This window comes from Lacerta agilis, chromosome 1 (assembly GCF_009819535.1).
Source record: "Lacerta agilis isolate rLacAgi1 chromosome 1, rLacAgi1.pri, whole genome shotgun sequence".
In the NCBI taxonomy this organism is placed as follows: Eukaryota; Metazoa; Chordata; class Lepidosauria; order Squamata; family Lacertidae; genus Lacerta; species Lacerta agilis.
The window spans coordinates 100,966,021-101,234,305 of NC_046312.1; the positions used below are offsets into that span (position 1 = coordinate 100,966,021).

Genomic DNA, 268,285 nt, shown 5'->3' on the forward strand with positions numbered 1-268,285 from the left:
ACCTATGACCGCAAAGTCCTTCACTTGCATTTTGCATCATCATAGCAACATCACTATAAGGTAGACCAGCATTAAAACATAAAATTATATTCAGGACATTATTTTGCATATTGCTTTTTGAAGACTAGCCATAAACTGCCATCTGCTTTCAGAGGAAGCTGGGGTGTAGAACACCTTGTGATTACTTTTGGTTTTGAAATGACTGTTATTTATTTACTTGTAATATTTTTTTTTAAAATTAAACATATTTTTTTCAAAAGTCTCCCTTAGAATAAGAAAATTTAGTATGCACATCCATGAAAATTCTGCATTTCAAGTTTTTGATCAAGCCTGATTCTGCTTTTCAATATTGTTATCATAGTGTTGCATGCCACCCCAATTCCTGAGTGGTGCGAGATTCCAGGGTTTCCAAACATGAACCCAGGGTTCATGTTTCCTTCAGAATGAGGCACAGCGAAGACTGCAGCGTCTTTGTGCTATATGGTTTATTTACACATACATACAACCTGATGGAGAGGTTCACAGTGTAATCACCCCAGGAGGGCCTTACTTCTCCCATAGCTGCAACCTTGCATTCAAACAGAATTCAAGCAACCAGGTGAGCAATGAGGAAGGCTGACCCATTTGTTATCTGGCACAGATCCAGTTCCTTTGTTCTCTTAATGGCCCAATTACCTTGGCTACCACCTCACCAGGAAGCTAAGCCTGGCTATTCCAAGAATTAGAAGCGGAGCCAGGCATTTAACCCACCCACCCCATCAAACTCATAACAATATTGTCTATCCTGTGTGCAGGTAACAGAAGAGGCTAAACCAATTAGCCAGTCAACTGGCATCTCCTATAGAAATGGCATGGCTACATGAGTTAGCCAGCCAGAGCGTGATCTATCTTGAGTGATTCTTCACTGGTGGTTGACTTTGCGGTCCACACCATACATTCAAAGCACTCTTGCCTTTGTGAGTTTGAGCTTCCATAGCTTTCCATTGGAGAACTTTCCCATAAAACAGGGGCAGCAGAGGGGTGGAGAGAAACCTTTGCCACCAGTGCCTTTGTGATATATATTTATTTTGTAGCTCTTGCTGCTTTACAAGCTTACTGTAAGCTTTCTGGGTTATGACCATAAATATGATTTTGTAACAGTTTGGAAATGTGTTTTGACATTTATATGGTTGCAAAAAAAAAAGTCCACAACTTAGACCAAGTTCTGTTGCATTTCAGTTATTCTGCTCTTAAAAACTCACATTTTAATTCTTTTGCAGAGCTGTCAACCTTTTTTTTTTTTGTATTGGGAAACGACCATAGCTGTCAACTTTCCCTTTTTTGCAATGGGAAACGGCGCTGGAATAAGGGAATTTCCCGCAAAAAGGGGAAAGTTGACAGCTATGTTTTGCTGTACTTGAGATTGTTTTTAAAAAATTGTGATAGCAGAAAAGAAGGTTTGGCAGTTGATCTCTGCCGTCCATCTCTTTTATTCACAAATGTCCTCCTTTTTAGAATCATCAGAGGCAATTTATTTGACCAATGTCCAGCATCTGAGCCTACTAAGGCTACAGTCCTATCCAAACTTCCCTGGGATTGAAGACAATGAGACTTATTTATGGGAAGTATGTCTCTTAAGTATTCCTCATAATCCCAAAGCATCTTGTATGAAAAACAAGTCTGTATTTTCTCAGAAGTCACGTTGTTTTCCTTTGTAATGCTGCAATGATGGGAATTCTAATCCTATGATAAACAGATAATATTCCCATTGATTTCAGCATGGGATCACATTCATAGTCGACAAAAGATGGATATTTGCCCTTAACATACGGTATACTATAGACAGCCAACTGCCAGCTTTCCAGCAAATCTGGCTTCTGAAACAATTTTAACTTGTTTGTTGTTCAGTCGTTCAGTCGTGTCCGACTCTTCGTGACCCCATGGACCAGAGCACGCCAGGCACACCTATCTTTCACTGCCTCCCGCAGTTTGGCCAAACTCATGCTAGTCGCTTCGAGAACACTGTCCAGTTTTAACTTACTCCCTGCTTTTAATCAAGATCTGGTTAAAAGATTGTCCACACTGGCAGGGGTCAGCAACCTTTTTCAGCTGTGGGCCGGTCCACCATCCCTCAGACCATGTGGCGGGCCGGACTGTATTTTTTTTTTGGGGGGGGGGGGGAATGAACGAATTCCTATGCCCCATAAATAACCCAGAGATGCATTTTAAATAAAATCACACATAAATAACCCAGAGAAGCATTTTAAATAAAAGGACAGGTTCTACTCATGTAAAAACACACCGATTCCCGGACCGTCTGCAGGCTGGATTAAGAAGGCAATTGGGCCGCATCCGGCACCCGGGCCTTAGGTTGCCTACCCCTGGTCCACAGTTTGCTCGTGTTTATTGGATTGCATGAGAGCATGGGCTTCTTAACTGGGAAACCATTAGCGCTGAGTGTGCTGTCAGAAGGTGCAACAAAGCAATAGAGCCCAAACAGACATGAAGATGGGGTGCTTTGTTATGCAGTCCAGTCACTTGCAATTTAATCTGTTTGCAGCAAAAGGGATTTTGTCTTCTGAGAACAGAGTGGTCCTCCAGGAGTGTAGTAATTGACCATTCCTGTGTTATATGAAAGAGATGGAGGGGTCCCAATCCAGAGATCCCTATGTGTATGATGCAGAACCATATATCCATCCTGTGCATGCCCCCCCCCCCACATCAAGTCTGCTTTTTTCAGTGATAGGAGAAAAAATCCTGTTCCCAATCTGGTGATTCTAAATGGGACAGCAGTCCTCTAATAACATAACAAGAGCCTGCTGGATCAGGCCAGTGGCCCATCTAGTCCAGTATCCTGTTCTCACAGTGGCCAACCAGCCTGTGGGAAGCCTGAGAACAACAGCACTCTCAACTAGAATATTCCCTCTTTTCCTAAGAAAACCCAAAGCACAAATTTTATGTCCTAGCTTGGCAGGATTTCGGAGAAATAATAGCTGGCTTGTGTTGATAGGAAAATAAATAGCAAAACATGTGTTAAATAAATATGGGACAGATGTGACCCATCTCATCAACCGGAGTATATGTGGAAGTTCTTGTTAGCGAAAACCGCTTGATTCCATTTAACATACCTTCATTCCCAGTGGGTTTCTCTTGGAAATTATTGCAGCGGGTGGTCTGCGAACTGGCATGAGCCTTACCAGGTATGTACATTTATCAGAACTAATCTTTATCCCAGCCACAGTATTTGTCCCTTGTCCATATTGCTTCATGGAGGCTGGGCATGAGCAGCAGAGTTCCCAGATGAGAGCAAACATCCTCATCTGGATCAGCAGATTTATCCATTGAGTCCAGTGGAGCCTGAATGAACATGGTGGTGCTGGTGTGTATTAAAAGAGGAGGGCGCTTCTGCTTGTTTGGTTTGCTTCCTTCCACTGTGATCATGATTCTTGCTTAACTAACTAGAGAGGTGAAGCAACTGGGGAGAATGCCGAGAGTCCAGACAGTGTGGCCTGGACAGTTTGGCCCACAGGCTAGAGGTTCTCCACCTCGGTCCTAAAATAAAGGATGAAAAAAAAAACCAAGGGTGCTTCCATCATTAGTCATACTCAGAGCATGAAATCAGTTGGCTGAGACTGAGACGAAAGGAGCTGGCAGGCAGTGCCACCTCCCCATTCCAGTTGTTAAGAAGGCAGGCAGGTAAGGGACTGGCTAAGGGCAGACTGAGGTTGTGGGGGGGGAGGGAACCCCCCATTTGCCCAAATGGACCAATATCCAGTGGATCCTGATCTACCTTCTGCCCAGTCCTGTTATAATGAACAGGAAAGATCTTGTAGTGAATGTGGCAGGACAAGAATTGTGAATATAAATTATGACCATGAAATTAATGCTGTGTACACAAAGCGAGGTTGCTTTTTCTTGCTGCGCTTCCAATCCTGTTTCCACTCCGCTGTATGCATCAGCATGGTTTGATATGTATTGAAATCTGTCGCATGTGGGTAGAAACTGGGCAGGGATGTCGTGACCCAATGAGCATTACCTGGCTGGTTTCCTTGCCTCATCTCCATGCCTCATCTCCATGCCTGGACATCTTGTTGTGCTTTCATCATTTGTGCACGCAAACTGGTGTTTGTGCACCTGTATGTGAGTGAGCACCTCTTCTTCCTCCCATGTTTTTTGCCAAAGGTGGTATAATTCCAGAAGTAGCCCCCAGTTCCCCTCACCAACATTGGCGTTGCCTCTCTGCTGTGCCGTTTTTTTGGCCGTGCTGAATTTGTGCAAAGGTTTGGTCCCTTCCCTTCTCCTAGGAGTGTGACCTCCATACCCATCCTATCCCAACCAATAGAAACAGAATGTACAGTACACATGTCCCTTTTGCAGACATAGCCATAATGAAGGAGTACTGTGCCCAGTTCTGGTCTCCCCATTTTAGACAAGGCATGAAGAAGCTGGAAGGAATTCCAAGAAGAGCAAGAAAAATATACTATTAGTGGGTATGGAAAATTGTATTTGTATTCAAAGAAAGATAGAAGAAATTGTGTTTGTTTATCATGGAGAAGAAATGGTTGTAGGGAGCCAAATCAGTCTTCAGGAGGAGGGGGGGGAGTCTGCCTTAAAGAGGACAATGGTCAGTTGTTCTGTCTTCCTGTTTTGGGGTTACTAAGAAATAATGGGCAGAAATTCAAAACATTAAGCCTGGGCATGAAGCAGAACCAATCACATGAATAAGAAGGAACCTAGAAAGTTCATCTAGAGGATTTTGGAGCAGGTTACGCATTTGTTGGGATCAATTAATAAATGTGGATTCACTTCATGGGGAAAAATGATTTGTGAAAAAGCATATTAATAACTTTCAGCTTTGGTACAAGAATGCACATCCATAGAGTTGGAGCTGTAATAATCTTTTGATAGAGGGGTTTTTTTTATGTAGCGAAAGGCTTGGATGATGCCCCACAAGGTCCTTCTAACCCTCTGTTTCTATCAGGAACAGCCCTATCATTAGGCAGTTAAGGTGACTGCCTCAGGTGGCAGATTCTGCAAGGGCAGTTAGCAGTGCTGTGGTGTTGAAGGGCAGAACTGTGTGTTCCATGTAGTCTGGCCTGTCCTCCTTCAGTGAGCCTGCTGCCCTAAGCTGTTGTGGAGGTTGTTGTCTTGTTGCCAGGGTTGAAAGATTCAACTGTTGCTCTGGTCACCATGGAACGACGAGCGGACACCATCTTGTCCTGCCCCTGGCTTCTAAGATTCTGTCTGCAAAGCAGATACTATTCATCTCTTTTGACTTTCCCTTATATTAAGACTAATTAGGATCAATGTCACACACCTAATACAAGTTTCCCTTCCGCTGTCGCTCTAGATTATGTTTGTGAAAATTTGCTAAGAATCGTGGCAATTTGTGGTTGGGTAGGATTTCACATCCTGCCGTTGCATCTAAAAAGTGCAGGCATTTTATGAAAATGTATTTTTCCAGACATGTCTGGTAGACCTGTAGCTCCTCTACTCCAGAGTGTACTGAAAACAAGAAGGGGTGTGTGTGTGAAAAAAAAACCTTCCCATTACTGAGGCAAAAATTACAAAAAAAAAACCCAACAAAAATAGTGTACAGGTTATTTATACAGAAATTTCATGACAAAACTCTATCCCTTCCACACCCTATCATCAGAACCTATCCATTACCCTTACTCTCCCTGAGGGAATTTACTATGGCCGCCATCATTGCTGGGGGGGGGGGAGAGAGACTCAGCTGTCCTTGTTCTCATGGAGCTCTTTCTCCTACTGAGCCCAACCTCCAAAGTCCATTTCAGAGCAGAGAGGGTGGCTTGAAACTCTTCTCTTCCTAAGAAGAAAGGATTTTATTGATGGCAGTGTCAAATCGGAGGGAGGGCATCAAATATGTATGTAGGGGTGGATCGGGAAAGAGGTGCCAAAACCTTTACACAGGATGAGTCCAAGCTACCCCAGGTCAGAAAACAGTTTGTCCAGTGCCACAAGGATGTTTTCCAACATAAATATAAATTTAATCATGTCTGGATTTTCTCCCCCAACAATGTGCCATTCGCTTCACAGATTTTGGTAATTAAATAAGCAGTTGCGAAACCATGAACTCAATAGTTCTAAGGGCACTGCACAAACAGGAATGGGTTCCAACAAGATTTTATAAGCGTGGACCAGAATGCAGCAGTTTAACGAAATGATCCAGCGCTTTCTGAGCTGGATAAGGAGCCCGATTGTTCTGTGTGCTTTGTGGTGGAGCAACCACCTTCCACTTGTGAATGCTGAACATGTGTGAAGAACTGTGCAGAATGAGGGAGCAAGGACGGCTTGTACTGCCAGGACAAGTGGGGGCAATGCGGAAATGGCAGTCTGAGTCAATTCTGGGTTCTTGCAAAGAAGAACATGCCGTCAGACTTTGGATCACTCATTTTAAATCCAGTCTTAAAGCTGCAATCCTAGGCACATTTACCTGGGAGTAAGTCCCATTGACTTCAGTGGGACTTACTTCTTCTGAGTAGGTAAGCACATACCGGGTAAATACACACATAGGTAAAACTATGCTCAAGGCAGCTTACAACATTCAAAAAGGAATACATAATGACAACATGAAAGTAGCCATAAGCAATAAATAAAACATCAAAAACACATGACAAATTTCCACATAAATCATAATAATATCTAAAATAAAGATTCAAAGAATTAATATCAACAGCAGCAAACAAAATCCCTCATACAAAAACCCTTAAACAGTACCCAAACCAAAGTCTGTTCAGCAGCCTCAGCTTCTGTAGCTGGAGTCAATGCCCCCATCCTTCCCAGCCAGTAGGAAAAGGCTTGCAAGACAGGGAGTAGGTCTTCCAGGACTCACAGCCAAGATGGTCTCTTGCCTGCATAGGATTGCATTGTAGTAGTCTTACATACTTCACCTGCTTACCTCAAAATGTGGTAAGCCAACCCTGCTTCCTCTTTTTGAGGGGGGGATCCTCCTGCTCATTATCCTGAGTAGGGAACTTGACTTCTACACCTCTGGAGTTCATAACTTCTCTTTGGGGACCTGATGTTCGGTAGCAGTTCTGCTTTGTGGGAACAGGTATGAACTGCTTGCCTATTTATAAATAAAGCAAATAGGATGTAAACACTGGGGACTCAGCTACATTGGCAAAGAAAAAGCGATTTATATCCGTTCTTTAATGTATTCTAACACTGTGACACCAGATGCCGCTGTGGAGTTCCGTTTTTTGCCAACCTGATTTCTCATACAAAGTTTGCAACGCGTTTAACTGAAACGCTTCTTTGATGTGTCTAGATCCTGCCTGGGAGTCTCCAGTGTCCTCTCAACCAAACCAAACCCAGGTATGCCTACCCTGAAATTTTACACTGCTTAGGGAGGAACATAAAAAGAGTTTGCTGAATCAGGCCAATGGCCCATCTCATCCAGAATCCTTTTTTTTCACAGTGGTCTACCAGATGCCTATGAGAAGCTCACAAAAGGACCTGAGCACAATATACAGGGAAATAATAATAGTAACAATAATAATAATTAATGGTAATAATTGTTTGCACCTGCTTTTTGTCTTCCTGTTTCTTGTTCCTTCAACACACCCGAAGGGCAAGGAACACGGAGACAGAATCTGAGCTCCTTGGCGTTGATTTACTTTGTTTTTGTTACCGTGTTGTGTCAAGTTAGGCCAAGTCACTACATTCTAAATTATTTTCCTACATTGCCTTAACATTATCTCCCAGGGATATTGCATAAATGGTTTTCTGAAGTCCCTTGTGCAATCAAAGAAATGGACTCCACCTTCACATCTGTAAGAATATTTCAGAGGGTGGGGAGGGTGGTGGTAGAGATGTTTCTGTGCCAACTTCTGTTCACTTCCCTAGACCCACCTACCACAAAAACAGCTACGGAGGCAGCAACTGTCCCAGAAGCCACAAGTGAGAAGCAGTAGACATCTGTCATACCATGACTCAGATGGAAAGAGGGCAGGGCTGGGAGAAGGCAAGATGAACTTTACACCCCACAACTAGAGGGACTGTATGTGTGTTCTTCACTGTAGTTAGGTGCAGTAATCCCACATCTCATGCAGTGGTTTGGAGCCAAGGGTTCCATGTTTAGTCTAACCCTTGGAGCCACCCTGTTGCTAGTGGGTGAGCTGGGGAAGAGAGCCTCCTCAGCACCCCAGACCTGGTGTGCTGAGCAGGACTTGATTAGCAAGCTAAGTAGAGAGGGTAAAAGCTCTTTTTGCATTGGTTTCTCTTGAGTTGCCTGGCATGATAGGAGCCTTTAAGGTCTCTGCTTTGCTTGGGAGGCAAGGCCTGTCCAGCAGGCCAGCTTTGCAAGGCTAGGGGTGCTTACACAAGAACTTGCGGGAACATGGATGGCCCCACAAGATCTCACAAGGGCCTCCCAGAGCCTTTCTAGGGCTGTCTTAGGCCTTGCCTGGGAACTTTTGGGTGGAAGAGTGGGTTACTCAATGCCATATTATAACTGTGCCTTATGTTAAAGTCTGATTACAAGAGAGGCATGTTGGAACACAAAATCCATGGAGGAACTCCCTCAATTTGTTGTGTGCTTTGTATCTCTTTCTAACTTGAAAGTTAGTGGGGTTAAAAAATGAATTATCCCAAAATTAGTGACCTGAAAGTGTCTAAAAATGAAAACAATAGGTGTAGATTCCTACATCTTGGCTATTCCTAAATGGCCACTTACCCTAGAGTCTGGGTGGAAGGCAGTTGCAGCCCCTTGTGGCATGCCCTCCACTCCACAGCAGGGAGGAGTCATGTCCCAGCTGGTGGCCATTTTAATTGCCCCAGGCCAGCCACATTGTATGGTGGAAAGCCTGCCAAGCCAAATGTTTAAACTGCCCTACCAGGGGGAGCCAAGTGCGAGGAACCTGGATGGCGGGCCAGAGCGGCGAAGTTCTCACTCTGGTTCTCCAGTCAGGGTTACAAGCTTTTCCACTCCATGAAAGCATACCTGCAACTGCCAGAGGCTACAATCAAATCACCCTGCAAAGAAGTCAGTTGTCATGCTTTCACAAAGGCTAAATTGCGTAGAGCAGCTTGCTGTTTGAGTACAGTATCAAAATAAGTGACGAAGGTTATGGGAGGAAAAGAAGATAGTTAACAGGTTTAAAAAAATACATTAAAAAGAGCAAAATTGTGTGAAGCAGATTGCCGTTTCAGTGTCAAGAAAGGAGGTTACAGAAAAAAGAAAGATATTTAACTGTTCTAAAATAATATGTTTGCTTTGGCAAATGAGGAATTAAACCTTTACTTGGATGCTGTAGACTTTGGACACTCATGTAAGGGACACGTAAAATGAGTCAGACTCACAAAAAATCTGGGAAGTTTTAATGTGTGAGCAATACTACAGCATGTTCAATTGGAGCAGGCTTGCTGACCTCACAGATGAAAACACTATATAAGATCTGGCAGCCAGATGTTCCACTAGAAAGTCAGCAGCTGCTAGAAGGAGCCTTTCCAGACCCGCTTCAACGGTGACTGCAAAATACTCTTAACAGAAGATATGGTTGTGTTGATTTTTCTCTTTGCCTTGCTGTGGGATACAGCTGCTGGCTGGGGGTTCAAGGACGGAGTTCTACATAACTCTATCTGGTTAGGTAAGAGGTTTTTCATTTATTCGTTTTGTTTGTTCATTTGTTTCCATTTGCAAAGCCTTGGCTTCAGGGATACCCACCACGTTTTCCAAATCACTGCTTCAGTTGTCAAGTCCCGTTGATTTAAAGGCAGCATCTTGCTGCAGCCGAACAAGAATTCATTTGCATTGTATTGGCCAAATGTTCTTTATTTTACTTTAAAAAAAAAAGTGGTGCAGACATTTCATTTGTGGAAAAGAATGCCTCTGAAATATGAGCTGGGAGAATGATATTATCTGAAAGCTTCAGATGAATGGAAAGCTAAACCTCTAGAGAATGTGTGTGTGAGAGAGGGAGCAAAAGAAAGGGAGAACTAAACAGAAACAGCTGTGCAAGATACATATCAACATTTGCCTTGTACATATATGAAATTCCTTGATGCTTCATATACAGATGTTTTGGAAAATATACATTGTGAAAGAAGTGGTTGAAAAAAAAACACATTTCAGAGCAGTTGTACTTCCCCGTTCTCTGTATCCCATTTTTGTTCTCCTGTTTTTTCCTGCTGTCTTTTGACTTTCGTATGTCTTACTTATTCTAGCATCCTCCTGCCTTCCCTCTTATTTCAGAGCAGCTGAATTTTACTTAGGAAAATAAAGAATAGAGCCTGTTCAGTATCTCAGTAATGGTCTCTCTAGGCAGAACCAGAATTGGATGGAGAATTGGGATGGAGAGAACTTGACAAGGAGTGTGGAGTATTGTCAATAATAGCTCTGTGTCTTCTATAACATCTAGTTCCACTTTATACTGGCATAGAATAATAGAATTGCAGAGTTGGAAGAGACCCCCAAGGGTCATCTAGTCCAACCCCTTGCAATGCAGAAATCTTTTGCCCCAAAAGTGACCTCAGGGCTGCATTCTTAGCCATGAAGCACATCGCTGGGTAAATTCTCTGGCAGCTAACATAGAAACCCTAGAAAAAGTCTCAGGTGGCCAAGTTATTACTTACAAATGAAACAACAAAGTCTACCATACAAAGGTCCTTTAAACTCGGGCAGTCTTGTCCATTTAAACACAGCTGTTCTACAAGAACAGCGCATGCGCCGTGATGTCACGGTGCACACATGCAGCATCCCAGGTGGAGCGAGCAGCCGGCACCCCTTTCAACCGTGCGCTGCAGCCTTAAAACTTGCTGCGCCGCCACCGCACGGTCAGAAGGGGTGCTGGCAGCTCGCGCCTGCCATCTTGGGTGGGCACCCCTTCTGACCGTGCGGCGACGGCAAGGCAAGTTTTAAGGCTGCAGCACACGGTTGAAAGGGGTGCCGGCTGCTTCTGTGCAGTGGCACGGCAAGTTTTCATGCACTGCAGCCTTAAAAGTCGCCCTGCGCCGGTAGTGCCAATCGCGGGGGCGGGGCGCCACCCCAAGTGTCACCCCCCCAGGGCAGTACCTGGGGCGCACCGCCCCCCTGTCCCCTTGCTCCGCACCTGTCCAACTCCCATGCCCAATGGCAAGGGATGATGGGATCTGTAGTCCCAACGAAAACAGAAGGGCCATAGGTTCTCCTTGCCTACATTAATGGGTAGCAGCTCTCCAGGATTTCAGGAAGTGACATTTGCTTTTATCCTAGCCAACGTTTGATTGTTTATGGTGTACGGCTGCCTAACATAAAATTAGCCCTTTCAGAACCACTAGTAGAGTAATACCTAGGTCCTAATGATACTGGGAAGTATGCAAAGGAACAAAGACATGCTGAAACCCCAACGAAATCAATATGCAGTGTTGGAAGCTGATGGTGCTGATTGTGAAATCACATTGCAGTTTACTCTTTATTTCAGGGGTGGCCAACATGGTGCTGCCCTCCAGATGTTTTAGCTTACAGTTTCCATCAGCCTCAGCCTGCATGATGGAATGGTCAGTGGGATGCAGGGAGCTGTGGTCCACAACATCTGTTGGGTACCGCATTGGCAACTCCGGCTTTATTTAATTACAGGCACCGAGGAAGGGATGTGTTAATTGAGAACACAGCATGTGGGGCTTTACCATTCTTGTAATGCAGGGAGGTAAAGTTCCTATTTCTTTGTCTTGCAAGAGAAACATCTTCCTTGAGAGTAGCACTTGCACTGTGTGAAAAATCAGCATTTTCTTTAAACTCAAACTGCACAATATTTTAGCTGGGATAACACATTCTTTTTCCTGAGGTGACACCCACACCATACATTTAAAGCTGCTCGGAGATCTGCGCTGCTTGTCCCATTTGCTTCTCTAGACCAAGTTCAATATGTTACTATGAGCAAATAAATCCCTTAACTCAGAGGTTTTCAACCTTTTTAAGTCCATGGCTCCCTTGACCAACTGCATTCCTTCTGCGGCACCCCTGTGGGGCTTAGGAGCCCAGTTATGTCACCCCTCGCCTGCAGAACTGGCAGCCTCTCACCCTTTTTCGAACGCTCTCCCTTTTGGAGTGTTCCCTCAGCCTCCTCTCCCCTCTCCTTGGGAGTCCTCTGGGCAGCAGCTGCCGCTCACCCTGATCTCTGAGCTGCCTCCTCCTGCCCCAAAGAGAAGCACGTCCTCACACTGCCCCACAGGGGCTTGGGAAGAGGATGCGCCCAGCCTTAGTGGCCCAATGGAAACTGACCAAAGGTGAATGTGAGGACAGCACCTTACCTTGGGAGGTAGCAGTGGCAGCAGTGGGTACTGCCAGGCCTGCATGATGGAAAGGCTGCCCTTCAGCACTAGGCTCCCAGGCAGGCCTTGCTCACAGCAAGCACAAGAAAGGCCAGTGCAGCACCTGCCTGCCTGGCCCCCCACTTAACAACAACAACAACAACAACAACAACAACAACAACAACAACAACAATATTTGTATCTTGAGCGGCTAACAACAACTTGTCCTTCCATTCCCAACAGCAAGGGCTGGTGGACTGGCTGGCTGGGCTCCTTTGCCTCCTTGCTTGCTTTCTCTGAGGCCACCTCAGCTCCAGGTAACTAGCACTCCCTGGCCAGCCTCAGAAGGCACCATTCGCCTGGGGAGCTTGTGTCGGGGCTGCTGCAACAAACAGCTGTGCAAGCCTTGGCGAGGCAGAGATGCTAGAGGGAGGGACAGAGGCCAGTGTTGCCCGTGGCACCCCTGGCCATCATTCAAGGTGTTGATTTTAAAAGTGTTGATTTTAACCACACTTTTAATGTTTTGAATGCTGGCTTTAACTCTTTTTTTAATTAAAAAGTGTTTTATTTTATATTTTTGCAAACTGCTTAGAGCTTTTCCTCCAGTCAAAGGAGTACATGCATTTTTGTTACGCAAATTAATAAATATTCCACATACAGTACTTCAAAGTGTGATCCTTCTGCCTTCCTGCATTTTTTGGGGGGGGAGGAATCCTCCTGATCACTCTAGTGCAGAGATGTCCAACAGGTAGATTGGGATCTACTGGTAGATCCCCAGAAGGTTTTGGTAGATCGTGGTCGATCGCTGGGTCACTTTCCTTAGCGTAGGTAAAATAAAATCCTGCTCTGCCCCTTTGCTCCGCCCTCCATTGTTGCCTGATCTGCAGAATGGAAGACAGAGTTTAGTAAGTGATGCTGTTTGTTCCCCCAGCGATCTGTTGGTGAGTGGCTGATTCCCTTTCTCCCTTGAGTTTAGGCTCGAATTCTCAAAAACCAGGCCTTTCTTTCCCCCCCAAAAAAGCTCAACAACTTTGACCAGAACCCCCCAAAAGGGGGTAGATCACTGCCAGTTTTTAATTCTATGAGGAGATCGCAGTCTCTTGGGAGTTGGCCACCCCTGCTCTAGTGGATGTCTGCCCTGAAGTCCTGCTCTGATAGCAACACTGTGTGTTGGCACTAAAAGGAATAGGCCATGCAGCACGGGGTTCAGGTGGTTGTCAGGCTGTATGTATATGTATGCATTCCAGTTGTTTATACTTCACTTTTTCCAAAGGCTCAAAGTGGGTAAGCAGAAGTAAAACCAAAGACCCAGAAATAAAACAAAACAGCAAATCAACACTGTTGAAATTAAGTAAAACAAAAAAACCAAAAAAACTTAAATATGGATCAATTGAAAGTGAACAGAAACTATATATTGTACATCCTGTGTGCAATTTCTTACCAATAACTTCTCCAGCAGATTATTCCAGAGCTGAGCAGCAGTAATAAATACCATACTCCTTAGAACTACCATCTTAATCCAATTACACAGTGGAATAGAAAGGAAGGGATACTGCTGATATGGTTTGCTATAGGGGAAATATGGGAGACATGAGTTAGGATGAATTAATCTGTCAATTTTGTGTCTTTCTTTCAGATTCCCATTCTCCCCCCCCCCCATCTTAAATTCCATTCTCCACATTTCCACATGGAAATTCACTTTAGTGTGAATTTCTCCCAATAAACACATTTTTGCAAGCAGTTTTTGTATGTTATCCCAATTTAAGCTACAAGAAAGTGGTGGTGTTTCTGAGCTACCCACCTCTGGTGCCCCTGATAGAATAAGGGTTTAAATTTCTGTTGTGGAAAAAACTCGACGTCCAAGCCTTAATTCATTTACACAGCTCTCCCTCCTGAAAGCATAAATATTTCTAAGTGCACAGATGGGTTTGCGATCTGCATGGAACATTTGAGAAGAGTTTCGTCCAGGACTCCCAGGGATAATTATTTCCTGAGCCCTCTGCCATTTGAGAGGACAGCTTTTTACAGCTATTGTAATAGCATCCAGCTGGGGGATTTCCTGCTTTTTGGTGTCAGCACCAATCCTCTCATTTCTCCAATGCAAATGCATGCAACTCAACTCCATGGTACAGTCATAAAATCATAGAATTGTAGTGTTGGAAAGGATTCCGAGGGCAATGCAAGAATCTCAGCTAAAGCATCCATGACAGATGGCCATACAACTTCTGCTTAAAGACCTCCAGTGAGGGAGAGTCCACCGCCGTGACAATGTCTGCACCTCTCTGGGTAGTTATAGAAACTGGTCTGTATTGATGAGCTAAGGAAGCTAAGGAAATGAAACTGACCTATGAGTCGTTAGGCAGCTTTCAAAGGGGTCAAGTGTGGCTCAAGAGTATGTAGACAAATGAGATGAAAAGAAGCAGAAACTGTTGTATGCACTTACTAGGGAAGGAAATAACACTTATTATCTTCTCAATTACTCAGTAGGTAAGAGGAAGAAGAGAAAAATAGAGCATCAGCACAGCATACAAAGTTCCCATCATATACCCTGTTTCTCCTAGAATAAGACATAGCCATAAAATAAGCCATAGCAGGATTTCTATGCATTTGCGAAATATAAGCCCTTCCCCAAAAATAAGCCATACCCCGAAAATAAGCCATAGTGACGTGGTACCTCCCATTAAAACAGCCTGGGGAGGCGTGGCTATGCAGCGTACCGATGCGACACGGTTAAAATAAGACATCCCCTGAAAATAAGCCATACTGTGTTTTTTTGAGCAAAATAAAATAAAATAAGACAGTGTCTTATTTTAGGAGAAACACGGTAGCACAAGGGCAGCGCTATTTTTCCTAGAAAAAGGGGTGCCAAAACTCACAATTGAACACCACCCTTGTTCTCTTTGAATGGGAATGGCGTCCACTGGTTGTGGCTTTTTATTTATTTGAAACGTCTTAGTGCTGTTCTTCAACTAAAAATAACACCTCAAGGAGTTTGCAAATATTAATAATAAGACAGCCCCTGTCCCCAAGTTTATAATCTAAAAAAACCACGGCACAAAAGGAAAGGTGGGGGTGAGAAGAAAAGAAAAGCAAACCCAGGCACTTTCTCGGTCAGGGTTGTTGGAATGACCATCTGGAATGGAAAGATTTCAAGGAACAAAGAGTTGCTGGTCTTTCAGTAGAGCCAATGGGAATTGGAGTCCCACAACATCTGGAGGGACACGGCTTAACCATTTCTGGTATATACAGTGGATTTTTAATTCAAAAACTAAGGAGGAAGAGAAGGCAGAGTACAGATGCTAAAAGGCTGTCCATACCAATAAAATGATTTTTACAAGAGAGCAAGAGAGATGGAAGTTTCTGATTACTCTCAATAGATCTAGACCACCCACAGGAGCAGGTCAGAAAGACAGGCTGCTGTAGTTTCTGTAGCAACTACAAATAAAGTCCCATAGAAGACTATGAGAGAGCCAGTGTAGTGTAGTGGTTAAGAGCGGTAGACTCGTAATCTGGGGAACCGGGTTCGTGTCTCTGCTCCTCCACATGCAGCTGCTGGGTGACCTTGGGCCAGTTACACTTCTTTGAAGTCTCTCAGCCCCACTCACCTCACAGAGTGTTTGTTGTGGAAGGGAAAGGAGAATGTTAGCCACTTTGAGACTCCTTCGGGTAGTGAAAAGCGGGATATCAAATCCAAACTCTTCTTCTTCTTCTTCTTCTTCTTCTTCTTCTTCTTCTTCTTCTTCTTCTTCTTCTATCAAGGACAGCTTGTCCGTTATAAAATATATAATTTTTGGTTTGGTTTGGTTTTAAGATTGAAAAACCTACATTCTCTTGTTGACTTTTGAACAATGATACACTAATAAAAGATTATTATAACAATACCCACAAGAACTTACTAATAAAAGTACCCTGTGTTGCATCCAGGAACTTGCCCAAATAAATTAAACGTGGGAAGCAACCATTTCCCCCTAATTATCACTGCCTTCCTAGCAATACTTTTGAGCTTTTAATAAGCTTTTAATAGCCACGTGACTATTTTTGTTAACTGACTTTCTTTTCTACCATCTCCTATTCTCACAGGGTGTTTTATAACGGTTGTGTACCAGGGGCTCTTGTATTGTTGCTTCGTTTTGTTTATATGTGACTTATGCTGAATGATTATTTCATTCCCTGCACTGTTCCAAGAGAGCAGCGTGACATTGACGGGCCTTTCCAGGCACATTTGGTCTCCTGGGAGGACCACGCAGCGGTTTACTGCTATAGGTAGCCAAACGACATCAGGCAAATGTCTCTCTTGTGAAATAATAACTCTTTAACAACAACTATACATCTAGCTGTAGCTGCTAATTAAAAGGGATTCCTTCCTCCAACTAGGACAGCTATTGCAGGTCCTTTGTTGTGGGGAAGATGACAGTTGCTATCCCAGGAGCTCACTCTGATGAGGGGTGAAAGGGGGCATGTGCAATGGGAAGTAGGTTAGGGGGTTGGCAAACAGCATCACATGTGGGGGGGGGGGGGGTTGCACGCAACATAGGACAAACTTGGCACAAACTCATTCATCCAGCAGGAGTAGAGAAATCTCTGTCCTTGGCTGCCATGAGTAAAATGCTGGCCAGCAAAAGTGACAAAACCCCAAGGTTCTTCTGCTTGCAAATGCACTGTGTTATTCCTCGCTTTAAGTTTTCAATTCATACATAACTGGATGAAATTTTTTGTTGTTTAGTTGTTTAGTCGTGTCCGACTCTTTGTGATGCCATGGACCAGAGCACACCAGGCACGCCTGTCTTTCACTGCCTCCTGCAGTGAACACTGTCCAACCATCTTGTCCTCTGTCGTCCCCTTCTCCTTGTGCCCTCCATCTTTCCCAACATCAGGGACTTTTCTAGGGAGTCTTCTCTTCTCACGAGGTGGCCAAAGTACTGGAGCCTCAGCTTCAGGATCTTTCCTTCCAGTGAGTACTCAGGGCTGATTTCCTTCAGAATGGATAGGTTAGATCTTCTTGCAGTCCATGGGACTCTCAAGAGTCTCCTCCAGCACCACAATTCAAAAGCATCAATTCTTCAGCGATCACCCTTCTTTATGGTCCAGCTCTCACTTCCATACATCACTACTGGGAAAACCATAGCTTTAACTATACGGACCTTTGTCGGCAAGGTGATGTCTCTGCTTTTTAAGATGCTGTCTAGGTTTGTCATTGCTTTTCTCCCAAGAAGCAGGCGTCTTTTAATTTCGTGACTGCTGTCAGCATCTAAAGTGATCATGGAACCAAAAAAAGTAAAATCTCTCACTGCCTCCATTTCTTCCCCTTCTATTTGCCAGGAGGTGATGGGACCAGTGGCCATGATCTTGGATTTTTTGATGTTGAGCTTCAGACCATATTTTGCACTCTCCTCTTTCACTCTTATTAAAAGGTTCTTTAATTCCTCCTCACTTTCTGCCATCAAGGTTGTGTCATCAGCATATCTGTATCGAATAAACTTGCCTTAGGTATGGGGTGTACTGGAATCTGCATGTTCCTGCCAGGAAGAATCACATCCCCCACTTCCAGTTTCGTAGATTCATTGGCTCAGGAATATTTGTTGCAATAAACATTTGCTGAAATTTGTTGTTGTTAGCCAAGTTGGAAGAACTTAAGAAGATGGGGGAATATAATAACCTGACCTTTCTGCCAAAAAAAAGAAAAGAAAAAGGTTTTTCATACCACATCATCCAGTCTTTGTGGGGGTCTAGGCAGGGGACATGTCCTGTACTAATATTATAATCAGTGTTCATGGGGTGATTCAGTGTTGGCAAAATTACTCAACATCGACAATCCAGTGTAAAAGGCCTTCATTAAATCAAAATTACTGGATACTGTTTATTCCCCTCCCTTTCACCCCCCTCTGTTACCTGGTTTTTTCTGTGTCAACACATTTTTATATGCAACAGTAAAATCCAATAGGTTTTTTTTAAAAAAAAAGATGTTGGTTTCAAGTTGTGAAACTCTCATTATTACTCTGACTGCAAAATTCCCAAATCCCTATTCTACTTGGGCTACAGTCCTATGCGTGCCTCATTTGGGAACAAGTTCTGATTAATTTTCCAAGCCAGCTTCCATAGGAGTAGGCCATTATTCAAATGTTTGAGCATCCCAAATCTATGGGTATTTAAACCATTCTGAGCTGGCTGTATTGAATTTCTTTCAACAGGTTAGCCCAGGCATTCATAATTTTGTTACCATTTTGTCTTTCTGTAACCATTTCCTCTAATAGCTGTAGAACTTGCACTTTGGCACCTTACAATTTCTTTCTGCAACCGCCGCAAGCAGCAGAGATGAAGTAGTAGGTAGTAGAGATAGACAAACAAATATTGGTGTGATGGGGCCTGTTGGTTAGAAATCATGAACTAAACCTGGTGGCCAGTCCTGTTTTGCAGAACAAGTACAAACCAGAGTTGCCCAGTTTAAACAGTGTGGCAAAGAATGGTTTACCTCAAATCAGAAAAGGGAGGAAGGAATCACTGTGGAGGAAGGAACATTCTATCCTGAATCAACTTGAAGACTCTAATTCTAATAATGCCAAACCACAGTTTAGGCCAGGGATGAGGAACCTGTGACCCTCCAGATAGTGTTGGACTCCTGCTGTCATAATCCTATTTTTGCTAGCTGAGGCTGGTGGGATTTGGAATCCAACAGCACCTGAAGGACTACAGGTTCTCCGTCCCTGGTTTAGGCATTGCATCTGAACCAGCCAAAGAACCACATGTGGGACCTGACTGGGCATGAAACGTGGACAGCAGGGACACATTGTGACCGAGAGGGCCAAATCTTAGTAAAGGGCAGGCATGGGAGGAAAGGATGAACTGGGAACTTAAGCATGGATGAATAAGTAGACAGCCATAGGCATGACCAGTAGGATAAGTGAGGAAGACCCAAGAGATCTAGGAACTCAGCAGTAAAGCATTTAACCTTGAGAATTTAATTGCCAGCCTAATTTCAAATTTAAACTAGCTTGAGACTTTTTTGCATTCAATTTAACTGTTATTGGCTCCCCCCAAGCAAATTTTGGAGTCATAAGTGTGTGTGTGTGTGTGTGTGTGTGTGTGTGTGTTATGTTGCTGAGGATTAATTTTTAAGGAATCCCTAGCCCCTTCTCAATCTACTGTCCCCAATGCTCTTTGATTAAAAGCTATCTCAGGCTTGAAGCTAGTTTCTGTACCTAATGTGCATGTGCCCTGATGCCATCTGTGGATGCTAAAATTAATGTTACTCGCTGTCAGAAGAGCAATGGCAGAATTCCCTCACTGACACCCAGAGAAGATTTGATAGATTGCTCATGTTCGCATTACAAGGTATAGCATCCTAGGCTAAACGGTTGGTGGCCGTGAAGAGTAGGACACCTGTTGATTCCTCAAAACTTTGTTTCCTTTGTTTTAAAAAGAAAAGAAAAAGATCACTGTTTGTTGCTTTGTCTTCACAGAACGAGCAGCAGGAGTATACCATAGAGAAGCAAGGTCTGGAAAATACCAGCTCACATATGCAGAAGCAAAAGCAGTGTGTCAGTATGAAGGAGGACATCTAGCCACATACCAGCAGCTGGAGGCTGCAAGAAAAATAGGTATGATGAGCACACAATATATGGGATCATTTGGCAATCTGGTCCAGCAGGAATTCTCCTGCATGCCACAAAGTCCCCCAAAGTGAAGAAGAGCTACATAAAACCACTGGGCTTTCAGCGAGGAAACTTCCTACTGTGGCATTCCTGTGCCGGCTATGGCTGATAGGAGTTGTAGTCCAAAACATCCAGAAGGCAAGAGATGGGGGAAAGCTGCCCGGAGTGCATTTTCCCCTTTGATGTTCACACAAACTGTCCGCACTGTTGATTGTTCAATGATTGAGTCTAATTTCAGTTCACTCATCTGTTTCCTTTTCTGTTAAAAACACATCTGTACGAACAATGCTGTTTGTTACAGAAATTGACTTGTAAGTAATACCGAGGATGAAAGTTACAGGTAGGTAGCCGTGTTGGTCTGCCGTAGTCGAAACAAAATAAAAATAATCCTTCCAGCAGCACCTTAGAGACCAACTAAGTTTGTTATTGGTATGAGCTTTCGTGTGTATTCTGAAGAAGTGTGCATGCACACAAAAGCTCATACCAATAACAAACTTAGTGGGTCTCTAAGGTGCTACTGGAAGGATTTTTTAAAAATTTTGTTTCAACCAAGGATGAAAGTTTAAGAACCCTATGGACATGGATTGAAATCAGTTTTGTTTTATTAATCTCCATTATATCAAGGCCACACACTATTCCCAATGTGCTACTTGGCTGTAGGTCATAGCTAATTCAATGGGACTTACATCCAAGTGGTAAAGGTATGTGCAGCACAATCCTATACAGTACAATGTCTACTCTGAAATAAGCCCCATTGAGTCCCATGGGACTTGCTCCCAAATTAACAGGTATAGGAATGGTGTAAAAGGGATAATTGTTGGAGCTGTTGTTCAACACTACTGATGTGTGAGCTCAAGAATCAATTAATATAAGTGGCTTCAATAAAATAAAATGTGCACAACCCCACACAGCATGTGAACAAGCCTAGAAAGATGCAATCTGGCGACCAAGCAAGCAACCAAAATGATTAATTGCCATACCATTTGATAAATGAGTACAGTGTGTGATAAATGGCCCTCTCACACACTTCTGACTCTTTTGCTAACTCCTCCACCTAGAAAGTTATCATTCTAAGTTGTGGTACATTTTTCTAGATCTCGGAACAGACCTGGGACATGTCAACCTCTCAATTTTAGGCTGAGATGCTTATTTCATAGAGCTGAAACTCTCCCAGACTTGTCAGCACTAAGGTAGTCTTAAGCAAGGTGGTAATAGGCTGTTTTTCTCTACATCTCTACAACCATGGGCTTCTAGTTGCACTAGTGTGATGAGTGATATTAACCTGAGAGTACCTGAAGATAATGCCAGGCAACAGGGATGCAAGAGAGGTAACTGCCTTGGGGAGTGAATGCCCGAATATCAGTAACACTAGTCCAACATCTTTAAAAAGCTGTTCTAAGACTAAGATCTAGTAAGCATCTGCACCCAATTGTTGTTTATTAGTTTAAAGTGAAAACAGCCCTTTTCATTGTTAAGAAAGATGACACATTTTCTAAGTACAGTGTTTCCATCATAAGCCAGCACTGGCCGTACATGGCATGTCCTTCCATCCCTCAGGGTTTCATATGTGTGCGGCTGGCTGGTTAGCGAAAGGAAGAGTTGGCTATCCCATTGTCAAACCTGGAAGCAACTGTGGCTTTGGGAAGACCGGGATTGTGGATTACGGCTTTCGGCTCAACAGGAGCGAGAAGTGGGATGCTTACTGCTTCAACCCTAATGGTGAGTGTGCAACAAACAACATTTTCGTAAGGCTGTATCTTTTACCCTGTGATTGCAAACGTGTGTGCTTTTTAATACTCTCAAGAGAAATCCCAGAGCCAGTACTTGATTGCTCCTTTCTAATGGGCCTCATTACATATTACATAACCCAAGGAACTCCATAGCAATGTAGCACCTATTTCATAATCCGCTGGCAGTATTTTATGGAGTGGGGAGCCACCCTAAATCACCTGCTTCTTTTCCAAGTCAGTGGGGTTTTCCTTCCCCTCTGGCTAGCATAAATGTTCTGATTAGCAGAAAAACAACTACCCAGAGATTTGTGGATTTAAGCTTCTTCTATTCAGGGCTGTGGTTGATAAATTTCCTTTTCCCCCTGGGATCGTATGTAGGGAAAAAGGGAAATATCTGTTCGGCACCTAACTTTTCATACATACATACATACATACATACATACATTTTTTGTTGTTCAGTCGTTCAGTCGTGTCCGACTCTTCGTGACCCCATGGACCAGAGCACGCCAGGCACCCCTATTCTCCACTGCCTCCCGCAGTTTGGCCAAACTCATGTTAGTAGCTTCATGTTGGATGCCTTCCGACCTGAGGGGCTCATCTTCCAGCGTAACTTTTATATGCCTGTTGTCTTTGTCCATGGGGTTTTCTTGGCAGGGATACTGGAGTGGGTTGCCAGTTCCTCCTCCAGGTGGATCACGTTTGGTCCAAACTCTCCACTATGACCTGTCCATAGCTTCCCTGAGTAATTCAAGCCCCTTCGCCACGACAAGGCAGTGATCCATGAAGGGGCATACATACATACATACCTTCTAGTTCTTAATTCAGCCTCCCTGAAATTCTAAGAGGCAAATTTTGTTTTTATTTTGCAAATAAAGCTAACTGAAGATAAGGACACTTCTGGGAAACAACTTTCCCAGTAATGGTAGTATAATAAATAAATAAATAAATAAATTTTATTTATACCCCACCCTCCCCGGTCGAGACCAGGCTCAGGGTGGCTAACCCCAGATATATAATATATTAAAAACACAAAATCAAATGATTAGTTTAAAATACAATTCAAAATCACATTTAAAATAAAAATAACTTTTAAATAAAATTAAAAGTTCAATGGATAGTACCTTGAAGACCAGCTACCTGCTAGCATACGGATTTGGTGCCTGAGTGTCCAAACTCTAAGGATGGAGCATCATATTATTCAGGAATTAAACTTAAGTAATTAAGCACGAAATAAATACCTTCATAAAAAAAGCTGCACGACAAGGATCTACTGCCCAAAATGGCATCCCGTGTTGAGTTTTCCCATTTATCTTGTTGCATCACTTACCCCTCTATTGAGCGATCATGATGCTATCTACCGTATGTCTTGCTAGAAGCTACCAATAATGGGGGAAATGGGTGGAAAATATACAGTGTGGTGATGTCACATGGTCACGGACCCGACACATTTCAGCAACAGCTCCATATTGAGGGTGATATTGTTCTCCAACAAACAATGGCTCACTAAAAGTCACCCAGCTTTCACAGAAATAAAGTAGGATTTAAAACAAGGTACAAGTTAAAACAAAGTAAAGGTGAAGGACCCCTGACAGTTAAGTCCAGTTGCAGATGATTCTAGGGTTGCGGCGCTCATCTTGCGTTACTGGCCGAGGGAGCCGGCGTACAGCTTCCAGGTCATGTGGCCAGCATGACTAAGCCGCTTCTGGCGAACCAGAGCAGTGCACGGAAACGCCGTTTACCTTCCCGCCGGAGCGGTACCTATTTATCTACTTGCACTTTTTGGCATGCTTTCAAACTGCTAGGTTGGCAGGAGCTGGGACTGAGCAACGGGAGCTCACCCCGTCGCGGGGATTTGAACTGCCGACCTTCTGATCGGCAAGCCCAAGAAACTCATTGGTTTAGAACACAGGGTGCAAATTAAATCTGCATCACTAATCTGCTGCTTTGACCATTCCTTTCCCTTCCCAAAGCTCAGGGCAGACTTTGTGCAGTTTCCTATCAATGACAACGTCCTGGAGACCTCTGAAATCTTTGTGAACATCCATTCATTTGCCAAATTTACTTCTTGAAAAGGAATTAAGAGGAAAACAGCTGCTTGCGCAGGCAGGGCAAGTCCCCAGGCAGCATCAGTCCCAGAGCCCAGCAACATCCAGGTTTACTTCTTTGCTCTTGCCAAAGTCTTGTTTTCTGCAGGCAGTGGCATCAACTCTAAAAGACTGACATAGCCCTATGCTTGATTTTCAGGAAAGCCCAATGCTTTCTGGCTAGCCTCCCAAACAGGCCTGAGGGACTCGGCTTTTCCTGTGATTGCTTCTGTTATTTGGCCTCAGGCTGAGAACCCACAGCACTTCATTCTAGAATCAACGGAGACTGAGTACTTTTGCTGAGGGGCTTATTGACACTTCTTCTTGTCCCACTGGGGAAACCGCTCTTTAGCACTCAATCAGAGCAAACTTCTTCTTTTTTATGGATTCGCATTTGCTCCGATTTAGCCCTAAAAAGCAGGTTTTCTCTGAGAAAGGAGTGAGGGAGAGAGACTCTGGGGCAAGAGGCTGCAATGGGCGCAGTTCACCCTTTTGTTGCATCGGGAGGGGGTCGCTGCGTGCTTCTGCAACCATGGCATAGGCAGAGTTTGCAAAAGCAGCAGCAGAAGCCAAGAAGCTGAAGACCCAACCAACAGATCAAGAAATGCTGGGTATCTACAGCCATTACAAGCAGGCCACAGTTGGAGATGTACATACAGACCGTCCTGGGATGCTTGATTTCAAAGGCAAGGCCAAATGGGATGCCTGGAATTCCTTGAAAAGAATGTCCAAAGAAGATGCAATGAAAGCATATATTTAAAAAGTGGAAGAGCTGAAGGAAAAATATGGAATGCAATAAACCCCTTTCCTGCATGCCTTTAAATGGAATCATGCCTTACTCTACTAACTTAAATTGTGTTATATGGTATGGCAGTGCCAAGACTTGTTGCCACTTTCTATAATTAATAGCTGTGTAAATTTATTTCTGATGGTTAGTATCAAATTCAGAAAAAAAGAAAGGAGTGAGGCAAGGGGAGAAATTGCTCACTTAGACTTGTGCTTTCTATGCACAAGACAAGTGGAAATGTGGACAAACGCAAAGTCTAGATCTGTTCCTCCTCCTCCTCCTCCTCCTTCGTTGTCCCGCAAAGCATTTCTTGAGAATGAAATGACAAAGGGGCAGTAAAAACGAAAAACAGTATCAGGGACAAAGCTTTATTGTTCTGTGCTACTTACTTTTATTTTATTTTTTAATCCTATGAGTAACAAGGTCAAATTATGTCTGCTGAATTATACCATTGGAGACTGTGTGCTGGAATTTAAGTGGTTTGGGTTTGGAGATCATGTGGAAGTTGCTTGCCTGGCAGTGTCAGAAGAAGATTCCAAAATGATTGTTTGTTTGTTTTAAATGAACATGTATTCATGTGCCTATGAATACAGTAAATGCAGTCTTAAACCTAATTATATTGCTTTTCCTTTAACAGTGCTGGAATACTATAATAGCTCACCATCAAAAACAGCATTGTTTTCTGGTGTAGGAAACATTTTCTTTCCTTTTGCCATCTTGTAAATGCCATCATTGCAGCAGCCAGGTTCACGTGTTTAGTACATGAAGCACTGTGGTGACTTGCACTCTCTGAGAAATGGTGGAGGAAACCACACTCTGCAGTAATCAATGTGAAGTCAAAACAAAAAGCTGTGTATATGTGCCTGAATAAGCAACTGAGTAACCTCTCAGGGGAGGAGAACCCTCACAGATGTTGAACATGTCAGGGAAAAGAGGGAGAGGCAGCCCATTATTCTTAGAATTCAGTTTAGTCAGCCTCTCTCTGCCTCCTGTTTGGCTGTCTCCTCTGAGAGGCAAGCTAGATCTTTTCCAAATGTATTGTTTGGGTGGTGAGCATCATCATCAAACCAAGCTGTTGACCTTGGCTGGTTTACGTCTGTTCCTTTCATTTGGGGGGGGGGTGGTCTTCGCAAGTGATATTATTCAACTTGGAGGTAATAGCCAAACTTCCACTGTGGGGATAAAAGCAATGGATAATATTGCAATATGCAGTATTGTTTTAGCCTACATTCCATACATTTCAAGCACATTCAACACACGTGTGAAAAGCACAAACTACAATTCCCAGGACTTAACTCTTTCAGCTTCAACCCAACCTGCAATGAGGGTCTAATACTGTGTGGCAACACTGTAGGGTTGTTATAAACCACTCTGCAACTAAACTTTCATTCTAAAGGGGCTACAGACTTCATTTAAAAAAATGAAAGCTCAAAGTTGGGGCTCCCTGCTGGCTCTGGGTCTAGTAGAGCAGTACTCTTTATATCCTTCTTTTTGTACTCTGGCGGGCAACTCTCCCTTAAACAGTAGAAAAACAATACAATATGATTATATGGATGTGGCAGATTACAGTGATGGCCGGTGCCGGTATTAATTTTGGTTACCTGTGTCTCGCTGCAAGTCTTCTCTGACACTGTGACAGCCCAATTCAAAAAGCAAATTCCCCCTTCTTTTATTTCTGTCCTAGGAAAAGCCTGTGGTGGAATCTTCACAGACTCAAAGCACATCTTTAAAACCCCTGGCTACCCAAAGGAATATGAAAACGATCAAACTTGTTATTGGCATATAAGAGTGAAATACGGCCAACGGATTCAAATTCAGTTTCTCGACTTTGATCTCGAAGACGATACAGCGTGCATGGCTGATTACTTAGAAATATATGACAGCTATGACGACGTAAATGGTTTTGTCGGCAGGTAAAACAATTTCCACATCTTTCTTAACACATTACGCCATACAGGGGCGTGGAGACTTCATCCAGGAAATAAAAAGACTACCACCACATTTTATGCTCATTATAAACCACATAGCTTCCCATCCTGGTAATTATAATTTGTTAGAGGTGCCTGGAATTGTGGCTCTCTGAAAAGTAAACTACACTTCCCGGGTTTTGCTGGGGGAAAGCCGCATGCTATAAACATACGGTGTAGATATGACATACAGCTATTATTTGGATATGTTTATCCCACCCAGTCTCAGAGGTTCTGAACAATAACATCATTTATTTACACAAACAGCGAACTAAGAAGTGTTACTGGTAATAACCACACACTTTTTCCAACGTCCCCCCACTCCTTGGTTTCTTGCCCTTTTAGATCCAATCCAGGAACCCTTCCAAACTCATTCATTGGAAGTATGTTGCAATCCCAGTCAATCCCCACCCATTCCCCGACTTTGCAATTCGTCCAAAATATTAAGGGCAGAGAGAAATCAGCTTAATTGTGGTCTCTTGCCTCTCATTCAAGTGAAGTTATTGAGCTTCCCATCAATTGGGGATTTCCTCTCAATACGCATAATACCAGATTCAGATGAGTGATTTGCATCAGGACCACAGCATGGGGAAACAAGTCTAAAACCCTACTCCATGCTTGCCTTGATCTCTTTATCAGCCCTCCCAGCTGACACAATTTGCATGTCTAAAAGCTGAAGTTGGCCTTCATTTACTAAAATGTTGAGATTTCAGATAACCAGTTTTCTATCAACCATGCAAACAGAATTGCACATGGCAAGGGGAGATTATCATCATGGTTAATACATTCAAAAGAAGCAAAGTTCTGTGTTATGTGTATAGGCCACTGGCCTTTTTGTTCCTCCATGTTAAATCTCAGTCCCTGAAAAGGTCCCTACAGTATTTGTACCAAGCATGACAAATATGTTGAGAAGTATCCAAAATCAATTTAGGACTTCAGCCACTTTGCAAGTTACCATTGTTGTGGCATGGGAGTTACTTCTATGTGATTACTGGTATCTTACCTGATGTCTTCTACACATCATAATGGTGGGATCTAAACTGATCCTTCATGATAGATCCCCCAGTGTAAGTTCAAGCTGATATTGGTCTGGCAAAGGCTTACTGGTAGGTAGCCACTGCATCAAGTGTGTTACTGAATTTTGGCTTGCCTATATTTAACCAGTAAATCAACTGTCATGTCTTTCAGGTATTGTGGAGACGAACTTCCAGAAAATGTAATCAGCACAGGTAATATTATACACACGCACACCTCCACACAACCATGGACTAAGACAATAACATTTACTTCTCAGACTCTTAAGAAGTACTGCACAACAGAACTTTCCATCCAGAGAGGTCATAACAAAGGCCAATTCACAGAAGCAGAATGGTTGAAGTATTATAAACCTCTGCATTACTTCCTAGGGCGGGGATGGAGAACCTGTGGCCCCAATAGATGTTGATGGACTAAAAATCCCATCTTCCCTGGCCTTTGGGACTGATGGGAGTTGGGAGTCCAACAACATCACAAAGACAACAGGTTTCCCATTCCTGTCCTACTCACATGCCGAGTGGCATTTATTATCTTTGACAGTGTTTCTGAGCGCACTTAAGAGAAGAATGCTACCATGTGTTTTGGGAGAATGAATGAGAAATTCAAAAATTCTTTGAAGTTTTATTGGGGGGGTGGGTGTTTCCTCAATGGAAGTAATTTTTCTCTTTCTCTGTTTCTCGTCCTAGGTAATGTAATGACACTGAAGTTTTTGTCCGATGCTTCAGTAACGGCAGGAGGCTTTCAGATTAAATACATTGCTTTAGATACACCCAAAAAGAGTGATGGGAAAAATACAACTACCCAAGACAACAAAAATTACTTAGCTGGAAGATTTGGCATTGTATAAAAGAACATTGACATGAAAGAAGAATTTGCCTTGGATGTTTATTAAAGACATTCCCCTATCCCCAAGCACCTACTTGATGTTCCTCCCAGTGGATCCTATTCTCCATAATTTCCTGTTACCTCCTCCCAATGTGATCTCTCTTTTTTGCTGATCTTCAGTGACCCTTACAACCTCAAAACAAAATAAAAAATCCTTCCAGTAGCACCTTAGAGACCAACTCTGAAGAAGTGTGCATGCACATGAAAGCTCATACCAAGAACAAACTTAGTTGGTCTCTAAGGTTCTACTGGAAGGAATTTTTTTAATTTTTATTTTGTTTTGACTATGGCAGACCAGCACGGCTACCTACCTGTAACCATACAACCTCAGTGATACACACCACTTTGGACTGATGCTTCCCACCATCAAGTGATTCCTCCCTTGACTTTATCTGCTTCTGTACCTGTCACCATAAATGGGTTTAAAAGCCTGTTGTTTTTGTTTCAAGTTTTTAGCTAAAGTTCCAAGGGGCCATGCGATTGTGTGCAAATAAGTCCCCTTCCACAGCTGCTCAGTGTTAGCCACTTTGAATTGTATGCAGTGATCATTTCCTTGAGCCAAAAAGATGAAGAAATATTTACTCATAGACCCTATAATCATTGTACTACATTTGATGTATTATTGAGATTTCTAAATATATATTTATCAAACTTCAAGAGCCATGTTTTCCCCTTTGGGGGGGCAGGTCACTCTGTTTCCAAATTAAATTCAAAATTAAGGCAATTTATTTGCTTAATTAATATGATGATGGAATCCTGACTCCATTTTCAGGTTTACAAGTTCCTTTGCAATCAGTAGAATGTCACTGAACTCAGACTACAGACTAATATTCACAGATTATGTGGAAGGTGAAACAGTCAAACCAGATTAAATTGTCAGTGATGTCTGTGAACTGGCCAGCAAAACTACAAGGTTCTAGTTCAGGAAAGTCAAGGATGGGGCTCAGCAAAAGCCTCAGAATAGATAATTAAAAACCAGTCTTCTGGAACCCGAAAAGCCACAGCTCAGTGGTAGAATATATAAAGGCAGCATCCCATCAGTGCAAGGATTTACATGTGTGCAATGGAACTCTGCGCTGCACCTTCCTCAAATCAGACTTTCACAAATTCTGGCAGACACACTGACCAACACTGGCTGCCTCACATTCCACTGCATCTCTCCTCCTCCAGACGTGCCCTGATAAGGACACCCGTTGCTGGGGAGAAATCTTGTTGCTAACCAGAAGTTTTAGACATGCCTCAAGGATGCGCTTCAAGGCCATCCTTCAAGGTTCGTTTCAAGTTTGGCAATACAGCAACAAAAATCTGTTCTAGGGTTTTCTCCAACACTGTGGAGCAGATTTGGGGAGGTTGTGGGATACACATGTAAACAGTGGTGTAGCGAGGGCAGAGCATAGGGGGCGGGGCGCCCCGGGTTCCAGCCTGGGGAGGGTGACACTCTGCACCACCCCACCCGCCGCGAGTGCGACTCCCAAGCCGCCACCCGGTAGTCAAGGTGGACTGCGCATGTCTGCAGCAGACTGCGCATGTGTGGACATGCGCAGTCCGCACAGGCTGCTGCGGATATGCATGGTCTGCCCGGACTCCCAAGCCACCGCCCGACACCCCTTTTCCATCCCTTCCGTGCGGTGGCTGCTTGCGCAGAAGGCCTGCCGGGTGGCGGCTTGCGAGTCGCAGCAGACTGACTCCCAAGCCACTGCCCGGCCACACACACCCATGTGAGTGGAACTCCCAAGCTGCCGCCGCTGCATGGAAGGGGTGCCGGGCGGTGGCTTGGGAGTCCGGGTGGACTGCCCATGTCCGCAGCAGTCCACCCGGGCTGCGCTCCGTAGCGCATGAGTCATGACGCATATGCTACAGAGAGAGGCCCCGCCCCTGGGGGGTGTCGCTTGGCTTATCGCTCCCGGCAGCCAAGCAGCTCGCTACACCTCTGCATGTAAATCCATGCGCTGATGAGACATAGCAGTTGGATAGTGGCCTGTGCTTCACACGCAGAATGCCAGTCCTTGGCATCTGTCCGCAAAGGCCAAGGAAAGACCCGTCTGAAATCTTGGGCAACTGTCAGTATTGATGGTTCTGAGCTAGATGAGCCCATTGTCAGTCTAAGGTGGGACTGCCATATGTCTGGAATTTCCTGGACATGGCAGCCCATGTCGGAAGTGTCGATTTTGGCGAATTTCCTCAAAAATAGCTCAAAAACTTCATTTTCTTCCCCTTGCTATTTCCAAAAAAGCTCAACAACGTTTGTGTCCAGATTTTCACTTTTTAAAATATGGCAACTCAATATAAGGCAACTTCTTGTATTCCTGCCAAGAACTTAAAACTGCGAGAAGCAATCTCCTTCATCAGTGGTACAAAGGCTACTTAATGGGATGGGCAAAGTAGAAGTCCTAGAGTTGCACAATAATATATCAAAGAATAAACGCACATCTGTATCCCGGCAAGGGCAGGGAGAAGAGCAGCTGGGAAGGGGAGTTGCCGTAGAAAAGCAGATGGGGGGGGGGAGGCTAAACACTCTCTCGGTCCTACCCACATCATTTTTCCAGTCCAAATTGCCTCTTTTGCTGAGCTGGTTTTCATTAGAAACAACTGCCACTGGAGATTAAATACAAAGATATTCTCTTGTAGCCTGTGATTTGACCCTCTGCCATCCTGCTACCAGAATGGAATCTATAGATGGACGCTACTAAACTCTGCCATCTAGTGGTCTCAGTGAATCCCCTCTACTGTATTCCTAGTTCCTCTGGTGATTGATGTTGCGTAGAGGGGAACAGAACTGCAGCCCTACTCACAGATTTCAGTGCCTAGGATCACAAATAGGCACAGGTTATTTTGTATGCCTCTGCCAGCCTAGCAGTTACAGCTGCAACCTTGCAAACAATCTGGTATTAATAAGCGCTGGGCTTACTTATGTTCTAGCAGTTCAGAATCCCCACAGACACACAATTATGCAAAGGTCCCGAAGCTTTCAAAAATGTAATAGCTATCCAACTTTTCAGTGTATCATAGCTAATATTACCTGTGGTAGTAAAAACAAGAGAAAGCTTCCAAACATCTCAGCACTGCAACTGCATCAAAGAGCGATCACATGAACCTGAGGCTTGTCAACGAGCCTTTCTATAATGTGGCCATGGTTTAACTTTTATTTATTTAAAATGTTTCTTAACATTTTAAGATCATGTGGATGCAAGTACTTAATTAAGGCTTGTGGGGTAAGGTTTGCTTTTAAGCTTGCCTGGCCTCTGCAGCTGGCTGCCAAACTCAGGTGCTTAACTCAACTAGCTCCTCCCCTCTGTCTTGATGCTTTGTTACTGATACTCTAAAATACTGCCTCAAATTAATATCCAGGTTAGTTGACAGAAAGACTATCATGTTTCTCTTTGCTTCAAAAAAGGTGTGCATGCTTAGCCTAACAAACATTATACAGTCCAACCAAATGACACTGCTGCTATACAATGCCCAAGACTACAATTAGAGGTGATTCGAGGGCATGACAGATCCTTTGGCTCCTTTATGAGTACTAAAGATAATTAAAGGTCACTTGAGTTACCCTTGGGAGCGCAGAAGTCTGACCCACTTTAAGCTTGGATAAATCTAGAATTCAGTTTTAAACTGAACTTTAATTTTAGCTAAATCCATATTACATCTACACTTGAATTCTAAATCCAACTTTAATTTTTTTTATATAAAGAATTTATTGGTTTTTCCATAACACAAAACACTCCATCACCTTCACCCACATAAACCCCAACACTTACCCACCACTATAACTAAACAACTACAAACACACCAACGATTCTTCTTCTTGTTTTTTTAAAAAAAATTCTTGGTCGAATCTACATTATTGACTTCCCCTGTTTTCTCTCCTTCGGCTCCTATTCCAAATTTACTTTAATAACTTCATATCTCTAAAATTAAATTCACTTAACAATTCAAAACTAAACATTCTTCAAAAGATCTTATTTCTTAGTTTACAATAATATTCCACTCCTTATCTTGTATAAAATCAAATTATATTGTAACTTCATATAGTTAATAACAAAACATATTATTCTTTATATCTTAACATATTATTAACATATCTTAACAACTTATTCTTCATATCTTATCAAATTATTATTGGATCAAATCATAACAAACAACTTCTTTCCCTAAAACTGCTGCTAATAAAAAATAAAACAGAATATCCCTTATCTAGTTCAAAAGCTTAGAAAGAAATAACTTGCCACACCGGCTTCCAGATAACAATACAGTTCATCCTATCCCACTTCTAACCATTTTCCTTTTCCTTCTTACTTCGGAGCCACTTCTCAAATTGTCCTCTTTACTTGTACATCCACAGATCCAGACACAGTTCACAGGAATCCTTGCATAGAGCATCAGGGTACACAATTCTTCGCCTTCCAGCTTCTCCATTTCGACATTCCATTCTTCTTTTGTTGATAAACTTAATTCTTCTCGGAGATGCCAAGCCGTTTTGTTCTGTTCTTCCATAATCCCCTTCAGCTCTTTGCCAAGGTTCTCTTCCATTGCAGCAATGTCCTGAAAAGTCTCCTCTGTGGGAAATACCTTCTCTGCCATATCCCGGTTCAGCAACACCAATTTCTGGTTAGCCAGTTCAAGCCTCAAAAAAATAATCCTTTGTTCGTCAACTTTAAACCCTATACACACTTAACTGGGCATGTCCCATTGAACTTAATGGGGTTTACTTCTGAGTAAACATGCACATGCTGTGTACACACTATCAACTGAAAACATTGTTAAGTTTTTGTTTTTTATATTCGGATTGAAGCTGGTATGGGGAAAACCACAACAAAACATAGTATTTCACACAAAAAACATAGGATACAAGATAGTTGTAGATTATGGCTAAAGTCATATTGTGGGTAATGTTGTGTGTACACTGCTTCCCAAATCAGCGATGGAAGTGTATTGGCTGGAGAGTAAACAACAGTATGTATACAGCCTGAGTCAGACCATTGTGGTCTCCACAGGGCACCTAAGCTTAGAAGAACCAACTCTGTTATTCTTAAATGAAAAAATAATTTATTTCAATTTGGATACCCAAAATATTCAGAAGCAGCAGCACAAAAACATGAAGGGTGAGATACAAAACAGAGGCTGGTCCAGAGATTAATGCATTGTACTGTATACTTGTTGTTAATGGACAATCCTTTTAAAATGTTCATTACAGATACTGTAGTACCAAATAATATTGTGGGTGGGGAAGAGATTTTATCCTACCACATCCACTCACAGAAGTGGATGGGGAGACCGGTATAATGCAGCAGACCCGATTTATACGAGTCTTCTGTATTCTCATTTGTTTTGTTAATTTCTCCATTGGGGCAATACTGCACATTTGTCCATACCAATACCCCACCATACTGGTATCGTAAATCTTCCTTTTCTTTTGCAATGACAAGAGGGGCAACTCCCAACCCTCGCACCCCCCCCAAAAGTTCTTTCTGTAGAACCTTCCCCCCCCCCTTCTGCTCAAAAAATTGCAAGAAGTCCTATGGGGGGGCATTGGCAACCTTTGGGATATAATCAGACCCATTTCTTCCGAGTGAGAGAAGGCCCTGGCGTGGCCCTGCAAACGAAACCACCCGGTCCGTTTTTATACATCCCAGCACAGAGTATGAAAGGAGCTGGGAGAAAGTCTTCATATGCATTTCAGAGGGAAGGTGGTCGATGAATTCGGCGGTTCTACCTGGCGGCGGGCGCCCTGCTCGACTAGCTCGGCGCTCTGGCTTCCTCCGAGCCCCCCCCTCCTCCCCCGGTGATTGGGCGCCAGCTTCCGCTTCTTCCGCACAAACACACAATGACGCGGCTAGAGAAGTCCCGCGCTTCGCCATCTTAGCCCGCGAGAAAAGGAAAGAGAGAGAGCGCGAGAGTGAGCGCGCGCGCGGGGGGGAGGGAGAGAGAGAGAAGGCGAAGAGCGCGGGAAGCGCACTTTTCCCCTTTGAGGAGCTGGCGAGAAAGAGGCTGCCGGCGGCGCCATGAGCGGCGCTGACTCCACGACGGGGCCTTGCCCGAGCGGGAGCCTCCGTCCCCTGCTGGAGACCCTGGAAGACCCCGCAGCTGCGCCGGCGGCGCTCACGGACGCGCTACTGACCCTCACCAAGTGAGTGTCCGGCGGGGGCGGCGGATCCCTCTTGCGGCCTTGCGGGCAGGCGAGTCCCGCGAGGCGGGGGGGGAGAAGCCGGGCTGGTCTGTCAGGAGGGGAGTATTATCTCGCGGCCAGGCTTTAACCTTTAGCCCTGGTACCTGTTTTCAAAAAACCACCACCACCACCACGTACACACCTGAGGGATGAGGGAGGCTTATTGGGTAAAGAGCGGTTTTTTTAAAAAAAAAATAAATTGGTAGGGCTCCGATCCTCTTCGCTCAGGCGGGCATCTCTCGATTGGGGGGGGGGTGATGGGGGTAGGGTTTTTTGCCGCCTGTTTGCTTCCCTTTTCGTCAAACAGGACTTCTCAGGAGCTGCGAGGCCGTGAACGTTAAGTGCTTTGAAACCATTTCGGTCAGGCTTTTAACGACTTTCGAACGCACCTAAAGCGTTTCGAAAAGGGCGCGCCGGCGATTGCACGCTCCGTCAATCAACAAGCGAGGCTTTCCTCAGCTTGGCTGATGGGGAGCTGGGGGAGAGAGGGTTTCCCTGTTGGAAGTTTGCCTGCTGCGCTGTTACAAGGCAGAGGAGCCCCCTCCCGAAGTGGGCGTGTGGTGTGGGTTTCTGCCTCTCTGTTTGGAGTTGCTATTGGGGGGGGGGAGGGGGAAGTGCGTTTCCTTTTTCTCTGGAAGGAGTATGTGAGAGCTTCGTATAGTAGGCACCAGTGTGTGTCAATTGTCTAAGAATGAGATTATCTCTGCTTCTGTACTTAGCGTGGGGTGGTTTTTCCTTTTTAAAGTCTTTGTGCAGTCTTGATTCTACTCATGTTTACCTGAGGTATCTAGGAAGCTGCCTTACAATGAGTTCCTCTAGCTCAGAGTTGTCTACTTTGGCTGTCTTCAACTTTTCCTGACCTGAGACCCACTTATAACTCAAATTCAATCATTCATTCAGTCATTCATTGTTATTTGTTTTATTTGCAGGCCAAAGGGCAGTTTTGAACATCGGACAGAATAAACAACATATGTTTTGTAATGCATAGCAATATGTTTAGGGAAGTTTTTAATGTTTGATGTGTTGAGAGCTGCCCAGAGTGGCTGAGGAAACCCAGCCAGATGGGCGGGGTATAAATAATAAGAAGAATTGTTGTTGTTATTATCCACACAGTACACAAAAATTTAATACAGTTACATATCGGTAAATGCAATTCATGACAGTAAACAGTGCTGTAACACAAACTAATTTTATTTATTGAATTTGTCGCCCACCCTTTCCTACCCCAGGGTGACAGATACAGAATTTAAAAACAAAAGCAACTCAAAAATTCTAAAATGGTTAAAACATTTTAAATTACAGTTTAAAACATGCAAAGGCAGTTATAGATCAAAAGCAGTCTAAAAGCAATTAACTTTAAGGACATTCTTCCATCCAGCAATCACTGGGTTAACAGGAGCAGTATTCTTCAACCACCAAATGCCTGCAGTGTCAAATTAAATATTGTTACAAAAATTGGGTGCCTCCTCCTGTCTCTGCCAAGTGGTGGCAAGAGCCCATGGGGTTCCAGGCACCCATCCAGGGTCTGTGTTCCTTTGGAGAATTGAGACATGGTGGTGGAGACTGTCGTAACTTTAAAAAAATATGGTTTATTCACCTCTTTACCCCTTCAGTCTGCATGGAGGGAGTACAGATCTCACAGCACGGTCATTTCAAGAGTGGGTTGTACCCCACAGCAATGTAGCCCTGGAGTCCAAGGTATCTCTCCCACTCAGCTCTGCAGCCAGCCTGCCCCCCCCCAATGGATCCCAGCCCTTCTTCCTCCTCCTTCCTGGAACCCCTTGCTACCAGACTTCCTTTGCCTGTCACCTCAAACACGCAGTTACCCTGGCAACCTTCCAAACCCCAACTTCATGGGCAGCAGCACTTGCTCCTTGGCATTGTGTTAAAACACACCTGAATGCTCCATGCCAGCAAGCTGCTAAATCCTCAGCTTTTATAGAGGTTGACACACTTGCTGGTGATCAATTAAGCAAGGGCGTTTGATTACCATGCCTAATTAGCATCTTAATTCCTATGGAAGCAGTAAGGGTGTACTTAGTTTTTCACACATGATTTCTCCATCCTGGCTTTATTTCTGTTAAATGAATCATGACATGGTACACCATGTAATATGTCATGTGTTGTTGTTCATCTGAGGTTGTATTTACCCAATTTTAAGACCTAAGGAACAAATGATTGCTACTGTGTCCTGATATTCAAAGAGGGTGCACTTTCTTTTTCGCATGACTGTATTAATTTCTAGGGTTTAGCTCCCCCATCTGTAGCACCATCATCCTGGCAGTGATCTACACAGTCATACTTCAGGTTGTGCTTGTGTTGTAAGAATTTTAAGGTCTTATATATATAATAATTGTTCATAAGTGTACCAAGCAAACACGCACATGAATGTATAGGCCACATGCCTGAGGCAGACAGTCCTGACACCATTTTTGACTCCCAAACTGACAAAATGTTTCCCTGCAAGGAGGAAGGGGGTGAGGGAACTTTCCCATTGTCCTAGGAATTAAAAGTGATTACCATCTCATGTAAAACCACAGAGCCTAGGGCTTGCTATCAGAAGGTCGGCAGTTCGAATCCCTGCAATGGGGTGAGCCCCCGTTGCTTGGTCCCAACTCCTGCTCACCTAGCAGTTCGAAAGCACGTCAAAAGTGCAAGTAGATAAATAGGTACCGCTCCGGAGGGAAGGTAAACGGCGTTTCCGTGCACTGCTCTTGATTCGCCAGAAGCGGCTTTGTCATGCTGGCCACATGACCTGGAAGCTGTACGCCGGCTCCGTTGGCCAGTAACGCAAGATGAGCGCCGCAACCCCAGAGTCGGACGAGTGGACCTAATGGTCAGGGGTCCCTTTACCTTACCATCTCAAAGGAATGGCCAGGCTACCCAGGAAAGGCAATCAGATAAGACATTATCATATAAAATGGCAGGCAGGAGAAAAACAACGCTCTCAGATTTCTTCTGCAGACCGCCTTTTTCTGTGACGTAGCTATGATGTATTTGGCAGGTGGTCCTGGATTACACCCCTTCTGTGATGTTTGTATGATGATTCCGGGGGTGGTCTTGAACAGCAGCGTGGGCAATTTCAAATTTCTATATAAGGGGAGGCGCTCCTTTGTTCTAGGTCTTTCCCTTACTCTACTGTGTGTGTGTAATTTAAGTAATTGCCAAAATGTGCTTTTTTGTCTATGTTGGGCTGTGTAACAGAAAACCTGTTGTGTTTTTCTACATTTAAGTCGCCTGACTGGTGAAGAGGGAAAAGAATTTGCATCTGAAGTTGGGAAACTCTTCCCTCAGCTCTACAAGATATTTAAGGTGTGTATTTAAAATTGTATGGTTTTTAGTAAATCCTCTTTTTAATATGTATCCCATTCCATCTATAAAGGCTACTGAGCCCTTGCCTTTCCCATTCTGCTGTTAACATTCTCCCCCACACCCCAACCTGGTAGTTGCTAACTCCTCAGTGGTAATGACTACTTCTTTTCCTTACCATACTAGGTTTGTCATAGACATTTCCTTTTTTTACACTTTGTGTGCAATAAACTTGGTAGGACTAGCAGTTGACAGAAGTAGCATGTGGGCAGCCCTGGCAAAACCTCCAGAGCAGCAGCAGGTGGTGGTGAGGTTTGTCTGCTGACAGGCCTGCACAACCCTTGTCCATGGCTGAAGCTAAATGTCAAAGTTGAATTCAGCTGGTCTTGTTTTTCTTCTGTTTAAGCAAAACTAAGAGATCCATCATGGTAAACTGTTGGTGATTTTGTTCATAGGCCCTTGTCAGAAGTAGACCTCTATCACTTAGTGGGAGTTGCCTCAGCAGCTCACCAGCCATGTTAGAAATGGCTTCTGAAACTATATATCCATGAGTGTTTGAGAGAGAAGGAAAGAGGCAAGGAGTAGCTTTTTACGTGGCATTATGGAATGCTAAGATTTGGAGATCCTGTACGTTAAAATCAGCTTTGGGATCTGCTGTTCATATGGATCAAGTTAGGTTGGTGGCACAAGAGATAGGGCCCTTCATGGTAGAAGGGAAACTGTTGGAATCTAATGTAGCTGGACTCCGGTGGTCAGAAAGGAGAAGCAGTTAGCCAATAAACTAGCTTTTGTATCTGAGGTGTAGCATGTACTATATTTTTTTAAGGCAACCCAAAATAGTAGCTGTTTTGCTTTTTATTGATACAATTTTAAAATTCTGAATCATTGCAGTAATTTGTCAATATGTCTTGTTGACATGAGTTAAAACTTTATTCCTTCTTTTTGTAGACATATATTCCTACTGAAAACTCAGAATTGAGCAGTGCAGCCTTGCAAGCCTTAGGATTCTGTGTGTTTAACTCAAAGACTGCTGCTTTGCTATGTGGTAAACAATTTTTTATTCTGTTTCAAAAATTAATAACTAATCCAAATCTGCTCTTTACAGATGGACTGCCAGCAGTATCATACATATCAATAGAATAAAATATACTGTATGTGGTATTGTACTATTATTTAGCTCTTTAGCCTGGTGTTAGAATGTGATACTTCTGAATAGCTACAAGTTTCAGTGACTGTAACTCTGGCCCAGTTTTTTGCGACTTGAGTCTGGCAAGAAGACACAGCTTGCTTCTGGTTTCAGCATTCTTCAGTGCCCTGTTCTGGGTCTACAAATACAGCGGAACCTCTACTTACAACCATAATTCGTTCCAGAGGTCCGGTCATAACTAGAAACGTACATAAGTAGAGGCGCACTTTTCCATAGAAAGTAATGGAAAAGTGAATTGATCCGTTCTAGACGATGAAAAACACCCCCTAAAGCAGCAATTTAATACAGATTTTACTGTCTAACGAGACCATAGATCCATAAAATGAAGGCAATAATCAATGTACTGTACTATAAAATAAATAAGAGTATTGTAGATGGGGGGGGGAATAACATTTTTTTCCTTACGTCCACTGAGGGTGGGCAGGCTTACCTGGCTATAAGCTGGGGGTGGGGCAAGGGTCAGTAAAGAGCTGATTCACTTTGGCCAGGGTAACTTTTTTCTTGCCAGGCCAGGTTCTTCTCTGGACTTCCTTAGGCTAGTTCCTTGGTGTGGTTTGGGGCTGTGGTGCGCCCTGCTGTGCCTCTTGCAGGTGGCAGCTCTTCCACAGCTTCAGGGGTGGGATGGGGGCCCTCTCCCCGGCAGCAGAGGCCTCAGCGCTGCTCCGCAGCCGGCGGGGTGAGCTCTGGCAAACCAGAGGCCTCTCCCTGGAGGTGGAGGCCCCAGTGCTGCTCCGCAGCTGGCCAGTCGAGCTGTGGGCTGCTGGCAAGGCCTCTGTTCGTATCTAGAGGAAAGTTCATAAGTTGAAGCACCTACTGAAAGTCATAACTGGAATCATACGTAAGTAGAGCCATATGTAAGTCGAGGTTCCACTGTATTAGAATCTGTTACCCCTTTTATATCATTGTCATGTGCATCTGTCGTATTTCAGAACACAAAAGCAGCAATTCCTTAGAATGAGTGAGGACTGCATTAGTTCCTTCCCTACTGAGTTTGTGATACTAGGCATAAACAGATTCATGACCATTGTATCATTTTAAAGCTTCCCCCATGTTTTACCATACTGAAAAATGCTGTTTACCTTTTTCTTTTTCTACAGAATCAGAAATACAGGAGTTGTTGTCAATAGTGAACAGTGTTGCTATAAAGGCTGTAGACAAAAACACTCGCACTAGAGCACTTTGGGTGATCTCTAAGCAGTCCTTTCCTTCTGATACTGTTGGAAAGCTGGTGAGTGTTCTCTGTCCCATTTCCTACAAATAACATTTTGTTAAACTAACATGTTCAGTCACCCACATCTCATTTGTGTTTCAGGTACCCAGTATTATTGGTATGTTAGAAACAGTGCTGAATAAAGGAGACTTGCATTCCATGGTGGTTGAATATGAAGCATTAAATGTTATTATACGGTATGTATTGGGTGTTAAATTGTTGATCAAATGTGTTAGAAGTGAGGAAGAAAAAACAGTTCAGTAACATCAGTAACATCTTGATCTTGTTGCAGATAAAAAATCAGGGTACATGCTTAGAAAATGGCTTGTACTCTGGTGGTTATTTCTCAAGTCACCAGGGCTATTATATTAAGTCATTGTTATAGATGGTGAATGCCACTTGCTGTTGTTGTAAATATTGGTATTTCTCTATTGTATGGTTTTCTCTCTGCTGCATCTGCTTCCCAACTTTCTAGGAAACCCTAGAATTAGCTCAGTTGGTTAGAGTGTACCGCTGCTAATGCCAAGTTTGCAGGTTCAATCCCCATACAGGCCACCTGCATATTCCTGCATGTGAAATGAGGGTGCACCTTAGAATGCACCAATGACAGTGCACTACAAGGAAGATTTGTAGTGGTGGTCAAACTGTCTTTTCTTCCTGCTACTGATCTTCTCCTTGAGAATCCTTTTGAGACACTCCTGTTTTTCAGAACACAGTGTGATAGACACTGGTGAAGAAGACCAATCAATGTTAACTACACAATATTTCTGACAAACCTTGGTCATATCCTTAATACTGACAAATATATCTGAACTTAGGCTCATAGAACAGGCTCCATCCCACATGGAGGAACAGGCTGTAAAGTGGGCGAAGCTGATTATCCCTTTGGTTGTCCACTCTGCTCATAAAGTGCAGTTAAGAGGTGCTACTGCATTGGAGATGGGAGTGCCACTTTTACTTCAGAAGCAGCAGGAGGTGGCAGCAGTGACTGAAGAACTTATGACTACGGTAAAGAAGACAAACGTTATTTTTAAAAGGATGGGGTTGATGTTTTTTAAAGAATTCCACATATATGCTTAAGGGCCCTGTCCACTCTAATGATCACTTCATATGACTCGCTACTCCTAGTTTTGCATATATACTTGCAATTATATTTTATGATGTCATAATTGCATATGAAATATTACTATCTCCAGCAGGGCATGGAGGTGATAGCCCTCTCCCTCATCACTCCCACGCCCTCCAGCAAATATTCAGTGTCATTGCGCTTCTGAAAATTGGCTGTTTTGGTTAATAGCTGTCAGTAGACCTACCTTCCAGTTTATTTTCAATCCCTTTTCTATTAATCCCTGGCACATAACTTGCTCTTTTACCGCTGCTGCACACGCAGTTGACATTTTTATAGCCCCCCTCCAAATCTCTTCCATAGTTAGTCACTGCCACATCACGTGGGGTCGGTGGGTGGGTGAGGGGGGGAAGGTAGAGGGGGGAATCATACAAACTATTTTAGTATTGGGTTATTTTTTTATAAATGTTGTTTGTACTCTTGCAGAAAATAATCCCAGAACTCCAAAAACTATTTGCATCAAAAAATGAAACATATGTTTTGAAACTTTGGCCTCTGTTTGTTAAGCTGCTTGGCAAAGTAAGTTGGACATTGATTTTTATTGTTTCAGCTACTGTAGGCGCTGATGATATAGATACATTAACTGCATAAAACAATATTTTGCTCTTCCAGGCACTCCATCGTAGCGGAAGCTTTATCAATTCATTGCTGCAGTTAGAAGAACTAGGATTTCGTAGTGGTTCACCAGTGGTAAAGAAAATAGCTTTCATTGCATGGAAGAGTCTGATTGATAACTTTGCTCTAAATCCAGGTAGTCTATAATACTAAGGAATTTTGACTTACTTTATTAGCATGCTAAAGTAGAAAAAAAGAAAATAATTGTGCATCCTCATGCAATCTACTTCCTGTTTGGGAGCAAGTTCTGTTGATTGCAGTTGAATTAATTATAATTGGGTGCTTGAGATCTCTGTTTCAACTTAGAAGCAACTTGTGTGTGCAAGTGAAAACAGTGGGGGAGTTGTTAAATGCTACATTCGGGGCACCCATCATGTCAATAGTTAGTCTCTATGCATGTGAGAGTGCCTTCTGGCCCTTTTGAATATGCTGTACATATCTTGCTGCATCAATAACAAACACAGCCTGCAGTGTGCCACCAACAGGTAGACTTTTGCTTTTTTTGGTGAAAAGGGACCAAAGGTTACCTTCACATGCATAAATAAAAGCAGGAGTTAGAATCATGAAATTGTAGAGTTGGAAGGGACCATGAGGGTCATCTACTCCAACTCCCTGTAATGCAGGAATCTTTTACCCAAGGTGGGGCTCAAACCTAATACCCCAAGATTAAGAGTCTAATGCTCTACCAGCCCAGCTGAGTTAAGTTGCTACAAAAATACATGTGAAATTCTTAGGAATGTTTGGGATGGAAACAGTGGCCACATAGCCACTTCCTTAGGTACAAGAGCTGCCACAGCCCTTTTACAGGTGTTTCTGCATTATTTGAGCCTTGTGCCACACCCACACAAATGCTATCCGTATATTGGGGAAAGAACTGAAAGGGAGATTCCTGCTGTCTTTCCCATGAGCTGGAGCCCTGTGTTATAGAATTATATATATACAGTGGAACATCGTGTTACGTACAGTCCTCCTTACGAACGCTTCGAGTTACGAGCTCCGCTAACCTGAAAGTAGATGCCCTAGTTGCAAACTTTGCCCTGGGATGCGAGCGGAAGTTGCGTGCTGGCGGCACAGCAGCGGGAAGCACCATTAGCGAAAGCGTGCCTCATGTTAAGAATGGTTTTGGGTTACAAACAGACCTCTGGAACAAATGAAGTTCGTAACCGGAGGTACCACTGTATAGTTAAAAAGTGTGCTGGCAAATATATGCTCATGTGCATTTTTAATGAAGGGATCCAGAAATGAATATAAGTAAATATATTTTTTAAAAAGCCCATCAAATATTTCCAAGGATTTTGGATACTTTGGAAAAGGTGAGTAGGTTCAAACCTCCACAAATAAATAAACGTGTAATAATCAGGTTGTTGTGGTTTTGAAAAAAAGTTCACCTGAAGTTGGAAGCATATATTACTTGGCCACAATTCCTCTTTTGAGTCTGAAAACTGATTTTGACTTTAAATCACAAGTAACAAAACCAAGTTTCATTTTCTCCCCCCAAGACATCTTGTGCAGTGCAAAAAGGCTCAAATTGCTAATGCAGCCATTGAGCTCCATTCACGTGAGAACAGAAGCTCTGGCGCTGACAAAGCTAGAGGTCTGGTGGTATTTACTGATGAGGTTGGGACCTCATCTCCCAGCCCACTTTGAACAGGTAATCTCATCTTTTATATTAACACTAATATTAATAGAATAGAATAGAATAATAATTTATTGGCCAAGTACATTTTTCAATATACTCGGAATTTGCTTTGGCTACATTACAATGTAAAATACATTATACAAACAATAGTAATTTACAGAGCAAGAGCCGAGGCTGTTAACACTAGTTAAAGCAGGTTTCCCAAAAAGTTTTCTCTTATTTGACTTGTGCATTAACTTCATTGGGTGTAGTCTGATTAGGACTAGTATTGAATACCACCCTTACCTGCATAATGGAGAATTTATAGTTATGATATTTCGAGTAGTTGTTAGGAACAGATAAGACCTAAGAGACCAAAGTTCAACTCTCAATTCAGTCATGAAGTTCACAGGATGATCTTGGGCCAGTTACTGTGTCTCAGCCTAACTTTCCTCACAGGCTTGTTGTGAGGCTAAAACAGAAAGAAGTATGGCCATGTAAACCTTGAACTACTTGGAAAAAAGGCAGGATATAAATTAATAAATATGTGATTAAAGCTGATCTGTAGAAACAATTAACCCAGGGTACTTGGATTTATGCTGATTTTAGTTCAATTGAGCTGGCCGAACTAGTTTGTGGGTGGCATTTAATATTAGTGCCCAAATGCATCACTGTTGCCTCTTACTTTCAAAACTATGGAGCCTTAAGCACACTTACTATGATCATGGAACTGCAAGTATAGCTGAAGTCTATTAAAACCTTATTTTCATTCATGTACAGAGGCTGGCAATACTAGATTTTACCTAGTGCTAGATAAAGATTTCAGTAGATTCCTACATGGAAGTCTGTTGTTTGTTCAGGCATTTAAGCCCCAACCTGTTAAGTTACTTCTGTTTGTGCCTCATGCTTTTTTTTCCCCTTATAGGTTTGTGTGCCATTGATTCAGAGCACTTTAAGCTTAGATTCCATTCTACAACAAGGAAATTCATCACGGTTAGCTATTAACCAGAGTTTGCTAACACCGGGTTCTGCACACAAATCAGGTAGGAGGGAAATCTCTTTCTGACTATGATTCAGATGCAGCAAATCTGAAATCTAAAAATTCAAATACTGTGTTCTATATCATGGGGTTACATGTGCATGGAGTTATGCTCAGCACCACCTACCCTGTTGTAATGGATATATTTCAGTTTGTACAGCCTAATGTGGAAAGGTTCTTCAGTATCTGTATTTAAGAATCTGTCTTTTTTGCTCATGTACACTTGTTGCATCTGAATCATATCTCCAGTATATTAAACTATAAGATTCTGTGGCTACAGTCTTTAAGAGCTCTTGCAATTATTTCTCTAAAAGAAATGTTCAGACTACATGTAAAGCTTTGAGATTAGCAGCATAGTTTGAGTCTGTTTTTGAAATAGAAGCCATGGTTACGTCTTTTGATCTCTCCTCCCCCAAAAACCATTTGTTTATATATCATTTTTGTGTTTTTCGTGTATAAAAGTTTCTGTGGTTCAAGTAATGTATCATTGGTTTTATTTAGGTGCTTTCCCCATTGGAACCCCTGCAAATCAAAGGATGAGCCTGAGTTCTAGTACAGGAGTTACAGCCATTCCATCAATTCAACTTCTAGGAATCGAAATGCTACTTCACTTTTTTATGGGACCAGAAGTTTTGACGTTTTCCAAAGAAAACAACATTGCACTTAGTTTAGGTAATGCTATACATTTTTTCGAGATGGTTGGACAGTGTTCTCGAAGCTACCAACATGAGTCTGACCAAACTGCAGGAAGCAGTGGAAGACAGGAGTGCCTGGCGTGCTCTGGTCCATGGGGTCACGAAGAGTCGGACACAACTAAACGACTAAACAACAACAACAAATAATACACTTTTTGGAAAGCTCAAGCTGCTTATAAAACCACAACACAAGTTTATGCTGCCTATTTTTTATGCTGCTAGCTGCTCTGACAATTGATAATAATGATAGAACTTGTGCTTTCTCTTCCCACTTAGAACCTCTTCAGCACTCAGTAATCACCAGTCCTTGGTTCTTCTGTAAGCATGCCAGCACATTCATAAATGCAGTTCAGGATGGCTTCATTGCAGTTGGAAAAGATGCTTCTGGTAAGATTATTTCCCCCCACTAAAATAGTGCTTCTTGCTATGCAAGTTGGTAGAAAGGATTCTTCTAAATGTGCAGTAGTCAAACCTGATTATCTAGCTCTTCGTTGGGTTATTAATTTGCCCTTAATTCATTCTCTGTCTTGCAGATACTAGTCTAAGTGCTATATGGAAGGAAATGATTCGTTTTGTGAAAGGGGCAATTGAATCAGGTAAGTGGATATATTAATGTTCTGGTGTAGGCTATAATAAAAACTTACGAGGAATTATTGGAAAGTAAGAGTGTGGACAAGTAAGTGCACCATCCAGGTAAAAGTATTTTGGCATGAAGAACCTGGCTCTAACACTCAGAGTCTCCAGGAACTGGTACTAACGTAAACTGAGTAACAAATGATAGAGTTGAAAAACAAATACGTTTTTCAGTTCTGCTTACAGCTGTGTCTAAACAAATTGGTAGAACATTTAACATGAACAAAGTGAATTCCAGGCCACTCTTTCTAAACAGCCATAAATTTACCTGAAAGCAGAACTCTGTTTAAAATTTGCAGCAAGGGCATTAATGCAGTTCTCTCCTTAAAGGTGGGCAATGCTGCAGGTTTTGCAAGACCAAATTGTATTCAAGGCCTAATTTTGCATCGCTTGTTTTTAGGGAGCAAGAGAGAACGGCAAAGCTCAGATGTACTCACTATGTTACTTCAGGCCTTAAAAAACATTGTCGTGTCAAATGAACTATCTGTGTTAAAGTCAATGGTAAGTTGTTTATTATAGTCTATAAGTGTATATATAGCTATTAAATTATGGTAAGAGGTGGCATATCTACAGATTATGATCTCTGAACTGGACCCATTGGACATTGTTTGGGTCAGCGTTTGCTCTGATGAGTAGCACTTGCTCCCAGTGCTGACACTCATAAAACAAAATAAAATAAAAAATTCCTTCCAGTAGCACCTTAGAGACCAACTAAGTTTGTTCTAGGTATGAGCTTTCGTGTGCATGCACACTTCTTCAGATACCTTTAATGGTGTTGTCTGGGTTTATGTGGCAGCAAAGTTGGCATCTGGGTTTATTGCAGGCTCTGGTACCAATGTCCATGTTGAGTCCTGTTGTATTATTGTGGGTGAGGAGTTGTTTTAGATTGGGTGACTGTCTGTAGGCAATGAAGGGTCTTCCTCCCAGAGCTTGAGAAAGAGAACTGTCATTGTCTAGGAGAGGTTGTAGATCTCTGATGATGCATTGTACTGTTTTAACTTGGGAGTTGTATGTGATTACTAGTGGTGTTCTGTTATTTTCTTTTTTGGGTTTGTCTTGCAGCAAGTTCTCTCTGGGTATCAGTCTGGCTCTGTTGATCTGTTGTTTAACTTCATCAGGTGGATATTTTAGTTCTAAAAAGGTTTGCTGTAGATCTCTTAGGTGAGAGTGTCTGTAAGCTCATACCTAGAACAAACTTATTGGTCTCTAAGGTGCTACTGGAAGGATTTTTTAAATTTATTTTGTTTTGACTATGGCAGACCAACACGGCTACCTACCTGTAACTCATTAAGCTATGTGCTATACAGCACTTGCTGCTTAGTTGGCACAGGATTTTCAAGCTAAGTATTGTTGGAATTGGTCTTTCCAGTCTTGTTGTAGATCACTGCTTCTGTTAAGCCTTGATTTCCTCTTTGTACCCCATAACCTCATGAAACAAGATGAATCCCCCCCTCATATTTACAGATAAGGTTTAGTATTCATGCTATGTAACTATTCCAATTTAGATGAATAACTATGTTTTGTTTCCTCCTTTAGTCCCTGATAGAAATCACAATCAAAGAACTGCCTCCAAAAGTACTAGGATCCCCAGCCTATCAGGTTGCTGACATGGATCTTCTGAATGTAAGTGGGATTTGTGTGTGTGTAAAGCTTATCCTATCCATCATGTCACTTGTACAATATATAATAGGCAGATGACCCTTGTTCTCTTGACAAAGAATAACTGGTAATACTTATGTATGCTTTAGCTAGAAATGTTTCTGAGTATTTATGTATACTACAGCATAGTATATAAGGAGCCTGACTCCTTTTCTTTGAGTAGTGACCATACTGGAAAATATTGGCAGGAGTCAGATGGAGGGCTCCCTGTTTAAAACATTAACTATTTTAGCCTAAGATTGCCAAGGTTCTGTTAGTAAGAAAAGCTGGAAAGAGAGATATTGACATTTCTAGGGCACAACAAAATACAATATGCCTTGAGTATACCAGCTTCTTAATCATAAGTTGAATGTGTATCTGAATGGTAGCATCAAGTGTAGCATTTCTGAGATCAGCTATCATAAACAGATTGATGTAGCTGATTAATAGCCATTTAAGGGCTTCAGGTTTTTCCCACTACAGTGGTACCTCACTAGACAAAATGCCTCGCTAGACGAAAAACTCGCTAGACGAAAGGCTGACTCGCAAGACGAATTTTCCTATGGGCTTGCCTTGGAAGACGAAAAATTTTCGCGATCCCCCCCCCCGTCAAACCGCTCTTCCCCCGTTGGTGCTTTGCAAGATGAAATTTTCGCTATACGACAGCACTCTCAGAACGAATTAATTTCGTCTTGCGAGGCACCACTGTAGCTCTCTTTTTTTGAAAAAAAAAGAAGTTATTTCCAAAAGTCTTATACAAGGTGTGACCGGAAAGTTCAGTGAATGGTCACAGAAATTGGACAGCAATAAATATTCAAACATACATGCCTTACAGGCCTTCAAAGTAGGCCCCCTCTGATACAATGCACCGTTGACAACGTTCGTAGACCTGCTGAAAACTTCTGGAGAAGTCCTCTTTTCGTACTGCTTTCAGTTCCCTCTTCACAGTAGCTTGAATGTGTGAAATGTTGGAAAAACTGCCCTTTCAGTGCAGATTTCAGTTTTGGAAAAAGAAAGAAATCCGGTGGGGCCAGATCGGGAGAATATGGAGGGTGTGACAACTTAGTAACCCCAGTAATGATTTTCACTCAGAATATGCAATTCTTCTGCCATCATTTGGATGGACAAGCGTTGATCCTGCATCAATAACTTGCAAACTCTCTCGACATTTGCTGCCGTTCTGCTCGTTGATGGTCTTCCAGACCGAGAGTCATCTTCAGTGGTTTGCTGCCCTTCACAGAAATGCTTAAACTACTCATACACTGTCTTTCGAGTTACAGCTTCATCTCCGTACACAATTGTGAGCATTTTGTGGGTTTCCAATGCTGATTGTATGTTCACATATTTCTTGCTGTCTGATTTCTGTGACCGTTCACCGAACTTTCCAGTCACACCTTTTACTTGGATATGAGCACAGTGAACACAAATCACATCTTGGGATTGAATCATTTAGCAATGTTCTGTTCCTTGAAAGTGAAATAATTGTTGACCCCTATAGCTTAATCCAGCAAACAGGTGTTGTTGATGCTTATACAGGATAGAATACGTAAGACAGAATAGAGCCATATGTTTGTGAAATATTGCCAAACATAGCGGACTTGTTGACTAAAGTACTGTGGCTTTTTTTCCTTGCCAGGGGACACCAGCATTGTTTTTAATTCAGCTTTCTTTCCATGAAAATCTGTTGAAATGCTATGTTCAAGATGAAAGGTAGGTACTACAGAGCAAAGCTTTTCTATACTCCGGTAATTATATATCCTAATATCTAAATTCATTTGGGCTGATCTGATTACAGTAATTTTCTGCTTTAAAATGTAACTAATATTATTCTTTTCCTCCTCAGTCTAAAGTCAGTTATTACAACTTTGTTGAATGATGTAGTTGTTAAAAAATTTGAAGTTGCTGAGTGTTTCTTCTGTTTTCTTTTAAATCAGGTTTTTCTTGAACTATGAATCACTTGTAGGATGTGTTTTGTCTGGCCCTACATCTCGTCTGACTTTTAGTGAGTCTGTATTCACAATTGTCAACCAAAGCGCAAAGTATCTGGAAAATAAGGAACACCTCTGGAGAATGTGGAGTATTATAGTTAACCCCTTAACGGAATGGATTAACCAGGTACAGTGTGTTGGTTCTACCTAAATGACTATACATGGAAATTCCAAAGTATGTACTTTGCTGGAATTGCATTTTAAAAGCATAGTGTCTGTAAAATGATCTTGGATCCAGTCAGGCACAAAAGCCAGCATTCCCGTGTGTCTTAATGATGGTGCATATCTAGAGTAAAAGTGAAAAATATTTTAGAAAAACAAAACTAAGGATACCAGGTTTCTGTTAGGATATTGGTACAGACCGAGCTGCAAAAGCAGCAGCGAGGCTGGTATGACTTGTGTTTTTCCCATGAGAAGGACAGTTGTTTTGTCTTTCTCTCAACCATGTGATGTTACTGTATATCTTTACTTTCACTTTCAGTTCTGGCTCAAGAGATGCTAGATGCATTATGCACAGCTCTGACTTACTGAGCTGGCAAGCAGAGACACACTGCATCTTATCTACAATAAAATAGTTTAGCCTTAATGGCTTGTGTGTGTTGTTCTTCACGCTGGGGAACAATCGCATATCAGTGTGCCACTGACCTCAAGTAGCCAGGAATGCACTCAGGCTTCGTCCCTGCTTGGGGGGGGGGGGGTCAGTCTCACAACTTGCCCCGGGTGGGACGTTTGCTAACAGTTTCTTTGGATGTATTAAGTTCAGTTGTTGTTTTCCCCCCCTTTAGACAAATGAAGTAAATCAAGGTGATGCTTTGGAACATAATTTCAGTGCAATTTACAGTGCATTGTTGCTCCCTGTGAATACCATATTCCCATGTTCTGAATTTCCACAGGTAAGAAACTAATTGGATTTTTTAAAAAAGAAAAAAAGTGTGTGTAGCAGTAATCTTATACCAGAAAGAACTGTGATCTCTGCTTCTTTTCTTTCATTGCAGCCTACAATGAAAACATTGCTCCGTTCCTGGTCAGAGCTCTATAGAGCATTTGCCCGTTGTGCTTTGCTAGTGGCAACAGCAGAAGATAATCTATGCTGTGAAGAACTCTGTGCTAAAATAATATCTGGATTAGAAGATGAAGCAGATATTGTAAGTGTAGGCTTCTCTTGATACAAAATGTGGTTGGTGTTTATGTAAAATCCTATCCCTTGTCTTTCATTCTATACTGATGTGGTAAATATATTTCTTTTCTTTCAGAATCAGTCCATATTGGATGGCCTCGCTCACATCACATCAGTTATGGTTGACTGCATCAATTTTGCACCTTATGGCACTAAATACCAACCATCAAATAGATGTAAGGATAATAAGTGGAATCTGCAACTAAACATTGCATTGGGGAGTGGTTCATTCCATTCCTTCTCCTGGTTTTCTGATACTTCCTCTCTCTTCCCTCACCTCCACACCAGTCAGCTTTTCTTGCCCAGTGAGCCTGCTCAGTCCTCATTTGACTGTTTCAGGATTTTGCTCCCTCAGTGTTTTTTTCTAAGGGTTTTTTTGTGCTTCTGCATCATTGGGGTTTCCTTATTCCTGCTACCTTCTTGTGCTTGAGTGTTGCTTTCTTAGGCTGTGTAAGAATCGGCATTCATAATATTGATTTCAAATGTATCTAAGCTTCCTGTATTATGAAACGGAGAGCTGCTGGGTTGCTGTACATGTTTGGTCTGTTTACTGTCTTGGCAGTTGAATTGATTGTGTTGATTAAGAGCTGTGCTCAGACTTCTAGTTGTATAGACACACATTGTCTATAAAGTTGTATAGACACACATTGTTTGGTAGTTTGACATAAATTCTGGAGCCTCTACTGAAGTCAGCAGAGCAGTGAACTACTTTTAAAGTTAGTCTGGATTAAGTTCTTCAGATGTGCTATTAAATACTTTAAGTAAAGTGCCTGTCATGATGGGAGGCAGGGTATGTGTGGAGTGGGAGGTTTTGAAACTTGCAAGGAGTATATGTGTGTGCACCATTCCCTTACATGGGAGAATAGGCCAGTGTGGTGTAGTGGTTAAGAGCGGTAGTCCCGTAATCTGGGGAACCGGGTTCGCGTCTCCGCTCCTCCACATGCAGCTGCTGGGTGACCTTGGGCTAGTCACACTTCTTTGAAGTCTCTCAGCCCCACTCACCTCACAGAGTGTTTGTTGTGGGGGAGGAAGGGAAAGGAGAATGTTAACCGCTTTGAGACTCCTTCGGGTAGTGATAAAGCGGGATATCAAATCCAAAACTCTTCTTCTTCTTCTTCTTGCTGTATTGCCCTCTTCCTTTGGAAGAGCTGTTGCACATGGTTAAGAGGCGAGCAGGTCATTAGGATCACGTATACCTTTCCCTCCTGTGAATATTCCTTCACCCTATCCCATTACCCTTAATCATCTGCTGTGATGTTAATTACAGCTACTTCATGTTCTAGAATTTAAAACATGGGAACAGAAAAGGGAGTACACAATCTCCATATGAACTCTTAACCCTGTACAAGGAATATAGCTGTAGTATTGAATAACACTCTCATATTCGGCATAGTAGTATCGAATAACACTCATGTTCAGGAAAGGTGCAAGGAGGAATGGTATTTATAAATAAATGCAGGTGTGATGGTCCTTGCTATATAAACTTTAACTTTAATATAAACTACCTTATTTGCTAAAATGTTGTTAACATACTGATCCTTAGCCCCACAGATGCCTGCAGACTGGTCCAAAAAGAAAAAAGATCCTCTTGGCAAGCTGTCATCCTTAATTAAACTTTTGGTGATACTACTAAACTCACTTCAGATGATTGCGTCCCAGGAATCCAGCCCTGAAAGAAAGACCTCTATTAGCACTTCCATTATTGGTGCTTTTCAAAACATCATTGGCCACATCTCCCTACCTTCAGTCATCAGACCTCTGTTCAGAACTATTGTGAAACCGTTATCAGCATTTTATGAAAAAATAAAGTGAGTGCTGTGATATATAGCTATGCAATACTGACTTTGCAGTTGTATACTACTTTTGTTACTATGGCTAACGTGTTTCATCCATGTGATTGAAATAGCTTAGGAAACTACGTGGCTATACCACTAGTCCAATGATGTTCCAGAGGTACTTTATTGATGCTACATTGAGAGTTGGATAGCAGCTTACATAGCACCTTGATGCAAAATTTCCATTTGCAATCTGTAATCATATTTATTAATTTTAAAATTTACTTTTACAGCTGTTTTTTTTAAATATATTTAACACCAGTATTAACTGCAGAGAGCACACAGTTTTAAGAGATGTCATTTCCTATGCCACAGAAGGGGAAAGGATACGTTTTTTTTAAAAAACGACGCCTCTTTAAGATATGTGTGCTTCATCCAAAAATAGGAAAGTACACCACTTGCTTCAGAGTTACCTTTCTATCAATATACAAGTTTGGTCAGTCAGCCGAAGCTCATCATTAATCAAACTGAGAGTTGCTTAATTGTGTGATAGCCCTAAAAGCTACAGGAGGCTAGAATCAACTGCTTACTGAAAATTCACTCTTAGCAGCCTTGAGTTGGTTGGCTATTTGATGTGTCCAAAAAATGGTGTGTTTCTTTAAATGTGTATAAATGTTATGGTTATGATAAAATTACAATACTATCCAGTTTTTTATTATTATTATTTTATTTTTTGCTATATTGAGCTTCCTCCTGCTATTAATTGATTGATTGAATGATTGATTGCCCTTCATCTTAGCATAAAGGGCAGGTTACAACTTAAAAAACATTATTGAAAACACTTTGCACAATTTTAAACTATAAAAATAAGGTAGGTCCTATGTTGCACCTTGTCTGACAGAATCTATTTTTAAGACTAATTGTAAGCCTGAGGGCATGCATAGTCTTAAAACTTTTTTTTTTGTAAGTTACTCCCAGAGCTTTTTTTGGCTAAGGGTATATGAATACTGGAACCAAGAAATAAAGAAGCATAGGTTATTCCTTATATGAATACTCATCAATTATCTCCTTTCCCCATCAGGTCCACTAATGCATCTAAAGTGACCAATGGACTCAACAACAAGGTAATTTGGACTGGGGGTGGGAAGCTTTTCTGTCCCTTGAATACAACGTTTTTTTAATACCATGCAGCCTAGTAGCATAATTCCATAAAAGGAGCTGCCCTTGCACATAGTGCATAATGGATGTGTGTGTGTGTGTGTTGTACCAGCATCTCTGCTGTGCTACCACAGACTTCCCTAGTTCCTCATAATTATGTGGGTGTTGCATGATTAAACTCAGACAAGGAATTGCCTATTCAGTGCACGGAGTTTGGGGAGGGGGAAAAACTTGTAGTAAATGATTGCTTCATTGTGTATTTTTTGGGTCTAGTGTAGGATTTTGCCATGATCTCCTATGCCATCTAGCCTGGAGGATAGGGCTCTGGGTCTGTAAACAGCGTTCCAAGAACTTCCTTATATTATTGGCCTTCTTGCTTTAAGTTGTACATTGTAACTAAGTAGACAATGCTTAGCCCATTATGTGCTGTTAACACTTTTTGTAGCTATAACCTTTTTGATACATTTTTTAATTCTATTTTCCAGTTTGAAAAGTTATTGGCAGAAAGTATTGGTTGTTTTCAGTCCTCCTATGCTGGATCCTTTGACAGTGAGCTGCTGGAAGAGCTTTCTCCATTGCTGTGCATAATGCTTTTGCACAAGAATAAACAGCTACGTAGTCAAGCGGCTCAGTTCTGGAACGCAACATTTGGTAAAGCTGTAGTGCTGACGTACCCAGAAGAATTAAAGTAAGAATTTTGTAGCTTGTGATATACCTATAGACTTGTGGACAAACTCATTTACTTGTGTAGAGCCCCCATCCCAGCTCCCGGCAATCATAAAGGCATTCTTATCCATTTTCCAGTCTGCTAAACATGAAGCACTTCTATTGGAAGCATTTTGTTGGGGGAATTTGAAAAATGGTAGATGCATATGAAAGCAACTATATCATAGCTGTCCTGATGTGGAGCTGTGTCACTTTGCCAGTTCCTTTAATTAAAAACCAGAAGAACTCTAGACGCTGCAAATCTGAGCAGAAGAATGGGTAGAGGAAAGGATGGCTTAACCCTGCCTCTTGTGTAGGCCTTCCTGTACAAAATTTCATGTAAGGACAATAGCAGCTTCAAATGGAACTTTTTGACTAGAACTGCTTTCTCCTTTTTTCTATCACTCCTCTGGTCAAGCTTACAAATACCAGGTACCTTCTAGTGGTTCTTTTTGGTTGGGGAAAGGCTGGTGTTGACTGACTGCTAATTACTTCCGATTTGGGATTCAATGCACTCTTTAATGAAGTAACTTGTACAATGGAAGCAAAGTATTTTGGTATGAGTGATAGTATTGTTTGTCCTCCAGAACTTCATATTTCGCTTGGCGTTTCACACATTAAACTAGTATAGACTTCATATACAGACAATCAAAACAGGTGAAAGTTTTGCATAATGTTTGGGTTTGGATATAGAATACAAAGCTGCATCATCTTGAAAATGCATTGTAGATAGCAACTCAAAGCTGCATTCTTGTGCTTATACGTTTTCAAGTGTAAACATGGTGCCAAAAACTAATAGTTTGAAGTCTGAATATCAGATTCAAAGATTTTAAATGCAATTTCCATGATTGCTTCTCTGCAGATGTGTTTTGTGCCAAGCCAAGCAAAAAAATTTACTCTCATTGCCTGGCTTTGAAAACACGGACATAGTGGGAGAATGTAACGGGACATACTCTGATTCTGTAAGTATTAGGATTTGGCATTGGTTGTAGTAAACCTTTTTATTTTTCTGAGTAAATAGGTCAGAATGCAGACCTTCATTCAATTTACAGTTGCTAAAGTAGTAGGAGTGTGGTGGGGTTTTATTTTGTTTGGTAAAGGTAAAGGGAACCCTGACCATTTCTGTCCGACTCTGGGGTTGCAGTGCTCATCTCATGTTTCCTGTTGTTATTCTGTCTCTCAAGCTACAATAAACCTACCATTAAAATTATGGATTGGTCATTTCTTCATCAGAGGGCAGGGCAAACAGGCAAATTTAGCAGGGGATAAAATACTTCCCCCCTCACTTTATGTGCTATTTTTGTAAGTCACTTTGAGTTAAAGGTAAAGGGACCCCTGACCATTAGGTCCAGTCGTGTCCGACTCTGGGGTTATGGCACTCATCTTGCTTTATTGGCCAAGGGAGCAGGTGTACAGCTTCTGGGTCATGTGGCCAGCATGACTAAGCCACTTCTGGTGAACCAGACCAGCGCACGGAAACACCGTTTACCTTCCTGCTGGAGCAGAACCTATTTATCTACTTGCACTTTGGCATGATTTTGAACTGCTAGGTTGGCAGGAGCAGGGACCAAGCAACAGGAGCTCACCCCGTTGCGGGGATCAAACTGCCTACCTTCTGATCGGCAAGCCCTAGGTTCTGTAGTTTAACCCACAGCACTACCCGCATCCCTTTGAGTTAGGTAAAGGTAAAGGTAAAGGGACCCCTGACCATCAGGTCCAGTCGTGTCCGACTCTGGGGTTGCGGCGCTCATCTCGCTCTATAGGCCGAGGGAGCCAGTGTTTGTCCGCAGACAGCTTCCGGGTCATGTGGCCAGCATGACTAAGCTGCTTCTGGCGAACCAGGGCAGCGCACGGAAACACCGTTTACCTTCCCGCTGGAGCGGTCCCTATTTATCTACTTGCACTTTGACGTGCTTTCGAACTGCTAGGTGGGCAGGAGCTGGGACCGAGCAACGGGAGCTCACCCCGTGGCAGGGATTCGAACCGCTGACCTTCTGATCAGCAAGCCCTAGGCTCTGTGGTTATTGAGTTCTTACTGTAGTTCTTACTATTAAGAAATAATAATAATTTATTTATATGCCACCCATCTGACTGGGTTAGCCCAGCCATTCTGTGCTAATATTACATTACTCTTATTAAATTGTAGTTTAATAGAACTACAGTGAGAACTCAATTAAGGTATTATATTACTCTTATTAAATTTTAATTTTGTTACAGCAAACAGAGAATTCCCAGTGGGATGCAAAGATAAGTGGAATAGAAGTAAATCCTACTGGGAAAAGAGACTCCTTGCTGGCACAGACCAATGAACTAAAGCAGAAAAGTATTAATTCCTCCGTAACACCTGCAAAGGTAAGTCATCAGTTCATTAAATGAAATGGTTAAATGAAATTGTTTCTTATTGGCACTTACATCTCCAGCAACAATACCCAGTTTTTTCTATTCTAAGCATCAGTTATTTTTCTTGTTGATAAGGAGAGCTGAATTGTGTAAGTATGGGGCTCACCTGAAGATTGTGGTGGAATTTGCAATTGATTATAGACAGACTCCATTTCTCTCCCCAGATGTGAGCAGAAACCATTTTCACTCAGCCACAGTGCAAGGTTTACAGCTTTGTCTGATATGTACTGTTAGTGTTCATAAGCAGCAAATTATCTACACTCTTTATTTTTACTTTTTCTCATGCAGCAGATGAAACTAGAAAACTCACTGACAAAGACAAATCGAAAAAACTTGCTCCTGGAAGAGGAAAATACTGTCGACTTTGTGTTTATTCCTCCAGAAACAAAAGAGAGAGTTTTGACAGAGCACCAAAAAGAAGTGCTAAGAACTAAAAGGTTTGTAACTTAGTAACTTAAGAGTCAAGAAATGCACATTTTCTGTGTGCCACCAGGTCTGAAACTTTCTAGGTAGTTCATCTCCTTCATTGCCAAGAGCTGGCAGAAGAAGAGCTTCCAAGTTGGTTCCACTTCCTCTGCCCAGCTAGGTTCAGTAACCAGTAAGGGAGCTCACTGTGCAACCCCTGGGTAGAATGGTTCCTACACAGGCCCTTAGGGCAAGCCTTCAAATTTGAATAGTTACTAGCTTAAAATGCCATTCTATATCAAATGTATTAGGACTACTCATTTTATTGGAATTTTGACCAGTTCTATTTTTTGCAGGCTTGATATTCCTACAATGTACAATAATCTTGATGCATCCCAAGATACTACCTTGTTTTCCCAATATACACAGAGCCAGGAAGATTATCCGTAAGTATTAGGGACCAACAATGCTTTGAAATGTAAAATGGTTGAGTTTCCTGTGCATCTAAGTAAGTCACCTTTATTTTAGGGATAAACCAGCCTCTGTGAATGTGAAAGAAGAATCAGAGAAGGAAGAGAACAAAACAATGCCCCAGGTATCTTCATATGTTGACAGTTGTTGAAAATTTATAATAATGTCATTTTTAAAAAAATCTTTATAAAGGACTTATAGGGAAAGGGATGTAGCATATTGCTGGACTAAAGCACATGCAGCTGCTGACACATATCCTTACCAAGTGTCAAACTAACAGCCACAAGAAGTTTTATATTGACATCTGAAACACTGAAGTACATGGATGGCTTTGACTTCCTTTTTGTGTTTTGAGTGAAGGCATAAGCCTATCTGCACCCTACTATGGTGCCTTGTGGTGAATGGGTTGCTTCTGCTAATGGCTTCAGGCCTACCATTATAGAATGTGCATAGTCTATACTTGAAGGACAGTTTCTAGTTGGAACAAATGACTAGATTTTTGAAGCTAGCAAACTGTTTTAGTAAATAATTAGAGCTGTCAACTTAACCCCCCCCCCCCCGCACAACTTTTGCTGGATTTTGCTGCATGTTCTTATCTGGAGCAAATTCTGGAATTGCAAAAAACACAATTAAATTGTAATGCTTGCAATTCTGGTAAAATAACAGGAAAGGTATCCAAAGTGATTTAGTGATAAGACTTTTTCTTTCTTTCTTTCTTTCTTTCTTTCTTTCTTTCTTTCTTTTCTTTTCTTTTCTTTTCTTTTCTTTTCTTTTCTTTTCTTTTCTTTTCTTTTCTTTACAATAACTGTTGGACAAGGATATGGCCTGAAGGTGCATGCTGTAGTAACTTTGCTGAAGTTAAATAGATCTGGCTGTATGGATGCCTAGAATTGGCACATACTGTATTTTTCGCTCCATGGCACGCACTGGACCATAGGGCGCACCTCATTTTTAGAGGAGGAAACAAGGGGAAATTTTTTTTCTGGTTTTCCTCCTCTAAAAGCCCTGTTGTTGTTTTTTGAGGATCAGCTAAAAGTTTTGCAGCTTTTTTGCGAAGGGTAAAGCCCTGTTTTTTTTTGAGGATCAGCTAAAAGTTTTGCAGCTTTTTTTGCAAAGGGGGAAAAGCAAAGCTCCTTTTGCAAAGGGGGAAAAGCAAAGAGGAAAAGCCCCATTTTTATGGGGTTCAACTCACATTTCTGAAAAATCTTACGGAAAGGGAGCAGTTTCTACTGTTTCCAGACAGATAATCTAATCAGCCAGTCACATGTCGCTGGGGAAACGTAACAACCTCCCTCTGCAGCACATTCAACAAAGGAGGGTGGGGCTGAAAGGGAGCCTGGACTCTTATCTCTCTCCTGATCTCTTGCTGATCAGCTGCTGAGCGGGGTCCTTTCAACACCCCCTTTTCTTTGTAAAATAAAAAGCACAATCTGCTTTTGGCCCCTGGGCAATTTAGCTCCAGGGACCACCATTCGCTCCATAAGACGCACAGATATTTCCCCTTATTTTTTAGGAGGAAAGAAGTGTGGCTTATGGAGCGAAAAATACGGTAATACTGCCTTGACCTTCAAAGAAAGGTGCGGTGTGAAGTAAGCAGTATTGTCAATATAATGTATAATGACACTAAGCTATTTTCAATGCAGGATGAAAAAGCAGCAAGTGACTTGCTTGGCATTGCCCATGAAGTAACTGAAAGTGGGAAGACAGATGTACTTCCAGAGAACAATAATTCCACCAATGCTGAACAGCTTACCACTTTTGGTAAACAGAGCTTAGATCCAGATTGTGAGAAATTGGAAACATGTGCTCCTAAATCAGTTCCAGGGGAGACTTCAGTATTGGATTATTCTCTAAATGAATGTACCTCTAATGTCAGCAGCTGCAGCTCTGCCTCTAGTGATGTCATTTCAGGAACCCCACAGCCTGTAAGCAGAAGACAGTCCTTCATAACACTGGAAAAATTTAATAGTTCAGAAAACAGACCATTCAGTCCTACAACTTTCACTGTGTCTGGAACATCTGCAAGTACTCCTTTATTAGCCAAACAGGAATGCATGATTGCTTCAGATGCTTCTTTCAAAGGAATTCCAGATGTGGAGAATAATAACACCTTCAAACACAAAGTGGAAGAAGCCACCCCCAGGTCTAAAAGGTCAAGCCAAGAAATCTTAGGTGCACTGGAGACTTATGTCAAAGTCAAAAGATTGAAAGAAGAAAATAAGGCTAATTCAAAATTTCAACCTGAAAGTACACTTGGGATTAAAAAGTCAAGCCTTAGGCAAAATAAAACAGATAATTCAGAAGAAGAAAAATCAAAGAGTTCACAGTTGCATCAGGAGAAAAATATGCAAGAGTCTCCTGCCAACCTTGTAGAAGATAAATGTGAATTATCTGGTGAAATACAAGAACCAGAATATTTGCTAGACATCCCATCTCAAGTTTCTGAGTTGAATGCAGTAGGATGTACAATAGAAAATAAACAAATTTTGGACAACGTTGCAGAGACCAAAGCAGGGGCAAATTTAGATTCTAAAGAGAATACCCCTCCAGAACTGACTTTAGCAGCAGCTACAATATCTAATGTGGGCCAAAGTCCACAAGTTTCACCTAATCCAAAAGCATTAAGACGTTCTTTAAGACGAAAACCGGAAACTACAGAAGGAGCTTCAGGTAGTCAAGACAAAGAGAACAGTCAACAGAAAAAAGATGGGCGTAAAGATGGTGAAAAGGTTCTGCCAAAGAAGATTTCACAAAGTAAAGAGGCTTCTGCACAAAAGCAAAAATCTGTTCCTGATAAAACAATAGATGCACAAGGAAGCATAAAGAAAGAAATCAATGTACATGGGAGCAGGACTGCAGAAGGTACAATCTTGAAGGAGCCCCATGTTTCAAGAACTATCCAAGAGGAAACTATCGTAACTAATGAAAAATCTGAAGGAAGTCAGTCATCTGACATCAGTGAATTGCAAGATTCAGTTCCAGATACAACTGGTGAGAAACCTAAAGGGTTTCCACGGTATCAGACAAGAAGAACCTCACAGGGATTACTTACCAGTATAGAAAACTCTGAGTCTGATAGTTCTGAAACGAGAGAAGAAGGAAAGAAGAGGAAAAGGTTAGGAAGATGGAAAAATAAAAGTAGTTCACTTGAAAGCAGTTCAATTGAAAGCCAAGTGAAGGAAGTGCTAGAAAGCCAAGAGTTTCATGCAAAACCTGCAACAGAAATCCAGGCCATGCCAGCAGAAAATAAAGATACAATGCATTCTGATGAACACAAGGAAATAGCATTAGTGTCTGGTGTTATTGGTCAAGAGAGAGAGAGAAATACCCTCCCACTTAGTGAATGTTCAGGACTTGAGCAAGATATGGATACTTCCCTTTGTAGAGAATCTTCATATACAGAGAGAACTGCTGCCAGAATGCTGACACGCTCCACTTCAGAGTCAGCTCTAGAAAGCAAGCCGAGAACGACAGTTATGGATAAATATTCTGATTCCTCCTGCAGTATAAGCTCCCCTGCCAAAGGTTTGGAAAGTGGTGCTTATACTGCTGCTATCAGTGTCTCTTCTTCACCTGAGAAGTCTTCAGATACAGCTGAGTGTCAGCACAAAAGAAGCAAGCGGACAAGGAAATCAAAGAGCTGTAACTGCTGTGATGAGAATCCATCCCTGCAGTTGGGAAAGTCTGTCACTGAAATAAAAAAAGAAGGTAGCCCCAAAAAAGAAGATAGCCCAGAACTAAAGTTAAAAGAGCTTAAAGGGATGGCTAGTAAATCAACAATGGCTTTGCCAAGCATTCCTGTTGCTGCTGATTCTCAGTTTGCTGAAAGGCTCAGTATGGAACCTTGTGCAGTGAGCACACCACTGTCCTCCATTAGCAATTCCTTTGCCCTAAAAGATTCGCACGAGGGTATCCAATCTGAAGAGGATTTGCTAGGAGGTGACACTCCAAAAGAGGAACTCAAGAAATCATCCCATGTCAAAGATGAGAGTGACACATCTGTTGCAGAAAATCTGGATTGTGTTGGCTTGGCTGAAGCAGCTTCAGAACCAAGTTCAGTAGACTCTGATTCAGTAGAACACATTGTTCAGTGTCCATCCTTAAAAGCAGACACAGAGCCAGGTGCTGTAAAAATGGAAGATAGTAATCAAAGTAGTCATCCAGAAGGTAGGACTGATGTAGAGATGAGTGTGAACCAACCTGACGAAATAAAGGCCAGCGAAACAAAAGCCGACATTGTTCAGAATGTTGTAGACAAGACACCAGTATCTGTGACAGATGTACCAGAACTTCAAGAACAGGATGCAGAAAGCGATATAGCCAGCAGATCAGTAGAACATGAAATCTCAGCCTTGGTACAGAAGGAAAATAGCTCAGATTCCCCTCTAAAGTTTCAGGAAATTTATGCTTTTTCTGTATCCAAGATTAGTGAAATCCCTGATGGAGTGCAGGCACGCTGTATTTGGTCTCCATCAGCTTCTCCCTCTACCAGCATTTTAAAGAGAGGTGTAAAAAGACAAAAAGAAGAAGATTCTCCATCACCTGCAAACAAGGTACTTGAAGTGGCTTTTGTAAATTTATATGTGAATATATCCATATTGTATCTATATCCTTTATATAGTTCAGTATCCATTTCTTCCTTAATAAGAGCTAAAACCTACAAAATCTTCTCCATGATTTTTTCATATCTCCCTGCCTTTTAAGGCTTACAACATGTGTGATATATTTAACACTTGTAAATCTTTGTGGAGGAAATGTTTTTTGTCAATTCAGAAACTTCTTTTTCTTTGCTTGTGAGAGATTAAGCTGCTTATCTTAACATAATGTTTCTAACTTATCTAGAAGACTGGGCAGCTGTTACAGCAACATCTGTAAACTCAGTGGTGCAACTTAGAATACAGAATATCCTGTATTCCCAAATACCCAGCTCCCACACACTGTGCCTTGAATTGTGACCATTCTTAATCAGTGTTGCACACTGTTTTCTACTGATGCCTCACTCCATGTATCATTTAAAACCATCTACTACCCTTTGATGTTTATCATCATTTGCTCCACAGTCAAAAAGGCTTCTGGATTGCTTCGTACTACAGTTTTTCATTCCTACGAACAAAATTGTGTTCAGGTTCTGCTTTCAGGTTACCCATAGGCACGTGCCTGCTTTATATTGCATTTATCTGATGTTGTTTTTTGTGTTGTGTTTTTATTGTATTTTGTACATTGCCTCGAGACATTTATGGTAGGTGATTAATAAATAATATAGTTTTATTTAATTAGTAGTCACTGCACTCACCAATGTGAAATATCTCAAATATTTCTGAAATCAGCCAGTTTATCTCATTCAAACCAGAATGTAGATCAGTAGGCCTCAAAAGTGTAGTACCGGTCACAACCAGGTCTGAACATGAGAAATGCATAATTTATTCTTTTTAGGGAGCCACATGTCTCCTGTGTTACCCAGACGTAGAGAGTTGTCCAAAGCTGCTTATAGTATATCCTATATATGTCTACTGAGCTATAGAGTGGAAACTCATGCAAAGCATTGCATTGCAACTTAAGTCTATTATGTTAAAATTATGTCACTTGCCATTGCAGGCTCACTCCCTTTTCCTAGTCACGACTAGTAAAACTTATTTTTGCTTTAGGGAGTTCCCCCCTTTTGTTAAGGATGTGCACTTGGGCACACTTTGAGGACCTCTTATGGTATATTGTATGGGTCTAAATCAGCTGTACTGACTTAATGCTTCTTTCTATATCAAGTTTGTCAGTCTTGTTTTGAAAATATATGAATGCTAGCTACTTTGCAGAAAAAAACCATTTCCCTTGAAAACACTTTGTGGCTTTGGTGTATCTTTATTGTATAAGACCTGTTCTTAAAAATCCATTGAATCTCTATGAACAGAGCCGACGAGTTTCCTTTGCCAATCCGATCTACCAGGAAGAATTGGCAGATGACATTGACAGGCGAAGTCCTGTGGTTAGAACCCATTCTTCTAATGGTTCTCAGTCTTTCCGAAGTATTAAATCTTCACCTAACCACCAAGGCAAGGTAATATCTGGAATTCTCTTATTTTATTTTTACTGAGAGAATGATCTCTGCGACATTCAAGAACATTGCAATAAACTAAGCTGCTTATAATCATACAAAAGAGTTGAGACTTGGATTTGGAGATCTCTGTGCACAAGTAGAAAGGCTTTTCTGCTCCATCCTATTTTAGCAGTTTGCGCCCCACCAGAAACTACTCCTGTAGGTCAGTGGACCTTCCAGAGCAGTATGTGATGTGACATTTGCTGTTGGTGGGGAACCACCCACTTGTGTACATGATTATATGATTATTTTTGGCTCTACATTCAGGGAAGTAAAAATGGCAATATAACATGCCATTTTTCTTAAATATGGTACACTAATTTAGTTTACTGAAGAAGTATTGGCTGCCAATAGTTGTATGATCCATTCGTTTGAACTAGCTTTTGTCCTAAATTAAAGGACCCCCATTTTAGGCATATGATTTTAATAAGACTAGTCAGAAGGTGTTAGGTAATTCCTATGATCCTGAGAGAGCTTTTTTCCTTTTTTTCTATCCAGCTTATTACTACTCCAACCAAAGGATCTCTGTCCCCAGGATCTCGTAGCCATAAATATAAGAGCTCAAAGAAGTGTTTAGTAAGATTTGCTTCGGCTTTATGTATATCTTCTCCATTTTCTCCTGTATTCAGCTTTTAAACTTAGCCAAATTAATAATTTTCTGTATTATTTAAGATCACAGAAATGGTCAAGGAGCCACTACCAAGTCCTACAGAATGCATATATCCTGCATTAGTGGGCTGTAAAGCGCCTGTCGACACAATTTTGCCTCAGATTACTTCAAATATTTGGTAAGTTGGAAGTCACTGGGAAAGATTCCTGTGTCAAATGTTGAAGTATTCTAATATGTATATATCTGGTGTTTCTGTGATATGCACAACATTAGTCCCAAGTCACATACCATATTTTCCGGTGTATAAGACGACCCCCAACTTTTCCAGTTAAATTACAGAGTTTGAGATATACTCAACTGCAGATTCTCCACCCAGCGTATAAGACGACCCCCAACTTTTGGTAAGATTTTCCTGGATTAAAAAGTAGTCTTATATGCCAGAATATGCAGTAGATGGAACAAGGATCAGTGCTACACTCTGCTTCACACTGGGGTTTTTTGTGAAGGGAGTGTTGAGCCATATCTGTGATAATAGCCCCAAGAGAATATAGGCTTTGCCATGTTGGAGAAAGAAGAGAGTATGCTCAAAACACTGGGGGTGGGGTAGGGACATATTCTCCAGAGTTGTTCCTGGGTGGTGGTACTGGTTCCTGTACCGCTCTTTCTCCTGCACTAGGAAGCAAATGCTTAAAACCTGGCTCTGGGGCAAACTGGAGAGTTTAAACGCTCCACATTCCACAGCTAGTTGCTAATATCTTGGTTGGATATTGTGAGCACAACTTGACAAGTCAACAAACAGCTAAGGAGGCTGGCTTTAGGGGTTTTTTGTGTGCGTTCAAACACACACACAGAGTTTTTTTCACCTATTTCTCTTCTGCAGCAGGAGACGTGAAATGCACTGGTGTGGAGAAAAACTAGCTTAAGCAAATGTAATTTGTTGTTGTGAAACTCAGGCTGTTTGGTAGGAAACTAGCTTGACAAAGAACTGCTTTGGGGGGGGTATGGAGGAAGGAAAAGGTATCTTCAAGTTGCAATTATTTTAATTAATTTCTATACTTCCTTTCATCCAAGGATCAGAGGGTGATTTGCAGTATAAAAGCAGGAAAAATGCCGTATTTTTCTGTGTATAAGACGATGCTTTTTGCTAAAAAAAAATTAGGGGGAAATTGGGTGTCGTCGTATACACGGATAGTGAATGCAGAGGGGGGATGTGCGATTAATGGCAGCAGGAAGCAGGAGATTGGCAGCGGTAATTAGGTGGGTGATTGGTGTCTGCGGCAAGGCCTGCTGGCGATTGGCTGTGGCTGCGGCAATTGGGCAGGCGATTGGCAGCTAAGGCAAGTGGGCTGTTGGTAGTGGCGAGCGGGCAGGCGGCGGCTGAGGCAAAGTGTGTGATTGCAGTGGCAGGCAGGCGGGTGAGCGATTGGCAGAAGTGACCACCCCCACCCCCAAAAACTAAACAACTTAATTTCTTAATTTTGGGTTTAAAAAAATAGGGGTCATCCTATACATGGGGCATCTTATACACGGAAAAATGTGGTACATAACATAGTAACAACAACAAAAGCACCTCCCACTGTGTTTCCATAGTTTAAAAGGGCATAGATTGTATAACCAAAGGCCTAGGAGAAGAAGAATGTTTTTGTCCAGTGCCTAAAGATACAGGTGAAACTCGAAAAATTAGAATATCGTGGAAAAGTTCATTTATTTCAGTAATTCAACTTAAAAGGTGAAACTAATATATGAGATAGACTCATGACATGCAAAGCAAGATATGTCAAGCCCTTATTCGTTATAATTGTGATGATTATGGGGTACAGCTGATGAAAACCCCAAATTCACTATCCCAGAAACTTAGAATATTAAATGAAATCAACAAAACAAGGATTGCAAATAGAACAATATTAGACCTCTTAAAAGTAGAAGCATGCATATGTACTCAGTACTTGGTTTGGGCCCCTTTTGCATCAATTACTGCCTCAATGCAGTGTGGCATGGATGCTGTCAGCCTGTGGCACTGCTGAGGTGTTAAGGAAGACCAGGATGCTTCAATAGTCGCCTTCAGTTATTCTGCATTGCTCGGTCTCATGTCTTTCATCTTTCTCTTGGCAATGCCCCATAGATTCTCTATGGGGTTCAGGTCAGGCGAGTTTGCTGGCTAATCAAGCACAGTAATCCCATGGGCATTGAACCAGGTTTTGGTACTTTTGGCAGTGTGGGCAGGTGCCAAGTCCTGCTGGAAAATGAAGTCAGCATCCCCATAAAGCTTGTCTGTGGAAGGAAGCATGAAGTGCTCCAAAATCTCCTGGTAGATGGCTGTGTTGACCCTGGACTTAATGAAGCACAGTGGACCAACACCAGCAGATGACATAGCTCCCCAAATCAACACAGACTGTGGAAACTTCACACTGGACTTCAAGCATCTGGCATTGTGTGCCTCCCCATTCTTCCTCCAGACTCTGGGTCCTTGGTTTACAAATGAGATGCAAAAGTTGCTCTCATCAGAAAAGAGGACTTGGGACCACTGAGCAACAGACAAGTTCTTTTTTTCTTTAGCCCAGGTAAGACGCTTCTGACGTTGTTTCTTGTTCAGGAGTGGCTTGACAAGAGGAATACGACATTTGAAGCCCATCTCCAGGATCCGTCTCTGTGTGGTGGCTCTTGATGCACTAACTCCAGCCTCAGTCCACTCCTTGTGAAAGTCGCCAACACGTTTGAATGGTCTTTTCCTGGCAATCCTCTCCAGGCTGCAGTCATCCCTGCTGCTTGTGCACCTTTTTCTTCCACACTTTTCCTTTCCACATAACTTTCCATTAATGTGCTTTGATACAGCACTTTGGGAACATCCAACTTGTTCTGCAATTACCTTTTGAGGCTTTCCCTCCTTATGGAGGGTCTCAATGATAGTTTTCTGCACAACTGTCAGGTCAGCAGCCTTTCCCATGATTGTGGTTCCTACTGAACCAGACTGAGAGACCATTTAAAGGCTCAGGAACCCTTTGCAGGTGTTATGGATTGAGTAGCTACTGCACCTTTTCACAATATTCTAATTTTCTGAGATTGTGAATTTGGGGTTTTCATCAGCTGTATGCCATAATCATCACAATTATAACAAATAAAGGCTTGACATATCTCGCTTTGCATGTCAGGAGAAGCAGTCTCTGAGGTGTTGTGTTTCTGAGCTGTTTAAGGCTCTGCACTGTTCACTTAGAGCTGGCAATACAATGCTTTTCTCTCCTTTTTGTGTTATGTTTTGTTTCCTTTCCCCCATCCCACTCTGGCCTACAAGACACTCATCCTGGTTAGGAATTTGGAAGACATGCGGATGAGGTAGGGCAGTCCTGGGCACAAACTTCCTTCTTTTCCTCATAGCAACTACTGCAGCTGAATGGGCCTGTGAAGATAAGCAGTAGCCATCCACTGCAAGATTGGAAGCAAATGCTTCCAGCACCTCATGATGTTGACTTATTCTTATGAATGATGCAGGGAAGGGAGCTAGGTATTCCTAGGAAGTTCCAATGCTTTCTTTGATCTCACTTTGCTAAAGAGTTGTTGTTGTTTTTTAATCTGGCCACCTGCTAAGTGTGATAGGTGGGTTGCTTTTTAAACTTTGGTGCGCGTAGCTGGAGGATGTTCCAGTTTGGTCTGGGAGATTGAGAGCTCCTCCCTAGTAGAGGAGTTAAGCTGCAAGCTGGCCCTGTCTCCTGTTGATGGAGTGACAAACAAAATGTCTTCCTTATTCTCACCAGAACATGTCTTCCTTCACACAGTGTTTCTTGACATAAAAATTTCAGAAGCAGAGCTGTTGCATGCAGAGAAATTGAGGGTGGGGCTCAAGTGCATTTCCAACCTTTCTTCCAGCAAATTCCCCACACAGCCACCCAAGCTCCCGAATAAAGGATTTATGCACTTACTTTCAAAGTAGAAGAGTTGCGTATACATAGAATAGATATTGGGTAACTTAATTGTAGAAATCCTGTGTTAAAGTAGAAAAATGGTTTTTTGAAAAGAGTCCTTTTGTCCTTCAAAGATAAGCATTTTAATGTGGTTCTCTTTCTTACCTTGTCCGTAGAATGTTACATAAGAAGAGGAGGGGGGAACTAACACTTCTCCCTTTGATTTGGCTAAGGGCAAGGGGATTAGGACAACTCATTCGAGCAAAGAACATCAGGACTGTAGGTGACTTGAGTTCTCTGACATCAGCTGAGATCAAAACTCTTCCCATTCGTTCTCCCAAAGTATCCAATGTTAAAAGAGCTCTTAAAGGATACCATGACCAACAGGTAAGTTTCTTTGCATTATAATAAAATAAGCAAAATCTGAAATGTGGGCTTATTTTCGTATCAGAATTCTTTTTTGTTTGTTTGTTTTTGCAGAACACTTAGTCCAAGAGGCATTATTTTGTATTGTTTATATTGCAGTTTTATGTTGCGAACTGCTCTGAGATCTACAGGTATAGCACAATATACAGACTTTAATCATAACCATCATCATCACTATTTGAAATTAAAATAAAAAGTAAAAGTGGGATCACACAACAAGATGTTGCCATGTATCCACAATTCATAACAGGAGTGCTTCTGTCCAGGGCTTTACAAGTGTGGAACTTTGAGCCTTGTTTGAGTTTAGCAGGTGAAAGGGAAGACTGCTCTGTTGCTACTGCTCTTCTTCTTTTGCATTTGTTGGGAAATGGAATAATATCTACAAAGATATATATTCTTTTCTTGTTTCCTATCCTCCTGAAATCACTGTATTATAGAGCACATAGGCTCTGATTTAGAGTTAACTTCCAGGCTCCAGTACTTGGGGACTTTACTGCTGTACAGCAGAAAGAGGAAAGATTCTAGAGAGTGTAAAAGGAGCAAGGTGTCAGCTTCCTCACCTTCATGAGCCCCCCCCCCCCATAGCATGGGGGTGGGAGGTACTAAAACACTTTGTGGAACACATTTCCCTTACCCGCTTCCCTTCCCTCTCCATGCTAAAGCTGTCACACTTCAGCAAGCCAATGTCCCACTTCTTCCCCTCCCTTAATTTAAAAATCTTGAACTGGACTCAACTGCCCTCAATCCTGGAACTCACTGAATGTAGGTTTTTGTTTAGTCATTTGGGGGTTCCTCCCCCAAAATGTACTTTTATTTTTTGTGCAAAAAATTCTATCCCACCTTTATGTTGCTTATGCAATACTCAGGGCGAGTAAGAACAGCTAAAACAAACTATGAAGTGCAGTAGCATTCCAAAGTACATAACTGGGAAATTAAAGACAGCAGGAGCGGTAACAAAGATGGCAGATATAAGAGGGATATGGCATTATACTGTACAACAAAAGAGATAGTGTATTCTAAAATACTTTGCTCCATGGAATACATTTTGTTTGACTTAGAACATTGCGTAACACAATGCTGAATCCACAAGCACCTGTGAATTGCAAGACCAGAGAATAATACTCGAGCAGAGTATTTAACAGTTAGCAGCCATCCAACCCATTACTGGTTCCAGACACTGATTCAGAACTTCAGCAGCTTTCCTGGTACTTGTGGCCACCAGACACCCCCTCCTCCTGTTGAAGAAGGAATGCTACTAATTAGCTATAAATTATATTTCTCATCTGCATTCAATTTTGCTTCCAGTTGAAATATATTGCAATAAAATCTCTCTCCCCCCTCCCCCAAATGTGCAGGTACGATCTCGTGGATTTGAAGAAAATGGTGGCCTGGATGATGTAGAAAAGCCAGTGGGTGGCATTGATGAGAAGTCCTGTTCCACAAATGAAGATAAAATGGAAACAGGTAAATATTGTTTGCCATTGTGCAGTTTAGATGCCTGAACTGGAATGCAGACTAGGTATGCTTGCTTCCCAGGTTAAGCCCATTGTCTACATTACCTGTAGCAGTGTGATTGCTGTCATTCCACAGCTGGTCCAAAAAGGGCAAGCAATTTCTCCTATATGATTATGGCTGTTACACACCATTCTAGCAGTGCCTACCCAGTAGGGCTGTAGTTAGTATGCTATGTAATTGCACAAACAAGAATTGTGGACTGGTTGAATTTGAGTAGGGCTCTAGTCTATATATATTTATATAAATGTTCAAACTGGGTGTTTGTTGGCGAGAGCCTTGCTCCATAACTGCTTGAACGATTCGTATCAAATTTGGACACAACGCCACATTCCTATATGGGAGTGTTCTTAGCTACATGGGGTATACAAATGTCACACCTGTGCAAGGTAAAAAACCCCTTTTTGGACCTCAAAACTCAGCCAGCAGACCCTGCCAGGCATGCTGGGAAAAGAACCAACAGGAAAGGTAACAAAACATTGCCCTCCAGTGGCGGCTATACTGGTACTGCAGCTTTCCTTTGGACGCCACTGCCACCATCCAATGAAAAAGCAGATCAACCGCAAACGTTGATATTGTCTGGCAACCGCGCCCGCCAGGGGGAACGAAAACAAACAAACAAAATTGCCTACAGAGATCCAGGGCGCAATAAAAAGCCGCGCCCATAATTTCCTCACTCACTTCGCCCGTCTCCGCAGCCACGGGAACCAAAAAATAAATAAATTACAACGTTTTTCGGCGACCCCAGCCTCCAGACCATGACCGGCCTTAAAGGCTGCTTTTCCAGCCCCCACCGTACCCCCCAGGCCCCGGCCAGCCTTAAAGGCTGCTTTCTTGGCCTCTGACGCAGATATGGAACATAGAGACAATCGAGAAAAAATAACTCAAAAACTTCAATAGTACTAATGATAAGTAGTATACAAGAAGACAAAAACAAATGGGAAAACAGAAAAGACCCAACCTGGACTTAAATGCTTAAACCTGTACAGAAAGGTACGATTTCTCTTTTATGCTGTATCTTCCTTTCCCATTTCACTAAATGACCCACAGCAACGCATGGCTGCGTCAGCTAGTTTGATTCTAAATAGGAAATCTCTGTATATGTTAACTTTCTTTCTTCCTAGACTTGAGCGAGCCAGTTTCCTCCACTGCAGATGAGCAGTCAGCTACAGACCTTTTTGCCCAGATTGATATACTTGCTCCACAGTTTACTTCTGAAAATCTTCTCAACTATTCAGGGAGTGAACTCTTTGAAATGCAAGAGAAGCTATATAGCATGGCAAACTGTATTATGAAAAACCTGCAGGCTCGTTGGAAGTCACCTACCCGGGAAGAAAGCACGGTTTAATCATCTGTACTTAGCTCTCAGAAGAGAAGACTTCATAGTGAGACATTTTTGTTTCTAAAATCCCATTATTTTTATTTGAGCTGAACACTTAAAAACATCCCAGAAGAATAAGAGAGATCTTCGTCACTCAAGGCAGGTATGGCATCAGTCTGCATATCTTAAAAAGTAAGTTTGGTACATTCACTATTCAAGTGTTTTTATTGCTGTTGTGCAAATCAACTTGCTGAGTATTCTAACTCTATTTTTGAATGCAGATTTATATTTTATTCCTTTATTTAAAAACAACAACAAAAGTTCACTATGCGGAATGAAACTTGAGATGCTGAGTGATTTACCAAAAGTGATGCAAACTTTTCTGCTGCTGGTGTTTTGGAAAACAGTGGCTCTATAGTCTGTCTTCATATTAAGATGTACTGTACTTAATTAGTGCTTCAAAAAAAAGTATTTCCAAACAATTTTTCTACCATTTCACAGTTCTATTTTTGCATGCACTTATTATGCAAAAAGGAGAAAAAAGTATATCGGTAAGAAATTCTGATGCAGTATTTTCAGGATCAAATCTTATGTGCTACAGAATTTTTATATTTATCAGAGCTATACTTGTCCCACTCCCTGAGTCATGTCAATTAGACATAAATAACTGTACATTATGTGTAGATAGTATCAATTCTAGACATTGTTAATTATGATGAGATTTGTTGTCAAAACATTGGATGGGAAAAATTGTGTTTGTATAAAGCACACTGTTTGCCGTTCTGCACAGAGGTAACAATGGGATCAGTTTCACTTATTGGAAATAAATATATATGTATATATGAATAAAATAATGAACTCTTTTATTTAGAATTGTATTTTGAGTAGAACTTGGTTTTAATTGTGTCATGATTTAATGGATCTGCCAGTTCCTTTTTCATCTTTCTAAAGCTATTGAAATGGGCTTTGAAAAGGGAATTTAAGTAGAGCTTGGAGAGATACCCTCTTCCCACTTGAGGTCTTGCATGGTCCTGTTATTTAGTCTTTTAGTCCTTGCCCTTCATTGGGCTAGTTTCAGGTTACCTAGTGTCCTGGCCTCTTCATGCTATTTTGCTGGCTGGGGTTGATGGGAATTGGGCCTAAAACTCCTGGAGAGCATCATGTTGCAGGAGGGCACTCTAATTAACATATATTTCAAAGAAAAATGTTATTATGTCTACCCAGAACTTTTCAGTTTGGTATGTGGGTATGGATTGTACAACATCATGATATGATTTAAGGAAATGTACAGATGTGGGTGGCACTGTGGTCTAAACCACTGAGCCTAGGGCTTGCCAATTGGAAGGTCGGTGGTTCGAATCCCCACGACGGGGTGAGCTCCCGTTGTCGATCCCAGCTCCTGCCAACCTAGCAGTTTGAAAGCACGTCAAAGTGCAAGTAGATAAATAGGTACCGCTCCGGTGGGAAGGTAAATGGCGTTTCCATGCGCTGCTCTGGATTCGCCAGAAGCGGCTTAGCCACACGACCCGGAAAAACTCTGCGGACAAATGCGACTGGACTTAACTGTCAGGGTCCTTCACCTTTACCTTTACCAATACTTTATTCTGACTGAATTCAGTGCTGAGCTTTCAGATATTTATGAGGTTAGTATGTATCGCTATTAGCATTTAGTCACTCTCTCATGCTGGCAGTGAGCTACACCCAAAATTAGCCTGTTTCCCCCCAAAATCTGTATTAGATACAAACAGGTTTCAAGCTGAGCTGATAATTGGTGGCAATTGAGTCTTTGTTTGTTGTATATTTGCATATGAAAGAGGTCTGAAGGGAAAATGTTTTGTTGCAGTAAGCGATTTCTTTTGTGTGGGTTTTTTTTAGGTTTTTATTGCTTAGTGTAATTGGTTTTAGTATTTAACTTGTGTCTGTAAGTTGCTTTGAGTCATTTGTTAGTGTTTTACTCAGAAAAATATTAATGATTAAAGAGAATTCTTTCTACTAAGATACAAAATCAAGGAAACTTTGTAGTAGCTCAGAGTTTTTAGTGTAATGAATTCCATTGATTGTCGCGTCCCATCTGTATAGACACAGATAAAGAAAAGAGAGAATGTGTTGCAGAAGAGGCAGGTTATGTACTATGTTGGTAGAGCTGGTAGGGGCTTTGTTGAACTTCCAAGGGATAGGAAATGGCTTGATATGGAGTCACAGTGTGCTGTGGGTCATATTTCACTCCCACCCTTCTGTGGTGGCTACTCTTACCTTGCAGCTGCATTTCTCAGATTTCTTCAGGTGAAAGATGCTCTTCTTTAGCAGTGTAACTTGTCTCATCCCAGGAGGAGGTGCCAAACCATTCATCACCACAGTTGTGAGAGACACTGCCAAGGTATGTTAGCCCTAAGGTGTTTGGGGATCCTACAGCAGGCTTCTGGCTCTTCGGAGGAGGGTGTGTGTGTGTTAGTAAATATTTTCCCCTTCACTGTGTGATAAGCACCTTGGTGGGACCCTGGTGTGTTGCAGGGCTGGGGCTAATGCAGCTTGTTCCTCCCGCTGGCGTACTGAAGGAGGAATGAGTTGCATCAGCTCCAGTGCCTTCACCCTGCAGTACATTGTGTGTGAAACCACCATTGCACTCTGATCGTCATACATTGCCCAGGCCTAGTTGAGCCTGACAGACAACACATTTGCAAGACACACATCAGTTGATGAATGGTGTCAATTAAGGTTCCTTTCCTCTCGACATCAGATAAATAGTAAGTCTGTTGGCTACAGGGAAGAACTGGGAGGAGCTAGCAGCATTTGTGCCTATCCATGGTTCTGGATTTCCTCTGCACACATCCAAGAAGCAACATTTGGAATTGAGCATCCAGTGTTCTATTCCCCCCCCCTTACCTCCAGCATTAAATTAAGCACATAACTACATTTGCAGAGCTGTGAAATTTATTAGTCACCAGTTGGAGAGGGAGTCACAGTACCAGGACCAAAGAACACTCAGATGAATAAAGCATGCATCAGCGTTCTGTAAGCAGACAAGAGGAGGGGGCTTTCCCACAGTTTGGCTGGCTTGAGAGGTTTGAGGTGTTAGCTTTACATAATTGCTTACTTGAAACAAAAATAAATACATTTGGCTATTTTTATAATATCACAGGAGAACACAACATCTCTTGATGATAAAAGCATTAAAACCAACACAGATTAGATGTTTCATTAAAAAATAAGATTAGTGTGGACTTAGAGGTTGAAAATACAGTGAAACTGAGCGCCAAACAATTCTCTTTTAGATAATGTTTGAATACACAAGTCCATTTAATCAAGGTAGTGATGAAGGCTGCCAGGTTGGTATTTCCCACTGGTTTTGTGATGACTAGAATGTTTGCTGTGTAAAAGGCAATTCAAATGCATATATCAACGGGAAAATAAGGCACCTGAGAAAGTGTTTAAGGATTATAGTGGGCAGCCATTTTGTGAGATGTCTTTTTATTTACCTTGTCAAAATGTCTCATGGAATATTGCATCCATTTTGGCTTAAACAGCTTCTACATAGTTAGCTGGAAGCATGCCTGTTTTGCCTGTTCTTTGCACAGTCCCATACATCCAGCCTTCATCAATGGCCTGGACGTTGACGATTGCATCACCATCTTTGAAGGAGACTTCATCAGCATCTGCTGCAGTATAGTCATACATGGCACGATAGGTCTTCTGTGGTGGTCAAAAGAAAAATAAATGCTGTTAGATTACTACCATACATGCAGTATGTTGGGATAAACACTGAACTCTTATGATCATAGTGATAGAAATGCTGGTCATTAAAAAAACAATTTTTTTATTGTGAGTTGCTTTGAGCTCAGCTTTGTTGTTATAAAAGATATATATATATAAATATAAATATTAAATCAAATAATCTTTTAGAGGAAGAAAAGGAGTGTTTAGAAATAAGACTAATTTTTCTCTTCCATCAGTAAACGTACATTCAAGATAACAGTGCTGACCATTTTAGACATGTAGATTTTTCTCCCCAATGCAACACAGTGACACAATTCGGCAACATATTTCTTTGTACTTGTTACTCTTGCCATATGATAATTTATTTTCCTTACCCCTGCAGTAGATGGATGAGAGGGGATGGAAGATACTGTTGTCTGCTGGGTAGCAACAGAAGATGACCGTTGTTGTGGCAGCTCTACAGTTTTTGCGTGTTTGTAGTCCACTGGAAAGGGAAATGAAAAAATTGAATAACGAGAAACCATCTGGAAGCTTTGATTCTCTTTAATAATTTCGCTGTGTTTTAATAAAACTTAAATGGGGATTGGTTGCATTTTATGAGGGAATGGTGACAGCGGATGTAAATCAGCAAAGATGATGTGGCTGTGTCATTTTAGATTAATAGTTCTACTTTTAAAAAAAAGCAAGAATACTGGTGTACAGAACAGTATTGTACCAGTGTGCTAACTCTTCCCCCCCCCCCCCCCGCTTGTCCAACACTTGCTATTTTCTGCCCAGAAAAAATAGCACAAAAGGACTTAGAACTATTATCTGAAAGACAAATAAAGCTCTTTAGGACAAAGTGTCTCCCTGCTATCTCTAATAAGTATATAGCAGCTTGCATTGAACTCAGCTACCACATTTTTTGGCAATTCTGATTTATTAGTGCTGCCTGCCCATTACAATCACACTACCCAAATTCACCTGAGTTGTGAAACATGCCTGACACTCTTGACTGCCAAATTACTGCATCATTTATTGCCTGGCTACCTCCACACCATGCTCCTGTATGATCAGATTTGCAAGAAGCCCCAACTTAATAAATTTTCAAATTTGTAGTTATGTCACTTGGGGAAGAGGGACAGAATTTTTTCCTGCAAAGCCTTTGTCGTTGGTCCTTATGAATCATATGGAAAAGTAACCATAACAGACCTTCTTAATGTTTTTTTGTTTTTAGAATTTGTTATTATTAAAAAGCAAGGCTTTGAACCTAGCCTGCCTCCCCCACCGCCTTGAAGTAGCAGCACACAAAACCTGAAAAGTAATCCCTGCAAGATGAGTGCAGTCTTGAGTCCTTTGTACCTGCTGTAGTTGTGGTAAAGAAGCCTCCATTGCTGTAATAGGACATGTGCTGATCGGCAGCCTCTGAATGCTCAGATTTTTCATCTCCAGCACTGAGGCTCAGTGCACTGGCAGAGCGGGATTGCTCTCGGCTACGTCGCTGGGCTTGAACTAGGGAAGAAAGATGAAGAAATTTACAGTGATGTCTTGAGGAGGAGCCTACTTGGTCAAAGGCAAAATCAAAATGGAAGGTTACATTGTGGAGTGTTTAAAGCATTAAAACTGTAGGATAAATGCTTGTATCCTTCCACGGCTATTTGCATAATGTTACAGGATGCAAAACATACCAGTAATCAAGTGTAAGCTTCTAGATTGAATGTTGTCTTCTGCTGGGTCATAGTCAAAGACTGATCCAGGATTAGTACGCCACACACGAAGATCTGCAGAAGACAGGTGGGTGAGGTATTTTAATTTTATCCTTCGCCTCTGACTTCAAAGGTATAACAAAACAAAACATTTGCAGAATCCAACAGGTCTTAAAATGGAATCCACACAGCAAAAAATTAGTTTAGGAAATGCTTTGTAACTCACAGCTGAAATGTGACTTGACCAGAATGCTTAATGAATGGGGAAGAATGTTTTTCTTTTACATTTTAACAATGTTGACCCACCAACAACAACAACAAAAGTTGCAACATTAGGGAAGAGCCCTTAGCACAGTTGTCGAATGTATCATTTGCATGTACATTCTCCAGTATCTGGTAGGTAGGATGTGTGCCTGGTGCACCACTGATAGCAGGAGGTGACCAGCCCCACATGGAGTGCAAATAAAATGCGGCCTTAAATGGTACAGATAAGTGGTTGGAGTAGATGATAGTAGGCCAAATGGACCACCTCGGTATAAGGCACTTTCTCATGAATTAGTATGTGTTGTCCTCGAAAATATGCAAGGTAAGGAAGAAGTGAATTTTCCAAGCAGATTTGGTCAACTGGGAACAATTACAAGCATAGGATTCAGGACTGATGTAGTCAGTATCAATTTAACAAAGCAGAGGGGTATGTGTGTTTGATTGTTTATGGTGTGAAATCACATCACTATAATTTTCTACATATATTGTCAACTATGTGACCATTATGTAAAGTTCACTTACAGAAGGAAAAACCAAAGCATAAAATCAGAGTACCTGTATTCAATTCTTGATCTTGATCTATCCGTTTTCGCTCCATTTCCACAACTCGTCTCTGAATGCCCCTGTAGTTAATATCACTGAAATCCTGCATGTTCTTCTTGACACGTTCTGTTATGGGGTCAGTAACTACAGGTGTGAAGCTGCCTTTGCTCTTTTCAAAGTCTTCATGGTATTTCACCTGGAATTTTCAAGATAAGACATGGGTAACTGGAATGGACATGCCATTAATTGTAGAAGGCAAGCAGAAATATAAATTCCTTAACTAGTTCAGAAGTACAAGTAAACTTCACTGTGTTCACCAGATATGTCCATTTCTTGCAGTTTCTGTGACAGCAAACCTGATCTCTGTGTTCAAGGGCTGGGTGATATTTGGTTTTCAACATCGTGATATGTCACCAGCTAAACATCACGATACACAATGTCTGAAATAAGGATGGTGGCTTCATGGTTTTCCCTGCATTGTGATTTTTGCTGGTGCCTACTCTTGTGATTCGCTGTCACCTGCAGGAGGCAGGGGAGAGCTGAGCCAGCAGAGTTAACAGGCTGCGGGAATCAAGAGAAGCATTGGCTTCAGATTCCCCCCCCCCCCACGTTTATTTTTGCAAAGCATGTGCGCACACAGCATGATTTGCAATATATTGCCAGGTTGAAAATTATGATACTGATATAATATGGGCTTCAAAGCAGTTTTTGGAGAATATATCAACCAGCCCCACTCTGCATTTGCCTTTTAATTTAATTTGTGCCTGGAACAGTTTCATCTTAAGGCATACTGAGCACTGCTAAATAAATCACCATGGCTGGTTTTACTTGTGCAGCCAGTTTCTTGGCTGCAATACTTACTGTGGAAATGTGTCGCTGCGTCTCCCGAACACGTCTCATTTCAGGGGTATCCAGGACAAAGGCCGCTTTACCTTGTACTTGTTTCCGGAAACTATCAGAGTAGAGGACCTAACAAAATGAGAAGATGTGAATAAACGTGTCCCAGCCAGTGAGAGCAGATTTTAAGAGAGGTTTTATGTAGACGTAAGAAATGAAGCATGAATGAAGACGTGCCAAAGGCAGATGCAAACAGGGTGTGATCACTATTGATGGGCTCATCACAAGATTATGCAATGGGTTATTTTTACTAACTATAAATTGTGTGCCTTTAGGAGGTTAATGGCTAATGTAAGAGCATTACCTTATTGATTTACATAGTTTCCAAACCCACCCCAAGAACTGTAGGTGAAGCATAATACTCAAAAGAATGGCAATAAAATAACAGAACATAGAAAGCTACCTTAAATCAGGTCGCATTATTTGTCTCTCCAGCCTAGTATTGCCTGCTCTGACTTGCAGCAACTCAAGGGTCTCAAGCAAAGGAAATGTTTCACAGCACCTGCTATCTCCTCCTTTTAAACAAAGGAGGCCAGCACTTACACCTGGGACCTTCTACATTTGAAGCATGTACTCTTAGCCTACCACTGACCCAGAGTCAGTCCTAAAATAAAACGTTAACTAAGTGAGAAATACTCTGTCACTCGAAAGCAACCCAAGTTTAATGATGCAAGCCTTCATTCCAGGGTATTATTTTATAGCACTTCTAGAAAATGCTCAGGCTGAAGACTTCCACAGTCCCATGGCAGCAATCAAGAGACCTCTATGTGCCCTTATTGTGGCAACTCAAAGCACAGATGACCTGTGCTCATTAAAGAATATAAGAAAAGGGTTTTGGGCTCTTCCCAGCACCCTGAATTGTGTCTAGAAAGAAACAAAGGGACACAACAGATCATAAAGCACAAGAATGGGCTCTAGGTTTCCTCCCATCAAGCGTCTCTACTTCCATTACATTGATCACCAGCAGAAGTTGTTAAAAAGTAACCAAGGACAGCCCCGTGTGGAGTGCATGGTAGCAATCCAACCAACAGTTGCATAGACAACAATGACTCTTGGAACGTTACAGCTAAATTTCACCAGAAATGTATGGAGGTGGCCTCCCCAAACAATCCCCAGAAAATGAGTGGGTAGTGATGTCAAGAGTCTATCTTTTCCATGCACCCTACCTTTTGCTTGGTCATATCAGCAGTTGCTTATATAGAAAAACATATATAATCTGATTAGAAATAGTATCAGTTTGTCCATTCTTCAGAGCCCTCCTGGCTTTCCAAACAGATTCATTCTCTGTATTCAAAATGCAACTCCCCAACTATTCCCCAAACAAACAAACAACCTGATTTTTTTTCCTGTCTGAGACACAGCAGTAGATCATACGAATTAAAATGCTATCAACTGCTATTTCCCAGGCTGGATTCTAGATTGATCTAAATGTAAAATATAACGTTTAATGGCAGTTTCCCTTTGCCAGTGGCTCGCTGCTTTGCAGCGCCCTCTGGTGTCACATTTTAATAACACATTTCTAACATTTTAAGCAAGTGTAGATCTATCCCCAGTTGTCCCTCCTACATATATAGGCTCTTGAGCAGGAGATGGTTGGCCGGGGGGGGGGGACTTAACGGCCCTAAATGGACCCTGGGAGATGGAAGAAAAGCAATGGTTAGTGCTGCTGTGTCCAGCTTTATTTCCCATAGAACTTAAGCATCAATTAACTTAAATAGATTGTACCAATACCACCCCCCCCAAAAAAAAACCACCCATGTAAGATTCTGCCACCCTATGCTGATTTTCTCTATAACCATTTATTTGGCTAGATCCTGCAAAACCAGCTTGCAAGTGCTGCCATCAATTAAGTACTAATGGACACGCAGTAATAAAGGTCCTTTAGCCTTCAGTGCAAATATTTATATGAGAAAGGGACAAGAAAGCAAGCTATAATTTTGACCACCTCTTGGTCATGCTAATTGTGTCGACTCTGATGCTGTCCTTGTTGAACTGGCTCAGCAATTGGCTCTCTCTTTGTAAATCTTGTTGTGACAACATTTAAGATTGAAGTAGGCTTCTCGGATCAGTTAAGTACAAAAGGGAAAACTTGTATGCAGTATGCAAATAAGAGTCCCCCCTTTCCTTTGAATTCATTTGGTACCTGCCTCTGGGTTTTGTATGATGAATACATCTCTGAAGCGAGCTGGTACACAGAATATATTGAGCACATGCCAATTTAATCAAGCTTCTGCTCTCTGTAGGCCTGGGACCAAAGCATTTGCTACGCCCCTCCCCCTGAGATAGGACCTTTGTATTTATGTAGACTATCGGCTGTTTTAAAGAAAGATTAAAAAAACACAGAACAAACACCATTTCATTTGGTTAAAAACATCAGTAAACACATGATGTTACAAAATGTTTAAGAGACCATTCAACTGTTATTTGAGGTCAGTGGTTGCTTAGAAATCCTTAAACTATATTACAATGTAAATTCTACATAACTAGGAATAAGAAACGATTAGAAACATGGTGACATTTTTAGTATTTTAAATGTCAGAATAAAGTTATTATTATTAGTTGGGTAAAGTGTTTAAATTGAGTAGGGAAAGTATTATACTTTTTAAGGTGTTAAAAAGAAGTTATATTTGAGGGTGTTTTCCTCCTGAAAAATACCGAGCTAATGTTTTCTTGATTGCGTTTAGCTCTCTCCATCTCTGGAGTGATAGATGTCGGGGTTCCTTTTCCCATGCTTTCTTTGTACAACACCTACAGCATACAAGAAAGTGTCCAGAAATAAAAGAATTAGATTATTGTTGATGAACCATTGTGTTAAGTTGTGTTACTGTTTAATCATCATCACTGCATAGGTGGGTAAAGAATTCAAGAAACAAAGTGGTTAAAAAGTTATTGGATAAAGCAAAAAGCAAAAAAGGGGGGAAAGGAAAACAAGTATTTAAAAAAAACAATTAAAAGGAGTGTTTTCTTTAGGAATATGAAAATGGATAAGATTGAGATAAAATCACTGATGCAGGACAAGGTTATATCTGATGTTACTTTTTAAAAAAAATTTTTTTTAAAAAAATTCAATACCAAGCTAACGTTTTCTTGATTGCGTTTGACTCTTTCCATCTCTGGAGTGATAGGTGCTGGGGTTGCTTGCCCCAAGTTTTCTTTATACAAAACCTAAAGATTGTAAAAAGTATCTAAAAATCACAAAAATATAATGCGAATAAAACTATTGTTTAAAGGAAAAGTATAATAACTGGGGCGGCACTTCAAAAGTAGGCATTTTGCAAAAGCAATTAAAGGTTATAATAAAAAAACTATAAAGACACCAGTGTAAAAAGTCACATAATAGAAACTGATCTGTCCTGGTACAAGTGAAAGGCAAAATCCAAGGAGAAGAATGTACAACAGTGAATTAAGCAGGTAAAATAATTAAAAGAGGAATGTATTATTTTGAGAGGATTCTATCCAGTAGGCAACATCCATCGCTTCGTATAATAGCTGTGCCCAGGGAAGTCATCACATATAAACTCATGGTCCAGTTTCTTGTCCTAGTTTTAACTACCAAATTACAAAGTATCTTGTGTCTCTCATTAGCTACCTGAGGCTTTTGTTTTTTGTTTTTTGTCCAGTGTGCTGTTGGAAGACCGCTGGGGCAGCATGTTTTTCACATTGGTGTTGGTTGTTCAATTACTGACTTTTGAGTCCTAACTCATGAATACTGAGCCCTCTGAATGCTTAATTCTATGGAGATTTATATTGATAGGGTGGGAAAGCTTCTTTTAAAAGACCTTTTTCTGTGCCAATTTGGAAAGTAACAACATCAAGCACGTTGTTCCTGCCTAAGCGTGATTTCCTATGACATCTTATGAAACCACCAGTTCATAAGCATATGGGATGTTAAATCAAAATAATTTTGCAATTGTAGTATTATTATTTTTCTCATTATTACACATTCATTTATCAAGAAATTTGTTATGTGGACCAGAAATCATATGGTCTAACAGTGTCTGGATAGAGTCCTATAGTCACCACTGCAAGGTTATATAAAAAAAAAACTCTTATGGTCAGATTATTAAATACCAAATATCAGATTTATGGTACATATTTTATGAGTAAAATATAAGTATTTTAAATAAATAGGAGTATCTTACTTAAGGGAGAAAGTATAGTTTTAGTTACTAGAGGGGAAACAATTCCCACAGCTTGTTAGGATGTTATTTAAAATATGTATTTTTGTTTTTAAAATGTACCGAGCTAATGTACTCTTGATTGCGCTTGGCTCTTTCCATCTCAGGAGTGACAGGTGTCTGAGTCCCTTTCCCCAGTCCCTCTTTGTACAAAACCTACAGGATACAAAACAGTATCCAGAAATCATATCATGGCAGACCGCAAACAAAGATTATTGGCTCGTAATGTTAATTGGATCATGCCAGCTTTCCAGGAAAGCTGGCTGGCTGTTGATTTCTGTGTCACCTGGAAGAGACACCCATCAATCAACACCCATAAAGGGAAAGAATCTAGTAGGATGAGAAAGTTGGAAAGGTACAAATACAAACCAAACGTGAAAGTAAGCCAACTCCTAGTACTTCTATGTTAAAGCTTAGGTTGCAAAGAGAGTTCAGAAGATAGGGTGATTATGCCAAGAGGTGAGACTGGGTGCTATATTTGATTAGGAAGCATGGATCTTTATAACACATCTAATGTTATGGTAAACCATTCTGGTCAATTTGTTTTCCTTTGAATACCGAGCTAATGTTTTGTTGATTGCGCTTGACTCTCTCCATCTCAGGAGTGACAGGCGTCGGGGTACCTTTCCCCAGTTCCTCTTTGTACAAAACCTATGGGATACAAAAGTATCCAGAAATCATAAGGTGCCATTGACTGCATATCAAGATTAATAGTTTGTAAATGTTAACACTGGGATCACACTGGCTTCCAGTAAAGCTAGCCATTGATTTTAGTGTCATCTGAAAGAGAGGAGCCATGTCAGAAAACAATCTAGTAGGATGAGGAGGTTGGAAAGGTAGAAAATAAAGACGGAAATCCTATGTTTGCTGGAAAATAAAAAGGAGTAAGTCCTGGTAGTAGTGAGTTAAAACTTGGGTCACAGAGGGAGTTTGAAGGGGAGAATTCGTATGCTAAGAGGTAAATAGGAACTTGTTTTGTTTTGTTTTGTTAGAAAGCATAGATCATTAACACATCTGAAGTTATTTTTTAGAATCCAGATCTTTGTGGGATGTTTTGCTTGTCTTCTTTTGAATACCGAGCTAATATGTTCTTGATTGCGTTTGACTCTCTCCATCTCAGGAGTGACAGGGGTCGGAGTTGCTTTCCCTACGTTTTCTTTGTACAACACCTGTAGGACAGAAGAGCAGCCAAATAAACCAGCAATAAATGAATTGCCACGTTTTTGTTATTGAAGCATGAGGGGTAGAGTTCCGATCTGGTTGTGATTTATTTTGCAGGGTGTTTTGGGTTACAGTTTTAAAACAATGCATATAAGAACTTATTTATGTCTCTGGAAAACAAGGGCAAAGTATTGTTTTAATACATGATCATGCTTTTGAATAATGGGCATTTTTTGCATCTATGTATAATATGCATAGAATGCAAAACAACTGATGCAGGAAAGACAACAGATTGCTCTCTTTTGGGAGGGAGGAATGTGAGTGTAAGACATTGAAAGGAAGAGAAGGGTTAAAAAGTCTCAAGATGTGACATCCTGCAGTGGAAAATAAAAAGACAGGGAGTATGTAACTCCATCTGCAGGAGGAAGCTAGAATAGAGAGCAGGGGTGAGTTAATCATATTACAAAACAGAATTAAAATGACTATTTTCCCAGAAGTACCGAGCTAATGATTTCTTGGTTGTGTTTGACTCTCTCAATCTCTGGCGTGACAGGAGTTGAGATTCCTGCCCCTAGGCTTTCTTTGTATAGCACCTGCATGATGACAAAGGGGAATGCAGAAATAAATAAAAAATAAGGAAGGAAAACAACAATTAATTTTGATCTGCAAACAAGGGGGGGGGAATACGGTCTTAGATCTCCTGGGTATGAGCCTGTAGGTGAGGGCTTGTCCACATGCCCCATTTCCACAATATATTTCCTGTGGTTTCATGCTTCCCCCCCCATCCTGTTACATATCAAACATGGGTACATTCAGTGTGTATGAATCTAGCCAAATTTACGTACTTTTAAGTTCCATTGGTTTTAGTAGGAGGGATTCAGTGGGTTTAATGCTACTACTGACGGTGGTGGGACTTAGAAATGCTTAATTGGTGGATTGTACCCAAGGAACTCATTGGGATACCATGGCGGAAAGTTTTGATTGTTGGACTGAGGATGAATAGTTAAGCTTTGATTTACACTGGGAGTTTTGTAGTGTTACTTCTTGCAGATCTCCACTTTCTAAAGTGTGTGTGCCACATCACAGTGGGGCAGGCTAGGGATTCATAATAGGATGTGTCTGGCCATTTCTTACAGCGAGCCATGTTGGTGAGGTCAGCCGGTGGTTGTGGATAAGGTTTCTCTTCACCTTGGCAAAATAATGCAAGGGAAGGCAGGGGAGAAGCAAAGAAACCACTGAGAAAGATATCACAATGTATGGATTTCCCAGGCAGAAATATAGTGCAACAGCAAGCTTAGACCGATTCAATGGTGAATATTTGAGTATAAATATTATTTCATAAGATGCAGATTATTCCATTGCCTTATTCTGGAAGGAATGCAACAATGGTAGCTGCAGAATGATTTTTCTAGTGCATTTTTGGCTGAAAATGTGTCGCACTACTTGTTCAACCCAACTGGAGAAAGACCATATACTTTTTACAATGTCACACAGAAACAAACAGTGACTTAAAAAAAAATCAAATTCAAGAAGGTCAAAACAGAGAAAGAGATAGGGTTGGGACAGTGAGAAGAGCAGGTAATAATATCCAAAATTATTGATTTTTTGTGTGTGTGTGTGCCAAAAAAGAAGGCAGTGGGGAAATGACAATCAGTAGTAGTTGCCAACAAGGTGCCCTGCATTGGTGTTCAAGCCCCATTAGCCCTAGCCAGCACAGCCTAGAATCAGGAATGATGGGAATTGGAGACCAAACAGCGGCTGGAGGGCACGTTGAAGATGATAACCCCCCCGGAAGTCAGTTGCATGTATGGAAACAGAACAAACCTGGAACAAAGATTTAAAAGTTAGTTTTTAAAGGGTTGAAATGGAACTTTCATATTTGAACGACCAAGCTGCAGTTTTCTTTAATGCATGCAACCTCTCTTGTTTCCGAGGTAAGGTGAGTTGGTTTTCCTGTTCTTAATTCTTCCAGCACTGTGCAGACGGATGCTGTTGGGAGGTTAAGGAGCAGGTGTATTGCACCCATTCATTGCGCTCCCCGTGTCTGAGGTCCATCCCTATGCCCTAGGGGTGCTTGGAAAATTAAGATATTGGTGAATTCTGATACAGTATGACGTGAGTCGCAGATTAATAGAACTTTCATATTTCACACTTTTCCAAATTCTGCACAACAGTTCTCAACATATTTTAAAAAATATGTATTTTGGGACTGGATATGTTTAGAAATGTGTACATTGTGGAAAAAAATACATTTTTCTTAATTAGAATTTTCTTGCAGGATTGATTAAAAAAATATTAATGTGGAATTGGGATAGGATTAATATTTAAATCTGGTTGGAATGCATAAAGCAAAAATGGCCTTGTTCAGTATGGTTTCTGTTCTTGCTCACAATGAGCTGGGAGCAAATTCAGCATCATTCAGGGGCTCGAAAGGAAATACTGTGTTTCCCCAAAAATAAGACACTGTCTTATATTTTTTTTCCCTCAAGAAAACACACCGTGGCTTATTTTCGGGGTATGGCTTATATTACGCAAATCATAGAAATTCTGCTACATCTTATTTTATGGGTATGTCTTATTTTCGGGAAAACACGGTAATAGGCTGAGCTCACTGAAATCATATCGAGATAGCTATGTTATAGAAGGGGTTAAGGTTCAAGATGGTTAATTATATTTGGGAATGAAGTTAAAGCTCATTTTAGCGACAAAAATACCGAGCTAAAGTTTTCTTGATTGCGTTTGATTCTTTCCATCTCTGGAGTAATAGGTGTTGGAGTTCCAGTCCCTAAATTCTCTTTGTACAACACCTGTGTGACAAAGAAGTGTCAAAAACAAAAATAAAATTTTTATCTCAAGATACACCATCAGCAAAGATAGCACAATCCAATTTTCTGTTTTGTCTTATGGTTGTTTAAAACATAGGCCAGAAAAAAAATCAAAAAATAAAAATCACATAGAGAAAGAAATGCTATACAGTATATTTTGACCTTAAATGCTTCCTATCATGCAGGAAGTTGCAATCTGTGACCAAGTTTATTCAAATGCATTAATATTTTTCCACCTAGAATGACAAACTCAGGCTATAAAAAGGGGAGGAAATTGTCAGAGGGTGCTAAAATCAAGTTTAATTATGCAAAACATGAAAGGTTAATCTTATTTGGGAATGGTGTTATAGGGCATTTTTGTGACAAAAATACCAAGCTAAAGTTTTCTTGATTGCGTTTGACTCTCTCCATCTCTGGAGTAATAGGTGTTGGGGTTCCAGTCCCTAAATGCTCTTTGTACAACACCTGTGGGACAAAGAAGTGTCAAAAACAAAAATGAAAATTAAGGGGCACATCGTAAGATACACCATCAGCAAAGAGAATGCAATCCAGTTTTCTGGTTTGCTTTATGAAGTTTAAAAAACAGATCACAAAAAAAAACAAAAAATGCACACAGAGAAAAATACTGCATATTTTAACTTAAAACACTTCCTATCATGGGTTAAATTACAATTTGTGACTGAGTTTAGACAGCTGCATTATTATTTCCACACCCTAAAACTACCCGTTTTGTTTTGAAAGACTACAATAGCATAAATAACATTTTATTACTCTATTTTTAAGAGTGGGGTTAAGGTTTTATTCTAAGTTTGCACTGCACCAACACAAATGCCAAAGGCTATTAGAAAATGTTTCCTGTTATAAGGATATATTGAATCCACTCTGAATATCATTTGTTTTGAAACAAATAATATTGCCACTTGAGGGGAAGTGAATAGGGTAAGAAAAATAAACAGAGCTAAGGAAAAACCCACTGCAGGCGTATGTCACAGTTAGTGCTTTCATTTTTTTTCCTTCAGAGGCTGACATTTTAGTGATTTGATTAAAATGATAAGGAGCTGAGGAGGATTCAAAAGCTTGTGGAAGGATTAAAATATATTTATCAAAGTGTGGCGATGGTTAAAAGGATTTATGTATAGATATTTTGTGATATACCGAGCTAACGTTCTCCTGATTACGCTTGACTCTCTCCATTTCTGGGGTAACAGGAGTTGCCGTTCCTGCCCCCAAGTTTTCTTTGTAGGACACCTGTGAGGTACAATAAAGTATCCACAAAAGACACTCAAAAATACTGGCTAGTACTTTGTAGTTATCGGCGCATGTTTAAATCCCATGCTTAGTCTAGTATCAAAAAGGAAAGATGAGAGTAAGGGGAGAGTAGTCATTAAAATGTGAATGGGAAAAGCAAAGTCAGAGGAAGTACGTTAAGGGAAGTGAATGTGTGCAAAGGGAGCACAGGGTTAATCTTATTGAAGATCATAAGTATTATTGTCATTGTTTTATTTATTTCTTTTTTAAAAGTGCACAAAACTGTAAATTGATGTTAACGCACATCAGAATGAATGAGTCATGAAAATGGTATGTAGCAGAATGTAGAAGATGATAGTTAGAATGTTATTTTTTTAAAATGAAAAAGATGAGTTGTTATGGTAGGTTTGATTTCATTGAGAAATACCGAGCTAATGTGTTCTTGATTGCGTTTGACTCTCTCTATCTCTGGAGTAAGTGGTATCGGGGTTCCTTGCCCTGCATTCTCCTTGTACAAAACCTGCAGAATACAAACAGCCACAAAGGTAAGAAAAAGGTAGCTGAAAACCTTTCTGCAATGCAGAATGTTAATTAAACACACTTGTACTTTGCATATAATTATTTGGACATTGCCCATTGGGAGTATAAAATCGACCAATTACAGGTGTCCCCACAAAATGCCATCCTTGTTCATATGTTTCCACTTCTAGATGCTTCTGGGGGGAAAGTGCCAAACTCCTGGAATTACAGGCATCTCTCTTTTTTGTGGCGTATTCTTTTTAAAAGTTTGGGGCTATTGCTACGGGAGAGAAGTAAGCATTTCGAAAGCCTCCTTGATAAAACTTGTTATATTGGTATTGAATAGGCAGTGAGAAATCAGTTTTTTTAAAAAAAAATGTCCTGCATTTCACTCCTTTTAAAAAGTGACCTCTTCCCCAAATGGAAAAACAAAACAAAAAGGGTTAAGTCAAAAAGGCATTCAGTCAGTTCAAAATGTCAAAAGCAAGAGGGGTAAATTTGTAGTTAGAAAAGGGTAACTAGAGTGCCTACCTGTATCTTGATTATGCAGAAATGAATTTTGAAAACAATTAGTATGGTGAAGAGCTTAGGGTAAAAGGGAAGGCATAGCGGGAAAGAGAGGAGAAAGTACCAGTTCCACAGTTCCTCGATAAATGTCACTACACCTTCTCTTACTGAAACACTCAAGATACCCATCACTTAAGTGGCCAAATGATGCTAGACAGAATTCCCATGTTCTAATCAATTAAATCCTACCCATTCAGGGGATGGCCCATAAGATTTGAATAAAGCAAGAGGCCCACTTAAGTGAGCAAGAATAAATTGTTTGGATTTTCTGACCCAAGACTCAAGGAGCAACAGGTGCTCAGACTTCAAGAAGCAGATATCCCATCTGACATAATTAAGCCCATTCACAACAATGGTCTTAAGTACACTTTGTGTTGGCTTGTGGCTATTGTGTCTCTGAACATGTACAGATTGCCTTTCACCACAGCCAGGTTCCACATGTCGCTGAGCACTCCCCCAACCAGTAGGTAGGTGGGTATGGCAGGGGTCATAATTTTGTCAGTTACTATTACTACTACTACTACTACTACTACTACTATTCTATCCTCTTGGTCCATTTCTGTCTGTTCAGCATTAAATGGGTCTATATTCTCCTCTCAAGCTGCATAGGAAGTAGATCTTAAAGCTAATAGATGTTAAAGCCCGAGTAATACTAGAGGAATGCCATACTGAGGATGAAGTTGATGATAGCATGTTAGCAGGGGCAACAGATGTCTGTTTAGTAAGGTGAACAGCACACTGTTACTGCCCAGTGCACACACAAATCAGCATAGAAAATATCAGCCACTACCGAGCTGATGTGCTTCTGTGTCTCCTTGACACGTTTTACTTCGGGAAGATCAGAAATGGGAGTTCCTTTTCCAATTTGATCCTTGTACTTAATCTACAAAGTGGTATTCAGTTCAGAAAACAAGACAAGACAATAATGACTTACATTATGTACATGAAACATACATATCCATTTCACATAAAAAGAACAAGAGTAAATCACGATTGTAGGAACTGAAAGCATTGCATGCACCCATGTCGAAACAGACTCCTCTGCGGAGAACAAGTTTTTGCAAAAATTTAAATTTTGATGTATAAAAGCCAATCTCCAATTTGATAGCGAAGGAAGAGCCACCTTGACTCAGCAATCTTGCCAATGTAGTAGAAACAGGAGGATTAAAGCTTTCCACCAGGTTCCTTGCTTTAAAAGCTGCTTTAATCATCAGTAAACAAGTATGAGGTTATTTTATTTTGCAGCTGTAGTACATACAGCTCAAGTGCAACCTGGCCAGGGGGGAAATAGATTTTTGATCATGGCATCCATCATAGAACTTCTCTTTTTCAGACCCTGGCCCTATTTTACAACTACAGTCGTACCTCGGGTTACGTACGCTTTGGGTTGCGTACTTTTCAGGTTACGAACTCTGCTAACCCAGAAGCGCACACGATTCGTGCATGCGCAGAAGTGTTTTTGTGGTCTGCACATGTGCAGAAGCGGTTTTTCCCAGGTTACGTACTTTTCGGGTTACGTACAGCGACCTGGAACCAATTAAGTACGTAACCCGAGATACCACTGTACCTTGTGTTGACAATGCCAGGCAAATCTTCAGAGAATAGGCTGGAGTGGTCATGCATCTCCTCAGCTGCATCCCAATGGGATCTCGTTATGAGACCTTCCCATGGCCATTGTCAATATTGGGCTCCTTGCAGTTGTGCTGGCTTGCTGGTATCAATCAAATTTTCAGTCCAGTTTAGGAGAGTGTGCCTAAATCATTTCAAATCCGGTAACTTTCTTTGGATTTATTCCCACTAGATTCCAGAACCTAGACTTGTGGCCATAGGTTTCGTACGCCATGGGGGGTTTTCCACACAGGAAATAGGTAATGTGCACTGGCCAACGCAGAAGCAGATGAAGGAGCCTCTGCAAACATGGTCTCTGTATGCATACTGGAACCTCTGCCTATTCAGAGGAGACACTGGCCTATTGAAACCAATCAGCTCATCCTGATTCAGTCAAGTCCCATTGAAACCAGTGGCACAAACCAACCTATTTTACTTTTTAAGTCCAATTGCTTTTCAGTGGGATTTCGTTATGAATGGAGCAGGATTCTCTTCTGGATTCAAATGTTTATCAGATAATCTGAAATGAATAAACTAGATTTTCCTCAAAAAACTGAAACGAGTAATATCGGTGCTTCCTATCCATCTCCCATTCTATCCAACATGGGTGACCATACATGTACAACATTCAATAAAAACATTTTTACCTCTTTTTTTAACGAAATGTCAAAAAAGGAAAGAAAGACATTGTGCGGAACACAATCAAATGAAAAATAATTTTGGAAATCCTACCATACATACTGGGGGTTGGTAGGGAGATGGAGTAGAGAGAGAAAACAAAGAATATCGGAAATGTTCTCTAAAATTATCGTCAGTTTTAAAACGTGGTCACTATATTTGCTACCATGAATATCTCATCGACATTTTGGACAAGATCAAAACGTGAATATAATTTCAGTATTTTATGAAATGATAAACATTAGTTGAACATTAGAAAATGTTAATAGTTAGAGTTTTCCAAATGTGGATACTATTTTACATAGGAAAGTAAAAGTAGAATGGAAGAGCTAGTTAGCAAATTATGTTTTGATTAATTATGAAAAGCACTGACTTTTCAAGTTATTCCAGAATTGCTGTTAGGATCATGTAAAGCAAATGAAGTTTTATAAGTTGGGAACAGCACAGGTAAGAGTGTTAACAATCCACTGGGTTTTGTACCGTGCTTATTGCATCCTGGGTTTGTTTAATTCTCTGCATCTCGGGCGTCTTTTCAATAGCTGTTCCTGTTCCAATATCTTCTTTATATAAAATCTTAACCAAGACAACAAGATTGAGCATAGAAAAACAAAAACATTGTCACTTGCTACAGAAAGACTACAAAACAGTGGAATATTAGGAAACCTCTTAACTGGTTCCTTGATCATCAGTGCATACACTCACACAGAAGTCATTCCCATTGATTTCAGAAGCTTTTGCTTCCAAGCAAGATTATCCTTAAGTAAAATGTGCACTTCTCCATATTTTGTGATGTAGTTCTCCAACAAAAAAATAAAATAATGGTGTGCAAAATATGTATATTGTGGGAAAATATGCATAAAACGCACATTTGAGTGAAAATATTTTTAAATGCACCAGATATTTGCTAAAATGTATATATAGTAGGCAAAATGCATACAATGGGAGAAAGCACATTAAAATGCTGGTGAGTTTTTTGAGGGTGTTCTTTTTTATTTTTTAAAGCAAACGAATGCAAAAAATGTAGTGAACTGAACATAAGGTAAGAAAAATTTCAACTCAAAACTAGACAGATTCATCCATCCCTGTTTTCAGGATCTTGGGGACTTGTGGAGGAGGGAATCTCTGCTCCAAGTATCCTGGTTCATGCATGCCTGTGGCATTGTCTATTTAAGTAAAATGGGAATGGCACTGATTTTAACGTAGATATGGCTTTCCACTGTTTTGATCAGACATCCATGGAGTAATCATCACCAATAAACACATCACATAATGACAATATTTAGCATCCTTCATGGTTAAACCTGCTAATTAAGAACAAAGCAGGGCATACATGAATTAGCTGCTAAAAGAAGACACAGCGAGCCTATAAACAGCTACAAACTCATAGCCACATTGCAAAACAAGGGCAGGTATTTTGTACTACTGTCAGATGTGGGGTACACAACCCACTGTGCAACGATGGAAGCTGTTGAAGGAGAGAGAGTAAAGGAATAGCAACACCTACACATATAATAAGGTACAGATAATTAGCGTAAAATTGCAAGGCCCTGACCGCCAACATACAAGCCTGGGCATGCATAGTAAACAAGAAGCACCATTCATATTGAGGAAGATTCCTGTATGCTGAAGGATCTGCAAAAGTAGGACAACAAAATTAAGGATTCACTTAGGGGTGTAAAATAATGTTACCGTGCTGAAGTTCTTCTGGTTTTCTTTAACTCTTAATATTTCTGGTGTTTCATGTACAACTGTGACTTTTCCTTTGCTGTCCTGTAGATCATGCTGGTACCTGAGCTGTTAGGAGAACACATATTTTTTTGTTTATTGCCCTTGCAATAAAGAATTCAGTCCTTTGCTCCTTTATTTCTTTGGTATTCTACATAGCTTTCTTATAAATAAATAAAAAATCATTTAGGAATAGTGAAATCTGAAGCTGCACCTGTTATCTGGGTCATTAAATTGAGCTGCTGTTTGCACACATGGGATTTCCAGTGGACACCCAGATAATAGGACAGAATCTTCAATCATCATGAGGCATTCTCTCAGCATTTACAGAGAATGGAGAACCCCATGCATCGTGGGGTAGGGGCTCTGGGTGCATAGAAGATTTTGTGATTGGGGCCCACATTTACCCATTAATGTTTCCATCAGTTGGTGCTGTTTTCAAGCACATGCGACCTCTGGTAAATTGCACTACGATCTGCACATATGCTGTATCCTCACCATCCACCCCCATTTTTGTAACCTTGTATTCCACCCGTCCTGCATCCCAGCCACTCAATTTTCAGTTTTGCACTGTAAGGTGTGATGCACAGAGACAAAGGCAGTGTTGAAACAGTCGTAAGAAACAGTGTACCACATCCTTCTTGAAAGGGGAGACTGACTGAAACCATGCCTCTCCTCTAAGCCACGCACACAAGCATGCTCACATAAAATGGGTAAGCTTATACAAGGCCCCATTGCTAGACTCCAGCTCCCATCAGCCCCAGCCAACATGACCAATGGTCAGGGATGGTGGGAGCTAGAGTCCAAAAACATCTGCAGGGCCAGAGACTCCCCATCCATAATGACACGTTGCCTGACACCACCTCTGATGTTACTGAGCAAGGAAGAATAAAAGACAAATAAAACCTTCCCATGCATCGTGAGAGCTGGTTAGCCAGGACAGCGCAATGCAAGAAAACAGCATGTTCTGCATTAGTGCCATTGCTTCCAAACAGGAATCTCATCTGTGCTTGCATAGTCACTGTGGAGATCTCTATTCATCTATCTGTAAATGTGTGTGCACACACTTTTACATCTTCAAACCTTACACAATTATTTTTATCTTAATCCAGGCAAGCAAGAGGCATTCTTACAGTTCTGAGATGTGTTCCAGCCATGCAAAAGCTCTTGAGGAGTGTGGGGGGGTGTAGCCTGAGGAGGCAGAATATTTGTCCTGATAAGTGGAATCTTCTGTCCTACGCTCTGCATGGGTCTGAGCAAGGTTTAAAACCCTGTGGGGAATGGTATGAGCTGCAAACACAGAACTGAACCCTGCCCACCAGGTGATTGTCAGGGAGCCAGCGTGGTGTAGGGAAGCCAGTGTGGTGTGGTAGTTAAGAGTGGTAGACTCGTAATCTGGTGAACTGGGTTCGGTTCCCCGCTCCTCCACATGCAGCTGCTGGGTGACCTTGGGCTAGTCACACTTCTTTGAAGTCTCTCAGCCTCGCTCACCTCACAGAGTGTTTGTTGTGGGGGAGGAAGGGGAAGGAGAATGTTAGCCGCTTTGAGACTCCTTCGGGTAGTGATAAAGCGGGATATCAAATCCAAACTCTTCTTCTTCAGGTGGGTGTGGGTTTTTTTTTGGGGGGGGGTGGTCTCAGGAGTCAAATTGGACCCTGCCAAGCTTAGGCTGTGGGCTGGAGTTTTCCCACCTCTCGCCTACATTCTGTACAGGACTTCACAGCATCACGTATTTTTAAATAATCACACTTTTCAATGTGTTTACAGTACATTAATACCTACCATGCTGAAATTCTTTTGGTTCTCCCGGACTCTCTGCATTTCTGGTGTGTCTAGAACAGACACATAGTAGGACATATTTCTCTCTGCATCCTCCTTATATTTTTTCTGTTGTTGGGGGAAGAGGAACAAGATTTATTGTTGCGGTTAAAAAAAAAACACCAAAAAGAAATATATACGCTGAATGTCGAAGAGGCAATTTGCACAAAAACGTGGGGTTTTTTTGTTATCTGTTGACCCTTGAGTTGAGATATGTGTGAAATGGTTCCTACGTGAAAGAAGCTCCTATCAATGGGGAGCAAGACCCTCCTTTAAAAAAAAAAAATCTGGCAAAGCTAGTTGAAAACAAATGTGATCATTACCTTGCTTGAAAAGTTCTTCACGTGGTGGGCATGGATGATGTCTGGAGTGTCAACCACCGTGGTATAGTTGGCTTTTTCCATTTCTGCAGACTGCTTATATTTGATCTGTTGGTGGAAAGGTCACAAGCAGATATCCATAGTAAGTACATTTATGAACACAGCTTCCTCTTGATTTCCCCTTAGGAAATCTACGGAGAAGGTTCCCTTTAAAATTACTCCCAAGTGTTATTAGTGCCTGGCTGTTCTCACTGACCTGGCTAGCGATGTCCATGGCATTCTTTGCCCTCATATAATCAGGCGTTTCTGTGGTATGGCCTGTCAAGCCTCTTCCTTTGATTTCCATCTCTAGAGATTTCTTGTATTCTTTCTGTTGTGGGTTGTTTTGTTTTGTTTTTTAAAAAAAGGATTAATACAGATGAGACAGTCAGAATGGGGCAGGTTTTTCAAAAGTGACACTTATCCCAATTCACCAAGGGTGATCTTGATGTGACTCAAGCTGCTGCCCATACAACATGCAAAAAAGTGTGCCCCACGGAAGAGAAATGTATGCAGTCGAAGAAGCATTCACTCTTCACAGATAGTCTAAATCATTTGATCATCTGTGTTGCCTAAAAGGCTCATCTGCTGGCTAACACCTCAAAAGGAAATTATCGTAACTTAATTAGCTATCAACACATGTTGATTTCGTAGGATTTAAGAAGTGTCTAATACACAGTTTAGGAAGTTTGCCTAACTTGATTAGCTGTTCACCCACACTAATTTCAAAGGAATAAAAAACGTTTAAAACACAGCTCAAATAACACACAAGGGTCAAACTATCAACTCGCACAGGACACAAGCTTAATTAGCTGCTGGTGCTTTATGTTTTCTAGTACCTACAAACCCATAACAAAAATTGACCTGGGAAGGTAAATGGTATCTGACTCTTTCTGAGATATAATCAATGCTTCAGAAATTGCTGGAGCCAGGCCTATAATTTCTCTTTAAATATAGCTTTGCCTGAATTATTCTTATGAAAGGCCAGTTCTGACATTACCCAAACAGCACTGCTCATTACCATGCCAATGTTGTCCTCCTTCTGGGAGTCACAGGATGGAGCCACATCATGCATTTCTCCCCAATTTCTGGGGCTTTTGACATTAATCCAGTGCAGAAGAAGGAGGCCATGCTGCAGTGGCCCCCAAGGGAAGTTAGCCTAGCTATGTGCCTCACCTCATTCAAGATATAGGTTGCATTCTTTGCTCTGAGTAGGTCTGGGGTCTCTTCCACAATGGTCATGCCTTTACCTTTGACACCTTCTTCCAAATCTCTCCTGTATTCTTTCTAGAGGGAGTGGGGAGAAAAAGAAAACTGAAGAAACCAGAGAGAGAGAGAGCACTTCAAGGGGGAGGCGGATGAAGGATACCCCCTCCCCTAAAAAGTGTTAGTAAATAGCCTTCAAATTATCTTAAAGCAACACTTAGTTAGGGTCTAGAAAATCACACAGCTTGACACAACAACTTCAATAAAGAAGAACACATATAGTGAAACAATGATGTCTGTTCGACCAACAGGAAAACATTAATGCTGCTAATACAATTAACAATTAGTGATTCAAAAAGCACACCAATGGACTAGAACAAGCAACAAACACAGATTAAACCATGCACTTAAGAGAAATGTTTAAGGCTGGTAAAGACAGCAGTGAAGGGACTGCTTTGGTAAGGACAATTAGTGAAACTAGTTGGGTTCACAGCAGAAGACAACAGAGGAGCTGCTACCTCGCTTGCTATTTTGGTGGCATATCTGACATGCAAAAGAGATGGCGTGACCTCCAGGCCAGTAAGGTTCCTGCCTTTCATGGACTCTTCAAAGTCTTTTTTATATTCTTTCTAATAGGAGTTGGAAGAAGAAGAGGAGAAGGGGGAAAAAAACAGAATTTATTTTGTATCTGTGCAGGAAGAATATTTTCAAGTACTGTACTGTTAGTTTTGGGTCCTGTCTTGCCCTTGTTGTGTCAAGTTTGCTAGTCGGCCATTCGGTGTTGGGTGGGGTTTAGCAGCGTGGTGTAGTGGTTATATAGTGTTGGACGATGGCCTGGGAGACAAATTCAAATCCCCACTCAGCTATGCAAATCACTGTCCCTAGGGCTAAAATGGAGAGGGGAGAACCATGTGCCCCAACTTGAGCCCCTGGAGGAAAAGGTGGTGTATACATGTAAGGAACAGATAAAATAAAAATACATTGCAAGCACCCACTTTCTGTCTCTGACCGCAACAAGGCTTTGGATGAACATGTGATTCACAAAAGGTGAATCCAGTCTTTCAGTGATCACTAATGTGCTCAGCTGGTAAGGTGCCCTTAAAGTTCACAGTAGTGTCATTCCTATGCTTTAGTACTCACTACCGTAATTGTTATGATCAGTCTAAGGAAGGGAAAAGCCCAGAGCCAAAAGGGTAGGCATCCCATAAACCCCCAGGGTGTGTGTGTCTAATTGCATTTTGAATAGCAATATAATGAAACAATTGACAGAATCACCCAAAGGACCTTATACAAGTATTTTTGCCTTGTGTAAGTTTCACTCTTGGACAGAACAATGCGGACACTTCGATCAGGCTATGAAATCAGTGTGTGATTAAACAACAAGCTAATATCAGGGGGAAGGGGGTGCTGTGACACTTAAAACAAGCAAGGATTTTCAGTGCTGAAGCTTTAATAGTTTCACAACTAATCTTGCTGATATAAAAGGATTGTATATGAACAGGATGGTGCGTGAAATGGAAGGGGTGAATGCCACAGAGATGGGCACCAGGGGTCCCAAGACACGGGTAGGCCTTTAACAATAGGATAAATATTAAGGCAAACGTTAACTCTGATTTAGCACTGGCCTGTAAGAAGCAATGTGGACATTGCACCCTTTCAATCGCTGTTCAGGCACTGTATTGGGAAATGATGCGCAGAGGAGGCTTTGAAAAAGTGCAACTGGAAAGTGTTTCAAAAGACACATGAGAGGATGCTTGGCAAAGCCTCCAGGGAATGGGAAAGGGTAAAAGAATTGCTTTCTCTGACTGCTTATCTTCCTTTTCTTTAGAAAAATGCGAGAGGCCTCCTAAGTACAATATGGAACCCAGGGCTCAAATTTCCCTGTATCCAGACCCCTTGCACCTGTGTAATGGGGGGTTGTTCTTTATCATGAATGGCAAACACCTGCAGCAAGGTGTCAATGGCTGCCAGTGCTGTCAAGTATCCCGTTTTCCCTGGGATTCTCCCTTATTTTAAGCAGTTTCCCGCTGCTCTCCCTTATTTTTTATTTCCCTTAATTTTCCCATTTTTTAATGGAAGCAGCTCCTCCCCTGCTGGCCAGGGACTGGGTGGGAAGACCTCGCCTACTTGGAGAGAAAAGCCTCAGCCCTCAAAGCAAGTGGGAGCCGTTTCCCATGCTTACAGGGGGGTGTATTCCTCCCCCTGCATCAGCCCCTATCCGGTGCCGCCAATAGGGTTAGCTGGTGGGCAGAGCCTGGCTGCCTTTGAGCAGCTGCTGCTTCCTGTCCTGTTTCGATGGGATCAGACAAGAAGACGATGGGGCTCCATTGCATGGAGCACATGGCTGCCATCCTCTTTGCTGGCTGCCCTCCTCTTTGCTCCGCTCCGAGCCCGAGCTCGCTTGGAGTTTACATTGCTGCTCCGCCCACTTTTGCTTCTGGCTCCGCCCACCACTGACATGTGACTGTCCCCGGGATAGGTGAGACTGCTGATCCCTTATTTTCAAATCCGAAACTTGACAGCTATGATGGCTGCACATGGCAAAGACAGCAAGGATCTGTAGCATTCCTGTAGAGGAGGGAGCAAGCAAACCCGTGGGCTTGGCTATGACAGAGAATCAGGTCTGTACTCCTCCTTGTCTCTGCAGTGCTGTGTTACTTCCTGCTTTGGAGACCAGAAGCAAGCACACCATAAAGCACAGGTGGTTGGTTATGGACCGAACTGTGCAATAGTCTATCTCATGTTTTGATCTTGTCCTCTGGCACACTTGCCTAAAGGACTAGTCAACAGATTTTGAGATGGTTGTGCGGTGAAATGGTGGGGTTTTTTTGGGGGGGGGGGACCCACCCTGAAACAATTGACAGAACCACCCAAATGTTATCGACCGAACACCTTATACAAGTATATTTCACCTTGTATAAATTTCACGTTTGGGACAGAACACTGACAAAACTGAGTTCAGGAAGGTCAATGGAAAAATTGTAACTGGACACAAACAAGGCTTGAATGGTGTCAACGAAAGTTGTTTATTACAAATTATATACTGCTGCTTTTAGCAGCCAGTCTAATCTTCTGGTAGCCCGGGGAAACTGACCAATTGCAAGTCCTTTTTTAAACCAACACTCCTGTTATCACCTTAATTCCACAAATAAAAAGTAAACTAATAGCTTAGAGTCTGTAGCCTTGCTCCTAAACTTCCTTTATTTGGCAACCGTGAATCAGATTGTAATAAAGTGCAGCCTGTATCCCCCACCCCCGGTTTTTACTACAACCTCCATCATCCCTGATCCTTAGTCATCTGGCTGGGGCTGATGGGAGCTGTATGTCCGTCCAAAACACCTGGAGGGCACCAGGTTGAGCAAGGCTGCTATAGGGCAAACAGAGGCATGATTTTTTCAATTCTAGTTATATCCTCAGAAAGCATCTTCCCCACTAACTGCCTGAACCTGAATGGAAAGCTACTTGAAGCTACTAACATGAGTTTGGCCAAACTGCGGGAGGCAGTGAAGGATAGGCGTGCCTGGCATGCTCTGGTCCATGGGGTCACGAAGAGTCGGACACGACTGAACGACTGAACAACAACATGTTGCCGTGCCTTCATTTTCCAACATGAAACTAAGCTGCATTCTGCCACAAAGCACCTTACCTCGCTTTGCATGTGCTGAGACTCCATAGCAGTGAGGTATGTTGGTGTTTCAAAGTCCAGCATGGCCTTCCCTCTTTCCTTTTCATATTTTTCCTTGTACTTCACCTGCCAAGAGGGAGATAAATGTTATCTCCAGTGCATTGCTAGATATAGAATACAGTGGTGCCCCGCTAGACGAATGCCTCGCTAGACGAAAAACTCGCTAGACGAAGGCATTCGTCTAGCGGAAGGCTGCCCCGCAAGACGAAAAAGTCTATGGGGCTGCCTCGCAAGACGGGGAAAAAAATTTTTTGCGCGAAAACCTCCGCGCTCCATTGCCGCTTCGTTAGACGAAAAATTCGCTCTACGAAGACACTCGTAGAATGAATTATTTTCGTCTAGCGGGGCACCACTGTAGAAATGTACAGGGGTGGCCCTAGAACATGGAAGGGAATTAGGTCTCTTCCCCCAAGCCATGCTCAAGAAACAATCATATCAGCCATGAAAACCGCACGGCAGTGAGTGACCTGTTGGGTGCCCCCCAACACAGTCTTCTGCACCACACAGACGAGGGCCAAGGAGCACTGAAATGCTGCTACCAGATGTCAAGGGTCAAGGCCAATTTCTATGCTCCGGTGGCAACACGGTTACCGTCCACTTCTTCACATGTCAGGGCCCCATTTTGCAGCCGTAAGATATGAAGCCACAACTGTGTGGTTTGCATGGTTTGTTCACAAAGCACTGCCTGTGTGGAATTCTGGCAATTTATGAATAAGAGTTCAAAGAACGGCCTGAAAACCAATGTACAAGAGTTTTTTGTTCAGTTGGAAAATAGCACAGATAGTTGGAGGGAACATTAACAGGTAAGTCCCAATACATTTTCAGACCTGGATTTAAGGCAAATTTTGAATTAACAAATAACTCATTTGTAACCAATTTATCAGAATATACAGGTGAAACTCGAAAAATTAGAATATCGTGGAAAGGTTCATTTCTTTCAGTAATTCAACTTAAAAGGTGAAAGTAATATATGAGATAGACTCGTGACATGCAAAGCGAGATATGTCAAGCCTTTATTTGTTATAATTGTGATGATTATGGTGTACAGCTGATGAGAATCCCAAATTAACAATTTCAACTTTGGGGTTTTCATCAGCTGTACGCCATAAATCATCACAATTATAACAAACAAAGGCTTGACATATCTCGCTTTGCATGTCATGAGTCTTTCTCATATATTAGTTTCACCTTTTAAACTCCTCTAGCTAATGAAAACAATTGCTTACATAAATGGACTTTTCCACGATATTCAAATTTTTCGAGTTTCACCTGTAGGCAGCTATATCTCACATGCAAGAAGTGTGCAAAACTATAGATCCACAACAGACTTTAAAATGATGTTCAATTACATTTAAGTGCCAAGGCTTCTTTCCGGCAAATTCTGTGAAGGGAGCTAGGAGCTCTAATTGGAGGATTCTAAGCATCTTTATAAACCTATTATTCCTGGAATTCCTTGGGAAAAGCAACTTCTTCATTTATATTGTAAATGCACTCCAAGTTCAAATGGAGTTTAATGTTGAAATAACTCTACTGCAATACATTTTTTTAAAGAAGTGGTACATTTCCCCCTTCTTGGCAGGCTGACCCTTCTAGAATGCAATGCAATGGGTTGTGAATGAGAAATAAAAAAGCAGGAAACACTCATCTATGACTTACTATGCTCTGAAGTTCTGAGGCCTCCTTTAGATGGATCTGTTCAAGGTTATCTGGAATCACATGGTAGTGACCTTTACTCTTCTCGTATTTCTTCTTGTACTGGTACTAAAGGAGAAGGTGTCAAAAACCACCTCAATAACAAAAAGGCCTAACCTGGCAAGCTTTCTAGCTCCAGCTGATCCAACCATTTCAACAGAAAGACAAGAAACCAAAAGCATTTTTTAAAAAAAGAAGAAAAAAAAGAAAAAGGAATGCATAAAGGGGGGGAGAGGGGGGGAGCTCAGACGAATGCCGAAGCACTTGTGATAGCTATTTTCCCCTTGCAATATTATGCAAGAACAAGATATTGTAAGCAAATAAAAAGAAACCCCCCCCAAAAAAAAAAGAAAGAAGGAAGAACAAAAGAAATATAGTGAATATATGATACATTTAAAATTGAAGACAATGCCACTTTGGAAATCGTCTTCTCTTGTTAGCGTATTCATCATTCTGTGGTCTAACAGCAGGATGATAAAAGTTCAGCAAAAGCAGAATTAATTTTGAAAAGGGTTTAAAAAGTTAAAAGAAGAAGTATGTTGAAATAATATTAAGCACACAAAAAATAGTGAAATCAAGAGGGGGGAAATGGTATTCCTGTTAGTCAAAAACGAAAGTTAAAAAGGCCCCCCCCAAAAAGCCATTTACATGTGGTTAGAGGTTTTACAATATTAGCAGTTCTACAGCTAATAGAAAATGCTTGAGAGACCATAGGTATTAATGCTGCTAGTCCACATGGGGAACACTCATTAGGCAGGAGAGAAGAGAGATCACTACCAGGTGATTTCCTAGGAACAGTTAAGGAGGAAAGCTGTTACATAAATTGTTAGCGGATATTATCTCAGAAAGGCAGGTGGATGAAACGCTAAAGTGAATATGATCTGAGCTTAGCTTAGCTAAGAGGCTTACAGAACTGGCGAGCTGGCTGGTGTTCAAGACATGATGCATTGACAGGGATTCAGACATGTCTGTCACTGGTTTGTGAAGTTTCTTCAGGTCCGCCTTATATTTAACCTGTTGGGGGGAGTTCAAAGAAACACAATAAAGGAAAACGCAAACAATACTTAGAAATCGGACACATTAAAAAGGAACAGGACTCAGTCAGACTTTGCATCAAAATGTTGTGGGGGCGGGGCACTGGGCAAGAGATGGTTAATGAGATCAGAATTACTGCAAGTGTTCCTTAAATGATTTGTAGCAAAGCTGCCAGGCACATGTTCTGTTAGGGAAATCTGGGTACATGGCCCAAGAAGGCTAGGAGATGGTTGAAGATGACAACTCATCATCACTATTTTCTGTGGTTGTGCTCTGCCTGTGGAATGTGCTCATATGACACCTTCATTACATAACCTTAGGTGCCAGGCAAAAAAATTCCTCTTCTCCTAGCCCTTTGGCTAATTAAACAACCTGCAGACTTTTAAACTGTGTGTGTGTGTGTGTGTGTGTGTGTGTGTGTGATGTTGTTTGATACTATAGCATGTATTTTTGTATTTTTATATTGTAAACTGCCCTGTGATCCTCAGATGAAGGGTGGTATAGAAATTTTTTATAATAATAATAACAATATCCCTCCCTCCAGCCAGTATTATGTTCAGGGGCTCAACTCCCAGTTCTGCCTCATACTCAGTTTCATGGACAAGCTGCTTGTCCTTCATGACTAGCTACTACCCTCCAGGCAGCCATTTTGCAACTAGCCATGGTTTCCCAGCTGCCATTATGTGGTGACACTCATAAGCTTTTCCAAATGGGCCCATGAGCCTGAAAAGGGTTGGCAACTACTGGACTAAAGGTCCACACATACCTCACTAGCGATGTGGTGGGCATCTTTTAAGGTCTTGTAGATCTTGGCTTCCTTCAGGTCGTATTGCGGCCTATTGCCCTTCTCCTTGTCAAACTTCTCTTTGTATTTGATCTAATTCCAAGAGGAACAAGTGTTAAAACAAGGTCCTGAATTTTAGCTCGTCTGGTGCCAAGGGAGAAAGAGTCCACATTCGGATTGTCAAAACTGATCCCGATTGCAAGCAGACAGGTCAAACAATGCAAGCCATAAGACCTCTTTGAAACAGAAGATACCATTAACGAAGACCAGGAAAATTCACGTGATGCAGCAATGAACTTGGCACACACTGCATTTACAAGATTTCATGTTGCGTCTTTCATTCAGTAGTTGTGTTTCAGCTCCACATTTGAAATATAGAACTCATTCATGGGGGGGGGGATCTGAGAAAATGTGTGTGTGCAGCATGGCTATCAAGAGACACAAGAGCTAAATTATGACTGCATTGTGCATTTTTCTGTGACCTAAAATGGGTGTTTCCTGATACAGGGCAATAGAAACATCTGACTTTCTAAATATTTCTTTCCTGCCTTCCCCCAAGGGATTTTGAGCAGCATTCGAGTCTCAGGGTGGATCTACACACAGGGGAAAAACGCTATAAATAAGTCACAAACTAGATCGTTATAGCAAAAAAAAATTAACCCCTATGGAAAAATTTCCTGCTCTCTGGCGTCATCTGGTGTTGCATTCAAATCATTGTTTCTTTACTAATGATGAAAGTGGGTTTGACAGAGACTGTAATTTGCCCAAGACTCCTCCCAGTAAATTTCACAGCATGGTTTTGAACCAAGATTTGCTACACTGGAGCCCAATGTTCTACACTGCCTAATCAAAGAGCCAGTTGCATTTGATCTGATAACTATAATTATTGGCTTTAAGAGAAATTGCAAAAAGATTGTGATTTTAAATAAAAAGACATGTTCATGAAGAGAATAAAGGTCCTGCTAGATGCCCTATTCTCTCAGTACTAGAATTCAGCAGAATACTATAATGCACTTTTATTTACAATGACTTTCCTTTGTCCTCTGATGGACAGTCCAGTTCTGCCTGGCAATTGAAGTGGGCAAATGTGTCTTGGTTTCTTTCATTCTAATGGAGGAATAAACAGATTCAACATGTTTTCAGTCGAAGAACTTGCCAGGAGGGATATTACTGCTTACTACTACTTCGCACTGTTAGTGTGCAAAGTACACAGAGCAAGGTTCTTAAGACTGAAAAACTTCATTATCAAGGAACTCCGTAAAAGAAGAGGTAAGGTATTAGTCATTTGCTAGAGAGAGAGAAAATAGCAGTTATACAAATCATGGCATGATCCAGCAAAAATTAAGCACCTGGATTCCAGATGATTTCAACGAGAGCTTATGGTGTATTTTAGCCCTCTCACGTTGAAATCAATGGATTGATATGCTTAATTTTACATGGATGGCACCCAATCTTCACCCCACCCCTGGCAAGAGCTGATTGACGTAACTGATGAAAGGAACAGATCATGCTAGGGAGCAACGCACATGGCTGAAAAGAAGAAAAGTTTAATGTTAGAAAACTAGAAGATGCCGCAGTGCAGATTTCAATTCCATTCCATGATTCTGGATGTCTAAAACATGTTGGCATGTTTTTATCCACACAACCCTGTATCCTTCATGCTGGATAGCCTCATCTTTTGGACATGGGTTGACAAAAGATGCCAGTGGTCAATATTCAAGTGACAGTCAAGTACACTGTTTATGTTTACTTTTTTAAAAAATGCAGGACACTCTTGAGAAGGACAAGACTCTTCCTACAATGACACACACACACAAATGACATATTACAGGTGGGTGGGGACCATTATGGGCCATCACAATTCAGAGATGTATTTTGTGCCTGATTTCTGAATGAATAGTGGCTCCACAGGGCACAAGCTACTTTCTTAGAATACTCTGTGGGTTTCAAAAGCATTTTGACACTTGTTGTGAGGACCCACTAGATCAAAATGCAAGTCTCTCGTTAATACTTGCGATTTCCATAAGGATTCCGTACTTGCTAAACAAGATTTGTTAATGGATATGAGATAATGAACAAAAAACAAGAGGCAGGGGGACTTGTTCCAGTATTGAAACAAAAAGCAGCAACAAAACCACAAGACACAGCATACAAGAGTATCAATAGCAGTGACAGCACAGATGACATAAGACACTGTGTAGATGGTGTTTTGACAGTTTTCATGGCAAATTACTGCTGTTTCTCACAAGTAGAGAAGGACGGTTTCTCCGACATGCAGCTGTCCCATGCAGCAATCACAAAGAGAAATGGGAAATAAAAACACCCCCCTTTTTTCCTTATGAAATTTCTGTCCATTACCTGTAGAAAATTGGGGCAAATATGTCATTTACTTTCTAAACCATTTGAGAGCGAGTGAAGAATCATCTGAAAATGTCTGTCAGCAAATAACAATAGTTAAGTAGCTATTTGCTAGAGTTCAGGAATTTGTTTGAAGGTAATTCATCAGAAGCCTTTCCCCTAAATTGGTGGCTTTTAATAGGGATGTCCACATTGTTATATTCAACGAATGTAGACTTTGAGGACTGTGTACAGAAATAGTTGAGCTGTTCACTCATATGATTTTTTACATGCAGCATTCCACAAGAGCATATTTTGTGTACCTGCAGCAGTTGAGCTATAAGAGCCTGTACCTGTGCTCAGTGCAATGTGTGGACAAGCTTATTCTGTTTCAAGAAACTCTGGGTTCTTAGTGAGAAGGTCAGTAATGATGAACTAGCTTCCCTGAACAACAGCTTGTCCACTGCTACTGCTCTTCCTCTGCGATCCTGGAGAGGATTGGGAATGTTCCAGGATATATTCTCAGTTAATTCACCCCAACAAAAGTGGTTCATGAAGTCTGGGCAGCACTCTACATCAACTGACTGTGCACATGAACTGCGGAGGAAGCACACTACAACACTGCAGAGTCCACAGTTGTATTCAAGTACAGAGCATGGATTGTGCTCTTAACACAGAGACATGAAAACTAGTGAATGCTTCAGGAATTGCCACAAATGTCATATAGAGGGAAGTGTAAATGTTTGAATAAATTCCCCACTTTCATGTATTTTGGCCACCTCAAGCCTTTTCTTGAAGCCGAGACATTATCAGAACAAACTCACTGTCAAAGAAATTCCCAAGCCAAACTTTACATAAGGAAGAAAGGGGGGGTCCTCACAAATCCACAAGGTTTTAATGTTCTTAAAAATAAAATAAAAAATAGAAGCAGTGCCTTGAACACTTAGGATTGTGCCAAGAATATAGAATCTAGCAAGAGACTTGTGAAATTGGTAGCAGCATAGGAGAGCCGCTTAAAATCCATCTTACATGGCTACTTAGGACATTAGCTTTCTTAACGTGTCTCATCATGGGCGTGTCGTATGATGCAGCCCCATGGCCCCTCATGCGTCCTTTGATGTATTCTGCCTACAAAGCGTAGCAAGATAGCAAGATTAGAATGGCAAACCTCCAAGATGGACAAAGCAAGCAGCTGAGGTAGAAGAGCCGGTGATATTCCCGTCTTTGTGGGGGGCAGGGAGTCTCGTGGGAAACAGCATGGGTCAGAAACACACCAAGTGAAGTCGGTCAGAGTTTGGCAGAAAGGAAAGAGGCATACACTAGCACCAAAACGCAAAAAGTTAACACGTTGTTTGAAGTACATTTTTTTTAAAAAAAATAAGTCTGAGGGGAAATTTCAGTGCTGCTACCCTCACTATAGAAATATATAACAGCACAAACATTGAAATGGCTGCCAAAGAAAATTGATAAGGGAATAAGAGAAGACCATAAAAAGAAAACATTTTGCCTCCTAGTACACAGCAAATGACCAAACATTTATTGCATGTTTTTTAACACAAAAATTGTTTCAGGTCATTGGTATGGGAGCCTGGTGCCTTCCATATGTTGCTGGACTCCAGTTCCTTTCAGAGCCCAGCCAGCATGGGCAATGGTCAGGGAAGATAGGAACCGTATTCCTCAGGTTCCCCATACCTGATTTATATGGAGGAAATGTCAAATACTGAAATCATTGTTATTATGGCTAAAGAAAGGCAATTAGCATGAAAGTTTGGCATGGTCAGGAATCTGCTAAGAGCCAGCACCACAGCAGCGCACCCACTGAACCTCTCTTCACCACGACCAACCTGCTTGTTCACTCATCTTTTGCTCTGCCTCAGACAAGACTGGTGATGTAAAGGATGAGATGAACCCTTGGGGTTTTTTGTGGGGGATTTTTGTGGTGGTGGTGTGGGGTGGGGTTCCATTGTATTCAAAACAGAAATAAATCGTTTTAAGTGCAAGGTAAGAGTTTAGTAATAAAAACCAGAGAGAGAGAGAGAGAGAGAGAGAGAGAGAGAGAGGGAAAGAAAGAAAGAAAGAAAGAAAGAAAGAAAGAAAGAAAGAAAGAAAGAAAGAAAGAAAGAAAAGGCGCATACCCAGGCCCACAGAAACATGAATTTGGATTATTTCCCTCATCCGTGCGACTTTGTGAGAATGGAGACTCTGAATACACAAGGAGTTCCTGCCCCACTCAGTATAATGGGTGAGGCAGCTCCCTGTGTGTAAAGGGTGCCCTTCAGCACAGTAATGGTCTCTTCAATCAGCTAAATAGGAAGCTCACCTGCACAGGGACACAGTACACAGAGTGTAGCATCCACGTATCACAGCAGACTTCAATAGGCAGTCAATACCTTTCAAAACAATCAAACCCCCTAGGTCAAGAGCTTGATCTGGTATGGCAGAATTGGAAGGGACCACAAGGGCCATCTAGCCCAAACCCCTGTAATGCAGGGGAAATTTTTTTGCCCAACATGGGGCTTGAACCCACAATCCTGAGATTAAGAGACACAAGCTCTACTGACTTAGCTAACTTTCGGGGTGGTGCGTGGGGCGGGGGTGGGGCGATTTTGGTGGCAGCAGCAAAACGAGATATTGAAGTACATACACCAGAGCCCAGCACCTAGATGTGGATGCAAATTGCCCACTCCTCAGATATCAGATTGAATGACCAGAGAGAAGGAAATAATCTCATTCCTCATTGGATCTGTACAGAACAGTGGAGTGGGGGGGGGAGGCTCTTTGCTTGTACTGCATATCTATGTGCATATGAGATTGTGAGGTGGCCACAACCACGACTGACAGACAGCCCTGGAAGAGTTGGCCAGAAAATATTAACCACCCCGATCTCAGATAAATTATCTCTAAACTGCTTTATCTGTAAAATCAACATTACATCAAAATGATTGCAAAAGAAAATGTATGCCACATGGTTACAAGTTAACGGCAGCCACCTGTTCATACCTGGCTTGTAAGTCTGGACACCTCCTTGGCAAGTTCAATATCTGGACGTCCAAGCATGCTGACTCCCATACCAGCTTCTCCACGAGCTTTGGCTTTATATTCAATCTATGACAAATATAAGATATGTCAAGGGGTAAAACAGAAAACAAAAACAAAACCACTCTGGCTTCTACATACTGAAATGAAACTACCATATTTTTCGCTCCATAGGGCGCACCTCATTTTTAGAGGAGGAAACAAGATAAAAAATATTTTTCCTGGTTTTCCTCCTCTAAAAGCCCTGTTTTTTTGAGGATCAGCTAAAAGTTTTGCAGCTTTTTTGCAAAGGGAAAACCCTGTTTTTTTTTAAGGATCAGCTAAAAGTTTTGCAGCTTTTTTGCAAAGGGGGAAAAGCAAAGCTCCTTTTGCAAAGGGGGAAAAGCAAAGAGGAAAAGCCCCATTTTTATGGGGTTCAATTCACATTTCTGTAGCTTCTAAAGGAAAGGGAGCCTTTTCTACAGTTTCCAAGCAGATAATCTAATCAGCCAGTCACATGTTGCTGGGGAAACAAACAACCTCCCTCTACAGCACATTCCACAATGGAGGGCGGGGCTGAAGGGGAGCCGGGACTCTTATCTCTCTCCCGATCTCTTGCTGATCAGCTGCTGAGCAGGGTCCTTTCAACACCCCCTTTTCTCTTTGTAAAATAAAAAGCATGATCCTCTTTTGGCCCCTGGGAAATTCAGCTCCAGGGACCACCATTTGCTCCATAAGACACACAGATATTTCCCCTTGCTTTTTAGGAGGAAAACAGTGTGTCTTATGGAGCGAAAAATACAGTATTTATATGCATGCTGCATATAAATTATATTGCCACAAGTTATACCGAACAGTTACACTGATAAAGTACTTACATCACTGACTAAATGGGAGACTTGCATGGCTTTCTTAATATCAGGGCGATCTGCCCCACTAGTGTAATGGAGCTTGGATTTGGCATCTTTTTTGTATTGGATCTAGGTGAACGCAAGGATAAAGAGAAACAATTACTGTTGTATTTTCTTTTTAAGGAAAGAACAAGATCCTCTTGATGATAACGCTTTCACCAGAGCTATTATTGACGCCCACCTCCCATGCGAACACTGCATGCGTTTCACTGTAGCGAAATGAAGTTGTCATGGAAAAGCTACAGCCACTCATGTCAACATGTGTTTCTCCTACGACCCACAGCTTCGAAAGGATTATCCCTTAGATTGCCCATCCGGGGTTTTAATGACGTAACTGGAGGAATAACTTACATTGCTCTGATTCTTTGCAACTTCCATGGCGTGTTTCACATCAGGGGGCTCCAGCATGATTGAGTAGTCTGACTTGCCTTTCTCTTTCTGGAATTTCCTTTTATAATTTGTCTGTTTCGGAACAGAAAAGAGTTGTGCCACACATTCTTCACCCGAGGCTTACTTTGCTGACATTTATAATAAGAAACATAGGTGATGACTTCTACGCTTAAGGAAGACAGGTGAAGCATTCGTGTGCGTGCTCACACATGCACTTGTGGGTTAACTAGCTTTGTTTCCTGATCTGCTGTAAGTTTTCCTCTATGGTCAGAAGCTCTCCACATTAAAGAGAGAGAGAGAGATTCAAAGGGCAGCTACATAAATGAGAATAAAGTTGACAGTAAGGATTAGTCTCTATGTGGAAAGCCCATCAGTCAAAAACACTTTGCTTACAGCTGTCAACAAACAGATATTGTATTGAATGGGTGTTCCCCTGCTGATTTATGGCTATTTAATCCAGCAGAGATTTTCGTCAGTCAAACAAGGATCAAGGTGATCTTCAGTGATTGGTCCTTCCTCCACCAACCCCATGCTCCTGAGTGCTGGGGAACCCCTTGGAAGAATATAGAAGATGGGACACATGCCCAAAATCATAGGGGGCAAGCACCAAGCAATTACTTAACCTATGTCTCCATTGCTGCATCCATATTCTGTTTACAATTATTTTTAAATGACTAGAAAAAAATAACTGCAATGAACCCAATTCTGCATGTGTATACACACACACACACACACACACACACACACACACACAGTTGTTGTTGTTGTTCTTCAGCTGACACTCATTTCTATCACACTCTTATTTGTAAAGCGTTTCAAAACCTTTGCTCTATGTTCATAAATCAAGTCCCTTACCAACAATTCATTCAAACAGGCATGGATCGTGCAAACTCCTATCAGAAGAAACAATTTCCAGATTTGACAGCCTACAGAAATATATTTGAAGGCATTCTCTCTCTTTTTTCAACGCGCTAAGCTTCCGTCTACACACGATTTCAGAAACTGTGTTCAACCAAGTTATTAAACTTATGCTGATATTTAACTATGTGAGCTGACAGGCTGGTGAACAGGGAGCAGCACCATTTTAGTAAGCCGTAATTAGCATGAAGTATAATTTATAGTGGAGCAACAACAGTTTCCATCACCGAGTAAACAAAACAAATGCAAGCGTCAACTCAACTGGTGATGTGACTATAGTAATGCAAAAGTAGTTTACCTCACTGACGTTCTTGGTTACTTTTTTGACATGAACAGTGTCTCGCGTTTCTGTCAATTTTGTAAAGGAGCCATGCGGCAGGTGCTTCTTAACATGTTCTTTGTATTTGTTCTGATGATGAAGAGAAACAACGGTTATTGAAGCAATATTTATTAAATAAGGAATAAATGCTGAAAACTGGAGAATTATATACATACATACATTATATATATAAATAAATAAATTACCTCAGACACAAGTGCACTAACAGCCTTTGCAAGAAGGATCTGAGGAGTATCTGGAACTGGGTGGATAGTTCCCCTTTCCTTGTTATGCTTCTCTTTATATTTTAACTGGGATATGAAATGGAAAGATATTAGTTTCAAGCAGTGTATAATAAACAGGGCAACACAAATGGGCTCACCGCTGATGAGCATGTGTTTTATTCTGGTGTGAGTCTCCATCCTTCTCTGGACTACAGAAAGGCAAGAGCTAGCTCAAATTTTACATTAACTATTGGAAAGTTTGGAGGACTCAAAGTCAGAACATAGTCTGGGAAAATTTCCACCCTTCTACCAGTACGAGAGAAGAGTGATGGATTTTCCTGACATTGTACTGAGACCTGGTGATGTTCAGTGTGGCAGAGACAACCCTATGCCCTTCAACCAGTTTGGAGTGGGGGCGCTGGACGGCTTTAACAATGCAATTGTGCTGGGCCTTGGAGATGTTTGGAGTACTGTACACCCAGAGCCCAGTAAGGCACTAGTAAGAAGGCAGTGACTTGGGCTGGTTACAAAGGCTACAGAAAATTTCAGGACCCCTGTAAATCATGGTAGGTATTTCTTTCCTTACCACTATTACCAGAACTGAACCTGACATTAAAAGGTGTTTTTGTTATCCAATGCTGAAAATGTTTCTTGGTGTGATTGGTTTGCCAGGCCTATTTACAAAAGTACAATCATTTGCTAAGGTTTACATGCTGATCTGAGTGTCCAAGACTTACAAAGGGCTGGGGGAAGCTTCAATTAAAAGGATTTTAGAATACTCACATCACTCGACAAGATTGCATTGTGCAAAGCTAACACTGTGTTTTTGTCATCTGTTACGGATAGCTTGCATCCTCTATAGTACTCTCGGTCATATTTGTAATCATACTACAAAGAAACAGGAGAATAAAAAGTGTCAGAAGTGCAGCCTGTGGCACCAGAGGTATGCCTTGCTATGTCAGGAAATAAAATGGGTGCATGTGGTTTTAGTTTCCTTACATCACTCTGTTGCAAAGATGATTTGGCAGCTTGGATGAAGTCCGGTCTGTCCACAATCCAGTGCCAGTGAGCCTTGGCAGCTTCATATTTCTTCTTGTAATCCAGCTGTTCAAAGAGAAATATATAAACAATGTAAACATAGACTCAAGCCATTCTTGTAAAAGGGTCACCATAAAACAAGAGTGAAAAGGATATTTTTGATTCCCAAAAATAAATACATAACTAAATGTTTGGGGGTGCAGATGCAAGCTTCCAAGTCTAGGAATTCTGGCACTCCCCATAAAGTTAAAGTTTCACTTTCCCTTAGCCATTTATGTTGGCCATCCATGGCTGAGCAGTTGATAAATCTCCTACCAGTAGGCTGGGAGCGCAACCCCCCCCCCCACAATATATAATGAGTGGACTATGTTTGCAATGGCTTGCGGACTGTAGAACGCTGCAGACAAACAGGTCTGTCACTTTCTACTTTTCCATCCATATCTGCCTTTTTCTCGCTCTTCTACAGAATTTTAGCTCTGCTTGTGCTGCTGTGGAACAAGCATGGGAAAAGGCATAGCCTTAAAAGGAAAAAGACATAAGATTAGCCAGGTAGTGGGTTTTATGTTCGGAATGACCAATATTTTTTTTAGCTGTCAGGAATACAGCATGTTAAAAAGGATTGTTTGTTCGTACATGGCTCTTTCAGGAAGCTGGAACCTGGGAATTTGCACCACCTACAATTTGTACTCTGCCCAAGGGGATGGGGGTGGACATTTCTCTATCCCACACATATCTAAAGTTGGCATGAGATGCACCACCTCATCCGATCCGGCTAGGAGTTTCCGTAAGCGTATGGAAATTAGGCACCGAAAGAGGCCTCAGCTGAGTGGGACCTGGGAGCCCTACTCCCTCAGTTTCCTTTGTAAGGCTTAGTCACCGGCAACAATAGCACTGGACTCACATTGCTGTTTACTTTGTAGGCCTGCTTGGCAGCTTTGATATGAACGGAATCCGATACAACGTTGCAGTGAGACTTATTCTGTTCATAGACTTCTTTGTATTTCAGCTGTCGAAAGAACAAGAAGGTTAACGTTGCACGTCTCTTTACAACAGCACAGCTAAACAGAAATCACCCCAGGGATAATTGCGTTAATCTGCCCTGGTAGGTCCAAGGAAGCACTGAATTTAGCGAACATCTGAGCAGTGGAGCCCCATTTGCCCTAAGAGAACAACCTCTGCTGCATCAAAGTATCCTCCTCCACCGCCAACCCCCAGCACCACCTCCCACACTGTTCCAGAAGATTCCTCCAGCCCACCAGAATTGCATGAGGGTTGTGTTAGGAGCTGCAGGAGAGAAACAAGGATTTGGCAAATGTCACTTCCGATCTTCTGCCAAATGGGAGAGTCTGCTCCTGCTGGTGGAAGCAAAGTCTAGTACCAACCCATAATACGTAAGCCTATGGGCCTTTCTCTTAATCCCCATAAAAAGGTAAGAAATCTGAGTGGTAACTAATATGTAAATATGAGAAAATTCATTCATTAATAAATTCATTCATTCATTCTCCTACCATGTATTTTTTGTTTCAACAAGTATTGGCTTATGGCAAATAACCATACTTATAAACACTGCTATGAAATGTGAGCTATGCGGAAAATAAAGAATGATATTTAAATAGTCTAAGGCTTAGCTTTTATAGTGATAGTGACGCAAACAAAATCTAATATATATCATCTTACAGACTAATGAGCAAAAGATGAATTTGGAACTTTGCTAGATACAGTATATAGAGAACGACTGGTCTCACCTGAAGTGTAGATTTGCGAGTAGGGATGCTGGGGCCAATGAGCTGGGTTATGTCCTATCCCATTGGCTCCAGCATCCCGCGAGGTAAATGATATTGTTTACTTACATCGCTTACTGTGTCCTTGACCTTCCGTACGTGGAGTAACATGGGAGTATCATGGATTGTGGTATATCCCTTTGGTTTGGCCTTGTTATATTCCAGTTTGTAGAGGATCTGGCAGCAAGAAAGGGCCAAGTTAAGTACAAGCAGTCATTAGAAATAGCATTTTAATTTCTTTATTTAAAAAAAATACCCAAAGTGAACAGATATGTATACAACAATATGTATTGTTGTAGCTTACCTTAGACTATCTGAAGGAACTGGAGAAGGGCTGCTCCATCCTCTTTCCCATTCACTCCCATGGGTTTTCCCATGTGATGTGCTGAACAGGACTGGATTGGAGGATATATCTCCCCAGTCAGACCCTTACCCACCCAGTGCACTGTCCCAGCCTCCAAGCTGGTCCTGCTTGTGGATTTCACAGCTGGTTGGCCTGGATGCTGAACTGTGATGGGCCTTTTGACCTGATCGGGGGGAGGGGGCATCTTCTTACGTTCTTCTATCCTTAACCCACCCTCCATGTGCATGAGGAAGCACACAGTTCCTCCCCTTCTCCTAGTGAGCTGCCCCCTACCTGTAAACGTGGGGATGGGATGTCCAAATGCTGCCCAGGTACACACAGTCTTGCCCAGGTGAAAAACTGCATGCTTGATTGCTGCACTAAAGTAGGAAATCAGCTAGGCAGTTTTCACCTTCATTATCACACTCTCTACACAGGCAGCATTGGGATGTTCTGCTTGAGGGACGGATGATGTGATAAGCATTTAGGGTCATAATCATGGCTATCGGGCTTGGCCTACAACCCATCCAACCATTGGCACTTATCTTATCTGGACCCGCTTTTTACTCAAAAGTCTGCATGAGCGCATCCTCCTGGTAAGTTTTCCACTTTCCTAATGTATGCTTTGAAGATAGGAAGAGCAATGGAGAAAGCATGGTGCATTGTTTCTTACACTAAGTATGTAACCTCTCACATGTGGGTGTGCTACTTGTGCCTAGCCAGTGGCTTCCTATCTACAATGGAGAGAAGGCAGAGGGTCAGGGCAGATTGCAGATGGAAACATGGGTCGGGTGGTGTAGGAGACGCCAGGCTCAAATCCCTCCATAGGTAATTAGACAAAGCCAATTTTGCCACCCTGTGCAACTTGGAAGAAGAGTGGGATGGGTATGGAACTGTCCCATGTACCCCCAGCCACACAATACATTCATCTTCCATAACACGGTGCATCCCAGATGTTTTCAGACTGCAACTCCCATTGACCTCAGCCAGCATGGCCAATAGTGAGAGATGATGGGAGTTGTAGTCCAGCAGCTTCTGGATAGCACCAGGCTGGGGGAGACTGCACTAAGCAGTTGGTGGCTGCTGGAGTTCCCAAGCTCACTCATTTGCCTGAGCATTTTTAGGCAGACAGTCCTTGTTGCTGTTTCCCTCAGCTGCGCAGTTCCTAACTCTAAAGTCCACCAGCCCTATCCCCAAACAGGCAAGCTGGGTTTCTCTTACTGTCCTCTTCCTCTCCCATCCCCTCACTCCTAAGAAAAACCCTGGCTATCCCCATCGTTGTCACACAAAGATTAGTCCAGAAAGACACCATACTGTCCCCCCCCCCATTGGTCATGACAATTTCCACACTTACATCACTGATTTGCTTGTTGACTTTAGTTGTCCTCAGGTGTTCCGGAGTATCCACGATCGATGTAAACTTGTCCTTCTGCTTTTCATACAGCTGTTTGTATTTGTACTGTGGGATTTTAAAAAAATAAAAAAGCAGCAGTGAATGGTGGGGAATGACAGCAAAAAAACAACAACACCCCACCACAAATGCACATTTTAAGAAGAGTCCTAGCCTTAGCCTGCCTGTTCCAGCAGCTGTCATAGAAGTCAACCGAAACTGTGTACGTGGGGGGAGCCAAGCCCACACGATGGAAATGCCGGAGTTAAGCTTGCTTTTGGTTACGCTGACTTCAAAACAGGTCAAGTGTGGGGCAGTGGCTGGAGCGCTAGATTTGGACATGGGAGCTTATATCTAAACACCCTTCAGCTATGTGGTTCCAGGGTTGGCCTTTGGCAAGTCATCATCTTTAACTTATCCCACAGACTTGATGCGAGGATAAAAATGGGATAATCCTATGCATCCTTCCCAAGGCCGGAAGCAAACACAACCAATAAAGGAACTAAACTAGCAGGGTTTGCCGCTAGTGGATAAAACCCCAAACTCTATGATCGCACTAAGAAATCAAAGGAGGCACTTACCCGAATAAGAAGAGTGGGTGAGTAAGCATTTTAAAAATGGGTTTAAGAAGGGTCCCCGTCCCCCTGTCCCCCGCTCAGTCAAGCCCACAAAGTCGACTCGATGAATGAGGTTCTACCAGTTTATGACTGTGGATGGCAGCCCTGTAGCGACTCTGGTAAAGTTTACTGAGTTGATTTGTACCTTTGGCTAGTCTCTTCATACAACAGTAAGGTAGCTTTGGTTAACCATGCACCCAATCAACATTTAAATGGGGATGGGGAGGCTTTGCAGTGTAAAACTGTTACTGGTGATTATGCCGATGACTTAAAATATATGAAGTAATGCAATGAAATGTATTCATGGGAAAATGGAGAAGTGGGCATTTCTCTGCAGAACATTCTGTGCAGCTGAAAACCGTGGTCTAGCTTATAGAAAAATTGGGAAGCCTTAGCAGTTGTCTAACGATGCAAAAAAACAACAGCACCTTTTTAAAATGTTGCTTCATTTTCACTGCATGCAAACGCATGGCAAGGGAACACAGAGCATGCATAAAAGAGAGGGAAGAAATGCATGGACAAATAATGGCAACACATACAAAATAATGGCAAGAATGCTCTAAGCAGGGCTTGGTAATCAGTACCACAAGTAAGAAGACATTTTGTAAAGGTTGGAAACAGAGAACCCAATCTGTTGTATAGTTAAGCTGGTGTATTTTGCTTGAAGGCGGCTGGCATTCCAAACCTAACCATACCTCCATGCAAATAAATTTCATTGATTTCAGTGCAAGTTACTTTTAAGTGAATGTGCTTAAGAACACAGCCTGGCACCCTGATCTTTAATTTTGCTTGGAAGATCAAGAGGGTTCTTCTTGCTGCAGATCAAGAGGGTTCTCCTGCTCAACAGAATTTTACCATTTTATTTCCAAATACTTGCATCTTAATTTGATTTTGAATCCCAACCTCTGGAGTTTGAATACTATCTAATGCACCTGGTATTGGAGCTTCTCATGGCTCCACATGGTAACCTAAGTCCAATTTTGTAACAAGAAGCCTACAAGCCTATGCACACTTACCTGGCTCTCCTGAATTGTGTTGTACAATGCTGTCAGCATATCTGGTCGCAGAATTTCATTACATCCATGTTGCAGGAACAACTTGGCACTAGCCTTATATTTTTTCTGTGCATGCAAACAGCAACGAAGCACAAAAAAGACTTATGAAGACAAAGAACTACCAAAAAAAGAGAGCTCTAGATCCCAGAACAATGAGATCTAGGCCTTTGGGATACTTGTGTATTCTCAGAACTGCACCAATGAACATCATTCACCAGGGGCAGCAAAATCAACAGACACAGAACTGAATTTGAAAAATGGAAAAACTAGAGTATTACGGTGCCATCATTATGCAATAATCTAGTTTCCACGCCATTTTCCTTGTAGCACATTTTTGCCTTTGAGCTAAATGGCGCAGAGTTCATACATTTCTAGGTTATCTTTGCATCTCGACTGACATTGGGTGGAATGATTTTGACAGTACATTGGTGCATAGTTTGTGAGATCACAAAGTATGAACAGGCTCACTCAAAAAGCTGCTATGCTGTTTTGGGTGGCAAAGTACAGATAGGCTCACTCAAAAAGCTGTTGTGCTGTTTTGGGTGGCAAAGTATAGAGAGTTCCAGATACAAACAGAGGGGAAACCTTTGTCAATATCATAGGCAAAACCTATGACATCTTTGACTGCAGGCATTTCAGGCAGGTAAAGAAGTGGTCATTCAAGAGTGACAATAGCCAGATTCTGGATGTTCTGGCCAGCTCTGTCACAGTACCTGACTGCTTAGTTCGCCTCCCAATTTGGCCAGCAAGGTTCTAGGGTCATCCACCACAAAGGAATACTTATCCTTCTTCTTCTCATAATCAGATTTGTACAATTTCTGTTCACATTGAACAGTAGCAAAGTGAAAAAGTGGAGGCACAAAGACACATTGAGATCAATGCAAAAACCCTTCAGCTACCCATTAAACAAACCCACCCACTTAAAGAGTAACACAATAAAAAGGAGAGCGGATATAGGCAATGGAAAACACAGACCTGTAATAGCTTTTACAGAGCAATACTGCGCAAGTATTACTGAAACGTAAAACTTGCTGGTGGATCTTACTCCTAAGTAATCACATAAAGGGTTGCAGCCTTAAACGTACAACACTAAAATATATCAGCCTTGTAAATCCTGCACTGCCACCCTCCATTTAGTTATAGTTATAGTTCTAACTCTATGCATTTATCACTTGCATAAATTTAGTATAAAAAATATGCACCTGCTATAATATAGTTCTGCATATAGTCTAGATTGGCACCTAGGTACTATTTATCATTCCTTATGTCTAAAGTCAATGGTTAGAACAAACACCATTATATGTACTGTTGGATAAGTGCTAAATGGTTTTTGTTCTTGTATTTGTATTAAAAAAAAACAAAAGAAAGAAAGAAAGATGTGTAAAGACCACAATCTAGGTAAAAGGTAAAGGTAAAGGACCCCTGGACAGTTAAGTCCAGTCAAAGGTGACTATGGGATTGTGGCGCTCATCTCACTTTCAGGCTGAGAGAGCCAGTGTTTGTCCACAGACAGCTTTCCGGCCATGTGGCCAGCATGACTAAACCGCTTCTGGCGCAATGGGACATCGTGATGGAAACCAAAGCGCAAGGAAATGCCGTTTACCTTCCTGCTATAGCGGTACCTATTTATCTACTTGCACTGGCATGCTTTCAAACTGCTAGGTTGGCAGGAGCTGGGACAGAGCAAAGGGAGCTCACTCCATTGCAGGGATTCGAACCGCCAACCTTCCAATTCGCAGGCCCAAGAGGCTCAGTGGTTTAGACCACAGTGCCACCTGCGTCCTCACAATCTAGCACAGACTTAGTCACACTTAACACACTGGGTAGAATCCAATTGGTGTCATAGAACAGGGAGGGGAAACATTTTCAGTGACTTCTCCTCCTGCTGCACAGGACTTAGAAATCTGAAACATGACATGGAAATCTATAGTCGCAAGGAGGAGGAAAATCAAGTCCTGTGCATCACTCTGGAGAAATCTGAAGTAGTCTTCTGGACTTAGGCTTTACTCGGAAATATATCCCATTTAATGGAATTTGCAGTCCTAGATTCTCTTTCTTACTTATTTTGTCTAACAAATTTAAATGGAATTGTAATGCAGAAGCCTGTAGTTCTACTTACCTCATTCACCAGCTGAGTAGCATATTTAAAATGCCTATTAATTGGACTGTCAGCAACATACTTGAACTTGGACTTTATCTTCTCAAATGACTCCTTGTATTTACACTAGAGGGGCAAAAAAAAGACATATTAAAAAACAACAACAACAAATCACTATATGGGTGTGATAAAAACACCAAAAGCATACATTAAAAAAAAAATCAATCAAGTGTAAAGGCGTGAAAGAAACATTGCAATTACTTCATGTAACTATCATGTCAGTAAGTGTGATATTTACTGATTTGTTGCTGTAACTGCATTTGTTTAGCTGACAGCGCCGGTCTGTATGGCACTGCAAAAGTGGAATATGATACAGTGTTCCAAAAACCTGCTGCAGCTCATTATGTGCAGTGCAATCCTATGCAGATTTGCTCAGAACTAATATTCAGTGGAGATCACTCCTAGGTAAGAGAGCATAGGACTGCAGCAGAGAACAGTTCAGACTTAGCAGAGGATAGACTCAAGCACCAGGGGAATGACACCATCCCTTATTTATAAAAGGATATGCTGATGTGTAAATGGCAGCTCCAAAAATAGATGGCACAGTGGGTTTTTCACAGTCCTTTTTTTTGTTTTTAAATCGAGGTGCCAGCAATCATATCTTGTTATGTATATACTTTGTTTAAAGTAATGTGTGATCTTGCACTGTTGCCCTTCGTTTCAGTGGAGCCTGAGTAGATATTTCCAGATAGCTGGGCACTTAATACTCTATATGTTATCATACCAATGATCTTTTGCCTTTGCAGTTATTGGGCAGTTCAGTCAAGCTGTGTGTGCTTAGGTTGGCTGTGGAGAGTTAAAACAAATGACAAATCTTGTTTGTTCTGAGCAGAACAATGCTTGGGTGATTAATTGCTGTACAAACATGGTCTCAAATTTCTTATCTGTATTTGCACGCATCCATCCCTACATGCAGTGCCTCACCTCAAATAAATATAAAATCAAATGAATGTGTGCAGAGCAAGTTGGGGGAAAAGACAGAGAGAAATCACCCTCTTTAAGCTACCAGGCAATATAGAACCACACATACCGGACTGTACAACGTCTTATTCTTTTCTGCAAGAAGAAGATCGGGAGTATCAAATGCATAACAGCCAATGCCTCTGAGCCACGTTAAATCTTCCTTATATTTAAACTGTAAAAGCAAAATAACAAGGTTTACCACAATATGAGACAATTACAGGAGAGCACAAAAAATGTTATTTACTAGAAAAACCTCAGGCATGGGATCATGTGTATACTTAGGATCGTAATGATCAAAGTACACAGACTCTGTTATAGTAGAATATGTGCTGTTTCTAATTGATTCCAAATGTGGGCATTTCTGTCAACAGCAATAGATTTGACTCAATTAACTTCCCTGCAAATTAAATTGGGGGAGAAGATGATAGCATAAATGGGCAGTGTTTGTTGTTGTTGTTTCAACCATCATGGCCATAGGTATCAATGGGTATTCTCAGCTAGATCAATATAAGGCTAGATCAGTTTTTAAATATTTGCATTTTGCAGAACAATGGACTTTTAAAAGCTATAACAACAACATAAAAAGAACCCCCCCCCCAAAAAAAAGAAAACCAAGAAAGACCATGGGGGTTTCATGCTTGCTTGTTTCTGCAGCAGCTGCTCACACCTCCCATAGAAAAAGAAAAGCTACATCTAAGAATTAGTGGCTGAATATAGACAAGGGAGGCAGCAGAACTTCTCTTTGTGCAAGTGAAATATGCCTTCTGCTTGAACAAAGGGGCTCTCTAGATTCCCACCCAATCCTCCTTTCAACCTATCTGCTGTTAAACAAGGAAAACTGAATTGCTGTTAGGTGCTCCTCATTATGTGGCTTAGATGTTCTTGATATAAGTGAAGTTTAAGTTCAGAATTCAGTTTAACTATCCAGGAGAGCCTGTCCCCAAAAGGGAGGCAGGGAAATGTCAGCTGAAGCAGAAAACTATTAATCACTTTTTCAATGCATTTTGCTCCCCTCAAGTAACACATTGCAGCCTATTGCTTTGGAAGACACCAGCATGCAATGCCCAAGTGTCAAAGTTGATCCACACTCACATCACTGACTGCATCGGTGACGGCACGGTGGTGGAAATGGTCTGGTCGATCTGGGATAGATCTCCAGATTCCTAATTGACTCATGTAGTTTGCTTTGTATTTCACCTACAAAAAAAAGCATTTAATTTTTAAAATAAGCAACACACTAATCTCCCGATATTACAAGGTTGACATCAGTGATGGTGCAGTCCGATACAGGCGTACTAAGAGAAGCAACTTCCGTTGTGTTATTTATCTGTTAAACTTCTATCCTGCCCTTCTCCTAATGGAGCTTCAAGGAGGCAAGGGGACTTGCTTTCTAAAATTCAGTGGGACTTGCTTCCCAATAAGTGGATTTAGGTTTGAAGCCAGAATGTCCTGGCACAGCTACGCCATTTTATATAGACAACAGAGCTTAGTGCATGTAGGAATTTCTGGCCAGTCCTTATAAAACATGGGGAAACAGTCAGAAGAGGTGGCAGTATGGCAGAAGCTCAGGTGGAGAATGGGGCCAGAGCACAAAGTATAAGGGAAACGAATGCTATAAAACATAAAAAGAGGCAGAATGGGCCAGAATTAGCTGAGGCTTTGTGTTAAGAGGACCAGGTGCCAAGTAGACTATAAGGGGTTGGACCTGAGGTCAGCCTTGCTTTCTCTCTGAAAGGAATCACATCCACCAGGGGTACTTACATTATATAGGAAAAGGGGAGGTAAAGGAGTCCAAAGTAGTGGGGAGAGAGAATAAGCAGTGCCCCATAGTATATGTAAATAAGGTACATCTATTGTATTTTACAGTTACCAAAAGCAGCGTATTACTCAGGAATATGCATATATATATCCAGTATACATACTTTGCTGATATCGTCAGTGACCTTGCGGTGATACACAATATCCAAGGCGTCTTTCACTGTGTGGTATTTACCCTTGGCTTTCTCAAATGTTTCTTTGTAGCGCAACTGATTAAAAAAAAAAGTAGGAAGGCATCAGTTTAAAAATGTAGCAAGCACTATTTTCACAACTTCCTCAGAAGTTGTAATAGACAAGTAGAAAAAGCAGACCATCAAGTCCACTTTATGCATATTATAAGCAGCCAAGCAATCCTAGCTTACTCCATGGTGCTCCTTGTTAAGTGTAAATCCTACTCCCCATTTAAATATAGCTTTCATTTATTTAACTTTCGATTATAACCAGAGTTTTGCATATTCTCCTGTCTATTTCAAGACGAGAGTCGAGATCAAGAAACCATATTATCTAACTTCCTCCCTCCCCAATTTCTTCATTCTTTCTCTGCTGCCAACACAACCATACTCAAAAGTATCCATGTGGACAGAAAGGGTTGCATCCAGCTGAAACATGCTCAGAGCAGACCCACTGAAACCAGAGAACATGACTAAAGTCCATTGGTTTTAGTGAGTCAACTCTGAGTATGTTTTACCTGGATAAAACCCAAGAAGTCAGATTCAACTAACCTAGTGCAAGGACTCCCACCAGTTCAATGGGGCTTTCCCCCTCCCCTTGCATGCCCCCCACCTTGGAGCATAAAGAGAACCCCTTGCATGCCCCCCATGCCTTGGAGCATCAAGAGAACCCACAGCCTAGCGCCCAGGAGGAGGAGAGGAGAGACTGAACAAACTAGTATGATGTTGATTTTTACCCCAACAATCTTGTGTCAAAACAGGTTTATATAGATTTTGAATGTATTATTTGTTTTATGCCAATATATAAGATTTCACAGGCAATGAGAAATAGACTCCATATGAATGCCAGACCAAAGAAACTTGATCTTATGTGCAGTTTGCTCACTCATCTGTGCCACTGCTTCTCAGGAAAAACTCTGTCACAACTGTAATAATAATAATAATAATAATAATAATAATAATAATAATAATAATTGTCTAATGGCTGCTGACTCTTCTGATCCCTTTCCATGTTGGGAAAAAAAATGCACCATGGAGTATATAAGCCATACAGAGCTAGAGAATAATCCAAATAAGTAAATGATTTGGAAGAATTCTCACTGGTTTCAGGTTCAGTTCACAGTTCTTGCCTGAACATTACTCTACATTCAGAAACACCAAACCACCCCATTTTCATCGGATACTTACATCACTGGCATTCAAGTAGGCCTTCTTAGCTCTAATCAGGATTGGTGTGTCAGCGACAGATACATACTTGTGCTTCAGCTTCTCATATTGGGATTTGTATTTGTTCTAAATTAAGCAGGGGGAAAGGAAGAAAAAAATAAGAACACCAAGGTGATTGTGTGATACAGCGTTAACTGCACGCAACTGGGCACTTAAAAAGACACTCTGATTCATCTTATTCATCTTTATTCTTTATTCATCATGCCAACGATTTGTTTTTCCTTCCATCAAAGTCAGCTAGAGGCCTGCTGCTGGTATATTCACTGGCAAATTGCAAAGCACACCACCCTAATCTACAGACAAATCTTCCTGCCATTTCCATGTGTGCCCTTCCCTGCTCTGTGATGCTTGCCTAAATCAGCCTTCTCCAATGAGGTGCCATCCAGTTGTTTGGGGCTACAGTTCTCATCAGCCCCAGACAGCATGGCTAGCAGTCAAGGATGATGGGAACTGTAATCCAATCAGGGGCAGAGGAAGGGGGCGGGGGGGGTGGTCCGTCCCAGGTGTCACCACTGGGGGGGTGACAAAATGCTGGGCAGCAATCACCACAGGCCCTGCAGTGCGCCCAAGCCAGGTGTCTCTCCTGGGAGTGACGCAGTGGCTTGAGTGCCCGCAGGCTCTGCGCTGCCCCCAAACGGTCCGCCCGTTGCCTCCCCTTCAGCTGTAGGGCAGCTAAGTGGGATGAGGCAGGCGGACTCCTCAGAGGCCCCGTGGAGCATCCTGCCCCGGCTAGCCCCACTCCTGGGCGCAGGGGACACACGCTGCCCCAAGCGCCCAATCGGCTTGCTCCGCTGCTGAATCCAATTACATGTGCCAGATGACCTCTCACTTAAACGCCACCCCCGGAAATGAACAGTATAGAAGAAACTGATAACTAAACAGGCAAAAAGTAAACGAATAAAAACAAAGCTAGATTGTGGCTTAGCACGTATGAATAGCATATTTAATAAAGATCCTGAAAAACGGTTTTCATATACTGCATTGAATGTGTTTGCCTCGACTTTAATGGTCTGGAGTGTGCAGTCTGTTTGCCATAGTAATAAAAAGAAGAGAAGGAAAGGTGCTCAGTCTTACCTCACTGACCAAGTCCTTCACATGCCTAGCAAGTTTCAAGGCCGGTGTCTGATCCCCAGCATGGTGATGGGGTCTTTCCTTGGTTGCAAGTTCGGTGTACAAGTACTGGAGAAAGGGAAGAACCATAAATTGTCAAATTATGTTCCATACACACAAGAGGCCTTGGATATAAGCGATTCAGTCCTTCGCTCACTGCTTTTTGCAAACTGAATCAGTGTGCTTTTCTTCCTGATTCAGTATAACTATTCTGATTGGCAGCACCTCTCTGAGGTCTCAAGAAGAAATCCTTTATTGCCCTGTTATCTTTAGACCATTTAATGAACGATGCCGGCGATCGGACCCGAGGCCTTCTGCACACAAGAAATGTGCTCTATCACTGAGCCACAGCCCCTCCAACTTTATTTTCTGCCAAATAATTTTTATTGATTTTCAAAATTTTAACATCCAATTACGGTACGGTAATTCAAATTATTGAAGGGGACGACAGAGGATGAGATGGTTGGACAGTATTCTCGAAGCTACTAACATGAGTTTGGCCAAACTGCGGGAGGCAGTGAAGGATAGGCGTGCCTGGCGTGCTCTGGTCCATGGGGTCACGAAGAGTCGGACACGACTGAACGACTGAACAACAACAACAATTCAAATTTAACATACGGCAAATTTTAAAAGTTGGTTTCCCAGCCCTTCATCCTTGATGCTTCTTCACCCACCCTCCTTGCTGCATTGTATAACAGTATTTTTATCTCTTTCCCAATTAAGACAAATAACATTCCTGGAGGTGGCAGACACCCTGAATAATCTACTAGGTAATGGGGACAATTACAAAGCACAGGAAACAATCTAGGCTATGACAAAGGACAGGAAATGTTTTGTAATTGTATCCACACAGTTTCAAAGCACATATTGATGGGAGGAGGAGGAGCTCTGAATATATCCATTTTGATGTGCTGAACAGATTCAACAGTGGTAGTTGGTGCTGCAGTCACATGGCATAAGCTCCAGTAGGAAACCATACAAGATCTGGCTGTTTTAGGACTACAAAACGGCCCTCCATCTGTTTTGGGACTACAATTCCCATCATCCCTGACCACTGGTCCTGTTAGCTAGGGGTGATGGGAGTTGTAGTCCCAAAACAGATGGAGGGCCAAGTTTGGCCATCACTGCCTTGTTACTTTGACAACATTAGAAGAAGATGGGAGAACTGTGCCAGAGTTATGTTTTGACGCGGTTTCAATAATGTTACAGTTAGTGTTTGGGGAGAAATTCAGTTCAGTTAGTATTTTTAAGTGAAATTAACTAAATATCACTTAATCAAATGGTACACAAAGCCAAAGACAGCTATCCTTTGAAAGCAGCACTTCGCTGAATTTTGCAATGGAGTTTTCCTACCAAATAGTAGGACGGTTCACACCCAACACTAAACCAAACCATGGCTTAGCTCAACACACATAGGCATGCAGGTTCCTAGAGAGGAGATTGCAATTGCATTGCTCCTCTTCTGTTCCTGTGGCTGCTGTAGGCCAAGACATAGTTTGGCTCTGCAAGTTATTTAAACCCAGGCTCAACATTGCAAAAACATATGTGTCAAGAGAAATGTGCACTAAGATGCTGACATATTCATGCAAGGGCAAATTGAGGTGGAAATATGGAAAACTGGACTTAAGCTTGGAAATATGAGAAACAGACAGAAACCAAAGCTGACAGATCCCCCCCCCCCAAGTGCAATGGAGGTTTATACACATATTGATTACCTATTAGTATTTACTAATTTGGGTGGAAACATTTGTTAAAGATATGGTGCTAACACAAAGACAGCTTGTATAATGAAAGGGCAAGTGCAGATTTCTTTGTATCAGACGCCCCAGAAAATATCTAGAAAGAGTTGTGCATTATTGAATGAGAATTCCGCATGCACTATCCAGCTTCATTTCTGTTCAGTAATGGTTCTTACCTTACTCTGTAGTTTTTGCCCTCTTTTGGCCCTGTTGAAATCTGGTGTATCAAGGATAGATGTGTACTTGGTCTTTTGCTCCTTGCCTGCGGCTCTGTACACAAGCTAGAAAGAGAAACAACAATGCTCTTTCGTCTTCCGTAGACAACCTTACACCACAAGGTATTAGAAAACAAAGAGAGTTAGTAAGCTGACAGTGAGCTGAATGAAGTCTTGATATGGTTGACTGACAGACTCTGTCCTTACTGCTAACTGAACTGGCATAAGCTTATCATACTCCATTGTCAATTTTACTGAAAGCAGACCATTGAAATTGCTGGATCTAGCATAGCCACATCCATTACTTTCTGTGGTTCAAGTCTGAGTTAGTCCGAGTTGAAAATCACCCAATTTGATTAGAAGACTTGACCCTCCATGAGTGCTTTATGACAGCTACTTGAAAAGTCTACAAATCGCTGCATACAATATATTGTTTTGATAGCTTGGTGTTCTTGTGCGGGTTCCCCACAGGCACCTAGTTGGCCACTGTGAGAACAGGATGTTGGACTTGATGGGCCATTGGCCTGATCCAGCAGGTTCTTCTTATGTTCTTACATTATTAACTTGCAGCTCCCTTGACATTCCTGCTGCTTCTCACTGCCCTATTCCCATCCCAGCAAGTGGCAGCGCTGCTAGTGGGTGCCTGCAGCTGCACGCACACGCACACACACACACAAACACAGACACATACACATACACACACACACCACCTCACACAGCTTGTTCAGTAAACCTTGAGACTCTTATTCTCAGGGTTGTGGGCTTAAGCCCCATGTTGAGTGAAAGATTCCTGCATTGTAGGAGGGTTGGACTAGATGGTCCTTGTGGTTCCTTCCAACTTTTCAGTTCCATGATCCTATGATTCTATATGCTGCTGATGGCTGTAAAACTAGTCCAGCCAAAATATTCTGCATACCATGAACCTTAACCGCGGTCTCTTGCCAAAGAACTTCCATCGTGCTTCTCTTCACCTGCAAGTCTACTTTAAAGCAGCTGCCGTAGAAGCACACTTAAAACGATCCAAGCATCCCATTAAATTCACTTTAAAACATTTCAGTGCAGAGAAAAGAACACCAAACTTACATCACTCAAATGGGTCTTCAGCTCCTGAAGAGTCCTGTACACTGGAGTGTCCAGAACCACACGATATTTATCTTGTGACTTCTTTGCAGCTTCAGTGTAGACGTAATTAGACTGAAAAAGAAATGTGCTTGCGTCAAAAGAACGTGCAGTCTCCATCAACTCAACAATAAAACTTTGAATTAAACCCTAACAAAGAAGACTAATGAAGTCACAGCCCCTTGCTATAACTCCATAAGAATGTTTAGAATGTAGAGGTTAGCAGTACAACATAAAACATCACTTTAGTTGCTTTGTAAATGGGCCGTAACATAACATCCATTCAAACACATTAGGGTGGCTTCTGTAGAAAACATTGGAGCCAAGTCACTAAGCATAGAGCAACAGTATCTTAAAATCTGCACCCATACACCCAGTAGCGACCCTTGGGACCACAAATTTCAGTGGCACCCTGTGGGGTGCCAAAATTCCACATGCCCCCTACTTCTCACCTTCCATTCTACATAATAGCTGTGGCACCCCATGCAACCATACTGATAGCTCTCCCCTAAATCTGCCTCTGATACATCTGCTTCTCAAAGTGACTCTATAGCTATAAACGGGAAGGAAGTGAGGGAGGTGTGCTATGGAAGAGATACTAACCAGCACACACATTTGAAACTGTAGCTCATGATTTGGCACACACACTGGTTCTGTTAGTCCAGTTGTATCAGCAGAAACCAACACAGGAATGGGCATAAGTCACATGTAGTTTGCAGGTGTTTGGTTCACTGATTGCACACACTTGCTACTTGCAAAGGACAATGTCCTTGTTCACACACCATGGCAAGCCTGCTTACTATGCACAACCCAAATCAAGCCACCTTTGCTCTTGCTCACTCCTCCTGGCTTGTGCTAGGAGATTAACAAACCAAAATTCCAGAGATCATTGCTTTGTTTTATTCCAATAAAGCACAATCAATAAGCCAAGAACAAGCCTTGGCTAGAGATCATGGTTTCTTGGGAACAAAACAAACCACAAACCCTGATTTGGATGTAACCAGGAAGCCAGGAATTGTGAAGCAAAGCACAGCAAAGTGGGACTGATTTTGCTCATGCACAGTGTTTATGTCTTACCATGATGTGTGAACAGAGTCAGTGATGGGGTGGCACTTTTAGCTACTAATGAACATTATGACAAAGGACTGCTGTGGGATAAAGTGAACCAACATATCTAACCAAGGATAGGGCCTCACTTCCAAGAACAATGTCCACAGCATATCTAATGACCACACATAAACTTTGGTATGGCATTGCCTAGTCTGATCTCATGCCCAGCATAGTACAGTTCACAGTTTATAGCGGGAAAGAACCCTACTTTTTAAATATAAAGAGGTATAACTTAAATCAAGTCAAACCAATCAAGCAAGCAAAAACAAACACTGAAAATTGCTGTGTTTCACATCTTGATTATTTGTCAGCAAAAAATTAAGGAGCCATCCAACAGAGATGGTTATGGAAAAAGAAACCTACCCAGAGCTTGCGCAAATGCCGAGCACGGACCATATCAGGGGTATCATAGAGGAAGCAGCCCAGGCCTCTCAGCCACTGCAAATCAGTTTTATATTTAACCTGCCAAACGATGATAAGGATATAATATCATATCTATTACATAAATGAACCATCATATTATGTGTTATAATCATAGTGTTTTGAATAATTATGCAATAACTAAATAGTTTTAAAAGATGGCAAAGAAAAGATGATAAAGAATATAGAATGTGTGCATGAGACACACACACACATAGAGAGAGAGAGAGAGAGAGAGAGAGAGAGAGACTAAGTAAGAGTAGGAATTGATCCACTAATGCTACTAAGTTCAAAAGCTTACATCGCTTGTAATCTCTCCAACATAACGGTTATGTATCGTCTCCGGAGTATATGGCAAGGAAATCATGTGCCCCTGCATCTTGAAAAAGTCAGTCTTGTAGATCAGCTGAGATACAAAAACAAAGAGGGCGGGTGGAGAATTGGGGTGATTTTTTTTCATCACATTAAATATTACTGGAATTTATCTATTTATTTTTAAATGTATAAGAGAGTCATACATCACTGATGGACTCCTGGTTCATTTTCACTTGGCGAATTTCAGGTGTGTCGGGCGTGGTATGAATCTTATCCTTGTTTTTGTGATATACTTCCCTATAGAGCCTCTGTAACAAAAGAGAAGGAGTTCTTGCACATGGTACTGAAATGAATAAAACAAAAGACATCCAGATCTAGAATTCCATGGCCTGGCTACCACTGTTGGGAATCCTGCAGGCAGTACTTCTACTTACCCGCCCATTCAGTAGGCAGAACATGCTGCTCTGCACCATCAGAGTGAGGCTGGCATCGCTTCATGAATGGAGGCCAGCAGAGCTGAGTAGAGGGATATCTCAGCCCAATCCAATCCCCCAGTGCAAAAGAGGTTTGAATTGCAACAGTAATTTCTTGGGAGTAAGCCCTATTGAACTCAGTAGGACTCACTGGTGTAGGAAGGGCGGGGCATAGGAGGCGGGGTGCCCTAGGCAGCAGGATCCTGATAGGGTTCCATCTCGGCATGCCCCACCCCCAGAACGCACGCCATGCCGCTGCAGATGGCGTGCCACGCCCCCAGAATGTGCGCCAGCCCCGCCCCTGCCTGCTTCCTGCCCCCGGTGCCGGAGCATGAAGCTCTGCCACTGGTAGGACTTACTTCTGAGCAGACATGTGATTGTGCTGCAAAGTCTACCTTTGACGGCGAACATTTGTTTTCTTTCTTGCAAAACGACTTCCTATTTCTTTTGCTCATTCAATTAAGTATGCTCCTTTAATTTGCACTCTGGAGCAAATTGGTTAAGTTTTTGCCTGGTTATGGGAACTTCTCTATTCACATTGCTTGGCCAGTTTGGCCAGGCTCTAAGATTTCAATGAGAGTGACTAGAATTGCACATTGGACATTGACCACCTGTAACAAGGCAGGAGCCTGGAAATATACTGACCTCAGAAGGGAGAATACAATTACCATAAGTCTGTATCTCTTTCCACCTAGGCCCAGGTAGTGAATCAGGAAAGTTGTAGCAGCATTGCCCATGAAGAAGGAACCAAAGAGTGTTTCCCACTTGATCTCACAGGATCAGTATAAGTTTGCCCCTTTGATTACATACCTCAATAACAAAAATGTATAATATGGAGAGAGTCATCGTTCAAACGATATTTACATTTAAGTCATTAACTATGAAAAACTTACATGCTTATTAAGAGATTTTACAGAACATGGGGTCCTGAGTGTCTGACCAAATCATACCATGGTTTTATAATGAGTTGCATAAGATTCCAACAGTGATCTTATTTTTTATTTTTGCATAATCAAGTACCATATAAATGTCAGTTTCCTTAAATACTCTTCACATTACCTCATTGAGAATTTTGTTGACTTTCCTTATGTTTACAAATGGAACAGCTTTGGGTCCAAAATTGTAACCTTTATCCTTGATGTGTTCATAGACTTCCTTGTATTTCAGCTGAAATCATACAAAAAAAAATTCAGAAAGTTATGTATTTTAGACACAATAGCTGTTTATAATAGAACCTAAAAATGAAGTCATACCATTTAGCAGAACATGAATATATACACACACACACGCTAACTTTTAAGGTATCTAGGATTGTAGTTAAGCCCTCTTGCCCATTTCCTGATATCTCCCCATTCCCTTGCCTTGCCTTATTAACACCCCCAAGATCCTATGGTTTTGTTGCATTTTCCCATTTCTATAAAATAATATAAAATTTATATGGTCATGTTTTCAATAAGTATAATATTGCAACCACAAATTTTGTAACTGAACACGTATCTATTTATTTACTATATTTATTTGGAATAGTAGTATAAGAGTTAAAAAATAATCCACCACTCACATAACTGCCAAGGTACTGGGCATGTTTAGCATGCTTGAAACCAGGGGTATCTGGTGGGAGTTTGTATCCAGTGGGAAGTGCATGCCAGCCAGCTTTTCGGTAGAGACCCTGCCAAAAGAAAAAAGAAAATTCATGACAATGTTTAAATACTGATTTTGCAATGAAGTGCAACACTGTGACTACATTCCCTCACAATTAGGTATTGAACATCCATTCTCATTTGCTTGGGGGTGGTTATATGATATTGTGTCAAGCGGCGGCTACCCCATACTTCCTGTTGCTTTGCTTTCCACAAAAAGTCTAGGGTGGTGGTTGTTTTAATGGATTTGTTGCACAAGAAGACCAATAATTCCTCAATTGAATTTTCGAGTATGCACTTGAACCCCACCCACAAGGTAGCAAAAATCTGGAGGTAGCTCCAGCCCCAGCACTTACTTCATTCTGTATCCTGTAAGCATGAGTTGCCCGCTCCAAATCCACCGTCTTATCTGTTGAAGTGTATTTCCCTTTGACATTGTGCACATAGTCATGGCGGTAAACGGCCTAAGGAACATCGAAAATGTAAAACTGAGTGATACAGCAAAAAGCTTGTGCGCTGAATATGGGCTGGGCAGGCATACATCTGGAGAAGGCAAAGTATCAGTAGTAACAGTAACAGTAATAATAATGTGTACTCTGCCCATCTGACTGGGTTGCCCCAGCCACTCTGGGCAGCTTCCAGCATATATAAGACCATAATAAAACATTACACATTAAAAACTTGAATGCTGGGGTAGAGGAAGGCACCATCCAGCCACAAGGGTATTATGGGAATTAAAGGAGGAAAAGTGAGAGCCAAGTACACCACTTTGAGTTCCTCAGAGAAAAAGGTGAGCTATCAATGCAATAAATAACTAAATAATAAAACCAAAAATAAAACAGAAACCTGCGTACAACTGTTAACTGGATCTGGTGAATAAGGAGGGGGGGGGCGAAATGGCTATGAATGCTGACTGAATCTCTGAACTATCTCTGAACAGGATACATAGCCTACTAACTAATTGGCTGGTTTGATGTACATTACTAAGGCACTGCTACTATTGTTAATGAGAGCGTAACTGAAATGTGTGTGCGGGGGACAAATATTATGATGAAGCTGCGGTGAACAGAAATGGAGATCCTTACCTCACTCAGATTCATGCCACTCTGGACATTCTGAACATAGAGAGGCGTGTCGGTGACCACGGTGTAGTTGCTCTCCATTTTCTTGGCCTTTGACTTGTATTTCAACTACGAGAAAGAAAGAGAAAACACCTGAACCTTCTCTTTCTCATTCCCACCACTGACTTTGTCAAATGTCCCACCCATTCGGCAGCTTTTCTTACGGCACTCCAATCAACCACTCCTCAAATATACCAGCTATACCTGGCAGCTGTCCTAAAATAAGATCCTCTCCTCCAGCTTCCCAAGGGGCTGAAGTAAAACTCCAAGGAGAAGAAGAAGCAATAATGATAACAACAACAGCAGCAACAATAAGGCTGCCACATTGTTTCAGTCTTGCCTTATTAGCTGACTATTGTATTCTGCTTTCAGTTAATTAGCAATTTTAAAAAAATCAAGGGAAGTTGAAGAGAAGGGAAAGGAGATGTGTGTATTCCTAACTCACCTGAATTCAGAGGAGGTAATTGAGTTTATTGTTAAAGCAGTGGTGCTTCTGCTGGGAGACCACAGCAAAAAAAAAAATTAAAAACCCCAAAACAAATAGCAGACTGTTGTATGTATGTTTTACTGAGTGGCAAAAGTGTGCAAGGCTGACTGACAAAAGTGCAGTCCAATATAAAATACATGAAGCAGACAATAGTCAGCTTTCAGTTCAACCAACTAACCATGGCCCTGAAAGAGCTGTAAGAGGAGCTTGAAGGAGAGCCAGGAAGGAAACTTGGGAACAAAGCAATTTGCTATCATCAGTTGTACTCACGTCATCACGAAGGTCATAGGCATGTTTGGCATGGAGAATTTCAGGGGTGTCCCAGACAAAGCAACCTATGCCTTTGAGCCAGTTGAGGTCATCTTTGTACACAATCTAAGGCATTGGATTAAAAATAGAGAAGAGTGAGAATTACATAGCAAACATTCATTATACACAAATCAAGTAATTTAATCATGATCAAAACTTTGCTACCTAATAGAAACCAGCTTAGAGCGTTAGCATTAGTTTCCATTGGCTGCCATTATGTTGTTCAGTTTTCTAAGTACTCTTTTCTTCAGCAACCCGCTGTTTCCTCAGCCAGTTCCTATTTAGTCCTAGTAATGCAACTTGTCCTAGTAATGCAACTTGTATTATGGTCAGTTTGATTCAAATGTCTGTCTGTCTGCACACAGACAAGCAGGCGCATAAAAAACTGAAAACGTTTGCTGCAAAAATTTTCAGATTGAAACCCTGAAAAGGTTCTGTGTCCGTTAAAAGCCCAATTAATTGTCCCTTTGAAGGCAAGCATCTCCTGCATCCACCAAAAGGGGGCAGGGACTGACGCCGGTCGAGAGGCAATGAACACAGCCTGTAAGCTTATAGACGTAGTTTGTCACACCATTAATACTCCGTTTCCTGTCATGTGCAAATATAGGTAATAGTTTTTCCAAAGGCAGACCTGGTATCATTTGCAGACTTACATCACTCAGCTGGTCGTTCACTTTCCGAGCAAGAGCATTGGCATGAAGATCTGGGATGTTGGCCCATTCATGGAGACGGATGCGATAATCGATTTCACTGACTTTCTTCTGAGTGCTCTTAGCTGACACTATGTCCATCATGTCTGGTGCAATATGGATTTTGGCTTTGTTCTTTTCATAGACTTCTCTATATAAGCGCTAGAGTAAAACAGAATTATTATTATTATTATTATTATTATTATTATTATTATTATTACAATTATTATTTCTTCTTAACCCTTCTTACCCACCCTTCATCCTAAGGACCCACAGCAAGTTACAACCACTTAAAAATTATATATTAAAAACAGTCTAAAACAAATTACAATCCCAGGAGTTAGCTAACAACTAACAAGCAATTCATGAAGTCATATCTGAGTAGACCAGAATATTAGCTTCCAGTACTTTTTTATAATAATAATGGGAAGCTTCTAATAATGGGGGGAAATATAAATAAGATATTAAACCACGCGAAGGGTGACAATCTGGCACAACCATGACATCACAGGAAACTATATCTCTAAGGGGAAAACAGCAGAGTGGAGTGCCTGCTTGACCCTTTTGGTTCCAGACATTCTTCTGCTCAGAAACCCAGGTTTTTCCCTCCGTAAGAACAGGGGAAAGGCAACCCATAATGAAATCCAATGGCACCTGCCTTCTTTTAGAACAGATACCACTAATAGAATAGATTTCTCCTCCCACCTTCAGCTCTCCATATGCCTTCAAAACCTGCTCTAGAGGGTTGGAAGAACGTCTGGAGCAGATTTAGAGCTTGGGATGGACTGCAAGGCGGGGGGTGGGGTGGGAAGAAAAATTGGCATTGATGTCACACTATGGAACTCTGTGTACCTATACATTTACATTGGCCCTTATTGATCTACATGCACTTGTGTGAATGAAGGTGACCTATATTAACATATTGTTATAGCTCCTGGGTATATCACCCTTTGTTAAGCTGATTATCTGATACCTGCCAATGATCAGCTGACATTCCCTAAATGGGTACAGCTAATGAATTGAAACTACTTTTTCCAGCCCATGGAAGGCGTGTCACCCATCACCAACTAGAGGGGCAGAAAACTATGGTGTTGCAGTCTGAGCAGTTAAAAGAGTTAGACAGAGAATTTGAAATTCTTCTGCTGAACTAGGCCTGGGCAAGAAGCAACCTGCAGGAGGCTACAGAAATCTGAGCAGTTGCTGTCTTTGTGAATCTGATGCATGACTCGTGGTTGTGCTGACCACTATGGCAGTCTATTGCTTTCAATAAGTTCTCCTCTGGACACCATAAGTCCCCAGCGTGCTCTCTTCCAATGAACACTAAATCCTGTAGCACTCCCATCTCTTGGGGAAGTGAGGGGTGCTAAATAACACAGCCTTTCAGTATCTAAAACCAGCTATTAATGGAAATAATCTGATTTAAAAAGTGTAAGATGGCACTTTTCTTGCTAGATGTTAAATTAAAAATAAACCTTACATCAATATTCAGCTTGCCAACCCTTAGGCATCTGGCAGTGTTGGGATCATCCTGAACCCCTCTGGGTAGAGTGTAAAGCGCTTTAAACCGATCATACTCCTCTCGATACTTTACCTATGCGGAAAAAGAAAATGGAAACCCAAGTTACTTAGAATGATACATCATTCGTATGACATCTTTAGGAATGTGTTGCTTGGGTACACTTACAATACTGGCATTGTGCTTCAGTTCTTTGGCACGGACAAATGGCACAGCATCGGGAGGCAATGTGAAACCAGTGGCCTTCACTTTATCCCAGGCATCCTTGTACAGGTTCTGTAGAAGCGAGAATCAAAGCACTGTGGTCTATATATGCTACTATACACTAAGGTCTTGTCCACACTGGAGCACCTCCCTGTCTCCCCATTAACGTAGGAGTGTCTACAGGACGTCTTCCCCATCTCAGTGTTCTCCTGTTCTCTTCTTTAAATGTGGGACTTTCTGATCCTGGGAAACATTGAAATCCAAGGATTCAAAAATCCCACATTTAAAGGGGGAGCAGGGAGATCTGGGGAAACGTTGGGATGCTGAAGATGTCATGTACATGCCCTTATTATTAATGGGGACAGGAAGGTGCAAATCCATATTTTGTTCTGGTATAGACAAGCCCAAATATTTTGAGCTGCTTTAGAGTCAACCCAAAAGGAAAGAAATTTCAGCACTAAACATCAAGCTCAGGCTTGGTCTGTCATCCTTCAGGATGGAGAAGTTCCATAATTTTTGGAGCAGGGCTGAAAAACTTCAGTTTCTCCTAAGTGTATTGTGATTAGCCACAGGTGGCAATTTCAAGAGGCATGCCAGATTGTAGGGATGTAAACCCAGGTATGCTAGTCCCAAGTCATGCTGTGTTCCAACGTCAGGTGAAAACATTCCCCTTTTGCTGGGTCCTCCGACAGCAGTACCAATATGGTGTTAATCAGAGACTTGTGAATTTTAATTGAAATAGTTCTAATCTGTGTACAGCACTCTGCACTGTTGCTCCGTACTTTGGGTTAAGCCACCCTGAAACCCCGTGAAGGGAAAAAAATAAATATTGGCTAGCATACCCAGGTATTTATAGCTAAAATAATTCCAAGATAAACCACCACCCAAAAACAGCCCATCTCATTAGCCCCTGAAAATAAAGTTTAAACACTCACACTACTGAAAAGGTGCTTGAGGTTCTTAATCCTATCATGATCAACTGTTTCCACAACTGTGGTATACTGGTCCTTAGTTTTATGGTATTGTTCTTTGTATTTCACCTATAATCAAAGGCAGATTCAGTCATTACTGTAGTTCCCTTTGCAATTAAAGGGAAGGGAAGAGAATGAACCAGGGCAAAGGAAAGGAGGAGAATGACTCACGTCACTAGCATTGATACCACTCTCGATAGCAGTTATATAAACTGGAGTATCCATAACCACGCCATAGTTCTGTAAATTGTCTTTTCCTGCTTTTGTGTAGAGCAACTGTGAAACCAAGGCAAAAAAAGGCATTAGAACAGAGAACAGCTACACTGGATTATTTAGCAACTCTAAGCACACTGTGTAGCAATGGGATTCCTTCTTTGGTTTCTTTGTGGTCCCTTTGGCAGGTATGGGGAATAAATCGCCTTAATACAGCAACATGCTACTAATCAGATGTGTGTGTTTTTTAATGTTAGTGCACTTAGCACTTTCAAGGAAGCTAACAGCTGTTTTAAGAACAGTGGCTTGCTTTATTCTCTGGAAGGAAAGATGGCGCTGCCATATTTTAATGTATTTATGCCTGCATTTATCCACAAGTAGGAAATTCCAACAATTCTAAGGACTTGTCTGATACTGAGCCAAGACCACGTAGTTCAGTACAGTCTATGACTATGATTGAAAACAGCTCTCTGAGGCCTGAGGCAGGCATCTTTCCTAATCCTGGTACCCAATATTCTTTGGCACCTCTATGAATGGAAAATGGTGCAAACCCCAAACTGATAAAAAACAAAGAAACCTGCTAGAGAGACATGGTTCCCAGTTCCAGCACCAGCACCACCATCCCTGTATTAGGCGAGATCCATTTGCTTACTTGACTCTGAAGATCGTAAGACTTCTTAGCATGCAGGATTTGAGGTGTGTCCCACACATAGCATCCAATTCCTTTCAACCATGTTAAGTCATCCTTGTACACAACCTGCACATGACAGTAGTGGGGGGGGGGACAAATGCAATGGACACATTATACATTGTTTCAAATATCTCCAGTCCTACTAATATTTTGGTCCAGTGCAGAAAAGTGAGGAGTGGAAGTGATATAAGAGATTTACGTGTATTCTGGGGATGCCTGCATGGGTTCCAGATTACTACTACCATTCCCACTTTGAGAGTTCTCTTAGAATAACTGTTAGTATTTCTATAGAGCTATAGAGTTCTTCAAGCATGTTGCATACATTATCTAAGGCTGCTGTCCAAACCTGCCTCTGCAAGGCAACCACTGCAGCTGCAACCAAGCCATTCACGGTGGTGGCAGAAGGTGGAGCAAGTAGATCAGGACTCATTCCTGTACAAGCTTCAGACTGCCATAGCAACTGGACCTGGAACATGCCTGATGTGAGAGCAACTCAGGATCCAGCAAATCCTGGGCCAGTTCAGCTGCTCTCTACCTTTGCAACTCTTCATCTCATGGCTTTTTGGCAGGTGAGTGGAAGGGGGGGCATGTGCTGGTGAAGAATCCAGCGCCGCCACCCCCAGCCAAAGCCTGGACTACAGCCTAAATAATGCAAATTTTGGAAGTATGATTGCTCCCCAAAACGTAAAATCATAAGAAGAGCCTGATTAGATAGCATCAAGGTTGACTATCCTATATCCCACCAGGTGTTTCTGTTATCTCTAAGCAGGGCATGGAGACAACAGCCCTTCTCCTGAGGTTTCCCTTCCTCCACTTAACAATTGGAATTTTAGTGCCACACTGCCTCTGTACATTGAGATGGTATTTGGCCATAATGGCTATTAGCACTTGGTAGACCTATCCTTCATCAAATTGTCAATTTGGGGTGAGTTAGGAGGAGTGATTTGCCCAATGCCATCCTGTGACTTTATGGGTCCAGCAAGATTTGGGTTGGATGCTTCTTCTTCACGCACCACACTACCCCAATTTGCAAAGCAAAAGGGCAAGCTACTCACAACACCACCTTTTCCTGCTTCTCTATAGCAAATGAAATAGTTCTCAATTTGATTGGGGAAATACATACGTCACTTAGAATTTCCTGGGCTCTTTTAGCCATAATAACATCGTGCTCCTCGGGTGAACAGTTCCACTGATGGAGGTAAGTTCGGTATTCAAGGTCGCTGAGGATGTACTGGCATTTCTTAGCCAACACGTGGTTTATCATGTCGCTTGGGATATGAATGTGCGCTTTGGTGTCCTCATAATTCTTCCTGTAGGCCAGCTAGAAATCAGGAGATTAGGATGGAAAATATAAGTTTGGTTTTTTCACATTATTCAGACTCAAGGAAGAGCCCCACCCAACAACAACAACACTTACCGCACTCCTTATTTTTTGGAAAGCAAGAGAATGGACAACACTTGGGAAATCATTTATTTGTTTTCCAGCCAGATAATGGCCCTTCTGCTTCTCATACACTTCTTTATATTTGAGCTGTGAAGTGCAAACATGGGACACATTAGATAAGATACATAGCAGCCCCACAAGCAAACAGTGGCAAAGTAGTTAACGAGGGAAAGAAGGGTCACACTTACCTCGCTGTTAATGTAATCGGCATGTTTTGCACCGACAATAGGGATGTAGTCTGGATGCAGAGTGTACCCAATGGCCTTGCTGGATTCCCACGAATCCTTGTACAGGTTCTAGGTGGCAAAAGGTGCACATGGGATATAAATGAGCAGAATGTTTTCCAACAAATGTAATCATGAAGAGCAAAAACAAATCAACTAAACCACTATGCATTCTCTACAGCACAATCTAGGACTCTTTCCATTTTTCCATAGCACAACACTACATAAATACTTCCCTGATTTAATTTTCATTACCTTCACAGGGTTGTCTACTATATTTTTTTTCTATTTTTTAAAATTGATTTTACTGATTGCTATGGCACCCAACCGGAAGGGTTGTCTACTATATTGACTGGCAGTACCCCTTAAGAGTCTCAAGCAAACGTTCTTTCCAGCTATACCTGGAGCTCCCTGCAGCAGAACCAAGGATGTTCTGCACTATGTCCTAGTGCTGTACCACTAAGATATGGCACCTTCCCAATGGGTGAAGCTAGTAGATGGTAACTTGCCTAAGCTAGGGACCTAAAGTTCCCTAACTGTAGCACCTATTTTCATACAATATCCTCAATGTGCTGTTGACCCAGAAGCCTGAAACGTTACCATTAAAAAAAACACTTCCTAATTTTGTGAAAACAGTTGGCCAAATTTTGCACAGTAGGCTACATTCCAGTTGTGCAGAAGTCAGGGCTTCCAACACATGCACAAGCAAGAGGATTGTTGCAATTAAGCAATCAAGGAGAGGGTGGAGAAGGCTCACAGGCCTGGATGGGATCACACGTGGACTGAGGTTCCCTACCCCTGTAGTAATACGAAAAGACATTGAATTTTCATTATTAGATACAAGAACAGCAAGAAACTCACATCACTGTACAGTTTAGCCATATCTCTAGAATGACTCAGGGCTGGAGTGTCATCAGAACCAATGTATTGACCTCTTTCAAGGTTAAAGGTTTCTTTGTATTTCAGCTAGAGAGAGAAAAAAATGAAATAGAGTGTTAACCCGGATGGTGTTTTATGCTGTGCAACACTTAACAATTCATAAAAAAAAACTTTCCCATCATTCCACGTGCTACCACACACACCCCAGGAAGACACATTCAGTATGCTGTGCTTCTTAAGTGATGAATGTCTTAATCACTTCTCAATGCATGAGGTCAACATACTAAATGCTTCATGCTGAGGTGTTTTCTTTTCTTTTATCCTTCAAATTCACTAAGTTATGAAGATCATTTTGAGCTTCTTTGGGGTGTCCTGTTGTTTACCTATGTTTGTTATTACTTCTGAATGATATAGCAAATTCAATGTCATACCATCATTTTGACAGAATTATTCTATTTATTTATTTTGATACCTTTCACCCAAGACACGACCCAAGATGGGCTCATGTTAAAACAAATTATACAACACATATTCTATTTAAACATTTCATTCTTCATGAACTGTCAGGCAACTCTTCCATATGCCATCTTAAGGGATATGCCACAAAAAAATATTTACACAAAATATTGTCATTTCCTTTTGCAGGACTACTTTGGCATGTGGTTGTTTTTAAAATATTGTAGTATGTTCCTGAACATTTGAACGACACAAATACCTTCATGGTTCTAGCTGCAGTGATCAAGAGATATGACACTTTTATAATATATGAAAGTATGTATTTACTCAGAAATTCTGATTTAAAGGATACTTACATCACTCTGATTGATTGCGTTTGCCTTTGCCAGAACAACAGCTGGAGGGTCTTCCACGGATGTGAAGTTGGCAAAATTATCAATAGCCTCCTTTGTATAGAGTCTCTGTAGGCAGACATGATTAGATTATCATAATTAACAGTAACAGGAAATGAATAGGATGCTGCCACAAATGAATGAAAATTGCATCTTACCTTATCTATCAAGTTCTGAGCGTTCTTCACTTTCCGATGCTCTACTGAATCTAAGGGAATCCAGCCACAGCCGCGGATCCATTCCAGATCAGATTTATAAATATTCTGTAAATATTAAAAGAGTTGAAGAAGTTTATTCACACCTATGCAGAAAAAAGGACAAGCTGAGCCTTGATTTCCCTTCCCAGGCAATTGCGCTTGGGTATACCAATATCAAACTCTTAAATTGGTGCGATCTGACTGCATAAATCACTTACATCGCTTTGAAGGTCATATGCTTTCCTTGCCTGGATGCAGTCATTCTGATCAGGGTGGCAAGTCCATTCATGAAGGTAATGGCGATACGGAATTTCACTGACAACATGCTGACAGTCTCTGGCTGCAATGACGGACAGTATATCTGGAGGTATATGAATTTTGGACTTGGTTTTGTTATACGCCTGTTTATACAATCTGTCATTCTGGATCTTGCCGGCATGTTCAAACCACACCAGTTTCGGGTCCTCTCTCATATTATTGACACCGACGTAGTGACCTCTTTGGTGGACATAGTCTGCCTTGTATTTCAGCTGAAACGGGAAAACACAGGTTCTTTAAATATCTGCAGTGGATCTTTCCTAACCCTAACTCTCTGGGTTATCCTTACTGAGGTAAATGATTTCATGAAAGCATATCTACTTTGTTTACTTGGTGGTCTTCCACCTCTGGGAATAGCATACAAGAGTTTTCTTAAAAAGAAGATGAACCACCGAAACGAAAGATATGAAGGGTGGGCTCTTTGATAGCGACGGAAATGTGTGTGATTTTGAAGCTAAAGAGAGTTTACCTCGCTTTGGACATCACTTGAATGCTTGGCATGGCGGATAGGCACACTGTCGTGAGGCAAAAGATAACCAGTGGCTTTCTCTCTTTCCCAATTCTCCTTGTACAGATGCTGTAAAATAGAGAATTAAAGGGTTATCACCTGTCTGAAGCATAAGGACTGTCACTTCACTGCTTCCATTAAAACGCAAAACAAAACATGGAAAGTACATACATGATTAAGAATCCTGGCTGCTTCCTTAGCTGCATCTAACTGTGGCGTGTCTGTCAGCGTATAATTTGTCTTGATGTTATTCCATTCCTGGTGGTACTTAATCTGAAAAAGTAAAACATACATAATAAAAGTATTTCAGATTGACAAGCTATATACTTATAACTTTGTTGTTGTTGTTCAGTTGTTCAGTCGTGTCCGACTCTTCGTGACCCCATGGACCAGAGCACGCCAGGCACCCCTATCCACACAATAAAGTTCGGTAATTTTTTGAGGCCCCAGTTCCCACAGATATATGGTTTAATTTTTGTGGATGAAGAAAATCTGTCGGACGTGTATACATTGAACCAAATCAAAATAAGAGGTAATACTTACATCACTTAGTATTTCCCCGCCTTGTTTGGCTGTGATATAATCGACCCTGTCAGCCACTGGCGTAAACGGTTGTTTGTCAACTTTTGTGCGATACAGCCTCTGTGCAGAAATGAAAGAAAAACAATGAGGCCATACAACTGATCGCACCAGCAACAAGTGAAAAGAGAGAGAGTTGAGGGGAAAATATTCAAGGGCAGGGACTGTCTCCTTGTTAATGCTTGTCTTGCTTTCTGTCCTCTCCAGACCACACTCAGTAACAGAACCACCACTGTTGAGTTATCATATGATAATGAGGCACTAACTTTCCAAAAAGGTTTTCCCCCCCCCAAGTATAAAATACCCAGACCTAAATATCAAGGCTAGATATTGCCTATCCAAGCCCAAAGTGATGGGTGAATGAGCCAAAACAAAAATGGGGAAACTCGACTTCCTGTTCCCCCCCCCCAAGCAAAATTACTTTTGGAACCACAAAATAACAACTATTTGCATGGGGAGGGAGGGGAAGATAATCCTGCCTAAGGAAATAGCTACGTGAAGGATAAGGTATAGTAACAAACAAGATATGTCACTGGCTGGATTAGTTTTAATAAACACCACTCTTTCCCAAATATGGGGACACGAGGTGGGGACATAAATGCCAGAAAGTGGAGCCTCCTTGTTAAAGAAATTATCATGGTTCTAGTCTGCAATCCTATGTACATTTACCTGAGGGTAATTTTTATTGATCTCAGTGGGAATTATTTCTGAATATACACATATAAGATTGTGCAGATAACAGGTCTTTTGTATACTTGACAATATTTTGACATGAATTTGCTTTGACTTGCTTTCTATTTTGCTAGATGCCATGTTTTGCTATACTGTCATGCATTTTGCTATTTTGTGCTAGTTACGTTGCTTTCTGCTTTGCTTTTAGCAACTTTGGGCTTCCTTTGGGAACAATATATATATATAAACATAAATGAAATGCAAACAAAAGAAGGCCAATTTAAGAAGGTGGTGGACTCTCCTTCCTTGGAAGTTTTTAAGCAGAGGTTGGATGGCCATCTGCCATGGATGCTCTAGCTGAGATTCCTGCATTGCAAGGGGGTTGGGGTACATGGCCCTTGAGTCCATTCCAACTCTAGGATTCTATGAAAATCTCTGCGAACGATACTTTTAACTACTTGTTATTACCTCACTTAAAATGTCCTGAGCGTGTTTGACGTGATTGACAGAGACAGAGTCATTTGGCATCCAACCAATTCCACGCAGCCATTCCAAGTCAGATTTATAAACAGCCTGCAGAGTCAGGAGAAAACAAGAACAGTTATTTGCAACACTTTCCCCCCTGCATGGAGTTTTTCATACCAAACTTGATTGCATTTAACTGAAAGGGAAAAGAGGGCTTGTTTTCCAATGGCCTACAAAAAGAATGAGATACAGTGGTGCCCCGCTAGACGAATGCCTCGCTAGACGAAAAACTCGCTAGACGAAAGGCATTCACAAGCGGAAGGCTGCCCCGCAAGACGAAAAAGTCTATGGGTCTGCCTCGCAAGACGAAAAAAAAAATTCGTCGCGAAAACCGCTTTCTGCCTTGGTGCTTCGCTAGACGAAAAAATCGCTAGACGAAGACACTCGCGGAACGAATTATTTTCGTCTAGCGAGGCACCACTGTAATAGAAAACTGAAAGGAGGAACTATTCAGGCACAGAATATACCAGGAACAAATATTACAATCCTCACTTTGATTATGCTGTGTCTACCACCATCTTGCCTTCTGCAACATGGTGATATATCCTGTGTTTGCTCGACATGCTCAAATCAGGTAATACAATCATGAAAAGAATGAGACCTCAAATCTATACATAATGGAAAACAATTAACTTTGTCTGCATGGGTGCATGTGCAGAATTGAGGCCTGTGTGACTTCTTAAAGAGGTCTGATGATTGTCCAAACAATTCTGAATCTATATTTTAAAAAATTCACATATAGTATGACTCATAACTGTTCACACAAATATTTTAAATATTTATTATTTTTTATGAAAAGGTATGTAATAATTGTGGAGACAAAACATCAAACACTTCTCATTGTAGAGGCAAATGCCATGAGAGACAAAAGAGAGCAACACACAAGAAGCTATCATGAAGAGATACTGCAACAACAACCAAATCACTCACATCACTCTGTAATTCATATGCTTTCCTGGCTTGGATGACATCATTCTGGTCAGGCAGACATGTCCATTCATGCAGGTGGTGGCGGTAATCAATGTCACTAACAAGCTTCTGACAGTTTTTGGCCAACAAGACGGACAGCATGTCAACAGGGCTGTGGATCTTCGTCTTTAATTGATTATATACTTTCTTGTACTCCCGCTCACTCTGCATTTTAGCTACGTGCATTGCCAATACCATCTTGGGATCGTCGTTAACGTCTCGGCATCCCACATGGTGTCCAAGTTGCTTACGGTAGCCTTCTTTGTATTTGTACTAATGGGATTTGAAAAAAATACATATACAATCAGAATCTTCATCTTAGTTATCTCAGACTGTAGAAAGGTTGATAAGATTGGCAAGAGTTTTCCATTTAACTCTGTTCCTAAGATGCTAAACAAAGGCTGCATTCATGCTCGCATTTACTAGCAATCTAAATATTGAGCAAATCACATATATTTGAATTTTGTGCATCACCTATCCTTTACCTGGCCTTTTTTTGACCAACAGAAGAGCTTAATATTTCATCAGGATAGTTCACAATTTATTTGGAGAACATGCACAGGCTTCGCAAACCTGGCGCCCTTCAAATGTTTTGGACAACAACTTCTATCAGTCATGCTGAATGAGGCTGATGGATGTTTTAGTCCAAAACACCTGGAGGACACTATGTTAGTGAATGCTGGCCCTACTGTCCTTGTATTTTGCCTTGAAAAGAGAACTTTAATATATTTTCTCTTTCCTGCATTTTAATTCCATTAGATACAAAAGTCTAGAGACAATGGATTACCAAACACTGCCAACTTCTGTTTGCATACTTACATCACTGGCAATTTCTCTTGAGGCTTTGGCTGTTTTGATTGGGACTGCATCTGCTCTCAGGTCAATATATTTCTTCATGTCATCCCATGATTCCCTATAAAGTTTCTACAATAAAAAATCAACAACATTATATTGTCATTATCCTCTTTCAGCACTTACATATTTATGAAAGGTCATTCTCAACCAGCTTTTACTTTTTCCAAATCACTAATGTTTTTGCAGGTAAGAGTTACAGATTATTTCTATGTAAAACTAAGCAAGGAAATGTATTTAAACTGCATGTAAGTAATTATGGATAGAAGTGCTAACACATCTATTTTGTGGCATCTCTATGAGCACACATGTCAAGCAGCTAAACAAATGCAGGTGCAATAACCCACATAGAATTTACATGGGTGCTTGCTGCATAATGAACTTGTAACATCCAACGCCCCCTTCATCTGAGTAACTGAAGAAGATTGCAGAGTTGTATCATAAGAAGAATCGTAGCGATTTACTTACATGGCTCACATTGATAGCATTAGCCCTGGACAGCACAATTTCTGGTGTGTCTGGCATCACATGGATCATAACTTTATCTTTATCCCAAGCTTCTCTGTATTTTGCCTGGAAAAAGCATTGAAATTATCTTGTAATTCCTTCTGCACCAGTGCTCATATTCCTACATAATTTCCCTTTAATTTTATGAACATGAATAACTGTTCTATTAATACAAATAGATGCTTCCTGTTACAAACTGATAATGTCACATTACTCAAAGGAGTTACATACAAGACTCAGTTGCTCAGCGTTGGTTTTGGCAAGGACGACTTCAGGAGTGTCAACGATGTTGGTAAATTTCAAACGATCCCGAGGAGTGCAATAAATGTTGTCACTCAAAATTTCCTGGGCAAATTTCACTCTCTTTACTATTGGAGACTCATGTGGGATCCATCCAACCCCCCGGAGCCATTCCAGATCTGATTTATACACAGCCTGTGAGAGAAAATTCAGAGAGGGGGAGCAAGATATTTCAGTTCAATTCAAAAGAAATACTCCATGTGGTAAATAGAATGAATGGAACTTTAGAAAGTCAGGACAAACTTGTCTCAATTACTTCATCAGGATCTAAGGAGTACTAGCTCTCTGGACTAGGTCAAAATGTTTCTCTGCCCTCCAGTTGTATTTCACACCAGCATTTATAGCTTCAATCAGCACAATGTGGGCTGGGGAGTTGTGGACCAAAACATCTGGAGGGTACCAAGCTTATGTAGGCTGGACTAGATGGAGTGGGCACCACATTCAACAAATCCATACATATCATGACAGCACTCCAATCGGTTATGGATTCATTAGCTATTTTTAGATATGCCAAGTCACTTTTGTCTGCATGATGTGTTGGACATTCTGAACTAACAATATTTCAGTTCTTCCCCCCCAAGGTACTCATGATGAAATCAAGTGAAGATTAAATTACATGAAAATGTGACAAGGCCAGTTTTTATTAACACAACAAAGTAAAAATTAAGAAAAGGAAATCTTCCACAACTATCTATCACGATGTCTCTTTTGCCTTCTGTCCCAGCAGTAATGTGTGTTTGCAAAGGACAGCTATACTTACATCGCTCTGTAGTTCGTAGGCCTTCCTTGCCTGGATCACATCATTCTGGTCGGGCAGACAAGTCCACTGGTGCAGATGTTGTCGATAGTCCACCTCACTTACTAAAGACTGGCATTGCTTGGCTGCTTGGACAGACATCATGTCCACTGGTATAGTAATATTGGCTTTGGATTTGTTGTAAGCTTGCTTATACAACCGGTCATTCTGCATCTTCAATACTTTGGCAGCAAATGTAAGTTTAGGGTCCTCCTTCACTGAAGGGCATCCAATGTAGTGGCCTTTCTGTTTCTCATGAGCTTCTTTGTACTTGTACTGAGCAGGAAAGAGAATTGGAAGTTAAAGTTATTTGATCAATTTCCAGGAGAATAGTTAGAAGTTCTTGATACTTCAATTTTAAGGGATTTAGCTATGGAATAATAAGAGGGTAAATAGAACATAATAAGGCTCCCTAATTCTGACTTTATGAAATATTTACTTGGATTTGTTATTAGGGATGAGAGGGAAATGTGGTTCATTTTGCATTTAAAGTCACACTTCCATAATTCACACTTTATGAATATTGTATACAGAAGTGTTTATTAGGGAAAATTCACACAAAAATGCTAATGAATTTTTATTAGATAGAACTAAAAAAAATCCAAAAACAAGTCAATGTGGAAATGTAGAGAATTGACAGTTTTGGCCACCCCTAATTGTATACATCCTGAGCCTAAGTAAAAAAATCTCCCCCCCCCCAATAACTGACTAATATATATCTGGTTGTGAATTCTACAAAGTCACAATGTCTTTTGAAAGGCACAGACCACTTTGTGTAATAGTGAAAAGCTACTGATGAAATTTGGTTATCCAAATAAATAGTTCAGAAATGGAAATCATATGCATTTTTACTTGGAACTAAGCCCTATTGGGCCTGGTGGAATTTACCTATATGAGTAAACATGCATAGGATGGTGTGCTCAGAGTGCTAAACTTGATTTGGAAACTATGCAAGATTATTTTATTATTATTTATTTAATTTATATACCACCCTATACCTGGAGGTCTCTGACATTCCACAACTTAAAAGAAAACTTTAAAGTGATTGTAAAGAAAGGGGAAAAAGAAACATTTGGGTGTTTTTTTAAAAAAGGAAGCAACAGATTTAATTACTGCAAAGTCTTTACAGTGCCAAGTATCTACAAATTTATCACAGTTAGCTCTTTAGCATTTAAAATAATGGACTATCTTAAACTTTCTGATTGTTCGAAAGAATACAGTTTTGAGGCTGAATTATCAATTGTTCATATACTTTGACATGCACACTCATTGTATTAAAAGATATAGCCGTTTGAGCAGTAAATGTTAAATAAAAGAGATTGTACCTCACTGGCAATTTCTCTGGAGGCTTTGGCATGCTTGACTGAAATAGCATCACCTCTTATGTCGTACCCTTTTGCTTTGGCCTCATCCCAGGCTCCAGTGTAATGTTTCTGCAATCAGAATAAAATGCACAGTTTTCAATGTAATCATAAAATACACGATGAAAACCAACTATAGACATTCCTCAATCAACACTGCGATCCCATGCAAGTTTACTTAGAAGTAAATCCAACTGTGCTCAATGGGCCTTACTCTGAAGTAAATATGGAATGCATAGGACTGCAGCTGAAGGAGTAAAAATGTGAATGCTGTGTAATATGACATATACAAACACTGCATAAATATAGCTTATACAGATATATATGTTTGCATGCATGCATGCATACGTCTTATATAACTGAAATTGACAATTTATTTGGGGCCTAGATAAGAAACAGAATGATTGTGGGGAAGTACAATTTAGTAATAATAGAACTTGATAGGCAGAAGGTATTAAAAAGAGACTGACATTATCCAAACCACAACATCATCAAAGCATATAACAATGAAACACTCTGACGGCGTTGGGGTTTGGAAGAAGTCAGTCTCTTTTTAATATCTTCTGTCCATGAAGCTCAGTTAATTCTCTTTATTACGTCTGAATAAAAACTCACAAGTAAGAGCCAAATGCCTTCTTGTTTTTAAGAACAGTTAATGATGGGAAGTTGCATTTGACACAGCTGAATAGCTACAGATGCATCGCTACACATATTCCACTCATGGGTATATAGTTAGTAAATTCTCTTACATTGCTGATATTCAGAGCATTAATCTTGGACTGCAGCATCCCAGGGGTGTCTGAAGGAAGATGGAACTGAGTCTTCTCTTTATCCCAGGCTTCACGATACAGATTCTAAGAAGGAAGTGAAGGCTTAAATGATTGCATTGCATTACGAAAACCTCTTATTTTTCAAAGGTATGCAACTGTAACTCACCCATTCCCAATACCAATTTGTCATCATAATGAATACAGTAACTGGGTAATTCCCAAGCTTACCTCACTGACTTGTTGGGCATTAATCTTAGCCAGGACAACGGGCGGTGGGTCAGCAATACTTGTAAATTTCAGTGCATCTGGACGTTGCTTATACAATCTGTCATTCAGGATATCTTGGGCGTGCTTCACTTTGAGCACTTCCACAGAGCCCTCTGGCATCCAGCCAATACCACGCAGCCATTCTAGGTCTTGTTTGTAGACGTTCTGCAAAGGAAACAATTAGGCTATTAACAATATGACTGAAAATATTTCCTCCAATTTATTAATTGCGTCTCCGGCTCTACTCATCATAATACAGAACTGCTCAGCTTCCATGGCTGGCCAATCACAAGAACAGAAGCAAAGTGCATACCACACCACTAATGTGGGTATTAATAAACAGGCCTCTTTTTATCCCCTTTCAAGCTGTATATTGCAGAACAACAACAGTACTGGCCATGAGTAATACTGATTCTAATAAATAACTCCAACTCAGGCAATCCAGTCAAGGAAAAATAGGCTGCTTAATATGCAGCTTAAATGAATTCTTTTCACACCTAAAATTCTCTGGAATAGAAAGTAAAAGACCAATTGAAATGGACACCTCTAGAAGTGTTTGGTTCTGTGCGGCTGCCACAAATTCAGGTTTTGGTGTTTAACGCCTTACTTCTTCAGATCATGGTAGAGTCAATTACCGGTAGCTTTGTATGCATGGGTATATGCATTGAATTGAGGTCTCAATGTCCCCTTGTGTTCTTTCTTAAAGAAGTCTGATGATTGCCCAAACAATACTGAATTTATATATTAAAAATTCACATGTACTATGGCTCTTAATATGTGTCACGTGTTCACAGAAGTAAAACAGTTATTACTTTTTACAGAAAAGAAATGCAGCAATTCTGTAGACAAAATATCAAACACTTATCAATGTAGAGCCAAGAGTAATAATCACCAAATGCCACGAGACACAAAAGAGAGCAACACACAAGAAGCTGTCATGAAGAGATACTGCAACAACAACCAAATCACTCACATCACTCTGTAATTCATATGCTTTCCTGGCTTGGATGACATCATTCTGGTCAGGCAGACACGTCCATTCATGCAGGTAGTGGCGGTAATCAATGTCACTAACAAGCTTCTGACAGTTCTTGGCCAGCAAGACGGACAGCATGTCAACAGGGCTGTGGATCTTCGTCTTTAATTGATTATATACTTTCTTGTACTCCCGCTCACTTTGCATTTTAGCTACATGCATTGCCAATACCATCTTGGGATCGTCGTTAACGTCTCGGCATCCCACATGGTGCCCAAGTTGCTTACGGTAGCCTTCTTTGTATTTGTACTAATGGGATTTGAAAAAAAATACGTATACAATTAAAATCTTCATCTTAGTTATCTCAGAATGTGGGAAGATTGATAACTCTTTTCCTAAGATGCTAAACAAAGGCTGCATTCATGCTCACATTTACTTGCAATCTAACTATTGAATTTACTTGCAATCTCACATATATTTGAATTTTGTGCATCACCTATCCTTTACCTGGACTTTTTTTGACCAACAGAAGAGCTTAATATTTCATCAGGATAGTTGACAATTTATTTGGAGCACATGCACAGCCTTCGCCAACCTGGCGCCCTTCACATGTTTTGGACAACAACTTCTATCAGTGATGCTGAATGAGGTTGATGGATGTTTTAGTCCAAAACATCTGGAGGACACTATGTTAGTGAAAGCTGGTCCATAATGTCCTTGCATCTTGCCTTGAAAAGAGAACTTTAATATATTTTCTCTTTCCTGCATTTTAATTCCATTAGATACAAAAGTCTAGAGACAATGGATTACCAAACACTGCCAACTTCTGTTTGCATACTTACATCACTGGCAATTTCTCTTGAGGCTTTGGCTGTTTTGATTGGGACTGCATCTGCTCTCAGGTCAATATATTTCTTCATGTCATCCCATGATTCCCTATAAAGTTTCTACAATAAAAAATCAACAACATTATATTGTCATTATCCTCTTTCAGCACTTACATATTTATGAAAGGTCATTCTCAACCAGCTTTTACTTTTTTCAAATGATTCCTGTTTTTGCAGGTAAGAGATGCCTTAAACATTACAGATTATCTCCATATAAAACTATGTAAGGAAAAGTATTTAAACTGCATGTAAGTAATTATGGATAATAAGTGCTAACACATCTGTTTTGTGGAATCTCCACAAACAAAATAGATTGCCAGTTTGCATACAGACAGCTAAATAAATGCAGGTGCAATAACCCACATAGAATTTACATGGGTGCTTGCTGCATAATGAACTTGTAACATCCAAAGCCCCCTTCATCTGAGTAACTGAAGAAGATTGCAGAGTTGTATCATAAGAAGAATGGTAGCGATTTACTTACATGGCTCACATTGATAGCATTAGCCCTGGACAGCATGATTTCTGGTGTGTCTGGCATCACATGGATCGTAGTTTTATCTTTATCCCATGCTTCTCTGTATTTAGCCTACAAAAATACAGAATTATCTGTTAATTCCTTCCATAGAATACTTAAAATAATGTCACGTTGCTGAAAGGAGTTACATACAAGACTCAGTTGCTCAGCGTTGGTTTTGGCAAGGACGACTTCAGGAGTGTCAACAATGTGGGTAAATTTCAAACGATCTCGAGGAGTGCGATAAATGTTGTCACTCAGAATTTCCTGGGCATATTTCACCTTCTTCACTTCTGGAGATTCATTTGGGATCCATCCAACCCCCCGGAGCCATTCCAGATCTGATTTATACACAGCCTGTGAGAGAAAATTTGAGAAAGGAAGAGCAAGATATTTCCGTTCAATTCAAAAGAAATATTTCATGTGGTAAATAGAATGAATGGAACTTTAGAAAGTCAGCACAAACTTGTCTCAATTACTTCAACAGGATCTAAGTAGTACTATCTCTCTGGACTAGGCCAAAATGTATCTCTGACCTCCAGTTGTATTTCACACCAGCATTGATAGCTTTGATCAGCACTATGCTGGCTGGGGAGTTGTGGACCAAAACATCTGGAGGGAACCAAGCTTATGTAGGCTGGACTAGATGGAGTGGGCAGCACGTTCAACAAATCCATACATATGATGACAGCACTCCAATCGGTTATGGATTCATTAGCTATTTTTAGATATGCCTGGTCTATCACGTCACATTTGTCTGCATGATGTGTTGGACATTCTGAACTAACAACATTTCAGTTCTTCCCCCCAAGGTACTCATGATGAAATCAAGTGAAGGTTAAATTACGTGAAAATGTGACAAGGCCAGTTTTCATTAAGAAAGCAACTACAGATGTTAACAGGGAAACAAAATAAAAATTAAGAAAAGGAAATCTTTCACGACTGTCTACCATGATGTTTCTTTTGCCTTCTGTACCTGCAGTGTTGTATTGTTTGTTTGGCTTTGCAAAGGACAGCTATACTTACATCGCTCTGTAGTTCGTAGGCCTTCCTTGCCTGGATCACATCATTCTGGTCAGGCAGACAAGACCACTGGTGCAGATGTTGACGATAGTCCACCTCACTTACTAAAGACTGGCATTGCTTGGCTGCTTGGACAGACATCATGTCCGCCGGTATAGTAATATTGGCTTTGGATTTGTTGTAAGCTTGCTTATACAACCGGTCATTCTGCATCTTCAATACTTTGGCAGCAAATGTAAGTTTAGGGTCCTCCTTCACTGAAGGGCATCCAATGTAGTGGCCTTTCTGTTTCTCATGAGCTTCTTTGTACTTGTACTGAGCAGGAAAGAGAATTGGAAGCTTAAATAATCTGACCAATTCCAAGGATAAATGTTAGTGGAAGTTATTGGTATTTCAATTTTTAAGGGATTCGACTATGGAATATTTGTATTTTAATACTTTGTTGGAAGCCACCCAGAATGGCTGGGGAAACCCAGCCAGATGGGTGGGATATAAATAATAAATTATTATATTATTATTATACAGTGGTACCTTGACTTACGAATTCAATCCTTTCCGAATGCACATTCATAGGTCGAAAAATTCGTAAGTCAAAAAAATCAATTTCCCCATAGAAATGCATTGGAAACGAAAAATTCAGAAAAATTCGTAAATCGAGTAAACCGCATCTAAAATTCGTAAGTCGAATAAACCCCATCTAAAACCGCCAACGGATGTCCTTCGGATGTCAAAGAATTCGTAGGCGTGCGGGCATTTTTTTCATTTGTAAGTCGAAAAATTCGTATGTCGAGTGATTCATAAGTCGAGGTGCCACTGTATAATATAATATTCAGGGGGTAGATAAAGCACTGTAATTCTGTCTTTATATTATAAAATATTTACCTGGATTTGCTATTAGGGGTGAGAGGGAAATGCAGTTCAGTTTGCAGTTAATGTCACATTTCCATAATTCACACTTCTCCAAATTTTGTAATGCACATCTGCGGCCAAGTAATGCATGCAGAAATGGATATACTTGTGTAAAGTATGCATATGAAAACATGCAATAGTGTAAATCATATAAAATTTCATTAGGGAAAATTGTTTTGCAAAAATGTGTATATTAGGCAAAATTGCACACAAAAATTACATTAGGAGAATTTCTCACTAAGATGCTGATGAATTTTCACGAAATTCGTTTTTTTAAAAAATACAAGCCAATGTGGAAATTCAATAATTGACTATAAATGGCTGTAAAATCAGATTTAATATGTCTGCTTGCATATATGCCTGCCATTTTGGGACCAGTTAAACTAAGATTGTGAGAAATAGCTCATCTTGGCTTAACTGGCAATAGCCAGTGCTGGAAGAAAAGCTCTCTACAGCTTGAGAACCAATGTAAGCAAATTTCAGGATGTATCTGTGCCAACAGTCTAAAAACTGAAAAGGCTAATTTGTTATCTAAAATCAGTTTCCTAATATTTACCAAAATATTGGCCACCTGTTTAGCCTTATAGGACAGAACATTACAGAAATAATATATAACAGTTGACAGTACCTCACTGGCAATGTTTCTCGAAGCCTTGGCATGCTGAATTGCAATGGCATCCACTCTTAAGTCATAACCTTTTTTCTTGGCTTCTTCCCATCCTGCTTCATAATGTTTCTGTGAAGGAAATGAATAATGCGGCATTCATGTCAGTGTATTTCAATTTTTTTTTTAGTAAGGGTCCTGAATATTAACTCATGTGTTTAAGATCTTCAGGTTGTGATTCTAAGTGCAAGTAATGGTAAATTTGAGCAATCAATATGAACAAAAAAAATGTAGTGTCTTAATAATTTATAAAAACATTAATTGGCCTCCTTATAAAATAGTAAGTCAGTGTGCCGAATAAAATCATTTCAGGAAAGCAACAACATGTTCCAAGCACAAATGCCACAACAGAGCCAGCACTAAAACATCAGTGCTTAGGAAGGCCTTTGTGAGTATGTGTGTTTAAACCAACTAGAGGAACACCATCACTGTAGATGCCCATTGTATCTCTAGGGGAAGGTCATTCCAGGGCATGGGACGCATTAAATATTACCATGTTGTCTTTTCTTCCATGTCCAGCCCCAGCAATAGAATTTTATTGCTATGGTGTATACATGTTTTCAAACATATAATCAATATCACACTCAAATAAATGTTCAAAAATGTATGTTTTTATACCAAGCATAAAAATAAAGAGTTAAAACTGAGGAACAAAGGGATGGAATAAAATATAAAATTAAACCCTCTTAGTTACTGCTATCTAACTTCACACCAAGAAATATTGCAATATTTTTCTAATATTCAGTATTATGGGAAAGATCAAACATCATTCCAGTAGATGTGACAAAACTTCCTCTCCTTTGCCTCACCCAATCTGCTCCAGAAAACCCCCTAGCTTGATATAAGCTATCAACAATATCATATTTTTCACATTAAAGACTTTAATGCTTCCCACCTTCCATTTGGTTGCTCAGGTCTAGGGAATCATGAATTCAGTGGAAGGGCATTACTCATAGCTAATCAGAATTGGTTGCTACATAGAGAACTGAATGGGCATTTCATATATTCATCCTTTGGTATTCTCATTCTAATCATAAAACAATTTTAATTGAAAGGCAATTCTCACCCAAACTCCTTATTTAAAGGTCAGAATTTCTTTACAGATGTATTCACATTTAATTGTTTAAGTTCTTACTTTGCTGACGTTCAGAGCATTCATTTTGGACAGAACCATCTCAGGAGTATCAGCTGGAAGAGTGAACTGTGTCTTTTCTTTATCCCAGAGTTCACGATATAATGCCTAACGAGGGAAAAAATACAGTACTTATTTCTGTTATAATACACAAAGTACATATTGAGATTATACATACAAAACCGTCCATACAAGCTACTCATGTAAGTGGCCTAGTTGTGTGTGCAGCATCGCATATGGCTTTTTTATTAGGGATTTATTAAAAAAAACAGTGGCTATTCCATCATTAGAAGAATTGCAATGTTTGGCATTTCTAATCACAGAAGCAATCTTTTGCAAGACCTGCCCCTGCATCAAATGTTCCTCAACAATCAGATAAACATACAGGAATATGTTCCAAATGCAGAGTTGCATCCAATAGTATCTTTGCAGATGTAGGAGGTACTTTTGTTTGATCAAGATGCGGCACACAATTTTCATATATCCCCACCTACCCACTGCTCCTAAGGGTTGGGAGACCTTCTGGCATGGAAAGATTTGATAGGTAAGGGAGTGTGGCAAAATGAGGTGGTATCACCTTATACAAATGGAATACTGGAAAGCTGCTACTGGATACAACCTATACTTTTTGCATTGCATTTATTTGAATAAATAAAGGTGTTTACTATGATAGCAGTCAGAATGGGGAGGTTTTCAAGCATTAACTCAGTTTAAAGGCTATCTAGCAATGTGTACAGATCATGAAACAAACTGCAATCTCTACACCCCAATTGCCCCAATGGAAAGCCTCCTTTGACTTCAGAGGGGTCTAAATGTGATCTTAAATGAGAACATAGGCAGCCTCAAATGATTGTTTAAAATTGAAGCTGCATGGGTTTTGAGCTTACTATTTTCATATATCTCACTTGATTCCAGCATGCTGGAGTGAGCCTCTAGAAGTACATTCTCCTCACATCCAAAACACAGATACCCAAGGACCAAAGGGCAAATGGAAAAGTTTCTCACATTGCTCTGAAGCAGAGCATTGGCCTTTGCCAAGACAATTTCTGGAGAATCAACAATAGCGGTGAATTTCACAGAGTCTGGTCGTTGACGGTACAGTCTGTCATTCAGGATCTCCTGGGCCTTCTTCACTTTTAAGACTTCCAAAGAACCTTCTGGAATCCAACCAATACCACGCAGCCATTCCAAGTCTGACTTGTACACATTCTGTGAGAAAAGAAGAAGAGGAAATGTGTTTCTCCTAATGTAGTGTCTGGTACTAGGGACAGGAAGGAAGACAACTAATTGCCCTGATCTAGTAGCCCCTTGTGCAAATAAGGGTTCTGATCTACTTGTCAAGCCCCTTTGCCTATATGGATTTGCCTACATGAAGTTTTTTACTGTGGTTGGAGACTTTTCAAGTGAAGTAACTCAGCAATTGATGTTCATAGCTGCTCCATGTGTACATTAGAGTGGCTGGGGAAACCCAGCCAGATGGACAGGGTATAATTAAATTATTATTATTATTATTATTATTATTATTATTATTATTATTAAATGAGGCAGTGGATCAGGGCAGTCAACTCTATCCCTAAACTCATTTCAGAGTCTTTCATAGGTACTTGGCAGAAGCCTTGCTAGTTCTTATCAAGGTCTGCCAATTCGTAATCATATGTCTGATCCACCCCAAGCTAAATCTTGGAGACTAGGGGTAAAATGAATGGACTTAACCATGGTTATTAATTTCAGTGGGTCTACTTTGAGTAAAACTGAAGTGAATACTACCGCTGCTCTAAACACAACCCTAGTACCAGGCCCAATAACTCTTACAGTGCAATTCTTAGCATGGTTACATAAAAGTCCCTACAGAGCACAGTGTAGCTTGCTCCCTAATTATTGTACTCAGGAGTGCTAATCCAAATTATTTGTAGCAGCACCAGCACAAATACATTTGGGAACTTTTACTTACCATATACCATATATTAGTTTACATTAGTTTAGGTGTTGTTTTTTTTAAGTGTTTTAAATGCATCATAGCACCGTGACACCAGATGGCACTGTAGAGTTTGGCCTTTCTGCAACCTGATTTCCCATTATGAGGTTTACAATGCATTTTCCTGAAATGCTTTTATGATGTCTCTAGATCCACCCCAGGTACACTGAAATTTGATCTTTATTGATGCTCACTTTTTACAGCCCACTTAACCAAGTAGAGTGTTCGTGTGCAGCCCTGCAGTTTTGCATGAGAGCTCAGCTGGAGCTTCTGGACTGAAATGCATCAGACATTTATTTCTTTAGGAATAGTCTAAGCATATTTCATCCCATTCAGAAATTTACGAAGCTATGGAAACATAGGAAGCTGCCTTTGTATCGGCTCAGACTATTGGTCCATCTAGCCTAGTCCTGCCTACTCTGATTTTTATATATCCCCACCTACCCACCTACTCTCTAGGGTCTCAGGAAACGAGAGAGACACCTGAACTTTTAAACTTGCTACCTGATGTTTTAACTCTTTTCAACTCAATATGCCATAGACTGAACCTAAGAGAGCTTCTGCTTGCAAAGTAGGTGTGTTTGCCACTGAGCTGTGACCCCACCCCCACGAACCCAGGTGCTTTATGTTTGCTTTTACGTACATCACTCTGTATGTCATACACTTTCTTAGCCTGAATGACATCATTCTGGTCAGGCAGACACGTCCATTCATGCAGGTAGTGGCGGTAATCAATGTCACTAACAAGCTTCTGACAGTTCTTGGCCAGCAAGACGGACAGCATGTCAACAGGGCTGTGGATCTTCGTCTTTAATTGATTATATACTTTCTTGTACTCCCGCTCACTTTGCATTTTAGCTACATGCATAGCCAACACCATCTTGGGATCATCTTGAAGGTTTCGGAACCCGATATAGTGCCCTCTCTGCTTCTCATATGCTTCTTTGTATTTAAACTGCAAAAGAGAAAGAAAACATATTTTAGAGCTATTACTACTACTACTACTACTATTTATTAATTTTCTATACCCTTGGGCATGTTTGCTGAGACTAATAAGAGTGGCAATCCAAAACTTTTGTAGGGCATCAGGCTGGGGAATATTGCTCTTGTGTATTACAAATGTTGAAGATATCAGTATGGGGTCAGTTGAAAGGACCTGCATCACCACCCTAGAAGACCGAACACCTTTTCTTTTAAATTATTATTTCTATAATAGTCATTTTGAAAACCACAGGGTTGTTACTTGCATTTCTTTGCAGAAGTGTGTCATCAACACACCTATGGTACTTACATCACTAGCTATGTCCCTTGATGCCTTTGCAGATCTGATTGGAATTGCATCAGCTCTCAAGTCATATCCTTTCTGCTTAGCCTCTTCCCATCCCTCGATGTAAAGTCTCTATAGAAGGAGTCATAAAAACAACAACCATGAATGAAAACTCACTCACGTAGAATTTGTGCATATACGGTGTACAGGATCACCAATTATTTAAGAAATCAGATGCATTTTAAAAACCCATCCTTTAAAAAAGGCTCTTACATGGCTAATGTTGGCCGAGTTTGCCTTTGCCAGCATAATCTCTGGGGTATCTGGCATGACATGAATGTTTGTTTTATCAACATTCCAGGCTTCGGTGTATAATCGCTGTGGGAGAGCAGAAGAAACAGTTAGCATTTTGAATTTTGAAAAAAAAAAACATAGAATAACATGCACCCTTAGCAACTGATGCTATTGCTACTATATCCGTCAACAAAAATTGTATTGTAACATGCCCAACAGTATAAATTTACCAAATAATACCAGGATTTTCTAACTAAAATAATTTTGTTAAATCGTATTTCATTATATTAAATATTTTGTTGCCATACTTACTCCTATCCTTGTGATGCCCCAAGTTAGAACTGTTATTATATTTTCTGTGAGAACATCATCAACACTTATAAATAACAATTGCATTGGTTAGCCAATTGGCTTAATAGAAAAATAGGCAAATAACTGTGGTTGCAAGGAAAAACAGAAGGAAAGTGGCAACAAGAGCTGAGAAAGACAAAAGGGTATGGATTGCAGCGAAACAATACAAATGTTGAGGCATTTCTTGCCAGTCAACTTGACTGTGTTCAACGTGCAACTCTTTAAGCAAATATTGGCATTAGAGAACCCACACAGCACAGTCCTAGAAATGCCTAATCACAAAACTCACCTTGTTCATCGTCTCGGCGTTATGTTTTGCCAACTCCATCTCCAAAGAATCTGTGACGCTGGTAAACTTGAACTTATCAGGTGGCTGTCGGTACTTCCTGTCACTTAGGATTTCTCCAGCTCTCTTTACTTTCTCAACTTCCAAAGAGCCGGAAGGAATCCAACCAACACCTTTCAGCCATTCCATATCTGATTTGTAAAGCACCTGGAATATGAACACAGATTATCCTTGCATTCAGAGAAACTATCAACTTCACACATAACTACTATTGCAGGGGAACATTTCTGGGTTATAAACAAAGAGGTGAAACATTAAATATGTGTATACTGAAGGACCAATATGTCACAGTTACAACCACTATAACTCCTGCTTTTGCAGCTAAATATTCATTTAGCCCAAATTTGATGATCTTATGCAGTCTGATTCACACTCACTTGTTCTTTGCTTGGCCTCTTGTCACATGTTTAATTAATTGGGAATAAGCCCAATTGAACAAAGTGCTACTTCTGAGTAAATATCTATAGAATTTTGCCATTGATGTCTCATGATGTTGACATGGCTTAGAATGCTTATGGAATCTGCCTCTACTGAATTTCACCTTGGATTTTGTTGTTTCACATTATCGTAACTCAACTAAAAGTATCTGGTGATATATTTCCAAAAGGTTTGCAAGGTATCTTAAGAATAATCATTTTTAAATTGTTCATAAAAAACCCAAGCTTATTTTTTCAGAATTACACAATTCTGCTACTGCACATTAAATATATATATAAATATTGTATATGTTTCTAAAAACTAGAAATGTTGTTTTAACTTAATATAAAATATATGCGATTAAAAACAAACCTTTTGTTTTATGTGTTATTGGGGGTGGTTTGTTGGTTTTTTTACTTTTAAAATTATGCACAAAAGCCTTTACTGAGAATACAAAACCTGAAGTTCGTTCCAGGCTTAAAACAGAAGGCAACCCAAAGGAATAGTGAACAATAATAGAGAGGAACGGATGGAATCCATTCATCTCCACTTATAACACATTAACTTCCAGATATATATGAACTGTCTCCATAAAAAGCATATCTGGATGATTTCGGTAAAGAAAGACACAAATTCACTGGCTGTGTATATTCTGCATAGCTTGCTTACATCACTCTGGAGATCATAGGCCTTCCTAGCTTGGATGACGTCATTCTGATCTGGAAGGCAGGTCCACTGGTGCAGATAATGACGATAATCAATATCACTGACCAGCTTCTGGCAATTCTTAGCGTGCAACACTTCCAGCATGTCCACAGGGCTAATATACTTAGTCTTCCACTTCTCAAAGTCCTTCTTATACTCCCTCTCACTCTGCATTTTAGCTACATTCATAGAATGCACAAGTTTCGGGTCATCTTGCACACTGCGAGCTCCAATATGGTGGCCAAGCTGCTTGCGATAGCCTTCTTTGTATTTGTACTGAAATAAATATACATGTGTAAGAATATTCATCAGATAGCTGCATTGGAAAAATACCACATTCTGAGAGGATTGTGACAGTGTTTTCCCCATCTAGATAGCATCTTTTGTTCCTTTTCCTATCTTTTACACCTATGCTCGCCCCTTCATCTTCCTATTTCATCATACATATTTTCTAATAATATTTAAAAATTTTGTTCTTTTGGCAAGGTAAGCTTGCTTTCTTCTTCAATCCTTTATTATTCATGGACAGGAATGAAAAAGCTCTTTAGGTAGTTCCAATGTCTTGGGTAATGCTTAAGCACCTCCCACCATCTTTCCAGTTTCAAAAGTACTTTGCTATGTGGCAATCAAGTGAGGGCTTTCATGGACCAAAAGTCCACGGTCCCTTGGAGATGCAGAGCTTGTTCATAGTTCTTTGACTCTCAGCTCTAAATTAATCCCAATATATTTCTTCCCTGAATTTCATCTCTTTTTTTTAAAAAAAAAAAATCTATTTTGCAGCTGCCTTTGAATACTTTCCCTTTATTTTCCAATAATTTTTAAAGCAACATAGTAAAACAAGGCAAACGAACAAGGAAATCCAAGTTAAATCTGGCTAAGTCCATTTCACTACACTGTGAAAATGTCCAGTGGGTTGATAACAGTTCCAAAATGGGGCGAAAAGTCCAAGTTTCTGCTTGAATTATTCTTTCCTTGCCATAAATGTTTACAGCGAGGGATCTTATCAATTAATATTCCACACAGTAAACATTTCCTGCTAATAATAGCTGAGCTGCAGTTAATACGTAATTAACTTCGACTTTGAGTTTTCTTTTAACTTGCCCTTTCACTAACTGTGAAATAATTGTTTGAGGGTTTCATTGTAGCTTGTATCATATTAAAACCCAGTGAAACATTACTGTCTTCCTATATCGTGCCTAAGACTCTCCTCATACCACTCTGCTTTCTATTTACTGCATCTCCTCAGGCACCCTTTTAAATACTCTGTTCTTAATGCTACTAAAGAACCCTGTTCTTTTGTCCCCATGATTCACAGAATAAATTAGTCCCTTAACAAATGAAACCAAAATTGTGGAAGGAAATATAGCTTCTCTCTAATACGGCCTTTCATGGATGCCTAAAACATCCACCACAGTCGCACATACTGTAGAATTGAGTCCACAGTTTCAATTCTGTTTTTCTTTTTTTTAGAGCAAGAAATGCTTTCCCCTTAAAAAAATGCTATACATAGAACATATTGGGTACACACATCACTGGCAATATTTCTGGAAGCCTTGGCAGCTTGAATTGGGATAGCATCCACACGTAAGTCATAGCCATCCTTCTTTGCCTCCTCCATAGCAAGTCTATACAATTTCTGTAAGGAAGAAGAACATGTTTACTTCATTGTTATCCATGTCTGCTTCCTTCATGTCAACACACATATATAATTTTACATAACTGACTGAGGTGCAGCAACTTGACTGTGCTGCACTTAAACAAAACCCTCCAGGGCAACTTTAGCCTACTGAGCCTCAACAAACCCTAGCCAGCTGGTGACTGTGGGGCCCACATCCCTTGCAAGAACCACAGATGTGGGCTGAAATATTTGCAATCTCCCTTGGTATGGAGAACTCCTTTGTTCATCCTAGTGGTACTCACATGACTATAGTTTAGCTTGTTGAATTTTGACAGCATGATTTCAGGTGTATCAGGCATCACGTGGATTGTAACTTTGTCTTTATCCCAAGCTTCCGTATACAAACGCTGTGGAAGAACATAAGCACAAGAGACAGTGGTTATAAGGACAATCATTCCGTAATCTTAGGGCTTTTTTGTTTTTTGTTTTTTTAAGTGAGAGCCTCCTATGAAAATTGCATCAAAATAGCCTGCTGAGGCAGAACTCTGCTACCTTGAACTGTGGTGCTGTAGGTAGAGTGTTGGACTAAGACTGGGTAGAGTTCAAATCTTCAATCAGCCATGCAGCTCACTATGTGATCTTGGACCACTAATGATCTCTCAGCTTAAAAATCTACCTCACAGGTTCCATATGAGAATAAATATATTATTTGTTCATATTTAAGTCTACCTAATGCAAAAGGCGCAGGGTTCTTCCAGTTCATGAACTTTGCAATAAAATAGCTGACGAAAATGTCTAAGATACATGAAGCGAAATGTTTTGCTTGCAGAGAAATGTACAAGGGTCATAACCATGTTACCTTTTGACTACGCACCTATATGCCAATACAGCTTTAAAAGAAGCATTAACTGTATGTGGTATTGCAAATATGCAATATAAACCCTGACCAAAGCTAGGTACTTTTAAGTCCCCTTAAGTTAAATGGCAAAAGTTAAACAAGATACAAAAAGCTCTCCAACGGAAATAAGTGAAAATGGAAAAACTTTGGATCGCTTGTGCCCTGTAATAAGACCCTGCAACATTTGTACTACAATACTAGTTTCTCAACTGCCCTGCTCAGATTCACCTTGTTCATTGTTTCTGCATTATGCTTGGCCAACTCCATTTCAAGAGAATCTGTCACACTGGTGAATTTGAATTTGTCTGGTGGTTGACGATACTGCTTTTCACTTAGGATCTCTCCAGCCTTCTTGGCTTTTTCCACATCCAGTGAACCAATAGGGACCCAGCCAATGCCTTTCATCCACTCGAGGTCTGCTTTGTAGTTATTCTGTGAAAAAGAAATTCAAAGGATCATTGATAAAACCAAAAGCTGTAGAGGACCCTTGCTTGGGTGGGTGGGGTCGTCTGATTAGGATGGCGGAAAGAGAGAGAAAAAATGTGTGTGTGCGCACACCCACCCACCCACCCAACACAATGAGGTGCTGGTACTCATGTTCGGATAAAAGTGCCACAAGTGTCAGGGTAACATGGCTGCTATGGGCATGGGGAATATGTTGAGATATCAGTCTCACATCGCTGATGTAACATGATATACACGTTCAGATTCCTGTACTGTTGTGTACTGTTATGCTTGAGAACAGAAGTGAGCATCTGTAACTTCCACTCTTTGTTCTCTCTCTCTGCTCTCGCAACAGAGGAGATGTGTGTGAGGCACTCAGCTCACACTAGCTATGTTTTGTTGTTTTAATTCGCTGTAAATAATAAAAGAAATTCGGAGTGCTACATATCTGACAGTCTGCTTCCTGCTGAAACTCTGCTGCAGCCCCAGGAGGGGTTTTTCTACCTTCCCCTCACAGAGGGGTTGCCGATAGGAAGGTGTCAGTCCTCCGTACCAGTGACTACTGCCACCATGTTTGCTTTTTGTTACTTCACATTGTGCAATTGCAACACTTGAAAGTTGTCTGGAATTAGAGGTGAATTAGGAGGAAAGAGCCAAGATTGATGGAGCGGGCTGGTGGAGGGGAAGGATTCAGTTCCACACAACATTGTATCCCCATTTGACCCCCACTTTAATTTATTCCTTATATTACGTTTAGTTGTGCCCAAACGTAAATAGTACTCACATCACTCTGGAGATCATAGGCCTTTCTAGCTTGGATGACATCATTCTGATCTGGAAGGCAGGTCCACTGGTGCAGATAATGACGGTAATCAATATCACTGACCAACTTCTGGCAATTCTTAGCGTGCAACACTTCCAGCATGTCCACAGGGCTAATATACTTAGTCTTCCACTTCTCAAAGTCCTTCTTATACTCCCTCTCACTCTGCATTTTAGCTACATTCATAGAATGCACAAGTTTCGGGTCATCTTGCACACTGCGAGCTCCAATATGGTGGCCAAGCTGCTTGCGATAGCCTTCTTTGTATTTGTACTGAAATAGATATACATGTGTAAATTGTCCACCCATAAGAATATTCATCAGATAGCTGCATTGGAAAATCCCACATTCTGAGAGGATTGTGACAGTATTTCCCCCATCTAGATAGCATCTTTCTTCCTTATCTTTTTGCCACTTCATTTTCCTGTTTCCTCATACATATTCTCTAATAATATTTAAAGATTTGTTTCCTTTAGGAAGGTATTTTTTATTATTAATCATGAATCTATTAAAAATAGACCAGTCATTCTGTTTTTTGTTGTTTTCAGAAGTGGCAGCTTTAAAGAACAACAACAGAAAAAAAGAGAAATGCAAGCATTAGCCAAATCTAACTGTAAGCTTTAATGACAAGCCTGGGTTGGATGACAGGCCAAAGTTCCCTGCAATTCCCTCCTCTAGCTGACAATAGGTGACTGCCACATACTAGGAATCAAGTGTAATTATTTTATTTTAAGGATTCAGGCATGCTTTGGATTCCACCATCACCAGTTTGGGCACTCGTGAAAACTTAACGTATTCAATGAATATTCCTATTAATGTTGACTGACAATATCAATAACACAGGGGGAGCTACTTACTTCATCTAAATCTATCCAAAGCATTACAAGATTAGCTGTATCAGTTGTGATAAATGAGGGGTTCACATATCACAGCCCTTTCAACAATTCAAACCAGAAAACAAAAATCCACCTATTCAATAAGTGAGCCATAGAAAAATGTTGGGTTTTTCTTTTTTTAAGTAATAAGGGAAGTGGGTTGGGAAGATGTGATTCCTATTACATAACAGCATCTGAGAACTCATGAACAGAACTGCTTACCTCACTTGCGATGTCTCTTGAAGCTTTAGCAGCCTTGATTGGAATTGCATCTACACGAAGATCATAACCCTTGCTCCTGGCCTCTTCCAATGCAAGTTTGTATAATTTCTAAAAGTATGTCAAATATTGGTTTAATGTTTAAAAATAGAGCACTTGTGTTTCTTCTAAACTGCTTTTCTACCAAAGATTTTAAAGAAATTTACTTACATCACTATAGTTGATCTTGTTCTGCTGCGACAGTATAATTTCAGGAGTATCTGGCATAATGTGAACGGTGGTTTTATCCTTGTTCCATGCATCAATATACTTGCGCTAAAAAAAGTAAAAAAAAATAGTAAATAGTAAATAGTAAATAAAAAGTAAATAAAGGCAGCAGCTGCCAAAAATGGTAATTCATTCATTCGTTTGTTTGTTTGTTTCTAAAATCTCTTAGAAGCCCTTCGCAATCATAAAACTGATAAAACTGTTGAAGTTTCCAAATTGCCTCCAAGGGCAGCCCCACATAGAGAACATTGCAGTAATCCAATCTGGAAGTTACCAGACCATGGAATACTGTGGGCCAAGTCTTCTCTGTAGTTGGGCCGTACTTGGCTTACCAGCTGTAGATGTCAATGAACTCCTAGGCACTGAGGCTACTTGGGTCTCCACTGACAGAGATGGCTCCAGAACATCCCAATGCTTGCACCTGCTCCTTCTAGAGGAACTTTGGACACATAACACCCCCATATTTTCCTGGTTCCACTTCAATTTATTGACCAGCATCTAGTCCATTACCACCTCCAAGCACCAGGCTAGCACTTCAATCTCCTCTCGTGCTTCAGATGGAACAGAGAGCAATAGCTTGGTGTCATCCACATATTAGTGGTATTTCACTCCAAATCTCCTGTCGAGAGGGGTCCCAACTGTTTGCAGGTATATATCAAATAACAAGATGGGGGAAATGCTCATGGTGCTAAACAAAGCCCACCATATCCACTTTCTGGAAATGGCTCCAATTCAGCCAGTATTAAAACCACCAGCAAGTTACAAAATGGTTGCTGCAAGGGTATGAAAATAAAAATAAATCGAATGTGCCTCCTTTGCACAAAAAGTTAAACTCTTAATTAGTTAATTGGAGTCAGATAGCAAACATGGAGAAAAGTAGTTATATTGATAAAATCACTGGGCAAATTCTCAAGAGTGATCAGAGCCTGCATATTCCCAGCCATAGCATTGCTAAACCAGCCAGAATATACGATTTCTTGATATATCTGCTCATCTGGGTTTTAAGGAAAGGGGCATGAATGAAACTCACATGGTCCATAATTTCAGAATTATGCTTTGCCAAAGCCATAGGCATAGAATCAATGGGGCTTGTGAATTTGAATTTGTCAGGATGCTGTCTGTAGATGTAGTCACTCAAGATCTGGGAGGCTCTCTTATTCTTCTCAGCTTCCAAGGAACCACTTGGAGTCCAGCCGATGCCCTTTAGCCATTCAAGATCTGCTTTATACATATTCTGTTTGAAAAGAAACAAGCAGGGAGGACAATAGTTCCATTAAAACCTTTGATTACAATTGAGGATTTTTGCATTCATAAATTATAATCCACACGAACTAAAGAGACTATTGTTACACTGTCAACTTGTGTCAGCACAGGTTAAACAAACAATAACTTGTTCAACTTAAAAAAAAAAACTCTTTTAATATACAGGATAGCATGCATGCTATCTAAACAGAATGCAGCTATTAGGCTGATGAGTGGGGCAGCCCAATAGAACCATCTGCCATCAATGCTGAAGACACTTCACTGGCTGCCAGTGAGCTGCTGGGCCGAATTCAAGGTGTTTGTACTAACATACAAAGCCCAAATGGCTTGAGACCCAAGTACCTAAAGGAGCGCTTCCCTCATTTCAACAATCTCGGGTCCTATAACTGGCAGGGGATTCCCTGCTGGTGCTGCCTTCGGTGGGTGCTAAACTGTTGGTGCTGCCCAGTCTCAGGGCTTCCTTGGTAGCAGTTCCCCCTTTGTGGAGCAAACCTCAGCAGAAAGCCAAATGTACATCCCACAGAAAGGTGTTCTGGAACTCTGGAGCAGTAATCATTCTTTGTTTCCAGATCCCGTCGCAATTATAATTGCCTGCTGTTTAGAGAAAGGCTTTCTTCACACAGAAAATGGTGGTTCAAATCCACTAGCCCTGGGATAATCTAATGTTTAAAATGCTTTTTCTTATAAAGATACTTACATCACTCTGAAGTTCATACGTTTTCCTGGCATGCACGACATCATTCTGATCTGGCAGGCACGTCCACTGGTGCAAATAATGACGGTAATCGACTTCACTGACCAGTTTCTGGCAATTCTTAGCGTGCAAAACCTCCAGCATATCCACAGGGGTAGTATATTTGGTCTTCCATTTCTCAAAGTCTTTCTTATACTCCCTCTCACTCTGAATTTTGGCTACATTCATACAATGGACAAGTTTTGGGTCGTCTTGCACACTGCGAGCTCCAATATGGTGGCCAACTTGCTTGCGGTAGCCTTCTTTGTATTTGTACTGGGGGTGGGGGGAAGAAACATACGATAAATCATCTACCCAGAAGACTGCTTGTTGTCAGGAAATTTCTTTGTTTCTGTACTTATACCGAATATGATTCATGAATGTATTAAAAAATGGACCTGTCATTCTGTGTTTTTATTTTTTCAGAAAGGGACAACTTTAAAGAAAAACAACGGGGGCGGTGGCGGGGAATGTGAGCATGAACCAAACCTAGGAGTAGGCTTCCTGGTATATCTGGGTTGGAAGACAGGTGAAGTTTCATATACCCGCTAGCTTACCTTGTGTGGGTGCCACATACTGGGAACTTAGTGAAAATATTTTATTGGAAGGACTGAGGCACATTTTGGATTGTGCCATCAACATCTGCAGGCACATGCGAAAATTTAATGTGTTCAATGATTATTCCTATTTATGATAACTGACAATATCGGTAACCTAGGGGGACTATTCTATTTGGGACTATTCACTATTAAGGGAAGGTGGCTGGGAAGATGTGATTCCTATTACATAACAGCATCTGAGAACTCATGTACAGAACTACTTACCTCACTTGCGATGTCTCTTGAAGCTTTAGCAGCCTTGATTGGAATTGCATCTACACGAAGATCATAACCCTTTCTCCTGGCCTCTTCCAAAGAAAGTTTGTATAATTTCTAAAATAATGGAAAAGATTGATTGTGTGTTTAAAAACAGGGCACTTGTATTTCTTCTAAATTGGTTCTCTACCAAAGATTTTTTACATTTTTTTTTTTACTTACATCGCTATAGTTGATCTTGTTCTGCTGCGACAGTATAATTTCAGGAGTATCTGGCATAATATGAATGGTGGTTTTATCCTTGTTCCATGCATCAATATACTTGCGCTGAAAACAACAACCAGTAAATAAATTATTTGATGGAGGCAGCAGCAATTTGTTTGCTTCTAACATTTATCAGAACTCCTTCAAAATAACATTGTAGTCATAAAACAGATAAAACAGTTGAAGTTTCCAATTTGTCTTCATGCCCACATAGAGCACATCATAATAATCCAGATTGGAAGTTACCAGAGCATGGAGTATTGCGGTCAGTTCTTCCACCATCTCCAAGCACCAGTCAATCTCCTCTGATGCTTCAGATGGAACAGAAAGAGATTGCTGGGTGCATTCCACATATTAGTGGTATTTCATTTCAAATCTCCTGGTGACAGGTCTGAAGATTTCTGATAGATATTAAAGGGGAACACCCATGTTGTCAAACAATGCCCTCCCCATAACTACATTCTGGAAATGGCCCTGATCCAACATGTATGAAAACCATCACTTTGCTACAAAATCGTTGCTGCCAGGGTACAAAAATAAGAATGAATGGAATGTGCCTCCTTTGCACAAAAAGCGAAACTCTTAATTAGTTAATTAGGGTCAGATAACAATCACGGAGAAAAATAGTTATAATGCTAATATCACTAGGCAAATTCTCAAAGTGATCAGAGCCTGCATATTCCCAGTCATAGCATTGCTAAACCAGCCAGGATATACAATTTCTTGATATATCTGATCATCTGGGTTTTAAGGAAAGGTGCATGAATGACACTCACATGGTCCATAATTTCAGAATTATGCTTTGCCAAAGCCATAGGCATAGAATCAATGGGACTTGTGAATTTGAATTTGTCAGGATGCTGTCTGTAGATGTAGTCACTCAAGATCTGGGAGGCTCTCTTATTCTTCTCAGCTTCCAAGGAACCACTTGGAGTCCAGCCGATGCCCTTTAGCCATTCAAGATCTGCTTTATACATATTCTGTTTGAAAAGAAACAAGCACAGCAGAGAATAGTTCAATTAAAACCTTTGATTACAATTGAGGATTTTTGCATTCACAAATTATAATCCATATCAACTAAAGAGACTATTCCTATACTGTCAACTTGTATTAGCACAGATTGAACAAACAGTAACTTTTCCAGCTTCCAGTTTTAATATGTAACATGCATGCTATCTAAACAGAATGCAGCTATTAAGTTGATGAGCAGGGCAGCCCAATAGAACCATCTACTACCAATCCTGAAGGGGATGAGTTGGGACCACTTTCTTGCTCACCATAACGTGAGATCTAGGCTTTGGGCTATGACTTGGCATACCCCTTGGAACAGGCAGGTCTTAGCTCTCTCAAGGTTGAAGCCAGCTTCCCACTCTTCTGGCTTATGAATAACATGTTCCCTCATTTGACCCATCACTCTGGTCTCACCTTTTTGTTCTAAGATCCAGGCACAATTATAATTATTTGCTGTTTAGACATGGGCTCCCCCCCCCCCCCAATAAGGAATTGTGGATAAAATTCACCAGCCCTGGGACAGTCTCATACTTAAAAGCCTTTAAGAAAAAAATAAAATACTTACATCACTCTGAAGTTCATATGTTTTCCTGGCATGCACAACATCATTCTGATCTGGCAGGCATGTCCATTGGTGCAGATAATGACGGTAATCGACATCGCTGACCAGCTTCTGGCAATTCTTGGCCAGTAAGACTCCAAGCATATCCACAGGGCTGCTATACCTGGTCTTCGATTTTTCAAAGTCTTTCTTGTATTCTCTTTCGCTCTGCATCTTGGCTACATTCATAGAATGCACAAGTTTTGGGTCATCCTGTATGCTGCGTGCTCCAACATGGTGGCCAAGCTGCTTGCGATATCCATCTTTGTACTTGTACTGTGGGAAAGTGAAAATTATTTTCACTAACTTCTCATTCTAAGTACATTAAGAGATGCTTGACTATTTATAAAGGCCTTATCAAATGATCATCCCTTCAAAACTTGATTTCTCAGGACATCCTAAATTATATAATCAGGCGTTTCAGCTCAAATGGTTGGGCACGACCAACAGTCATTTAAGAGTTTATGGAATCAAAGCAATATCATGTGGTTGTAGTACTGTAAAACATTAAGCAGAATTTAACCATCCTTCTGTGTTAAGGTTTGCCTGTCTGAACCAAAATGGCAATTCTACCTCGGAAGATCCTGGGTACATCTGCAGGACTCAAAGTGGGCTATTCCAGGGGTGTGTCGGGGACAGGCTTGGATGTGCAGTAACCTAAGCTGTCATTGTTATCCTGATACACACAAAAAGGGCCTCTAAGCTACGCCAGCCCTGGAGCTCGTAAAGTTAATAGCTTTCCATTATCTGCAACTGGGGAAGGTAAAAAACAAAAAGGATGAAAATGCTGCCAACCCATCCCACTGGGCCAATAGGGCTATGGATGTGGCAGATCTCCTCCCAGGTATATAAGATTACCCCACCAATAAGCAAAGTATTTATTAAACCATTAATACAAATAACTTAACATGGAGTTCCTTCTACCAATCTGCCAGCACAGCAGTACTTCTGCCTCTTCCTATTTCTCCTTCAGACTGCCTCAGAGCTGGAGGGAGCTTTGAATTGCTCCCTTATTTTTTATTCATAAAGGGAACTTATCATATATAGATATCTATATCTGTGAACGTTGATTCAAGATAGCATTCCAATTTACAAAAGACAAATTAAAGAGAAGCTGAAGCCAGGCTTTGATTTACATTCATTTTATATGTGTTCAAAACCTGACACTTTTCAAATCACAATTCATTCATTTCAGCTATTTTAATGATTATACAAAGCACTGCATTTATTTTTGGGAAACTTCAAAACTATTTCCCCTTAAGGATTAGTTGATAAATATAAAAAAATTAAAAAGAAAATCAGTGTGTGCACTTATGTGTAACTAAATATATATACATATGCACACACATCCCTTAGAAAGTTCACAAGATTAACAATGTGCCGAATCAAAGATTTAATAAGCAGAATTGCCATTTTGCAGTTAACCAGCAGAATGAAATACTTACTTCACTGGCAATATCTCTAGATGCTTTTGCAGCCTTGATTGGTATGGCATCAAATGGAAGGTCATAGCCTTTCCTTATCAATTCTTCAAATCCTAACTTGTAGAGTTTCTAGTGAGAGAACCATTAGAAAGTTAATCGCTATGGAAGCCCAGCAAGAAAACAGACAGCTCAAACACCCTCCTGTGCTATCCAGCATCAAACTTACATCGCTTGTGTTAATTAAGTTGGCTCTGGACAGGATAATTTCGGGAGTGTCAGGCATGATGTGGATCTGAGTCTTGTCCTTATCCCATGCTTCTCTATAAAGTTTCTAGAAAGAATGGAAAGAAAGTGAATAAATAATAATAATAATAATAATAATAATAATATGTGCCAGTAAGAATAAATATCAACTTCAGCACTGTACAAAAGTACATCAAGCCAATGTGAAATGTTGGGCAGGTGTTGTCCAAGTGGAAGGCATTCCGTGGCACATTGTGTAAAACCTTGCGAAAGAGATGGTGCAGCACAAGGTCTTGTGTTACTATGCACCTTGAGGCATTGCTGAATACCTGGTGCACATAGGAGCCAACTTCTAGGGCTAAGGTCTCTTTGCCCTCCCCATAAAATATTTGAGGGGGCTATGGACCCCAAAAAAATGGTGGGCATTGCCATTCAAATGGTTTGTGTGCACTGTGTCATGTGATTATCAGGGGCGGGGCTAACCTCCCCCCACCCCCGACAATTTTTTATCCAAGTTGGCACCCCTGCTGGTGCAAGAGACTGTAGAATGACTTGTTGTGGGGAGAATCGGGGTAGGAGGATTGCTCAGTACTTAAACCAATGTAATTATAAATTATATCCTCCTTCACAGGAGTATATCCTCCTTCACAGGATTACAGGCTTACGGGGGGGACGGGACGGGACGGGGCATCATTTTCCTAAATAAATCCCTAGGCCCAGAAACTGAATTTCCCTTTTTATACCAAATTCATCAAACTGGGGAAAAATGCACTTATCAAAATTGCTACAGAATCCTATGCGTGTTCACCTGAAGCAAACTCCAAGCAAAAATGGAATGTACTCTTCAACTAATTAAGGCTGCAGTCCTGAATGTGCTCCCTAGAGACCCCCGTTAAATACAGTGGGGACTTACGTCTGAGTAAACATGCATTGGATGTGCTGTAAAGCAGTTACGGTAACTATGCTATAGGGCATCACTCACTCACTCACTCACTCACTCCTCCCCACTACCATTCATAGCCATTATTCCCGCTGCTGACACCTGCTCCTCGAGAGCAGCACATACTTGTGCTGAGAACACTTACATCGCTCCTATGCTTGGCATTTTCCTTTGCCAAAACCACCTCCATTGAATCAGCGATACTTGTGAATTTAACAGTGTCTGGAGGCTGGCGATATTTCTTTTCACTCAGAATCTCAGAAGCCTTCTTGTTCTTTTCCGATTCTAGAGATCCGTATGAGTTCCATCCAATGCCTTTCAGCCACTCAAGATCTGTTTTGTATGCATTCTAGCAAGGAAGAAAACATATATGAGATCCGTTTGGTATTGCAAATACCACTGAAGAGGATTTTAACTTTTGGTCCTATTCGTATTCCCCCAACATATGTTGTTAATAATAATAATAATAATAATAATAATAATAATAATAATTTATTTATACCCCACCCATCTGGCTGGGTTTCCCCAGCCACTCTGGGCAGCTTGCCTTAGCTTGCCTCTATCATTTGGCTTGATTGTTATTTAAATAAAGCATGCAAAGTTTGAAAAGCAAAAGTTAAGTTTGGCCAAGAATATGGCCAAAAATGTACATACAAATGTGCAGGAGGGGAGGCAAGGGAAACATTGTCTTTTAAGGCCCCTTAAAACTCAGAAAAGAAGTTTGACAAAAACAAATTAAGAGATTAAACAAACTGGGTATCAGAAAAGATGGGGAACATACTCCAGAAATAGCAAAAACAAGGATGAACAAGAGCAATAAGAAGTCAGTGAGAATGAAGGATGTAAGCAGGGACCTACCAGCATTAGAGTAGGTAAGAGGCTGAAGGAGACTTCAAATCTGCCTTCACAAACAAATATCATTTCTGATCCCCCAAAGCAATATATGGTTTATAAATACGACTTACATCGCTTTGTAATTCATATACTTTCTTAGCATGGATGACATCACTTTGGTCCGGGAGACATGTCCACTGGTGCAAATAATGACGGTAATCGATATCGCTGACCAGTTTCTGACAATTCTTAGCATGCAAGACCTCCAGCATATCCACAGGGCTGATATACTTGGTCTTCCATTTCTCAAAGTCTTTCTTGTATTCCCTCTCGCTCTGCATCTTGGCTACATTCATAGAATGCACAAGTTTGGGGTCGTCCTGTATGCTGCGTGCTCCAATGTGATGCCCCTGTTGCTTGCGGTAACCTTCTTTGTACTTGTACTGAAATCACAAACAAAGTTTGTTGCAAAGACAGGAACGACAAAATCCGGAATCGTTAGCAGATCTATCCCAACGGAGGCGCCATGTCAGAACTGTTTACAAATGTGGCCTTTCGTGGTTGCTGCTGAGTCAAAAGCAAAGCGGGTTGCTTGTTCACTTGGGAGCAAGCCCCCCTTGAACTCAGTGGGTCCTACTTGTCAGTAGACATGCCATAAGGCTGCTCTGGAAACAGCCCCCCCCCAAAAAAATCAGCACAGTGGCAGTACTACATTCCCAGCCTTTTTCTTCATAGGGGACATTGGAGAAATCATACAGTAGGACATCTATTATTCTACAAGGGAACCCTAGGTGCTTTGGCTGGTCTGTGCTGGTATACACACCACGGCACCTCAGAAGTGAGGGAGAAAGTACTCTGCATGCACTCAGTTGACAGGGTACCTGGAAGAGTGAGGCAAGGGTGAAGTTCGATGGAATGCAACAAGCTCTGGCCCTGAAAACCATTTACATGACAGAGTCCTAGAGAACGTGACTGAATGCATCAAAGGTGTACTACAATACTACTTACATCACTAGCGATGTCCCTTGATGCTTTTGCAGATTTCACAGAGATTGCTTCAGCGGTGAGGTCATAACCTTTCTTCAACAATTCTTCCCATCCAAGTTTGTACAGTTTCTAATATGGAAAGCAAGAGCAAAAAAAAAGCTCAATACATAACAGGCATTTCTTCCATTGGAGGTATATACTGTATAAGAATATATTTGAGTTTGGAACAGTTAAGAAATTGCACAAGAACACCAAATAGCTCTTAGCTTCCCTCAAAACTCCTGCGCTATTATAACTAGGGCAGAGTTAAATTTCATGAGCGAACATTTTTGTTGCAAAAAAAAGGTGTGTGTGTGAGAGAGAATGATTGAGCCCCTTGAAATACTCTTCAAAAGATGCTCCTAAGCCTTTTATACAGTGGCTCACTCCCAATCTTTATTGCCTCAGCTGGCAGATGCTTGGGCATCCCCCGTCCCCCAATCCCTCAACACCGCAAAAAGAGTCTTGCTGGCTATATGATCCTGCCAAGCAGGGATCATGAAACTAGGGAGATGTCACAATGCCAAAAATGGGTAAACATGGCTGCCCTAATTTTTGCAGCCTTTGCTTTTTCTTTTTCAAAAGGCTATTGCTGAAACAGGAGGTGCTTTTCACAGGTAGAAGAGGCATTTTAAAAAAGGCATCTCACCACCTGTTTCAACTCATTCTAGTATTCCCCAAGGAGAAATCCTAAAATTTGCTTCAGATTTCATCTGGTGACGATCTAGATATGTTCAGAGACACCTGAGAAATTCTGTTAGTGTTTTCCCAACTCTTAGCTTTCCCTGTTGTTCATTCAAAGGGTGGTGGGAAGGTCCTGAAATTTCCTTAAAATGCCGCTTTAGATAAAATGTGATGACAATACAGAAAGGTGTAGAAAGCCCTGAGAAATTTCACTAGTGTGATCACAAATCTAGGCTTGCCTCAAAACTCCTCGTTTGGTCTGACACGAAGCACTTGCTTCAAATTTCTCTTCAGGTGAATGTCAAATACAATCGGAAATGACCTTCTAACAACTAAAGAAAACAAAGGCATTCCTACAAAATATATCTGAGCCAGAGAATCTGCATACGAATAGTATATTAACCAACACAACACATTGTTACATATTTCTATACCTGGCTGTAATTGTACTTATTTGCTTTGGCCTGCATAATGTCGGGTGTATCTGGCATCACGTGAATCTTCGTCTTATCCTTCTCCCATGCATCTATATATGAATGCTATTAGGGAAAATAAAACAAGATAAATCAATGCAATTGTGCATTTAAACATGCAGTAATGTTGCCATATTAATTTCAAAGTTGTTTATTTATCTTTTTTTTACACTTTTAGATATAGCAGCCATTTGGTATGATGTCACACCTCACAGAAGCCATTTTGTTTTATGGCATACACTCAGCAGTGGCCATTTTGTATTATGCAAAACACCAGGGCAGACATTTTGTTATGCTATATCCCTGCAGCAGCCATTTCGTGACTGGCACTCACAGCACCCTCTCAAAATCCCAAATGTACCCAATTGGTCCAAACAAGACAGATTCTTTTCACACTGGGTATCGACAGTCACCTTATTCATAACACCAGCATTGTGTTTTGCAAGTTCCATGTCCATTGAGTCCATCAGCTTCTTAAATGGGAAAAGGCTTGGATGCTGGCGGTACTTCGAATCACTTGCAATTTCAGTGGCTTTCTTACTCTTTTCAACATCCAGTGACCCAGCAGGACTCCAACCAAGTCCTTTGTACCATTCATTGTAATCTTGTTTGTATTCATGCTGCAGGTGGAAGAGAATAACACACAGCCAAAGTTGAGCGGCTCTTAGTTGTGGCAACATAAACCATCTGCATAAACGCATGAGAAATATAGCCACTGACTGGTAATGAAAAGAGAATGCAAGGTCTTACATTGCTTTGAATCCGGTTCATGTTTCTTGCCAGTTCTACATTAACAGCATCTGGCAGGAGGATATATTTGTGGATGAGCCTTTTGTAGTTGGTGTTGGTGATATTTGCTTGAGCTTCCTTGGCAGCCATGACGCTGAAAGTATCGGCCGGGGTGCTGTACTTGGTCTTGCTGGTTTCGTAGGCTTTCTTGTACTCGCGATCCGACTGCATCTTAGCTACTTGCATGTAATGAACAAGCTTTGGGTCATCTTGGAGGCTGCGGAAGCCAACAAGTTTGCCCTTATCCATTTCATATCCCAGTTTGTATTTGTACTGCACAGAAGAGGACAAACAGAACATAAGCAAGGAAGTAAAATTTAATCTCAGGAAGGTTAGAAATGCAACATTTCTTCATCTGTGATAATGAAATTAAAAGTGTACATGAGTTTCAACATAAAAACTAATAAAATATGACAGTGGGTCAGATCCAAAGGTGTTTCACCATTTTGTCCCAAATAAGGATGTCTTTGTATCAGCTTCCCACACTGTACTCTCCAGCACCACCTCCTCTGGAGAGGACCCCAATCTTCTAGAGCAGATTTTCAGTGGCATAGGACAAAGTGGGACTCCAGACCCATTGGGGCAGTGGGAACACTTTTTCTGCTCACAAAACCTTTGGATCTGATGCAATGTATGAACTTCAGCTTTTAGAGTAATTTAAAATATTTTGGCCTTAAAAACTTACATCACTGGCAATGTCTCGGGAAGCCTTAGCAGCTTTAATGGGGATTGCATCAGCCCTCAAATCACATCCCTTCTTCTTATCTTCTTCCATGGAAAGTCTGTACATTTTCTGTGTATTCAAAGAAACAAAAGAATGAAGCCTTTGCAGTGCATGCTTTTGTATGGAGAGAACACTCTTTCCAACTGCTAGGCAAAGCTTTCATTGACTTTTTTTTTGCTTTCATTGACCTTTTTTTTCTTTACCTAGCACTACACCTAAAATTAAATCCACAGTTCTGCTAATAGAAAACTTATTTTCTCTTTATTCATGCTTTCCACCTACCAAGGATCCTGCATATTTCAGCTAAGGATGGAGCCAGCAGTGGGCTAGCAGCCAGATTTTATATTTTTCAAAAATAGGAGGATCAACCATTGTATTGTTTCTTCTTCTCAGCAGCCTGCAGTGCAACATGAAAACTGCACAGCACCTAGCAGAGCCTCGTTTGATTGCCTGCTACCTTATCCCACATTGAACCATAATGCTGTGACTAAGTGACTCCATGGCTTCAATATCAACAAACCATTTTTCTCCCCTTCTTTCCCTTGCTTTTTTATCATCTGGCACCACCACCCCACAACCTTCTGCTCATCGGATGTTTGGACTAACATCCAAGTTGTAGTTCAAAACCTCTGAAGGAGTTATGGATAACTCAAATGTTTGTACACTGTTTTATGACTTTTTGGTTGGCTTAAGAAAGGGATTGCTCTGGTGTGGGTTTTGGCATCTTTCTTATGGACCAACATGGCTACCTTTGCTTTTTGTTCTTTGTTTGACATTGACCACGTATCAGAAACGGTCTGGAAAAGACTTTAAGAAAGCACTGCTCTGCAATAATGAACACATCATATTAGGCAATGTTTCTTATGTGTCTCTTGGTGCATCCATTCTTGAGAGCTCAAATACATTTTTCATCAAGCTATCCGAGTGTATTTCCACATCCACTGCAGTCAATGACTGGATTTCTGGATCAGAACATAGTTGTGTGAGTCTCTTCAAGAGGAAGGCTCCCTGGAGCCGAAACACTTAGGATCCACAAAATTATTATAAGCCAAGTTTTCACTTGACTGCCATAATTCTGCTTGCTTTATTTACAAAGCTTCGGTTCCACACCCAGTTACTCCATATATATAGGCCTAGAAAGGGCCTTTCCTGAAGTGATGCCCTGGCTTCACTCACATCGTACCCTCTTTAACGAGCTTCAGATGCCAGGATATGTTTTTTCTATTCACTCAGGCTTTTAGTGAATAGTCATTTGACTTTTATTTTATCTGCAGGTTTCTTTTTACTAGTTACAGGTGGGTAGCCGTGTTGGTCTGCCATAGTCGAAACAAAATAGAAAATTCTTTTCAGCAGCACCTTAGAGACCAACTGTGTTTGTTCTTGGTATGAGCTGAGATACTGAGTGTATCTGAACAAGTGTGCATGCACACGAAAGCTCATACCAAGAACAAACACAGTTGGTCTCAGGTGCTACTGAAAAGAATTTTCTATTTTGTTTCTTTTTACTGTTTGTTCTGCTGTCTCCATTCAGTGGTCTTGTCAACTGTATTTTTTATGATAGTGATTTTACTTTATGTGTTGTTTTTTTAAAGTTGTTTGGAAAAATGAAATTATAGGTGGGCTATAAATACTCTAATAAATTGTGTCAATGGGGAATCATAATGCTATTATGGAGTATAGTCCTGCAACAACAACAACAAAATGCAGGACTATACTCCGAAGGTAATAGCTCTTTATGCTAGCTAATCACCTCATTAGCAGTTCTTTATCTTTAGCACTACATGAAAGCAGAATACAACCCCAGTTATCTACCTAGCCCTCATACTTACATTGCTGATGTTGTATGCGTTGACTTTTGCCAAAATAAGCTCAGGGATATCCGGAGTGATGTTAATCTTGATCTTGTCAGCTTCCCAGTCCTTTGTGTAAAGGTGCTGAAAAAGCAAAGCAAAACTTTTATCACCATCTCTAAAAATCACTTACAATTGTTTATTTTCCTCTAAGAGGAGACGCATTAGACCCTTTTGCTTTGCTACACATTTGAAAAAGCGGCTACTCGATAAATGTCTAGAATGTCTAAGATTAATGGGCCTTGTGCAACTAACAAGGGGATATCCAATATTAATCATACTCAGAGCAGACCCATTAAATCAGTGGATTTAAGTTACTTGAATCCATTGATTTCACTTGACTTAGCTGAATATCACCCTTGGTTAGGATCCAATTTATATATATATTAAAAAACAACAACCCTGCTATCTGAATAACTGGAGACACCTTTTTAGATTACAAGTTTTAAAAAATCTATTAGCTAAACAATTCTAAATTAAAAAAGCAGGCCTACTTTATATTCACAAATGCACAGGACAATTTTCAGGCTGGTTAAGCCTAGTGTTCCATGTCCTGCCTAAAACTTTAGATTCTGACAGTCCTGATTCAGCACAACCCATCATAAATCAGGGTTCATTTTGTTTCTTGTGGAATCACAAAGCAAACAGCAACCATGTGCTAAGATGGCAACCTGTTTGTTGATCTCTATAAAATACACAATTCCACAGAAAAATATTATCCAGGGAATCCAAATAATTAGTTAACTATTGGTACTTTTCTGTAACGCCTTGGAAAAAGAAGACCAACCAGCAGAGACTCTCTTGTAAATGTTTTGCCTCATAATGTTGGCAATCCTCCTTTGACAAGAGACTTGTGAAATTTAGGCATGGGTGTGATCTCACATGACCCAATGACATACTGATCTTAAGAGTAATAGATAAATTCATCTTATCACAAGGAGAGACAGGCACCCTTAAACTGCCACATACATGGAGCAATTTTAGCATGCGAGAAAATTACACAGAAATCAAAGAAAGGAGAGGTGATAGAAGAACACAAACCAATTCAACCCTGACTACACCAGTAAGTCTTACTGACCAGATATCAAAGCAATGTCATTATTAGTAACAACTTGTTGAGCAGGAAATATTGTAAAATTAATAATGAAAAATTGGGGGGGGGGACTATAAATATTACTCCGTAATTTATACAATAGTATAAAATCAGTAAAGTAGGAAAGTTTGCTTCCTGCACAACTGCTCTATCATCATGCATTTATTAACTTTAACTTCTGTGTGTTTCCAGTTCTCAATTAAGTCAACAAGTCACAGATTAGTTGGTGGGGTTGATTTGCTTGTGAAATTGCCAGGCAAGTTTCTGCTCGGCAGCAGCTTTCCTATGCTAGGCTTATTTGCTTACCCCGTCCATGGTCTTTGCGTTTTGTGTAGCCAGGACCATGGGCATGGAATCCATCTTGATAGAATACTTGAGTTTGTCTGGATGCTGCCTGTATTTCTTCTCACTGATGATCTCCATGGCTTTCTTGTTCTTCTCAGCTTCTAAAGATCCCAATGGAATCCATCCAACACCCTTCATGAATTCATCGTAGTCCGCCTTGTACTGGTTCTGAAGACAAAATGAAATTAAACAGGTGAGAAATGTGAGATTCACTGCTAGTTTAGTTTTAATGCAGCAGTGTTTTCTTGCAAAAATTGCATGCACTGCCTCAGCAGGAAAAGAAATCTGATACATTGTGCCGTGTTTTATTTGTACTGATCAGCTAAGCTCAGTGGTGGAGCTTCACGCTCTGGCACCGGTGGGTGAAGAGCAGGCGGGGGTAGGGGGTAGACGCAATGGCACGGGGGCGGTGCGCTCCCCCCGCACTCCTCTTCCTCCGCCAGTGGCTAAGCTGTACCTTTTCATGATAGCAACTTCATATTTAGCCTGCTTCTTTGTAAGCATTTCAAAACTTTAAAACGCATGCTAATATTGTGCTGTATTGTTGCTTTTAAAATTATCACCAAAATTGTTTACACAGTCTTCTTCAGTCTAAGACTACACTGCTATGCACGTTTACTGGAACACACACACACACACATAAATAATATATATGGTTTACAAAAGTATATACCTTGTCTCTTTTTTCAGGTTGTACAGTCTTTCTGACAAATCAGTTACATTTGTTGTGAAACATTAGTGTTGAGTACAGTATAAGGTTGGGGAAGAAGGGGGGAGAGGTGAGGCTTATTTTTTTTTGTATAGTGTACATGTGGGGTTTTGTGTCAAAGTCAACTGGGTAGGTTCTCTATTTGCTTATTACATTTCCTTGGTAGTGAGAGGTATTGGGGGGCAGGATGTGGTTGGTTGTCTGTGGTTGGCTGCAGTGGGGCTTGTTTGCATTTGTGAGGGGGGGGAGTCAGGTAAGTTTGTTGGGTCAGGTAAGCCAGATTTATTCGTATGCTGTCGGTGGATTCTTGTTGTTGTTTACATTTATAATCTATTTTACATGACAGATAGAATATTCCAGGTTCCTAAGGGCCCCTCACCTTGGACATATAGATTTGGAGGGTTAAATAATCTAAATATGTAATTCAATGGTTTTTTTTTCAAAGTCTTTTACTTACATTACTCTGAATCTGCATCATGTTTTTGGCCAGCTCCAGGTTCATAGCATCAGGCAAAACATTATACGTGTGGATAATATTCCTGTAGTTTATCTCTGTTGCCACGTCCTGCGCTTTCTTGGCTGCCACCACACTAAACATGTCAACTGGGGTGTGGAACCGGGTCTTTGACTTCTCATAGTCCTTCTTGTATTCACGCTCCGACTGCATCTTAGCAACTTGCATGAAGTGCACCAGCTTAGGGTCGTCTTCCAGACTACGGAATCCAATGTGCTTCCCTTTGGCTTGCTCAAAGGCTAGTTTGTATTTGTACTGTAAGCAGAAAGGTGGGATAGGGGGCAGGGGGAGAGAGAAACTCATTTAAGACCACCACCTTACTGAACATGGCAGAACAACCATTTTACATTTCAAATAAGTTTATGAGTTGCTTTTTTATATATATAAAAAAAAACTATAAAAATTTCAAAATAAAAAGGCTTGGAATCATTATTATGCACAAGGATCCCTAAACAGCAAACAGTGGGATAGATGTTGTTAGTGCAAGCACTGTGCAAAGACCTTCTGCTTGTGCAATGGGGCTTTCGTTCCCCCAGCAACCTCTGAAATGAGTTCTGAAAGAACCCCCAGAACAGCATGCAGGAGAGTCATTCCCTCTGGCAAGATTGCCCTGATAGCACAATTACCTTAGCACAACATTGAATTCCTCCCAAAGTGCTAAATTCAAAAAACTTTTATTTATCCCCTTGCCTATTTAATAATAAGTGAAACCATCAACCCAAAGGACTTGTATACACTTCAGCCACAATCTAATAAAGTACCCTTAAGCTCTTTAAAATCAGCAAACCTTACTTTGTTTGCACAATTGTGGCCATAATTTAGGGTAGGGATTGCTCTAGTGTAGGGGCCATCATTAACCCCTAGTAAATGATCTCTATCTTTTCTTCATTGATCTACAACTGTGCTAGAGGTAAGTGCAATGGGTACAAAGAAACATATTCTTGCAGGATCGTCTTTGAGTAGGTGATTTTCAAAAGCCAAGGGCTCCAAACAAAGCTTATGAAAGCAACAGTATAATAAGAACCATTTCTCAGATTTGCCCAGGTGGACCCAGAGAACATAAGGTATCCAAATATGGGAGGAAGGGCTAATTGAGAATGGTAAGTCTAGGGATAAATCAGTCTTTTCTAATGAACACAACACAAAAGTTAAACTTACATCACTTGCAATATCCCTTGAAGCTTTGGCTGCTTTTATTGAGATAGCATCTGACCTCAAATCATAGCCTTTCTTTTTGTCTTCTTCCCAGCCAGCCTTGTATAGTTTCTGTTCAAAAAAAGGAAGAAGAGAAGATTGGTAAAAGGGAGGTTGTAAATTAAAAACAAAATGCACTTCTCATATATTTGGTATACAGAATGGGAGGTAGAATACTCTTTGTCATTTGAAATCTTACATTGCTCATGGTGACTTGGTTGAACCTGGACAAGATTATCTCTGGAGTGTCGGGCATCACGTGAATGTCTCCCTTCTCTTTGTTCCATTTTTCATGGTACAGTCTCTGCGGTTCATTAAAAAAAAAAAGAGTAGACTTAAAGATGTCACTTTCTGTTTTTACTTTTGCATGTTGCAAATTAGCGGTTGATCTGGGTTACACTGAACTTTACATAAGCCCCTCTGAAATAAAGAGAGATCCTAGCCTCCAAAAGAAGTTACAGATCAGAGGGGATCAGCACCTTGCAGGGATTACTCTGCAAATCAAAACTCAAACTTTGGGTTTACTACATCAGATTAAATTTTCTTACTAAACTCAATAATGTACTCTCACTTAAGTTTTTAACAACACAGTTTTCTTGTATCCCTAAACCGTTACAAAGGCAAGCATAATTGCTTGATTTTACTCTGTGTTTATGCACCATGGCACAAGACAAGTGAGAAGGGGTTTTTGGTGTGAATCTCACAGCACAATTGCAGGGAGGTCTACTCAAAAGTGAGACCTACTGAGTTCAATGGAACTTATTCCCAGGCAACTGAACACAGGAATGCAGCCTCATACACTTCTAATCCCTGCTGTCCACATCCATGAAGACACTGGCCTGCATTGATTCTTTTTTGTCCATGTGGCAGATTTCACTACAGTGGTACCTTGGTTTACGAACTTAATCCATTCTGGAAGTCCGTTCTTAAACCACAGCATTATTAAACCAAGGTGCGCTTTCCCATAGCAGCGGGGGACTCAATTTACAAATGGAACACACTCAACAGGAAGCAAAACATGTTCTGCTTCCAAGACAAAGTTCACAAACCAAAACACCTACTTCCGGGTTTGCAGCGTTCTTAATCCAAGTTGTTCATAAACTAAGCTGTTCGTAAACCAAGGTACCACCGTATTGTGAAACCATCAGTCAACTGGCTGCTGATTACCAGTGTTTCACCCAGCAGGCAGAGTGCATATTTATTTTACTTTAACCATAGTCAATTATACTTCAATTGTATATAATAAATCAATACATTTAAATGTAATTGCATTTAATTATTTTTTTAATATGCATTGTGCAAAGTTAGTAGTATTTTCTTTTGGTCAATCTACTGTCCAGCAACTTCATCAGGTACACCAAAATCAATCACTTTTACACAAATGACTTAGGGTAAGTAGTACTTCCAGTAAGTGCTAGTATCCATTGGTGAACAACACTGAGAAATCACATCTGTTACTTTGACTCTAAACTCTTGAGACATAAAGTTTATATTTCAAAAATGAGCCATACCCCTATGAGGTTTTTCTTTGCTTTACCTTGTTCATCGTAATGGCATTTTGTTTCGCCAGCACTTGCTCCATACCAGTCATGTCAATAGTGTATTTCAGCTTGTCTGGGTGCTGACGATAGTTCTTTTCGCTAATGATTTCGGAGGCCTTCTTTGCCTTCTCCACTTCCAGAGACTGGATCGGAACCCAGCCTACTCCTCTCAGCCAGTTATTGAAATCTGCTTTGTAAAGATTCTTTAAAGGAAGGAAATAATGGGAAATAATTTGATGTGGAAAAGATCTGTTTCAACCTTCCCAATACCCCAAAGCAATGAATTCATCCTGGTGCCAGATTGAGGGCTTAAACCGGATTGGTAGATGGTTGTGTGCATAGGAGCCAACTGCTAGGGGCTGAGGCCCCTTCAGCCCCCTGCCCCAATAGAATATTTGTGGAGGCCTGTCCTCCCCAAAGTGGATGGGCATTGTCATTCAAAGCCCATCTCTCCTGCTCCATCTTTTACTGAAGTCCATTAATTCCAACAGGTTAATTCTGGCTTGTGTGGGAAATATTATTTCTAAAAGTGTGACGAAAGCAGAGGATACCCAATCCCATGGTTAGGTTAATCAGCCTTATCTGAACCCAGACAAAAACTCAGAACAGATGCAACAGGACAAAAGGCCTACCAGAGCATCCTACCTTGAGACTTCACAAGCTGCTAACAACCTGCACAACCTTGTTATCACTGTGGGATTGCTTTATTACATATTTTAATTATGGTGGTTCATATTTTAATGATTTAATGGGACTCTCTTATGGCTTATGTTTTTACTACATATTTTAATTATGCATGTCTATATTTTAATTGGTATAATTGGTGTTTATACTTGTAAACCACTTAGAAACCCATCTTGGCAATAAAGTGGTATATAAATTAATTAAGATATCAAGAACAACCAACAACTACATCTTCATCTTCAGAATACATACATCACTCTGAATCTGCATCATATTTCTTGACCTTTCCACACTGATGTTATCGGGCAAAAGGGTGTAATTATGCAGAGACGTTCTATAGTTTGTCTCGGTGATCACTTCCTGGGCCTTTTTAGCAGCTATCACACTGAACATGTCCATGGGCAAGTTATACTTGGTCTTGCTGCTTTCATAGTCCTTCTTGTATTCACGTTCTGACTGAAGTTTGGCAACATTCATATAATGGACCAATTTAGGATCGTCTTGCAGGCTGCGGAATCCAACTTGCTTTCCTTTATCTTTCTCATATGATTCCTTGTACTTGTACTAGGGGAAAAAATCAAGTAAAAGGAACAAAAATTAAATGGGCAGACATTCATTCTGCACATGGGGGGGGGGCGATCAGTAGAACAACAGTAGATATTTCCAGTTACAGGTAGGTAGCTGTGTTGGTCTACCATAGTCCCCCCCCCCCAAAAAAAATCCTTCCAGTAGCACCTTAGAGACCAACTAGGTTTGTTCTTGGTATGAGCTTTCGTGTGCATGCACACTTTGTTATTCTATTTTGATATTTGTTATTCTATTGTTCTCTCCACCCTTACTGTTACGTTCTGGCCATCACACCCTTTCCAACATTTTAAAAGTAATTTTAAATTTGTGAATATTTAATTATTTTTACCTAAGTCCACAATACTATATTTTCCACTTTCTTGGTTCCCTCATGTCCTGCTTTCCCTTCCTTTCCCTCCAAGCCTCCTACCCTCTTTCTCTTTGGAGGTATTGGAGGTGGCAGGTAACAACAGTCCCTAGTGCTTTTGTTTTGAAAGAGAAATGCTGTCCAATGTCCCAGATTTCCCAGAAAAAGGCCTAGTGTTGTCTGAGGAATTATCACAATTAAGTCACCATAGATGGCCAATGTCCAAGAAAAAATTATAAGCGGAACCTGGATGGTGCCTTGGTCTTCCTTGTCCCACCCCTACCCCTGAAAGGAGCTTGTCTCTTTCTGCTTGAAATTTCTCAAACAAATTATGAATTGATTAGTAATTCCCCCCTACTGATGTAGATGCATGCCTGAGAATAACAGGGTAAACAATGAAAAAATTGATTCTGCTGAACAAATATCCAATTAACTTCATTAAATGTTCAAAGGCATAGTTTTGAGGTGGTCCATCTGCCCTGCATGCATAAGACCCCAGGTTAAATCCTTGACACATCTCAGGTGGCAGGGCTAGAGAGGTAGGGAATACCTTGCATTGGATCCTAAAGGGTGTCATTCACTAGGCAGGCAAATAATCTGACTCAGTCAAAAGCAGCTTTATATGTTCAAGACAGTTCTGAATTTTCATCTAGATTCAACTTACGTCACTGGCAATGTTTCGTGAAGCTTTTGCGGCAATGATAGGAATGGCATCAGGCTTCAGATCATACCCTTTGGCAATTAACTTCTTATAGTCCGCTTTGTAAGAATGCTTAAAAAGATGAATGAATATTCATAGTAAGAAGAATCCTAGCTGCACAATCAAAGGGCAATATTATTCTAGTATACTGAGCAAAAACATCCATGTGGGTTTCTGACATTATTAAGGATGGTCCACAAGATATGTGTATACAGCTAACACAATATCTTTTTTATATATAAAATAAAAAGGGTCAGCAGCTTCACTCCAAAACAGAACCCCCAACCATTACTGCTACCAAGACACAAGTGTTCAACTAACATATGTAGAGAGAAAGAGAGAAGGAGAAATGTGTATGGCTAATAAAACTAAGACACATAATTCACTTTCTGAAAGATCAGTTTGAGTTCTGCTTATCAAATACTCACATCACTTATATTGTAGGCATTGACTCTTGCTTGAATAAACTCAGGATCATATGGATCCAAGTGGTAGCTGTGCTTAACTTTCTCACCATCCAGCTTGTACGTTATCTAAAAGGAAAACAGCACATGCATCATTTCATTTGCTTGGTGCAAGACACCTCATTGCAAATTTGGGGTGGATGGACCGTTCAAGTTTCAGTTCTCTCAGCTTCTTATCCAGTTATCCACACTTCTGCAGCAATTTGCAAGAGAGAACCCTGCCCAAGGCTCTGCAGGCTGTGGTTAGCCAAATGGGCAATACGAGATAATCTCGATAGGAATGCCTTGAAGTTAACACACTGACTTGCAACCACAGTGACCATTTACTGTGAACGCTTTCTATCTCGGCAACACTACATTGGTACCTTGGTTCTCAAACTTAATACATTCTGGAAATCAGTTCCAAAACCAAAGCGTTCCAAAACCAAGGCATGCTTTCCCTTAGAAAGTAATCCAAAACGAATTAATCCATTCCAGACTTTTAAAAGCAACCCCTAAAACAGCAATTTAACATGAATTTTACTATCTAACAAGACCATTGATGCATAAAATGAAAGCAATAATCAATGTATTGTACTATAAAATAAATAAGACAGTATTGTAGATGATAAAAATGAAAAAAAAAATCATGCACCGATGATAGTCATTGTTTGGATGGGGAACTTTTATCCATTTCCGCAATCACACAATCAATCAGTAGCTGAACTGGGTTCCACACAGTCACAAAAACAAATCAACCGAAAAAGCCTCAAAAACAAAAGCACCAAACTTAATCCGTTCTGGAAGTCCGTTTGACTTCCGAAATGTTCAAAAACCAAGGCGCAGCTTCTGATTGGTGCAGGTGCCCCAGAAACAATAGCCGACAACAGCATCAGATGTTTGGCTTCCGAAAAACATTCCAAAACCGGAAAACTTACTTCTGGGTTTCGGAGTTTGAGAACCAAGGCGTTTGAGAACCAAGGTACCACTGTACTCGTTGATGGCTGCAATAGGGACAATTGCGGTGGCACAAACTTACATCACTTAGCTGTTTGGTGTTGTGTTGCGCCAAAACCATCGGCATTGCATCCATTAAGCTTGTGAACTTGAATTTGTCTGGAGGCTGGCGGTACTTCCTTTCATTTAATGCGTCTCCAGCCTTTCTAACTTTTTCTACCTCCAGAGAACCTAGAGGACTCCACCCAATTCCTTTGAACCAGCTGTTATAGTCTTGCTTGTAAACGTTCTGAGGGTAAAAACAAGGAGCAATTCAAAAGACAGACATTGAGGGGATAACATTTTAAAAGGACCATAAATACACAGCAGTTTCATTTCTTTGTAGAATAAATACATTGCAACTGACTGGATACATCTGTATCTACCAGGACAAATAAAATGGTTCATATGGTTCCCCTTTCAGAGGACGCAGACCAACTACATATATGCCACTCCTGAAGTGTCATCATATGTAGGCTACTTGTTACACATACTGCAATATTTCAATGCCATTTCTCTAAAATTTTATTTGAAAACACCTCTCCCACCCAAATTCTATCCATTCACTAATCAAAAAGCATTCTTTTATTTGTTCTAAAGTGGGGAAAATGTCTCCAGGAAATTTAGTCTCCCCACCCCTTTGCCGCCCAATCAACCTGAAGTCCTTGCTTTAATTAGCTAATTCTGCATTCTATTTGTCCATGTGCTTGCATGCCAAGTCCCCATGACCCCCTCACCCCGATATAGTAAAATAACTAGACAGGACAAGTGTAAGGTAAGAATTGGTCAAATAGGCCACAACTGTATTGATTACAGATGTGAAGGTTTTGGCTTAGGCATTGGATATACCATTTTGCTGCAGCCCATTTGCTGGGGGTGTATTCTAGAGTCAACCCAACCTTGGGGGGGGGGCCTTATGACCTACAGGGGTCCCTGTTTGAGGAGTGCTATGGCCCTAGCCCAGGCATAGGCAAACTTGGCCCTCCAGATGTTTTGAGACTACAATTCCCATCATCCCTGACCACTGGTCCTGTTAGCTAGGGATGATGGGAGTTGTAGTCCCAAAACATCTGGAGGGCTGAGTTTGCCTATGCCTATGCCTGCCCTAGCCCCTGCCTGGGTGTCCAGACAGAAGCAGCTCCTCATGGAACCCTTTAACGGAATACCCTTTCCCATGGATTTCCCATCCAAGATTAAGGCTTACCCAATGCTTACCGCCACTCAAGCCAGTAGGCTCACCAGCAAACCCTTCACACCTGCAACCAGCCCTTTAATCCCTCCATCACATCATTCACCCAGATGTCGAAATACTGCAATGAAATGTGACATATATTTTTTTTAAAGTAATACTTACATCACTCTGAATTTGCATCATGTTCCTTGTCAGTTCAACATTCATGGCATCTGGCAGGTAGGTATAACGATGGAGCAGGTGTTTGTAGTGAGTATTAGAGGCTACATCCTGAGCCTGCTTGGCAGCTTGGATGCTGACCATCTCCACAGGTGTGTGATAGCAAGTCTTGCTCTTCTCATAGTCTTTCTTATACTCCCGTTCCGACTGCATCTTTGCCACGTGCATAGAATGGACAAGCTTAGGGTCATCTTGCAGGCTTCTGAAACCAACGTGTTTTCCTCTTGCTTTTTCATAGGCTTCTTTGTATTTGTACTAGAGTCCAAGAGAGAGAGAAGTTGTGTGTGGATATTCAGACTCAAAGCACCCATTTTTATACAAGTAATAAAATAACTATCCCTTAGGTGAGACATCAAGTACTTCCCCAATAGGAACTCTTCTAAAATGGAGTCACCTATGGGGAGGTGACAGTCTGGGTAATGGACATTAAGGTAACATAGGAAGTGGCTCAGCACCAGAGGGCAAGTGGGTGCGCCCCTTCCCTCAACTGGCTGGTAGCTAGAAAGACAAAGAGTTGGGAGTTGAGTGATGTGAGCTAGAAGCTAGAAGAAAAAGCTGAAGATTGGGAAGCCAGAGAGACAGAATAATGTTTCATTTCCGTTTGAATCCAAGGCTGTTGCATTGGGAGAAGCAAGGCTTTCTTGCTACCTCCCTGCTACACCTCATTCCGAAGGAAACACAAACCCTGGATAAGTATCTGGAACCCCTGGAATCTTGCACCACCCTAAGATATTTAGTAAAATTTTATCCATATTATCTCTAGCCTCACAGCCTACTCCAAAAAAAAATATCTCTGGGCTGTGTTCAGCTCTTATACAATCACCCATTCAGTTTTACTAGTAAAAGCAATATAGTGGTACCTTGGTTTAAGAACAGTTTAGTTTATGAACAACTTAGATTAGGAACGCTGCAAACTCGGAAGTAGGTGTTTTGGTTTGTGAATTTTGCCTTGGAATAAGAACATGTTTCTATTCCTGTTGAGTGTGTTCCATTCAGTGGGGAAGGGGAATTCATAGCAGAAGGCATCTGGTTCGCAACAGAGCAAGGGAAGGAGCAGCAGATGATGCCCCATTGAAACACAGGGAGGTTGAGTAAGCAGCTGCTATACCTGGTGATCCAATGTGGTGAGGGAAAGTGGTTGAGCGGATGTTGCACACAGGAAATATTCAGAGGATGGAAGCATCCCTAAGACTCACTTTGGTAACTTGCACAAGACTAAGCAGATGTGGGTACTTACATCACTAGCAATGTTTCTTGAAGCCTTGGCCAGAGTAATTGGAATAGCATCACCTGATACGCTGTGTCCTTTGGCTATCAGTTCATGATAGCCATGTTTATAATAGCTCTGGGAGGGGAAAAATGATATTCACATATTTAGCAAGTAGTTCAAGCAACTGTTGATCAATAACTCAGAATCCAGCGTCACAGAAAGCAAGGAATATCAACTTATAGGCTGCAACTCCTATGAAGGATGACTAGGGAATAAGTTACATTAAAACCAGTGGACAGCGGTGGTGAGAGGGGCTGTACATTCTGGCCCTATCCTCAACACTGCTAAAACAACCCATTGGCCATGTCCCTTCCCAGGTAACATTTAAACATTCAACTGAACATGTGAAAGATGTCAAAAGGTACACAAGGACTTCCATGCACTCCAGAACCCTGAGCAATCAAATGGCAGGAACCCAAAAGCCTATCAGGAAACCTGCCAAAGGCAGCTGGTTCAATCCCACCGACTGTAAACTGCAGTTGTTCATCTTGATGGGGGCATATCCAGTGCTGACATGACATTCGCTGTCTGACCCCCTTCCCTTATTACACCATGCAGCTAGGGGTAGCTTTAATCAAAATGTTATCTCCACATTATGATAGCCACATGGTTTCTATTATATCAGAATGAATTTTTAAACATCTAAATTTGCATTTACTTACCAAAAGCAGGAATGAAATAGACATATTTTTTAAAAAGTGACTTACATCACTGATGTTGGCTGCGTTGTATTTAGCCTGGATGAACTGAGGGGCATCTGAAGGCAAGTGGTATTTGTGCTTGATTTCTTCTCCGGAAGTTTTGTATAGTATCTGCAAACAAAAGGAACGGGATAATAATAAACTCTTCTGTTCCCAAGGCAAATGTCCCATAGAATACAATGAGCTGGCTAGATGTCTTAAGCTGCAAGCCCACACACACTCACTTAAAAGTGAGCTGCATTGAAAAAGCATAGGACTCAGCTTCCAAATAAACAGTCATAGGATCAGGCAGTAAGCTTTGTCCTTAACAGTGGCTGGGAACTAAAAGTGTCTATCTGCCTGCAGAATGGACTTCTGCTCATGCAACAAGACACCCTTCAGCAGGGCCGGATTTAGGTTTGATGAAGCCCTAAGCTACTGAAAGTAATGGGGCCCTTTATATGTCCAGTTGTCCTTTATATGTCCAGCTGTCCTTTGTCAACAACAAATTGTTGCTGTTTTTTGTGTTGAATATATGGTATATGGTAATTTATGGACCTAATAGTTATGTAGGTTTTATTTTATTTGTTTTTTATCTTATATTTTGGAAATGTACATCCAGTTTTTTTTCCTTTAAATTTTTTTGGGGGAGCCCAAGAGAGTGGGGCCCTAAGCTATAGCTTGTTTAGTGTACTGTATACATAAATCTGGCACTGCCCTTCATGGGAAACCTACCACGAGCAGGAGATGCATGCCAGGAGTAGGCGGGGCCAGAGGCAAGAGTGGGTGGGGCACTGGGAGTGACTCTTACTTTTGTAAACAGTAGGCTACATCCCAGGCACACAGAAACCAGTTGTTTCTACATCCCCATCTCTGCATCCAGGCAAACAAGATACATCACCACAGTTCGATGGCACATTCCAGTCAAGGCATTAAGCAGGGGCCAGTGAAGGGATGTGGCCTAGGTAATGGCTGTGATTTGAAAAGAGTCCTGGAGGCCAGACAGAATAGAGCCCAGGCCTGGGTTTCCCCACCCCTGTGCTAAGGGTAGAAAGCACCTAAGCTGCAGTGCGACAACGGACAAGGCTCCTGACTCTGCTGCCTTCTGACATACATCTGAGGGCAGGGCAGCTCCCTCATTAGAGTCTTTTCAGCTTAGTGTTTTATGTGAATATCTCCCCCCCCCCCAAAAAAAAGATGGATCGGATATCTCCCAAACAAATGCGGATTATTTCTCCAGAATGTATTTGTGTGAGCACTTCACACAATGTCCCATTTCTTCATAGATATTGTTAATTGCTTTGTTCCGGCATCATTCCGTTAGGGCAACTCACATCACTGAGCTGCAGTGCGTTCTGCTTAGCCTGGACCATGACAGGTGAGTCTACTATGCTGGTAAACTTGAGCGTGTCTGGGTGCTGGCGGTACTTCTTCTCATTCAAAGCATCTCCCGCTTTTCTAACTTTCTCTACATCCATCGAACCAATTGGGATCCACCCAATGCCTTTCATCCAGCTGTTAAAGTCTGCCTTGTAAAGATTCTGGGTGGGAAAAAGAATGAAAAGGAAACAATAAATCACACGAACATGTAACACTTAAAAAAAAAACACGCCTCTTTGGACACACTTACATCACTTTGAATCTGCATCATGTTTTTGGACCGTTCCACGGTCATATCATCAGGCAACAATGTGTAATGGTGCACCAAGTGTTTGTAATTTGTGTTGCTAGCAATGTCCTGGGCTTTCTTGGCAGCGACAACGTTGACCATATCCAGCGGAGTGTTGTATTTGGTTTTGCTCTCCTCGTAAGCTTTCCTGTACTCCCGGTCCGACTGCATCTTGGCAACGTTCACATAATGGACCAGCTTGGGATCGTCTTGGAGACTCTGGAAGCCAACCAGTTTACCCTTGCCAAGTTCATAGTCCTTTTTGTACTGGTACTGTCAGGACACACACACAAAAATAATATCAAAAGTGAGGTCTTTTTCCTGGTGAACAGCCCAACACACCCTTTTCTGCCCCAGCCCTTTCTCTTCTTCCTCGGAGTCTGTTCCTTTTATCTCCTTCTCTCTGCCTCATCTTCCCTTTCCAGTGGGATGCTGAGGGAGGGACAGGTTTCTTTGATCTGTTCAGCTGAAAAGGGCTCCTCCCTCAAAACAGCCTCCTTCTGTTGTTCCATACATTTCATCTTTCCCACTGCTGTTTTCCCTGCAACTCACCCTTTTTTGCCCACCCTACACAGAGAGAAAGACTGAGGCCCTCAGGCCACCCATCCCTGCACTTGAATCAAGTAATTGAACCAAGGATTGCTATAAAATCATCATACCACCACCATTAATTATTATTATTATTGCTACTACTACGATGTTTCCCCCTCATACTCAATACCTCTTTGAAAAGAGAATACTTACATTGCTAGCCGCGTGTGTAGCAGCCTTGGCAGCTCTAATGGGAATAGCATCAATTCTTAGGTCATATCCCTTCGATTTCAGATCTTCCAACCCCAGTTTGTAGCAGTTCTGGAGGAGAACAGAATGTTTCACTGAAACTACAGTTGGTTGCTATTCATCTATGCTTTAAAATTTAAGACGTGTGTGTTGCATAAAAATGTATTGAGAGGAAACTTACGTCGCTAAGATTGTAGGAATTAACCCTTGCCTGGAGAAACTGGGGAGCATCTGCCGGAAGGTGATATTTATGAATTATATCTTCATTTTTGGCTTTATAAATTACCTAGAATATAAATCAAGGAATATTACGTTCAATATATTCATAGTGTAGAATACTTTAAAGTTCACTATGTTTTATTGCTTAGAAAGTGCACTTTCTAGTTGAATCGCAACTAAGGGGTGGTATCCAATGATGTCCATCCATCAGTGGAAGGGATTTGTGGGAATTAACCGAAGGATATACCACTATTCACAGAAAATATCACAGAAGTTCACAATAGTTATACATGAAACCATACAATGAAAATCTATTTTTTTGGAATCAGCTAACTATTACGGAAAGATGTATGAATGGTAGTATATAACCCCCTAATTTATTGGGTTAATTGATCCCATGATGACTCCAGAATAAAGTTAGCCAACACAGATGCAGACAACATGTGCCAATACTTACATCACTCCTTTGAGCTTGGTTGATTTTAGCCTGTACTACAACAGGGTCATCTTCAATTTGTGTAAACTTAATAGTGTCTGGATGCTGACGATATTTTCTCTGTTCAAAAGATTAAAGAAAATAAAACTGCAATTCATTCACAGGAAATTATATTTTGCTATTCCATTTCTTTCAGATTTTTGTATTGTTGAAAGGATGCCTTCAGAAAGATTTAAAAATAATCCAGGTCTGAATTTGCTCACAAGAAAAGCTTTCCTGGCATTTAAAACAACAACAACCACTTAACTATATGATAAAACAACAAAATTGGTATCTCCATAACAACATCCAGGATGTCCTAATGGGATCTAGTCTTTGCAATGGACAGATTTTTGACCAATATACAATGGTACCTCAGGTTACAAACTTAATTTGTTCTGGAGGTCTGTTCTGAACCCGAAATCATTCTTAACCTGAGGCATGCTTTCGCTAATGGGGCCTCCCACTGCCGCCATTGTGCGATTTCCGTTCTCATCCTGGGGCAAAGTTCTCAACCCAAGGTACTACTTCTGGGTTAGCGGAGTTTGTAACCCAAAGTGTTTGTAACCCAAAGCGTTTGTAACCCGTGGTACCACTGTATTGTGTACATTCAGTTTCCATTCCAAAATACTCAGGCTGGCAAATGCCAGTGGATTTACCCATATGCTCTGAAACCTACATATTGATATTTAGTTACTACGTTCTTGATTGTGCATTTTAAATGCATAATGTAGCTAAACCAAATTTCTGAAATATGTAAAATGGCTTCAGGACAGAAAAAAACTCTTCTGTGTCATTTTGACCTCTGTATGTAAGTACAGTATGGGTTGGAGCCAGACTAAGTTAGTTGAACTTAGTTCCCAGTTAAATCAATTAGACTCAAGTCTTGAATCAACTGTTTCATTGATTTCAGTTGAAACTAAGTTCAACTAGCAGGGCAGTCCTAATCATGTCTACTCAGAAGTAAGTCTTAGTCAATTCAATGGGACTTACTCCGAGGTAAATAGGGTTAGGATTGTAGCCTTAAACTGTATCCAATACCAATGGTCTGAAACGGGGTGTGGGCCACATTGCTAATGGCTTGTATTAACTTGCATATACTTTATCTACTTTAATTGCCAGCCAGTATGTCTTCAGAAAGAGTGCATCCACTAAAATGACACAAAGTTCTTCTTTTAAAAATGTAGAACCCCTGATCTGCTGTTTTGCTCAGAAACAAAGGAGTACAGTCATATCTTGGAAGTTTAACGAAATCCATTCCAGAAGTCCGTTCAACTTCCAAAACATTTGAAAACCAAATTGCGGCTTCTGATTGGCTGCAGGAAGCTCCTGCAGCCAATCGGAAGACCTGTCTGATGTTTGGGTTCCAAAAGAACATTCACAAACCAGAATATTAACTCCGGGTTTGCGGCGTTCAGGAGCCAAAACGTCCGAGTTCCAGGGTGTTCGGGATCCAAGGTACGACTGTAGTAGGAAGGATCATAGCATAGTAATAGAGATTGTGCTTTGCATACAAATGGTCCCTGACTCAATCCCTGGCATTGTCAGATACGGCTGAGAACGTTCCCTGCCCCAAACCCTGGGGAACCTTGGCTAGCTCAGTCAGTGGTATGATTAGGCAAAGGGCATCTTCTTGTGTTCCAAACGGGAACGAATCTAGCCTGCCCTTCCAAACAGCCAATTGGCAGAATCCTAGCTTTCAAAACGGGTTACACAGGAGCAGCCTGTTTTTGGATAGGGCTAGGGAACAGAGTACACAGCATCAGTCTGTACATGTGATTCCTTGGTCAGGTAGAAACATGTGTTAGGAAGCCTGTCTCCATGCAGCACAGCCCCTAAGCCTAGATCAAGGTCACCAAGGTTGATTCTACTTAGGGTCTACGTACCTCACTGATAATATCGGTAGCTCTCTTGGCTTTTTCAGCATCTAGGGACCCAAGTGGTATCCAGCCACAGCCTTTCATCTCACTGTTGTAGTCAGCTCTGTATTCATTCTGGGAAAGACCATAAAAACGACAAAATGCAATTAACTAAATTTACACACAGAAAACCCTCTACAAACTCAATGTATAGAATTTAAGAACATACACCACCAGCCAGGAACCCTCTATATTTTGGGGGGACTCCAACTCCCATCATCCCCAGCCAGCATGACTGTAAATATTCTCAGAAGCTGATGCTTCAACTCCTGGATCACTAGACTATTCACCACAATCAACGGACAATGAAGCACAGGAATGACATGAGAGTGAATCCACATATTCCTTTGCTTTTGCAGGTAAACCACAGAAAAAGCTCAAAACAAAATAAAAAATAAAAAAATCCTTCCAGTAGCACCTTAGAGACCAACTAAATTTGTTCTTGGTATGAGCTTTCGTGTACATGCACAATTCTTCAGATACCAAACACACGAAAGCTCATACCAAGAACAAACTTAGTTGGTCTCTAAGGTGCTACTGGAAGGAATTTTTATTTATTTTTTTGTTTCGACTATGGCAGACCAACACGGCTACCTACCTGTAACTGGAACCACAGAAAAAGCTATACTTCTAAGCATAAGAAAAATGTTTGCTTTTCAAATCCACAGAGGTTTTCCCCCTAAATGTCTCTTATTCTACTCAACCTTTCTCAGAAAGTTAATCAAAAAGGTAAGGAGCCATCTGCTATTCCCTACTGATTATTCTTTATTCAACCTTTGGGTCTGTTAAGCTGCCAGACCCTTTTCATTCTTAGCATCATGGTGAACGTCTTAGAATTAGATTTTTAAGGCAATTAAATATGGGAAGTACGTAGGCTGCATTAACACCTGATGTTTCCACTTTATCCCAGCCCTAGCATAGTTTCTGTGGCTTGCTGTTGTTGAGTCCAGGAAAAGCCTAGGGAAAACATCACATCTCTCTGAGTTTGTATGAAACCCTCCTTAGATGAGCAATGCTAGACAAGCATAACTACTTACATCACTCTGTATAAGATTAGCTTTCTTGGCAAGTTCCACAGGAATACTGTCGGCAGGATAGCAGTAATTATGGATGAGATGCTTGTAGTCTGTGTTGCTGACAATTGCCTGTGCTTTCTTTGCTTGTGCAACTTGGATCATGTCTAATGGCACGTTGTACCTGGTCTTTGACTCTTCGTAACCTTTTCTGTATTCACGCTATAAAAGAATTAATATGTACCTTTAAGAGTTAGAACTTTCAAAAAAAAATGCAGGCTGCTTGCATGGCTATGGTGAGACATGCCTTAATTATATCAAGATTGGGTTGCTGCAATACAGTAAAAATACACTAAACATTTACATCAATAGGATCTGGCCAGATCATATTATCATTAGCTAATAGGACCAGTATTAGCAGAACTTTAACCTCTAAAAAGCATTAAACCAGAACAATAGGCATTCTACCCTGGATTACCCATCAGTCTCTTACAGAGAGTTGTGATGGGTGTGTATGTGTGGCTGAAATTGTGCTTTTTGTTTTGGCTTCGTTTTGTTCGCCCAGTCTCAAATCTACCATTCTTGGGCAAGGTGATTGAGCGGGTGGCTGCTGAACAACTCCAAGCACGCCTGGAAGATGCGGACCATTTGGATCCCTTCCAATCAGGATTCAGGCCTCATCATGGAACTGAAACTGCCTTGGTCGCGCTGGTTGATGATCTCCGGCGGGCTAGGGACAAAGGTGAGAGCTGTTTCCTGGTTCTGCTGGATCTCTCAGCGGCCTTTGACACCATCGACCATAACATCCTTCTGGACCGGCTAGAGGGGTTGGGAGCTGGGGGCACTGTTATACAGTGGTTCCGCTCTTTCCTCCTGAGCCGTGTTCAGAAAGTGGTGGGGGGGGATGAGTGTTCAGACCCCTGGGCTCTCACCTGTGGGGTGCCTCAGGGTTCTGTCCTCTCCCCCATGCTTTTTAATATCTATATGAAGCCGCTGGGAGAGATCATCAGGGGGTTTGGGTTGGGTGTTCATCAATATGCAGATGACACCCTGCTCTACCTCTCTTTTAAATCAGAACCAGTGAAGGCGGTGAAGGTCCTGTGTGAGTGCCTGGAGGCTGTTGGAGGATGGATGGCGGCTAACAGATTGAGGTTGAATCCTGACAAGACAGAAGTACTGTTTTGGGGGGACAGGAGGCGGGCGGGTGTGGGGGACTCCCTGGTCCTCAATGGGGTAACTGTGCCCCTGAAGGACCAGGTGCGCAGCCTGGGAGTCATTTTGGACTCACAGCTGTCCATGGAAGCGCAGGTTAATTCTGTGTCCAGGGCGGCTGTCTACCAGCTCCATCTGGTACGCAGGCTGAGACCCTACCTGCCCGCAGACTGTCTTGCCAGAGTGGTGCATGCTCTGGTTATCTCCCGCTTGGACTACTGCAATGCGCTCTACGTGGGGCTACCTTTGAAGGTGACCCGGAAACTGCAACTAATCCAGAATGCGGCAGCTAGACTGGTGACTGGGAGGGGCCGCCGGGACCACATAACACTGGTCCTGAGAGATCTGCATTGGCTCCCAGTACGTTTCCGAGCACAATTCAAAGTGTTGGTGTTGACCTTTAAAGCCCTAAACGGCCTCGGTCCTGTATACCTGAAGGAGCGTCTCCACCCCCATCATTCAGCCCGGACACTGAGATCCAGCGCCTTCTGTCGGTTCCCTCACTGCGAGAAGCAAAACTACAGGGAACCAGGCAGAGGGCCTTCTCGGTAGTGGCGCCCGCCCTGTGGAACGCCCTCCCATCAGAAGTCAAGGGAATAAACAACTACCTGACATTCAGAAAATACCTAAAGGCAGCCCTGTTTAGGGAAGTTTTTAAATTGTGACTTTGTATTGTATTTTGGTATTTGTTGGAGGCCGCCCAGAGTGGCTGGGGTATAAATAATAAATTATTGTTATTATTATTGTTATTATTATTATTATTTTGCTTTTATGGGATGGCATTCAATTGTACAATGACAATAAAGAAATCTTATCTTATCTTATCTGACAGTATGGCAGTTTTCACTACATGTCAGATATGATTATTACACAAGTTCAGAAGCAGAGCTCACAACACAGTATTCTGTTTTCACTGGTTAACGTCTTGCCTTAAGCATTAAGATGGATGATCTGAATATCCATCAAATAGGTACTAACGTTCTCATCACCGCTTAGTATCTCTAGATCCTCTTTGGATTAAGTTATAATTGCCCAGCACAATCACAATTTTACCTATGAGAAAGTGAATCCCACTGTATTCAAAAAGGATGTACCGGTATTCAAAAAGGCTCCTTTTCTCAACTAAGTCCATAGCCTTTGTAATTATGACTTCTGGTGGCAGGAACTTTGTGGTATCAATGGCTCATAATGAAGGGAAACATTTTCATGTTAATTTCACTTAAAGGTTGAACCTGAATATCTTTCAGAATTGTGCTTTCCTGGCACTCATTAGCAAGACTAAGTCAGTATTGGATATAAATCACAGGTTGTTATTTTCACATGTATTTAAGAATTTTTATTTTGCCATTGATCCTTGCTTCTTGTTTTGTGGAATGGAAGGAGCTAAAAGTCTCTAAATAATTTGACATTTGCAAATAATTTGGCACATGGCTGGCATCTTACCAGTGCTAACTACAATGTGTACAGAACAGGTACTTACATCGCTCTGCTGCTTGGCCACTTTCTGAGAATGCAGCATTTTAGGATCATCCTCGATGCTCAAAGCTCCAACTAGCTTCCCTTTGCTCTGTTCATAAGCTTTCTTATATTCCACCTACATTGGGGACAAGACATTAATGGTCTTCTACATTCTGTAGCCACTGCATAAAAATACAAATAATTATTTTTTAAAAAAAAAAATCTTAATTTTATGCAACACTTACATCACTTGCAATTTTTCGATTGGCTTTGGCAGCAAGAATAGGAATGGCATCAAACTTGATCTCAAATTTCTTATCTTTTGTCGTGTCCCAGTCATACTTATAGCAAGTCTGACACAGAAGAATAAACAAATAACATGAAGAAGGTGTGACATAATATCAGGACTATAATGACATAAAATCTATCCATTGATTGCAGAGAATATATACAGTCAATACCTCAGAAGTCGAACAGAATCCGTTCCAGAAGTCCATTCGACTTCCAAAACGTTTGAAAACCAAAGCGCAGCTTCTGATTGGCTGCAGGAAGCTTCTGCAGCCAATCAGAAGCCCTATTGGACATTAGGCTTCCAAAAGAACGTTTGAAAACTGGAACACTCACTTACGGTTTTCAATCGTTCGGGAGCCAGAACGTTTGACTCCCAGTCCCAAGGTGTTAGGGAGCTGAGGTATGACTGTTGTTATACGATCAAGATATCTTTGAATGACTAAAAAAAAATGAAGGTGGTTTTCAACTGATGAAAACCACTCTCTTACACTCTTTTTCTTCTTGGGGTTTTATTAAGTTTCAGCTTAAGTCCAGCTGCAATCCATGAAATGTTTTTCTGTCATGTGCCCACGTTTTAATAGTGTTGCTGCATAATCAAGTCTCGACTACAGTTTCCAACACAAGTTATGCCTTCCCCAGCAGTGAAGATGTCACAAGTTGTTGTTTTGTAAAGGAATTACATAGCTGTAATATATTTCCAGTTAATGGTTCACAATAATAGTCTCTATTTGGAGAGATCATGTACATCAGCTGTTCTAATAAAATCTGATCTTTTCCAATCACATTCCTTGATGCTTTGTTTCTGTTGCAGAGCTGGTAGATAATTTGGGGCCCAGCAAACTGGTCAAAGGATGCTCTCAGATGCACAAACATGGTTAGTTGCTTTATTTACAAAAGATGAGCCAAGACCTGGCATTGAGGCAACTCTTTACTTAATGATGGCATTGTAAGCACTCTTCTCATCAAACTTGCAGGCCTTAAATTTAAATTTCCTGTTATACTGCTCCCCCCTGCTTTTTGGCCATTTCAGTTTATACTATCCTACCAGGTCTACCAGAAGATCTGAATTAATCCTTTTGACTCCATTAAGTGGCTGCACCCACCTATTTAACAAGTGAAGGCTCATACTCACATCACTGATGTTATATGCGTTGACTCTGGACTGGAGGAACATGGGGGCATCCGGAGGGATGGAACATTTGAATTTCTCACTCTCATGTTTGGCTTTGTAGTTCAGCTGAAATGCAGGATGAACAAATAAAATTCTGAGTCAGTGTTGTCACAAGATGAAGCTAGGCCCCTTGAAACATAAAACGAGGCAGGAGTTTTATGTTTTGAGTTGTCAGGTAACTTACATCGCTCAGCTGCTTGGAATTAATCTGTGCTTGTACCATCACGAGTGAATCTGGCACTTGTGTAAATTTCATCTTATCGGGATGTTTTTTGTAGGCATACTAGGAGGACACGAAAGCAAAAATAAAACAAAATGACAGTTGATTTCCAGTAGGCATTGGCATTATGGTGTTTGTTTATATATATATCTCAGTAACATCATAAGTAGAGTTTTATAAACCAATTCAGATATTACACTGCCATCATTCATTTAGCAAAAGTATAACTGGGAGCAACACAAGAGGCAACATTGCCATTCACAAATCTTAAAGTTCTCTGACTGTCAAAAATATGGAGCATCCAAGAGGTCTTGTATGTCCTCCAGCCAGGGAAGTGTGAAATATTCTGGTAGATTTTACCTGGGAATCACAGACATCACTTGTGCAGCTATGGCTATAAAGGGTGAATAGCATTGCTATGTATGAAACAAAATAGAAAATTCTTTCCAGTAGCACCTTAGAGACCAACTGAGTTTGTTCTTGGTATGAGCTTTCGTGTGCATGCACACTTCTTCAGATAATTGCTATGTATGGTTTTCCTTGGGAAAGCATACATGCGGCAAAGCACATTTTGGCCACAAGATGTCACAAGAAACCTGTAAAATGCATAGGTTGAAGGGAAACAATATTTGACCCATATAAGAGTGAAAGAAGACCCAGCGGTTTTATTTTAATGAAAAGCAGCCCCAGGAAGCTACAGTTCTGAACAGAAGAGCGGGGTGGGGGGGGGGGGAGAGAAGCAGATTATGTATACCCCTGGCAGGCCTATTCCTCCCCAAAATTATTCTCTACTCACGCTACTTCTACCTCAAAGGCCCAGCCTCCTAGAAGGTTGCTTTTCATTAAAAGGAAAGCATCAAGTCTCCAATTTGTGAGAACAAACTGAAAGCAAACACTGACATAATAGCTGATAAAATACATATGTCAGGAGAGGGGGCTGAAAAGGTTTTATTATTGGTTCATTTTTATTAATTAGCAGAAAGCTGAGGTGCACAATTTGTCAAGTCTGTACCAACAATACACCTGCTAATTTTTGTCTCTCTTTTTACTCATTGAGTCCTCATCTCTCACTTAAGCCAGCAATGGCAGGTATTTCTCTGCAGGCCACGATTGCTGCTTGGTGGGTGGAGAGCCAGATTTCCTTGTCTGGTGTGCGACTGCATGTTAGAGGGAGTGGAGTTGGGGGTCAAATGTGCCCCTGTCGTGTGTATGTGTGTCCATATGAGCTCCCACCCTCAAAACGTTAAGTAAATAGAATTCTAGTACATAGTTCTTTTCTTGCTATGGTTTTTTTAAAACCTGTATATCCTTCTTCAAATAGCCATAGTGAAACCAAGGCAGTTTGTATCCAAGTGTTGTAACCTAGACTAGTCCTACTCAGAATAGACCCATTTAAATGAACGGGCCTGAGTTTGCCAACTCCATTGATTTCAGTGGGTCTGCTTTGAGTGGGACTACCACCCAACGTTTAAAAATCATTAACCTAAAATAGAAAATACAGTTGTACCTCGGAAGTCGAACGGAATCTGTTCAACTCCCGAAACGTTCAGAAACCAAGGCGCGGCTTCTGATTTGTTTCTGATTATGCAAGCGCACCGGAAACAATAGCAGAAGCCGCGCCGGACGTTCGGCTTCCAAATTTTTTTCGAAAACTTCCCAGTTTTTGATTGCCTGGCAACCGGTACGTTCGGCTCCCAAGGCATTCGGGAGCTGAGGTACGACTGTACAGAAAAACAAAAGAAGAGCAGCAGGTAAGATGACGACATTAAATGAGGCATCAGCCATGCCAAAAGGCCGTCAAAACAAAAAAAAAAGGTGCTCGGGTAGTAAAGAAAAGCCTTCCGAGCAGATGGCTCTTCCAAGGTTGGGAGTTCAGGAACTTAGGCAAAGCAAGAGAGAAGGTCCTCACTAAAGTTTCCACCAACCATCCTTCAGATGTTGGCAGGACCCACAAAAGGGCCTTTGCATCCGATGCATGCTGGGAAATACAGAACAAACTTTTAAAAAGGATGCACTTCGGCTCCTTCCGTTAATTCTGTGGAAATCTCGACTATAAAATGTGAAGTAAATCAGGATATAAGTAAGATCTTGCAGGATCCATGACTTACGTCTTTGCACTGGTCTAACTTCTTCATGGCTTCGTATTCTTGAGTTATGGTCTGAGGGAAGTAGCCCTTCCCCTTGTCCTCTTCATAGTCGGCTTTGTAGTTTTTCTAGGAAAAGGCACAAGGGGTCAATAACCACCACGAACTCTATCTGAACGGGTTAAGGAAGTGGAATCCATACTTACATCGCTCTTCATGGCTGCAACTTTCATGCAGTGTGATTGGTACGGGTCATCAAAGGTGCCTATGTACCGGCCCAAGATATTCTGCTGATATCCCTCTTTATATTTAACCTAGAGGAGAAGTGCAACATGTTACAATAGGCATAATTGTTGCAATAGGCATAATGGGGTTTAGCAAAGTCTTCTTCAGGCCATAAATCTAAGAGCAATTGCAACCACACTTACATCGCTGAAGCCTTTCAGCACATTGTCAAGTTGATACTTCGGGGTATCACAGTAGTTGATACTTGTTCCTTTAGCTTTTTCATATGCTTCCTTATATAGTCTCTGCCGGGAGTGAAATATAAAAGTCGTCATGTAGCAATAAAAGTTGACTGTGCATGTCATTACACTTTGTTTTTTTTTTTTTTTACACATCGACTGAACCTGAAGAGCATTGTGAAAGGAGAGCAAAGGGGTGCAGAAAAGAGGGTGTAAGAAATCTGTGTTTTAGTGTGGCAGCAAGCTACACTTTGGAACTCCCTGCCGATTGACATCAGGCAGACACCTTCGCTGTACTCTTTTCGGTGCCTGTCAAAAACTTTTTTTGTTTTGGCAAATCCATCCAGACAGATAGTCATCTTGACATGTTCTAATCTTTTCTCTTTAGCCACTGTTGATTTTAATCACCCTTTCAAAAATGTTAAAACCTGACCTTAACTTCTTTCATTAACAATTTTAAACATTTTATTTTATACTCGTAAACTGTTTTTGAGAAGATCCAGATAGCCATGTAGGCACTTTTGGCTATATACTGGAGCTTCTGCACATGTACTAGCAAGGCTTTTCAGGGCTCCACCCTTCTGCTCCTCAAAAACCACAAAAAGTCACTCCAAGAGCTGAGGTAGCCTGGGTTGCAGCATGACTAGGATCTAGCCTACAAAAGGAAAAATGGGGAAGCCTGTGAAGGCAGCATGCTTGGGCACATGTGCTTGGCTATTTGGACCCTGGGCAGACTTTCTTAACTTAATACAGGAGGCTACATTCCAGCCATGCGAAAGTCAGAGGTGGTTTCTATAAACATCCATACCTCACCCCCTGGGCACATCCACACACACACTTACCTCTCCATTATCCATCCAGACTGTTATCACAATTCACAGGCACATAGCAGCTAGGCAAAAGCAATCAAGAAGCATGCAGAACAGGGCTGGCAAAGGGCGTGGCTTGGGGGAGTCCCGCTAGATGGAATGTTCTATACTTGCTGATTCATAATTTTGACTACAGAACTGACGACAGTTCATCAATGCTTGACATAAACAGCTTTTTAAAGACCTGTAGGACTCTTCTAATATGCATTATTATTATTATTATTATTATTATTATTATTATTATTATTATTATTATTATTATTATTATTATCACCATCATCATCAGTATTGGACGTGATTTACACATGATTTTTGCAAATATATCAGAAGTTTTATTGCAGGGAGTCAGAAGTACTTAAATAAATGGATGAAGAATTTGGTACCCTGCAGGTATCCTCCTATTAGTGCTAACCGATGTAGTGTGTTCGGAATGGGTACTTACGTCGCTCTGCAGTTTGGCTACTTTTTGAGAATGTAGCATCTTGGGATCGTCCTCGATGCTCAGAGCTCCAACTAGCTTCCCTCTGCTCTGTTCATAAGCTTTCTTATATTCTACCTATGTGGGGATAAGACATTGATGGTCTTCAACATTGTGCACTGCAAGCTGATCCAAATCAGCCTGAAAACTGCATTTCTCTGCAACACTTACATCGCTTGCAATTTTTCGATTGGCTTTGGCGGCAAGAATCGGAATGGCATCGAACTTGATCTCAAATTCCTTATCTTTCGATGTCTCCCAGTCGTACTTATAGCAAGTCTGACACAGAAGCAGAAGAAACAAATTAACATGAGGAAGGTGGGACATAGTATTAGGATGATGTAATGCAAAAATCAATCCATTTATTATGGTGTTCTTGTCGTTGTTATTATTATTAATAATAATTAGATTTATACACAAGCTTTCATCATAAGATCACAGGGCAGCTCACAGAGTAAAATAAAATAAAATAAAATAATGTAGTATAAACACCAACAACTGGGAATTGTTGGCCTGCGAGTGCTCCAATTAGAGAACAGCCTTCACCAAAGGGGTCATGGAATTTGAAGAAGCACGAACTCAGGACGAAAGGGAGAAACGTGCTAAGAGGAAGGCACGCTTGGCAAATCCTCACCATGATCAACTCCCACCCGGAAACCTATGTCCCCACTGTGGAAGGATGTGAAGATCCAGAATTGGCCTCCACAGCCACTTATGGACACACTGTTAAGACCAAATTCATGGAAAGCAACCTTACTCAGCTATGAGTAATCATCAAAGAAGAAGAAAATATTGCAGAGTGTATATAACGCTCTAACTGTATAAGACATTTTTTTAAAAATTAAAATCGCTAGAGAGTAGTTTGCTTCATTATACAAGACTTCCCCTACAAAAGCAGCTGCTAACATTCATAAGCAACTAATGGACATAAAAGTCTACTATTCCCAGGGCTCACAGATCACCAGCATTGAATAACAAAGCTCAGTCCTAGAAAGAACATGTCAAGTTCTAATGTACTTACATCACTGATGTTATATGCATTGACTCTGGACTGGAGGAACAAGGGGGCATCCGGAGGGATGGAACATTTGAATTTCTCACTCTCGTGTTTGGCCTTGTAGTTCAGCTGAAATGCAGGTGAACAAATAACGACATTGAGGGCTTCAGCTGAAATGCTAGCGCAATGAAACTGAGTAAGAGGTAAGAACATTTACCCTCTCTAATACACACCATTTGCGTACAATTGTTCAACCATTTCTATCATGCACACAACTATTTCTATCATGCACAAGGATTCATGTCAAGCGCATAAACCTTTCAAGGAATCTGGAATCCGCACATCTCTGTTAACAGAGTAGGCCAGTGCATATTCCTGCTTCTGCATAAATCTATCAAGTCATCTTACAGAACACGTATTATGCCCATTTCTGAATTGGTGATCTGTTGTCGTGAGGTGAATCCACAACATCACCACCACTTGTTTGCCAGACACAGTCTCATGAAACCTAAGAGTTTGTTGCTTGAGTTGGAGTTTGTTTGAGTTGCCAGGTAACTTACATCACTCAGCTGCTTGGAATTGATCTGCGCTTGTGTCTGAACAGGGGAGTCTGTCACTTGTGTAAATTTGAGCTTATCAGGATGCTTTTTGTAGGTATACTAGAGGGAAGAAAAAGAAAAAGACATTTAATTTCCAGCAGGTACCAGTAATAATAGAATTATACAGCAGTAAATCGCTTTGAGGTTGTTGTTGCGTTTACAAATCAAGCAGTACATAAATTTTATGAAAGAAATAAATTCAGCAAAAAATACTACTGGCCAACCAAGTTTGCAAGACTGTCTTTTGCAGATCTGAAAGCACTCAAGACTACCAAAGTTATAAAGTTCCAATGGGCTTCAGATGTCCAGCTCATGAAATATGAAACAGATTTTAGTATATTTACTGTTCAACATCATCTTGTGGGATTTCACAGACAACAGAATCACAGGTGATGGTGCAACCCTGGCACAAAACCATATATACTTGCCAAGCACCATATATATAGATGGCTGGCTGGCGGTATATATAAATCAGAGGCACAGACCATTATTTGCCCTGCTGTGCCTAAAGGGAGTGTGCAACATCGGTGTGCACAGTTTTACTTGAGAAGTTACGTGTGAGAAAGCTAAGCATATTCTGGCCAGTAGATGTCACAAGAAACCTGTAAAAAGCATATGAAGATGTCACCTTTCAAAATTATGAGACCTGAGGGTTAGCTACAATTCACATGCAAATGACTGCAGAATGCCACACCATTTCTATTTTAATGAAGTAAAGCCCCAAGAGGCTGAAATTCTCAGCAGAGAAGTAGCTGAAGCTTTTCTCCACTGGACATTTTCCAGCTCAAAATCATTCTCTTCCTCATATTTCTCCCCCCACTAATAATAACCTGCCTTCTATGACTGCTTTTCAGTCAAAGTATTATAGCTCCATTACATGCCTTCGTGAGTAATGTACAATTTGCACCTGACTCAAAACAGACCTTTTATTAGCAGGATGAATATTTCAAAAGAAGGAAGAGCACTTATCTTCAGTTCTGTGAATTATTAAAGTCCATGACTGATGCAGTTAATTAGTACTTAGCCTAAGCCTGATCTTTGGCTTGTGTATATATGTTAACAGAGATGTATATTTGTTAATTCATCTGTGTTTTAAATTGTGATTTACACATTTGAAATGTTGTGTGCTTCTGGAAAATCTGTTAAGAAATTTAAAAAGGAAACACTTCAGCTCCTTCCATGAGCTCCTTGAAATTCCTGATCACATAGCGTAAGATAAGATAAGATGAAGGTAGGATCCCATAGGAAGCAAATACTCACATCTTTGCACTGGTCTAACTTCTTCATGACTTCATATTCTTGAGTTATGGTCTGAGGGAAGTAGCCCTTTCCCTTGTCCTCTTCATAGTCGGCTTTGTAGTTTTTCTAGGAAAGGTCACAAGGGATCAATAACCACCAGAAACTTCATCTGAACAGGGGAAGACAGTATTAGGAAGTGGAATCCATACTTACATCGCTCTTCATGGCTGCAACTTTCATGCAGTGTGTTTGATATGGGTCCTCAAAGGTGCCTATGTACTTGCCCAGAATATTCTGCTGATATCCCTCTTTATATTTAACCTAGAGGAGAAGTGCCGGAAGTTACAACAAACTTACCAGTTTATGGAAGTCTCATTGGGACCACTATTTAATTGCTGCCATACTTACATCACTGAAGTTTTTCAGAACGTTGTCAATCTGATATTTGGGAGTGTCACAGTAATTAATGCTGGTTCCTTTCGCTTTTTCATATGCTTCCTTATATAACCTCTGCCAGGTGGAAGGAAAAGCCATATTGTAAAAGACCCCCATCAAATAACATGATTCCCTCCACTCATCATGGTGCCATTAGATTAGCAAGATTGGGCTGCCTTAAATTTGCTGAGAAGGGACATTTGGATTCAAATGCACATTTTTTTCTGATCCAAAATGATAAGAATTTAGGCAGAGCCTTGCTGGATCAGACCAAAGAACCCTGTTTGCAACAGCAGTTAGCAGAGACGCCCTATTATTCATTCATTCATTCATTCATTTTATTATTAGTAGTAGTATTAGTATACCCCACCCATCTGGGTGGCTTCTAGCAAAATATTAAAAATACAATAAAATGGCAGACATTAAAAACTTCCCTAAACAGGGTTGCCTTCAGATGTCTTCTAAAAGTCAGGTAGTTGTTTATTTCCTTGACATCTGTTGGGAGGGTGTTCCATAGGAAGGGCACCATTACTGAGAAGGCCTTCTGCCTGGTTCCCTGTAACTTGCCTTCTCGCAGTAAGGGAACCACCAGAAGCCGTTGGAGCTGGACCTCAGTGTCTGGGCTGAACAATGGGGCAGAGATGTTCAGGTATACTGGGCTGAAGTTGTTTAGGGCTTTAAAGGTCAGCACCAGCACTTTGAATTGTGCTTGGAAACGTACTCGGTGTATATGGTCTTGGTGGTCACTTCCCAGTCAATAGCTGTAGCTTCCGAGTCACCTTCAAAGGTAGCACCATGTAGAGTGCATTGCAGTAGTCCAAGTGGGATATAACCAGGGCACGCACCACTCTGGTGAGACAGTATAAGGGCAGGTAGGATCTCAGCCTGCATGCCAGATGGCCTCTGTGGACAGCTGAGAGTCCAAAATAAGTCCCAGGGTGTGCATCTGGTCTTTTGGGGGCACGGTTACCCCGTTCAGGACCAAGGTGTCCTCTACACCTGCCCTGCCCCTCAAGAACTGTACTGTCAGGATTCAACCTCAATCTGTTAGCCGCCACGCATCCGCCAACTTCCTCCAGACACTCACACAGGACCTTCACTGCCCTCATTGGTTCAAATCTGAAGGAGAGGTAGAGCTAGGTATCATTTGCATACTGGTAGACACCTAGCCCAAACCCCCTGATGATCTCTCCCAGCAACTTCATGTAGATGTTAAAAAGAATGGAAGAGAGGACGGAGCCCTGAGGCACCCCACAAGTGAGAGCCCAGGGGTTTGAACGCTCATCCCACAACACCACTTTCTGAACATGGCCTAGCAGGAAGGAGCAGAACCACTGCACAACAGTGCCCCCAGCTCCCAGCTCCTCTAGACAGTTCAGAAGGATGTCATGGTTGATGGTATCAAAGGCCCTGAGAGATCCAGCAGAACTAGGGAACAGCTTTCACCTCTGTTCATATCTGTCCATGAAGGCAACAGATCTCTGTCCACTCCTTGTCCTCTAACTACTAGCATTCCAAAGTATCTGAATCTGGAGGGCCCATTCAGCTATTGCGACTAACAATTTTTAGTAAGTTTTTAATCGGAGGCACATTTTTAATCAATAAAAGATTGTTAGTCAGTTGATCTAGCTAACTCGCAAAGCAAATCCATAGGCTTGCAAAGCAAATCCATAAAAAGAGTCCTAATTATGATAAATAGCTACAACAAACTATTGATTGGTCTTGGTCAAAACTATCCCTGGAGAAACAAACCACACTTACATCATTCACAAGATTTCCAGCAGCTTTCAGATGTTTGAGCAGTGGGTTCTCTGTAGCTGGAAGCACATTATAATCTGTAGAAGCCTTGGATTTTTCGTAATCTTCTTTGTATTTTATCTAGCAAAATTAAGAAGAAAAATACTCACTTTCCCAAACTTGTGTACTTTGAGTCTCTTAAATTCCTGGTTGGCACTATTTATAGTGTTGCTTATCTTTCAATTCTTTTTATAAAATATATTTGAGTAATTTACTTAGCTTCTTCAGTGAGGGAAAAGTGCAAAGCTAAGACTCTTAAGAAATTTAGTGCCATTTACAGCCAACAGTTGGCATTTCTTCTGTGATTCAAGCAGCTGTTTGTGCTCATCTCATGTGATGTAAGTAAAATGTGTTATACCTGCAAGTGATGCTGTGTGTGTGTGTGTTTTTTTTTTTAAAAAAACACACTCTTTTCAGGCTGTACAGTGGTATCTCAGGTTACAAACACCTCGGGTTACAAACTCCACTAACCCAGAAGTAGTACCTCAGGTTAAGAACTTTACCTCAGGACAAGAACAGAAAGCGCATGCCGATGGCGTGGCGGCAGCAGGAAGCCCCATTAGCTAAAGTGGTACCTCAGGTTAAGAACGGTTTCAGGTTAAGAGCGGACCTCCGGAACAAATTCAGCTCATAAGCTGAGGTACCACTGTATTATCCATTGTGCTGAAATTATGCTATGGAATCTGAGAAAGATAACAATGGGCAAAAAACTATATTGTCAGTGCCCAGTGTCTTCAGTAATACTAAGAGCCAAGAGAATTGCCAACTACTTGCCAGCAGCAAGGTGACTTTGACCACAGAGGCAGATTAAGCAGCTACTGTACCTGGGGCAGCACAATACAAGGGGAGCCCACAGAAGCTGACCTTTCTACATGCAAACAGAGAGCTGATCAAGAATACTCCCTATGACATGCTCTCAATTCACATAGAAATGCCTTCATCCCAGGTTCACCAAGGGCAGCAAAAGGCCTTGAACATGTTGAAAATTGATGCAATATTCATTTCAATTGTGAAATGGGAATAACAGTGGATGCCTGTTCAAATATGGATTGGGAAATTGCTAAAGTATTTCAGAGAGGGCACAATCTAAATAAGTACTGAGAATATCAAGCATACCTTACTGGCAGTTACTCCAGCTTTCTTATTAACTGCATACTCTGGTGTGTCTGTCTGCATAAAGTAGATTTGGTCTTTCTGATTCTCCCAGTCTTCTTGGTATTTTCTCTGTAAAGAGCAGAAAATACAGTTATACCCAGTTCAGTAAAACACGGGTCTAAGTTGGAATTTAACTGGGAAAGGAAATGAGAATCTAGAAAGCAGCACGGAAACGCAGTGATCAAAGCACAAAATTCGTACTCATTTGCTGAATTGCAATACACTTTCTTTACCGGGCTCAAGTTATCAGCATTCATTCTGGCAACTGCAACATCATAGCATGGAGTTTGGCTCCATTTGCCCTTGATCTTCTTGTCATAGTCTTCATGATAGTTGCGCTGCAGAAAACAAAAACAAATATTGAACTGTGCACAGCCAACTAAAGTAAAGGAATCTCATCAACTCCTATAACATGTTTGTTTCACCACAGCTGCTATGAAACCGCTATACTTTTCAACATCCCTTAAATGTTTCCCATTGGTCTTTTTTGGTTTTTTTACTCCTGAGCATTATTGGGAGGTGAGGGAACTGCAACTTGAATTTGTATAGAATTCTCTCTCTCCCTCCCCCCTCTCTCTATATATATGCTTTATTAGTTTTAAAAACTGTGTAACATAAGTAATCAACAGAAAGGAAAAACAAAAACAAAAATAAACAAACATTCATTCCATAGTTGGTGCTTGTTGCATGTAACAATTTGTAGTTGGGTTCAACATGACCTCCGGTCCCCAGATTTCATTCTTTATCTGCACACTAAATTTTGCCTCCTCTAGGTTGTTTCAATTACATTAATTTTATAAGATTCTCCTATTACATGCAGAAAGTCAATCCAGATCTCCCAATGGATTTATATTTTTGCAATGTTCTTTTAAATAAACCCTGTATACATCCCACTCCCTATTGAATTTTTCATCGGTAACATCTCGGAACCTTGCTGATAATCTGGCTAGTTCTGCATATTCTCACAATTTGTTTTGCCAGTCTAATTTGGATGGGATAGCTTCTCCTTTCCAACCTTTTGCAATTAAAATTCTGGCTGCATTTCATGTATGCTACAGTAGCAAATTCAATCAAATCTTCACAGTACTGTAGAATCTACACACATGTTATTGGCCTAAGATAACGAATCACAATAAATATAAAATGTACCCTTTATAGAACAAAAGGCTACATAGACGTATGAAAGTTTCTCACTAATTGTGTAAGTGGTGGTGCGTGCTGACAGACAGGAAAGAAAGAAAGGGGGTCACCAAAAACCCCAGGATCTCATAGGAACACAGGAAGCTGGCTTATATGGAGTCAGACCACTAGTCTATCTAGCACAGTTTTGTCTACACTGGCTGGCAGTGTTTTTCCAGGTTTTCAGGCAGGGATCTCTCCCAGTCATACCTGAAGATGCTGGAGATTGAACTCTGCAGGCAAAGAAGATGTTCTACCACTGAGCTACAGCACTTTCCCACTAACTCAGTTATCTTATTTTGTCCCACCACCAAAAAGCATTGGCTTCCAAACTACTCTTATTAATCTTCCTGCCCTAGACTTCTGGTCTGTGCTCTGTTCCTGTAGTTGCCTATCCTAACCCTAAAAGGTAAGTTTGGGGAAAATTAGAGAGACCAGTAGTGAGATATATTAAAAGACACTCCATCAAAGGAAGAGAGCAATGGAAAATGCAGCAATTCATGACTAACGTAAATGAGGGGGTCAGACATTATTTTTGTTATCACAATCTACTTTGGTTCTGAGTTTCATTTACTGGCTATTTACAACAAATTACACGACCACATTAATTTCATCCCTCTTCTTTCCATCGTGGTACTAGATTAATTATACCTAAATATCAACTTTATTAGTCATGCTTCATGGTTGTGGAATTCATCAGTTGTGCAATTAATTCAACGCATGAAATCAGATATGGGCATTCTGTTTGCCGTCACATTTCCTGAGTCTGTGAAGCATTATTTTGTATGGGAATGAAATGGAGAGGCACATTTATTTTTTATTTTTTTAGCATTTTAGGTCTCTCCAGTGTTGGTTTCCATAACTGAATTACCTCACACAATAGATTGCCTAATTTGCCTTTGGTCTGATCCAGCAAGGCTCTTATGATGAAGTTGAATGGTAAAATATTCAAGAGGAAACGCTTCTTCACACAACATATAGTTAAACTATGGAATGCTCTGCCAGGTGTACTGATGGCCACTAACTTAGAAAGATTCAAAATGGGATTAGACCAGGGTTTCCCAAACTTGGATCTCCAGCTGTTTTTGGACTACAATTCCCATCATCCCTAGTTAGCAGGACCAGTGGTACTATCAAAAATGAATCAAATGGTTAGTTATTTTTTAATGCTTAATGTAAATGAGAAAACCCCTGCTAGATCAGATCAAGTTCTCACAGTAGTGAATCAAGGCTGGGTACACACCATTACTTCCTTCAAAGCATCCTGGGAACTGTTGTTTGTTTAGGGTGCTGGGAATTGTACCTCTGTGTAGGGTAACTGCAGTTCCCAAGAAGTCATGTACTTTAAATATATGGTGGAAGTCATGTACTTTAAATATATGGTGTATAGACAGTCTATGGGAAGCTGATAAGCAGGACTTGAGTACAATAGCAGTCTCCACTGATGGAAAAAGAGGGTGGAAGAGAGGGAGAGGTAAGATTGAACAGGAAATCGAGATGCGGCCAGAATGACTGCAGAAGGCCACATGGTAAGCATAGCTTTGCCTTTTACAGCACTTGGTATTTTCCCTACCCTCTATGCTACAGTATACTCACATCACTGAGCTGTCGGGTCACTTTCCTGGCAAGTTCCACATCAGGTGGGTCTGGCAGAGAAGTGTATTTAGCTTTGCGTTCATCGTGCCCCTTTTTGTAGACAATCTGAAACAACAGGGACAGACAAGACCTGCTTGTTTCAACGAGGAAGACATTCACTCTTGCTTTCTCTTAACACGGCTATTCACAGAGGAGCTAGTTTGCACTCACTAGTAAAATAAAGGCAATCAAATTAGCACCACTGCTCTATAGCGTTTGGCAATCCTAAGCAGGTTTACTCTGAAGTAAGTCTCAGTGGTGTCAGGGAGCCTTACTCCCTAGCAAATGTGCTTAGGATTGCAGCTGCATGCTGCTTGAAGGACAAATTGTCATCCTTACATTTCAGCTTAGGAAGAGAACACCCACCCACACCCTCATGCTGACTAAAATATCTTAATGATCCTATCAAGTGTTTGCCGCCTGAAGCGTGTTAAACATGGACTCCCTTATCCAACGACACAGGTCCGCATCGCACTAGCAGGATCTCGCTACTTACGTCACTGAGAGACTTTTGCGCCTGTGCTACTCTCCTTAGTTCGGGGCTGTCATCATAAGGGTAGAATAATGCTTTGTCCGCTTCCCAGTCTTCGGTATATCGTTTCTTAGAGAAAGGGAAACAACAACAACACGTTCTATTTGGGAAACGTAAGCTGAATGAAGGAGGCACCAAATGAATGGGGAAATAATGCAGGGCCTTTCGGGGCCTGGCCTACCTTGCTGAAAATTTCGGAAGCTTTTACAGCCTGCACAAACTCGGGAGCATCAGGAGGGAGCAGGTACTTTTCCTTATTCTCTTCCCAGTTCTGTTTGTATAACACCTAGAGAGACAAACCGGCAATTGATTGCACAAGGTTAAGGGAAGGACCTCTGTTTGTTCACCTAAAGCCTACACTCTGGACATTTTACAGCCAAATATCCCCTAAAGAAGAAGAATAAATTCAGTGGTAGCTTCCCGAATGTGGAATTTATTCCCCAGAGAGATTCACCATATCTGCACCCTTCCTGTTTTTCGGTCTAACCTTGCTAACTTGCTGGGAGACCTTCTTTGCATGTTCTATGTCTCTCGCTTGTCCATCCACGTGACAGTCAGTCTTCGCCGCATCACCAGCCATGCGATATTTAACCTACAGAAACCACATATACAGAATGGGGAGCCCATAATTAACAGCATATACAACAGATACATGCATCATCATGTTTTACGGGCGTGGAAATTTCAAGCAGCTGGAAATGTCCACTTCCAACTATACCATTAAGTGAAAGTGGAGGCTTCATCAGGTATGAATGTGCATCTCAATGCAGGTGAGCTATCTGAGTGCACATCAGCACCCAGCCTGTGTTTGCCATTCTTGGCCCGCAGTGCCTCAATGCCCACATTTCCTTTATTGAATAAGAGCATGTGTGTGTGTGTGTGTGTGTGTGTGTGTGTGTTTGTAGGTAGGTGGGTGGGTGGGTGGGTGGGTCTGTGGGTGTCGCTGGTCAAAAGCTATTATTCCCCCCTCCTTGACTCACAGGTATCTAGGCGTTTAATCTGAATCCTGTAATTTCTAGCTTGATGCCGAGTCTGCAGTTTGCTATGCCAAGAATCTTAGCAACATTTCTTCTAAGGTTCCAGATTGGCTTACTGTAACTTTATCCGTATGGCTCCTGCCTTCCTCACTAGAATTAAAATAGCTTCAGAGAGGCACGGCTCACTGCTTAAATGCTCTGACAGCCCTGGCGCTTACCTCACTGAGCTGGTCCTGGGCTTTCTTGATTCTTCGAAGTTCAGGGGTGTCATTTGTGCTTGCATATGGCTTCCCTCTCTCCTTCTTAAACTTCTCTTTGTATTTGTTCTGGAAGGGAAAATAGAGCAAAATGAGGACAGAGTCAACATGCTATCAAGCTCTTATTGTGAATCCTCTGGAAACTGTGACGTGGAAATGCTTTCACCTGAAGATTTTAAGTGGTATTTATAGAGACATTCTATGCACCCCTAAGGAGAGAAATACAAGCCTAGTGTGAAATATAGTTTCCCTATTTCCCTAAGTAGTGCTTTTTGTTCATCAAACTTTAGGCTTGATGGCAGGGATGGAAATGCTGTGTGGATGCCAATATAATTTTGAAATTAGCTCTGTGGAGATGAGGCCAGGCCTCCTCCCTCCTTCATTGTTACCAATATCTACTATACTGAAAAATAACAGGTGAGTGTCATTTGTAATGTTGCTAGCTATAATATTCATTTTTTAAAAAACAAGCAAATATTTCTAAATTGAAAACAACTGAGATATTTTTTTAAAAAACCAACCGTGTACAACACAAATATAAAACCTCTGAAAGTTTGGACTTAGTCATAAGCTCATTCATTTGGGACTCAATTGTTTCACATGGGAGAGGTTACAAACAACTTTTGACTTACTTCACTGAAGAGCTTTTGCATTCTCGAACTGTGATCCAGGTAAGGTGTCATAAACTTTGACGTGTCCACTTTTTTCCGCACAACCTTTTTTCTGACAGGAGGAGAGGCCTTGTGAGCAGTGTCCATGGTTTCAGTAGTATGACTTGTAGTGGTTACCGTGTGAGGAGCAGATCCCGTGGTGTATGTTGTCTCCGTAATCTCCGTAATTATCTAGGAATGTGGGGAAGCATTGTGGGTTTCAATTAGCACCTTGGAATAGCTGTAGAACCTTTTATTACTATCACTTTATCATTGATTATTAAATTTGTTAGTCGCTTTTTCTCGCCCGGGGCAACTCAAAGCAACTTGCAACCAACCAAACTTTTATCTCCTCTTCATTTTTTTTTTAAAGTTTCTATAATATACAGTGGCCTGGTTCCCATGTGACGTTAAATTATAGTTAGAACAAACTATGGTTTAATGTGAACAAGCAGTGTACTGGTGCATGCTGCTTAAAGGGGTTGCACTCAGAGGTGGAGCTAGCTGCTGTGGCCCCCAGAGTGGCGCACATGCTGTGCACCCGGGGGCAGGGCCATAGGGGCGGGGCGAGTGTCCCAGGAGGCGAGACACCTGGGGGAGGGGGCAGAGCGAGCCACACATGGCAGGCTGCTTCCTGGGCAGGAAAGAGGAAGTCGCACCGCTTTGCCAGCAGCCTTCCTCCCTTCCCTCTTCCTTTTGACAGCTTGGGGGAGGCTTCCCCCCCCCCCAGGAAGCAGCACGCGAGCAGGGGGCAACGGCGTGCCGCCCACCTGTGTCTCCCAAGCCTCCCCCAAGCTGACAAAATGAAGAGGGATGGGGGGAGGCCGCCGGCAAGGTAGTGCAGCTCCCTCCTCCCCCCAATGGCTCAGGATAGGCTTGAGAGTCGTGGGAGGGTGGCGCGCCGAATGTCACCCCCCCCAGTGATGACACCTGGGCCGACCGCCCCCCTTCCTCAACCCCTGGTTGCACTCTCCCTTTACTTCTGCTTCTGTCATGCTGCTAGGGAACAAACCTATACAGGAGGCACTCAAATCAGCTCCTGATCAGAGCCAGACAGACTCCGTTTTAATTTATACCGTATAGTAAGTAAATAATTAATATATAAAATAAGGATCAAAGGATGATTGATCCCTTTCAGATAAGTTATTTTAGTTTATTTCAAAAAAATTAAATATTGACGATGCAATGCAATTTATTGTGCTGGTCGGTGACCGTAATAAAGAATTTGCATGGTCTGGTGTTTGGTTTACCCCATATGATTTGTCTGGGGGGAAAGAAACCACAAGTGCAGGTTTGAACTACACAACAAGCCCCACCGTGACTTGCTTCCAAGTAGTGCTGCAGGAGCGGGAGAGGAGCAAAGCACCCATGGTTTCATATTTTAACTATGGTTAAAATAAGGTTAAAACATTATTTTAACCATGGGTTAATGTGATATGTGAATCAGGTCACTGCATTTCAAGATCAGCGTAAGCGAGATGCACATGGGCTTGTTCAGAAAGAGGCTCTAACAGTTTTCATGCATACTGCAAAACAAAACAAAAATATTAACCCTTATCCCAACAATAACCCTCACCCCAACAATGGATTGTATTGATTATTGTTGGCACTCATAAAATATAAAATATAAAATAACTTAATGTACCTGTGTGGTGGTTGAAAGGACTTGCTGAATTAACACATTTGGGATAAGTCAGGGGTCGGCAAACTTACCAGGCCTCGGGCCGGTTCCTACAGTGCTGATCGCGCAGTGGGCCGGAGGGTGGGGAGCGTACGCCCATATGCGTGTGCAAGCATCATTTCCGGCGCACTTCCGAGTCGGTAGAGCACCGGAAATAGCTTGAGCACATGCGCACGGGCCTCCTCAGACCCGGAAGTGCGCCGGAAATTACGCTTGCGCATGGGCACAAGCTATTTCCAGTGCTCCGCCAACCCGGAAGTGGGCGGTGGTAAGAGTGGGCGGTGGCAGCGGGCTGGGTTTTTTTGTTTGTTTGTTTGTTTTGCAAAATAAAATTAAAACAAAAATTAAACTATGGGCTGCCATAGACCTGGGTTTCCATTTTCAATGGACAGCTCCCAGCCCTAGCTTTTCTCTCCATATACAACAAGGAGTAAAAATCCAAACACGCAATTGGACTAATTGGGGAGTGGGGGGGGAGATTTTAGGGGAGGAATCTGTGGAGACCATATGTTTGGGATAGTGTATCCATGTGCCCAACAAAGGGCAGCCCTTTGTTTGAAGACCTGACAGAGGACATTTACAGGTGAAACTAAAAAAAATAGAATATCGTGGGAAAGTCCATTTATGTAAGCAATTGTTTTCATTAGCTACTGGAGTTTAATATATGAGATAGACTCATGACATGCAAAGCGAGATATGTCAAGCCTTTATTTGTTTTAATTTTGATGATTATGGCATACAACTGATGAAAACCCCAAAGTTGAAATTGTTAATTTGGGGTTCTCATCAGCTGTATGCCATAATCATCACAATTATAACAAATAAAGGCTTGACATATCTCGCTTTGCGCATGTCATGATACTATCTCATATATTACTTTCACCTTTTAAGTTGAATTACTGAAAGAAATGAACCTTTCCACGATATTCTAATTTTTCGAGTTTCACCTGTATATCCATTCCATCTGTGGTTTAAAGACAGACCTGTGTGGAGGGGGAACATTAAAGAAGACAATCACCAGTTAGCATAGGCTTCCTTAAACTTGGCCCTCCATATGTGTTTTGCCTACAACTCCCATGATCCCTAGCTAGCAGGACCAGTGGTCAGGGATGATGGGAATTGTAGTCTCAAAACATCTGGAGGGCCAAGTTTGAGGAAGCCTAAGTTAGCATCTGTACAGGTCACCCGGTCACAATCTTCCCCACAGTGGTGAGAAGTTATTCTTTTCTATTTAAATTGCGGTAATTATTTTTTGAATCACTGCTAGAATTTTCAGGGTATTCACAAATATTTTGGTTCACATTCTGTGTGTGAATGTGTCAGAGAGGACTCCTGGGAAGCATCAGCCATGAGTTAGCAATGCTGCAGTGCAGGACACAATGAGGTATAACACTGCAGCCACATGGGCTGGGTATAAATAATGAAATTTATTATTATATTATATTATATTATATTATCATTATTACATTGCCCCCCCAATGTAAGTCCCCCTTCCATTTGAGGAATGCCTTGATGTGCTTATTATATTAACATGACACACATCACCCAAGCTGTTTCCATGAGAAACAGGTTGGCTGTTCAAAAGGTTGACTGTTTTCTAAATAAAGGTTTCTGGTTATTCACAGCTGGGGTTGGATTTCACTAGAGTTTTTCGCACCAACATTGCACACAGAGAACTCCCACTGACGTCAAGAGGAATTTTGAATGTGGATCAGTGATGGGGTAGGCTCAGAGGTCAGAAATGCTCTTAAAACTGTTATACTTTGGAATATCTTTTAGTAAGATTAAAATGAGTGAGATTACACCAGAATACATGATCAGAGAATCGCTAAACAAAGAATAATCAGTGTCTCTGCAAGACGTACAGTATATGAGGTCATTAAAAAAAATTGTATAAGGCTTACTTTACTTCATAAAACTGAAGCATCATATATATACAGTGGTGCCCCGCTAGACGAAAAACTCGCTAGACGAACGGCATTCGCTAGCGGAAGGCTGCCCCGCAAGACGAAGAAAAAAAATTTCGGCGCGAAAACCTCCGCGCTGCATTGTCGCTTCGCTAGACGAAAAATTCGCTCTACGAAGACACTCGTAGAATGAATTATTTCCGTCTAGCAGGGCACCACTGTAATTTACCTGAAAGTGATAGATATAGTACACAACATATTAGCTTTTTTGTTGTTGTTGCTTACACTGATACTCATGTTTTAAACATGGTTAGATTCTAAATAAAAACAGCAATAAAATAAATTTCAGAAATTCAATGATTTTAAGTATCTATTGTTAAACTTCTTATAAAATATTTCTAAAAGTGACAGCCCATCATAGGAAACAAAAATAACCTCAGTGCAGCTAGCAGTGGATTATAACAACATGTTTGCTTTAGGATAACATCTCAGGCAGATTCAACTAGCCTGTAATGTCAGTGGAAGCCCTGTATAAGCTACAGAGCTTTTTGTAAGTGGAGAAATTTCCATGCATATTAGCTTATTTTGTGTTGTTCTTATTTTATAGATTCTGTTTTACTCGCAGAACTCCCCACCCTCTCCAGTCAGATAACATGTTACTGAAAGCCTGAATAAATATTTCATCTTGTAAAGATTTGAAACAGAAACGTTTGGAGAATCGATTAAATCGTTTTTAAAAAAATTAATTCTGCAGTAATTTCATGAAGATGCGCCATCACATAAACAAAAAACAAAAGATAGGAACGCAAGATTGGGGCGTGCATGATGAAAATGGATGACACCACACAATGAATGGATACAGGACTGATGTGTACAGGTATAAAAGTATGCAGGAAGAAGACTTTGGTACATCTCTTATTTTGAATCTATTCCATTCCTCTTTTAAATGATATTTTTCATTTCATGGTTCTTAAGGATTACTGTTCACTGTTCTCTGTAAACTGAAGCAGATTATACTCTGAATCTGCATCTATCCAAAGGGAAGCAAACAGTTAAGAAAAACCTAATCTAATAGTGTACAAAGCACTGAGCATAACAACAACTACAGGAGCAAAAGAATCCAATGCCATTAGAGCCTTTTGCAAATTAAAGCCATCCACACAGCATCAGGGGAGAAAAGTACTTCTTTGAATATTGTGTTAATACTCTGCATTAATAATCAAGCCATATTTCTTGATTAAGTCATTGGTCACACAGTTCTATGGGGTACTGGATGAATTTCACATCCTAGTGGATTATTATGTGGGAACACATAAAACCCTGAAAAAGCATTAAAAAATAATAAAATAAGGGGTTTGCGCATAAAACAGAGGCTTTTACCTCTCCCGGTTCACCCTCAATGACCTCCTCTTCAATGTAGTACTATAAACAAAGGAGAGACCTTGTTATTTTTCACAATATCATTCATGAAGAGACACATCTTTTCCTTTGACTCAAAGAATAAAAAGTAGGGCTGAAGAAATGTTTTGGTAGTAGAGGTAACGTCCTGCTGGAAAATTCTTGAAGATTCCCACCAGCAAAGAAACAGGTGAAGGTTTACAAACATTAGTTTCACTACAGCAAAGAGCAATTCATGGACATAAGTAGGTTTTCAAGGTCAGATCACCCTCAACAAATATGCAAAAGGCTGTAGGCAAGTGTGAAATACCTTGTCTCCCAGCAGCTTAGGTTTTGGACACTGTACAGCAGAGCCCCATCTAAGGAACCAAGACTGCATACCTCTAGTTACACTTGCAGAGTTTCCTACACACATACACTCAGCTGAAGCCCCATTTCCCATGGGGTACTAGTTTTTTGGATGGGGAGGAAGACGTATTTCACAAAAAGATTCAAATGTCAGCTCTTGGAAATAGTCAGGAAAACATACCAGCAGGTATGTTTAAGTTCACCACTTAAAGTTGGTTTAGAGCTCTTGAGCCACAAACTCAATCCCTCCGCCCCAATTGGCCTTTTTTGTAATAAAAAAAGTGAAGGAAAGTGCACTTGGTAGTGTGAGATAACCCTTGTTTGATGCAATGTGGGTCAACCTAACCACAAACAAATCAGAATGAATGTTCAGTAAATAGCTGGTGTCATCTAATCTCCCTGCAGACAGTCAGGAAGAATGATCAATTAGCCTAAAGGTGAACTCATACCTTTGATTCATTTCTTCTACATATGTCGTGAACTAATCTCATTAGTACTCCATGGAGTATCCAGTATTGCAGCTATGTCAGGCCTGAACTGAGTTCCCATAGGGATCAGCAACTCATATTTCATATGGAACAAATCCAATATCTGCAAAGCTTCAGCTTCAACATCCATTTGCCAGCCCAGAAATAAAAAGGATGAGGTGGGACTGGTATTCGGGCTTGCCTACTCCACTTCCACCTTTTCCTTAAAATGACCCTCTGGCAAAACTGATTGCAGGTGAAGGTTTTAAATCTGGAATCTGCAATAACCCTTAAAAGGCCCAAATCAACATGTTGACTTCATGAAGACAAAGTTGCATGGTTGATCTCCCCTAAGATTTATCATGAACTGGAAATGTATCTGGAGTATTCTATTGTTCATACAGTGAAGAAAGAATCAGGCCCCACCATGTAAAATTTAAGCATTGCATCCTTACTGCATGGACTTAATAAAATAGAAATGATGGCCTCCAGAATCTTGTTAACCTAACCAAATCTAATCACAACTTCTAGGCAATCCCCATGGAAATGATCCCAATAGTAACATGCCCAAATTCATCCCGTACTATCAGTATGTCATTCTTCCTGCCAAAGAGATACCCTAAAACTGTGAGAGAAATCAATTAGCCAACAACTACTCAAAGCTTACCCAGTGCAGATTATGCAGGTACAAACTCTTATTCATGTGAACAGCTCTCTAGTCTGCATTTTCATTTGGATTCCATAGTACCAACATAGAATCTGAGAGTAGTTTGGAGTGTGGACTCTCACAAATGCAATCAAGGAAATACGTTCAAAACTGAATAAAGAACCAAAAATGCTTAACTGGAACATGTTTTTGTCGGCAACCCTAGGACTGAATTTGTTTTATTGTCACAAGTGTTGCTGATTTATAACTTCTGTCTTGGTGTATAAAATACAATTTGTATACATATTGCTGATGGGCCTGCTCTAACTCTTAAAGATCCTTCAAAATTATTTCCCAAAGCTGATTCACAACATTATAAAGATAAAACCTACCACTGATAGCAGCAACCAGCATCTTCTCAGACATTTGAGTGACAGGGCTTACATTAATCTGCATCTCAGTTTCAAACTACATTCAATATCACAAGAGTGAGTGTTCACCGAGAATTACCACACATCTTTTTTAAACTTATTTGTATCATTTCATGTATGGTATATTCTGGTGAAACTGAGGCATATTGTAGCTGATGATATACTATAGATGACGCAAGAGCCACTATGATCTATTTTCGTATCTCTCATCCACAGTATGACACGGTCACCCGCATTTAAATTGATATAGATATAAATAGATTATTAGACTTGTAGCTAAGTCCAGATGCCTCTCTACTGGGCTATACTTGCTCTCAGTATTATAATCAAACTGAACATTCATTATTCATTATTTGTGTCTTATGGATTGTCAATTTATGAGTGATTTTCTATTGTTGACTCATTTGGTTTGCACGCTTGCTGCAACCAAATGTATAGGTTTATATGCTGTGAGTTTTTATCGTTTCTTTGTTTGTTCTTCTTTGATACGGAAAGTCTTTAAAAACTGGTCTTAAAAGCCCCCCCCAATAATAAAATATATAGAGCAGGGGATGGAGAATCTAAGACTTGTTGTCCAATTATGACCCTTCAGATTTCCATGGACCACATTCGCCAAAGGTGAAGTCTGCAGAAACTGGCCACCTAAAGGCAGAGTCCACCATTGCCAGCACCGGCAGCTGATGAATGTTTTTGCAAATAACTTTGTTCCAGAAGAAAAAAATGTGCTTGTTTCCCAAGCTGCAAATGCCATCGTGTGCCTGGGTGGGTTACAAGAACAGACGGAGAGAATTCTCCCCCTGGCTTTTTCTTCATAGCCTGCCAATGGTACTTGGCAGTAAAAGAGAATGTAGATGGAGAGAGGGAAGAGAGCTTCACTGTGCATGCATGCGCCTGCAGGAATGCTGTACTAATTCTATTTATAAATGAGAATATATGCATAGGTATGCACATTCATAAGCAGATGTGCATGTAGTTGTCAGAGAGCTCGTGAGAAACTATGTGTGTGCCATCATAGGAGCACAACCATACGTTTTCCCGTGTGGTCTACTGGCCAACTTCAGATTGGTAGCATAGGCCCTTTACTAAGAAGAAAGGTTTCCTATCTCTGACCTACAGGTTCTGCATAAACCAGTAGAGCCAGATGTCCCAAACGAAATGTTCAAGCAAAGAATCATCCATGATATGCCCTTGGATTTTGGCTCCTTGAGAGCAAATGCTTCATTGCTCAGCAATATGTTAAATTTGTTTCTGAACATGAATCTGTTTTGCCCTGAGTTAAAACATGAGAGTAATGTGTAACTGGCAAGCAATGATGAAGACCAGAGCTATTTTTAATGTTTCTGGAAAGGGCTGTGCAGCTTAAAACTAATACCAGATGCAATTGTTGCCATTTTATTTACAATGTTTTAGTCCAGCTATGAATATCTCAAGAAAGATAGGAAAAAAGACAGACAGACATCTGGAGAAAGAAGCCCACATAGGCACAATTCAAAGTCAATTACAAATGACACTGTGAAATAGAGAACAATTATTAGTCTAATGAGAAACACACAGTGATGAGAGAACAGACATCAATACCAGATATTATGACATGGTAGGTATGAATATGCGAAAAAATAGGACAGCTTTTGCCACCGCAACCAAGGAAAATATTATGGGCAAAGATACCCTTGATTGTGACACTTGTCATCGATAACATACAATAGATAATTGTATTACAGCAGAATTGACTGGCATGTATGTAAGCCATATGCAGAGTAGACACAATGAAATAAATGAACTTAAGTTACTCATGCCCATTGATTTTGATGGGTCTACTTTGAATATAACACAGTTGGACACAACCCTATAAAACCTTTATACAACATAGTCAATAGGTACAGTGAGCTTCAACCCCCAGTTGTTGGCACAGTGTGGGTAGTGGTCATGGCTCGTATGTATTAGATGACATTGAGTCAAAACCACATAGGAAGCTGTCTTGGCCTATTGGCCCCATTGAGCTCATTTATTGTCTACGCTAGCTAGCTGTGGTTTCTCTAGGGTTTAAGATAAGAGTATTACCTGGAGAGGCGTTGAACCTTGCACATGCTAAGCACATGCTCTACCTCTGAACTATGTTTCCTTTCCCAAACACACCCATTGAGAAAACCCAGTGATTACAAGGAGTTTGCATATGGGTGTTGTTTGCAACTCATGGCTGGGACTTGATTTTAAAAAGCTACATAAAGATCCAGGATCCTGCCTATGAACAAATAGCCATGGCCAAACTGGATCACTGACCTTAATGTCCATTTTGTTCAATAATAATATCATTAAATAATGGGAATACCATGATCAACTACACAGAACTTTTCCAAATATTTAACTCAGATTGAAGGCTAAGGCTTGGTGAGGGAATAAAGATGGGCACCACTGCCATTATTTTCTTCTCATGCTGCATTTTCTTCCCAGCTGGAAGAGGTCAGTATACAGATATATATTTCTAAAAATGGCCAGTCAGGATACTGAATCTGGAGTCAGTCACATTTTAGAAGCAGTAATCTCAGGTTCCTGACTTGCTATTAGTTGTTGGTGCTTCCTCAGTCTAAGCAATAACTTAACCCACATTTCTCGAGACAAAAGAATTCAGGAAGTCAAAATGTTTGGGGTCTTACCTCTACAACCTCCTCATATTCTTCTTCTTCCATCTTTGCAGAGTGTTTTTCCCCCTACTCGCTGGCCACAAGAGAGGTAGAAAAATGAACATCAGCGCAATGAACTCAATGCCACAGAGCAATAGCAATCAAAGGGAGGCATCCAATTAATATACCCATCAGCACAAGGATTTACCCCTGCCCCCCTCTCCTCCTCTTGCACACCCTCTAAATCTCTTTGAGGGGTTTCCCCAACCCCCCAGAACAGATTTACAGGGCACGCACAGGATGAGGAGAGGGGAAAGCTCCATTGCACAAGTGTAAATCCTTGCCTGATGAGACTTGTTAGTTGGATACCATCCAAAACTAGGATATGCATGGATTTTGTTATGCTGTTAAAATATCATACTAATATAAATATACAGTATCTTATGAGAGAGAGAAAGAGGAAGATGAAAATATGGTATCATTGCCAAAAAAAGTTACTAGTTGGATCCCATGTTAGTTCTACTCATAGCGGACCCATTAAAATGAATGGGCGTGATAAGTTTAGGTCCATTAATTTCAGTTGGTCTCCTTTGAGCAGAACTTGGTTGACTGCAACCCAATATTGCAAAGCATCTTTCTACTTAGTTTCCAAACCATACAATTACCAACTGTCTTTCCAAAACTATATAAAAGAACATAATTGGTTTTAAAATTAGACACTGGATTGCCTTAGTCCTTCCTTTTATATAATTTTCTCAATTATAGCTATATCACATAGTCTATACCAGCACTGGGCAGAAAGCATATCAGGTAGATCTCTGGGTGATTTGTAGTAGATCGGCAATGGGTTTTTTTAAATACACAATGGTTCAACAACAGCAATAACAAAGTGAGTTCCCCCCCCCCCCACAAAAAATGAGGTGCCTGAAATGAAGAAAGCTCATCAGCAGGGGGCTTTTGTGCAAAAGGACTGTGAGCTCAGTTTGGTTTTGGTACTGAAAGCAAATTCCTAGGCTTAGAATGTACGCTCTGTTCTTTCATTTGAACAACATGGGAGGAATTCAACACCGTGCTAAGGCGATTGTTCCATCAAGGCAAGCATTTTGGCTTGCCAGACAGAACAACCCCCCTTCTCTTTCCCCCTACACACTGTTCCAAGGGTTCTCTCAATTTTGCGGGTGCAGGGGAAGGAAGCCCCACTGTGCAAGCAGAAGTCCTTGCACAAGGCTTCCACTGACACAACTCATTAGTTTAATCCCACCCTATATCTTTTGCATATGGCTGGTAGATCTTGGGTTCTAGTAAAAAAACAAACAACCCCAACACACAGTGGACCTCATATGCCTGAAGTCTGCCCACCCCAACTCTAGGCAACCAATTTTTAATTGTTGAAACTCTGTCCTTTTTCCATAAATCAGCATTGCATATTTCTGATGCTACTAAGTTGAATTATGAAAGTTACCTTTCACTTCAAGAGAACAAGCAACATGGGATGGAGAAGGGGTATGTAGGGGACATGCACCCCAACCTGCATCCTGTGTGCTGCACCTCAACACTGGACAGAAAGATTCAAAGAGGAGTTCTAAGCACATAGAGATAAGTGCACTTAGAAACCTCCAACACAGTAAGGAACCCTGATAATGCAGGATTCCCAGTCACATCAAAGCTTTTAACTGGATTCAGTTGAATATAACGAAAAGCTTACTTCAGATCTTCTCACTCAATTTTCAAAAGTCTCCTGTGAGTGTGAAGACACCAGGATGCGACTAGTGGTTTGATGCCACTGCCCTCTTCACTCAAGAGGGCTGCTATATAAGTCAGCAACAGAATTTCACTGTTCTAGTTAGTTAGGCCCAAGGTCACCCAAAGAGTTTCATGTCACACTGGATTTTTGGTGTCCAAACTGGAGGATTCGCCTAGTGCTTACTTCTAATCTATTAGAACGTCAGTAAGCAAGTATGTGGAGCTAACTAAGTGAATTCCAAATTGTGTCTATTTTCTTCTGTGACTAGGACATTTGTGACATGCAAAATAAGTTAGATGCTCTTATGAAGTAGGTTTTTGGCCAAACAGAGCACAAATGTGATTCTATTTTGAAGAACTGGTGGGAAACTTTCAGTCACACCCGTAGCAATCCCCAGGCACGCATCTGTTACCTTGTGCAAGAGCTTATAGGAGGAGAGAAACAATTGGCACCTCTCTGCTGGCAGCGGCTACCAGCACAAGACAAAACACCAGCAGTGGTTAATCCACATTAATCTTTTCTGGGTGGAAATATCACATGCAGTTCTGATCCGTGGGATTACAGCCATAATGCTTTGAACTTTCTCTCCAGCAACCAGAAAGTAAGTGTCACAGAACTTGATGTTACCAGATGGGCGGGGTATAAATAATAATAATAATAATAATAATAATAATAATAATTGAAGTCAAGTATGCTTGCTAAAGATTTGAGATGTAGGCCTTAAGAGTGGAGAATTCTCCTGTCCAGTAATGTTACACAAGCTTAGAAAAAGCTTCCTGCCTAGTCACCAAGGGCAAATATGAGTCGCCTGCAGGTGACCAGTCAAGGCGGCTTTTCTGAACTAGAATAGTTAGTTCTCTCTTCCCAGCCAGCTTCCTTCTTTCAGACCATCAATGCCACATCATCATTTACATCAATATAAATGGCAGCCAGTTGTTTTTATGAACAAATAACTTTTTTGGTCTTACTTGCAAGGCTGTTTTAACAAAAGTCTAATTTCAGCACATGTGCAAATTCAGCAATGTATTTCAAATGACCTTAAGTTAATGAAGTCAACTTCCGTCTTCCCACCATTGGCCTTTAAGGATTGTTTGCTTCTGTGCCTCTTTTCTTTATGTATTTTTCCTCTCAAACCTGGGAAATATAAAATGAATGAATGAATTCATTAGAACTGTGAATTCAGCAGGCCCTGCGGTGCCCTGGGCTTGCAGCCCCTCTTTCTAACGCGGGCAAGGACATGAAGGTTTGCAACAGCTGCTTCCTAGTTCAAATATATTTGCCATGTAAGCTAATACCTCAGAGCGATAGGCTGGTTTTGTTTAGCTAGCTAAACAGCAATTCCTTCTGAGGCAAGTGGCAGTCCAGTACTGTGGGTTAAATATAGGCTCTTTAGAAACTGTCCCTTCCTAGTGCCAATTTTCTTCAGTAAAGGTAGAATAAAATAAGATTTATAAGTGGTGTCTCACCAACAAAAATGGCCAAAATTCTGAGGAAATAAAACACAAGAGCTACTTAAATAGGAGAACATTAATCTACCAAATCCCTATGTTTTACCATCCCCAGATTACACAGCCAGGAACTCATCTCTCCTCAGTAAAACCTTATCCAATACAATCCTTCTTGACTTGCCTCACTGAAAAGAATAAACAGGTGCTCGAAAAATAGATGTTTATTAGCTCTTATTCTGATGGAAGTCCCGATGAAGTCTTTGAAGAGACAAATCGGCTAGTTGGCCAAGATAAATTCTATAGAAAATGAAACATTTTTTAAAATGAACTTACCAGCAATATTTAAATAAATTTCCTTAGCAGCAAAGCCTCTCCAACTGTCCTCCCTCCTGAGAAACGCTGGGCAAAAGCAGCATTCATCTGATGCATCAGCTCCTAAATTATGATGTTCTTGGGGCAGCCAATCAGATTTGGTCTCGATCAAGTTTCAGATACTAAATATACAAAGTGACCCTTTGGACGGCCACCTGTTCAGCAGCGCCACAAAGGAAAGCAGCACATACTTGCCATTAGTCTGATTTCTAACCAAAACATTACAAGAGCATCAGCTCAGCCAAATTATGATTGCTGGCAAAATACGTAGTATTACTGCAACAAGATCTGTCCCCAAAAAAAATCAGGGGCGATATCAGGGGCGGGGAGCAATGCACACCTAGAGAACGCTGTGACTTCTCTGCTCTGCATGGTTTGTGCCGGCATTCAGCCAAAGGCAGGGAGGACTCCTAGGATTAGTCCATGAGGAGAGGGGTGCTTGGTGCACCCTATTCACAGTGAAGGTGGTCTATTGAGGCAAAAGGGGTGGTGCCCTGTCAACCTCAGTCTACCCTTGGTCAGTCCCAACTTGCCTACCTTCTTGCTGCTTTCTCCATCCTTAGTCTCAGCATTGCCCTTTTGGGACTCAGCACAGAGGAGGATGGAGACAAAGCATAGAACTAGTTCTCAGCCTGTCATTGGATCTGACCCCGCCTACTATTCCTTTCTGCCCAATGGGCACCAGTCACCATGGCCTATTCAGCCATTCAAATGAGTGCTGTGCTGAAAATTACTTCTGCAATTTTTCAGCCACTCTCCATCACTTTGTAAGAAACGTCCGTTTTATTATGAAACATCATTTTATTTTGAAACAGGAGAGAAACATTTGGTGACATTCTTGCGGTTGGGGTGCAGGGTTTTTCATGTGCTTACCTTATGTTCAAGATGGCCAAGGATACTTTTGAATTTCCTTCCTTCCGCAGTCTTCCGATGCCTCCATTCTCTGAAAACCTCATGACATCTAGCTGTCAATTGTGCCCCAAATCTCAGACAACTGGGTGAGCTCAGGCCTCTGATCCTTTTCAAGAGTGAGGGACTCTGCTCTATACATCATTTCATGCAGTGTGGGAGAATGATATAGATAAAGCAACCAATACACCTACATGCCTCTTCCTCCAACTACCCTCTCCCGATCCTCCCCAACATTGGTGTGAAATAACTGCAGTAGAACCATTGTCGTCGTTTCAATATTTTATTGCTCGGTTGGTTTGGTTTTGAATACTGTATATAAATGTACATTCATGTCATTGTAATGCTGAAAATCAGTAGTATTATTTTTTAAAAAAAAAATCAGTGTGGAAAGTTTAAGGTAAAAGAAAAGACTTCACTTAGAAAAAAACAAAACCAGTGACTGCTCCTATCTCAGGCACTGAATGGCCAATCACCCTGGCTTCACATACTTCCATCAAAGCTTGCGGATGATGTCATGAAATATCTCCTGCAATATGGAGGCAGGGAGTTCAGATCAGGGAGATGGCAGACATGTTTAATGGAAAGAAAAACACACTCACTACCCAAGCCCACTGAGAATATGAAGAAATTCTAAAATGTCTTGGATAAAGAGGCAGCGAAAAAAACACGGAAGCCTTATTCACAGAGGTTGAAAACTTTGAGCTGGTTTTAGCACAGAGCTAATTCAAACTGGGTTGTATTCTAGATTCAATTGAAACACGGAGGCTATGGAGAGTAGAATGATTGCTGTAGTCTATAACTTCGCAGAGGAGTTGCCGGATGCAGTTTTCCAAGCACTTGTAGAAATGGAGAAGCCACGGCTCATTTGACTTCTAGCTCCCTGTCAGCTAATCTGACTTTATAATGTAATTCAGCAATAATTTATTTCTATACTCAGTGTCAACATATGTTGATAGCACATCTGATTGGTCAAGCTTTTCAACCTATTCATAGCAATCCTCAGTGTCAAGGATGGATAACCTGCGATCCTCCACATGTTGTTGGACCGTTCCAACTTCCACCATCCCTGACCATTGGCCATGCTGGCTGGGGCTAAAAGGAGTAGAGTCCGACAACATTTGGAGGACCATAGGTTCCCCGTATGTGCTGTAGACCATTCCCATCTTGCATTTGTTCCAATATAAACACAACTTGCTCTTACAACTGCCACTTGGGAGCAGATAGGGATTTGGGCACATATTGAAAAGGGGAGGAGCCTCTATAAAGAGGTGGTTCCATAGTATGGATCTCAAGGTAGTTTCCTCATGAGAAGGGACAAGATACTCAGAGGTTGCAATCCATGGCCTGCTCATGTGTTATGACATTTTCCTTTTGGTTGCACCAATGGGGTTGTAGATTTGTACCTCAAACTCATTCCAGGAGTTTGTACCATGAACAGGTCTGGTATCATTTATCCTGAGAGCTGGAAGAGTAAAGCAGAAACCAGTAAGCTCCGAGTTGAAATATTGTATGAGCCATGCATTCCAAAGTTGACTTTGAAGGAAGCCATTGTCTGTTTGCTTCACCCTGTCCATCAGCAAAGGATACTTCGGTGCTAATTCTTTTTGCTTAGCATAAGGAATACAACCAATCAGGGATGATTATACTCATACGCATGACGTATTCAAAATCAAGTGACCAACTTATAATGCCTGACTACTAATATCCTCTCCCACTCAACCACAATGTTAAAGCAAGGCTTTAGTTATATCCCAGAAGCTTCCTGATTATCAGGGTGAGACACACACTTGAGTGACACCACAGTACTTTTAAGATGTTTCAAGACAGATGCAGAACGAGCCACCCATAGTTTAAGATGTCAATAAGCATGTGCACATGGTGACCTCATAAAAGTCTTTTGAGGGATGAATTCAGGTTCCAAATTTAAGACATGGATAGAAGCATTCTCAATTACTCTTAAGTTTTGTTCCAAAGTTTTCTCCCCAGATCCACCAGGAAACCCATCTGCAAGGTGAGATTTGTTCAACTGCATTCAGTCCTTCTCTTGTTGACCTGTACTCCAAATAATACACTATCGGTGGTGGTCTTAATGTAAGTGGGTGGGTGCTCCTCTCCTCCACAATGACCTTCAAAACATGTGCATCACAGTCTCCCAGCCAGTAGTATCCAATGTCTTAAAGTTCCCATTTGTATAATTTCTCGCTTCTCCCCACCAAGAGGACATATTTATAGGATCACTTTAGGATCAGGCCCCAGCATTAAGGTCATGTATATGGATGAATACATGCATCCAGTCAAACAACAAAAATTATAGGAACCTAGGAAGCTGCCTTGTACTGCATCAGACTCTTGGGTCCATATACTTCAGTAATGTTCACTCTGGCTCTCCGAGGTTTCAGTCCGAGGGCATTCACAATCCTGTGGGGAGATGGCAAAGACTGAACCTGGAACCTATCTGTACTGTATGCAAAGCAGATGCTCGACCACTGAGCTACAATCCTTCCCTTGTCAGATTTGGAAAGAATCAATCAGATCATCTAGTCCCAGGTTCAACATAGCAGCTTCACTCTTCAATTATCCCTACTTACCTTTGCATTGGACAGGCAAGAGGAACCCTACTTGGGGGCCATTCATCCACAGAAGGGAAGCTTTCAGCAGGCCTGATGGAGTCCCAAGGTTTTTGGAACAAAAAAACTTTTTTGGGGGGGGGAATCAATGAGGACTGAGCACGTTCAGTGGTGATATGATGCAGAATGTCTGCTGGAAGGAAAAGTGGGAAGGGGGCTGAGGAAAAGGAATGGAATGTTCTGGGAAAGGGTATGACTTGCTGGCTGGCTGGCGCACATCACACAAAATTTTGTTGTGGAACCGATTGTATTGGAACCTATTGTATCCACCTAACCCCTCATCTAGGCTTGTGGCCACCACCATATATTGTATCTTGTAGCAGTAAATTCTCTAAATTATATGCTATGTGAAATATTTTCCTATGTCTTTCCTGGCAATCAAATTCATTGATTGTACACCATACATTTTCTCATCATTTTACATAATTTTTCTTATCATACCTAATTTTATAAAGTCTCCCTTAGTCATCTTTTTTTTAAAAAAAATCAAAATCCCGAAATGCTTTCATCTAGGGATGGGGGACCCTTCAGATTCTGCTGTAATACAACTTCCATCATCCCCGACAATTGGCTTCAGTGGATATGGCTCTGCAGGAACACAGGTTCCACCCCCTCCTTCAGTCTATCCTCTCAGGAAATAGATCCCAACCCTCCTCTAAGTCTGATTTCTCTTTTCTGAAGCATTTCCAGCTTCATTATACCTATTTGAGGTGACATGACCAAATGATGCACCCAAACCTGAAACTTATGAACAATCCCTCTTCAATGCAAAACACCAAAAAAAAAAACCTAAGCACAAATGCTTTGTCTAAAGTCGTTTGATTAATCAATAACTTTAATAAAACACAGATATATTGAAATAATATCAAAAACAACAAGTACTAATTGCTTACCAGTTTGGTGCGTACTTATTTTTCACCCAGTCCTTACATCATCAATTGTGTCAAAATATCTCCAGTACATTTTTCATCAAATCTTCACAAGGAAGAGACTATGGAACTTCTTGAAAAATAAATTCAGAAATGAAGGCTGAAGATCCTTTCAGAAGCCAGATCCTGCAGGCTTCCCCCCATGGCTTATTCCTAAGTAAATGTGCTTTAACATTGGGGCAGCAAAACAAATTTCATTTTATTGCTGAAGTAGTAGTAGTAGTAATTATTATTATTTTAACAAGTAGTAGTAGTAGTAGTAGTAGTAGTACCCCACCCATCTGACTAGGTTACCTGCATTTGCTCATAATATTTGATTAGGATGTTTGAGGAACTTCTCTCTCCCTCTCTCTAACGTATCAGGCATGCAGAAACAGTTTAAAGCATGGAAAGTCCGTTTGAGTAGAAGTAAATCTTTAATTGTGCGCTGCTGTCTGGTAGAAAACTACAGTATTTTCCTAGGTAAGGAATACTGCGGTTGCTGAGACAATGCAGTAACTTTGCAAGATTGAGGGGAAATGAGGACAGGAATCTGTAAATGAAAAACACATTGATTTTTTTTAATGAACTCTGAATAATAATGAATAATCATCAGTAGAGAGGTTGTTCTCTAGGAGCCTCTACCAACAGGTTTGATGGGAAGCAACAGGGGAAAGACAGCCAGGTTGTGGAATATTATTTCCAGGAATAAATAATGGAACTGTTAGCATTGCCTTCTGTACAGGAGACCAGCAGTGCCTATGCCTATTCCAATATTCACTTAAATATCATTTTAAAAATATTTTTAAGTATGCTTGTATAGCTAATGTTGTCAAACAACAAAAAATCAAAGCTTTACAAAGTAATTACCCATTTGCTTCCATCACTATCAAGCTTCAGCTGCCCCCCCAATATTGAAGCAGGACTTGATAGTAGCTTAATTCTACTCAAATAAATTTAGGCTCATAATCAAAACAGTAAAGTTTTATTTTCAGTTTCCAGCAAAATACATTGCAAACTACTAGCAGCTCAAGTTCATGTACTTCTCTTCACAGTTAACTTTTTCAGCTGTATTCTTATTTTAAATCTTCTTAAAGAAATAAGCGTAGGATTTTTATTTTTATTTTCTAAGGCAAGGGGAAGGACTTTACGTAAATATATATATATATATTTAACAAATGCACTGATATCAGGTGCTCCGTAGCCAGCTTCTACCATTTCCCGCACCTCAGTTAAAGCTCAGGGGGAAACTCCTGTGGAACATCTTCAGATTAAGAAGTATGTACGGAAGAAATGTTTCAGCACAGCACTACATTTCTGAAGCCTTGTGCTCAGAACGAGGTTTTCTTGTGTTTTCTACAGGGTTGAGTATACTCAAGCTTCATTAAACAACACTGAAGTTTCACCATTGACTCCAACAGGAAGCAAATCACACTCATTGTCCACTTGCTGATTTTGTGGGTAAATCTTGAAGGCTCATTTGGTTTCTGGCAGAAATGTTTGGCTCTCAAGTTAAATGTAAGCAGCCAAAGTGAGCAGCTTGGTGGCATTAAAACTGGGCTGAGGCCAACTGGATTCTGAAGCTTGCTGTTGAGCCAAAGACAGCCAAAGGTAAGAAATCTTTGGCCTAACAAAAAAATCAAATGGAGGGGGGGGATTGGGTTCAGGAGTCATGTTGATCCATGGAGAAATGTAGGTGAGAATTTTAAAGCAAAAATAATGTAACACCTGGATTAGGATCAACTGAAACATTGCAACAACAACAAAAAGTTAACCAGAAGATATCTGCCTGAATCTTCACGGTTCACTTTGTAGTCTCTCACTTAGGCTAAAATTCTATACTCTCTTCTGGGATTTATTTATGAGGAGACACATAGGATTGTAATGTTAAAGGTAACCAAGCTACCATTGCATTTGACCTAACAAATAATATTTTCGGGATAACGTCATCTACCAAGAAAAACGCACAGAAGCTGGAGCTGATATTGCAATGCTAACCAGCACTGCATGAAGTGGATGAAACTATCATTTTTTGCTGCATATTGCTGCTTATGACAAGAATTGGATTGGGGTCATTTATCTATATATCAACAACCAACATGTCTGACTGCCCCTGAAGCAGGAATTCCTTACATGAATTTTTACTTTATTACTTCCACATTCACTACAATGCAACAAGATTTAGATTGTAAAAATAAGTGAATGAACCATTCGTTAGCATGGTCCTGCCAAGGAAACAAAACAGAAAATTTATCCCTGCATAACACCATTTTATTCTCCCTCCCCCAATAATCAGCAATGTTAAATGCATCGATAAATTGCTAAGCACGTCAGAATACTGAGCACTTCAAAAGATGCTTGTGATCAAAAAGGCTCACCACAGATCTCCCAAGGTAATTCATAGGTTTCAAAGTAAGCTTGCTTTTTCATTAAATGCAAGTGCCTGCTATGTGTTCACGGGGGTCACTTTCTGCATTCCACAGCACTAAGCAAGCATGAATTCTAGCACTGCTATGCGTAAGATGGCAGACAGCCTGACACAAGGCTGGCTTATTTGCCAGCATAGTGCTGATACTGTCTTTTCCGTAGACCAGGGAAATTCTACACCTGGTCTTGTCAATTCATTTTTATTTTTTTTTAAGGCTAGGCAGTGATAAGTGGTCTACCCCATTGACCGTGCAATAATTGCCTAAGAAAATGAATGAAAACACTCCCTGGTGCATATTAAGCAAAGCAGGATGCCTACAAACCTTAAAATGCTACACCATAACAGTATCATGTTTTCTGATTATGACAACTGGGAGGCATTTCTGACTGAGGAAAGGGAGATCAAAAGCAGTCATGACGTGGGCTTGATATCACGCAAGGGTTGTCAAAATTTCCAGAGTCACCTGGAAGGGGAATCAAGGGAGTTGCTGAAGGACAACAAACTTTCGACTGGCACCAAGGCGGGTGGAAATGAAAAAGTATGTCTACTCCCCCAACTATTTCAACTTAGAAGGAAACCCCCCTCCTCATCTGCCAGCAGCATTTACAGCCAAGACGCTCTGAGAAACATTGCTGGCAAACAGCAGTGCAACAATAAAAGTCGCGTCATTTTGCAGGCTGAAAAGGTACAAAGCAAGCACATTATTTACAAAGTTTTACTCTGATCCATCATGTTACCCTGTTGGCTTCTTTAGCAATAAACCACACAGCCTTATTCAGCTGTTTACTCCTGGATGCATCAATATTAGATGAGGAACAGGAATTATGGCTGAGCAAGGGTTATAGAATATAGCCCATAGAGACCAGAGCTTCAGCTGATGCTCATATTATGCCTCACTTAATTCAATTGCTTAAGGAAAATGTGAGACATTTGGATTATGCAGCATTTTGGCTTACAGAAAAAAATGTGTGTAAGGGCGCTACAATGAAAAAGAACTACACTGAGCACACAGAGAATATGGAGATCTGGACAAATATCTAATATTTAGGTATTAAGCTGTTCTGTTGTGTTACACTAGTTTTTTTAAAGAACTTATTTTGCCTAGCTAATTATTCGGTTCTTACCAGTTTTGTTCCCAGGATATTACGATTATAATTGTAATTAATGGTAATTTGCAATCAACCAAAATGAGACACGGCGACAAAAAATATGCCGACTTTGGAAGGCCAGGAGCTGGGGTGGGTAGAGAAGGGAGCCAGGCCATGGCATTTTACCACCCAAGGATTTGCAATACATGATTCAAGAGATGAATCATAATTTTGTGTACCATTCTTAAGTCATTTTTATTCACAGTGCCAAATTACCAAATAGGCAGAGAAGACACTGGCCTATGGGCCCCACAGCAACTGATCAAAATAATATTGATTTGATCTTGTGTGGTGTAGTGGTTAAGAGCGGTAGACTTGTAATCTGGTGAACCGGGTTCGCGTCTCCGCTCCTCCACATGCAGCTGCTGGGTGACCTTGGGCTAGTCACACTTCTTTGAAGTCTCTCAGCCCCACTCACCTCACAGAGTGTTTGTTGTGGGGGAGGAAGGGAAAGGAGAATGTTAGCCGCTTTGAGACTCCTTCGGGTAGTGATAAAGAGGGATATCAAATCCAAACTCTTCTTCTTGAAAGAAAATTACAATCAACCTGAGTAGCAGCTTTGAGATAATTGCGGGGGGGGGGGCATATTCTGACTCCCTGGGGACCTCCACAGGGTATGATCCTGCACTGTTTATTTATTATTGTAAAGGAAATTCATGAGTTAACAAAAACAAGTCAACTTCTCTGCATAACTCCAAGTTCTAGTATTGCAAAAGAATGAGGGAGTTTATCATCTCTTCTGTTAAAAACAAACTCATTTCCCAAGTGTAGTTCTTACACACCGTGGCACAGCCGGGTAATATTAGACCCTGGACTGCCAGTCTCGAGGGGTCTCCCCCTTGAGACAGCCAGTTGCCTTAACTGCAACTGTGACTGCATACTCATTGCTTGTGCAATTGCTATGCACTGTGCAGTTGCAAAAGTGTCACAGGTCCCCAATGGATTGTGTGATGCATTGAGCAACAAGCAACACAACTTCCCCTTACTGCACTTTGTGATGTTATTAGTATCTTCCCTTGATTCGTTGGAAATACATAGTCTCCAATTAAGGCTTCTTTAAAGTGGCAAGCGACCAGCAAATCTATTTCTTTTCCATACCACTCAGTTGCTTTATCAATCTTTTATTTTTGCAGGATCATTTTTCTGTTTTATTTTTGGTAATTTCTTGAAGACTGTAGGGGCATGCTTTCCTTCTCTTGCAGTGCAGGATGTGCACATCCGAAAATATTTTGAGTGTCCATCTCTTCGTAATAATTTCTTAAGTCAAGCACTAAGATTGAACAAAGGAGGCTGTACAGAAATTGTATTCATTATATGGGAAGAAACAATCCAACCTAGCAGGCCTCAAGCAGGGTGATCCCCTTACTTGCTTGCAGTCATATGCCTTGAGCCTCTTTTTGGTGGAGGATCTCATAATTTGATAGAAGAACATGGAATAGCAGTTATAATGCAGCCTCATTAAGCTTTCCATAGCTATTTCCCTAATACTGGAAGGAAGCATTCAAAAAGCAACAGTACCAATGTTGTACTAGACAGAGACCACCACAGAAACCTCAGAACTAAGGCTGTTTTCATCCACTCCCAACTGTTGTCTGCCAATCTGAGGAGCTCTGCAACCCTCTCTAACTTTTATGCATTGGCTAAATTAAGTTATCTCTGGGAGAAAATATCACATAACAGCTAAAATGAGGTTCATCTAATTTTCTACATGAAGCATTGACTCCACATTTACCAATGAGCAAGCAATATCACATGTCCCCTGAGATTAAACAAGCACCCAACTTGTAAAGCTGTCTGGTTCTCTTGTTTTGTTGGTTTTTGCTTGTTTTGAGTAATCTTTGAATAATCTGAAGATTGTGAAACAATATACCCAATAAAATGTCACTTTAGCTCCGCTTTCCCTCTTGCTCTGCCTATTATACAATCAAATGATTCTTATTTATAGCAAAAGTGTCACTCACCGTGCGAGCCGAAACAGCTGCTGTAGTTGTCACAAAAGGTTTCCAATACTCAAAATTATTTAGCAGCGTCAACAACAACAACAAGGCAGCTGCTACAGTCCCAATTACACAGCAGATTCGTTTTATCTCGTGAGCTCATCCCACATTTACTAGGGAGTTTCATTCTAACTGCCAGAAGAGTCCAAAGACTTAGTAGAGCTGGCTAGAACGCACTGCTTGAACCAATTTCTCCCAACTGAGCTAAAACTGATAACTTGGAAACAGGCTAAATTGAGGCCACTATCGTTTTAGACATCAACTTTTGGCTTCTCCTGCAAGCTCCTCTTCTCCAGCTTTTGGTAGTATAAAAGCTGAGAATTGACAAAGACTTTTTCTTTGGAAAGATCAGTTTAATAAAACTGTCAATGAAACACAAGTCTTCTTATACTTTGCAGACAGTGTTATATTAAGGGCATGAAGCCAGTTCAGAGTGGTTTTGGTGAACAAAGATATTGATCCAATATGGACAAACAAGAGGCTCAAGAGATAATGAGAACAAGCCAATTAGAGGACAGAAATGCTGAGAACATGTGGGTTCTGAAAACAGACATATACATGAATAGGTGTGTGTCAATCAGAACCCTTTCTGTGGTTTATTAGGCCATGGCATGAGTAAACCTTAACGTGAAAAACTTGAACTTTTCTTGACCCTGGTACCAGTCTTATCTCAAACATTCATCTTGAGCTCCTAATACTTTGTGTAAAGATCAGCAGATGCAAATCTAATCAACACCTCCTATGAAAGAATGCTGCACAGAGCAATGGTAAGATACTTTTAAGAAATGAAACACACAAGGATAACCAGTTCAGTCATTGCTCGCTAGGATTATATTCTTTCAACTTTCAACTAAGCAGAGTAAACAAAATAGGAAATAAGCAGGAAAATCAGATTCAGGTAATTTAACTCGTCCATCTATCTAGGCAAATGCTGGCCTATCCTGAACTGGATTTCTAGTCCTACCAATTAAGACTGAGATGCTATGGAATAAATATAAAACCTTATACTTGCAAAGTATTTGCTTTACCACTGAGGTGTTTTTCCACTCTCAAAATTCAGTCCAATTAATGCAGCTTAACAATGTTATTGTTTTTAAAATCACCTATTTCAAGACAGGTGAAAATCCATTTGTTGAACTATGTTAGGGCACGAAATCATTTCCTCCCTATTACAAGCATTGCAAACTACTTTTGAAGCAGCATTTAGTAATTTCAAGATTCATCATCTAAAAATAGATTGAACCACAGGCAGAAAGGTGTTACACCTCCAAAACATCTAACATTTTTCTACATATTCTTATGTATATTGCTTCATATTTCCTTCGCCCAATGAAACTGACATGACCTAAGCCACATATTACTGCCCCTTGTGTGCTTGACAATTTTTTTGTAGTCACCTGTGGGCAACAATAAAAACAAACAAACAAACAAACAATGCTTGAGTCCCCTGAAGGTCACAATATGGACTGGTGGGCTACATTTGATTAGAGTCACAAATTGTGCTGACTGGTTTTACAGGATAAGAGAGCAGCAGTCTTACAATGCCTTTGTAATAATCTGTTTATTTACAAATGTACACACTGAGTAGGCAATACATAGGCACAGAAGAAAGCATGCTGGAAGGGCTAGTAAAAAAAAACCTATTAAACTAAATGCCAAAAACCAGTTCTACCACCAGCCAAAATCTAGAAACTGCTTTTTCCGCTTACCTTGGATATATTCTTCAATCCAGTTGTATGCCCCTACGATTCTATTGGTTGACATAAACCTGGGTACATTCCAAGGTAGCATCAGACAGAGTACTCAAGCTGTCCATTAAGGAAATACCTATGGTCCACCTCAATCACATGCTCTGCAAAAATCACATAGCATGCTATCTTTTCACTCTGCAAAATAGAACAGCAGGTAGGACCATATAATTTTTACACTTGATCTTGGCAATCGCAGACACACTCACAAAATGGTGTACACTTTTTCTTGCACACTATTAGAAAATGTTTGTGTGTTAAGCAGCCCGTAATCCATTGGTGTTAGTGTTATGGATAACTTGACTTATAAAGACAGAATGCCATCCAGAACTCTCCGGCTAAGTTCCTGAGCAATAGCAGTAATGTCAGTTTTAAATTCATGCACATACATAGGCATTGTTGTTGTTTTCCTCTACAGTACAAAGCTTATTTTGGACAAAAATATATACAAGCATGAAAATGGGCTTCTGCTTCACATATAACCACAAAGAATTGATTGGTAACTTCATACCCTTATCCCAAAATAAGAGTGACTAAGTGAGGGCTCTATGTTAAGCTCTTTCCTAAGCCTTCCCAGGGTGTCTGACAGGCAGGAGGCAAGGTATCTATCCACTGCTGCCTCATGCCAATCCATGAAATACTTACAAGTTGTGCAAAAAGCTTTTCCTGTACGTTGTTAACGCTGAGGGTCAGCCAACCAATCTAAGATAGGCACTGCCAAGTGTTTTGCTTCCCTGGAGACTTTGGTACACACTAAGACTTTCCTAAAGGTTTATATTGCCCTGCAACCTTCCTTTTCATTTAATGTATTTGCTCTGCTAGTAAAGGAATCAATTCTCAAACTTAAAAACACACACGACAGAAGCTATATTAACAGGAGGGAAAGCTTATATTGTTCAGGAAACACATTACTCTCATACAGATATTGTGATCATAAAAGTATGGGGTACTTAATATGTAAATTTAATTTGGTAACATGGATATATTCCCAATGTTAATGCATTTTATTTAAGTCTTGCAAAGGACAGTTTTGCTAAAACAAAGAATTTTAAATATATTCCAATCATGCATTTGCAGATAAAATAAAATGTATTGGCTAGGATTCTGAGAACCATGCAACTAGCCCCAATGGGTTCAGACTTTTTCCCACTTCAAGCAGCTGTGTCTTTCATCTCATTGTTAACTGCTTTTGACATGTGACAGGGCATTGGGGGTGGGGGTTAAAACTGTTCAAAGAAAAGTAAAACATTCCACTGGGCTAGCGCATGGTCCTTAATTCAACTAAGTAGCTTTTCACATTAGTCAATAGAATGCAATTGCTCCTCTTGTCAAACAGATGCACCACCCACTTAATAGCACTGATACTGTGTGTGTGTGTTTTGTAAGAATTTATTTGTAAAAAGCATTTAGGAGATATAGTAGAAACCAGCCAACCCACAGCATACAAACCTAGTTTATTCATCCATCAGATTCCAAGAGCTAAGAGTAGTAATTTTGAGAAAAATTGACCCAATTTTGTCATTTAGGAGCAAATAGTACTTAATGGTGTGTGTGTGTGTGTGTGTGTGTGTGTGTGTATAAAAGGTTTTCCAGTTTATCAGGTGCTAGCTATATATTTGCTTCTAAATAACACAAAAGCCTGATAAAAATAGTAGGCACAGTGTTCAGAACACTGAAATCATACTTCAAATCTTTCAGAAGAATTACCATCCTTTTAAACAGCAGCAGTATTTTTTTTTCTACGGTATATGGCACCTCTTCAAGTTACTGTCCCCACCACCACCACCAACCTTTACAATGTTGACTGCACATGGATTAAGAAGGAAAATAACAATTTATTCACACTGGTCAACACCCTGGGAGTTTTGCAACAGAGTCAGGTAAAGCTGTCAATTGTAGTTTGTATGGATTAAAGGATTCTTTCCACAACCCAGAGAAGTGCTTCATAAGTACAACGCACTGCGCTTAGACTTCTGTTTCTTTAAGGGTCATCCCACTCCAATCAATATAGCAAAATACTTCAGATATTCCTAGAGAATTTCAAAAGCAGTCTGCTATACAGGATAGCGGTTTGCTATCAACATAACTATCTGGATTTCAACCTCTGCTTGCTATAAAGTAATAATTGACTTGCCCCAGATGTAGTTAACTGAACAATTTATAGTCATGACTTTGCTCCCACTGAAATCAATGAGACTTAAATGCAATCTCAGATCAAACGCAATATCCCACTATCAGTTATAAGAAATATATTTCACCTGAGAGGTGCTTCAAATGGGGGTGGCCCACTCATTAAAAAAAAACCCCACAGGCATAAGTATGTTTTTAAACTATAGTGCATATTCCAAGCTATTTTCTCAGCCAACCTCATAAAAATGTCAACTTTTAAACTTCCCTCAACCTTTTTCAATTTTATTTTATTGTTTAGTACAGCTAGATGCCAATATTAAGCCATATAAAACCTTATCAATAATAGACCATGTCATGTTTCTTTTTATGGTAATTTTTAGGTGCAAAATGTATATAAAACAATCTTAAAGATTTTACCATCCCCAGTGGCATGAGAATAGCATACAGAATATGACAAAATACAAATGATGTGTCAGCAGTAACCCTTTTAGTACTATTTTTCACAGTCCAATTAAAAATCAGATTAAAGTACTTTCAATTCAAAACAGCCTGCTCTTATGGAGTCCAACTGGACTAAAAAGCTCGACATTCACATACTGTTGTGGATCTCAGCATCAAGAATGCTGACAAGAGCCAGTGCTATTTGCTGTTTCTGTACCTATTTAAATCAACCTTAACATGAGGTATAAGTATACAAAGTGTACAGTACACATGGGGGGGGGGAATTGCACTTTCTGAAACACAGCTGAGTAAGTTTCAATACTGGAAGTCAATACCTGTGCCACTGATTTTCTTTTCTGATTTGCTGGAATAATAAAGTCAACATTTTCAACTGGATGAATTAGACTGGAATAATAAAATGTAGAAGTTAAAATCCCTCCTTTTCTTTCTCAATCCACACATTATTTATTAAACAGTTTCAAGTGATTTCACTTTAAAGTTAAGGTCAGCTGTAGTATTTGAACTCCACCCAGAGGAAGCATCTGGAAAGCCAAGTTTGAACTTCAAAATATTTTGTTTCCGTCGGAGGTGGCTTTAGTGTGTTAAGTAGCAAATAAAGTAGCAAATGAAGTTTTGATTTTATAAATACACATAAGCCATTAATTCACAGCTGTCAAGATGACCAAACATCCAGCACTTTTTTTTTTGGTACAATGTCTGTGCAGAATAAAAATCATCTGATCTTAAGTCTTGACATCATCCATTCCAGTCCTTGGCACAATCTGCAAATGAAACATTTAAATTCAGAAAAAAGTGGTTACTTCCTTGTTTATATATATATATATACACATACATAATCTATGTATGAGAAACTTCAGCCTCTGGCCATTCAAATATCACCTTAATAGATAGCTTCAGAAGCTACTGTCAGCCAGCACCAAAACATTAACAGCAATATGGGAATAACAATACAGTAAACTTGCTGTGCCATGAAAGACTGTTGCAATGATTTATCAACTAGTAACTGGAGAAGACTTTTTTAAAAACTGGAACTGTTTTTTAAATTTTGTTCATGGACATAAAAAGAATATCAATATAGGTGGTGACCATTTTGCCCTGCCCTGCCCCTGTTCTGTCCTCTTCTGGGTCCAAAAGATGCATAATTTGGACATGCACAAAATGGATGCTGCCTGTACATGGGTTTGTGGACAATTGGGCTAGTGAAATGCTTCAAGGGCTAGAAACTTTTGCATTATACTTTGGAAGGCTAAATTATTACTACAATTAAAATATATAGAGTGTTGTTAATTGATGCCAGTTCCATTTGTTTATCCACTGGTACACACAAGTGCAAAGAAGAGATACTTCATCTAACTGAAACACCTGTTTTCCCTACTACTGTATGTGCCATTTCTGTGCTTTTAACGAATTACAAAAGCTCTTTTTTATATTCCACCAAAAGCTATCATTGATTTAATACAAATATTGCCTGTTTTCCATTGTATCCTTAACTGTTACATAAAAGATGGAATTTTGGTGAGCCCAGAATTCTTTCATCTACACAACTGCTAAAAACAAGGGTGCCATAAAGGCTAACTCCCCTTTGCTTCATATTTCCCATCATTTACCTCTCCCCTCAACAGCTCATTATTCTTTTAGGACAGATTCTTCAAGACTTTACTTCCTACCTATACAAATAGAAAAACCATGGAAAGGTGAATATATGATATAAGATAATAATATATGAATAAAATATATTTGGCCAGATTCCTTACTTTTTACTTCTGTAAAAGGAAAGTATTAACTGGTAAAATGAGCATAGGGAGTCAGTGGGAATAAATTTGCCTGTTTACTAAGTATTGCCCTTGATTAGTTGCAAGTACCAGATCTGTTCAGAAAAGTATCGATGAACCAGACTTCTTACCCTTCGCCAGTAAGAGCACAACATGCCTGGATGTGCCACTGGTGATCTTTAATTGAGGTTAGCTTCAGAAACTGAGAAATTTCAGCTACAGTCATGCAGTCTTTAACATCCTGTTTGTTAGCAAAGATGAGCAAACCTGCTTTTTTCAAGTCCTAGAGAGAAAAGAAAATGTCTCCAATTTGTTTCCCCATTATTCAACATGATAAACCAGCATGAAAAAGTACTGAACACTTTTTTTTTTTAATGTAAAGCCACACTACGGTGGTCCCATGCAACCTAATGGTGTAGAGGCCAACCTAAATAAAGGTGACCTACCAGCAATTCTAAGAAAGGGGGAACTGTAACTCTATCTTAGAAAAGAATAAGTCTCCATTGTGCCTAGAAGGAACTAGGTTCACTGTTTGGGGAAAAGCTTTGAAGTTCCCTGAAACATCAGTATAGTATTTGGCTGGGGTAGGGTAGATCACAAACTGGTCTGTATAGTTTCAGGGCATACTTACCAGAACACTGGCTTATTTACCACCACCACACCACCCCAAACCCCACATTTTGATGACACCATCTGTGACAGGCTTTCTGTTCACCTCCAGTACATCAAAAACTACAACCAAAACAGAGCAAGAGCTCTGACTGCCACTATGTTTCTCCACTCCCTGCCTATGTTCCCAGGAGGTGCTAGATGTGAAGAAACATGGCAGCAACCAGAGTTCTTGCTTGCAAGCACTATAGCTTTAAATGCTGGGGCAGGATTAGGAAGCTGGCCTATCATTGCCATCACAGGCACCAGGTTCTGAAGGTTTTAAAGAGAAACAATGAGGAAACTGCTAGAATGAGCAAAAACAGATGTACAGTGGTACCTTGTTTTGAGTCCAAAGCCCCGGACGCTCGATGAAAAGGATGCGCGACAAAGCGTCGCTCTGCGCACGCACACAGAGCGGTTTGCACTTCTGTGCATGCGCGAATGGCAAACCCAGAAGTAACCCGTTCCGGTACTTCCGGGTTTGCTGCGGACGTCTGCCGAAATGGACGCTGGATGGGGTGGACTTATACAGAGGTACCACTGTACTGATTTCCCCATAGCTCTCTGAAAGTTTGTTTTCTCAGTCCTATGAACCTACTTTATTTTTAGTAAATACACAGAAATTAAGTTAAAGTGGACTTTTTTTTATCACCAACAGTGTTCATTGATCCCTCTTTTTTAGTGTTAAAAGTCACAAGCATAACTTTACAATACATTTCTCCCTTCCAGCACAGAATGGAGTAAAAGCTGGAGTGAGGAAAACCTAAATAAAGGTTTTATAGTAATATACTGTGCCACTTGTTTTATCATTCATGTCAATGCAATTAATATCCCATACACCTATTTATGATGTTAGAGGGCTACATTCAGCCCCCAGGCCTGAGGTTCCCTACTCCAATTCTCAAATGTAAAAGATCTAAATAAATTTAAAAGTGTGTTGGAAACGTAGCCTTTCAGTATGTAAAGAGAGAATGCAGGCAGGCTATACTGGTGCCATTCTGACTACTTGACAACTACTAAGGTTTTTGTTTTATTTTTGAAAGAGTTTTGAGGCCAATAGCAGCTGTTCTAAAACTACACAGGACTTTTAACAATGATGTCAGTTTCACACAAAAGGCAGTATGGCGACTATAAATAGTCACATGTGAAAATCTTTTGGGGGCCGCTTGAAAGTCTGAAGAAGAGGTGACAGCCCCAGAGATTTGTATCAAATCTAAAAGCTCCTCAGCTATAAGAAAATGAACCCTCTTGAAATAATTACCTAAATGGAAGTCAGAAACAGAACTTTAGCATTAAGGCAGGGACTTATTGCAGCATTTTTTAAAGCTAGATAAAGAATTCTCAGCACATACTCACCTCGTGTGCTAACATTTTATAGAGTTCTTCTTTAGTTACAGAAATTCTCTCTCTGTCTGTGCTATCCACAACAACTATCACAAACTAAAAGAAAAAGAAGTTATCGTTATTTAATTTCGTAGTCATTTCACAAAAGTCTCAAAATGACTCGTGTCATATAAAAAATTGTTGTAATATAATTCAAACAAATGTAACATTTAAATCAGTAACTGCAAACAGTGATTACTAAATAAAGACTGTTCACATACATCCTGAGCCCACCCCAAAATACAGAAACATTAAGGTCACCCCCACCCCTGAAAAGCTTTGTTATAAAAACTGTTCAGGTATACTCATGGCACAGTTAAAGCTACTAATATTACTGCAAAATAGTCAATGCTTTCTCTTTTTGGTCTGAATAATCTCTATTGCCCCCACAATGTATATGTTTAGGGAAGCTTTTAATGTTTAACAGACTACAGTATTGTATTTTAATATTTTGTTGTAAGCTGCCCAGAGTGGCTAGAAAACCCAGCCAGATGGGCGGGGTATAAAATTTTATTTATTTATTTAGTATATGATCCCTTAATAACTAAGGGCATGATACTGCCAATGCAAACCCTTTACCCTCCTCACTGAACTCAAGAAGACAAAGCATTAATTTTGGCTAAATTCTGCTTTAAAGGTCTGCATGAAATTATCCCCAGCTGCATTACATTATACAAATTCTTACTTCAGTGTTTGTATAGTATGTGTTCCATGAAGATCGAAGTGATTCTTGGCCTCCAATATCCCACATAAGAAAACGTGTATTATTAACAACAATCTCCTCTACATTGCTTCCAATGGTTGGGGAGGTATGCACTACTTCATTCATAGAACTGCAAAGGAAAGAGAAGAAAATGTAAGAATTATGTATGTTCTGCCTTGGTCTCCTTTGTCTAGATTTCTTTCTGTTCTGCAGTCTGAGCTGAATTCAGCTGCAGTTATGCTTGTAGTTGCTTTGAGATCAAAATGTGACATAGCATATCCTAGGTACAGTGGTGCCCCGCTAGACGAATGCCTCGCTAGACGAAAAACTCGCTAGACGAAGGCATTCGTCTAGCGGAAGGCTGCCCCGCTAGACGAAAAAGTCTATGGGGCTGCCTCGCAAGATGAAAAATGTTCGTCTTTTTTTTCCGTTTTGCGGAGCGCGGCTGTCATTGCCGCTCCGCAAGACGAAAAACCCGCTAGACGAAAATTTTCGCAGAACGAATTATTTTCGTCTAGCGGGGCACCACTGTACAGACAACACAATACCCCCAAGCAGCATTTTTATCAAACTGCCAGTGTAAACTGCAAACATAACTCTAGTATGTTGCAGCTATGTCCAGGGTGCACTGAGTCACATGTCAAACTGCTCATGTGGGTACAGCTTCAAGAAAATGTGGACCATATTTGTATTAAGCATATTTGGATTATGTAAACTACAGACTCAGTGTATCAGTAGCAGTTACTACGTTATAAGGTCAGAATAAGAAAATATGGCTATCACACTTAACTTGGCAGAAGACAGCACTGTTCACAATTCCAAACAAAACTGTTAATACTTTGAGGAAAAACCTTTTAGGAATTTAATTTCAATAAGACAGTTAACTAATTTAAGAGTTTTCACTTGATTCAGCAACTAAATTTAAGAGGTTAGTATATCTCCAAAACCTCAGAATAGCTGCTTTTTGGAGACATTCAAGGTAGCATGAAACACCATACAATTTATAACTCCAAAATCCATAGTTTGTCAATATTTATATTGGAATCTACTAAATTTCACAAAATAATTAGCAAGCTTTCAAGTTCCCTAAAATGCTTCATGGTGTGAGATGTTAGAACAAAACATTGTGTGGGCCAAGTAGGGGAGGATGTACAGAAGTACAAGAAGTAGGCTGGATGCTGTGGCATGGAAGCTGCATTTAGACTCGGTTACAAGACGGAAGTTGCAGACTGAATTAGTCTCTGCTAGGTGCTGAAGGTTATCAGTGTACAGCTAGGGCTCTGGCACAAAGCAGCAATAGCCGATACCCATTTTTAAAAAACAAAACCTGACTGTTGCCTATACCTATTTCATGCCTAAAGTCCAAACTGAGATTCCCGGGTAGGCAGAAGGAAAGATTCACATCATTTAAAATATGCACTGTCTTTCTAACAAGATTTTCTTTTGATTCCCTATTCCTGTAACCAGTGCCAGAACCAAAACTGCCTAATTGCATAGCTTGACTCTCAGAAAATGTGTTGGAGATAAAGATTCTACCATCGCCTTCTTGACATGACTTTGATGCAAGGCATGCAATTCTCTTCTAAATGTAGGAGCTTTCAGGTATGCAATGCCACACCTTTAAGCTGAAGTGATATGGGCCAGTGAGAGTTGTACCACACAGCATTCTCCAAATCACGAAATCTGGCTCTGAATGATGCCTACACAATACCATTATAATGGTAATCTCAAGTATCTCCCCTACCTCAATATTACATATGTGATATTAAAGTTTCATAGGTGTAGTTTCAGAGGGTTTTCTCAGGTTTTTTGTCATTTGGGGTCTGGAAGGCATTAGAAATTTCCCCACAGGAAATAGCAAATGGCTATCTAACAATTTCCTGAGGGTGCATTGCGTTTGGCTTGCGAGTCCTGTGGAATCTGACCGACTACTGGCAGGTAACAAATCAAGTTTGTCTACTTCAGCATCCTGATCTGGAAAAGCAGTTTTAGTCACCCGTTCATACAACTTCATACTTACAACTGATAAAGAATGGTTGTTTTTCCTGCATTATCAAGGCCAACAATGATCACTTTGTGCTCTGGGAGGGAAAAAAGAGAGCAAATGAGGAGCTAGTTATTTATTTAGATAATTTCTATATTGGATCACATTTCCAAAGAAAATCCAAGTTATTTACGGTGTATCTTTAAACATTAAGTATAACATTATAAAAGATCAAAATAAAACATTGTGAATGAAACTCAAATAACACCCTCATTTTAAGGCAGCATGCAAACAAGAAAGAAAAATATTGGGAGGAATTGAACATAACACTTAGGCGATCTCTCCCATTTGTGCAAGCATTTCTGCTTGCCTGGTGGAGAGATTTCCCCACTTCTACCCCCCTCCCGAGTTCTGGGGGTTCTCCCACCTGTCCAGAACCAATTTGGGTGAGTGTAGGAGGAAGAGAGAGGGTTAAGCCCTGCTGCTCTAGCAGAAATCCTGGTACAGGCTTCCACTAGTGGGACCTGTTAACTGACTCTGGTCCATTATCTTAAACATAAAAAACACAAGGACAAATACCAATACAAAAATGCAATACAATTCCACATATTAAAGCATCATTAGAAGCTGAACAAGTGACAGTAACATCTCCCTAAGCACTCTCTCACATACTCTCAACCATTCTTACCAACCATACCTGTAACACAGCTAATCCCCAACCAACCACTTGTCATAAAGCATAAAGGGACCCCTGACCATTAGGTCCAGTCACGGATGACTCTGGGGTTGCAGCGCTCATCTCACTTTATTGGCCGAGGGAGCCGGCGTACAGCTTCCTGGTCATGTGGCCAGCATGACTAAACTGCTTCTGGCGAACCAGAGCAGTGCATGGAAACAATGTTTACCTCCCTGCCGGAGTGGTACCTATTTATCTACTTGCACTTTGACGTGCTTTCGAACTGCTAGGTTAGCAGGAGCAGCGACCGAACAACGGGAGCTCACCCTGTTGCAGGGATTCGAACCGCCAACCTTCTGATCGGCAAGCCCTAGGCTCTGTGGTTTAGACCACAGCGCTACTTGCGTCCCTGACATAAAGCATACACCTGGCATTAAAAAAACACCCTGACAACATTAAATGTAAATATACAACCACCTCACTCACTCACCTCTACCTGGTAATACAGTGCCATACAAGCAATAACATGACTACTTCCTCCCCTTCTCCCTCCCAAGTCACACAACATCCTGAGAGATCCCACCCATCCTGCTCACAACCTTTTTGAACTGTTGCCTTCGGGCAGAAGATACAGGATAATGAAAACTCGAACCACACGCCTTCTGAATAGTTTCTATCCAAGAGCTTTGATTGCACTTAATAATGATCTCAGGGTCAGTAGTAAGTAATAGTAAGCAGTGAGTAGTAAGGAATGAGACAGGCTTTTAGGTTATGCTATGCTTTTAATAGGTTATGTTATACTCTGGATTATGTTATGTTTTAATAGATTATGTTTTAATAAGGATGAGAGTGTTGGAGATATGTGCAAATGTGTATGGTAAATCCGGTCTTTGGGTGTTTGATTTTCGTTGTTGTGTATACTGTGTATATACGGACAATGACAATAAATAAATCTAAATCATTACTGTATACTGGATTCTTTCACATAGGAGCTACCTAAGGGCTGTTGGGGCTTCAGCCCCCACAATAAAATATTTGAGGGGGCTGGGCCCCCACAAAGTTGACTGGCATTCCCATTCAAATGGTGTGCATGCACTGCGTCATATGACTGATTATGTAGGGCGGGGCTTACCTGGGCCACCACAATATTTTATTTGAGTTGGCACCCCTGGTCTCTCATGCAGTATTCAACAATCTACAGTATACAAGTTATGGAAATCTTCATGCCACATATCTCTATGTATACCACCACAATGTTTGCAATTGTTTTGTTGTTCAGGCACCTTGTAGATCTTAAAACTGGAAAGGCAGGGCTTCAGTAAGTAAATAATAAGATAATCATTGTGTGCCAACTTCCTTTTCAGAATGACTACTTTATTTATCATATAAAAACAAACAATAAGATTCCCATCCTTGCTAAAGGACTTGTTCTGCATCAGGCAGGTTTGCAAAGTTTCTTCTTCCTGCTTTCAAAAGGGTAATGCCAAGCATTTTTCTTTAACATGTAGCAGAGGCAAGCCACCAGATAGGACATGAGGGCTTTAGTGGAAATAGGTGGAGATTTTATGGGATAGTGGTTTAAATACATGCAAACCAAGCCAGTGTTTACTTCAACATAAAATACACCACAATGATGCACTTAAGGGAAGTAGGGAAAATGGGAGAAAATGTTATAGAAGGACAAGGTAAGTATTTTTAAATTAATAGTGTGGGGTTTTGCAGGATGTTTCTATCAATAGGGAATATTAAACTGCACTGCACAACAGCACAATATTGTTAAAAAATCAAAGGCAACTCTCCTGACTCCCACCAAAACATTAGTAACTATACTGAAGTTTGAGAATTATATTATATTGCTGGCAGGATGAATGATGAAGAGGCACTTGGAACAAAAGATCTGCAGCATGACAAAGAAGGGGGGAGGTCTTAGGTGCCTACACTAATTGATTAGCAACTAGAGTGAGTTATTTATTTTGGCAATCTAAGGTTTCTAGTAAGGTTGCATGATTTAATCAGTAGCTAAATCAGCGAAAAAATTAATTAAAATTTCCCTGCAACTGATTTAATTATGGATTGGTCTAAGCCTAAAGGAATGTTTGCTTCCTTTTTATAGCTGTCTTGGTTTTTGAGATACTACTTTTCTCAGTTTTTACCTTCAGAAAGCCCTTTCCACATTAACATCTGCCAAGGAGGCTCGTGTATCCACCACAAAATACTTGGGCATCTGAAAAGATGTTTTAGGGCAGGCTTCTTCAAACTGCAGATGTTTTTAGCCTACAACTCCCATGATCCCAACTAGCAGCACCAGTGGTCAGGGATGATAGGAATTGTAGTCTCAAAACATCTGGAGGGCTGAGTTTGAGGAAGACTGTTTTAGGGCATATGCTCAATTCACATGATGAACTGGCCACACCTGTGGTATTTCAGCTTCATGCCACATGAGTTGAGAGCACACCCTAGAAAACACACACACACACACACACCTACAAGCTGTGGGGGGAAATCAGTAGCAGGCTTTCTGTCTTTTAGAGAACGTTATCTGCCATGGAAGAGTCCACTATTTGAAAGTCAAAAAAATTACTATATTGGGAGGGAGAGAGAACAGATTCAGTATTTCTTCCTTTGAAGCAGTAGTAATGGTGTCCTCAAAAAACTATCTTTATTGGGGATTGATAATGTTCAAATATACCGGTAACTGAAGAACTGTTTAAATGAAAGTATAAATAAAAGTCTTTGATGGTAAGCCCTAGTCCCCAGTTAATTTTAAAAGTTCTTTGAAAACAGCCAGAGGCCCCTGTATTTGAAGCAAAACTGAATTTATATCAGCTTTTTGTAAAGTAAGCAGTTTTGGAGTTTTCCAATCAGGCCACAGTAAGTTATTCTGCTTTCTGACAGCTCAGTTAAGACTAGACAGAGCTACATAACATAGAAAGTTGTTTCAGTGAGTGCTCCATTTTATATACAACTAGTAGACATGAAGCCCGTTCTTCCTATCTCTCCCTCCCCCCCACGGCCCAATATATCAACCCCCCCCCCGTCTGACTGTCTTTCTTTCTTTCCCCCTGTAAATGGATGGGAGCCCGCTGAATCCTCCTCTCCTCTCCCCGGCCGCGTGCTCGTTACCTGCCAATGTGCTCACAAAGCGGCGGCGCCCACCCCGTCACGTGACTCCTCGCCTCTGCCCTCCCCTCGCCTTGCCCCCGCGTTCCCGCACGCTCTATCCCGCCATCTCTCCCTTGTGGCCTGCACAGCCCCGCCCTCACCATTCTGCGCTCTGCCCATTCGGCTGTTCTGGGCTGCTCCCAGGCCGCTAGGCCTCGGGGCTCTGGTTGTAGCGGCAGGAGTGGCAGCGTGGCGTCCCTTCTCGGCCTCTCCTCGGCCTCTGGAGCGGCGGCGCACACCTGCCGCTTCAACAGTTTCGCCCGTCTCTGCGTTCCAAGTCCCAACGGCTGTCTGTGGGGCACATGCACAGTAGCGCAAACCCACGGACACAGGGACTGGACGCAAAGACACTTGGACTTTATTATATAGGATAACCCCAGTGCAGCAAGGAACAATCCACATGCATAGAAATTGATTTCCACACATCAGAAATCACCAATCTTGTGTATACGAAGTTACAGCACTGGGTGGGGGTTGGGAACAGCTCCTTCAAGTTTCACAAACAGTACTTGTAAGAACTATGGAAATACCTGAAAACATCAAATGGTTGTTTGCATTCTGCTGCACAAAGGGACCCTCCACTCCCCACCCCTCCTCCATTATTATTACTAAATTTTATTTCCTGACCTTCACCAGCAGATTCCAGGGCGGATTCAATCAAGAAACCTCCATCTCCCCAGCACACAAAGATAGTGAACTGATAAAGTCAGTGGGGCAAAGGTTTTGCAAGAATGTCCATTCATGCTTCAGTAGATAAGTGCAAGCAAGCCTGGAAAACCCCCAGGTATCTTGACAATATTTCTAACATGTCTTTGTTACTTAAAATTACATTGGCCTGGTTGGCATACTATGCTTAGGTTTTAGGGGCACACATGCTTCATGTTCACACTGTCAAAGCACTGCATACTTTACATCTAAGCTCAAGTGCACCTTTAATCTCCTCAATTTGGGTAAAGAAACTTAAAAATGCAAAGCCCTACAAACAAAGTTGAATGGAAAATTACTTATACTGTATCTTAGCACTAATTTACCGAGTTCATGGTTGAATTCTGTCCATTTAATATTGCATTTTGTAAACAGAATAACTGTAGTTCAATTAGTACACAACAGCTAGCTATTTTGCTACACTCAAAAGCAATCATACTAGTTACTGTATGACCTACAGGAAATGTGCTAACAGCCACAAGAAACAGTAGCTACACTTGTCTCAAATGACCAGCTTTCTCCCAAGGCAAGGAAATAATGGCTCATATAGTGACACAGGAGTCTTTATTAATCATTCAGCTCTTTATCTGCAAATTCTAACTCTCCTTCCTAAGTATGAAAATATATGTAGTCTGAACTTGTTTCAGACTTAGCAAGATAATGTTCAGAGCTGAATGATTAATAAAGAATCCTGTGTCCAGGTTGGATTATAGTAATGTGTTCAACACAGCATTCAAAAATCCTATTGCTCTGGGTGCATTTTGCAACAGGAAATTTCATTAGTGCAAGCAGTTTCTGAGTTCTGGGCACAGTACTGCGCCTAAGATTTCAGATTAAAACTGCACAGTGGAAGGAAAGGCAGACCCTTTCCTGCCTCCCCACTTCCAGTCACTCTCTAATGACTGAAGAAGAGACCTTCTTAAGAATATTAGGGGGGGCGGGTAGGGGAAGCATGGCTTTGTTCTTAGGTTTTTTTTTGCAAATGAGGACTAGACCATGCGAAAAATGAACATAAGATTTTAGCTGCAGTTCATTCATTTTCAGCTTTGTATTATTGTTATATAAAAAGCATGCCTAGACATTCCGTTGTTGCACCCATAACCTAGGTTTAAGGTGCCATTTAGCTCCTAGCTCTCTCAGTTTCTAGCACAGGTTTAACAGTGTGTCTTTCCTCTACAGTGCATTGATTTCAATGACAGGTGAATACCATGTTGTATACCACCCTATGACTGCTGTAGTATTCAGTGGTCTGTCAAAGGAAAAATAACCGTTCTGAGAGAGAGACTCAAACCAGACATAACAGCAAAGAGCTTACCAACAAGTATAACCTTGTCCAGTGGTAAGAGACATAGTTAATTAGTACTTTAAAAGAGGTTTGTTGTCACTGTACACATATATACTGTAGTCCTTGCAGCTCAGGTATACCTACTGATAGGGAATAGCTCCATATGTGTCTAAGTCACAACAGCTTAAACAAAACCCTTACATTGTATGGCTTATAGCTTTAAGATGTGGTGCTCTCCTTGCACTGGTATGCAGGTAAAATGGAACTCTTAGCTGCCTAACTCCTCCACACAGCCTATCATCATCTCAGTTCCCTTACAGATTTTCCATTATTGATGAAGGGGAAACAAGACAACCAACTCTTCAGCTCTCAATGATGGTTTCAGGTGGCACTTGCTCAGAAAGCAGAGCTCAAAGCCTATAAAGAGACAGTGTGACATGTTCTTTCTCAGAACACAAAGGATGAAAACATAAGCTTAAGACTGCATCCACATCATATATTTAAAGCACATTTATCCCGAAGATTTCTGAGAACCGCAACTTGTTGAAGGTGCTAGGAACTGTAGCTGTGTGAAAGGTAAACTACAGTGCCCAGGATTTTGTGTGTGGAAATGTGTGTTAAATGTACAGTGTGCATGCAGCCTACCTGCCATCACACTTGCCAATGGAAAGTATTACTTCTTAGGACCTCTCTTGCCCTGCAGGCTCTCCTTCCAGCCAGAGAATCTCCACAAGCTCATCAAGTATTTATCATTATTATGATTATTTATTGTATTTATATACCGCCCTATACCTGGAGGTCTCAGGGTGTTTCACAGAATAAAATCAAAATATAAAATCACAAAATACATAATCAAAAATAAAAACAACCCAATAACCCAATACGAGGTTCTCAAAAGAGTTCTGCATTTGGCAAGCACTGAAAGATATAATCAATCAACTGCACAATCAATAACAGAAAATTAACTGCAGACTTCTCAGTTCTGAGCAATACTTAATTCTCCCTCAATCAAACATACACATCAGCTGCAAGCCAGCTTCTTACTAGAAACCCAATCTAATCTCCCCAATTTCTCACCATTAGGGTCAATGCCACCAGCTGTTTAAAAAACAATCATTACCCTCCTACAACACATGCCGCTAAGTCGTTCTTCCCACCTTCCTTTCACCGCACATACCAGTCAGACGCGCTCCCTTGCTGCTTTTCTCTGAACCCATTCTAGTATTTTTTACAGCACGTTTCGACTGTTCAAAACACTTCACTTGCATTCTCAGTATTTTTCTCTCTCTCTTTCACAGCTGCCCTTTGAGGCGAGACCCAGCATTGCCCTTTTCCCTACATTCACTTAAGCGAGAGCGGCTCCCATAAAAACACAGGAAAGTAGTTCTGCACGCTTCATTCCCCCACCCGCTTTCCTTTTTACAACCCGAACCAGGAGAAAGAAAGCAGAAGCGTTTTTCGCCTTGCCCCCACCCCGCCCCACCCCACGCTAGGGAACGACTGTATTCAGCTGCTGGGTGAGTTGTGCCCGCACTTTGATCCCACCTAAGGGAAGGTGACCGTAACAGATGCTCAGCCCTGCGGGGGGGGGGGCGCCTCCGAAGCTGCTGCCTCAGGTGCCTTCGGGCTCCCCCCTTTGCCCCCCTGCCACCCCAACTCCTCGCTCTCTTGACCTCGGGCGCCAGCAGCAAGGCAGAAGCGGCGCCTCACACCTCGAAGCCCGCCCGCCCGCCGTCGGCCTCCCTCGGCTACGAGACGAACAGGAGCAGCAACAGCAGCTCCGCACGGACTCGAGAGAAGCCGGAGACCGAGCCTGCCTTTCCCTGGCACCTCTCTCTCTCTCTCTCTCTCTCTCTGTCTCTCTCACCTTGGTGGTTGAACAGCCTCCATATCCGAGCGAAGAGGATTCCCATGCTCAGGCGGCGGGAGCTTCGACCGCCCCCCGGGGCAGCTCCGCACCGGCTCACTACTTCTTCACCACCCGGCCTCGGCCTCCCCCCGCGCTCAGTCCCTGGCCACAGACCAGCTGCGGGGAGCGAGGAGGAGCGGAGCGGCAGCAGGAACAGGAAGGTGGCGGCGGTGGTAGCGGTGCAGGCCCCGCGCCTCGGAGACGGTCGCCCGCAGCAACGCCGCCGCCGCCGAGCGCCCCTCGCCGCTCCTCGCGGACATTGCCGCCGGCCTCGCCGCAACTACTTCTCTCCTCTCCGCCCCTCCTTCTCGAGCTTCGCTTTTGTCCACTAGGCCTCGCCGCTCTGAGAGGAACGGATGGTGTTTGGGCACCACCGGACACCGTACGAAGGAAACTGAGACAGCGCCCTCGTCCGTCCGTCAGCCAGCGTGCGTGCGCGCGCCCGCTCCTACCGCAAAGAAGTGCCGCTTTTCCAGCCGAGCGGCTTCGCCCGGGCAGGATAATGCGACCGCGCCGGGGGGCGGGGCGGGCGTAGCATAGAGTGGGCGGGGTTTGGAGAGTGAGGGCGGGGTCGGCCCAAGTGGGCGGGGAACTCTCGTCACGCTCCAAGGGCTCCGTCGAACTGTGGGAGTTCAAAGGCTGCCTGCTCCGCCCCGTCCCGCCCCGCCCCCGCTTTGTGATTGGCTGAGAAGGGGTTCCACTCGTGCTACTCTTTGCCTCGGAGCCAGTTGAGGGGATGGCGGGCTTAGGCTCGCTGGCTTTTCGGCTCCTTTAATGTTTCGAAACCTCAGTAAAAATGGCTCGAATAAATAAATAATAGGAATTGGATGGTGTTTCGGGATCTTTTTCTTCCGTTCCGTTACTTTAGCGTTTGGCAAATTGCCCTCTTTATGGCACCTAGTGAGCTAAAAGAATCGGCAGTGCTCGAATGAGTTTGGGGTTTTTTTGCAATATGGAGGCACAGCATCTGTGTCCAGTGTCCCTGCATAGATAGGCACATGCCTGGCTCGCTTAAGACACTGCACAGAGCCTCCATTCTCAACAACGGCGGCTCTCGCGGTTAGAGAATTGTTTTTGCATATTTGTAAATGGAATCTCTGCTATTCTGTTGTTCTGCTCCTTTGGGCGTTTTGCCCTTCCCGGCTGTGACGCTTTGTGGTTTATATTTCTAATGCGTCGTCGTTTTTCTGTTGGTCATGTCCGCACCTCTTACCAAAATCTAATCTGAAATGGTGGGAGTTGGAATCAGTGGAAGTTTCTCAGGGAATCAAGCCGGTAGCATCAAGTTCTGCTACTTTTCAAGACGGTCGGCTGCTCATCCAGGTGGTGGGCGACTTTGTGTGGGTTTTTTAATTTTGATATTGAGTTGTTTAGTTTTTCATTAAGTGGTGTGTGTGTGTGCGCGCGCGCGTGCACACACACACACACACACTGTAAGCCACCCTGTGATCATCGGGTGAAGGGCGGCATGTAAATTTAATAAATTTATTAATCCATAGATTAATAATAAGTAATACTGTACCAACAGCCATAGCTCTCTAACATCAATATACATGTAGCACGCAATGTGTGGAATGCACTTAGCTGTGTTAAAATGTTTTAAATACGTTTTTGTTTAAATTGCTTGTTTTACTACTTTGCTACTGTCCGCTCTGGGTTCCTCTGGGAGGAGGGAACAGAATAGATATGTAATAAATAAATAATAAGCAAAACAAAAAACAAAACCCTCCAGCCTTTTCCCCACCCCTGTTTTGTATTAACATCCAGCCTGTTGAACACTTCTGGCTACTTGAAAGCTTATTGACAAAAGTCAGTTGGTAGTAACAATGCTGCAGACCGTACTGTGTGTGGCTTTTTGGTGGTTTTTCCTATCTAATGGATCAACACAGCTACCTACAATTGTTTCTCTGCAACGTCCACAATAGCTGGGTTAGCATCTTCAGTATTTATTTATTTCATTTCTATCTCACTTTTCTTCCAGAGAGCTCAAGATGACATTCATGCTTCTCCCTTTTTTCCAATTTTATCCTCACAGCAAGACTGAGACTGAGAGACATGGACCAGTGCGAGGTCACGCCCAGAGAGCTTTGTGACTGAGTTAGGATTTGAACCCTGGTCTTCCAAGTCCTCTTCCAGCGCTACACCACACTGGTACCACCAGGCATACATAGCCTCTGGAGATATATTTCATGTTTCTTCCCTGACTGTTCCATTTTCTTTCTTTTTTTCAGTAGCATACATGTCAAAATGTACATATCTTGGTTTATATAGTTGCTTGCTAAAATGAATGAATGAATGTGCTCCTGCTTTCCTGCATCCTGGCCCATGAGTACAAAAGCACTAGAATAATCTAAAAAATAATGTTTTACCATTAACCTGTATTATAACACATCTCACGGGTAGTAAGCCTCTTACTGTATACTGTAATCCGTTATCCTTCTAGCTTAAATGTGATGCGGATGTGAAGTTCTGTAGCTCAACAGTAGAGCACATACTTTAAGAAGTTAAATAATTTCACATAGCTTACCCACAATTCAAAACAATTTTCCGTTACACAAATACACTAACACAGCCATAAAAGCCAAAACAGCACACACACACACACACACAGAGAGAGAGAGAGAGAGAGAGAAAGTAAGTACAAACAGCTATCAAGAACAATTTAATGGTAGCAATTAGAATCATGTCAAAAAGGAAGCAACCACTTAAGGATCAAAAGTGTTCCTAAAAAAGGAAGTTTGTGACCATCCTACGGAAGGCTATTAGAATTTATTTATTTTTATTGCATTTTTATCCCACTCTTTAACCAAAAATAGTCTCCCAGAGCAATTTACAAGTGACAATGATAAGACAGCTCCTGCCCTTAGGCTTACAATCTAAAATAATCAGAAACTGCATTTCAATTTTTGCAATGTAAAAGAAATAGACATAATGAAGGGGAGGATGAACCGCCTCTGGAAAGCGGTTCCAGGGCTCTTGTCCCAGCTAAGCATATTGGGGGGGGGGGGGAAGTTGGGCACACAGGAGGCAGTAAGCAGGCAGTTTCCTAAAGGACTTTATAGCTCAAACACTGAATTTGGCCTGGCAACAAAATGGAAGCCGGCACAGTCGTTTCAGTAAAGAGTCATGTGCATCTTATATACAGCCCCCATTAGCCTGGCTGCAGTATTCTGGGCCAGTTAAAGTACCCTTCAAAGGCAGCCCTATGTAGAGGAATCCACAGTGATCTAAGCATCATGTCACCCTAGTCAGATGATCTGCATAATTGACAAGAGAGCCCAACTATGCCGTCACCTGGGCTGCAGTCCTATACAAATGTACTTAGGCATAAGTCCCACTGCATTTAATGGGACTTACTATAGCCTCAATAGGATTAGACTCTTAGTTTCATAAACGGTGGGGTAGAATTTTCAGGGAGGTCACAAACCTGGAGTTAGGAGGGGAGTCAGACATGCTGATGCTCAAAATCCAATACAGTGGTACCTTGGTTGTCGAACGGCTTGACTCCCGAACAAATTGGCTGCCAAACGCCACAAACTTGGAATTGTTCTGATTTGCAAACTTTTTTTGGAAGCCAAACTATCAACATAGCTTCTGCGGCTTCCGATTGAGTGTAGGAAGCTCCTGCAGCCAATCGGAAGCCGCGCCTTGGTTTTCGAACGGTTCCGGGAGTCGAACGGACTCCCGGAACGGATAAAGTTCGAGAACCAAGGTACCGCTGTAGTGGCTACAGAACCACTGTCTGCATAGTGCTCATGCTCTATTCTCCCAGGACCTTGAGCTGGAACTATGCAAGCAACAGGTGGACAATGATGCATCTTCCAGGCAGTCTCTAGGACAGTAGGCAGAAACAGCAAGAATCCATGCAGAGATTGTTCACCCTACTTGCCTGGGCAGAGCAGCTATCCAGTATTGAGATGGGTTTGAATTGAAGCAAGATTTCAGTTAGGATGGAAGTAGTGAAGGGAAGGCACTCTTGTCAAGATGCTGTTTAATATCCCCTTAATCTGGTCCACATATTTTTCTGTGGCTTTGGAATGCACACAACTTAGATGAGGATCATCTGGTACTCACTTGTCAAACAAACAGGTACGGTACTTTCTGTAAAAAACAAACAAAAAAACCACCACCCACTGGCCTCCTCGAAATAACGTAAATGCAACAAAGACCTGTAACACACCCAAGATAAGTTATCCGACATCTCTCATTTGAATACTATTTTGGATACCATTTGTTTTCTCATTAAATTGCTGGAGAATGGTGGGGTGGAATTCAGCATGGCACTAAAAGGGTGTTTGAAAAGATGTAGCACTGGTATACTCAATCTGTGCAGTCAGTCAAGCTGGGCTCTGAAGCACAATGCACAGTGCTCCCCCAGATCAGAACCCTTGTTATTGGAAACATATTTTTTTTTTGCATTTTCTATTTTACACAAACAAATTCATTTCCACAACACAATTCCTTGACCACTTTTACCTGCCTGACATACGACTTTGAACTGTGATTATGGTTCTTGTTTGCCTGCATAGAGGATGGTGGTATGCGTCGATCAGTAGCTTTTGCATGCCTGGAACATAGCCTACTGTACAAAGGTCAGGGTCACATACACTGTTTCTCCCATTTTGCCTCTGGAATGTGAAAGGTTGTCTGCAAGGGAGTGCAACCCGCAACTTAAGAAAAGATTCCCAGCTTTAGAGCAGTGTATGATTATGTATGATGATAAAGGAAATGCTCAAGCCCCATATTTTATAAATGTTTTCTGCTTGTTAGGTCTAACCACTCAGAGATAAGACATGTAGGCATAGAGTCTGGATGTTTTTGTTTGATTTATTGTAGAAAAAATGTTGTTAATGCAGTTTAATACATCTAAATTCCATAAAACAAATCCATAGAAATCAGGGTACTGTAAGCATGCAGTCTGCATTTTCTTCTGTTAGATGTTTTGGGCTCACAAAAATAACAACACTTTTGTTTTCCTTGAAAGCCACTAAAAGCAGAGAGATAGCAAAACATGCGACACTGTACACATTTGCATAGTATATTTTACCCAGCATGCCTGTAGAATGCTACACATACGGTATCTATAGAAGTAAAAAGAAGAAGGGGCAAATCTGCAAAAAGGAAAACAACTAAATAGAAAATATCTGTTATTTTGGTTTTGCAAAGGCATTTAATTCCGATACCCACAATGCACCCAAAATGTCTCCCCCATGTGGGATAGCCATAATGTCCAGAGAACTCAATGGGAAGCAAGTTTGGGTCAGTGCTGAGATATTTCATCCAGACAGATTAGTGGACTTTCCTCAGGGTCTCAGGCTGAGATACTAGATTATTCACATCACACTATTATGCAACAACAAATTCCCTTTCCGGATTCTTTGTGTACACGAGAAGGAGCTCAGGCACAATTTCAAAGGTCATACAAATTTTACTCTAGATGATACATTCCTTGAGGAGGCAGTTACAGTCTACCTTCCACTCCATCATGGACTCCCAAAAAGAACATAATGAGTTCAATCCTTAGATGGTTTATACTTGGGAGTTTGTTTGTGCAAGTTCGAGTCTTTAAGCAATTGTTACATTTCAAAGGCAAAACTGTTATTACAAGTTGTGTGATATTTCAATGGGATATTTTATTCAATAGGCCGGACCTGGGGATATAGATATATTATGGGATATATTTTTCAGTCTTTCTTTGCAAAAGAAAAAGAAAAAGCATGAAATTCAAGTGAACACAAAATTAGAGCTCACTTATAAATTGAAATTCTAGAACATGGGGGAAAGAAGTAAGATCAGAGAACGATATATTTAATAAAAACCCAGGCCTGTTGATTTTGAGAAGCTAATTCACACTGAGTTTATTGGATACACTTTCACAGCAAATAAGGAAATTGCTTGGCTCTGAAATGAACTGGTGAAGAAGTCTAATGCAGTAAATCAAAGTGCTGGAAAATGCAGATCAATTTCTTAATCTGGAACCAATGATTTACCTAACCCCCCCCCCACACACACACCAAAAAAACAAAACAAAAAACTAACTAACTAACACCAAAACCCCTACAATGGCAGATCCAGCAATGTAAATGTTAATTTGTGCTATTTCAAATGTGCTTTTTTTTTTTTTTTTTGCTCCTTCATATTTTTGGCAAAATATATTTTTTCTGTAATTTTATAATGCACAATATAGTGTCTTGAGAGTTTGTTTGATTTTTCTACTGCTAATACGAAATAAGTACAATAAATAATAGAGCTATTTTTTAAAGGAAATTTTAATAAGACATATGATGAATACCTGCGAGATCTTTGGGGACAGATCCTGAGATTACTTTGTACTGGGCATAATGTTTAGTCATAGAATTACCGTAGTTACTAGATCATTTAAAGGAGCGATTTTCAGCAGTGAGACTTTAGTAGGTGATAAAGTTCGAGGATCCCTTCCCCCAAATTGCAATGCTCAGGCCATTGCTTGGAAATTCTAGTGATTCTTGTGCTCAAAATGGCAAATATATTCAGTAATACTAATTAGATGCAAATGTTTTACACAGTAGCTTTCTTATTTTCCACAGTTTAAAATACAACAGCTACTAAGTGCACCTAAAAAAATTATAAATTAGGGTATGTTAAAATTTGTTTTCCCTGTCACCTTGAAAATACTTCCTTTGGATCAAAGGAATTTATGTAAAGAGGAAATTTTTCTATGCTAGTTATCTGAAAAAATATTCCACAAATTTCAGGAAAAAAATAGTGTATTTATTATTTTATAACTAAATAAATTTAATCCTAATTTTAGTCTAGAGCCCTTTGTCCAAATCCATTCATTTAGGTATTTTCTACTCTTTTTCGACATTGTATGTTTTGGATCTGAAAGAATACCAAGCCAGTTAGTTTGTTTAACTTGTCGTTCTTAAAATGTGGGCTTTCTTTGTGGTAACAAAAGGGAACATTGTTGCTTTCACCAAATTTGATACTGGCTAGGCTAATATTGTTGCAATCCATCAAGCCACTAAAATCTGGAGTTGACCCTAGAAGAAGTGTTTTGATGATTGTATGTCTATTGGTTTTTTAAAATAAAAAGTTAAGGTAATGATGAATCATGGGAGAGGGGGTGGAATCAATTATAGTAGCACTCCTTTTAACCAAGCTAATCATGCAAATTAAATTAAATAGAAATCTGCATGAATTACATAATTTCCTTTTCAAATAAGTTCCCAGCTTTCAATTCAGTATTGTGGATATAATTTTAGGAAAAGGGTTTTGCACTTCTAAAGAATCGTGAGCATC

General features: G+C 41.0%; 5 protein-coding genes and 1 long non-coding RNA gene across 58 annotated transcripts; 3 read left to right on the top strand and 3 right to left on the bottom strand.

The window, feature by feature from the left end:
• The first annotated feature begins 9,377 nt into the window (after positions 1 to 9,377).
• TNFAIP6 (TNF alpha induced protein 6) lies at positions 9,378 to 28,495 on the top strand. The gene is made up of 6 exons (XM_033164564.1): positions 9,378 to 9,593; positions 19,692 to 19,829; positions 21,441 to 21,602; positions 26,169 to 26,397; positions 27,640 to 27,680; positions 28,173 to 28,495. The coding sequence occupies exons 1-6, from the start codon at positions 9,500 to 9,502 to the stop codon at positions 28,331 to 28,333; spliced, it is 825 nt and encodes a 274-aa protein (XP_033020455.1). The 5' UTR covers positions 9,378 to 9,499; the 3' UTR covers positions 28,334 to 28,495.
• LOC117055179 (acyl-CoA-binding protein-like) lies at positions 24,235 to 24,481 on the top strand. Its single transcript, XM_033164577.1, has one exon. It carries the CDS (start codon positions 24,302 to 24,304, stop codon positions 24,455 to 24,457), a length of 156 nt encoding a protein of 51 aa, XP_033020468.1. The 5' UTR covers positions 24,235 to 24,301; the 3' UTR covers positions 24,458 to 24,481.
• A 5,780-nt stretch (positions 28,496 to 34,275) lies between the features above and the next one.
• RIF1 (replication timing regulatory factor 1) lies at positions 34,276 to 72,027 on the top strand. Of its 4 annotated transcripts, none has more exons than XM_033164588.1 (35): positions 34,276 to 34,498; positions 37,771 to 37,849; positions 38,795 to 38,891; positions 40,151 to 40,281; positions 40,366 to 40,460; positions 41,082 to 41,271; positions 41,816 to 41,908; positions 42,002 to 42,140; positions 43,504 to 43,655; positions 44,548 to 44,665; positions 45,163 to 45,333; positions 45,633 to 45,743; positions 45,890 to 45,952; positions 46,390 to 46,490; positions 47,526 to 47,612; positions 49,264 to 49,337; positions 49,562 to 49,742; positions 50,401 to 50,508; positions 50,611 to 50,760; positions 50,869 to 50,968; positions 52,336 to 52,600; positions 53,649 to 53,691; positions 54,211 to 54,413; positions 55,293 to 55,392; positions 56,648 to 56,782; positions 57,119 to 57,267; positions 57,592 to 57,681; positions 57,764 to 57,830; positions 59,350 to 62,259; positions 63,609 to 63,755; positions 64,293 to 64,370; positions 64,467 to 64,582; positions 68,534 to 68,687; positions 70,082 to 70,190; positions 71,363 to 72,027. In XM_033164588.1, the coding sequence occupies exons 1-35, from the start codon at positions 34,374 to 34,376 to the stop codon at positions 71,584 to 71,586; spliced, it is 7,155 nt and encodes a 2,384-aa protein (XP_033020479.1). In that variant the 5' UTR covers positions 34,276 to 34,373; the 3' UTR covers positions 71,587 to 72,027. The 4 variants fall into 4 exon arrangements, with proteins under 4 accessions (XP_033020479.1, XP_033020487.1, XP_033020495.1 ...); XM_033164596.1 differs by having other exon boundaries at positions 57,122 to 57,267; XM_033164604.1 differs by lacking the exon at positions 64,293 to 64,370.
• A 2,441-nt stretch (positions 72,028 to 74,468) lies between these two features.
• On the bottom strand, positions 74,469 to 232,507 carry NEB (nebulin). 50 transcript variants are annotated; one of them, XM_033164634.1, is made up of 162 exons: positions 232,376 to 232,507; positions 231,666 to 231,728; positions 228,884 to 228,944; positions 224,320 to 224,361; positions 219,334 to 219,543; positions 218,663 to 218,770; positions 217,955 to 218,059; positions 217,649 to 217,753; positions 217,432 to 217,536; positions 216,897 to 217,001; positions 214,355 to 214,459; positions 214,083 to 214,190; positions 212,931 to 213,047; positions 211,143 to 211,244; positions 210,948 to 211,055; positions 210,756 to 210,860; positions 209,457 to 209,555; positions 208,921 to 209,025; positions 208,071 to 208,178; positions 207,864 to 207,977; positions 206,517 to 206,618; positions 206,295 to 206,402; positions 206,113 to 206,217; positions 203,969 to 204,067; positions 203,746 to 203,850; positions 202,568 to 202,675; positions 202,345 to 202,458; positions 199,677 to 199,874; positions 198,607 to 198,714; positions 196,703 to 196,801; positions 196,208 to 196,312; positions 195,991 to 196,098; positions 195,208 to 195,519; positions 194,912 to 195,118; positions 193,605 to 193,709; positions 192,865 to 192,972; positions 191,571 to 191,882; positions 190,260 to 190,466; positions 189,206 to 189,310; positions 188,742 to 188,849; positions 187,396 to 187,707; positions 186,456 to 186,662; positions 185,118 to 185,222; positions 184,883 to 184,990; positions 183,668 to 183,979; positions 182,463 to 182,669; positions 181,043 to 181,147; positions 179,175 to 179,282; positions 178,451 to 178,762; positions 178,114 to 178,320; positions 177,662 to 177,766; positions 176,526 to 176,633; positions 175,649 to 175,960; positions 174,829 to 175,032; positions 173,727 to 173,831; positions 173,522 to 173,629; positions 172,041 to 172,352; positions 171,241 to 171,444; positions 170,423 to 170,527; positions 170,210 to 170,317; positions 169,350 to 169,661; positions 168,420 to 168,623; positions 167,333 to 167,437; positions 167,126 to 167,233; positions 165,990 to 166,301; positions 164,990 to 165,193; positions 164,166 to 164,270; positions 163,774 to 163,881; positions 162,210 to 162,521; positions 161,067 to 161,270; positions 160,406 to 160,510; positions 160,157 to 160,264; positions 159,509 to 159,820; positions 157,896 to 158,099; positions 156,894 to 156,998; positions 155,723 to 155,830; positions 154,189 to 154,500; positions 153,316 to 153,519; positions 153,130 to 153,234; positions 152,601 to 152,705; positions 151,756 to 152,067; positions 150,744 to 150,947; positions 150,495 to 150,599; positions 149,710 to 149,817; positions 148,349 to 148,660; positions 147,520 to 147,723; positions 147,250 to 147,354; positions 146,749 to 146,853; positions 145,891 to 146,202; positions 144,904 to 145,008; positions 143,728 to 143,826; positions 143,356 to 143,457; positions 143,146 to 143,253; positions 142,577 to 142,888; positions 142,320 to 142,424; positions 142,126 to 142,230; positions 141,296 to 141,400; positions 140,399 to 140,506; positions 140,184 to 140,297; positions 139,890 to 140,087; positions 138,728 to 138,832; positions 138,034 to 138,138; positions 137,827 to 137,931; positions 136,856 to 136,963; positions 136,649 to 136,762; positions 135,136 to 135,333; positions 134,444 to 134,548; positions 133,651 to 133,755; positions 132,922 to 133,029; positions 132,487 to 132,594; positions 131,985 to 132,092; positions 130,656 to 130,760; positions 130,439 to 130,543; positions 130,081 to 130,179; positions 128,572 to 128,682; positions 127,450 to 127,554; positions 125,499 to 125,603; positions 124,386 to 124,490; positions 123,132 to 123,236; positions 122,302 to 122,406; positions 121,277 to 121,381; positions 120,208 to 120,312; positions 118,802 to 118,906; positions 116,381 to 116,485; positions 114,753 to 114,860; positions 113,804 to 113,908; positions 112,864 to 112,968; positions 112,648 to 112,752; positions 111,847 to 111,951; positions 111,620 to 111,730; positions 110,365 to 110,475; positions 109,981 to 110,082; positions 109,088 to 109,192; positions 107,117 to 107,215; positions 103,733 to 103,843; positions 102,841 to 102,945; positions 101,896 to 102,000; positions 100,201 to 100,305; positions 97,073 to 97,183; positions 96,525 to 96,635; positions 95,566 to 95,679; positions 95,313 to 95,417; positions 94,954 to 95,058; positions 93,136 to 93,240; positions 91,927 to 92,019; positions 89,951 to 90,043; positions 88,502 to 88,594; positions 87,982 to 88,074; positions 87,199 to 87,291; positions 86,716 to 86,808; positions 84,502 to 84,594; positions 83,917 to 84,009; positions 83,399 to 83,491; positions 82,904 to 82,996; positions 81,735 to 81,827; positions 81,318 to 81,410; positions 78,627 to 78,734; positions 77,778 to 77,961; positions 76,941 to 77,033; positions 76,615 to 76,764; positions 75,648 to 75,757; positions 74,469 to 75,249 (listed from the first exon to the last, which is right to left on the bottom strand). In XM_033164634.1, the coding sequence occupies exons 3-162, from the start codon at positions 228,914 to 228,916 to the stop codon at positions 75,076 to 75,078; spliced, it is 21,933 nt and encodes a 7,310-aa protein (XP_033020525.1). In that variant the 5' UTR covers positions 228,917 to 228,944; positions 231,666 to 231,728; positions 232,376 to 232,507; the 3' UTR covers positions 74,469 to 75,075. The 50 variants fall into 50 exon arrangements, with proteins under 50 accessions (XP_033020525.1, XP_033020544.1, XP_033020516.1 ...); XM_033164653.1 differs by lacking the exon at positions 118,802 to 118,906 and adding an exon at positions 118,050 to 118,154 and having other exon boundaries at positions 231,632 to 231,728; XM_033164625.1 differs by having other exon boundaries at positions 231,632 to 231,728.
• A 1,188-nt stretch (positions 232,508 to 233,695) lies between these two features.
• On the bottom strand, positions 233,696 to 236,017 carry LOC117055465. The gene is made up of 2 exons (XR_004427639.1): positions 235,915 to 236,017; positions 233,696 to 233,852 (listed from the first exon to the last, which is right to left on the bottom strand). It is a non-coding gene; the product is annotated as an uncharacterized LOC117055465 (long non-coding RNA).
• Positions 236,018 to 246,578: 10,561 nt separating this feature from the next.
• On the bottom strand, positions 246,579 to 261,105 carry ARL5A (ADP ribosylation factor like GTPase 5A). The gene is made up of 6 exons (XM_033165010.1): positions 260,963 to 261,105; positions 253,304 to 253,364; positions 251,266 to 251,413; positions 250,554 to 250,637; positions 248,678 to 248,829; positions 246,579 to 247,535 (listed from the first exon to the last, which is right to left on the bottom strand). Exons 1-6 carry the CDS (start codon positions 261,006 to 261,008, stop codon positions 247,487 to 247,489), a joined length of 540 nt encoding a protein of 179 aa, XP_033020901.1. The 5' UTR covers positions 261,009 to 261,105; the 3' UTR covers positions 246,579 to 247,486.
• Positions 261,106 to 268,285: the final 7,180 nt, after the last annotated feature.

What these genes read in the sequence shown, in the direction of transcription:
- TNFAIP6 (XM_033164564.1), top strand. Translation starts at nt 9,500, where the DNA reads ATGGTTGTGTTGATTTTTCTCTTTGCCTTGCTGTGGGATACAGCTGCT. An exon ending in TTACTGCTTCAACCCTAATG is followed by an intron (nt 21,603 to 26,168) that starts GTGAGTGTGCAA and finishes TTTCTGTCCTAG; the next exon opens with GAAAAGCCTGTGGTGGAATC. An exon ending in GTAAATGGTTTTGTCGGCAG is followed by an intron (nt 26,398 to 27,639) that starts GTAAAACAATTT and finishes CATGTCTTTCAG; the next exon opens with GTATTGTGGAGACGAACTTC.
- LOC117055179 (XM_033164577.1), top strand. Translation starts at nt 24,302, where the DNA reads ATGCTGGGTATCTACAGCCATTACAAGCAGGCCACAGTTGGAGATGTA.
- RIF1 (XM_033164588.1), top strand. Translation starts at nt 34,374, where the DNA reads ATGAGCGGCGCTGACTCCACGACGGGGCCTTGCCCGAGCGGGAGCCTC. An exon ending in GAAAGGGGCAATTGAATCAG is followed by an intron (nt 45,953 to 46,389) that starts GTAAGTGGATAT and finishes GCTTGTTTTTAG; the next exon opens with GGAGCAAGAGAGAACGGCAA. An exon ending in CTGACATGGATCTTCTGAAT is followed by an intron (nt 47,613 to 49,263) that starts GTAAGTGGGATT and finishes TTTCCTTGCCAG; the next exon opens with GGGACACCAGCATTGTTTTT.
- NEB (XM_033164995.1), bottom strand. Translation starts at nt 228,916, where the DNA reads ATGGAAGAAGAAGAATATGAGGAGGTTGTAGAG. An exon ending in AGTTAGACCAGTGCAAAGAC is followed by an intron (nt 204,068 to 206,112) that starts GTAAGTCATGGA and finishes GTGTCCTCCTAG; the next exon opens with TATGCCTACAAAAAACATCC. An exon ending in TGAACCGGATTCAAAGCAAT is followed by an intron (nt 178,321 to 178,450) that starts GTAAGACCTTGC and finishes TTCCACCTGCAG; the next exon opens with CATGAATACAAACAAGATTA.
- ARL5A (XM_033165010.1), bottom strand. Translation starts at nt 261,008, where the DNA reads ATGGGAATCCTCTTCGCTCGGATATGGAGGCTGTTCAACCACCAAG. An exon ending in ATAAAATGTTAGCACACGAG is followed by an intron (nt 248,830 to 250,553) that starts GTGAGTATGTGC and finishes TTTTCTCTCTAG; the next exon opens with GACTTGAAAAAAGCAGGTTT. An exon ending in TGTGCTCTTACTGGCGAAGG is followed by an intron (nt 247,536 to 248,677) that starts GTAAGAAGTCTG and finishes TTTCATTTGCAG; the next exon opens with ATTGTGCCAAGGACTGGAAT.